The sequence below is a fragment of the Heterodontus francisci genome, chromosome 10 (assembly GCF_036365525.1).
Source record: "Heterodontus francisci isolate sHetFra1 chromosome 10, sHetFra1.hap1, whole genome shotgun sequence".
NCBI lineage: Eukaryota > Metazoa > Chordata > Chondrichthyes > Heterodontiformes > Heterodontidae > Heterodontus > Heterodontus francisci.
Window position 1 is genome coordinate 19865764 of NC_090380.1, and position 288358 is coordinate 20154121.

Consider the following 288358-nt stretch of genomic DNA (forward strand, 5'->3'; position numbering starts at 1 on the left):
CCACAACACACTGAGAGACTCCAGCATCCTGATCCACAACACACTGAGAGACTCCAGCATCCTGATCCACAACACACTGAGAGACTCCAGCATCCTGATCCACAACACACTGAGAGACTCCAGCATCCTGATCCACAACACACTGAGACTCCAGCAACCTGATTCAGAACGCACTGAGAGACTCCAGCATCCTGATCCACAACACACTGAGAGACTCCAGCATCCTGATCCACAACACACTGAGAGACTCCAGCATCCTGATCCACAACACACTGAGGGACTCCAGCATCCTGATCCACAACACACTGAGAGACTCCAGCATCCTGATCCACAGCACACTGAGAGATTCCAGCATCCTGATTCACAACACACTGAGAGATTTCAGCATCCTGATTCACAGCACACTGAGAGACTCCAGCATCCTGATCCACAACACACTGAGAGACTCCAGCATCCTGATCCACAACACACTGAGACTCCAGCATCCTGATCCACAGCACACAGAGAGACTCCAGCGTCCTGATCCACAACACACTGAGGGACTCCAGCATCCTGATCCACAACACACTGAGAGACTCCAGCGTCCTGATCCACAACACACTGAGAGACTCCAGCATCCTGATCCACAACACAGTGAGAGACTCCAGCATCCTGATCCACAACACACTGAGACTCCAGCAACCTGATTCAGAACGCACTGAGAGACTCCAGCATCCTGATCCACAACACACTGAGAGACTCCAGCATCCTGATCCACAACACACTGAGAGACTCCAGCATCCTGATCCACAACACACTGAGGGATTCCAGCATCCTGATCCACAACACACTGAGAGACTCCAGCATCCTGATTCACAACACACTGAAAGACTCCAGCATCCTGATCCACAACACACTGAGAGACTCCAGCGTCCTGATCCACAACACACTGAGAGACTCCAGCATCCTGATCCACAACACACTGAGACTCCAGCATCCTGATTCACAACACACTGAGACTCCAGCAACCTGATTCACAGCACACTGAGAGACTCCAGCATCCTGATCCACAAAACACTGAGAGACTCCAGCATCCTGATCCACAACACACTGAGAGACTCCAGCATCCTGATCCACAACACACTGAGAGACTCCAGCATCCTGATCCACAACACACTGAGAGACTCCAGCATCCTGATCCACAACACACTGAGAGACTCCAGCATCCTGATTCACAACACACTGAGAGACTCCAGCAACCTGATTCAGAACGCACTGAGAGACTCCAGCATCCTGATCCACAGCACACTGTGAGACTCCAGCATCCTGATCCACAACACACTGAGAGACTCCAGCATCCTGATCCACAACACACTGAGAGACTCCAGTATCCTGATCCACAACACACTGAGAGACTCCAGCATCCTGATCCACAACACACTGAGAGACTCCAGCATCCTGATCCACAACACACTGAGAGACTCCAGCATCCTGATCCACAACACACTGAGAGACTCCAGCAACCTGATTCAGAACGCACTGAGAGACTCCAGCATCCTGATCCACAACACACTGAGAGACTCCAGCATCCTGATCCACAACACACTGAGAGACTCCAGCATCCTGATTCACAACACACTGAGAGACTCCAGCAACCTGATTCAGAACGCACTGAGAGTCTCCAGCATCCTGATCCACAGCACACTGTGAGACTCCAGCATCCTGATCCACAACACACTGAGAGACTCCAGCATCCTGATCCACAACACACTGAGAGACTCCAGCATCCTGATCCACAACACACTGAGAGACTCCAGCATCCTGATCCACAACACACTGAGAGACTCCAGCATCCTGATCCACAACACACTGAGAGACTCCAGCATCCTGATCCACAGCACACTGAGAGACTCCAGCATCCTGATCCACAACACACTGAGAGACTCCAGCATCCTGATCCACAACACACTGAGAGACTCCAGCATCCTGATCCACAACACACTGAGAGACTCCAGCATCCTGATCCACAACACACTGAGAGACTCCAGCATCCTGATCCACAACACACTGAGAGACTCCAGCGTCCTGATCCACAACACACTGAGAGACTCCAGCATCCTGATCCACAACACAATGAGAGACTCCAGCATCCTGATCCACAGCACACTGAGAGACTCCAGCATCCTGATCCACAACACACTGAGAGACTCCAGCATCCTGATCCACAGCACACTGAGAGACTCCAGCATCCTGATCCACAGCACACTGAGAGACTCCAGCATCCTGATCCACAACACACTGAGAGACTCCAGCATCCTGATCCACAACACACTGAGACTCCAGCATCCTGATCCACAACACAATGAGAGACTCCAGCATCCTGATCCACAGCACACTGAGAGACTCCAGCATCCTGATCCACAACACACTGAGAGACTCCAGCATCCTGATCCACAACACACTGAGTGATTCCGGCATCCTGATCCACAACACACTGAGAGACTCCAGCGTCCTGATCCACAACACACTGAGAGACTCCAGCATCCTGATCCACAGCACACTGACAGACTCCAGCATCCTGATCCACAACACACTGAGAGACTCCAGCATCCTGATCCACAGCACACTGAGAGACTCCAGCATCCTGATCCACAACACACTGAGAGATTCCGGCATCCTGATCCACAACACACTGAGACTCCAGCAACATGATTCAGAACGCACTGAGAGACTCCAGCATCCTGATCCACAACACACTGAGAGACTCCAGCGTCCTGATCCACAACACACTGAGAGACTCCAGCGTCCTGATCCACAACACACTGAGAAACTCCAGCATCCTGATCCACAACACACTGAGAGACTCCAGCATCCTGTTCAACTACACACTGAGAGACTCCAGCATCCTGATCCACAACACACTGAGAGACTCCAGCATCCTGATCCACAACACACTGAGAGACTCCAGCATCCTGATCCACAAAACACTGAGACATTCCGGCATCCTGATCCACTACACACTGAGAGACTCCAGCATCCTGATCCACAGCACACTGAGAGATTCCAGCATCCTGATTCACAACACACTGAGAGATTTCAGCATCCTGATTCACAGCACACTGAGAGACTCCAGCATCCTGATCCACAACACACTGAGAGACTCCAGCATCCTGATCCACAACACACTGAGACTCCAGCATCCTGATCCACAGCACACTGAGAGACTCCAGCGTCCTGATCCACAACACACTGAGAGACTCCAGCATCCTGATCCACAACACACTGAGAGACTCCAGCATCCTGATCCACAACACACTGAGAGACTCCAGCATCCTGATCCACAACACACTGAGAGACTCCAGCATCCTGATCCACAACACACTGAGACTCCAGCAACCTGATTCAGAACGCACTGAGAGACTCCAGCATCCTGATGCACAACACACTGAGAGACTCCAGCATCCTGATCCACAACACACTGAGAGACTCCAGCGTCCTGATCCACAACACACTGAGAAACTCCAGCATCCTGATCCACAACACACTGAGAGACTCCAGCATCCTGTTCAACAACACACTGAGAGACTCCAGCATCCTGATCCACAACACACTGAGAGACTCCAGCATCCTGATCCACAACACACTGAGAGACTCCAGCATCCTGATCCACAACACACTGAGAGACTCCAGCATCCTGATCCACAGCACACTGAGAGATTCCAGCATCCTGATTCACAACACACTGAGAGATTTCAGCATCCTGATTCACAGCACACTGAGAGACTCCAGCATCCTGATCCACAACACACTGAGAGACTCCAGCATCCTGATCCACAACACACTGAGACTCCAGCATCCTGATCCACAGCACACTGAGAGACTCCAGCGTCCTGATCCACAACACACTGAGAGACTCCAGCATCCTGATCCACAACACACTGAGAGACTCCAGCATCCTGATCCACAACACACTGAGAGACTCCAGCATCCTGATCCACAACACACTGAGGGACTCCAGCATCCTGATCCACAACACACTGAGAGACTCCAGCATCCTGATCCACAGCACACTGAGAGATTCCAGCATCCTGATTCACAACACACTGAGAGATTTCAGCATCCTGATTCACAGCACACTGAGAGACTCCAGCATCCTGATCCACAACACACTGAGAGACTCCAGCATCCTGATCCACAACACACTGAGACTCCAGCATCCTGATCCACAGCACACTGAGAGACTCCAGCGTCCTGATCCACAACACACTGAGAGACTCCAGCATCCTGATCCACAACACACTGAGAGACTCCAGCGTCCTGATCCACAACACACTGAGAGACTCCAGCATCCTGATCCACAACACACTGAGAGACTCCAGCATCCTGATCCACAACACACTGAGACTCCAGCAACCTGATTCAGAACGCACTGAGAGACTCCAGCATCCTGATCCACAACACACTGAGAGACTCCAGCATCCTGATCCACAACACACTGAGAGACTCCAGCATCCTGATCCACAACACACTGAGGGACTCCAGCATCCTGATCCACAACACACTGAGAGACTCCAGCATCCTGATCCACAACACACTGAGACTCCAGCAGCCTGATCCACAACACACTGAGAGACTCCAGCGTCCTGATCCACAACACATTGAGAGACTCCAGCATCCTGATCCACAACACACTGAGGGATTCCAGCATCCTGATCCACAACACACTGAGAGACTCCAGCATCCTGATTCACAACACACTGAAAGACTCCAGCATCCTGATCCACAACACACTGAGAGACTCCAGCGTCCTGATCCACAACACAGTGAGAGACTCCAGCATCCTGATCCACAACACACTGAGACTCCAGCAACCTGATTCAGAACGCACTGAGAGACTCCAGCATCCTGATCCACAACACACTGAGAGACTCCAGCATCCTGATCCACAACACACTGAGAGACTCCAGCATCCTGATCCACAACACACTGAGGGATTCCAGCATCCTGATCCACAACACACTGAGACTCCAGCATCCTGATTCACAACACACTGAGACTCCAGCAACCTGATTCACAGCACACTGAGAGACTCCAGCATCCTGATCCACAAAACACTGAGAGACTCCAGCATCCTGATCCACAACACACTGAGAGACTCCAGCATCCTGATCCACAACACACTGAGAGACTCCAGCATCCTGATCCACAACACACTGAGAGACTCCAGCATCCTGATCCACAACACACTGAGAGACTCCAGCATCCTGATTCACAACACACTGAGAGACTCCAGCAACCTGATTCAGAACGCACTGAGAGACTCCAGCATCCTGATCCACAGCACACTGTGAGACTCCAGCATCCTGATCCACAACACACTGAGAGACTCCAGCATCCTGATCCACAACACACTGAGAGACTCCAGTATCCTGATCCACAACACACTGAGAGACTCCAGCATCCTGATCCACAACACACTGAGAGACTCCAGCATCCTGATCCACAACACACTGAGAGACTCCAGCATCCTGATCCACAACACACTGAGAGACTCCAGCAACCTGATTCAGAACGCACTGAGAGACTCCAGCATCCTGATCCACAACACACTGAGAGACTCCAGCATCCTGATCCACAACACACTGAGAGACTCCAGCATCCTGATTCACAACACACTGAGAGACTCCAGCAACCTGATTCAGAACGCACTGAGAGACTCCAGCATCCTGATCCACAGCACACTGTGAGACTCCAGCATCCTGATCCACAACACACTGAGAGACTCCAGCATCCTGATCCACAACACACTGAGAGACTCCAGCATCCTGATCCACAACACACTGAGAGACTCCAGCATCCTGATCCACAACACACTGAGAGACTCCAGCATCCTGATCCACAACACACTGAGAGACTCCAGCATCCTGATCCACAGCACACTGAGAGACTCCAGCATCCTGATCCACAACACACTGAGAGACTCCAGCATCCTGATCCACAACACACTGAGAGACTCCAGCATCCTGATCCACAACACACTGAGAGACTCCAGCATCCTGATTCACAACACACTGAGAGACTCCAGCGTCCTGATTCACAACACACTGAGAGACTCCAGCATCCTGATCCACAACACACTGAGAGACTCCAGCATCCTGATCCACAACACACTGAGAGACTCCAGCGTCCTGATCCACAACACACTGAGAGACTCCAGCATCCTGATCCACAACACAATGAGAGACTCCAGCATCCTGATCCACAGCACACTGAGAGACTCCAGCATCCTGATCCACAACACACTGAGAGACTCCAGCATCCTGATCCACAGCACACTGAGAGACTCCAGCATCCTGATCCACAGCACACTGAGAGACTCCAGCATCCTGATCCACAACACACTGAGAGACTCCAGCATCCTGATCCACAACACACTGAGACTCCAGCATCCTGATCCACAACACAATGAGAGACTCCAGCATCCTGATCCACAGCACACTGAGAGACTCCAGCATCCTGATCCACAACACACTGAGAGACTCCAGCATCCTGATCCACAACACACTGAGTGATTCCGGCATCCTGATCCACAACACACTGAGAGACTCCAGCGTCCTGATCCACAACACACTGAGAGACTCCAGCATCCTGATCCACAGCACACTGACAGACTCCAGCATCCTGATCCACAACACACTGAGAGACTCCAGCATCCTGATCCACAGCACACTGAGAGACTCCAGCATCCTGATCCACAACACACTGAGAGATTCCGGCATCCTGATCCACAACACACTGAGACTCCAGCAACATGATTCAGAACGCACTGAGAGACTCCAGCATCCTGATCCACAACACACTGAGAGACTCCAGCGTCCTGATCCACAACACACTGAGAGACTCCAGCGTCCTGATCCACAACACACTGAGAAACTCCAGCATCCTGATCCACAACACACTGAGAGACTCCAGCATCCTGTTCAACTACACACTGAGAGACTCCAGCATCCTGATCCACAACACACTGAGAGACTCCAGCATCCTGATCCACAACACACTGAGAGACTCCAGCATCCTGATCCACAAAACACTGAGACATTCCGGCATCCTGATCCACTACACACTGAGAGACTCCAGCATCCTGATCCACAGCACACTGAGAGATTCCAGCATCCTGATTCACAACACACTGAGAGATTTCAGCATCCTGATTCACAGCACACTGAGAGACTCCAGCATCCTGATCCACAACACACTGAGAGACTCCAGCGTCCTGATCCACAACACACTGAGAGACTCCAGCATCCTGATCCACAACACACTGAGAGACTCCAGCATCCTGATCCACAACACACTGAGAGACTCCAGCATCCTGATCCACAACACACTGAGAGACTCCAGCATCCTGATCCACAACACACTGAGACTCCAGCAACCTGATTCAGAACGCACTGAGAGACTCCAGCATCCTGATCCACAACACACTGAGAGACTCCAGCATCCTGATCCACAACACACTGAGAGACTCCAGCGTCCTGATCCACAACACACTGAGAAACTCCAGCATCCTGATCCACAACACACTGAGAGACTCCAGCATCCTGTTCAACAACACACTGAGAGACTCCAGCATCCTGATCCACAACACACTGAGAGACTCCAGCATCCTGATCCACAACACACTGAGAGACTCCAGCATCCTGATCCACAACACACTGAGAGACTCCAGCATCCTGATCCACAGCACACTGAGAGATTCCAGCATCCTGATTCACAACACACTGAGAGATTTCAGCATCCTGATTCACAGCACACTGAGAGACTCCAGCATCCTGATCCACAACACACTGAGAGACTCCAGCATCCTGATCCACAACACACTGAGACTCCAGCATCCTGATCCACAGCACACTGAGAGACTCCAGCGTCCTGATCCACAACACACTGAGAGACTCCAGCATCCTGATCCACAACACACTGAGAGACTCCAGCATCCTGATCCACAACACACTGAGAGACTCCAGCATCCTGATCCACAACACACTGAGGGACTCCAGCATCCTGATCCACAACACACTGAGAGACTCCAGCATCCTGATCCACAGCACACTGAGAGATTCCAGCATCCTGATTCACAACACACTGAGAGATTTCAGCATCCTGATTCACAGCACACTGAGAGACTCCAGCATCCTGATCCACAACACACTGAGAGACTCCAGCATCCTGATCCACAACACACTGAGACTCCAGCATCCTGATCCACAGCACACTGAGAGACTCCAGCGTCCTGATCCACAACACACTGAGAGACTCCAGCATCCTGATCCACAACACACTGAGAGACTCCAGCGTCCTGATCCACAACACACTGAGAGACTCCAGCATCCTGATCCACAACACACTGAGAGACTCCAGCATCCTGATCCACAACACACTGAGACTCCAGCAACCTGATTCAGAACGCACTGAGAGACTCCAGCATCCTGATCCACAACACACTGAGAGACTCCAGCATCCTGATCCACAACACACTGAGAGACTCCAGCATCCTGATCCACAACACACTGAGGGACTCCAGCATCCTGATCCACAACACACTGAGAGACTCCAGCATCCTGATCCACAACACACTGAGACTCCAGCAGCCTGATCCACAACACACTGAGAGACTCCAGCGTCCTGATCCACAACACACTGAGAGACTCCAGCGTCCTGATCCACAACACACTGAGAGACTCCAGCATCCTGATCCACAACACACTGAGACTCCAGCATCCTGATTCACAACACACTGAGACTCCAGCAACCTGATTCACAGCACACTGAGAGACTCCAGCATCCTGATTCACAGCACACTGAGAGACTCCAGCATCCTGATCCACAGCACACTGAGAGACTCCAGCATCCTGATCCACAAAACACTGAGAGACTCCAGCATCCTGATCCACAACACACTGAGAGAGTCCAGCATCCTGATCCACAACACACTGAGAGACTCCAGCATCCTGATCCACAACACACTGAGAGACTCCAGCATCCTGATCCACAACACACTGAGAGACTCCAGCATCCTGATCCACAACACACTGAGAGAGTCCAGCATCCTGATCCACAACACACTGAGAGAGTCCAGCATCCTGATCCACAACACACTGAGAGACTCCAGCATCCTGATCCACAACACACTGAGAGACTCCAGCATCCTGATCCACAACACACTGAGAGACTCCAGCATCCTGATCCACAACACACTGAGAGACTCCAGCATCCTGATCCACAACACACTGAGAGTCCAGCATCCTGATCCACAACACACTGAGACTCTAGCAACCTGATTCAGAACGCACTGAGAGACTCCAGCATCCTGATCCACAACACACTGAGAGACTCCAGCATCCTGATCCACAGCACACTGAGAGACTCCAGCATCCTGATCCACAGCACACTGAGAGACTCCAGCATCCTGATCCACAACACACTGAGAGACTCCAGCATCCTGATCCACAACACACTGAGAGACTCCAGCATCCTGATCCACAACACACTGAGACTACAGCATCCTGATCCACAACACACTGAGAGACTCCAGCGTCCTGATTCACAGCACACTGAGAGACTCCAGCATCCTGATCCACAGCACACTGAGAGACTCCAGCATCCTGATCCACAACACACTGAGAGACTCCAGCATCCTGATCCACAACACACTGAGACTCCAGCATCCTGATCCACAACACACTGAGAGACTCCAGCATCCTGATCCACAACACACTGAGAGACTCCAGCATCCTGATCCACAACACACTGAGACTCCAGCATCCTGATCCACAACACAATGAGAGACTCCAGCATCCTGATCCACAACACACTGAGAGACTCCAGCATCCTGATCCACAACACACTGAGACTCCAGCATCCTGATCCACAACACACTGAGACTCCAGCATCCTGATCCACAACACACTGAGAGACTCCAGCATCCTGATCCACAACACACTGAGAGACTCCAGCATCCTGATCCACAGCACACTGAGAGACTCCAGCATCCTGATCCACAACACACTGAGAGATTCCGGCATCCTGATCCACAACACACTGAGAGACTCCAGCGTCCTGATCCACAACACACTGAGAGACTCCAGCATCCTGATCCACAGCACACTGAGAGACTCCAGCATCCTGATCCACAACACACTGAGAGATTCCGGCATCCTGATCCACAACACACTGAGACTCCAGCAACATGATTCAGAACGCACTGAGAGACTCCAGCATCCTGATCCACAACACACTGAGAGACTCCAGCGTCCTGATCCACAACACACTGAGAGACTCCAGCGTCCTGATCCACAACACACTGAGAGACTCCAGCGTCCTGATCCACAGCACACTGAGAGACTCCAGCATCCTGATCCACAACACACTGAGAGATTCCGGCATCCTGATCCACAACACACTGAGAGACTCCAGCATCCTGATCCACAGCACACTGAGAGACTCCAGCATCCTGATCCACAGCACACTGAGAGACTCCAGCATCCTGTTCAACAACACACTGAGAGACTCCAGCATCCTGATCCACAGCACACTGAGAGACTCCAGCATCCTGATCCACAACACACTGAGAGACTCCAGCATCCTGATCCACAACACACTGAGAGACTCCAGCATCCTGATTCACAGCACACTGAGAGACTCCAGCATCCTGATCCACAGCACACTGAGAGACTCCAGCATCCTGTTCAACAACACACTGAGAGACTCCAGCATCCTGATCCACAGCACACTGAAAGACTCCAGCATCCTGATCCACAGCACACTGAGAGACTTCAGCATCCTGATCCACAACACACTGAGAGACTCCAGCATCCTGATCCACAACACACTGAGAGACTCCAGCATCCTGATCCACAACACACTGAGAGACTCCAGCATCCTGATCCACAGCACACTGTGAGACTCCAGCGTCCTGATCCACAACACACTGAGAGACTCCAGCATCCTGATCCACAGCACACTGAGAGACTCCAGCATCCTGATCCACAACACACTGAGAGATTCCGGCATCCTGATCCACAACACACTGAGACTCCAGCAACCTGATTCAGAACGCACTGAGAGACTCCAGCATCCTGATCCACAACACACTGAGGGACTCCAGCATCCTGATCCACAACACACTGAGAGACTCCAGCATCCTGATCCACAGCACACTGAGAGACTCCAGCATCCTGATCCACAACACACTGAGAGACTCCAGCATCCTGATCCACAACACACTGAGAAACTCCAGCATCCTGATCCACAACACACTGAGAGACTCCAGCATCCTGATCCACAACACACTGAGAGACTCCAGCATCCTGATCCACAACACACTGAGAGACTCCAGCATCCTGATCCACAACACACTGAGAAACTCCAGCATCCTGATCCACAACACACTGAGAGACTCCAGCATCCTGATCCACAGCACACTGAGAGACTCCAGCATCCTGATCCACAACACACTGAGAGACTCCAGCATCCTGATCCACAACACACTGAGAAACTCCAGCATCCTGATCCACAACACACTGAGAGACTCCAGCATCCTGATTCACAACACACAGAGACTCCAGCATCCTGATCCACAGCACACTGAGAGACTCCAGCATCCTGATCCACAGCACACTGAGAGACTCCAGCATCCTGATCCACAACACACTGAGAGACTCCAGCATCCTGATCCACAACACACTGAGAGACTCCAGCATCCTGATTCACAACACACTGAGAGACTCCAGCATCCTGATCCACAACACACTGAGACTACAGCATCCTGATCCACAACACACTGAGAGACTCCAGCGTCCTGATCCACAACACACTGAGAGACTCCAGCGTCCTGATTCACAGCACACTGAGAGACTCCAGCATCCTGATCCACAGCACACTGAGAGACTCCAGCATCCTGATCCACAACACACTGAGAGACTCCAGCATCCTGATCCACAACACACTGAGACTCCAGCATCCTGATCCACAACACAATGAGAGACTCCAGCATCCTGATCCACAGCACACTGACAGACTCCAGCATCCTGATCCACAACACACTGAGAGACTCCAGCATCCTGATCCACAGCACACTGAGAGACTCCAGCATCCTGATCCACAACACACTGAGAGATTCCGGCATCCTGATCCACAACACACTGAGAGACTCCAGCATCCTGATCCACAACACACTGAGAGACTCCAGCATCCTGATCCACAACACACTGAGAGACTCCAGCATCCTGATCCACAGCACACTGACAGACTCCAGCATCCTGATCCACAACACACTGAGAGACTCCAGCATCCTGATCCACAGCACACTGAGAGACTCCAGCATCCTGATCCACAACACACTGAGAGATTCCGGCATCCTGATCCACAACACACTGAGAGACTCCAGCATCCTGATCCACAGCACACTGACAGACTCCAGCATCCTGATCCACAACACACTGAGAGACTCCAGCATCCTGATCCACAGCACACTGAGAGACTCCAGCACCCTGATCCACAGCACACTAAGAGATTCCAGCATCCTGATCCACAACACACTGAGAGATTCCGGCATCCTGATCCACAACACACTGAGACTCCAGCATCCTGATCCACAACACACTGAGAGATTCCGGCATCCTGATCCACAACACACTGAGACTCCAGCAACATGATTCAGAACGCACTGAGAGACTCCAGCATCCTGATCCACAACACACTGAGAGACTCCAGCGTCCTGATCCACAACACACTGAGAGACTCCAGCGTCCTGATCCACAACACACTGAGAGACTCCAGCGTCCTGATCCACAACACACTGAGAAACTCCAGCATCCTGATCCACAACACACTGAGAGACTCCAGCATCCTGATCCACAGCACACTGAGAAACTCCAGCATCCTGATCCACAACACACTGAGAGACTCCAGCATCCTGATCCACAACACACTGAGAGACTCCAGCATCCTGATCCACAACACACTGAGAGTCCAGCGTCCTGATTCACAGCACACTGAGAGACTCCAGCATCCTGATCCACAGCACACTGAGAGACTCCAGCATCCTGATCCACAACACACTGAGAGACTCCAGCATCCTGATCCACAACACATTGAGAGACTCCAGCATCCTGATCCACAACACACTGAGACTCCAGCATCCTGATCCACAACACAATGAGAGACTCCAGCATCCTGATCCACAACACACTGAGAGACTCCAGCATCCTGATCCACAACACACTGAGACTCCAGCATCCTGATCCACAACACACTGAGACTCCAGCATCCTGATCCACAACACACTGAGACTCCAGCATCCTGATCCACAACACACTGAGAGACTCCAGCATCCTGATCCACAGCACACTGAGAGACTCCAGCATCCTGATCCACAACACACTGAGAGATTCCGGCATCCTGATCCACAACACACTGAGAGACTCCAGCGTCCTGATCCACAACACACTGAGAGACTCCAGCATCCTGATCCACAGCACACTGAGAGACTCCAGCATCCTGATCCACAACACATTGAGAGACTCCAGCATCCTGATCCACAACACACTGAGACTCCAGCATCCTGATCCACAACACACTGAGACTCCAGCATCCTGATCCACAACACACTGAGAGACTCCAGCATCCTGATCCACAGCACACTGAGAGACTCCAGCATCCTGATCCACAGCACACTGAGAGACTCCAGCATCCTGATCCACAACACACTGAGAGACTCCAGCATCCTGATCCACAACACACTGAGAGAGTCCAGCATCCTGATCCACAACACACTGAGAGACTCCAGCATCCTGATCCACAACACACTGAGAGACTCCAGCATCCTGATCCACAACACACTGAGAGACTCCAGCATCCTGATCCACAACACACAGAGAGTCCAGCATCCTGATCCACAACACACTGAGAGAGTCCAGCATCCTGATCCACAACACACTGAGAGACTCCAGCATCCTGATCCACAACACACTGAGAGACTCCAGCATCCTGATCCACAACACACTGAGAGACTCCAGCATCCTGATCCACAACACACTGAGAGTCCAGCATCCTGATCCACAACACACTGAGAGACTCCAGCATCCTGATCCACAACACACTGAGAGACTCCAGCATTCTGATCCACAGCACACTGAGAGACTCCAGCATCCTGATCCACAGCACACTGACAGACTCCAGCATCCTGATCCACAGCACACTGAGAGACTCCAGCATCCTGATCCACAACACACTGAGAGACTCCAGCGTCCTGATCCACAACACACTGAGAGACTCCAGCATCCTGATCCACAGCACACTGAGAGACTCCAGCATCCTGATCCACAACACACTGAGAGATTCCGGCATCCTGATCCACAACACACTGAGACTCCAGCAACATGATTCAGAACGCACTGAGAGACTCCAGCATCCTGATCCACAACACACTGAGAGACTCCAGCGTCCTGATCCACAACACACTGAGAGACTCCAGCGTCCTGATCCACAACACACTGAGAGACTCCAGCGTCCTGATCCACAGCACACTGAGAGACTCCAGCATCCTGATCCACAACACACTGAGAGATTCCGGCATCCTGATCCACAACACACTGAGAGACTCCAGCATCCTGATCCACAGCACACTGAGAGACTCCAGCATCCTGATCCACAGCACACTGAGAGACTCCAGCATCCTGTTCAACAACACACTGAGAGACTCCAGCATCCTGATCCACAGCACACTGAGAGACTCCAGCATCCTGATCCACAACACACTGAGAGACTCCAGCATCCTGATCCACAACACACTGAGAGACTCCAGCATCCTGATTCACAGCACACTGAGAGACTCCAGCATCCTGATCCACAGCACACTGAGAGACTCCAGCATCCTGTTCAACAACACACTGAGAGACTCCAGCATCCTGATCCACAGCACACTGAAAGACTCCAGCATCCTGATCCACAGCACACTGAGAGACTTCAGCATCCTGATCCACAACACACTGAGAGACTCCAGCATCCTGATCCACAACACACTGAGAGACTCCAGCATCCTGATCCACAACACACTGAGAGACTCCAGCATCCTGATCCACAGCACACTGTGAGACTCCAGCGTCCTGATCCACAACACACTGAGAGACTCCAGCATCCTGATCCACAGCACACTGAGAGACTCCAGCATCCTGATCCACAACACACTGAGAGATTCCGGCATCCTGATCCACAACACACTGAGACTCCAGCAACCTGATTCAGAACGCACTGAGAGACTCCAGCATCCTGATCCACAACACACTGAGGGACTCCAGCATCCTGATCCACAACACACTGAGAGACTCCAGCATCCTGATCCACAGCACACTGAGAGACTCCAGCATCCTGATTCACAACACACTGAGAGACTCCAGCATCCTGATCCACAGCACACTGAGAGACTCCAGCATCCTGATCCACAGCACACTGAGAGACTCCAGCATCCTGATCCACAACACACTGAGAGACTCCAGCATCCTGATCCACAACACACTGAGAGACTCCAGCATCCTGATTCACAACACACTGAGAGACTCCAGCATCCTGATCCACAACACACTGAGACTACAGCATCCTGATCCACAACACACTGAGAGACTCCAGCGTCCTGATCCACAACACACTGAGAGACTCCAGCGTCCTGATTCACAGCACACTGAGAGACTCCAGCATCCTGATCCACAGCACACTGAGAGACTCCAGCATCCTGATCCACAACACACTGAGAGACTCCAGCATCCTGATCCACAACACACTGAGACTCCAGCATCCTGATCCACAACACAATGAGAGACTCCAGCATCCTGATCCACAGCACACTGACAGACTCCAGCATCCTGATCCACAACACACTGAGAGACTCCAGCATCCTGATCCACAGCACACTGAGAGACTCCAGCATCCTGATCCACAACACACTGAGAGATTCCGGCATCCTGATCCACAACACACTGAGAGACTCCAGCATCCTGATCCACAACACACTGAGAGACTCCAGCATCCTGATCCACAACACACTGAGAGACTCCAGCATCCTGATCCACAGCACACTGACAGACTCCAGCATCCTGATCCACAACACACTGAGAGACTCCAGCATCCTGATCCACAGCACACTGAGAGACTCCAGCATCCTGATCCACAACACACTGAGAGATTCCGGCATCCTGATCCACAACACACTGAGAGACTCCAGCATCCTGATCCACAGCACACTGACAGACTCCAGCGTCCTGATCCACAACACACTGAGAGACTCCAGCATCCTGATCCACAGCACACTGACAGACTCCAGCATCCTGATCCACAACACACTGAGAGACTCCAGCATCCTGATCCACAGCACACTGAGAGACTCCAGCACCCTGATCCACAGCACACTAAGAGATTCCAGCATCCTGATCCACAACACACTGAGAGATTCCGGCATCCTGATCCACAACACACTGAGACTCCAGCATCCTGATCCACAACACACTGAGAGATTCCGGCATCCTGATCCACAACACACTGAGACTCCAGCAACATGATTCAGAACGCACTGAGAGACTCCAGCATCCTGATCCACAACACACTGAGAGACTCCAGCGTCCTGATCCACAACACACTGAGAGACTCCAGCGTCCTGATCCACAACACACTGAGAGACTCCAGCGTCCTGATCCACAACACACTGAGAAACTCCAGCATCCTGATCCACAACACACTGAGAGACTCCAGCATCCTGATCCACAGCACACTGAGAAACTCCAGCATCCTGATCCACAACACACTGAGAGACTCCAGCATCCTGATCCACAACACACTGAGAGACTCCAGCATCCTGATCCACAACACACTGAGACTCCAGCGTCCTGATTCACAGCACACTGAGAGACTCCAGCATCCTGATCCACAGCACACTGAGAGACTCCAGCATCCTGATCCACAACACACTGAGAGACTCCAGCATCCTGATCCACAACACATTGAGAGACTCCAGCATCCTGATCCACAACACACTGAGACTCCAGCATCCTGATCCACAACACAATGAGAGACTCCAGCATCCTGATCCACAACACACTGAGAGACTCCAGCATCCTGATCCACAACACACTGAGACTCCAGCATCCTGATCCACAACACACTGAGACTCCAGCATCCTGATCCACAACACACTGAGACTCCAGCATCCTGATCCACAACACACTGAGAGACTCCAGCATCCTGATCCACAGCACACTGAGAGACTCCAGCATCCTGATCCACAACACACTGAGAGATTCCGGCATCCTGATCCACAACACACTGAGAGACTCCAGCGTCCTGATCCACAACACACTGAGAGACTCCAGCATCCTGATCCACAGCACACTGAGAGACTCCAGCATCCTGATCCACAACACATTGAGAGACTCCAGCATCCTGATCCACAACACACTGAGACTCCAGCATCCTGATCCACAACACACTGAGAGATTCCGGCATCCTGATCCACAACACACTGAGACTCCAGCAACATGATTCAGAACGCACTGAGAGACTCCAGCATCCTGATCCACAACACACTGAGAGACTCCAGCGTCCTGATCCACAACACACTGAGAGACTCCAGCATCCTGATCCACAACACACTGAGAGACTCCAGCATCCTGTTCAACAACACACTGAGAGACTCCAGCATCCTGATCCACAGCACACTGAGAGAATCCAGCATCCTGATCCACAACACACTGAGAGACTCCAGCATCCTGATTCAAAGCACACTGAGAGACTCCAGCATCCTGATCCACAGCACACTGAGAGACTCCAGCATCCTGTTCAACAACACACTGAGAGACTCCAGCATCCTGATCCACAGCACACTGAGAGACTCCAGCATCCTGATCCACAACACACTGAGAGACTCCAGCATCCTGATCCACAACACACTGAGAGACTCCAGCATCCTGATCCACAACACACTGAGAGACTCCAGCATCCTGATCCACAACACACTGAGAGACTCCAGCATCCTGTTCAACAACACACTGAGAGACTCCAGCATCCTGATCCACAGCACACTGAGAGAATCCAGCATCCTGATCCACAACACACTGAGAGACTCCAGCATCCTGATTCAAAGCACACTGAGAGACTCCAGCATCCTGATCCACAGCACACTGAGAGACTCCAGCATCCTGTTCAACAACACACTGAGAGACTCCAGCATCCTGATCCACAGCACACTGAGAGACTCCAGCATCCTGATCCACAACACACTGAGAGACTCCAGCATCCTGATCCACAACACACTGAGAGACTCCAGCATCCTGATTCACAGCACACTGAGAGACTCCAGCATCCTGATCCACAGCACACTGAGAGACTCCAGCATCCTGTTCAACAACACACTGAGAGACTCCAGCATCCTGATCCACAGCACACTGAGAGACTCCAGCATCCTGAACCACAGCACACTGAGAGACTTCAGCATCCTGATCCACAACACACTGAGAGACTCCAGCATCCTGATCCACAACACACTGAGAGACTCCAGCATCCTGATCCACAACACACTGAGAGACTCCAGCATCCTGATCCACAGCACACTGTGAGACTCCAGCGTCCTGATCCACAACACACTGAGAGACTCCAGCATCCTGATCCACAGCACACTGAGAGACTCCAGCATCCTGATCCACAACACACTGAGAGATTCCGGCATCCTGATCCACAACCCACTGAGACTCCAGCAACCTGATTCAGAACGCACTGAGAGACTCCAGCATCCTGATCCACAACACACTGAGGGACTCCAGCATCCTGATCCACAACACACTGAGAGACTCCAGCATCCTGATCCACAGCACACTGAGAGACTCCAGCATCCTGATCCACAACACACTGAGACTCCAGCATCCTGATCCACAACACACTGAGAGACTCCAGCATCCTGATCCACAGCACACTGAGAGACTCCAGCATCCTGATCCACAACACACTGAGAGATTCCGGCATCCTGATCCACAACACACTGAGAGACTCCAGCGTCCTGATCCACAACACACTGAGAGACTCCAGCATCCTGATCCACAGCACACTGAGAGACTCCAGCATCCTGATCCACAACACATTGAGAGACTCCAGCATCCTGATCCACAACACACTGAGACTCCAGCATCCTGATCCACAACACACTGAGAGATTCCGGCATCCTGATCCACAACACACTGAGACTCCAGCAACATGATTCAGAACGCACTGAGAGACTCCAGCATCCTGATCCACAACACACTGAGAGACTCCAGCGTCCTGATCCACAACACACTGAGAGACTCCAGCATCCTGATCCACAACACACTGAGAGACTCCAGCATCCTGTTCAACAACACACTGAGAGACTCCAGCATCCTGATCCACAGCACACTGAGAGAATCCAGCATCCTGATCCACAACACACTGAGAGACTCCAGCATCCTGATTCAAAGCACACTGAGAGACTCCAGCATCCTGATCCACAGCACACTGAGAGACTCCAGCATCCTGTTCAACAACACACTGAGAGACTCCAGCATCCTGATCCACAGCACACTGAGAGACTCCAGCATCCTGATCCACAACACACTGAGAGACTCCAGCATCCTGATCCACAACACACTGAGAGACTCCAGCATCCTGATCCACAACACACTGAGAGACTCCAGCATCCTGATCCACAACACACTGAGAGACTCCAGCATCCTGTTCAACAACACACTGAGAGACTCCAGCATCCTGATCCACAGCACACTGAGAGAATCCAGCATCCTGATCCACAACACACTGAGAGACTCCAGCATCCTGATTCAAAGCACACTGAGAGACTCCAGCATCCTGATCCACAGCACACTGAGAGACTCCAGCATCCTGTTCAACAACACACTGAGAGACTCCAGCATCCTGATCCACAGCACACTGAGAGACTCCAGCATCCTGATCCACAACACACTGAGAGACTCCAGCATCCTGATCCACAACACACTGAGAGACTCCAGCATCCTGATTCACAGCACACTGAGAGACTCCAGCATCCTGATCCACAGCACACTGAGAGACTCCAGCATCCTGTTCAACAACACACTGAGAGACTCCAGCATCCTGATCCACAGCACACTGAGAGACTCCAGCATCCTGAACCACAGCACACTGAGAGACTTCAGCATCCTGATCCACAACACACTGAGAGACTCCAGCATCCTGATCCACAACACACTGAGAGACTCCAGCATCCTGATCCACAACACACTGAGAGACTCCAGCATCCTGATCCACAGCACACTGTGAGACTCCAGCGTCCTGATCCACAACACACTGAGAGACTCCAGCATCCTGATCCACAGCACACTGAGAGACTCCAGCATCCTGATCCACAACACACTGAGAGATTCCGGCATCCTGATCCACAACCCACTGAGACTCCAGCAACCTGATTCAGAACGCACTGAGAGACTCCAGCATCCTGATCCACAACACACTGAGGGACTCCAGCATCCTGATCCACAACACACTGAGAGACTCCAGCATCCTGATCCACAGCACACTGAGAGACTCCAGCATCCTGATCCACAACACACTGAGACTCCAGCATCCTGATCCACAACACACTGAGACTCCAGCATCCTGATCCACAACACACTGAGAGACTCCAGCATCCTGATCCACAGCACACTGAGAGACTCCAGCATCCTGATCCACAACACACTGAGAGATTCCGGCATCCTGATCCACAACACACTGAGAGACTCCAGCGTCCTGATCCACAACACACTGAGAGACTCCAGCATCCTGATCCACAGCACACTGAGAGACTCCAGCATCCTGATCCACAACACATTGAGAGACTCCAGCATCCTGATCCACAACACACTGAGACTCCAGCATCCTGATCCACAACACACTGAGAGATTCCGGCATCCTGATCCACAACACACTGAGACTCCAGCAACATGATTCAGAACGCACTGAGAGACTCCAGCATCCTGATCCACAACACACTGAGAGACTCCAGCGTCCTGATCCACAACACACTGAGAGACTCCAGCATCCTGATCCACAACACACTGAGAGACTCCAGCATCCTGTTCAACAACACACTGAGAGACTCCAGCATCCTGATCCACAGCACACTGAGAGAATCCAGCATCCTGATCCACAACACACTGAGAGACTCCAGCATCCTGATTCAAAGCACACTGAGAGACTCCAGCATCCTGATCCACAGCACACTGAGAGACTCCAGCATCCTGTTCAACAACACACTGAGAGACTCCAGCATCCTGATCCACAGCACACTGAGAGACTCCAGCATTCTGATCCACAACACACTGAGAGACTCCAGCATCCTGATCCACAACACACTGAGAGACTCCAGCATCCTGATCCACAACACACTGAGAGACTCCAGCATCCTGATCCACAACACACTGAGAGACTCCAGCATCCTGTTCAACAACACACTGAGAGACTCCAGCATCCTGATCCACAGCACACTGAGAGAATCCAGCATCCTGATCCACAACACACTGAGAGACTCCAGCATCCTGATTCAAAGCACACTGAGAGACTCCAGCATCCTGATCCACAGCACACTGAGAGACTCCAGCATCCTGTTCAACAACACACTGAGAGACTCCAGCATCCTGATCCACAGCACACTGAGAGACTCCAGCATCCTGATCCACAACACACTGAGAGACTCCAGCATCCTGATCCACAACACACTGAGAGACTCCAGCATCCTGATTCACAGCACACTGAGAGACTCCAGCATCCTGTTCAACAACACACTGAGAGACTCCAGCATCCTGATCCACAGCACACTGAGAGACTCCAGCATCCTGAACCACAGCACACTGAGAGACTTCAGCATCCTGATCCACAACACACTGAGAGACTCCAGCATCCTGATCCACAACACACTGAGAGACTCCAGCATCCTGATCCACAACACACTGAGAGACTCCAGCATCCTGATCCACAGCACACTGTGAGACTCCAGCGTCCTGATCCACAACACACTGAGAGACTCCAGCATCCTGATCCACAGCACACTGAGAGACTCCAGCATCCTGATCCACAACACACTGAGAGATTCCGGCATCCTGATCCACAACACACTGAGACTCCAGCAACCTGATTCAGAACGCACTGAGAGACTCCAGCATCCTGATCCACAACACACTGAGGGACTCCTGCATCCTGATCCACAACACACTGAGAGACTCCAGCATCCTGATCCACAGCACACTGAGAGACTCCAGCATCCTGATTCAGAACACACTGAGAGACTCCAGCATCCTGATCCACAGCACACTGAGAGACTCCAGCATCCTGATCCACAGCACTCTGAGAGACTCCAGCATCCTGATCCACAACACACTGAGAGACTCCAACATCCTGATCCACAACACACTGAGAGACTCCAGCATCCTGATCCACAACACACTGAGAGACTCCAGCATCCTGATCCACAGCACACTGAGAGACTCCAGCATCCTGATTCACAACACACTGAGAGACTCCAGCATCCTGATCCACAGCACACTGAGAGACTCCAGCATCCTGATCCACAGCACACTGAGAGACTCCAGCATCCTGATCCACAACACACTGAGAGACTCCAGCATTCTGATTCACAACACACTGACAGACTCCAGCATCCTGATCCACAACACACTGAGACTACAGCATCCTGATCCACAACACACTGAGAGACTCCAGCGTCCTGATCCACAACACACTGAGGGACTCCAGCATCCTGATCCACAACACACTGAGAGACTCCAGCATCCTGATCCACAGCACACTGACAGACTCCAGCATCCTGATCCACAACACACTGAGAGACTCCAGCATCCTGATCCACAGCACACTGAGAGACTCCAGCATCCTGATCCACAACACACTGAGAGATTCCAGCATCCTGATCCACAGCACACTGAGAGACTCCAGCATCCTGATCCACAACACACTGAGAGATTCCGGCATCCTGATCCACAACACACTGAGAGACTCCAGCATCCTGATCCACAGCACACTGACAGACTCCAGCGTCCTGATCCACAACACACTGAGAGACTCCAGCATCCTGATCCACAGCACACTGACAGACTCCAGCATCCTGATCCACAACACACTGAGGGACTCCAGCATCCTGATCCACAGCACACTGAGAGACTCCAGCATCCTGATCCACAGCACACTAAGAGATTCCAGCATCCTGATCCACAACACACTGAGAGATTCCGGCATCCTGATCCACAACACACTGAGACTCCAGCATCCTGATCCACAACACACTGAGAGATTCCGGCATCCTGATCCACAACACACTGAGACTCCAGCAACATGATTCAGAACGCACTGAGAGACTCCAGCATCCTGATCCACAACACACTGAGACACTCCAGCATCCTGATCCACAACACACTGAGAGACTCCAGCGTCCTGATCCACAACACACTGAGAGACTCCAGTGTCCTGATCCACAACACACTGAGAAACTCCAGCATCCTGATCCACAACACACTGAGAGACTCCAGCATCCTGATCCACAGCACACTGAGAAACTCCAGCATCCTGATCCACAACACACTGAGAGACTCCAGCATCCTGATCCACAGCACACTGAGAAACTCCAGCATCCTGATCCACAGCACACTGAGAGACTCCAGCATCCTGATCCACAGCACACTGAGAGAATCCAGCATCCTGATCCACAACACACTGAGAGACTCCAGCATCCTGATTCAAAGCACACTGAGAGACTCCAGCATCCTGATCCACAGCACACTGAGAGACTCCAGCATCCTGTTCAACAACACACTGAGAGACTCCAGCATCCTGATCCACAGCACACTGAGAGACTCCAGCATCCTGATCCACAACACACTGAGAGACTCCAGCATCCTGATCCACAACACACTGAGAGACTCCAGCATCCTGATTCACAGCACACTGAGAGACTCCAGCATCCTGATCCACAGCACACTGAGAGACTCCAGCATCCTGTTCAACAACACACTGAGAGACTCCAGCATCCTGATCCACAGCACACTGAGAGACTCCAGCATCCTGATCCACAGCACACTGAGAGACTTCAGCATCCTGATCCACAACACACTGAGAGACTCCAGCATCCTGATCCACAACACACTGAGAGACTCCAGCATCCTGATCCACAACACACTGAGAGACTCCAGCATCCTGATCCACTGCACACTGTGAGACTCCAGCGTCCTGATCCACAACACACTGAGAGACTCCAGCATCCTGATCCACAGCACACTGAGAGACTCCAGCATCCTGATCCACAACACACTGAGAGATTCCGGCATCCTGATCCACAACACACTGAGACTCCAGCAACCTGATTCAGAATGCACTGAGAGACTCCAGCATCCTGATCCACAACACACTGAGGGACTCCAGCATCCTGATCCACAACACACTGAGAGACTCCAGCATCCTGATCCACAGCACACTGAGAGACTCCAGCATCCTGATTCACAACACACTGAGAGACTCCAGCATCCTGATCCACAGCACACTGAGAGACTCCAGCATCCTGATCCACAGCACACTGAGAGACACCAGCATCCTGATCCACAACACACTGAGAGACTCCAGCATCCTGATCCACAACACACTGAGAGACTCCAGCATCCTGATTCACAACACACTGAGAGACTCCAGCATCCTGATCCACAACACACTGAGACTACAGCATCCTGATCCACAACACACTGACAGACTCCAGCGTCCTGATCCACAACACACTGAGAGACTCCAGCGTCCTGATTCACAGCACACTGAGAGACTCCAGCATCCTGATCCACAGCACACTGAGAGACTCCAGCATCCTGATCCACAACACACTGAGAGACTCCAGCATCCTGATCCACAACACACTGAGACTCCAGCATCCTGATCCACAACACAATGAGAGACTCCAGCATCCTGATCCACAGCACACTGACAGACTCCAGCATCCTGATCCACAACACACTGAGAGACTCCAGCATCCTGATCCACAGCACACTGAGAGACTCCAGCATCCTGATCCACAACACACTGAGAGATTCCGGCATCCTGATCCACAACACACTGAGAGACTCCAGCATCCTGATCCACAGCACACTGACAGACTCCAGCATCCTGATCCACAACACACTGAGAGACTCCAGCATCCTGATCCACAGCACACTGAGAGACTCCAGCATCCTGATCCACAACACACTGAGAGATTCCGGCATCCTGATCCACAACACACTGAGAGACTCCAGCATCCTGATCCACAGCACACTGACAGACTCCAGCGTCCTGATCCACAACACACTGAGAGACTCCAGCATCCTGATCCACAGCACAGTGACAGACTCCAGCATCCTGATCCACAACACACTGAGAGACTCCAGCATCCTGATCCACAGCACACTGAGAGACTCCAGCATCCTGATCCACAGCACACTAAGAGATTCCAGCATCCTGATCCACAACACACTGAGAGATTCCGGCATCCTGATCCACAACACACTGAGACTCCAGCATCCTGATCCACAACACACTGAGAGATTCCGGCATCCTGATCCACAACACACTGAGACTCCAGCAACATGATTCAGAACGCACTGAGAGACTCCAGCATCCTGATCCACAACACACTGAGAGACTCCAGCGTCCTGATCCACAACACACTGAGAGACTCCAGCGTCCTGATCCACAACACACTGAGAAACTCCAGCATCCTGATTCACAACACACTGAGAGACTCCAGCATCCTGATCCACAACACACTGAGAGACTCCAGCATCCTGATTCACAACACACTGAGAGACTCCAGCATCCTGATCCACAACACACTGAGAGATTCCAGCATCCTGATCCACAGCACACTGAGAGACTCCAGCATCCTGATCCACAACACACTGAGAGATTCCGGCATCCTGATCCACAACACACTGAGAGACTCCAGCATCCTGATCCACAGCACACTGACAGACTCCAGCGTCCTGATCCACAACACACTGAGAGACTCCAGCATCCTGATCCACAGCACACTGACAGACTCCAGCATCCTGATCCACAACACACTGAGAGACTCCAGCATCCTGATCCACAGCACACTGAGAGACTCCAGCATCCTGATCCACAGCACACTAAGAGATTCCAGCATCCTGATCCACAACACACTGAGAGATTCCGGCATCCTGATCCACAACACACTGAGACTCCAGCATCCTGATCCACAACACACTGAGAGATTCCGGCATCCTGATCCACAACACACTGAGACTCCAGCAACATGATTCAGAACGCACTGAGAGACTCCAGCATCCTGATCCACAACACACTGAGACACTCCAGCGTCCTGATCCACAACACACTGAGAGACTCCAGCGTCCTGATCCACAACACACTGAGAGACTCCAGCGTCCTGATCCACAACACACTGAGAAACTCCAGCATCCTGATCCACAACACACTGAGAGACTCCAGCATCCTGATCCACAGCACACTGAGAAACTCCAGCATCCTGATCCACAACACACTGAGAGACTCCAGCATCCTGATCCACAGCACACTGAGAAACTCCAGCATCCTGATCCACAGCACACTGAGAGACTCCAGCATCCTGATCCACAGCACACTGAGAGAATCCAGCATCCTGATCCACAACACACTGAGAGACTCCAGCATCCTGATTCAAAGCACACTGAGAGACTCCAGCATCCTGATCCACAGCACACTGAGAGACTCCAGCATCCTGTTCAACAACACACTGAGAGACTCCAGCATCCTGATCCACAGCACACTGAGAGACTCCAGCATCCTGATCCACAACACACTGAGAGACTCCAGCATCCTGATCCACAACACACTGAGAGACTCCAGCATCCTGATTCACAGCACACTGAGAGACTCCAGCATCCTGATCCACAGCACACTGAGAGACTCCAGCATCCTGTTCAACAACACACTGAGAGACTCCAGCATCCTGATCCACAGCACACTGAGAGACTCCAGCATCCTGATCCACAGCACACTGAGAGACTTCAGCATCCTGATCCACAACACACTGAGAGACTCCAGCATCCTGATCCACAACACACTGAGAGACTCCAGCATCCTGATCCACAACACACTGAGAGACTCCAGCATCCTGATCCACAGCACACTGTGAGACTCCAGCGTCCTGATCCACAACACACTGAGAGACTCCAGCATCCTGATCCACAGCACACTGAGAGACTCCAGCATCCTGATCCACAACACACTGAGAGATTCCGGCATCCTGATCCACAACACACTGAGACTCCAGCAACCTGATTCAGAACGCACTGAGAGACTCCAGCATCCTGATCCACAACACACTGAGGGACTCCAGCATCCTGATCCACAACACACTGAGAGACTCCAGCATCCTGATCCACAGCACACTGAGAGACTCCAGCATCCTGATTCACAACACACTGAGAGACTCCAGCATCCTGATCCACAGCACACTGAGAGACTCCAGCATCCTGATCCACAGCACACTGAGAGACACCAGCATCCTGATCCACAACACACTGAGAGACTCCAGCATCCTGATCCACAACACACTGAGAGACTCCAGCATCCTGATTCACAACACACTGAGAGACTCCAGCATCCTGATCCACAACACACTGAGACTACAGCATCCTGATCCACAACACACTGACAGACTCCAGCGTCCTGATCCACAACACACTGAGAGACTCCAGCGTCCTGATTCACAGCACACTGAGAGACTCCAGCATCCTGATCCACAGCACACTGAGAGACTCCAGCATCCTGATCCACAACACACTGAGAGACTCCAGCATCCTGATCCACAACACACTGAGACTCCAGCATCCTGATCCACAACACAATGAGAGACTCCAGCATCCTGATCCACAGCACACTGACAGACTCCAGCATCCTGATCCACAACACACTGAGAGACTCCAGCATCCTGATCCACAGCACACTGAGAGACTCCAGCATCCTGATCCACAACACACTGAGAGATTCCGGCATCCTGATCCACAACACACTGAGAGACTCCAGCATCCTGATCCACAGCACACTGACAGACTCCAGCATCCTGATCCACAACACACTGAGAGACGCCAGCATCCTGATCCACAGCACACTGAGAGACTCCAGCATCCTGATCCACAACACACTGAGAGATTCCGGCATCCTGATCCACAACACACTGAGAGACTCCAGCATCCTGATCCACAGCACACTGACAGACTCCAGCGTCCTGATCCACAACACACTGAGAGACTCCAGCATCCTGATCCACAGCACACTGACAGACTCCAGCATCCTGATCCACAACACACTGAGAGACTCCAGCATCCTGATCCACAGCACACTGAGAGACTCCAGCATCCTGATCCACAGCACACTAAGAGATTCCAGCATCCTGATCCACAACACACTGAGAGATTCCGGCATCCTGATCCACAACACACTGAGACTCCAGCATCCTGATCCACAACACACTGAGAGATTCCGGCATCCTGATCCACAACACACTGAGACTCCAGCAACATGATTCAGAACGCACTGAGAGACTCCAGCATCCTGATCCACAACACACTGAGAGACTCCAGCGTCCTGATCCACAACACACTGAGAGACTCCAGCGTCCTGATCCACAACACACTGAGAGACTCCAGCGTCCTGATCCACAACACACTGAGAAACTCCTACATCCTGATCCACAACACACTGAGAGACTCCAGCATCCTGATCCACAGCACACTGAGAAACTCCAGCATCCTGATCCACAACACACTGAGAGACTCCAGCATCCTGATCCACAGCACACTGAGAGACTCCAGCATCCTGATCCACAGCACACTGAGAAACTCCAGCATCCTGATCCACAACACACTGAGAGACTCCAGCATCCTGATCCACAGCACACTGAGAAACTCCAGCATCCTGACCACAACACACTGAGAGACTCCAGCATCCTGATCCACAACACACTGAGAGACTCCAGCATCCTGATCCACAGCATACTGAGAAACTCCAGCATCCTGATCCACAACACACTGAGAGACTCCAGCGTCCTGATCCACAACACACTGAGAAACTCCAGCATCCTGATTCACAACACACTGAGAGACTCCAGCATCCTGATCCACAACACACTGAGAGACTCCAGCATCCTGATCCACAACACACTGAGAGACTCCAGCATCCTGATCCACAGCACACTGAGAGACTCCAGCATCCTGATCCACAGCACGCTGAGACTCCAGCATCCTGATCGAAAGCACACTGAGAGACTCCAGCATCCTGATCCACAACACACTGAGAGACTCCAGCATCCTGATCCACAACACACTGAGAGACTCCAGCGTCCTGATCCACAACACACTGAGAGACTCCAGCGTCCTGATCCACAACACACTGAGAGACTCCAGCGTCCTGATTCACAGCACACTGAGAGACTCCAGCATCCTGATCCACAGCATACTGAGAAACTCCAGCATCCTGATCCACAACACACTGAGAGACTCCAGCGTCCTGATCCACAACACACTGAGAGACTCCAGCATCCTGATCCACAGCACACTGAGAGACTCCAGCATCCTGATCCACAGCACGCTGAGACTCCAGCATCCTGATCCACAACACACTGAGAGACTCCAGCGTCCTGATCCACAACACACTGAGAGACTCCAGCGTCCTGATCCACAACACACTGAGAGACTCCAGCATCCTGATCCACAGCACACTGAGAGACTCCAGCGTCCTGATCCACAACACACTGAGAGACTCCAGCATCCTGATCCACAACACACTGAGAGACTCCAGCGTCCTGATTCACAGCACACTGAGAGACTCCAGCGTCCTGATCCACAACACACTGAGAGACTCCAGCATCCTGATCCACAACACACTGAGAGACTCCAGCGTCCTGATCCACAACACACTGAGAGACTCCAGCGTCCTGATTCACAGCACACTGAGAGACTCCAGCATCCTGATCCACAGCACACTGAGAGACTCCAGCATCCTGATCCACAACACACTGAGAGACTCCAGCATCCTGATCCACAACACACTGAGACTCCAGCTTCCTGATCCACAGCACACTGAGAGACTCCAGCATCCAATTCCACAGCACACTGAGAGACTCCAGCGTCCTGATCCACAACACACTGAGAGACTCCAGCATCCTGATCCACAGCACACTGAGAGACTCCAGCATCCTGATCCACAACACACTGAGAGACTCCAGCATCCTGATCCAAAGCACACTGAGAGACTCCAGCATCCTGATCCACAACACACTGAGAGACTCCAGCATCCTGATCCACAACACACTGAGAGACTCCAGCATCCTGATCCACAACACACTGAGAGACTCCAGCATCCTGATCCAAAGCACACTGAGAGACTCCAGCATCCTGATCCACAGCACACTGAGAGACTCCAGCGTCCTGATCCACAACACACTGAGAGACTCCAGCATCCTGATCCACAGCACACTGAGAGACTCCAGCATCCTGATCCACAACACACTGAGAGACTCCAGCATCCTGATCCACAACACACTGAGAGACTCCAGCATCCTGATCCACAACACACTGAGAGACTCCAGCATCCTGATCCACAGCACACTGAGAGACTCCAGCATCCTGATTCACAACACACTGAGAGACTCCAGCATCCTGATCCACAGCACACTGAGAGACTCCAGCATCCTGATCCACAGCACACTGAGAGACTCCAGCATCCTGATCCACAACACACTGAGAGACTCCAGCATCCTGATTCACAACACACTGAGAGACTCCAGCATCCTGATCCACAACACACTGAGACTACAGCATCCTGATCCACAACACACTGAGAGACTCCAGCATCCTGATCCACAACACACTGAGAGACTCCAGCATCCTGATCCACAGCACACTGACAGACTCCAGCATCCTGATCCACAACACACTGAGAGACTCCAGCATCCTGATCCACAACACACTGAGAGACTCCAGCATCCTGATCCACAGCACACTGAGAGACTCCAGCGTCCTGATCCACAACACACTGAGAGACTCCAGCGTCCTGATCCACAACACACTGAGAAACTCCAGCATCCTGATCCACAACACACTGAGACTACAGCATCCTGATCCACAACACACTGAGAGACTCCAGCATCCTGATCCACAACACACTGAGAGACTCCAGCATCCTGATCCACAGCACACTGACAGACTCCAGCATCCTGATCCACAACACACTGAGAGACTCCAGCATCCTGATCCACAACACACTGAGAGACTCCAGCATCCTGATCCACAGCACACTGAGAGACTCCAGCGTCCTGATCCACAACACACTGAGAGACTCCAGCGTCCTGATCCACAACACACTGAGAAACTCCAGCATCCTGATCCACAACACACTGAGAGACTCCAGCATCCTGATCCACAACACACTGAGAGACTCCAGCATCCTGATCCACAACACACTGAGAGACTCCAGCATCCTGATCCACAGCACACTGTGAGACTCCAGCGTCCTGATCCACAACACACTGAGAGACTCCAGCATCCTGATCCACAGCACACTGAGAGACTCCAGCATCCTGATCCACAACACACTGAGAGATTCCGGCATCCTGATCCACAACACACTGAGACTCCAGCAACCTGATTCAGAACGCACTGAGAGACTCCAGCATCCTGATCCACAACACACTGAGGGACTCCAGCATCCTGATCCACAACACACTGAGAGACTCCAGCATCCTGATCCACAGCACACTGAGAGACTCCAGCATCCTGATTCACAACACACTGAGAGACTCCAGCATCCTGATCCACAGCACACTGAGAGACTCCAGCATCCTGATCCACAGCACACTGAGAGACTCCAGCATCCTGATCCACAACACACTGAGAGACTCCAGCATCCTGATCCACAACACACTGAGAGACTCCAGCATCCTGATTCACAACACACTGAGAGACTCCAGCATCCTGATCCACAACACACTGAGACTACAGCATCCTGATCCACAACACACTGAGAGACTCCAGCGTCCTGATCCACAACACACTGAGAGACTCCAGCGTCCTGATTCACAGCACACTGAGAGACTCCAGCATCCTGATCCACAGCACACTGAGAGACTCCAGCATCCTGATCCACAGCACACTGACAGACTCCAGCATCCTGATCCACAACACACTGAGACTCCAGCATCCTGATCCACAACACAATGAGAGACTCCAGCATCCTGATCCACAGCACACTGACAGACTCCAGCATCCTGATCCACAACACACTGAGAGACTCCAGCATCCTGATCCACAGCACACTGAGAGACTCCAGCATCCTGATCCACAGCACACTGAGAGACTCCAGCATCCTGATCCACAACACACTGAGAGATTCCGGCATCCTGATCCACAACACACTGAGAGACTCCAGCATCCTGATCCACAACACACTGACAGACTCCAGCGTCCTGATCCACAACACACTGAGAGACTCCAGCATCCTGATCCACAGCACACTGACAGACTCCAGCATCCTGATCCACAACACACTGAGAGACTCCAGCATCCTGATCCACAGCACACTGAGAGACTCCAGCATCCTGATCCACAGCACACTGAGAGATTCCAGCATCCTGATCCACAACACACTGAGAGATTCCGGCATCCTGATCCACAACACACTGAGACTCCAGCATCCTGATCCACAACACACTGAGAGATTCCGGCATCCTGATCCACAACACACTGAGACTCCAGCAACATGATTCAGAACGCACTGAGAGACTCCAGCATCCTGATCCACAACACACTGAGAGACTCCAGCGTCCTGATCCACAACACACTGAGAGACTCCAGCGTCCTGATCCACAACACACTGAGAGACTCCAGCGTCCTGATCCACAACACACTGAGAAACTCCAGCATCCTGATCCACAACACACTGAGAGACTCCAGCATCCTGATCCACAGCACACTGAGAAACTCCAGCATCCTGATCCACAACACACTGAGAGACTCCAGCATCCTGATCCACAGCACACTGAGAAACTCCAGCATCCTGATCCACAGCACACTGAGAAACTCCAGCATCCTGATCCACAACACACTGAGAGACTCCAGCATCCTGATCCACAGCACACTGAGAAACTCCAGCATCCTGATCCACAACACACTGAGAAACTCCAGCATCCTGATTCACAACACACTGAGAGACTCCAGCATCCTGATCCACAACACACTGAGAGACTCCAGCATCCTGATCCACAACACACTGAGAGACTCCAGCATCCTGATCCACAGCACACTGAGAGACTCCAGCATCCTGATCCACAGCACGCTGAGACTCCAGCATCCTGATCGAAAACACACTGAGAGACTCCAGCATCCTGATCGACAACACACTGAGAGACTCCAGCATCCTGATCCACAACACACTGAGAGACTCCAGCGTCCTGATCCACAACACACTGAGAGACTCCAGCGTCCTGATCCACAACACACTGAGAGACTCCAGCGTCCTGATTCACAGCACACTGAGAGACTCCAGCATCCTGATCCACAGCATACTGAGAAACTCCAGCATCCTGATCCACAACACACTGAGAGACTCCAGCGTCCTGATCCACAACACACTGAGAGACTCCAGCATCCTGATCCACAGCACACTGAGAGACTCCAGCATCCTGATCCACAGCACGCTGAGACTCCAGCATCCTGATCCACAACACACTGAGAGACTCCAGCGTCCTGATCCACAACACACTGAGAGACTCCAGCGTCCTGATCCACAACACACTGAGAGACTCCAGCGTCCTGATCCACAACACACTGAGAGACTCCAGCGTCCTGATTCACAACACACTGAGAGACTCCAGCATCCTGATCCACGACACACTGAGAGACTCCAGCATCCTGATCCACAGCACACTGAGAGACTCCAGCATCCTGATCCACAGCACACTGAGACTCCAGCATCCTGATCCACAACACACTGAGAGACTCCAGCGTCCTGATCCACAACACACTGAGAGACTCCAGCGTCCTGATTCACAGCACACTGAGAGACTCCAGCATCCTGATCCACAGCACACTGAGAGACTCCAGCATCCTGATCCACAACACACTGAGAGACTCCAGCATCCTGATCCACAACACACTGAGACTCCAGCTTCCTGATCCACAGCACACTGAGAGACTCCAGCATCCAATTCCACAGCACACTGAGAGACTCCAGCGTCCTGATCCACAACACACTGAGAGACTCCAGCATCCTGATCCACAGCACACTGAGAGACTCCAGCATCCTGATCCACAACACACTGAGAGACTCCAGCATCCTGATCCAAAGCACACTGAGAGACTCCAGCATCCTGATCCACAACACACTGAGAGACTCCAGCATCCTGATCCACAACACACTGAGAGACTCCTGCATCCTGATCCACAACACACTGAGAGACTCCAGCATCCTGATCCAAAGCACACTGAGAGACTCCAGCATCCTGATCCACAGCACACTGAGAGACTCCAGCGTCCTGATCCACAACACACTGAGAGACTCCAGCATCCTGATCCACAGCACACTGAGAGACTCCAGCGTCCTGATCCACAACACACTGAGAGACTCCAGCATCCTGATCCACAACACACTGAGAGACTCCAGCGTCCTGATCCACAACACACTGAGAGACTCCAGCGTCCTGATCCACAACACACTGAGAGACTCCAGCATCCTGATTCACAACACACTGAGAGACTCCAGCATCCTGATCCACTACACACTGAAAGACTCCAGCGTCCTGATCCACAACACACTGAGAGACTCCAGCGTCCTGATGCACAGCACACTGAGAGACTCCAGCATCCTGATCCACTACACACTGAGAGACTCCAGCGTCCTGATCCACAACACACTGAGAGACTCCAGCGTCCTGATCCACAACACACTGAGAGACTCCAGCATCCTGATCCACAACACACTGAGAGACTCCAGCATCCTGATCCACTACACACTGAGAGACTCCAGCATCCTGATCCACAGCACACTGAGAGACTCCAGCATCCTGATTCACAACACACTGAGAGACTCCAGCATCCTGATCCACAGCACACTGAGAGACTCCAGCATCCTGATCCACAGCACACTGAGAGACTCCAGCATCCTGATCCACAACACACTGAGAGACTCCAGCATCCTGATCCACAACACACTGAGAGACTCCAGCATCCTGATTCACAACACACTGAGAGACTCCAGCATCCTGATTCACAACACACTGAGAGACTCCAGCATCCTGATCCACAACACACTGAGACTACAGCATCCTGATCCACAACACACTGAGAGACTCCAGCATCCTGATCCACAACACACTGAGAGACTCCAGCATCCTGATCCACAACACACTGAGAGACTCCAGCATCCTGATCCACAACACACTGAGAGACTCCAGCATCCTGATCCACAACACACTGAGAGAGTCCAGCATCCTGATCCACAACACACTGAGAGACTCCAGCATCCTGATCCACAACACACTGAGAGACTCCAGCATGCTGATCCACAACACACTGAGAGACTCCAGCATCCTGATCCACAACACACTGAGAGACTCCAGCATCCTGATCCACAACACACTGAGAGACTCCAGCATCCTGATTCACAACACACTGAGAGACTCCAGCATCCTGATCCACAACACACTGAGACTACAGCATCCTGATCCACAACACACTGAGAGACTCCAGCATCCTGATCCACAACACACTGAGAGACTCCAGCATCCTGATCCACAACACACTGAGAGACTCCAGCATCCTGATCCACAACACAATGAGAGACTCCAGCATCCTGATCCACAGCACACTGACAGACTCCAGCATCCTGATCCACAACACACTGAGAGACTCCAGCATCCTGATCCACAACACACTGAGAGATTCCGGCACCCTGATCCACAACACACTGAGAGACTCCAGCGTCCTGATCCACAACACACTGAGAGACTCCAGCATCCTGATCCACAGCACACTGACAGACTCCAGCATCCTGATCCACAACACACTGAGAGACTCCAGCATCCTGATCCACAACACACTGAGAGACTCCAGCATCCTGATCCACAACACACTGAGAGACTCCAGCATCCTGATCCACAGCACACTGAGAGACTCCAGCATCCTGATCCACAGCACACTGAGAGACTCCAGCATCCTGATCCACAACACACTGAGAGATTCCGGCATCCTGATCCACAACACACTGAGAGACTCCAGCATCCTGATCCACAACACACTGACAGACTCCAGCGTCCTGATCCACAACACACTGAGAGACTCCAGCATCCTGATCCACAGCACACTGACAGACTCCAGCATCCTGATCCACAACACACTGAGAGACTCCAGCATCCTGATCCACAGCACACTGAGAGACTCCAGCATCCTGATCCACAGCACACTGAGAGATTCCAGCATCCTGATCCACAACACACTGAGAGATTCCGGCATCCTGATCCACAACACACTGAGACTCCAGCATCCTGATCCACAACACACTGAGAGATTCCGGCATCCTGATCCACAACACACTGAGACTCCAGCAACATGATTCAGAACGCACTGAGAGACTCCAGCATCCTGATCCACAACACACTGAGAGACTCCAGCGTCCTGATCCACAACACACTGAGAGACTCCAGCGTCCTGATCCACAACACACTGAGAGACTCCAGCGTCCTGATCCACAACACACTGAGAAACTCCAGCATCCTGATCCACAACACACTGAGAGACTCCAGCATCCTGATCCACAGCACACTGAGAAACTCCAGCATCCTGATCCACAACACACTGAGAGACTCCAGCATCCTGATCCACAGCACACTGAGAAACTCCAGCATCCTGATCCACAGCACACTGAGAAACTCCAGCATCCTGATCCACAACACACTGAGAGACTCCAGCATCCTGATCCACAGCACACTGAGAAACTCCAGCATCCTGATCCACAACACACTGAGAAACTCCAGCATCCTGATTCACAACACACTGAGAGACTCCAGCATCCTGATCCACAACACACTGAGAGACTCCAGCATCCTGATCCACAACACACTGAGAGACTCCAGCATCCTGATCCACAGCACACTGAGAGACTCCAGCATCCTGATCCACAGCACGCTGAGACTCCAGCATCCTGATCGAAAGCACACTGAGAGACTCCAGCATCCTGATCGACAACACACTGAGAGACTCCAGCATCCTGATCCACAACACACTGAGAGACTCCAGCGTCCTGATCCACAACACACTGAGAGACTCCAGCGTCCTGATCCACAACACACTGAGAGACTCCAGCGTCCTGATTCACAGCACACTGAGAGACTCCAGCATCCTGATCCACAGCATACTGAGAAACTCCAGCATCCTGATCCACAACACACTGAGAGACTCCAGCGTCCTGATCCACAACACACTGAGAGACTCCAGCATCCTGATCCACAGCACACTGAGAGACTCCAGCATCCTGATCCACAGCACGCTGAGACTCCAGCATCCTGATCCACAACACACTGAGAGACTCCAGCGTCCTGATCCACAACACACTGAGAGACTCCAGCGTCCTGATCCACAACACACTGAGAGACTCCAGCGTCCTGATCCACAACACACTGAGAGACTCCAGCGTCCTGATTCACAACACACTGAGAGACTCCAGCATCCTGATCCACGACACACTGAGAGACTCCAGCATCCTGATCCACAGCACACTGAGAGACTCCAGCATCCTGATCCACAGCACACTGAGACTCCAGCATCCTGATCCACAACACACTGAGAGACTCCAGCGTCCTGATCCACAACACACTGAGAGACTCCAGCGTCCTGATTCACAGCACACTGAGAGACTCCAGCATCCTGATCCACAGCACACTGAGAGACTCCAGCATCCTGATCCACAACACACTGAGAGACTCCAGCATCCTGATCCACAACACACTGAGACTCCAGCTTCCTGATCCACAGCACACTGAGAGACTCCAGCATCCAATTCCACAGCACACTGAGAGACTCCAGCGTCCTGATCCACAACACACTGAGAGACTCCAGCATCCTGATCCACAGCACACTGAGAGACTCCAGCATCCTGATCCACAACACACTGAGAGACTCCAGCATCCTGATCCAAAGCACACTGAGAGACTCCAGCATCCTGATCCACAACACACTGAGAGACTCCAGCATCCTGATCCACAACACACTGAGAGACTCCTGCATCCTGATCCACAACACACTGAGAGACTCCAGCATCCTGATCCAAAGCACACTGAGAGACTCCAGCATCCTGATCCACAGCACACTGAGAGACTCCAGCGTCCTGATCCACAACACACTGAGAGACTCCAGCATCCTGATCCACAGCACACTGAGAGACTCCAGCGTCCTGATCCACAACACACTGAGAGACTCCAGCATCCTGATCCACAACACACTGAGAGACTCCAGCGTCCTGATCCACAACACACTGAGAGACTCCAGCGTCCTGATCCACAACACACTGAGAGACTCCAGCATCCTGATTCACAACACACTGAGAGACTCCAGCATCCTGATCCACTACACACTGAAAGACTCCAGCGTCCTGATCCACAACACACTGAGAGACTCCAGCGTCCTGATGCACAGCACACTGAGAGACTCCAGCATCCTGATCCACTACACACTGAGAGACTCCAGCGTCCTGATCCACAACACACTGAGAGACTCCAGCGTCCTGATCCACAACACACTGAGAGACTCCAGCATCCTGATCCACAACACACTGAGAGACTCCAGCATCCTGATCCACTACACACTGAGAGACTCCAGCATCCTGATCCACAGCACACTGAGAGACTCCAGCATCCTGATTCACAACACACTGAGAGACTCCAGCATCCTGATCCACAGCACACTGAGAGACTCCAGCATCCTGATCCACAGCACACTGAGAGACTCCAGCATCCTGATCCACAACACACTGAGAGACTCCAGCATCCTGATCCACAACACACTGAGAGACTCCAGCATCCTGATTCACAACACACTGAGAGACTCCAGCATCCTGATTCACAACACACTGAGAGACTCCAGCATCCTGATCCACAACACACTGAGACTACAGCATCCTGATCCACAACACACTGAGAGACTCCAGCATCCTGATCCACAACACACTGAGAGACTCCAGCATCCTGATCCACAACACACTGAGAGACTCCAGCATCCTGATCCACAACACACTGAGAGACTCCAGCATCCTGATCCACAACACACTGAGAGAGTCCAGCATCCTGATCCACAACACACTGAGAGACTCCAGCATCCTGATCCACAACACACTGAGAGACTCCAGCATGCTGATCCACAACACACTGAGAGACTCCAGCATCCTGATCCACAACACACTGAGAGACTCCAGCATCCTGATCCACAACACACTGAGAGACTCCAGCATCCTGATTCACAACACACTGAGAGACTCCAGCATCCTGATCCACAACACACTGAGACTACAGCATCCTGATCCACAACACACTGAGAGACTCCAGCATCCTGATCCACAACACACTGAGAGACTCCAGCATCCTGATCCACAACACACTGAGAGACTCCAGCATCCTGATCCACAACACAATGAGAGACTCCAGCATCCTGATCCACAGCACACTGACAGACTCCAGCATCCTGATCCACAACACACTGAGAGACTCCAGCATCCTGATCCACAACACACTGAGAGATTCCGGCATCCTGATCCACAACACACTGAGAGACTCCAGCGTCCTGATCCACAACACACTGAGAGACTCCAGCATCCTGATCCACAGCACACTGACAGACTCCAGCATCCTGATCCACAACACACTGAGAGACTCCAGCATCCTGATCCACAACACACTGAGAGACTCCAGCATCCTGATCCACAACACACTGAGAGACTCCAGCATCCTGATCCACAGCACACTGAGAGATTCCAGCATCCTGATCCACAACACACTGAGAGATTCCTGCATCCTGATCCACAACACACTGAGACTCCAGCATCCTGATCCACAACACACTGAGAGATTCCGGCATCCTGATCCACAACACACTGAGACTCCAGCAACATGATTCAGAACGCACTGAGAGACTCCAGCATCCTGATCCACAACACACTGAGAGACTCCAGCGTCCTGATCCACAACACACTGAGAGACTCCAGCGTCCTGATCCACAACACACTGAGAAACTCCAGCATCCTGATCCACAACACACTGAGAGACTCCAGCATCCTGATCAACAACACACTGAGAGACTCCAGCATCCTGATCCACAGCACACTGAGAAACTCCAGCATCCTGATCCACAACACACTGAGAGACTCCAGCATCCTGATCCACAGCACACTGAGAAACTCCAGCGTCCTGATCCACAACACACTGAGAGACTCCAGCATCCTGATCCACAGCACACTGAGAAACTCCAGCATCCTGATCCACAGCACACTGAGAAACTCCAGCATCCTGATCCACAACACACTGAGAGACTCCAGCATCCTGATCCACAGCACACTGAGAAACTCCAGCATCCTGATCCACAACACACTGAGAGACTCCAGCATCCTGATCCACAGCACACTGAGAAACTCCAGCATCCTGATTCACAACACACTGAGAGACTCCAGCATCCTGATCCACAGCACACTGAGAGACTCCAGCATCCTGATCCACAACACACTGAGAGACTCCAGCATCCTGATCCACAGCACACTGAAAAACTCCAGCATCCTGATTCACAACACACTGAGAGACTCCAGCAACCTGATCCACAGCACACTGAGAGACTCCAGCATCCTGATCCACAACACACTGAGAGACTCCAGCATCCTGATCCACAACACACTGAGAGACTCCAGCATCCTGATCCAGAGCATACTGAGAAACTCCAGCATCCTGATCCACAGCACACTGAGAGACTCCAGCGTCCTGATCCACAACACACTGAGAAATTCCAGCATCCTGATCAACAGCACACTGACAGACTCCAGCATCCTGATCCACAACACACTGAGAGACTCCAGCATCCTGATCCACAACACACTGAGAGACTCCAGCATCCTGATCCACAGCACACTGAGAGACTCCAGCATCCTGATCCACAGCACGCTGAGACTCCAGCATCCTGATCCACAACACACTGAGAGACTCCAGCGTCCTGATCCACAACACACTGAGAGACTCCAGCGTCCTGATTCACAGCACACTGAGAGACTCCAGCATCCTGATCCACGACACACTGAGAGACTCCAGCATCCAGATCCACAGCACACTGAGAGACTCCAGCATCCTGATCCACAGCACACTGAGACTCCAGCATCCTGATCCACAACACACTGAGAGACTCCAGCGTCCTGATCCACAACACACTGAGAGACTCCAGCCTCCTGATTCACAGCACACTGAGAGAATCCAGCATCCTGATCCACAGCACACTGAGAGACTCCAGCATCCTGATCCACAACACACTGAGAGACTCCAGCATCCTGATCCACAACACACTGAGACTCCAGCTTCCTGATCCACAGCACACTGAGAGACTCCAGCATCCAATTCCACAGCACACTGAGAGACTCCAGCATCCTGATCCACAACACACTGAGAGACTCCAGCATCCTGATCCACAGCACACTGAGAGACTCCAGCATCCTGATCCACAGCACACTGAGAGACTCCAGCATCCTGATCCACAACACACTGAGAGACTCCAGCATCCTGATCCACAGCACACTGAGAGACTCCAGCGTCCTGATCCACAGCACACTGAGAGACTCCAGCATCCTGATCCACAGCACACTGAGAGACTCCAGCATCCTGATCCACTACACACTGTGAGACTCCAGCATCCTGATCCACAGCACACTGAGAGACTCCAGCGTCCTGATCCACAACACACTGAGAGACTCCAGCATCCTGATCCACAACACACTGAGACTCCAGCTTCCTGATCCACAGCACACTGATAGACTCCAGCATCCTGATCCACAGCACACTGAGAGACTCCAGCATCCTGATCCACAACACACTGAGAGACTCCAGCGTCCTGATCCACAACACACTGAGAGACTCCAGCGTCCTGATCCACAACACACTGAGAGACTCCAGCGTCCTGATCCACAACACACTGAGAGACTCCAGCGTCCTGATCCACAACACACTGAGAGACTCCAGCATCCTGATCCACAACACACTGAGAGACTCCAGCATCCTGATCCACAACACACTGAGAGACTCCAGCATCCTGATCCACAACACACTGAGACTCCAGCATCCTGATCCACAACACACTGAGAGACTCCAGCATCCTGATCCACAACACACTGAGAGACTCCAGCGCCTGATCCACAACACACTGAGAGACTCCAGCATCCTGATCCACAACACACTGAGAGACTCCAGCATCCTGATCCACAACACACTGAGAGACTCCAGGGTCCTGATCCACAACACACTGAGAGACTCCAGCATCCTGATCCACAACACACTGAGAGACTCCAGCATCCTGATTCACAACACACTGAGAGACTCCAGCATCCTGATTCACAACACACTGAGAGACTCCAGCATCCTGATTCACAACACACTGAGAGACTCCAGCATCCTGATCCACAACACACTGAGAATCCAGCAACCTGATTCACAACACACTGAGAGACTCCAGCATCCTGATCCACAACACACTGAGAATCCAGCAACCTGATTCACAACACACTGAGAGACTCCAGCATCCTGATTCACAACACACTGAGAGACTCCAGCATCCTGATTCACAACACACTGAGAGACTCCAGCATCCTGATTCACAACACACTGAGAGACTCCAGCATCCTGATCCACAACACACTGAGACTCCAGCAACATGATTCAGAACACACTGAGAGACTCCAGTATCCTGATCCACAGCACACTGAGAGACTCCAGCATCCTGATCCACAGCACACTGAGAGACTCCAGTATCCTGATCCACAACACACTGAGAGACTCCAGCATCCTGATCCACAACACACTGAGAGACTCCAGCATCCTGATCCACAGCACACTGAGACTCCAGCATCCTGATCCACAACACACTGAGAGACTCCAGTATCCTGATCCACAACACACTGAGAGACTCCAGCATCCTGATCCACAGCACACTGAGAGACTCCAGTATCCTGATCCACAACACACTGAGAGACTCCAGCATCCTGATCCACAGCACACTGAGAGACTCCAGCATCCTGATCCACAGCACACTGAGAGACTCCAGTATCCTGATCCACAACACACTGAGAGACTCCAGCATCCTGATCCACAACACACTGAGAATCCAGCAACCTGATTCACAACACACTGAGAGACTCCAGCATCCAGATCCACAACACAATGAGAGACTCCAGCATCCTGATCCACAGCACACTGAGAGACTCCAGTATCCTGATCCACAACACACTGAGAGACTCCAGCATCCTGATCCACAGCACACTGAGAGACTCCAGCATCCTGATCCACAACACACTGAAAGACTCCAGCATCCTGATCCACAACACACTGAGAGACTCCAGCATCCTGATCCACAACACACTGAGAGACTCCAGCATCCTGATCCACAGCACACTGAGAGACTCCAGCATCCTGATCCACAGCACACTGAGAGACTCCAGTATCCTGATCCACAACACACTGAGAGACTCCAGCATCCTGATCCACAACACACTGAGAATCCAGCAACCTGATTCACAACACACTGAGAGACTCCAGCATCCTGATCCACAACACACTGAGAGACTCCAGCATCCTGATCCACAACACACTGAGAATCCAGCAACCTGATTCACAACACAATGAGAGACTCCAGCATCCTGATCCACAACACAATGAGAGACTCCAGCATCCTGATCCACAGCACACTGAGAGACTCCAGTATCCTGATCCACAACACACTGAGAGACTCCAGCATCCTGATCCACAGCACACTGAGAGACTCCAGCATCCTGATCCACAACACACTGAGAGACTCCAGCATCCTGATCCACAACACACTGAGAATCCAGCAACCTGATTCACAACACACTGAGAGACTCCAGCATCCTGATCCACAACACACTGAGAATCCAGCAACCTGATTCACAACACACTGAGAGACTCCAGCATCCTGATCCACAACACACTGAGAGACTCCAGCATCCTGATCCACAGCACACTGAGAGACTCCAGCATCCTGATCCACAACACACTGAGAGACTCCAGCATCCTGATCCACAACACACTGAGAGACTCCAGCATCCTGATCCACAACACACTGAGAGACTCCAGCATCCTGATCCACAACACACTGAGAGACTCCAGCATCCTGATCCACAACACACTGAGAGACTCCAGCATCCTGATCCACAACACACTGAGAATCCAGCATCCTGATCCACAACACACTGAGAGACTCCAGCATCCTGATCCACAGCACACTGAGAGACTCCAGCATCCTGATCCACAACACACTGAGAGACTCCAGCATCCTGATCCACAACACACTGAGAGACTCCAGCATCCTGATCCACAACACACTGAGAGACTCCAGCATCCTGATCCACAACACACTGAGAGACTCCAGCATTCTGATCCACAACACACTGACAGACTCCAGCATCCTGATCCACAACACACTGAGAGACTCCAGCATCCTGATTCACAACACACTGAGAGACTCCAGCATCCTGATCCACAACACACTGAGACTCCAGCATCCTGATCCACAGCACACTGAGAGACTCCAGCATCCTGATCCACAACACACTGAGAGACTCCAGCATCCTGATCCACAACACACTGAGAGACTCCAGCATCCTGATCCACAACACACTGAGAGACTCCAGCATCCTGATCCACTACACACTGAGAGACACCAGCGTCCTGATCCACAGCACACTGAGAAACTCCAGCATCCTGATCCACAGCACACTGAGAGACTCCAGCATCCTGATCCACAACACACTGAGAGACTCCAGCATCCTGATCCACAACACACTGAGAATCCAGCAACCTGATTCACAACACACTGAGAGACTCCAGAATCCTGATCCACTGCACACTGAGTGACTCCAGCATCCTGATCCACAACACACTGAGAGACTCCAGCATCCTGATCCACAGCACACTGAGAGACTCCAGCGTCCTGATCCACTACACACTGAGAGACTCCAGCATCCTGATTCACAACACACTGAGAGACTCCAGCATCCTGATCCACAGCACACTGAGAGACTCCAGCATCCTGATTCACAACACACTGAGAGACTCCAGCATCCTGATCCACAACACACTGAGAGACTCCAGCATCCTGATCCACAGCACACTGAGAGACTCCAGCATCCTGATCCACAACACACTGAGAGACTCCAGCATCCTGATCCACAGCACACTGAGAGACTCCAGCATCCTGATCCACAACACACTGAGAGACTCCAGCATCCTGATCCACAACACACTGAGAGACTCCAGCATTCTGATCCACAGCACACTGAGAGACTCCAGCATCCTGATCCACAACACACTGAGAGACTCCAGCATCCTGATCCACTGCACACTGAGAGACTGCAGCATCCTGATCCACAACACACTGAGAGACTCCAGCATCCTGATCCACAACACACTGAGAGACTCCAGCATCCTGATCCACAACACACTGAGAGACTCCAGCATCCTGATCCACAACACACTGAGAGACTCCAGCATCCTGATCCACAACACACTGAGAGACTCCAGCGTCCTGATCCACAACACACTGAGAGACTCCAGCATCCTGATCCACAACACACTGAGAGACTCCAGCATCCTGATCCACAACACACTGAGAGACTCCAGCATCCTGATCCACAACACACTGAGAGACTCCAGCATCCTGATCCACAACACACTGAGAGACTCCAGCATCCTGATCCACTGCACACTGAGAGACTCCAGCATCCTGATCCACAACACACTGAGAGACTCCAGCATCCTGATCCACAACACACTGAGAGACTCCAGCATCCTGATCCACAACACACTGAGACTCCAGCTTCCTGATCCACAGCACACTGAGAGACTCCAGCATCCAATTCCACAACACACTGAGAGACTCCAGCATCCTGATCCACAACACACTGAGAGACTCCAGCATCCTGATCCACAGCACACTGAGAGACTCCAGCATCCTGATCCACAGCACACTGAGAGACTCCAGCATCCTGATCCACAACACACTGAGAGACTCCAGCATCCTGATCCACAGCACACTGAGAGACTCCAGCGTCCTGATCCACAGCACACTGAGAGACTCCAGCATCCTGATCCACAGCACACTGAGAGACTCCAGCATCCTGATCCACTACACACTGTGAGACTCCAGCATCCTGATCCACAGCACACTGAGAGACTCCAGCGTCCTGATCCACAACACACTGAGAGACTCCAGCATCCTGATCCACAACACACTGAGACTCCAGCTTCCTGATCCACAGCACACTGATAGACTCCAGCATCCTGATCCACAGCACACTGAGAGACTCCAGCATCCTGATCCACAACACACTGAGAGACTCCAGCGTCCTGATCCACAACACACTGAGAGACTCCAGCGTCCTGATCCACAACACACTGAGAGACTCCAGCGTCCTGATCCACAACACACTGAGAGACTCCAGCGTCCTGATCCACAACACACTGAGAGACTCCAGCATCCTGATCCACAACACACTGAGAGACTCCAGCATCCTGATCCACAACACACTGAGAGACTCCAGCATCCTGATCCACAACACACTGAGACTCCAGCATCCTGATCCACAACACACTGAGAGACTCCAGCATCCTGATCCACAACACACTGAGAGACTCCAGCGCCTGATCCACAACACACTGAGAGACTCCAGCATCCTGATCCACAACACACTGAGAGACTCCAGCATCCTGATCCACAACACACTGAGAGACTCCAGCGTCCTGATCCACAACACACTGAGAGACTCCAGCATCCTGATCCACAACACACTGAGAGACTCCAGCATCCTGATTCACAACACACTGAGAGACTCCAGCATCCTGATTCACAACACACTGAGGGACTCCAGCATCCTGATTCACAACACACTGAGAGACTCCAGCATCCTGATCCACAACACACTGAGAATCCAGCAACCTGATTCACAACACACTGAGAGACTCCAGCATCCTGATCCACAACACACTGAGAATCCAGCAACCTGATTCACAACACACTGAGAGACTCCAGCATCCTGATTCACAACACACTGAGAGACTCCAGCATCCTGATTCACAACACACTGAGAGACTCCAGCATCCTGATTCACAACACACTGAGAGACTCCAGCATCCTGATCCACAACACACTGAGACTCCAGCAACATGATTCAGAACACACTGAGAGACTCCAGTATCCTGATCCACAGCACACTGAGAGACTCCAGCATCCTGATCCACAGCACACTGAGAGACTCCAGTATCCTGATCCACAACACACTGAGAGACTCCAGCATCCTGATCCACAACACACTGAGAGACTCCAGCATCCTGATCCACAGCACACTGAGACTCCAGCATCCTGATCCACAACACACTGAGAGACTCCAGTATCCTGATCCACAACACACTGAGAGACTCCAGCATCCTGATCCACAGCACACTGAGAGACTCCAGTATCCTGATCCACAACACACTGAGAGACTCCAGCATCCTGATCCACAGCACACTGAGAGACTCCAGCATCCTGATCCACAGCACACTGAGAGACTCCAGTATCCTGATCCACAACACACTGAGAGACTCCAGCATCCTGATCCACAACACACTGAGAATCCAGCAACCTGATTCACAACACACTGAGAGACTCCAGCATCCAGATCCACAACACAATGAGAGACTCCAGCATCCTGATCCACAGCACACTGAGAGACTCCAGCATCCTGATCCACGACACACTGAGAGACTCCAGCATCCTGATCCACAGCACACTGAGAGACTCCAGCATCCTGATCCACGAAACACTGAGAGACTCCAGCGTCCTGATCCACAACACACTGAGAGACTCCAGCGTCCTGATCCACAACACACTGAGAGACTCCAGCATCCTGATCCACAGCACACTGAGAGACTCCAGCATCCTGATCCTTAGCACACTGAGAGACTCCAGCATCCTGATCCACAACACACTGAGAGACTCCAGCATCCTGATCCACAACACACTGAGAGACTCCAGCATCCTGATCCACAGCCCACTGAGAGACTCCAGCATCCTGATCCACAACACACTGAGACTCCAGCATCCTGATCCACAACACACTGAGAGACTCCAGCATCCTGATCCACTGCACACTGAGAGACTCCAGCATCCTGATCCACGACACACTGAGAGACTCCAGCATCCTGATCCACAGCACACTGAGAGACTCCAGCATCCTGATCCACTGCACACTGAGAGACTCCTGCATCCTGATCCACGACACACTGAGAGACTCCAGCATCCTGATCCACAGCACACTGAGAGACTCCAGCATCCTGATCCACGAAACACTGAGAGACTCCAGCGTCCTGATCCACAACACACTGAGAGACTCCAGCGTCCTGATCCACAACACACTGAGAGACTCCAGCATCCTGATCCACAGCACACTGAGAGACTCCAGCATCCTGATCCATAGCACACTGAGAGACTCCAGCATCCTGATCCACAACACACTGAGAGACTCCAGCATCCTGATCCACAACACACTGAGAGACTCCAGCATCCTGATCCACAGCCCACTGAGAGACTCCAGCATCCTGATCCACAACACACTGAGAGACTCCAGCATCCTGATCCATAGCACACTGAGAGACTCCAGCATCCTGATCCACAACACACTGAGAGACTCCAGCATCCTGATCCACAACACACTGAGAGACTCCAGCATCCTGATCCACAACACACTGAGAGACTCCAGCATCCTGATCCACAGCCCACTGAGAGACTCCAGCATCCTGATCCACAACACACTGAGAGACTCCAGCATCCTGATCCACAACACACTGAGAGACTCCAGCATCCTGATCCACAGCCCACTGAGAGACTCCAGCATCCTGATCCACAACACACTGAGAGACTCCAGCATCCTGATCCACAACACACTGAGAGACTCCAGCATCCTGATCCACTACACACTGAGAGACTCCAGCATCCTGATTCACAACACACTGAGAGACTCCAGCATCCTGATCCACAACACACTGAGAGACTCCAGCATCCTGATCCACAACACACTGAGAGACTCCAGCATCCTGATCCACAACACACTGAGAGACTCCAGCATCATGATTCACAACACACTGAGTGAATCCAGCATCCCGATCCACAACACACTGGGACTCCAGCATCCTGATTCACAACACACTGAGAGACTCCAGCATCCTGATCCACAACACACTGAGAGACTCCAGCATCCTGATCCACAACACACTGAGAGACTCCAGCATCCTGATTCACAACACACTGAGAGACTCCAGCATCCCGATCCACAACACACTGAGACTCCAGCATCCTGATTCACAACACACTGAGAGACTCCAGCATCCTGATCCACAACACACAGAGACTCCAGCATCCTGATTCACAACACACTGAGAGACTCCAGCATCCCGATCCACAACACACTGAGACTCCAGCATCCTGATTCACAACACACTGAGAGACTCCAGCATCCTGATTCACAACACACTGAGAGAGTCCAGCATCCCGATCCACAACACACTGAGACTCCAGCATTCTGATTCACAACACACTGAGAGACTCCAGCATCCTGATCCACAGCACACTGAGAGACTCCAGCATCCCGATCCACAACACACTGAGACTCCAGCATCCTGATTCACAACACACTGAGAGACTCCAGCATCCTGATTCACAACACACTGAGAGACTCCAGCATCCCGATCCACAACACACTGAGACTCCAGCATCCTGATTCACAACACACTGAGAGACTCCAGCATCCTGATCCACAACACACTGAGACTCCAGCATCCTGATTCACAACACACTGAGAGACTCCAGCATCCTGATCCACAGCACACTGAGAGACTCCAGCATCCTGATTCACAGCACACTGAGAGACTCCAGCATCCTGATCCACAACACACTGGGACTCCAGCATCCTGATTCACAACACACTGAGAGACTCCAGCATCCGATCCACAACACACTGAGAGACTCCAGCATCCTGATCCACAGCACACTGAGAGACTCCAGCATCCTGATCCACAACACACTGAGAGACTCCAGCATCCTGATCCACAACACACTGAGAGACTCCAGCATCCTGATCCACAGCACACTGAGAGACTCCAGCATCCTGATCCACGAAACACTGAGAGACTCCAGCGTCCTGATCCACAACACACTGAGAGACTCCAGCGTCCTGATCCACAACACACTGAGAGACTCCAGCATCCTGATCCACAGCACACTGAGAGACTCCAGCATCCTGATCCATAGCACACTGAGAGACTCCAGCATCCTGATCCACAACACACTGAGAGACTCCAGCATCCTGATCCACAACACACTGAGAGACTCCAGCATCCTGATCCACAGCCCACTGAGAGACTCCAGCATCCTGATCCACAACACACTGAGAGACTCCAGCATCCTGATCCATAGCACACTGAGAGACTCCAGCATCCTGATCCACAACACACTGAGAGACTCCAGCATCCTGATCCACAACACACTGAGAGACTCCAGCATCCTGATCCACAGCCCACTGAGAGACTCCAGCATCCTGATCCACAACACACTGAGAGACTCCAGCATCCTGATCCACAACACACTGAGAGACTCCAGCATCCTGATCCACAGCCCACTGAGAGACTCCAGCATCCTGATCCACAACACACTGAGAGACTCCAGCATCCTGATCCACAACACACTGAGAGACTCCAGCATCCTGATCCACTACACACTGAGAGACTCCAGCATCCTGATTCACAACACACTGAGAGACTCCAGCATCCTGATCCACAACACACTGAGAGACTCCAGCATCCTGATCCACAACACACTGAGACTCCAGCATCCTGATTCACAACACACTGAGAGACTCCAGCATCCCGATCCACAACACACTGGGACTCCAGCATCCTGATCCACAGCACACTGAGAGACTCTAGCATCCTGATCCACAACACACTGAGAGACTCCAGCATCCTGATCCACAACACACTGAGAGACTCCAGCATCCTGATCCACAACACACTGAGAGACTCCAGCATCATGATTCACAACACAATGAGTGACTCCAGCATCCCGATCCACAACACACTGGGACTCCAGCATCCTGATTCACAACACACTGAGAGACTCCAGCATCCTGATCCACAACACACTGAGAGACTCCAGCATCCTGATCCACAACACACTGAGAGACTCCAGCATCCTGATTCACAACACACTGAGAGACTCCAGCATCCCGATCCACAACACACTGAGACTCCAGCATCCTGATTCACAACACACTGAGAGACTCCAGCATCCTGATCCACAACACACAGAGACTCCAGCATCCTGATTCACAACACACTGAGAGACTCCAGCATCCCGATCCACAACACACTGAGACTCCAGCATCCTGATTCACAACACACTGAGAGACTCCAGCATCCTGATTCACAACACACTGAGAGACTCCAGCATCCCGATCCACAACACACTGAGACTCCAGCATCCTGATTCACAACACACTGAGAGACTCCAGCATCCTGATCCACAGCACACTGAGAGACTCCAGCATCCCGATCCACAACACACTGAGACTCCAGCATCCTGATTCACAACACACTGAGAGACTCCAGCATCCTGATTCACAACACACTGAGAGACTCCAGCATCCCGATCCACAACACACTGAGACTCCAGCATCCTGATTCACAACACACTGAGAGACTCCAGCATCCTGATCCACAACACACTGAGACTCCAGCATCCTGATTCACAACACACTGAGAGACTCCAGCATCCTGATCCACAGCACACTGAGAGACTCCAGCATCCTGATTCACAGCACACTGAGAGACTCCAGCATCCTGATCCACAACACACTGGGACTCCAGCATCCTGATTCACAACACACTGAGAGACTCCAGCATCCTGATCCACAGCACACTGAGAGACTCCAGCATCCTGATCCACAACACACTGAGAGACTCCAGCATCCTGATCCACAACACACTGAGAGACTCCAGCATCCTGATCCACAGCACACTGAGAGACTCCAGCATCCTGATCCACAACACACTGAGAGACTCCAGCATCCTGATCCACAGCACACTGAGAGACTCCAGCATCCTGATCCACAACACACTGAGAGACTCCAGCATCCTGATCCACAGCACAGAGAGACTCCAGAATCCTGATCCACTGCACACTGAGAGACTCCAGCATCCTGATCCACAACACACTGAGAGACTCCAGCATCCTGATCCACAGCACACTGAGAGACTCCAGCATCCTGATCCACAGCACACTGAGAGACTCCAGCATCCTGATTCACAACACTCTGAGAGACTCCAGCATCCTGATCCACAACACACTGAGAGACTCCAGCATACTGATCCACAACACACTGAGAGACTCCAGCATCCTGATCCACAGCACACTGAGAGATTCCAGCATCCTGATCCACAACACACTGAGAGACTCCAGCATCCTGATCCACAGCACACTGAGAGATTCCAGCATCCTGATTCACAACACACTGAGAGATTTCAGCATCCTGATTCACAGCACACTGAGAGACTCCAGCATCCTGATCCACAACACACTGAGAGACTCCAGCATCCTGATCCACAACACACTGAGACTCCAGCATCCTGATCCACAACACACTGAGAGATTCCAGCATCCTGATCCACAACACACTGAGAGACTCCAGCATCCTGATCCACAACACACTGAGAGACTCCAGCGTCCTGATCCACAACACACTGAGAAAATCCAGCATCCTGATCCACACACACTGAGAGACTCCAGCATCCTGATCCACAACACACTGAGAGACTCCAGCATCCTGATCCACAACACACTGAGAGACTCCAGCATCCTGATCCACAGCACACTGAGAGACTCCAGCATCCTGATCCACAACACACTGACAGACTCCAGCATCCTGATGCACAACACACTGAGAGACTCCAGCATCCTGATCCACAACACACTGAGAGACTCCAGCATCCTGATCCACAACACACTGAGAGACTGCAGCATCCTGATCCACAACACACTGAGAGACTCCAGCATCATGATCCACAACACACTGAGAGACTGCAGCATCCTGATCCACAACACACTGAGAGACTCCAGCATCCTGATCCACAACACACTGAGAGACTCCAGCATCCTGATCCACAGCACACTGAGAGACTCCAGCATCCTGATCCACAACACACTGAGAGACTCCAGCATCCTGATCCACAACACACTGAGAGACTGCAGCATCCTGATCCACAACACACTGAGAGACTCCAGCATCATGATCCACAACACACTGAGAGACTGCAGCATCCTGATCCACAGCACACTGAGAGACTCCAGCATCATGATTCACAACACACTGAGAGACTCCAGCATCCTGATCCACAACACACTGAGAGACTCCAGCATCCTGATCCACAACACACTGAGAGACTGCAGCATCCTGATCCACAACACACTGAGAGACTCCAGCATCCTGATCCACAACACACTGAGAGACTCCAGCATCCTGATCCACAGCACACTGAGAGTCTCCAGCATCCTGATCCACGACACACTGAGAGACTCCAGCATCCTGATCCACAACACACTGAGAGACTCCAGCATCCTGATCCACTACACACTGAGAGACACCAGCATCCTGATCCACAACACACTGAGAGACTCCAGCATCCTGATCCACAACACACTGAGAATCCAGCAACCTGATTCACAACACACTGAGAGACTCCAGCATCCTGATCCACAGAACACTGAGAGACTCCAGCATCCTGATCCACAACACACTGAGAGACTCCAGCATCCTGATCCACAGCACACTGAGAGACTCCAGCATCCTGATCCACAACACACTGAGAGACTCCAGCATCCTGATCCACTACACACTGAGAGACTCCAGCATCCTGATCCACAACACACTGAGAGACTCCAGCATCCTGATCCACAACACACTGAGAGACTCCAGCATCCTGATCCACAACACACTGAGAGACTCCAGCATCCTGATCCACAACACACTGAGAGACTCCAGCATCCTGATCCACTACACACTGAGAGACTCCAGCATCCTGATCCACTACACACTGAGAGACTCCAGCATCCTGATCCACAACACACTGAGAGACTCCAGCATCCTGATCCACAACACACTGAGAGACTCCAGCATCCTGATCCACTGCACACTGAGAGACTCCAGCATCCTGATCCACAGCACACTGAGAGACTCCAGCATCCTGATCCACAGCACACTGAGAGACTGCAGCATCCTGATCCACAGCACACTGAGAGACTGCAGCATCCTGATCCACAACACACTGAGAGACTCCAGCATCCTGATCCACTACACACTGAGAGACTCCAGCATCCTGATCCACAACACACTGAGAGACTCCAGCATCCTGATCCACAACACACTGAGAGACTCCAGCATCCTGATCCACAGCACACTGAGAGACTCCAGCATCCTGATCCACAACACACTGAGAGACTCCAGCATCCTGATCCACAACACACTGAGAGACTGCAGCATCCTGATCCACAACACACTGAGAGACTCCAGCATCATGATCCACAACACACTGAGAGACTGCAGCATCCTGATCCACAGCACACTGAGAGACTCCAGCATCATGATTCACAACACACTGAGAGACTCCAGCATCCTGATCCACAACACACTGAGAGACTCCAGCATCCTGATCCACAACACACTGAGAGACTGCAGCATCCTGATCCACAACACACTGAGAGACTCCAGCATCCTGATCCACAACACACTGAGAGACTCCAGCATCCTGATCCACAGCACACTGAGAGTCTCCAGCATCCTGATCCACGACACACTGAGAGACTCCAGCATCCTGATCCACAACACACTGAGAGACTCCAGCATCCTGATCCACTACACACTGAGAGACACCAGCATCCTGATCCACAACACACTGAGAGACTCCAGCATCCTGATCCACAACACACTGAGAATCCAGCAACCTGATTCACAACACACTGAGAGACTCCAGCATCCTGATCCACAGAACACTGAGAGACTCCAGCATCCTGATCCACAACACACTGAGAGACTCCAGCATCCTGATCCACAGCACACTGAGAGACTCCAGCATCCTGATCCACAACACACTGAGAGACTCCAGCATCCTGATCCACTACACACTGAGAGACTCCAGCATCCTGATCCACAACACACTGAGAGACTCCAGCATCCTGATCCACAACACACTGAGAGACTCCAGCATCCTGATCCACAACACACTGAGAGACTCCAGCATCCTGATCCACAACACACTGAGAGACTCCAGCATCCTGATCCACTACACACTGAGAGACTCCAGCATCCTGATCCACTACACACTGAGAGACTCCAGCATCCTGATCCACAACACACTGAGAGACTCCAGCATCCTGATCCACAACACACTGAGAGACTCCAGCATCCTGATCCACTGCACACTGAGAGACTCCAGCATCCTGATCCACAGCACACTGAGAGACTCCAGCATCCTGATCCACAGCACACTGAGAGACTGCAGCATCCTGATCCACAGCACACTGAGAGACTGCAGCATCCTGATCCACAACACACTGAGAGACTCCAGCATCCTGATCCACTACACACTGAGAGACTCCAGCATCCTGATCCACAACACACTGAGAGACTCCAGCATCCTGATCCACAACACACTGAGAGACTCCAGCATCCTGATCCACAACACACTGAGAGACTCCAGCATCCTGATCCACAACACACTGAGAGACTCCAGCATCCTGATCCACTACACACTGAGAGACTCCAGCATCCTGATCCACTACACACTGAGAGACTCCAGCATCCTGATCCACAACACACTGAGAGACTCCAGCATCCTGATCCACAACACACTGAGAGACTCCAGCATCCTGATCCACTGCACACTGAGAGACTCCAGCATCCTGATCCACAGCACACTGAGAGACTCCAGCATCCTGATCCACAGCACACTGAGAGACTGCAGCATCCTGATCCACAGCACACTGAGAGACTGCAGCATCCTGATCCACAACACACTGAGAGACTCCAGCATCCTGATTCACAACACTCTGAGAGACTCCAGCATCCTGATCCACAGCACACTGAGAGATTCCAGCATCCTGATTCACAACACACTGAGAGACTCCAGCATCCTGATCCACAACACACTGAGAGACTCCAGCATCCTGATCCACAACACACTGAGAGACTCCAGCATCCTGATCCACAACACACTGAGAGACTCCAGCATCCTGATCCACTGCACACTGAGAGATTCCAGCATCCTGATTCACAACACTCTGAGAGACTCCAGCATCCTGATTCACAACACACTGAGACTCCAGCATCCTGATTCACAACACTCTGAGAGACTCCAGCATCCTGATTCACAACACACTGAGACTCCAGCATCCTGATCCACAACACTCTGAGAGACTCCAGCATCCTGATTCACAACACACTGAGACTCCAGCATCCTGATTCACAACACTCTGAGAGACTCCAGCATCCTGATTCACAACACTCTGAGAGACTCCAGCATCCTGATCCACAGCACACTGAGAGATTCCAGCATCCTGATTCACAACACACTGAGAGACTCCAGCATCCTGATCCACAACACACTGAGAGACTCCAGCATCCTGATCCACAACACACTGAGAGATTCCAGCATCCTGATCCACAACACACTGAGAGACTCCAGCATCCTGATCCACAACACACTGAGAGACTCCAGCATCCTGATCCACAACACACTGAGAGACTCCAGCATCCTGATCCACAACACACTGAGAGACTCCAGCATCCTGATCCACAACACACTGAGAGACTCCAGCATCCTGATCCACAACACACTGAGAGACTCCAGCATCCTGATCCACAGCACACTGAAAGACTCCAGCATCCTGATCCACAGCACACTGAGAGATTCCAGCATCCTGATTCACAACACACTGAGAGACTCCAGCATACTGATCCACAACACACTGAGAGACTCCAGCATCCTGATCCACAACACACTGAGAGACTCCAGCATCCTGATCCACAACACACTGAGAGACTCCAGCATCCTGATCCACTGCACACTGAGAGATTCCAGCATCCTGATTCACAACACTCTGAGAGACTCCAGCATCCTGATTCACAACACACTGAGAGACTCCAGCATCCTGATTCACAACACACTGAGACTCCAGCATCCTGATCCACAACACTCTGAAAGACTCCAGCATCCTGACTCACAACACACTGAGACTCCAGCATCCTGATTCACAACACTCTGAGAGACTCCAGCATCCTGATTCACAACACACTGAGACTCCAGCATCCTGATTCACAACACTCTGAGAGACTCCAGCATCCTGATTCACAACACTCTGAGAGACTCCAGCATCCTGATCCACAGCACACTGAGAGATTCCAGCATCCTGATTCACAACACACTGAGAGACTCCAGCATCCTGATCCACAACACACTGAGAGACTCCAGCATCCTGATCCACAACACACTGAGAGATTCCAGCATCCTGATTCACAACACACTGAGAGACTCCAGCATCCTGATCCACAACACACTGAGAGACTCCAGCATCCTGATCCACAACACACTGAGAGATTCCAGCATCCTGATCCACAACACACTGAGAGACTCCAGCATCCTGATCCACAACACACTGAGAGACTCCAGCATCCTGATCCACAACACACTGAGATACTCCAGCATCCTGATCCACAACACACTGAGAGACTCCAGCATCCTGATCCACAACACACTGAGAGACTCCAGCATCCTGATCCACAACACACTGAGAGACTCCAGCATCCTGATCCACAACACACAGAGACTCCAGCATCCTGATTCACAACACACTGAGAGACTCCAGCATCCTGATCCACAACACACTGAGAGACTCCAGCATCCTGATCCACAGCACACTGAGAGACTCCAGCATCCTGATTCACAACACACTGAGAGACTCCAGCATCCCGATCCACAACACACTGAGACTCCAGCATCCTGATTCACAACACACTGAGAGACTCCAGCATCCTGATCCACAACACACTGAGACTCCAGCATCCTGATTCACAACACACTGAGAGACTCCAGCATCCTGATCCACAGCACACTGAGAGACTCCAGCATCCTGATTCACAGCACACTGAGAGACTCCAGCATCCTGATCCACAACACACTGGGACTCCAGCATCCTGATTCACAACACACTGAGAGACTCCAGCATCCGATCCACAACACACTGAGAGACTCCAGCATCCTGATCCACAGCACACTGAGAGACTCCAGCATCCTGATCCACAACACACTGAGAGACTCCAGCATCCTGATCCACAACACACTGAGAGACTCCAGCATCCTGATCCACAGCACACTGAGAGACTCCAGCATCCTGATCCACAACACACTGAGAGACTCCAGCATCCTGATCCACAGCACACTGAGAGACTCCAGCATCCTGATCCACAACACACTGAGAGACTCCAGCATCCTAATCCACAGCACACTGAGAGACTCCAGAATCCTGATCCACTGCACACTGAGAGACTCCAGCATCCTGATCCACAACACACTGAGAGACTCCAGCATCCTGATCCACAGCACACTGAGAGACTCCAGCATCCTGATCCACAGCACACTGAGAGACTCCAGCATCCTGATTCACAACACTCTGAGAGACTCCAGCATCCTGATCCACAACACACTGAGAGACTCCAGCATACTGATCCACAACACACTGAGAGACTCCAGCATCCTGATCCACAGCACACTGAGAGATTCCAGCATCCTGATCCACAACACACTGAGAGACTCCAGCATCCTGATCCACAACACACTGAGAGACTCCAGCATCCTGATCCACAACACACTGAGAGATTCCAGCATCCTGATCCACAACACACTGAGAGATTTCAGCATCCTGATTCACAGCACACTGAGAGACTCCAGCATCCTGATCCACAACACACTGAGAGACTCCAGCATCCTGATCCACAACACACTGAGACTCCAGCATCCTGATCCACAACACACTGAGAGACTCCAGCGTCCTGATCCACAACACACTGAGAGACTCCAGCATCCTGATCCACAACACACTGAGAGACTCCAGCATCCTGATCCACACACACTGAGAGACTCCAGCATCCTGATCCACAACACACTGACAGACTCCAGCATCCTGATGCACAACACACTGAGAGACTCCAGCATCCTGATCCACAACACACTGAGAGACTCCAGCGTCCTGATCCACAACACACTGAGAGACTCCAGCATCCTGATCCACAGCACACTGAGAGACTGCAGCATCCTGATCCACAACACACTGAGAGACTCCAGCGTCCTGATCCACAACACACTGAGAGACTCCAGCATCCTGATCCACAACACACTGAGAGACTCCAGCATCCTGATCCACAACACACTGAGAGACTCCAGCATCCTGATCCACAGCACACTGAGAGACTCCAGCATCCTGATCCACAGCACACTGAGAGTCTCCAGCATCCTGATCCACGACACACTGAGAGACTCCAGCATCCTGATCCACTACACACTGAGAGACTCCAGCATCCTGATCCACAACACACTGAGAGACTCCAGCATCCTGATCCACAACACACTGAGAGACTCCAGCATCCTGATCCACTGCACACTGAGAGACTCCAGCATCCTGATCCACAACACACTGAGAGACTCCAGCATCCTGATCCACAACACACTGAGAGACTCCAGCATCCTGATCCACTACACACTGAGAGACACCAGCATCCTGATCCACAACACACTGAGAGACTCCAGCATCCTGATCCACAACACACTGAGAATCCAGCAACCTGATTCACAACACACTGAGAGACTCCAGCATCCTGATCCACAGCACACTGAGAGACTCCAGCGTCCTGATCCACTACACACTGAGAGACTCCAGCATCCTGATTCACAACACACTGAGAGACTCCAGCATCCTGATCCACAACACAATGAGAGACTCCAGCATCCTGATCCACAACACACTGAGAGACTCCAGCATCCTGATCCACTACACACTGAGAGACTCCAGCATCCTGATCCACAACACACTGAGAGACTCCAGCATCCTGATCCACAACACACTGAGAGACTCCAGCATCCTGATCCACTGCACACTCAGAGACTCCAGCATCCTGATCCACAGCACACTGAGAGACTCCAGCATCCTGATCCACAGCACACTGAGAGACTGCAGCATCCTGATCCACAGCACACTGAGAGACTCCAGCATCCTGATCCACAGCACACTGAGAGATTCCAGCATCCTGATTCACAACACACTGAGAGACTCCAGCATCCTGATCCACAACACACTGAGAGACTCCAGCATCCTGATCCACAACACACTGAGAGACTCCAGCATCCTGATCCACAACACACTGAGAGACTCCAGCATCCTGATTCACAACACTCTGAGAGACTCCAGCATCCTGATCCACAGCACACTGAGAGATTCCAGCATCCTGATTCACAACACACTGAGAGACTCCAGCATCCTGATCCACAACACACTGAGAGACTCCAGCATCCTGATCCACAACACACTGAGAGATTCCAGCATCCTGATTCACAACACACTGAGAGACTCCAGCATCCTGATCCACAACACACTGAGAGACTCCAGCATCCTGATCCACAACACACTGAGAGATTCCAGCATCCTGATCCACAACACACTGAGAGACTCCAGCATCCTGATCCACAACACACTGAGAGACTCCAGCATCCTGATCCACAACACACTGAGATACTCCAGCATCCTGATCCACAACACACTGAGAGACTCCAGCATCCTGATCCACAACACACTGAGAGACTCCAGCATCCTGATCCACAACACACTGAGAGACTCCAGCATCCTGATCCACAACACACAGAGACTCCAGCATCCTGATTCACAACACACTGAGAGACTCCAGCATCCTGATCCACAACACACTGAGAGACTCCAGCATCCTGATCCACAGCACACTGAGAGACTCCAGCATCCTGATTCACAACACACTGAGAGACTCCAGCATCCCGATCCACAACACACTGAGACTCCAGCATCCTGATTCACAACACACTGAGAGACTCCAGCATCCTGATCCACAACACACTGAGACTCCAGCATCCTGATTCACAACACACTGAGAGACTCCAGCATCCTGATCCACAGCACACTGAGAGACTCCAGCATCCTGATTCACAGCACACTGAGAGACTCCAGCATCCTGATCCACAACACACTGGGACTCCAGCATCCTGATTCACAACACACTGAGAGACTCCAGCATCCGATCCACAACACACTGAGAGACTCCAGCATCCTGATCCACAGCACACTGAGAGACTCCAGCATCCTGATCCACAACACACTGAGAGACTCCAGCATCCTGATCCACAACACACTGAGAGACTCCAGCATCCTGATCCACAGCACACTGAGAGACTCCAGCATCCTGATCCACAACACACTGAGAGACTCCAGCATCCTGATCCACAGCACACTGAGAGACTCCAGCATCCTGATCCACAACACACTGAGAGACTCCAGCATCCTAATCCACAGCACACTGAGAGACTCCAGAATCCTGATCCACTGCACACTGAGAGACTCCAGCATCCTGATCCACAACACACTGAGAGACTCCAGCATCCTGATCCACAGCACACTGAGAGACTCCAGCATCCTGATCCACAGCACACTGAGAGACTCCAGCATCCTGATTCACAACACTCTGAGAGACTCCAGCATCCTGATCCACAACACACTGAGAGACTCCAGCATACTGATCCACAACACACTGAGAGACTCCAGCATCCTGATCCACAGCACACTGAGAGATTCCAGCATCCTGATCCACAACACACTGAGAGACTCCAGCATCCTGATCCACAACACACTGAGAGACTCCAGCATCCTGATCCACAACACACTGAGAGATTCCAGCATCCTGATCCACAACACACTGAGAGATTTCAGCATCCTGATTCACAGCACACTGAGAGACTCCAGCATCCTGATCCACAACACACTGAGAGACTCCAGCATCCTGATCCACAACACACTGAGACTCCAGCATCCTGATCCACAACACACTGAGAGATTCCAGCATCCTGATCCACAACACACTGAGAGACTCCAGCATCCTGATCCACAACACACTGAGACTCCAGCATCCTGATCCACAACACACTGAGAGACTCCAGCATCCTGATCCACAACACACTGAGAGACTCCAGCGTCCTGATCCACAACACACTGAGAGACTCCAGCATCCTGATCCACAACACACTGAGAGACTCCAGCATCCTGATCCACAACACACTGAGAGACTCCAGCATCCTGATCCACACACACTGAGAGACTCCAGCATCCTGATCCACAACACACTGACAGACTCCAGCATCCTGATGCACAACACACTGAGAGACTCCAGCATCCTGATCCACAACACACTGAGAGACTCCAGCGTCCTGATCCACAACACACTGAGAGACTCCAGCATCCTGATCCACAGCACACTGAGAGACTGCAGCATCCTGATCCACAACACACTGAGAGACTCCAGCGTCCTGATCCACAACAGACTGAGAGACTCCAGCATCCTGATCCACAACACACTGAGAGACTCCAGCATCCTGATCCACAACACACTGAGAGACTCCAGCATCCTGATCCACAGCACACTGAGAGACTCCAGCATCCTGATCCACAGCACACTGAGAGTCTCCAGCATCCTGATCCACGACACACTGAGAGTCTCCAGCATCCTGATCCACTACACACTGAGAGACTCCAGCATCCTGATCCACAACACACTGAGAGACTCCAGCATCCTGATCCACAACACACTGAGAGACTCCAGCATCCTGATCCACTGCACACTGAGAGACTCCAGCATCCTGATCCACAACACACTGAGAGACTCCAGCATCCTGATCCACAACACACTGAGAGACTCCAGCATCCTGATCCACTACACACTGAGAGACACCAGCATCCTGATCCACAACACACTGAGAGACTCCAGCATCCTGATCCACAACACACTGAGAATCCAGCAACCTGATTCACAACACACTGAGAGACTCCAGCATCCTGATCCACAGCACACTGAGAGACTCCAGCGTCCTGATCCACTACACACTGAGAGACTCCAGCATCCTGATTCACAACACACTGAGAGACTCCAGCATCCTGATCCACAACACAATGAGAGACTCCAGCATCCTGATCCACAACACACTGAGAGACTCCAGCATCCTGATCCACTACACACTGAGAGACTCCAGCATCCTGATCCACAACACACTGAGAGACTCCAGCATCCTGATCCACAACACACTGAGAGACTCCAGCATCCTGATCCACTGCACACTGAGAGACTCCAGCATCCTGATCCACAGCACACTGAGAGACTCCAGCATCCTGATCCACAGCACACTGAGAGACTGCAGCATCCTGATCCACAGCACACTGAGAGACTCCAGCATCCTGATCCACAGCACACTGAGAGATTCCAGCATCCTGATTCACAACACACTGAGAGACTCCAGCATCCTGATCCACAACACACTGAGAGACTCCAGCATCCTGATCCACAACACACTGAGAGACTCCAGCATCCTGATCCACAACACACTGAGAGACTCCAGCATCCTGATCCACTGCACACTGAGAGATTCCAGCATCCTGATTCACAACACTCTGAGAGACTCCAGCATCCTGATTCACAACACACTGAGACTCCAGCATCCTGATTCACAACACTCTGAGAGACTCCAGCATCCTGATTCACAACACACTGAGACTCCAGCATCCTGATCCACAACACTCTGAGAGACTCCAGCATCCTGATTCACAACACACTGAGACTCCAGCATCCTGATTCACAACACTCTGAGAGACTCCAGCATCCTGATTCACAACACACTGAGACTCCAGCATCCTGATTCATAACACTCTGAGAGACTCCAGCATCCTGATTCACAACACTCTGAGAGACTCCAGCATCCTGATCCACAGCACACTGAGAGTTTCCAGCATCCTGATTCACAACACACTGAGAGACTCCAGCATCCTGATCCACAACACACTGAGAGACTCCAGCATCCTGATCCACAACACACTGAGAGATTCCAGCATCCTGATCCACAACACACTGAGAGACTCCAGCTTCCTGATCCACAGCACACTGAGAGACTCCAGCATCCTGATCCACAACACACTGAGAGACTCCAGCATCCTGATCCACTACACACTGAGAGACTCCAGCATCCTGATCCACAACACACTGAGAGACTCCAGCATCCTGATCCACAACACACTGAGAGACTCCAGCATCCTGATTCACAGCACACTGAGAGACTCCAGCATCATGATTCACAACACACTGAGAGACTCCAGCATCCTGATCCACAACACACTGAGAGACTCCAGCATCCTGATCCACAACACACTGAGAGACTCCAGCATCCTGATCCACAACACACTGAGAGACTCCAGCATCCTGATCCACAACACACTGAGAGACTCCAGCATCCTGATCCACAACACACTGAGAGACTCCAGCATCCTGATCCACAACACACTGAGAGACTCCAGCATCCTGATCCACAACACACTGAGAGACTCCAGCATCCTGATCCACAACACACTGAGAGACTCCAGCATCCTGATCCACAACACACTGAGAGGCACCAGCATCCTGATTCACAACACACTGAGAGACTCCAGCATCCTGATCCACAACACACTGAGAGACTCCAGCATCCTGATTCACAGCACACTGAGAGACTCCAGCATCATGATTCACAACACACTGAGAGACTCCAGCATCCTGATCCACAACACACTGAGAGGCACCAGCATCCTGATTCACAACACACTGAGAGACTCCAGCATCCTGATCCACAACACACTGAGAGACTCCAGCATCCTGATTCACAGCACATTGAGAGACTCCAGCATCCTGATCCACAACACACTGAGAGACTCCAGCATCCTGATCCACAACACACTGAGAGACTCCAGCATCCTGATCCACAACACACTGAGAGACTCCAGCATCCTGATTCACAGCACACTGAGAGACTCCAGCATCCTGATCCACAACACACTGAGAGACTCCAGCATCCTGATCCACAGCACACTGAGAGACTCCAGCATCCTGATCCACAACACACTGAGAGACTCCAGCATCCTGATCCACAACACACTGAGAGACTCCAGCGTCTTGATCCACAGCACACTGAGAGACTCCAGCATCCTGATCCACAACACACTGAGAGACTCCAGCATCCTGATCCACAACACACTGAGAGACTCCAGCATCCTGATCCACAACACACTGAGAGACTCCAGCATCCTGATTCACAGCACACTGAGAGACTCCAGCATCATGATTCACAACACACTGAGAGACTCCAGCATCCTGATCCACAACACACTGAGAGACTCCAGCATCCTGATCCACAACACACTGAGAGACTCCAGCATCCTGATCCACAACACACTGAGAGACTCCAGCATCCTGATCCACAACACACTGAGAGACTCCAGCATCCTGATTCACAGCACACTGAGAGACTCCAGCATCCTGATCCACAACACACTGAGAGACTCCAGCATCCTGATCCACAACACACTGAGAGACTCCAGCATCCTGATCCACAACACACTGAGAGACTCCAGCATCCTGATCCACAACACACTGAGAGACTCCAGCATCCTGATCCACAACACACTGAGAGGCACCAGCATCCTGATTCACAACACACTGAGAGACTCCAGCATCCTGATCCACAACACACTGAGAGACTCCAGCATCCTGATTCACAGCACACTGAGAGACTCCAGCATCATGATTCACAACACACTGAGAGACTCCAGCATCCTGATCCAGAACACACTGAGAGGCACCAGCATCCTGATTCACAACACACTGAGAGACTCCAGCATCCTGATCCACAACACACTGAGAGACTCCAGCATCCTGATTCACAGCACATTGAGAGACTCCAGCATCCTGATCCACAACACACTGAGAGACTCCAGCATCCTGATCCACAACACACTGAGAGACTCCAGCATCCTCATTCACAACACACTGAGAGACTCCAGCATCATGATTCACAACACACTGAGAGACTCCAGCATCCTGATCCACAGCACACTGTGAGACTCCAGCATCCTGATCCACAGCACACTGTGAGACTCCAGCGTCCTGATCCACAGCACACTGAGAGACTCCAGCATCCTGATCCACAACACACTGAGAGACTCCAGCATCCTGATCCACAGCACACTGAGAGACTCCAGCGTCCTGATCCACAGCACACTGTGAGACTCCAGCGTCCTGATCCACAACACACTGAGAGACTCCAGCATCGTGATCCACGACACACTGAGAGACTCCAGCATCCTGATCCACAACACACTGAGAGACTCCAGCATCCTGATCCACAACACACTGAGAGACTCCAGCATCCTGATCCACAACACACTGAGAGACTCCAACATCCTGATTCACAACACACTGAGACTCCAGCGTCCTGATCCACAGCACACTGTGAGACTCCAGCGTCCTGATCCACAACACACTGAGAGACTCCAGCATCCTGATCCACAACACACTGAGAGTCTCCAGCATCCTGATCCACAACACACTGAGAGACTCCAGCATCCTGATCCCCAACACACTGAGAGACTCCAACAACCTGATCCACAGTACACTGAGAGTCTCCAGCATCCTGATCCACAACACACTGAGAGACTCCAGCATCCTGATCCACAACACACTGAGAGACTCCAGCATCCTGATCCCCAACACACTGAGAGACTCCAACAACCTGATCCACAACACACTGAGAGACTCCAGCGTCCTGATCCACAACACACTGAGAGACTCCAGCGTCCTGATCCACAACACACTGAGAGACTCCAGCGTCCTGATCCACAACACACTGAGAGACTCCAGCGTCCTGATCCACAACACACTGAGAGACTCCAGCATCCTGATCCACAACACACTGAGAGACTCCAGCATCCTGATCCACAACACACTGAGAGACTCCAGCATCCTGATCCACAGCACACTGAGAGACTCCAGCGTCCTGATCCACAGCACACTGTGAGACTCCAGCGTCCTGATCCACAACACACTGAGAGACTCCAGCGTCCTGATCCACAACACACTGAGAGACTCCAGTGTCCTGATCCACAGCACACTGTGAGACTCCAGCGTCCTGATCCACAACACACTGAGAGACTCCAGCATCCTGATCCACAACACACAGAGACTCCAGCATCCTGATCCACAACACACTGAGAGACTCCAGCATCCTGATCCACAACACACTGAGAGACTCCAGCATCCTGATCCACAGCACACTGAGAGACTCCAGCGTCATGATCCACAGCACACTGTGAGACTCCAGCGTCCTGATCCACAACACACTGAGAGACTCCAGCATCCTGATCCACAACACACTGAGAGACTCCAGCATCCTGATCCACAACACACTGAGAGACTCCAGCATCCTGATCCACAACACACTGAGAGACTCCAGCATCCTGATTCACAACACACTGAGAGACTCCAGCATCCTGATCCACAACACACTGAGAGTCCAGCATCCTGATCCACAACACACTGAGAGACTCCAGCATCCTGATCCACAACACACTGAGAGACTCCAACATCCTGATCCACAGCACACTGAGAGACTCCAGCATCCTGACCCACAGCACACTGTGAGACTCCAGCAACCTGATTCACAACACACTGAGAGACTCCAGCATCCTGATCCACAGCACACTGAGAGACTTCAGCATCCTGATTCACAGCACACTGAGAGACTCCAGCATCCTGATTCACAGCACACTGAGAGACTCCAGCATCCTGATCCACAACACACTGAGAGACTCCAGCATCCTGATCCACAGCACACTGAGAGACTCCAGCATCCTGATCCACAACACACTGAGAGACTCCAGCATCCTGATTCACAGCACACTGAGAGACTCCAGCATCCTGATCCACAACACACTGAGAGACTCCAGCATCCTGATCCACAGCACACTGAGAGACTCCAGCATCCTGATCCACAACACACTGAGAGACTCCAGCATCCTGATCCACAACACACTGAGAGACTCCAGCGTCTTGATCCACAGCACACTGAGAGACTCCAGCATCCTGATCCACAACACACTGAGAGACTCCAGCATCCTGATCCACAACACACTGAGAGACTCCAGCATCCTGATCCACAACACACTGAGAGACTCCAGCGTCTTGATCCACAGCACACTGAGAGACTCCAGCATCCTGATCCACAACACACTGAGAGACTCCAGCATCCTGATCCACAACACACTGAGAGACTCCAGCATCCTGATCCACAACACACTGAGAGACTCCAGCATCCTGATTCACAGCACACTGAGAGACTCCAGCATCATGATTCACAACACACTGAGAGACTCCAGCATCCTGATCCACAACACACTGAGAGACTCCAGCATCCTGATCCACAACACACTGAGAGACTCCAGCATCCTGATCCACAACACACTGAGAGACTCCAGCATCCTGATCCACAACACACTGAGAGACTCCAGCATCCTGATTCACAGCACACTGAGAGACTCCAGCATCCTGATCCACAGCACACTGAGAGACTCCAGCATCCTGATCCACAACACACTGAGAGACTCCAGCATCCTGATCCACAACACACTGAGAGACTCCAGCATCCTGATCCACAACACACTGAGAGACTCCAGCATCCTGATCCACAACACACTGAGAGACTCCAGCATCCTGATCCACAACACACTGAGAGACTCCAGCATCCTGATCCACAACACACTGAGAGGCACCAGCATCCTGATTCACAACACACTGAGAGACTCCAGCATCCTGATCCACAACACACTGAGAGACTCCAGCATCCTGATTCACAGCACACTGAGAGACTCCAGCATCATGATTCACAACACACTGAGAGACTCCAGCATCCTGATCCAGAACACACTGAGAGGCACCAGCATCCTGATTCACAACACACTGAGAGACTCCAGCATCCTGATCCACAACACAGAGAGACTCCAGCATCCTGATTCACAGCACATTGAGAGACTCCAGCATCCTGATCCACAACACACTGAGAGACTCCAGCATCCTGATCCACAACACACTGAGAGACTCCAGCATCCTGATTCACAGCACACTGAGAGACTCCAGCATCATGATTCACAACACACTGAGAGACTCCAGCATCCTGATCCACAACACACTGAGAGACTCCAGCATCATGATTCACAACACACTGAGAGACTCCAGCATCCTGATCCACAACACACTGAGAGACTCCAGCATCCTGATCCACAACACACTGAGAGACTCCAGCATCCTGATCCACAACACACTGAGAGACTCCAGCATCCTGATCCACAGCACACTGAGAGACTCCAGCATCCTGATCCACAGCACACTGAGAGACTCCAGCATCCTGATCCACAGCACACTGAGAGACTCCAGCATCCTGATTCACAACACACTGAGAGACTCCAGCATCCTGATCCACAACACACTGAGAGACTCCAGCGTCCTGATCCACAGCACACTGTGAGACTCCAGCGTCCTGATCCACAGCACACTGAGACTCCAGCGTCCTGATCCACAGCACACTGTGAGACTCCAGCGTCCTGATCCACAACACACTGAGAGACTCCAGCATCCTGATCCACAACACACTGAGAGACTCCAGCATCCTCATTCACAACACACTGAGAGACTCCAGCATCATGATTCACAACACACTGAGAGACTCCAGCATCCTGATCCACAGCACACTGTGAGACTCCAGCATCCTGATCCACAGCACACTGTGAGACTCCAGCGTCCTGATCCACAGCACACTGAGAGACTCCAGCATCCTGATCCACAACACACTGAGAGACTCCAGCATCCTGATCCACAGCACACTGAGAGACTCCAGCGTCCTGATCCACAGCACACTGTGAGACTCCAGCGTCCTGATCCACAACACACTGAGAGACTCCAGCATCGTGATCCACGACACACTGAGAGACTCCAGCATCCTGATCCACAACACACTGAGAGACTCCAGCATCCTGATCCACAACACACTGAGAGACTCCAGCATCCTGATCCACAACACACTGAGAGACTCCAACATCCTGATTCACAACACACTGAGACTCCAGCGTCCTGATCCACAGCACACTGTGAGACTCCAGCGTCCTGATCCACAACACACTGAGAGACTCCAGCATCCTGATCCACAACACACTGAGAGTCTCCAGCATCCTGATCCACAACACACTGAGAGACTCCAGCATCCTGATCCCCAACACACTGAGAGACTCCAACAACCTGATCCACAGTACACTGAGAGTCTCCAGCATCCTGATCCACAACACACTGAGAGACTCCAGCATCCTGATCCACAACACACTGAGAGACTCCAGCATCCTGATCCCCAACACACTGAGAGACTCCAACAACCTGATCCACAACACACTGAGAGACTCCAGCGTCCTGATCCACAACACACTGAGAGACTCCAGCGTCCTGATCCACAACACACTGAGAGACTCCAGCGTCCTGATCCACAACACACTGAGAGACTCCAGCGTCCTGATCCACAACACACTGAGAGACTCCAGCATCCTGATCCACAACACACTGAGAGACTCCAGCATCCTGATCCACAACACACTGAGAGACTCCAGCATCCTGATCCACAGCACACTGAGAGACTCCAGCGTCCTGATCCACAGCACACTGTGAGACTCCAGCGTCCTGATCCACAACACACTGAGAGACTCCAGCGTCCTGATCCACAACACACTGAGAGACTCCAGTGTCCTGATCCACAGCACACTGTGAGACTCCAGCGTCCTGATCCACAACACACTGAGAGACTCCAGCATCCTGATCCACAACACACAGAGACTCCAGCATCCTGATCCACAACACACTGAGAGACTCCAGCATCCTGATCCACAACACACTGAGAGACTCCAGCATCCTGATCCACAGCACACTGAGAGACTCCAGCGTCATGATCCACAGCACACTGTGAGACTCCAGCGTCCTGATCCACAACACACTGAGAGACTCCAGCATCCTGATCCACAACACACTGAGAGACTCCAGCATCCTGATCCACAACACACTGAGAGACTCCAGCATCCTGATCCACAACACACTGAGAGACTCCAGCATCCTGATTCACAACACACTGAGAGACTCCAGCATCCTGATCCACAACACACTGAGAGTCCAGCATCCTGATCCACAACACACTGAGAGACTCCAGCATCCTGATCCACAACACACTGAGAGACTCCAACATCCTGATCCACAGCACACTGAGAGACTCCAGCATCCTGACCCACAGCACACTGTGAGACTCCAGCAACCTGATTCACAACACACTGAGAGACTCCAGCATCCTGATCCACAGCACACTGAGAGACTTCAGCATCCTGATTCACAGCACACTGAGAGACTCCAGCATCCTGATTCACAGCACACTGAGAGACTCCAGCATCCTGATCCACAACACACTGAGAGACTCCAGCATCCTGATCCACAGCACACTGAGAGACTCCAGCATCCTGATCCACAACACACTGAGAGACTCCAGCATCCTGATTCACAGCACACTGAGAGACTCCAGCATCCTGATCCACAACACACTGAGAGACTCCAGCATCCTGATCCACAGCACACTGAGAGACTCCAGCATCCTGATCCACAACACACTGAGAGACTCCAGCATCCTGATCCACAACACACTGAGAGACTCCAGCGTCTTGATCCACAGCACACTGAGAGACTCCAGCATCCTGATCCACAACACACTGAGAGACTCCAGCATCCTGATCCACAACACACTGAGAGACTCCAGCATCCTGATCCACAACACACTGAGAGACTCCAGCGTCTTGATCCACAGCACACTGAGAGACTCCAGCATCCTGATCCACAACACACTGAGAGACTCCAGCATCCTGATCCACAACACACTGAGAGACTCCAGCATCCTGATCCACAACACACTGAGAGACTCCAGCATCCTGATTCACAGCACACTGAGAGACTCCAGCATCATGATTCACAACACACTGAGAGACTCCAGCATCCTGATCCACAACACACTGAGAGACTCCAGCATCCTGATCCACAACACACTGAGAGACTCCAGCATCCTGATCCACAACACACTGAGAGACTCCAGCATCCTGATCCACAACACACTGAGAGACTCCAGCATCCTGATTCACAGCACACTGAGAGACTCCAGCATCCTGATCCACAGCACACTGAGAGACTCCAGCATCCTGATCCACAACACACTGAGAGACTCCAGCATCCTGATCCACAACACACTGAGAGACTCCAGCATCCTGATCCACAACACACTGAGAGACTCCAGCATCCTGATCCACAACACACTGAGAGACTCCAGCATCCTGATCCACAACACACTGAGAGACTCCAGCATCCTGATCCACAACACACTGAGAGGCACCAGCATCCTGATTCACAACACACTGAGAGACTCCAGCATCCTGATCCACAACACACTGAGAGACTCCAGCATCCTGATTCACAGCACACTGAGAGACTCCAGCATCATGATTCACAACACACTGAGAGACTCCAGCATCCTGATCCAGAACACACTGAGAGGCACCAGCATCCTGATTCACAACACACTGAGAGACTCCAGCATCCTGATCCACAACACAGAGAGACTCCAGCATCCTGATTCACAGCACATTGAGAGACTCCAGCATCCTGATCCACAACACACTGAGAGACTCCAGCATCCTGATCCACAACACACTGAGAGACTCCAGCATCCTGATTCACAGCACACTGAGAGACTCCAGCATCATGATTCACAACACACTGAGAGACTCCAGCATCCTGATCCACAACACACTGAGAGACTCCAGCATCATGATTCACAACACACTGAGAGACTCCAGCATCCTGATCCACAACACACTGAGAGACTCCAGCATCCTGATCCACAACACACTGAGAGACTCCAGCATCCTGATCCACAACACACTGAGAGACTCCAGCATCCTGATCCACAGCACACTGAGAGACTCCAGCATCCTGATCCACAGCACACTGAGAGACTCCAGCATCCTGATCCACAGCACACTGAGAGACTCCAGCATCCTGATTCACAACACACTGAGAGACTCCAGCATCCTGATCCACAACACACTGAGAGACTCCAGCGTCCTGATCCACAGCACACTGTGAGACTCCAGCGTCCTGATCCACAGCACACTGAGACTCCAGCGTCCTGATCCACAGCACACTGTGAGACTCCAGCGTCCTGATCCACAACACACTGAGAGACTCCAGCATCCTGATCCACAACACACTGAGAGACTCCAGCATCCTGATCCACAACACACTGAGAGACTCCAGCATCCTGATCCCCAACACACTGAGAGACTCCAACAACCTGATCCACAGCACACTGAGAGTCTCCAGCATCCTGATCCACAACACACTGAGAGACTCCAGCATCCTGATCCACAACACACTGAGAGACTCCAGCATCCTGATCCCCAACACACTGAGAGACTCCAACAACCTGATCCACAACACACTGAGAGACTCCAGCGTCCTGATCCACAACACACTGAGAGACTCCAGCGTCCTGATCCACAACACACTGAGAGACTCCAGCGTCCTGATCCACAACACACTGAGAGACTCCAGCATCCTGATCCACAACACACTGAGAGACTCCAGCATCCTGATCCACAACACACTGAGAGACTCCAGCATCCTGATCCACAACACACTGAGAGACTCCAGCATCCTGATCCACAGCACACTGAGAGACTCCAGCGTCCTGATCCACAGCACACTGTGAGACTCCAGCGTCCTGATCCACAACACACTGAGAGACTCCAGCGTCCTGATCCACAACACACTGAGAGACTCCAGTGTCCTGATCCACAGCACACTGTGAGACTCCAGCGTCCTGATCCACAACACACTGAGAGACTCCAGCATCCTGATCCACAACACACAGAGACTCCAGCATCCTGATCCACAACACACTGAGAGACTCCAGCATCCTGATCCACAACACACTGAGAGACTCCAGCATCCTGATCCACAGCACACTGAGAGACTCCAGCGTCATGATCCACAGCACACTGTGAGACTCCAGCGTCCTGATCCACAACACACTGAGAGACTCCAGCATCCTGATCCACAACACACTGAGAGACTCCAGCATCCTGATCCACAACACACTGAGAGACTCCAGCATCCTGATCCACAACACACTGAGAGACTCCAGCATCCTGATCCACAACACACTGAGAGTCCAGCATCCTGATCCACAACACACTGAGAGACTCCAGCATCCTGATCCACAACACACTGAGAGACTCCAACATCCTGATCCACAGCACACTGAGAGACTCCAGCATCCTGACCCACAGCACACTGTGAGACTCCAGCAACCTGATTCACAACACACTGAGAGACTCCAGCATCCTGATCCACAGCACACTGAGAGACTTCAGCATCCTGATTCACAACACACTGAGAGACTCCAGCATCCTGATCCACAGCACACTGAGAGACTCCAGCATCCTGATCCACAACACACTGAGAGACTCCAGCATCCTGATCCACAGCACACTGAGAGACTCCAGCGTCCTGATCCACAGCACACTGTGAGACTCCAGCGTCCTGATCCACAACACACTGAGAGACTCCAGCATCCTGATCCACAACACACTGAGAGACTCCAGTGTCCTGATCCACAGCACACTGTGAGACTCCAGCGTCCTGATCCACAACACACTGAGAGACTCCAGCATCCTGATCCACAACACACTGAGAGACTCCAGCATCCTGATCCACAACACACTGAGAGACTCCAGCATCCTGATCCACAACACACTGAGAGACTCCAGCATTCTGATCCACAGCACACTGAGAGACTCCAGCATCCTGATCCACAGCACACTGAGAGACTCCAGCATCCTGATCCACAACACACTGAGAGTCTCCAGCATCCTGATCCACAACACACTGAGAGTCTCCAGCATCCTGATTCACAACACACTGAGAGACTCCAGCGTCCTGATCCACAACACACTGAGAGACTCCAGCGTCCTGATCCACAGCACACTGGGAGACTCCAGCATCCTGATCCACAGCACACTGAGAGACTCCAGCATCCTGATCCACAGCACACTGAGAGACTCCAGCATCCTTTTCCACAACACACTGAGACTACAGCGTCCTGATCCACAACACACTGAGAGACTCCAGCATCCTGATTCAGAACGCACTGAGAGACTCCAGCATCCTGATCCACAACACACTGAGAGACTCCAGCGTCCTGATCCACAGCACACTGGGAGACTCCAGCATCCTGATCCACAGCACACTGAGAGACTCCAGCATCCTGATCCACAGCACACTGAGAGACTCCAGCATCCTGATCCACAACACACTGAGAGACTCCAGCATCCTGATCCACAACACACTGAGAGACTCCAACATCCTGATCCACAGCACACTGAGAGACTCCAGCATCCTGACCCACAGCACACTGAGAGACTCCAGCATCCTGATTCACAACACACTGAGAGACTCCAGCATCCTGATCCACAGCACACTGAGAGACTCCAGCATCCTGATCCACAACACACTGAGAGACTCCAGCATCCTGATCCACAACACACTGAGAGACTCCAGCGTCCTGATCCACAGCACACTGTGAGACTCCAGCGTCCTGATCCACAACACACTGAGAGACTCCAGCATCCTGATCCACAACACACTGAGAGACTCCAGCATCCTGATCCACAACACACTGAGAGACTCCAGCATCCTGATCCACAACACACTGAGAGACTCCAGCATCCTGATCCACAGCACACTGAGAGACTCCAGCGTCATGATCCACAGCACACTGTGAGACTCCAGCGTCCTGATCCACAACACACTGAGAGACTCCAGCATCCTGATCCACAACACACTGAGAGACTCCAGCATCCTGATCCACAACACACTGAGAGACTCCAGCATCCTGATTCACAACACACTGAGAGACTCCAGCATCCTGATCCACAACACACTGAGAGACTCCAGCATCCTGATCCACAACACACTGAGAGACTCCAGCATCCTGATCCACAACACACTGAGAGACTCCAACATCCTGATCCACAGCACACTGAGAGACTCCAGCATCCTGACCCACAGCACACTGAGAGACTCCAGCATCCTGATCCACAACACACTGAGAGACTCCAGCATCCTGATCCACAGCACACTGAGAGACTTCAGCATCCTGATTCACAACACACTGAGAGACTCCAGCATTCTGATCCACAGCACACTGAGAGACTCCAGCATCCTGATCCACAGCACACTGAGAGACTCCAGCATCCTGATCCACAACACACTGAGAGTCTCCAGCATCCTGATCCACTGCACACTGAGAGACTCCAGCATCCTGATCCACAACACACTGAGAGTCTCCAGCATCCTGATTCACAACACACTGAGAGACTCCAGCGTCCTGATCCACAACACACTGAGAGACTCCAGCGTCCTGATCCACAGCACACTGGGAGACTCCAGCATCCTGATCCACAGCACACTGAGAGACTCCAGCATCCTGATCCACAGCACACTGAGAGACTCCAGCATCCTTTTCCACAACACACTGAGAGACTCCAGCATCCTGATCCACAGCACACTGAGAGGCTCCAGCATCCTGATCCACAGCACACTGAGAGACTCCAGCATCCTGATCCACAACACAGAGAGACTCCAGCATCCTGATCCACAACACACTGAGACTACAGCGTCCTGATCCACAACACACTGAGAGACTCCAGCATCCTGATTCAGAACGCACTGAGAGACTCCAGCATCCTGATCCACAACACACTGAGAGACTCCAGCGTCCTGATCCACAGCACACTGGGAGACTCCAGCATCCTGATCCACAGCACACTGAGAGACTCCAGCATCCTGATCCACAACACACTGAGAGACTCCAGCATCCTGATCCACAACACACTGAGAGACTCCAGCATCCTGATCCACAACACACTGAGAGACTCCAGCATCCTGATCCACAACACACTGAGACTACAGCGTCCTGATCCACAGCACACTGAGAGACTCCAGCATCCTGATCCACAACACACTGAGACTCCTGCAAGAGTGAGTGGTTGATGGGGGAGTTGTGGGCGGGTTTTCCCAGCTTTCTACAATGGAGTTGTCCCCACTCTCACTGTCTCTGTCGGAATCAGTAATTTCCACTTCGGTCAATGTGTCCTCTCTGAATTGGCTGCTCTTGGCACTCCAGTCCTAGGAGCCCTCCTGCTATATGTAAATGAATAGCGAGCGCGCTCTCTTGCTCCTAATTGTTCTGTTCCACAAAAATCAACGTCGGGTTCCTGTTCCCGAAGCAGTGCGGGGCCAGGACCCGTATTTGACCCCAATGTCGGGGTCCTGACCCAAAACAGAAAATCCTGCCCCATGTCTCACTTTCGGATCTCCCTCTGACCACCTGTCCTTTCATAATAAATCTTTTGCGGAATCATTGCAAAATCTTGCCTCAAAACAAAAATAATCCTAACATGTTACATGGCTGACAAAAAGCTCAAGTTATTCACAAGTGTTGCCTTTCAAAAACCTTCAAACTCATCGAATTGGAGGTGTCAGAGTCTTGCACAGTTCAATTGCTTTCCACATGGTAAGACAGATTGCAAAGCAATGATAAAATAACACAGTATCCAGTTTACTGGTGCTCTGACTGACTCATGCAATGAACTGAGAGGTAATACATACCGCTATCATGCAACTGATTGCTGTTTTCTGTTAATATTTAAATATGCCATGCTGCTTTGTTCGGTGCCTGATTGTTTCAACATTGTTTTAATTGTGTTCCATTTAATGGTTACAAAATTGCTCTTTTAATTAATACTCTCTGTGATCTAAGATGTCATCTCCAACACACTGTTCTGACCTAACCTCCCTCACTATGGGGTTAGTAGAAAGCAGGAATGTTTGTTGGCAGCCAAATTTGTATTGCTTACTGACACAGATACCAATTTATAATAGTAGTAAAATAAACGCAACGTACTGCAGATGCTGGAAATCTGAAATAAAAACAAAAAATGCTGGAAAGACTCAGCAGGTCTGGCAGCAATTGTGGAGAGAGAAGCAGAGTTAACGTTTCAGCTCAGTGACCCTTTATCAGAACACAGTTTTTGTCTGTCTTGACTATTTTGATGGTGATTGGTCCGTTTAAGGGCTGTGTCAAACTCTGTTGTTCTGCAACTTTGGGATGACAGTAGGTTAATTAAATGTTTTAAAACTTTATTGTAACTTTGGGGTACTGAGTGTGCCGAGTATAACAATTTTTTGATCCATCTGATGCAAGGCACCTGGAGTAAAATGTAATGTCCTCCGTTTGCAACCAGGTGTGGCTCTTCTAATCTCTGCCATTCAAGTAGTTTCAGGGAAGTGGTTGCTAATTGCAATTTTTAAAACTCCTCATTGTAGTTTGTGGGACCTTGCTGTGCACAAAACAGTTGCCACTTTGATTTGGTGGATGGAGCCTGGCGCACATGGAGGACTGGAGAAGGTGATGCACATGCGTTTGCCAATAGTTGGTGTGTTGCTGTCCCCATGCAAAGATGGATTCTGTTTGTGTATGAAATGGTGTGGATTCTCCCTGACTGTTGTGAAGATCTTTTTTTTTACAAAGCTGGGGCAGAAATCAGCGAGAGGTGCCAGGATTCATACTTTCCTCTTGCCTCCATCCCGTGGTGGTAGCTGGGAGATGAGTATTTGCGAGCATTACCTCGAATCATCTCGGCAGCAAATGCCAGCTCGGTCAGCAGCCCTGCACTGGCCACAGTCAGCAATCAGGATTGCAGCGGGAATCACCCAGGAAGGTACCTCCTCTGACCCTGATTTGAGGTGTGAAGCTGGGCTCCTGTTCCACTTTGTGAGTCAGCGCTGCCTTCTGTTTTGAATGGGCATAACAGATCCTATGGAATTTTAATTTGATGATTTTCAATATGTCTGCTGAGGAATTGCTGCTTGCAGGGGGTTAGGGGGTTGGGGGTGCTGGGGGGGGGAAGGGGGAAGGGAAGGGTGGGAGCATGGTGCCCGTATCAGTGCGGAAATATGGTGGGAAGGAGACGGCATGGGTGGGAGAGGACAGCATGGGAGGGGGATATCACAGAATCACAGAATGATACAGGGCAGAAGAGGCCATTCGGCCCATCGAGTCTGCACCAATGCATTAAAGACACCTGACCTGTCTATCTAATCCTATTTGCCAGCACTTGGCCCATAGCCTTGAATGTTATGACGTGCCAAGTGCTGATCCAGGTACTTTTTAAAGGATGTGAGGCAACCTGCCTCTACCACCCTCCCAGGCAGTGCATTCCAGACCGTCACCACCCTCTGGTTAAAAAAGTTCTTCCTCAAAGTCCCCTTAAACCTCCCGCCCCTCACCTTAAACTTAGCATGGGATAGCGTGGGAAGGATGAAATGGGATGGGATGGTATGGGAAGGATGGGGTTGGCATGGGTGGAGTGAGACGGCATGGGATGGGATGGTATGGGAAGGATGGGGTTGGCATGGGTGCAGTGAGACAGCATGGGAGAGGAATGGTGTGGGAAGGATGGAATGGCATGGGATGGTATGGGTAGGATGGGATTGGCATGGGTGGAGTGGGATGGAGGGAATGGCATCAGAGGAGTAGCATGGGAAGGATGGAATGGCATGTGTTGGGGTGGCATGGAAGAAAGGGTGTGGCATGAGAAGTATGGCATTGATGGGGTGGATGAAATGATGGAATTGGTAAAGTATACTAATTTGGCTAGTAGATTTAAAACACGCATTCCAACTAACCTTCATTTCAAAGTGACAACTTCATTTCTAAAGGATTACCTTTATAATGTTGAACAACACCCTTTATTTTAAACACACATGTATGCATTCTAGATATATCTTAGTAAACAATTAAACAGAGTAGATAAAGGCCCCAAAAATATACAGACTGAACCTTGGCAATTTCAGCAGGAATTGGCCCTGGATACCCTCCAGCATTGACCCTGCTGAGTATGAGTGCCAATGAGAGAGTCCTTAATTATCATGAGGCTGGTGTAAGATTGCCTCCTCTCCAGGATTGCCCTGGAGGCTCCAGGAATCTTTTGGACACTTCTGTGAGCAACCCAGGAGAAAAATCATAGCAGCACTAATTTTTTTATAATTTTGTTTGCACACTTTTGTTTATTACTTATATAAATGTCAGTCATTTCCATAGTCAGTTCTGCAGAATGCAAAGTGCATATCACAGATGTCCAACAATATGGGTATGGGCCAACTAACCAGAAGCATGAAGCAGGAGTTATCTCTGATGCATGCTAAGAAAGAAAGACGTGCATTTATATAGCGCCTTTCAGAACCTTAAGACATCACAAAGCGCTTTCCAGCCAATGAAGTACTTTTAAAGTGTAGTCACTGTTATGATGTAAGAAACACAGCCGCCAATTTACACACAGCAAACTCCCACAAACAGTAATGTGATAGTGACATTGTTGATCGAGCAATAAACATTGACCAGTGCGCCAGGAGGAACTCCACTGCTCTTCAAAATAGTGCCAAGAAATCTTTTACATTCACCCAAGAACATTGCATCTGAAAGATGACATCTCTGACAATGCAGTACTGCACTGGAGTTTCAGCCTACGTTTCTGTATTTCGGGCTCTGGAGTGGGACTTGAATCCACACTCTTCTAACTCAGAAGCAAGAATGTGTTGCTTACTGAGCTATAGCTGCTGCCAAACTACAAATTGAAGCAACGGTTTCTGAGAGCATAGCTACAGAGTGTGCCAGTTTAACATTCAGCTATGAGAAGCTGTCAAAGGCAGCTTTAATTCTTTAGGAGAAAGAGTGAAGAGCCTTAGAGAGTGAATGCAGGACTTCATTGCTGCAAAGGTTCCTGCCTAACACAAACTCTTGCACTGTCTGTCTGAGTCCTTGTCCTCTAGCTTGCACACAGGATGCTGTAATTAACACTGACGCTGGAAAGTCTTCAGTGCAGCCATGACGTTTTCAGTGTCTGCTTTGCACCAAAGAAAGAAGAACAAACCTATTACATTTCTAGCCTCTGCCAGTTCTGATGAAGGGTCACTGACCTGAAACATTAACTCTGTTTCTCTCTCCACAGATGCTGCCAGACTTGCTGAGTATTTCCAGCATTTCTTGTTTTTATTTCAGATTTCCAGCATCTGCAGTATTTTACATTTATATTATTATTAAGAAGAACAACAATCCCGGCACTTCCTGCAGGTAGTGCAGGGTCATTTGTACACAGAGACAAAGGTGCATTCTTAATCTGGTGAACAACAGGCTGCAATAAATATATGTTGAAGCAGGAAAGCACTTAGAAGGAGAGGTAGAGCTAGAGGTGTATACATCGTAGAAGGTGAGACAGAGTAGCTCCTCGTATCACAAGCAGTGTCCCCCTACCTAAATTTAACACACCAACATTCTCTGTCGTCACCATGTATGATACATTATGTGCTGGCCTGTGGGCACGTTAGATAGCCACTTGTTGACCTACAATAAAAGGTTCTTAAAAGCAACCAGGAGACAACAAACTCAGTAGCATTCCATAGGAGTGCTGCTTTAGGTTGCTGGGAAATATTTGGAAACCATCAACTTCAGCAAGGGCTCCTACCTTTCCTGTAAGCTCCATAGCTGCATCAGCAATGACAATAACAAGCAAAAGGCGCAATCAGTGTTGGAGCTCAGGTAAAGAATAGAATCATAGAAAGTTTATGGCACAGAAAGAGGCCACTTGGCCCATTAAGTCTGTGCCGGCCAAAAAAAAAGTCACCCAGCCTAATGCCACTTTCCAGCATTTGGTTCGTAGCTCCTCTGGTTATAGCATTTCAGGTGCACATCCAAGCACCTTCCTTGGACATATTGTAGATGCATAGGAACGTGGAACATAGGAATAGGAATAGGAACAGGAACAGGCCACCCGAGCATGCCCCGCCACCCAACACGACCACAGCCGACCATCCACTCCATGTGGCAATTATCGAACACTGTAGCCTGCCAGTAATATCTCGTACACCTCAGTGAGGTCACAAGGTAAATATGGATAAGGAAGACCATTTAATCCATCCAGAGAAGACCTATAGTTCTCCCAATATTTCTTAAATAACTTTTAGTATTTGCCTTCACTGCTTTACCCAGATATCTATTCTACATGTCACTCACTCATTTTGAGAAGAAATTTCTGGCATCTGTTCTAAATTTAATTTTTAATCGTTTGAACTTGTGTCCTTTCACATTTGAAGTGATTTTCTAGTTCTACTTTTTCCTTGCCATGTTGGGTACATATACCTGCAGGTAAGGTCACCTGCAAGAATATCATCTTAAGGTTGAAAAGGTCAAGTTTCTTTGGTCTCTCCTCTGCCATTATGTATTAGCCTCATGGCTCTACTCTTAATTGCTTCTGAGCTTGAATGGTGACCAGAACTGGACAATGGCGCCCAATGGATGGTCAGACCATAGCACTATACAGGCTAGGCATGACTTCCTCAAATACCTACTTTACTGTTTTGGCCAAATAATTCAGCATTCTATTTGCTTTCTTAACTGCTACTCTGCAGTGCTTTGAGAACTGCTTTGGTTTGCTGATCTTCTGAAAGTAGCAAACTCATTGGCCTACTGTATGCTGACGCAATTTTCAACATGTTTTCAACATGCTGTCTGGTGCCCTGTCCCAGTGATCTAGGTAATGGAATAGTTGCTGCAAGACTTCTAGACATTGCTCAATGAACAGCCTGGTTTTGACATGGACATCATTGTATGGCTTCCTAGCACTAATGTTTGTTGCACTGATAGATGTTATCAACCAAGTTTATCCAGTTTCCTCCAGGAGACAAGCATCTTCCGTGTTGTCTCCCTGGCACAGATTCTGAATGTTGGAGTATCACAGGATAAAGAATAATGGCAACTTTCAGGATACCAGCTGTCAGTGTAGAGATGATGATCAGATTGATATCACATACTATCTCCATGCTAAGTAATATCACTTTCTGTTTCTGTATGACATGACTTGTCCTACAAGAATGCGAAAGAGCATTTTTGTAAAATCAATAATACCATATGCCCTGTGGACACTGTCAACATCGAAGTGGTTTAGCTGCTTGGATCGTTGCTGTGGTGTCTTGTTGTCCAAGTGCACTGCGATGATTTTTAGATGGAGCCATATGTTTCTCTCATGCTCAGCTCAAGGGACGACCTCCATGAGCAAGCCCTTGCTCCTACAAAGTGATTATGACCACAGATGCACCATTTCTGGTAATGTAACATTGCCCAGGTCAAACAGGAACCCTTGTTTCTGTAATTTGCTCACTGGAAATGAAATGAAATGATGCCTCTTGTATCCTCCATGTTACTTCAGCTATAATCTATGAATCATGTTTATTAAAAAGAGAAATGAAACAATAGTAAAATATCAGAACAGTAGATTCTATTAAATATCAACATTTAACTTCTACCTTCTCAGTTCACAAAAAGAACAATGTTTCTCCAACTTTAATAAAATGCTGAACAGGGCCGCTGTCTGTAACACAAAACCCATCCCACAAACCTCTAAGTGTTCCCTACTCCACCAATGAAACATGAGCAACTGATCAAGTATCAAATATAATTCTCAGACTGGACAAGGAGTTGACAATCAACTGTTCCCCAAGAGGCAAAGGACATCAAAGAATAGGGGCTGCATTGTAACCTGAAAAAAAAGTCGGATTTAGATCAGATGGGGGCTTAAAATCTCAAAAATCGGTTTCCCAACCCACCCACTTCTGGCGTTAACTGAGGCCGGAAATTGAGCAGGTGAACAACATGATCCAAGGAGGCTGCAGGCCTAATTGCCATGCATTCTTTAAACTTTAACTGCTGTCGGTCAGGTTTCCCAAGCATTGAACAAAGAACAGTACAGCACAGGAACAGGCCATTCGGCCCTCCAAGCCTGCGCCGATCTTGATGCCTGCCGAAACTAACACCTTCTGCACTTCCGGGGCCCATATCCCTCTATTCCCTTCCTATTCATATATTTGTCAAGATGTCTCTTAAACGTTGCTATCGTATCTGCTTCCACCACCTCCCCTGGCAGCAAGTTCCAGGCACTCACCACCCTCTGTGTAAAAAACTTGCCTCGCACATCCCCTCTAAACTTTGCCCCTCACACCTTAAACCTATGTCCCCTAGTAACTGACTCTTCCACCCTGGGAAAAAGCTTCTGACTATCCACTCTGTCCATGCCGCTCATAACTTTGTAAACCTCTATCATGTCACCCCTCCACCTCCGTCGTTCCAGTGAAAACAATCCGAGTTTTTCCAACCTCTCCTCATAGCTAATGCCCTCCAGACCAGGCAACATCCTGGTAAACCTCCTCTGTACCCTCTCCAAAGCCTCCACGTCCTTCTGGTAGTGTGGCGACCAGAATTGCACGCAATATTCTAAGCGTGACCTAACTAAGGTTCTGTGCAGCTGCAACATGACTTGCCAATTTTTATACTCTATGCCCCGACCGATGAAGGCAAGCATGCCGTATGCCTTCTTGACTACCTTATCCACCTGCGTTGCCACTTTCAGTGACCTGTGGACCTGTACGCCCAGATCTCTCTGCCTGTCAATACTCCTAAGGGTTCTGCCATTTACTGCATACCTCCCACCTGCATTAGACCTTCCAGAATGCATTACCTCACATTTGTCCGGATTAAACTCCATCTGCCATTTCTCCGCCCAAGTCTCCAACCGATCTATATCCTGCTGTATCCTCTGACAATCCTCATCATTATCCGCAACTCCACCAACCTTTGTGTCGTCCGCAAACTTACTAATCAGACCAGCTACATTTTCCTCCAAATCATTTGTATATACTGTATATTTATATTTATTTATATATTGGAGTGAGGACTTGGTGGATTCAGGAGGTGAGTGCCCTCAGACCTACCTCCAGGATCTAGGTGCCTGGCTGAGAAGCCTCTGCGATCAGGGCCACCCCAATGGCCTTCCCCCAACAAGGCCTCCGATTTTCTCTCACTCCTCACCACCGGTTCTTGATTGCCCCATCACTATCAGTCCCCAATCTCCCCACCACCACCAGTCCTCTAATCAACGTCCACCCCCCGCCCCCTCCCCCAAGGTCTCTGATTTTCCCCCCCCACCAACAGGCCTCTAATTCCACCCCCACAGGTTTCTGATTCCAACACTCATGCAAAAATGATTACAAACTTAAGGCCAGGCCAATATAGTTTAAAATGAGCATTGCAATTGCATTTGCACACTGTGAATTACTTTACTGATTCAATTCAATTATTAATAATAACTATACATAATATCAAGAATTAAAGCCAACGTAGACCCACCATGGGAACAACTAGTGTTTATACTTTTGTCCATTCCTGGTGGCATTCAGAAGTTTTTTTGTTGCCCAAGAATACATGTCTTTGCATTCTTCTGAGGATTTGATGCAGACCTGGAGCTCTGTTTTCACGCTGTTCACTTCCATCCTGTTCTTGTCGTTTCTCCAAGCAGTGAGAAAACCTGTTCTGTATGAGCATTACTGTATGGTACAGAGAATATATAAAAACTGATTTTCTTCATATTAGTGAATTTTTCCCCAGGGCTTTGCCTTCAATCATAAGGTCATAAGTAGGGATGTTCGCTGATGATTGCACAATGTTCAACACCATTCGCATCTCCTCAGATACTGAAGGAGTCCGTGTAGAAATGCAGCAAGACCTGGACAATATCCAGGCTTGGGCTGATAAGTGGCAAGTAACATTCGCGCCACACAATTTCCAGGCAATGACCATATCAAACAATAATCTAATCATCTCCCCTTGACATTCAATGGCATTACCATCGCAGAATCCCCCACTATCAACATCCTGGGGGAGGTACCATTGATCAGAAACTGAACTGGAGTCGCCATATAAATACCATATAAATGGCTACAAGAGCAGGTCAGAAGCTTTGAATCCTGTGGCAAGAAACTCACCCCCTGAATCCCCAAATCCTGACCACCATCTACAAGGCACAAGTCAGGAGTGTGATGGAATACTTCCCATTTGCCTGGATGGGTGCCAGTCCAACAACACTCAAGAAGCTCGAAAACATCCAGGATAAAGCAGCCCACTTGATTGCACCCCCCCCCCCCCCCCACCCCATTCACCACCTTCAACATCCCTTCACCACTGACGCACAGTGGCAACAACTGCACTGCAGCAACTCACCAAAGCTCCTTAGACAGCACTTTCCAAACCTGTGAGCTCTACCAGCTAGAAGGACAAGGGCAGCAGTTGCATGGGAACACCACCACCTGCAAGTTCCTCTCCAAGCCACACACCATCCTGACTTGGAACTATATCACCATTCCTTCACTGTCACTGGGTCAAAATCCTAGAACTACCTTCCTAACAGCACTGTGGGTGTACCTACCCCACATGGACTGCAGCAATTCAAGTAGGCAGCTCACCACCACCTTGTCAAGGGTAATTAGGGATGGTCAATAAATAGCCAGCGATGCCCTCATCCCATGAATAAATAAAAACAAGTAGATAAAGGAGAACCAGTGGATCTGGTGTATTTGGATTTTCAGAAGGCTTTTGATAAGGTCACACACAGGCGATTAGTAAACAAAATTAGAGCACATGGGATTGGGGGAAATATACTGCAATGGATTGAGAATTGGTTAACAGACAGAAAGCAGAGAGTAGGAATAAATGGGTCATTCTCAGGATGGCAGGCTGTTACAAGTGGGATACCGCAAGGATCAATACTTGGGCTAAGCTGTTCACAATATATATAAATAATTTGGATGTGGGGACCAACTGAAATATTTCCAAATTTGCTGATGACACAAAACTAGGTAGAAATGTAAGTTGTGAGGAGGATGTGTAATGGAAGTGATTCTGTTTTTTTGTTAAATATTTTGTGGGGGAAATTCATAGTCAAACTGAATAAATGTTTGACCAGTTTTTTTATCAAGAGAGTCATCAAGTGGATACTGAAAGAACTGGTTTGGCAACAATGTACTGGTTGTCACATGACTCAAGTAAAAAATAGAATGGAAACCCTGGTAACAGGGGAAGATGTGGGCAGAGAAGTGACAGTCATCTCTTGATTGGACAAACTCAGGAGCAGCAGCGCACACCTGGGAAGGCAGAAAACTCACAGGTTTTTGGTTGTAGTGTCTGTGTGTTTTACCTTCTGGAGTGTGATAAAGTTAACTTGCTGCTGAAGAAGTACCAAGGAAGGAGAGAAGACCATAACCTAGCTCGCTTTCCAGCAACTCTCTAAAAGACCCTGAGAAGTCCATTGTGTCAATTCATCTCGTCTCCTGCCTTTGAAGAAAGCCTGATAAATTAATTTTCAACGCTGCCTGAAAATAACTGTTCTAAAAGATCCTAGTGACCTGTCTACATGTACGCGGAGGCTAGACTGTATGCCAGTTTTGGAACAACATATCTCATGTGCTGTTTTCTTCAAAAATTAGCAAGTAATCAGCCCAAGTGTTTTTTGTCTGTAACGAAGCTCTGAATTTAAAAAAAATCCCTTTTATTTTTTCAGTTAACCAGTATATGGATGTATCTGTGTGTATATGTGTGTGTGTGAGTGTGAGGGGCTAAGGTAAAAAGGGGACTTTAAAATGTCAATCTGTATTTATGCTTTACTTCATTACAAGTTAAGACTTGTTTTATAATAAACTGATAATTTTGTTGTTCATTAAAGAAACTTGGTTAGTGTGTTCTATTTTGGGAAAAATAGAGTATTTGTTTGACCGTATTGATAAGTGGAAAAATTTAAAATATAGGTTGTGACCTGTGGAGATGTGGGACTAGAATAAACAGTGCACTCCTCCTGCCTCAGACATAACAGATGCAAGGAGACTTCAAGGGGATTTGGACAGGCTAAGTGTATGGGCAAGAACATAGCAGATGGAATGGTGACAAGTTGGGAAGTGTTGAAGTCCAAAGGGACCTGGGTGTCCTTGTTCATGAGTCACTAAAAGCTAGTATGCAGGCGCAGCAAGCAATTAGGAAGGCAAATGGTATGTTGGCCTCCATTGCAAGGAGATTTGAGTACAGGAGTAAAGATGCATTGCTGCAATTGTATAGAGCCTTGGTGATACTGCAACTGGAGTATTTTGTACGGTTTTGATCTCCTTATCTAAGGAAGGATGTACTGGCCATAGAGGGAATGCAACAGAGGTTCACCAGACTAATCCCTGGGATGGTGGGATTGTATTATGAGGAGAGATTGAGGAAACTGGGCCTGTATTCTCTAGAGTTTCAAAGAATGAGAGACGATCTCATTGAAACTTACAAAATTCTTGCAGGGTGTGACAGGGTGGATGTGGATAGGATGTTTCCCCTGGCTGGTGAGTCTGAACCAGGGGAAGCACAGTCTCAGAATAAGAGGTAGGCTATTTAAAACTGAGATGAGGAGGAATTTCTTCACTCAGAGGGTGGTGAGTCTGTGGCATTCTCTAACCCAGAGGAAGCTCATTCATTGAGCATGTTCAAGACAGAAATCGATAGATATCTGGATACTAATGACATCAAGGAATATGGGGATAGTGGGAAAAAAATGGGCGTAGAGGTAGATGACCAGCCTTGATCTGTTTGAATGGCGGTACAGGCTCAATGGGCCGAATGGCCTACTCCGGCTCCTATTTCCTATGATCCTATGATTGGAGGAGTTCATCTCCAGCAAGAGTGCCGTGATGTCATAGATCTTCGCGATGATATCTATGTCATCGAAAGAGTAGCCATCTGCATGGAGCATCAAATGTAGCAATCACACAAATACATGCAGGCCCTCACCAATGTCTTGCGCACTCTGAAGGCCACCTTAATTAAGACTGATGAAAAGCTAGCCTTGACGGGCTACAGCCGATGTCCCAACACGTTGTCAATTTCAGCACTTTTAACCAATTGCCTGCTCTCAAACCCGGTCACATTTTTACATTAAAATTCCCCCATCTTCTTACATGTAATTAACATCATCAGAGAAGAAATGAAATTAAAAGATGCAGTATTTGCATAGCAATGATTCATAGGTATTGGGAGACTAGATTTAGACAATTTATTGAAATTAACCAAGCTGTGCCCAATCAGCTGCACACAAGTGACTGCTAAAATCATATGCATAATGAATATTAAGCATATATGGAGTATTTTGACAGTGCCTTATTAGCAGTGAGTGTGAGTTTGAAGTTTAGAACTACAGTGTTGTTGTCCTAGGTCTGCTACTGTACTCAGCACTGGAGTAACTCTGCACCAAGAGTGGAACCTTGCAAAATTCTCCCGAGAGTTTTTCTTCTGATCTGAAATATGACAGAAATTTCCACCTCCATACTGCATGATGTGGGGCACATGCTTTAAGAGAGCCTCGGTGACATTATTGATACAGTGCTGCACTGTGGAAAGGCTTACTCCCATTAAAACCCCTGTAGCAGCTTGAAAGGACCCAGTAGTGTAAAAACTAAGGACTGTGATTACTTTATGATCGATGGACAGAACTATGTTGATAGTTGTTTACCCCTCCAAGTGAATTGCCACAAAATAGCACAAGTCAGTAACTATTTTGCAGCATAACCACAGGTGTTGAGTACAGATCTCCGTAGTCACAGCCAGTTAGTTCCTCCTGAAGTCGTGGCTTTATTGCTGTTGGTGACTGATGTCAAAAATTATGTGCTGAAAACGGGTGGGGTTCCCAAATTTAAATGAGGGGTCCATGAGCTAAATGACCCTGGGCCTGCAAGTGGGTTTTGCACTCACTTTGCTCCCATCCTCTTGAAAGGCATTCCAAGTTAAAATCGACCCCAGAACAGGGGTGAGCCACAGGAAAGCTGGAAAACGTGCTGAGGACTTGCCCAGTCACTGGAGCATGGATGGAGTAGGGACAGGTCAGGTTGCTGTATCTCAGGACAATTCCACATATGGGTCCGCTGTACCTCGTCCCCGATCCAACCTCCTCCCCACCCCCCGCTCAAGTTACAGAAGGCATGTCAGAAAGCAAGAAGGCCTGGTAGGTTACAGACTGTGCAGAATCAATACAGTGAGGCTCCCTGTTTCTACTCCACACCCATTCTATTGTGTTCAGTTCTGGTCGCCTCATTATAGGAAGGATGTGGAAGCTTTAGAGAGGGTGCAGAGGAGATTTACCAGGATGCTGCCTGGACTGGAGGGCATGTCTTACGAAGAAAGGTTGAGAGAGCTAGGGCTTTTCTCATTGGAACGAAGAAGGATGAGAGGTGACTTGATAGAGGGGTACAAGATGATGAGAGGCATAGATAGAGTGGATAGCCAGAGACTTTTTCCCAGGGTGGAAAGGGCTATCACCAGGGGGCATAATTTTAAGGTGATTGGAGGAAGGTTTCGGGGAGATGTCAGAGGTAGGTTCTTTACACAGAGAGTGGTGGGTGCGTGGAATGCGCTGCCAGCGGTGGTAGTAGAAGCAGATACATTAGGGACATTTAAGTGACTCTTGGATAGGTACATGGATGATAGTAGAATGAAGGGTATGTAGGTAGTTTGATCTTAGAGTAGGTTAAAGGGTCGGCACAACATCGTGGGCCGAAGGGCCTGTACTGTGCTGTACTGTTCTATGTTCTATGTTCTATGTTCATTCTGCATTGGCCACTGGAGAATTTGCACGTATAGCTTCTGAGTTAGCCAGCATCATATCTGGAGAAAGATTTAAGAGCAAGCTTCACATCTATCCTCTCTTCCTGCCATGGAGAAGTAGGGCAGAATTATCAAATGATAGTCCCAGCTGAAATGGTAGGACCTGTAGCAGGTCAGGAACCTGTTGGAATCTTCAGCGGGCTTTGCCATGGCTCTTTAACTGAGCTATGCCATTAAAATCCCACTTCTGAGTTTCCCAACTGATCAGCGAATGTGGGCAGAATAATCTGCCAAATCTGTCAAAGGAAGGGTTTCTAATTAAAGGGATCCTGACATGGGTCCGAATGTTCAACTAGACATGGACGCCTGAGGCTGCAGCAGCTGCAGGAATTGAGAGGAGACCTGGAGAAGGTGCCCTCTGGGTCTCACTCTTACCTGGAGGTCCTGCTGCAGGATCTGAGGGACTGTGTGAGGTGATCTTTCTCAAGGACGGGAGGAAGAGGCCAGCCTCTCAAACCAAGGAGGTGTCCATGGAAGAGGCCAAGGAAGTCAGCAACAGGCGTGTGTCCCTTTGAACCTGGAGGCAGTGCACCAAGAGGATGAAGGAGTTTAGGAGGGCCGGAAAGTTGAGTAGTATAACACGTTCAGGTGCCAAGTCCCACACTCTGATATCCCCAGCCTTCTCCTGGACAGCACTCCTCAGACCAACATACCTTGTAGCTCCACTCATTGCTCCTTATTGAGACACCTCCACTTATCCCCATGTGAACAGCCACCGCTGACACACATCCTCATCTTATTGAAATCTCACACCCATCCTCCACAGATGTTGTCCTTCCATCCTCTCTACACAAGCCATTTCTAACACTCATAGGTCTCAGGTTTCTCTCCTTGCCGAAGAGAGTGCACAACCTCAGGAAGCAGCAAAGACCTGGATGGAGCAGTGGGGGAAGGGGTGGGTGGGTAATGGCCCTCCAGTGACAGACAGCTTGATGGCCACTGGCAATGCAGGCCCACCTGGTCCACTGGGAAGGAGGCCTTGTTCCAGGAGGCTGCATATATCAGCAACGTCCTGCTGTGAAAGCCTGAAGCTCCTGAGGCTCTGGTGCTCATCCAGAGAGCTGATCCTCTGCCTGTAGACCCTGTGTTGTGGGCCTCGCCTCCTTGGAACTGGATCTGTGTGTCCATCCCCTCTGCCCTGTGGAGGGGCATGTGGCTGAGAAGGAAGCTGGTGCTGCTGCTGGTGTTGCTCCAGCTTTTCCTGCTGCTGTTGACATTGCTGGTGCTACTCCTCTTGTTCCTCCTCTGAGATTCAGGGTACTGCTGCATAAATTGCTCCCATGCAGCAGTGAAGGCTGAGAGCAAGAAAGTTAAGATGAAGGTGGGTATATTCCAAGGCACATGAAAGTATTTATAAAAAGTTGAAAATGACACTCAATGCAGTGATTTCAGGCTGTTAGAAGTAAGACTGCCCGCACAAGCCTTTCACTGTGGCAGATCACGAGCTTAGCGATTTCAGTCTTTAAAGTCTTCCATGCAGGTCAATTTCATTAAAACATCATTTCCAGCCTTGTGGACCCTGGCGAGATGCAGAGAGCTCAGGAAACCTGTGTGCTGTCTGTTAAAGCCAGAATGCATGGTTAAAGCGAAACTTAATGACCTATTTGAATATTTTAATTACCTTTCCAATATCTATATGGGAGTTCACCGCTCACCTCCAAGCCTGCCCAGGTGAAACCCAGAAGTGGATGGGATAATGTCGGATTCCTGACCAGGTGTCACTTTTCAGGGTTTTAAGGGCGGCACATTGGTGCAGTGGTTAGCACCGCAGCCTCACAGCTCCGGTGACGCGGGTTCAGATCTGGGTACTGCCTGTGTGGAGTTTGCAAGTTCTCCCTGTGACCGTGTGGGTTTCCGCCAGGTGCTCGGGTTTCCTCCCACAGCCAAAGACTTACAGGTTGATAGGTAAATTGTCCATTGTAAATTGCCCTTGCGTAGGTAGGTGGTAGGAGAATGGTGGGGTTGTGGTAGGGAATATGGGATTGATGTAGAATTAGTATAAATGGGTGGTTGTTGGTTGGCACAGACTCGGTGGGCCGAAGGGCCTGTTTCAGTGCTATATCTCTAAATAAAATAAATAACTCCCCAACTACACCTGTGCCCACATCGCTTTACCAGTTAAAATTCCTCCCATAAATTTTCCTCTCAATTTTATCAAACTTGACACTCCGTACACTGGACCATTTATTCTTCAGGTATCAAGTTATCCGGTCCAATTTACTGCTACAATTTTTCTTATTTCCTTGATAAGATGTGAATCATAAATATGAAACATCGTCAATCTGTTGCATTGAGGGGTGTACTATTCTTGTATTTTGTTTTCCTTAGTTAAGTGGATGGTAAAGGCAAATGGGACGCAGACTAAAATTACCAGGCACTCTGTCGGCATTTTGCTTTTTAAGCTGCCATTGAATGTGTCTTTCCATTTTAACTGCATTTCAAATTGTGCACCCACTTTTCTTCAATCATCATTTCCATCCTTGGCCTGCCGAGCACTGTGGCATTGTTAGTAAGTTTTTTTCTGTCTGTTAGACTGTGAAATTTTAATTATTTCAATTAACTTCTTGCCAGAGGAAGGTTACAAGGCGGTGACTTACATTAATGCATTAATTATATACTATTATCTTTGAACATGCCTTTCACCTGCAGGTCCAGTGCCATCTCATATATTGTAATGTTGAGTGTTGACTATGATTGAGGGAAATATTCAATAATTCTACTCACTTGCTTTAATTACAGAACACACAGTCATTACCTAAAGTGCAAACCTTTCAGGTACACAGTTAAGGGTCATCGGACATTAATAGAAGCACTGAAATTGCAACACAGAGGAAAGCAATTCAGTTCATCACACCTGTGTCAGTGGTATCTCTTCAAATGGATCTGTCTCTCACTCTATTCCCCTGCCCTTTCTTGTATCCTTTTTATATTCTTCCTTTTCAAAAACATATCCAATTCCCTTTTAAATGATGTTATTATCTCTGCCTCAATAGCCATTTATTGTAAAGGAAATTCTATTTTCTTATAATCCACAGTGTGATCATCCTTTAAGTGATTAAACTGAGATTATGTCCCCTTGTTCTTGAATCAATCTTTCACTATTTATCCTCTCAAAACTATTCATAATTAGAATTACGTTTAACCTTCTTTGTTCCAGTTGCAATTACTTAATTTTTCAAAACTTTCTTTGCAGCTATTGCCTTTCATTCCTAGTCTCCCGTCACCTGCACCACAGCCTGTGATAAAAATGAACAGAGCACATTATCATGAATTTTCATTGTACCCTTTCCATGGCTTCAATATTCTTCCCATAATTGGGGTCCCACTGCCTGCTCACAATACTTCAACTGTGACTTTAATCAATATCTTGTACAAATTCAAAATCACTTCCTTACTGTTATATTCAGTACACTATGTATGGAACCCGGAATCCCAATTTGCCTTTTTGTGACCTTCGCTACCTGTACTTTAACCTTTAAAGTTCTATGGATCAGCAGCTCTCGATCTGTCCAGTTCCCAAACTCCATTACAAATCTGACCATTTAAAATATGATCCTTCCTCTGATCCTTTTGCCAAATGTATGCATGCTAGGTTCAGTTTTGATGTCCATTAAACCCTGATATTAGATACATATACTATGGACCAGGAAGTTTAGACGGAATCAGTCCCACTATGCACTCTGTACAATGTCCTGATGGGCATTGCTGCACATTGAGAGATGCCTAGTCATTAATAATTCAAATTAGGAAGATTTGACATAAGTTGGACACAGACAAATTTTTTTTGGAGTGAAACGTCTACACCAGCAGCGCAAAATAGGCTTGTGGCGAATCGGCAGCCTGTTAGAAACTGAACCAGTTTTTATTTTCCATTGACTCAGAAAATATTGCCAAGATTTTTAATTTCAAACCAAGTAAAAGAGACAACGAGACTAGGAAACAAGCCTCCAAATAAAAAGAATTTGAACTGTCGTTCTGTGAACTTCAGTGGAAAGAAGGTCAGGTGTGATGAAAATCCACAGACTATGGGCAATAGGTCAACTGAGGTGACAAATAGAAATGGAAAAGATTAAAGGGCTCAGCAGCTGACAGAAATTTATGTTGGAAATCATTTCTCTTTTATATAGAAGCTGCTTTCCTGATGATTACAGTCATCTCTATGTGAAGCGGGTTTCCAGCAGTGATCTTAGTGAGGTCATTGTTTTTAATTTATTCATTCATGGGATGTGGGCATCGCTGGCCAGGCCAGCATTTATTGCCCATCCCTAATTGCCCTAGAACTGAGTGGCTTGCTAGGCCATTTCAGAGGGCATTTAAGAGTCAACCACATTGTTGTGGGTCTGGAGTCACATGTAGGCCAGACCAGGTAAGGACACATTTCTCTCTGGAGTTCTTCTCGGAATCCTACTATATTTAGTCTAGTTGGAGGAAGTGGAGCAGATGGAATGAAACAGGATGCTGTTCGAGTTCAAGAACTAGAGAGGAGAACTGTACACATCCACCTTTACCCTCCCAACTGAGTGTACAGGCCACACCAAACATTACTGTCCTTAACTGAGCAGCAATGTATAAGGAGGCTACAGTTCTCGAGGAAGGTTGTGTCAGTCTCATATTGCCTGTCCCAAGATAATTTGTAGTCAACCTCCAGGTCAAACACGGCATTGCCCGCAGCAGTAAAGGTCACAGCAGCTTCCTCCCGACTGCCACAGACACAATAAGATGTGAGCTTGTCCTTAGATAGCATGTGAGTTGGTCTTCTGGACACCTAATTTCTTTGCCTACTGCTTTCACTTGTGCTCTGTGATTGAGCCAGTGCATTCCCATTTAAGCCACTTCCTAAATCCCATGGGATGGACATTTCTGAGCTGGCGCTTGACACTGTAGGAATGCATCTTCAGGGGCGCTTTCTTAATCCTGACTCACACCATCAAGTCATCTGTCAGACCTAGAGAAAGCAAGGTAGGACACGTGTTATAATGTAACTTCAATGGCAAGTATGTTCCAAGTCACTTTTCGTACATTGCCAGAGAAGGTTTGGATTTTCATTTACTGATGTGGTTACAGTGAGTGAATGTGTGAATGTAGAAGTGGAGCATGCAACAAGAGAGACAAAAAAATCCACATACTCTGTGACCAGGCCTCCAACTTTCCCAGCTGCTACTTCCTCCGAATTGACCCTGCCCAAAATTTTTAGAGCAGTGTCTTCCAGAAGGGAGAGAGTCAGAAGATAGGTTGGGAGACAGGGAGGGAGATTCCTCCTGTGTGGGTTTCCTCCTTGTTATGGGCTGTCTTCTTCTGTGGGAGGAGTGGAGGAGTGAAACAGTAAATGAGCAATAGGAGGCCTTCAAAGTGGAGATAGTGAGAGTACAGACTAGACACACTCTGCAAAGGTGAAAGGAAGAGCATCCAAAGGTAGAGCTTCTTGGATGATATCGAGATTAAAATGAATCAGAAAAATGGGGCTTATGATAAATGTCACATTTATAATTCAGTAAAGAACCAAGCTGAATGCAGACAGGACAGAAGATAACGAAAGAAGGAAATAAGAGGGACAAAGGGAGTATATGAGAATATATTCACGGGTAACATAAAAGGAAACCCAAAAGTCTTTTTTATAAACATAAATAGTAAAAGACTAGTCAAAGGAAGATTGGCACCAATTAGGTACAAAAAAGGGAATCTTCTTGTAGAGGTAGAAGGCATAGCTGAGGTACTCAATAAGCACTTTGCATCTCTCTTCACTCAAGAAGATACTGCTGCTAATGTCACATTAAAGAAGGAGGTAGTAAAAGAAATCGGATATAATAAAATAGATGAAGAGGAGGTACTTAAAAGGTTGGAAACGCTCAAAGTAGAAAAGTCATCAGTCCAGACAGGATGCTTCCTAGGTTGCTGAAGTGGTGCCAGTGGACTGGAGGATTGTAAATGTTCAAAAAAATGGAGAGGGATTAACTCATTAACTAAAAGCCTGGCAACCTAACATCAGTGGTGGGAAAACTTTCAGAGATAATAATTTGAGGGAAAATTAATGCTCACTTGGAAAATATGGGTTAATAAATGACAGCCAGCACAAATATTTTTGAGTAACTTGATTAAGTTCTTTGATGAAGTAGCGGAGAGTGTGAATGAGAGTAACAGTGTGATGTTATGTATATTGACTTTCAAAAGGCGATTGATAAAATACCATATAATAGACTTGTTAGCAAAATTGAAGCCCATGGGATTAAAGTGGTAGTGGCTACATGGATACAAAATTGGCTAAGGGACAAAAAACAGAGTAGTGGCAAACGATTGTTTTTCTGACTGGAGGAAAGGATACAGTGGTGGACCCGAAGGTCGGTATTAGGACTAATGCTCTTTTTTTTTATTCATTCATGGGATGTGAGCGATGCTGGCCAGTCCAGCATTTATTGCCCATCCCTAATTGCCCTTGAGAAGGTGGTGGTGAGCTGCCTTCTTGAACTGCTGCAGTCCATGTGGGGTAGGTACACCCACAGTGCTGTTAGGAAGGGAGTTCCATGATTTTGACCCAGCGACAGTGAAGGAACGGTGATATAGTTCCAAGTCAGGATGGTGTGTGACTTGGAGGGGAACTTGCAGGTGGTGGTGTTCCCATGAATTTGCTGCCCTTGTCCTTCTAGTTGGTAGAGGTCGCGGGTTTAAAAGGTGCTGTCTAAGGAGCCTTGGTGCATTGCTGCAGTGCATCTTGTAGATGGTGCACACTGCTGCCTCTGTGTGTTGGTGGTGGAGGGAGTGAATGTTTGTAGATGGAGTGCCAATCAAGTGGGCTGCTTTGTTCTGGATGGTGTCGAGCTTCTTGAGTGTTGTTGGAGCTGCACCTATCCAGGCAAGTGGAGAGTATTCCATCACACTCCTGACTTGCGCCTTGTAGATGGTGGATAGGCTTTGGGGAGTCAGGAGGTTAGTTACTTGCCTCAGGATTCCTAGCCTCTGACCTGCTTTTGTAGCCACGGTATTTATATGGCTACTCCAGTTCAGTTTCTGGTCAATGGTAGCCCCTAGGATGTTGATAGTGGGGGATTCAGCGATGGTAATGCTGAAGGGGAGATGGTTAGATTCTCTCTTATTGGAGATGGTCATTGCCTGGCACTTGTGTGGCGCAAATGTTTCTTGCCACTTATCAGCCCAAGCCTGGATATTGTCCAGGTCTTGCTGCATTTCTACACGGACTGATTCAGTATTTGAGGAGTTGCGAATGGTGCTGAACATTGTGCAATCATCAGCGAACATCCCCACTTCTGACCTTATGATTGAAGGAAGGTCATTGATGAAGCAGCTGAAGATGGTTGGGCCGAGGACAGTACCTTGAGGAACTGCTGCAGTGATGTCCTGGAGCTCAGATGATTGACCTCCAACAACCGCAACCATCTTCCTTTGCGCTACGTATGACTCCAGCCAGCGGAGGGTTTTACCCCTGATTCCCATTGACCTCAGTTTTGCTAGGGCTCCTTGATGCCATACTCGGTCAAATGCTGCCTTGATGTCAAGGGCAGTCACTCTCACCTCACCACTTGAGTTCAGCCCTTTTCTCCATGTTTGAACCAAGGCTGTAATGAGGTCAGGAGCTGAGTGGCCTTGGCGGAACCCAAACTGAGCGTCACTGAGCAGGTTATTGCTAAGCAAGTGCTGCTTGATGGCACTGTTGATGACACCTTCCATCACTTTACTGATGATAGAGAGTAGGCTGATGGGGCGGTAATTGGCCGGGTTGGATTTGTCCTGCTTTTTGTGTACAGGACATACCTGGGCAATTTTCCACATTGCAGGGTAGATGCCAGTGTTGTAGCTGTACTGGAACAGCTTGGCTAGGGGTGCGGCAAGTTCCGGAGCACAGGTCTTCAGTACTATTGCCGGAATATTGTCAGGGCCCAAAGCTTTGCAGTGTCCAGTGCCTTCAGTCGTTTCTTGATATCACGCGGAGTGAATCGAATTGGCTGAAGTCTGGCATCTGTGATGCTGGGGACTTCAGGAGGAGGCCGAGATGGATCACCAACTCGGCACTTCTGGCTGAAGATTGTTGCAAATGCTTCAGCCTTATCTTTTGCACTGATGTGCTGGGCTCCCCCATCATTGAGGATGGGGATATTTGTGGAGCCACCTCCTCCAGTTAGTTGTTTAATTGTCCACCACCATTCACGGCTGGATGTGGCAGGACTGCAGAGCTTAGATCTGATCCGTTAGTTATGGGATCGTTTAGCTCTGTCTATCGCATGCTGCTTACGCAGTTTGGCACGCAGATAGTCCTGTGTTGTAGCTTCACCAGGTTGACACCTCATTTTGAGGTATGCCTGGTGCTGCTCCTGGCATGCCCTCCTGCACTCTTCATTGAACTAGGGTTGGTCTCCTGGCTTGATGGTAATGGTAGAGTGAGGGATATGCCGGGCCATGAGGTTACAGATTGTGGTTGAGTACAATTCTGCTGCTGCTGATGGCCCACAGCGCCTCATGGATGCCCAGTTTTGCATTGCCAGATCTGTTCAAAATCTATCCCATTTAGCACGGTGATAGTGCCACACAACACGATGGACGGTATCCTCAATGTGAAGGCGGGACTTAGTCTCCACAAGGACTGTGCGGTGGTCACTCCTACCAATACAGTAATGGACAGAAGCATCTGCAGCAGGCAGATTGGTGAGGACGAGGTCAAGTATGTTTTTCCCTCGTGTTGGTTCCCCCACCACCTGCCGCAGACCCTGTCCAGCAGCTATGTCCTTTTGGACTCGGCCAGCTCGGTCAGTAGTGGTGCTACCGAGCCACTCTTGGTGATGGACATTGAAGTCCCGCACCCAGAGTACATTTTGTGCCCTTGCCACACTCAGTGCTTCCTCCGAATGGTGTTCAACATGGAGGAGTACTGACTCATCAGCTGAGGGAGGGCGGTAGGTGGTAATCAGTAGGAGGTTACCTTGCCCATGTTTGACCTGATGCCATGAGACTTCATGGGGTCCAGAGTCGACGTTGAGGACTTCCAGGGCAACTCCCTCCCTACTGTATACTACTGTGCCACCACCTCTGCTGGGTCTGTCCTGCTGGTGGGACAGGACATACCCAGGGATAGTGATTGCAGTGTCTGGGATATTGTCTGTAAGGTATGATTCCGTAAGGTGTTTGTATATTATTAACCACCTAGTCTTGGGTATACAGGGCATAATTCAAAGTTTGCAGATGACACAAAATTTGAAAATGTCATAAACCGTGAGGATGATAATAATAGAGTTCAGGAGGACATAGACTAGTGAAATGGGCAGAAGCATGTCAGATGGAATTGAACACAGAGAAGTGTGAAGTGATATGTTTTGATCGGAAGAATGAGGAGAGGCAATATAAATTGAATTTTAAAAGGGGTGTCGGAAAAAAGAGATCTGGGGGTGTACATACACAAATCTTCGAAGGTGGCAGAACAAGTTGACAAGACTATTATATCCTTGACTTTATAAACAGAGGAATAGAGTAAAAAAGCAAGGAAGTTATACTTGTTCTATTCCAGAAAGCCAGTTGGTGAAAGATACAACAGGAGCCAATCTTTACACACTTTTTTAAGCATTTATTAAGTGATACACATTACAAGCAAACACCTCTTAACCCAATCATCACAGCTTCAGTCTGTCTGTATTTACCTCTTTGTATTTATAGGGGTACAAGTGAATCCCCAGTTAATGATCACCATTTGCATACAATTAAAGACAATTAATATACAATTACCAATAATAAACCTTTATAAATCACTGATTAGGATCCAACTGGAATATTGCTTCCAATTCTGGGCATCACACTTCACGATTTGAGAGGGTGCAGTGGAGATTTAGTAAAATGATACCAAGGATGAAAAATTTCAGTGTTGTGGAGAGATTAGAGAAACTGGAATTGTTCTCCTTAGACCAAAGAAGGTTAAGGGGAGATTTGATTAAGGTGTTGAAAATCATGAAGAGTTTTGATAACGTAAATAAGGAGAAGCTGTCAGAAGTGGAAAAATGGTCAGCAACTGGAGGACACAGAGTTAAGATACTTGGCAAATGAACCAGTGCTGATAGGAGCAGAATTCTTTTTACACAGTGAGTTGTAATCTGGAATGTACTGCCTGAAATGGTGTTGGAAGCAGATTAAATGATAACTTTAAAAGGTGATTGAATAATTACCTGATGGGGAAAGATTTGTAGGTCTATGTGGAAAGGATGGGGGAATGGGACAAATTGGACAGCTCTTTCAAAGAGCTAGCACAGGCACATTGGGCCGAATAACCTCCTTATTGTGCTTTGTCATTCTATGATTGTACCTTCTCATAGAATTATATAACCTTTGGAGCATAGAAGGTGGCCATTTCGCCCATCATACCTGTGCTGGCTCTTTGAAAGGACAGTTGTCCTTAGTCCCACATTCCCACTTTTTGTCTGTAACCGTGTCATCCTCAAGTACCTATCCTACTCCCTTTGAAAATTACTTATCAGTTTCAACCACTTCCTCAGGTCGAGCTTTCCAGATCCTGACAATTCTGAGTGAAAAAAAACTTTTCTTTTCTCCCCTGTACACCTGCTGCCAATGATTTTCTATTTTCTGTTTTGAGCCATCTTTCAATGCATTCTATTATCTGGCTCCTGACTGCACATGCCTTAATCTTTGTCATAGGTGACACTGCATCTATGGCATTACCTGTGTCTATTCTTACTGCTACTTCTTCAAAGAATTCTGTGATGTTATTGAATCATGACCATCCTTTTAGAAGTCCATCCTGAGGTTTTTTTTTTATTTATTCTCCATCTTTAGATAAGACATAAGAAATAGGAGGAGGAGTACTCCATAAGGCCCCTCGAGCCTTCTGCCTCAACTCCACTTTCCCACCTGCTCCCATATCCCTTGATTCCCTGAGAGACCATAAATCTGTCTCAGCCTTGAATATACTTATCGACTTAACAATGGAGCATCCACAACCCTCTGGGGAAGAGAATTCCAAAATTCACAACTCTTTGAGTGAAGACATTTCTTTTTACCTCAGGCCTAAATGATTAACCGCTTATCTTGAAGCTGTGCCCTTGTGTTCTAGATTCTCCAGCCAGGAGCAACAACTTCTAAGTGTCTACCCTTTCCAGCCCCTTCAGAATCTTTTGCTTCAATGAGATCACCTCTCATTCTTCCAAACACCAGAGAGTATAGGCCCAATTTAGTCAGCGTCACAGCATAGGATAACGCTATCTTCTCAGGAACCAATCTAGTGTCATGCAGGCCCCCATCTGCCAAGAATGAGGCACATTAATTTCACCACATGGACATTACATTTTAAATTGTTGCTGGGAAGAAGAGAAGGCCTGTTAGAAGGGGTTGCTAGGCCCCTGGCTAGAAAGACATTTTTGCATATTAACAGACAGTGTTTGGGAACAAAGGAGCTATTGCCTGCTCCAATTCAATCCACAAACAGACGTGGTCAGACCAGTTAGTTACATGGCTAACCGGCTGGTTGCAGATTTTGAACTGAGAGTTTTAAATTGGAGAGACAGTGTTTGAACTGTGAGAAAGCTTTTTGCTCCTAGACAGAGAAGAACTCTCCTGCCTGTCTGTCTGCTCCCATCTCTTTCTCAGAACTCCAAAAACCCACATGAACCCCAAGAAAGAAAAGTGTCCTACAGCGAACAAGGTTTAAGAAGAATACCAGGCCCCAACAGATCTACCTACAATCAAGGACTCTATAGTGAGCTCAAAGACCTGGAACAAAAACTCTCCAGATATTGCCTCAAACTTTTCTTCTGCTCTTTTCTGTCCCTATCTGCATGTGTATTGCGTATGCATGCTAGTGTGGGTGCGGCGTGTATCTGTAGGTGTTAACCAAATTAGAGTTTATGCTTAAGTTTAATAAAATTTCACCTTTCTTCTTTAAACTGAAGAAAGCCTGTTTGTGCTCATTTCTTTGCCTTATAATTGGAAAGCGGTGAACAAGGATTCACCAGGGGGAGCTAAAAAGTGTGTTTAAAAATAAAATGGTGTTACAGTAAGACCAGGTGAAGACTGAAAGGGAACCCTAGACCTCTTTCTCACCTGGTCATAATAGAAATTTGGGTTCTCGAGTCTGGAATTTTACCCACAGACAAACAAGAGAAATTGGAAGTTGGGAACAATTTGGCTTCCCATCAAAAAGGGCATGTTTTTAATGCAGGTTTTCTTGTGGTTGTGTGTGTTTGAATGCTAACATGTCTGCAACTGAAGCGAGTAGCTCTCCAAGCCAGGGTGAAGTAACTTGGGATAAGTTAAAAGCACTGTCTATGGAGGAGTTGAGGAAAATGGCTGAGCAGTGTGGGATCACTGTACGTGGCAAGGCTAAGAAGTCTGAACTCCTAAGGCTAGTAGCCAACCATTTTTTCCCTTGAATCTGAAGAAGCAGAAACATGGTTAGAAGCAGACCCAGACAGGGTATTGTTAGCAAAGATACAATTCGAACAAAGGAAACTTGAATTAGATGAGAGGGAGAAAGAGAGAGCCTTCCAGAAGGAATGTGAAGCGAAAGAGAGAAGAGAGAGTGAGAAAGACAGGAGAAGGAAAATGAAAGACAGGAGAGGGAGAGAGAAAGAATATTCTAGAAAGAATGCAAAGAAAGAGAGCTAAGGCAGCTTGAGTTAACTAGGAGGTGACAGAGTAACCCTAGTGAAAGCATAGCCAATATGGAGGAGCATAATTCAGGGCTGGGTACAGAATTGTTAAAACTATCTCAACTAATCCCAAAATTCAATGACGAAGATGTGGAACCATCTGTTGTGCCTTTTGAGAAACTGGCAAGGCAGCTAAAATGGCCAGCTGAGACCTGGTCTCTTTTACTACAAAGCAAGCTAACTGGAAAAGCCCATGAGGTTTATTCCCTGTTGCCAGATGAGAGTTCAGCAAATTATGAACTGACAAAAAATGCTAATCTTGGAGCATTTGAATTGGTACCTGAAGCCTATTGCCAAAAGGTTAGAACTCTCAAGAAGCAAGCTAATCAAAATTATCTGGAGTTTGAAAGAAGTAAGCAGCTGGCTTTTGATCAGGGGCTGAGGGCTAAAGTACTGCTCAGCTTGGAGAATATCAGAGAAGTAATTCTGTTAGAGGAATTTAAACACTCTCTCTCACACTCTCCATAAAGACCCATGTAGAGGAACGGTGAGACTAGAGAGCCCGGCAAGTGGTCGTTCTGCTGAGGAGTTTGGTTTAATTTATAAGTCGTTTCCCAGGGGAGAACCTTTCCTAGTCACCCCCACAAATCCGAAAGGGACGAAGGGTAGGAAGGTGATAGGGGCCCAGGCAGTCCTGGGAGAGAAAGGAAAGCAGGAGACACAGGGAGCCCTCCTTCAGCCAAAAAGGAAGGTGCTGTGAGCAAGAGTGAGTCCTGGAGACCTGTGTGTTTCCATTGTAATAAAGCAGGGCATTTAAAAGCAGACTGCTGGAAACTAGAGGGAAAACCAGTAGGGTTAATCAGGGCACACCTGCTGAGTGAAAAAGTGAACCTGATGGAAAGCACAGCAGAACAAGCTATGGCTTTAACTGCAGTAAGAGTGAAAACCATGAAGCTTACTAAGACCAGTGCAGGAAAATTTAATAGGATTCCTGAAGGTTATCAGGGTTTTGTGTCTGAAGGAAAAGTAACCCCATATCCCTGGAGTGGCGTAAGCAAGCCCATAGTAATTCTCAGGGACACAGCAGCCACTAGATCCCTTTTACTGGGAAAAGGTCTGACCTTTCCCCCAGAGAGTGCAGTGAATACCAGAATGGTGGTGAATGGTATTGGAGGGCAGTGTATGCCTGTACCTGTATACTGGTTGCACCTGGAGTGCTACCTAGTTTCGGGACCTGTGACCGTAGGGATTGTCCCTAGTTTGCCTGTGGACGGGGTTGACCTGCTGCTAGGTAATGATCTGGCAGGGGTGAAGGTGGTAGCCCCCACCACCCCCCCCCCCCCGCCCCAGTAGTGAAAGAAAGACCGCAGGAGGTCAGAGAGACAGGACAATGGCAGGAGATGGTTCCCTGCAGTTTCCCTGAATGTGTAGTGGATCAGGCCATGATCAAACCAGCTCCCCCGGAAGAGACTTCATTGGCACTGCAGGCAGATGACCATGAGGTTGACCTGTCCAAGACTTACTTTGGGAAGTTAGAAGACCCAGGGAATGAATTAAATGGATCTTCCCTGGCTGAGGCTCAGTGAACAGACCCAGTATTGAGAGAGTTAGCACAGGCTGTCCAGTCTGAAAGTGAAGCTGAGGGAGTCCCTGACTGCTAATATTTAAAGAATGAGGTACTGGTGAGGAAATGGAGTTCTCCTCACAGACCTGAGAGCAAGGAGTGGACAGTAGTTCACCAGTTAGCGATGCTGCAGAGGTACCAGGGAGGCTACAGTGGCTGTACATGCCAGTATACGAAAGACCAAAGCCTGCATAAGACAGCAGTTTGACTAGCCAAAACTCCACAAAGATGTGGTGGAGTACTGCAAGCATTGCCATATGTGCCAGGTTGAGGGGAAACCCCAACCTACAGTGAAACCTGCACCCCTAAGTCCTGTACCGGTGTTAGGAGGACCCTCCAGGAGAGGTCTGGTGAACTGCAAGGGACCCCTGCTGAGAATAAAAGAGGACAGGCAGACACAAGGCTGGCAAAAGTTTCAAAAGGGAAGGGAAAAAAGCGACCAAGAGGGTAAGTTAAAGGAAGTCCGGGAGGAATCCCAGATGAAAACCCCTACTGCCCTGTCAGCCAACCCCGAAAAATGTGAAAAGCTAGACCCCACATCCTCCTACGTAAATGCAGACTCTAGAAGCACCCCACCAGAGTTGCTAACAGCATTTACAGGAACCTGCAGAGACAAAGAGAGATCTCGAGGGGGTAGAGAAACCATGAGGGTTTCACCTAGTCAAAGTGCCGCAGGGGAGTTCAGTAGAGTATGCACAAATACCTGCAGGCAAGAGTGTCCCAGAGAACAAAGAGGAGATTAACAAAGAATCCTCCCCCCCCCCCCCCCCACAGTCAGAACCAAAGAGAAACCACCCATCTCCTTTTCAGACCTCAACAGGAACAAGCACCCTAGTCAGCCATGGAAATGGACGAACTGAAGAAAAACTTCCCCAAAGAACCACATGGTTACTGGGATGACAAAAAGGGGAAATTAAAGCCACACTGGCACCAAGAAAAGTTTTAATAAGTTTTAGGATTTATGAATGAATGGGAATGAATGAGAGAAATGTGTGTTTTTTTCCTGTATCTTATACAGTTTTCTCTTGATCCTTTATATGAAATGCGCCTTTTCTCAAATCGCATTTCATTTCCCTAGATGTGGAGGTGTCATCCAGGCCCCCACCTGCCAAGAATAAAGCACATTAATTTCACCACATGGTTATTAAATTTCAGATTGTTGCTGGGAAGAAGAGAAGGCCTATGACAAGGGGTTGCTAGGCCCCTGGCTAGAAAGACATTTTTGCATATTAACAGACAGTGTTTGGAACAAAGGAGCTATCCCTACTCCAATTCAATCCACAAACAGATGTGGTCAGATCAGTTAGTCACATGACTAACTGGCTGTTGCAGATTTTAAACTGAGAGTTTTAAATTGGAGAGACAGTGTTTGAAATGGCAAAAAGCCTTTTGCTCCTGGACTGAAGAACTCTCCTGGTTGGCTCACTACGGCCTCTCCTGTCTGCTTCCATCTCTTTCTCACGGAACTCCAAAACCCACTGAAGACACATGAACCCCCAAGAGAGAAAAGTCTCCTACAGCAAACAAGGTTTAAGAAGAATACTGGGCCCCAACAGATCTACCAACAAGCAAGAAATTTACAGTGAGCTCGAAGACCTGTAACAAAAACTCTTCAGATATTGCATCAAACCTTTCCACTTTATTTCTTCTCTTTTCTGTCCCTATCTGCATGTGTGTATTACATATGCGTGCTAGCGTGGGTGCGTCATGTATCCGTAGGCGTTAACCTAATTAGAGTTTAAGTTTAATAAAATTTCACCTTTCTTCTTTAAACCTAAGAAAGCCTGTTTGTACTCATTTCTTTGCCTTATAATTGGAAAGTGGTGAACAAGGATTCACCAAGGGGAGCTAAAAACAGTGTGTTTAAAAATAAAACTGTGTTACAGTAAGACCAGGTGAAGGCAGAAAGGGAACCCTAGACCTCTTTCTCACTTGGTCGTAACATGAGTAACCCTTCGCTGTAATGCCTCCAATGCAGGTATATCCTTCCTTAAATATGGAAACCAAAACTGTGTACAGTACTCCATGTGTGGTCTCTGTACAATTGTAGCAAGACTTTTTTATTCTTTTACTCCAATGCCCTTGCAATGAAGATGTTTTATCTCATCTTTTAGCAAATATACAAATATATTTTCTATCCCCGATAGTATGCCAACTGACCTATAGTTCTTTGAATTACTTCCAGATCTAAGGATCACATTTGCTTCCACCTGTCTGCACTATCCTTTTTCTATATAACCTTTGTATATGGATACAAGTGCCTCTGCTATCTCTTCCCTAGCTTCTTTGTGTATCTGCGTCTGCAATTCATCTGGACCTAGGGTCTTGTCTTCCTTAAGATTGTCTGTTCTCATATCCCTATGAACCCAGCAGCTAGGAGACGGATTTTCCCTCCTTCATTGTAGGGAAGTACCTTGACTTCCCTTTGGGATATCGCTCCCACTGTGGCATGGCTGAGGTTTGTATACAGCTTGTGAGAGATGACTGGCTTCAGCCCACGTATCACCACTTGATGGCAGTAACTTGGTGCTTTCACTGTGCCGCACCATTAAATCACCACCCACTCCTTGCAGCCTTTGCTTTCAATGTGTGCTGCAGAGCTGGGTAACAAAGTTAGTACATGTACCTTAAGGAATTTGTATGACTGAAATATATTTACTGTTGTATATGTGTTTGCTTGCTATAATGAAAGTTTTTAGCTGTGTGGTATGTCTACAGCCTTCATTGATTAAGCAGCATAACAACTACCTATGTGGCTAATAATATGGCTAGAAATGACAAATATCATGGCATGTTCACTCAGAAAACTATTGATAGTTGGTCTGTTTGTTGAAAACTCATCTATATTTCCTCCAGTAATGGAATGTTGCTGTAAATATAAATCCAGGAGATTTGATTATCCAGGGAAATAAGTCTCACCAGATTACAGACATTTGCTTACTTGCTGACTAAGACTGTTGCCACAGGTCCCCACGGCTGTGTCTTCCTGGATGTCAATCTGGATGGCTGTCGGGCAGGTGCCTTCAGTGATTTATTTAAATGAGGCCATGTCATTAGGATTGGCAGGGCCTTCATGGTTCGGGCGTTCTTTACACTCCCTCACATCCTTCATACCTACCCGCCCCCAGCACCCATCCCCACGCCCCCAGATGAAAATTGAGGCAGATAATTCTAGTGAACTGTAAGCAACTGAATCAGAGGATTCTTTACAAGTACTGCACTGTCACTTGCCCCACCTTTACAAAGGTATGTACAATTAAATTTGAACTATACAACTTATTCCAAAGCTGGAAAAGGGAGACTTACTTCAAGCACCTGGTCTATAAACCAAATAAAAAATTCTGATCATCATTAGCATTGTTTGTTTCGTTCTGGTCACCTCATTGATTTTTCAATATATTTTACATAAGTCATGAGTGTTGATACATCACTGCAAATAATACTAACAGCTCTAGGGATCTGGATCAAAGTCTGAAAAGATATGTTTTTACTTTAGCACACAGAAATGTCGTCCAATTTCTGATGCTCCTAATTTTATGATCGTTAATTTTAATGAATGGAGAGCAACACGGATTGGACATCCAGAGCTCCAACCAATCTGTGCTCCCGATGAGTAAGACTCCCTGCTAGAAGCGAGGCCTCAGAAAATACACCCTTTGATTTCAGCACATTGCGATATAACGAGAAGGAAGAAAGTCTGGATCGGCACATTTTGAGCATAGTAGTAGCAATAAAATAGAGAGAGACACAAAAGAGGTCTAGATGGAGAAGGAGAGAAAACTCATCTGCACTGATTTTTGGTCACGGGGTTCACGATAGGTCAGCTGCCCATGCCCATTGAGGTGGAGGTAGACAGTATGCAAATTTCACCTCATTTACCTGATTGTAACATCAGGCTGAGTGTCTCCCGAGCTGCTGGCTGCCTGTGCGCTCAGCAGAGAGCCAAGCAGCATGTGCTAATAGCACATGGTACAGCCAGCTTTCTGTTCTTAAAGGAAATCTGCCCCTCATAAAGGGACGCTGCATTGAATTACAGGAGGCCACAGCTGAATACCACTACAGCAATTCTAAACAATGGAAATGGAACACCAGGACAGAGAGAGAGCTACAGAGTCACGGATACGGTGGAGGTGGACAGGAGGAGAGATGCCATAGTTCCACAGCAGGGTGGGGAGCTGGGGGGGCAGTCCTCATGGACCTGTTGTGTTATTGCTTTTATGTAGCATTAAAGAACCACACAATCTTAGGTTGAGTGGTCATAAACTGTGGATTCTTTATTTCTACGGTAACACATTTACAAGAGAGCTCTGTCTTCTATGTGTGACTAGATGTCTTGCTGAATTCCAACTAATTGATCACATGCTGACTGACATCACTTCCTGTGATGCTGTGTGGAGTATTTACATGGCTAAAGTGATACCACAACAGGACCAACCTCAGAAGGGATTGTGAGCAGGTGACCAGGGCAACTTCCAGAGTCTGACCTCGCGGACCTGGCAGCAGTGCCACAAGAAGTCAATGATGGATAGTTAAGGTCAGTGAATGCATCTTCACATGACATCTCCTACCCATCTCCAGGACTTGAGTGCAAAAAATCCAGGCTGTCACTCCAGTGCAGTACTGAGGGAGTGCTGCATTGTCAGAGGTGCCATCTTTCGGATGTGATGTTAAACCAAGGTTCTGTCTGCCCTAATACAAGCACAAAATACTGCGGATGCTGGAAATCTGAAATAAAGACATAAAATACTAGAAATAATTAGTTAGACCAAAATCCTTGTTTTTCCCTTGTTTTTGCTTTCAGCTGACAGCTATTCATCGTTCTGCCATTCACACCCACTCTAGGTACATCTTTTGTTTCTTTGATTCTTTACTTTTCCCATTACTGCTCCCTTTGGCTCTGCACAACTAATTCATTTGTTATTTATTCTCTTCGGTTTTCCATAATATCACAAGCCCTCCCTTTTGTTCTTTTCCCCACCCTCCCCCATTTCACCTGCTTAAAACCAATTACAGAATCACAGAATTGTAACAGCACAGAAGGAGATTATTCGGCCCATCGTGTCTGCACCAGCTCTCCGGATGATCAATTCACCTAGTGCAATTCCACCACCTTCTCCCCATAACCCTGCACATTCTTCCTTTTCAGATAACTATCTAATTCCCTTCTGAATGCCTCGATTCAACCTGCCTTGACCACACTCTCTGGCAGTGGATCCTAACCACTCACTGCGTGATAAAAAAATTTCTTACGTCACCGTTGCTTCTTTTGCCAATTACCTTATATCTGTGCCCTCTCTTTCTTGACCCTTTCACAAGTGGGAACAGTTTTTCTCCATCTACTCTGTCCAGACCCCTCATGATCTTGAATACCTTTATCAAATCTTCTCTTAGCCTTCTCTTCTCCAAGGAAAACAGTCCCAACTTCTTCAATCTACCTTTGTAAACGAAGTTCCTCATCCCTGGAATCATTTTTGTGAATCTGTTAAGCACTTTCTGCAATGCCTTCACATCTTTTCTAAAGTGCGGTGCCCAGAACTCAACACAGTACTCCAGTTGAGGCTGAACCAGTGTTTATACAAGTTTAACATAACCTCCTTGCTCGGGTATTTTATGCCCCTATTAATAAAGCCGAGGATACTGTATGCTTTATAACATTTCTAACTTTATCCAGTTCTGATGAAGGGTCATTAACCTGAAACGTTAACTCTGTTTCTGTCTCCACAGATGCAGCCAGACCTGTTGAGTATTTCCAGCACTTTCTCTCTTTATCCCTGCCTGCCCTCTTAGGTGGATGTAAAAGATCCCATGGCACTATTTTGAAGAAGAGTAGGGGAGGTATCCATGACCAATATTTATCACTCAAACGACATCACAAAAACAGGTTATCTGATCATTATCACATTGCTGTTTGGGGGAGTTTGCTGTACACAAATTAGCTGTGTTTCGTACATTACACCAGTGACTACACTTCTAAAGTACTTCATTAACTGTAAAGCGCTTTGACACATCCAGTGGTCATGAAAGGGGCTATTTAATGCAAGTCTTTCTTTTTTCTTTATCGGTTACCAGCCTCTCATGCTGCCACACCTGCTTCACTCAACCAGTGCTAATACCTGTTACTTACAACTCACATCTAACATCCAGATACTCCACCTCACCCACCTACCGATGCTGCGACCCTCATACCCACCTCTTGCTGCCTCCACATGCCTCCAGCTATTCAGCTAGGGCAGGCACATCTCCCAAACACAGTACTACACAATCACTGACATTCTTTCCTCTCTCTTGCAGAACAAGGTGGCACGCAATAGAAGGAAGCAGAGCAGAACCGGTGAAGGACAAGGACACCTGCATCGCCTGAGACCTACAGGGGAGATGGCTCTCTGCATCACGGGATCAGAGCCCGGGGAATCTAACATCGCTGAGAAAATTGAGGATGTTGGTATTTCCCTGCCTTATATCCCTTCTCAACTCCCAGCTCACCCTCATCCTGCTATCTGGCATTATGAGCAAGCTGCCGATGGTGTGACTATGGATCTCTTGCACTCCACCGCACTCCCCTTCCCTCACCCCACCCTGCCCCTTCTGATTTTAGACACCCAAGAACTGCCACCGACCCAGACACAGTAGTACCTGGAGGAGGAGAGAGAACAATAGCACAGAAGAGATGAACAGACCCCGTCACTTGATCTGACACTAGCTCAGATACTGACACTGCATGTAGTGCAGGCAGGTATAGGGTCAGGATCGACACATTGAGAGGCATTGATTATATGCAGGTGGAGGGTGTTAACTGGGGTCTTACTAGAGCACTTATAAGCAGACTGGGCTGCAGCCAGGCCAGGTGTAAAGGATGGTTCATTTGCCTGTTCACAGGAGAGCAAGGTCACAGATGAGTTCTGCTGCAGGGGACTCAGATAACCACCTCAATAGGACAACATACAGAAGCTAGCCTGCCAGGAAGCCTCCTGTCACTGTTGAGCAGCATGGAGATGTCCAGCTCCAAATTTGCAGAGGGTATGGTGCAAGCTTGCCCTTTCCACGGCCTCTGCTTCATCTCCCTATCAACGTGCAAGCCCAAAGGCACTGGAACTGCAGTCACCATACCCGTTGCGGCCTTTGTGGGGACAGGTCACTAAATTCCCTCCCCTCCCTGTGAAGATGCAGCAACAATCTCTGGGAAATTCAGCAATTCACCACTTCACCTCCAAAAGCACTTCAGAGTACATCTAGAGGCTTTGCAACAGCAAATGTTAATCAAAATTACCTTATTTGCAATTTGGCCGCCTGGCCCTTTAAATAAGATTTGTGCTGGGCCTCTCGAGCAGCTGAACACTTGATCATTGGTGAATGACAATGTTAAACTCGAGAAAGCTTATTATGGAAGGATAATGCTGGGGCCTATCATTACTCAGTTTCACATTTATTGTACACAGTAAAATGATTACAAACATGTAGCTCCTCACTCAAAACCTCCACCAGTCTCAGTTAATGTCTGCTTATAAGTGCTCTAGTAAGACCCCAGTTAACACCCTCCACCTGCAGAGAATCAAACCATTGACACACAACTAATAGATTAACAATTAGAGTCATAGAGTTATACAGCACAGAAACAGGCCCTTTGGCCGTCATGTCCATGCTTGCCATCTACAGGCTGGTGAGTCTAACATCAGTGGTAGGGAAACTATTGGAATAAATTCTGAGGTACAGGATTAATCTCCACTTCCAGATTAACTATTCTAATCCCATTTTCCAGAACTTGGCCCGTAGCCTTGTATGCTATGATGGTCCAAGTGCTCATCTAAATACTTCTTAAATGTTGTGAGGGTTCCTGCCTCTACGACCTCCTCAGGCAGTGCGTTCCAGATTCCAACCACCCACTAGGTGAAATTTTTTTTTTCCTCAAATCCCCTCTAAACCTCCTAACCCTTACCTTAAATTTATCCTGGTTACTGACACCTCCACTAAGGGAAAAGGTTTCTTCCTATCTATCCTATCAATGCCCCTCTTAATTTTGTATACCTCAATCAGGTCCCCCTCAGCCTTTTCTGCTCGAAGGAAAACAACCCTAGCCTATCTAGTCTCTTTTCATAGCTGAAATTCTCCAGCCCAGGCAACATCCTGGTGAATTTCCTCTGCACCCTCTCCAGTGTAATCACATCCTTCCTATAGTGTGGCGACCGGAACTGTACACAGTACTCCAGCTGTGGCCGAACTAGCATTTTATACAGCTCTATCATGACCTCCCTGCTCTTATATTCTATGCCTCAGCTAATAAAGGCAAGTATCCCATATGCCTTCCTAACCACCTTATCTACCTGTGCTGCTGCCTTCAGTGTTCTATGGACAAGTACACCAAGGTCCGTCTGACCCTTTGTTCTTCCCAGGGTCCTACCATCCTCTGTATATTCCCTTACCTTGTTAGTCCTCCCAAAATGCATCACCTTACACTTCTCAGGATTAAATTCCATTTGCCACTGCTCCGCCCATCTTACCAACCCATCTATATTGTTCTGTAATCTAAGGCTGTCCTCCTCACTACTAACACCACCAATTTTCGTGTCATCTGCGAACTTACTGATCATACCTCCTATATTCACGTCTAAATCATTAATGTACACTACAAACAGCAAGGGTCCCAGCAACGACCCCTGCGGTACACCACTGGTCACAGGCTTCCAATTGCCAACACAACCCTCGACCATCACCCTCTGCCTCCTGCCGCTAAGCCAATTTTGGATCCAATTTGCCTTATTGCCCTGGATCCCATGGGCTCTTACCTTCTTGACCAATCTCCCATGCAGGACCTTATCAGAAGCCTTTCTGATGTCCATGTAGACTATATCAACTGCTTTATCCTCATCTGCACACCGAGTTACCTCCTCGAAAAATTCAATCAAATTTGTTAGACATGATCTCCCCCTGACAAAGCCATGCTGACTATCCCTGATTAATCCCTGCCTCTCCAGGTGGAGATTAATCCTGTCCCTCAGAATTTCTTCCAATAGTTTCCCTACCACTGATGTTAGACTCACCGGCCTGTAATTACCTGGTTTATCTTTACTACCCTTCTTGAATAATAGTACCAGATTCGCTGTTCTCCAGTCTTCTGGGACTTCTCCTGTGGCCAGAGAGAATTTGAAAATTTGTGTCAGAGCCCCTGCAATCTCCTCCCTTTCCTCACGTAGCAGCCTGGGATGCATCTCATCTGGGCCTGGGGATTTTATCCACGTTTAAGCCCGCTAAAACAGCTTATACCTCCTCCCTTTCAATGCTAATTTGTTGAAGTATATCACAATTCCCCCTCCCTGATCTCTACACCTACATCATCCTTCTCCATAGTGAACACAGGTGAAAAGTAATCATTTGAAACCTCACCTATGTCCTCCGTCTCCACACACAGATTGCCACTTTGGCCCCTAATAGGCCCTACTCTTTCCCTGGTTATCCTCTTGCTCTTAATATACTTATAAAACATCTTGGAATTTTCGTTCATCTTGCCCGCTAGTGTTTTTTCATGCTCCCTCTTCACTCTCCTAATTATTTTTTTAAGAACCCTGTATACTTTCTATACATCTCCAGTGCCTCCACTGTTTTCAGCCCCCTGAATTTGCCATAAGCATCCTTTTTTTAACCTTATCCAATCATCGATATCCCTTGACATCCAGGGTTCCCTGGACTTGTTGGTCCTACTCTTCACCTTTGCAGGAACATGTAGGCCCTGAACTCTCACTATTTCCTTTTTGAATGACTCCCATTGGTCTGATGTAGACTTTCCTACAGTAGCTGCTCCCAGTCCACTTAGGCCAGATCCTGTTTTATCATATTGAAATTGGCCTTCCCCCAATTCAGTATTTCCGGTCCATCTTTGTCCTTTTCCATACCTACCTTAAATCTTATCGAGTTATGGTCACTATCCCCGAAATGCTTCCCCACTGATACTTCTACCACTTGTCCGGCTTCATTCCCTAGGATTAGGTCCAGTACCACCCCTTCTCTTGTAGGACTTTCTACGTGCTGGCTCAAAAAGCACTGCTGTAAGCACTTTAAGAATTCCGCCCCTTTAAGCCTTTTGCAGTAAGACTATCTGAGTTAATATTGGGGAAGTTAAAATCCCCTACTATTATTACCCTATTATTTTTACACCTCTCTGAGATTTGCCTACGTATCTGCCCCTCGTTCTCTCCCTGACTGCTTGGAGGCCTGTAGTACACTCCAAGCAAAGTGATTGCCCCCTTATTGTTTTAAGTTCTACCCATATGGCTTAATTTGAGGAACCTTCTAAGATATCATCCCTCCTTACTGCAGTAATTGACTACTTGATCAATAGTGCAATACCACCTCCTCTTTTACACCCACCCCATTGTCACGCCTGAAGTTTCTATACCCTGAATATTGAGTTGCCTGTCCTGGCCTTCCGTCTACCTTGTCTCTCAAATAGCAATAATATCATATTCCCATGTGTTAATCAATGCCCTCAATTCATCTGCCTTACTAGTAAGATTCCTTGCGTTAAAATAGATGCAATCCAGCCTTGCGTTATTCGCTTGTGCCTTAACAGGACTATATTTGCTCTGCCTTCCAGACTGACTCAGTTTCTCTTCTATGTTTGGCTGTGCCTCACCCCCTACTGTACCTCCACTCTGTATCCCATCCCCCTGTCAAATTAGTTTAAACCACCCACAACAGCACTAACAAACCTCCCAGCAAGGATGTTGGTCCCATTCCGGTTCAGGGGCAACCCGTCCAACTTGTAAGGTCCCACCTTCGCCAGAAACAGACCCAGTGATCCAGGAAACTGAAGTCCTCCCTCCTGCAACATCTCCTCAGCCACGTATTCATCTGCTCTATCCTCCTATTCCTATACTCACTAACATGTGGCACCAGGAGTAATCCAGAGATTACAACCTTTGAGGTCCTGCTTTTTAATCTGCGACCTCGCTCCCTAAATTTTTGTTGCAGGACCTCATCCCTCTTTCTACCTATGTCTTTGGTACTAATGTGAACCACGACCTCTGACTGTTCACCCTCGCTTTTCAGAATGTCCTGCAGCCGCTCTGTGACATCCTTGACCCTAGCAGTAGGGAGGCAACATACCATCCTGGAGTCACGTTTGTGGCCACAGAAATGCCTATCTGTACCCCTTACGATAGAATCCCCTATCACTATAGCTCTCCTACTCTTTTTCCTCCCCTCCTAAGCCACCCATGGCTGCATTCCCCTGAGAAGCTATCTCCCCCAACAGTATAGGGCGGCACAGTGGTGCAGTGGTTAGCACCGCAGCCTTACAGCTCCAGCGACCCGGGTTCAATTCTGGGTACTGCCTGTGTGGAGTTTGCAAGTTCTCCCTGTGTCTGCGTGGGTTTCCTCCGGGTGCTCCGGTTTCCTCCCACATGCCAAAGACTTGCAGGTTGCTAGGTTAATTGGCCATTATAAATTGCCCCTAGTAGGTGGTCGGGAAATATAGGGACAGGTGGGGATGTGGTAGGAATATGGGATTAGTGTAGGATTAGTATAAATGGGTGGTTGATGGTTGGCACAGACTCGGTGGGCCGAAGGGCCTGTTTCAGTGCTGTATCTCTAAACTAAACTAAACTAAACTAAAGTATCCAAAGTGTAAAATCTGTTAGAGAGGGAGATGGACCTAGGGGACTCCTGCACTACTTGCCTAGTTCTTCTACTCTGCCTGGCGGTCACCCATTCCCTTTCTGCCTGAGCAGTCTGTGACCACCTCCCTGTACATGCTATCCACGATGATCTCAGCCTTGTGGATGCTCCACAATGTCTCCAGCCGCTGCTCCAGATCCAAAATGCGGATTTTGTGTAGCTGCAGCTGGAGACACCTCCTGCACACGTGTTCGCCCTGGATACTGGAAATATTTCTGACTTCCCACATTGCATGGGAGGAGCACTCCACGCTGCCGAGCTGCCCTGCCATGACTTACCCTTAACTTACTCCCTTCATTTACTCAAAAATTAGAGATTATTTACACTAGGGACCTTGATTCCCTAAAAAGCGCGACTTACTATATAAAAAAAAACGGTTGACCTTACTTTTCTGTTTGCTTTAGTTGCTAACCCAGCTTACCTGTATACTCACCGGGCTGTCTGTTTCCCTGCTTACTCTGTGCAATATGTGCAATGGACCCGCATGGTCCAAATTTGAAAATAGGTGTAACATCAGCTTATAGCACAACCTCAGCTGCTTCTGGCACATGCGGGGGACACCCGTGCGAGCACCCTTCTCAATATGGTACACTGTACAGACTGCACTAGAAGTAGCTGGTGGCACAGGGCACCCACCCGCAACCACCCCCCCCCCCCGCCGCACATCACCGACTCCAGGAGAGCGTTCGGCTTCCTTAGCACCGTCTCCAGTGTCGCTACAGATCCGAATTTTGCCAAGAGGTGAGAATGGGATCAGCTGGCAGGAGGTAAACTTCTTCGTGTGTCCTGTCCAGTAGTGTGAGAAAATACCAAAGGAGCCTCCTATATTTGACAACTCTATTCAAGACTTGAACAGATTTGAGATTAATCGGTGAAAAATTGTCGAAGAAAATAAATGTTTGGCACGAAAGAAAAATCTGAACTTCTTGCAGGAAGGTGCAGCAATGAGGAGATGTGGGAGATCAAAGCAGATAATGAAGGTCAAGACTGTCAATAGATGAAGATGCTAATTCAACTTTTTCACACAATTAACATGACTACTGGTGATTACATTGACACAAAAAGGTAAAAATGAATCAATAAGCTGACTGCAAAAAATGAGGAGAATCAGGAGGATAGTTAATGATAATTCCTTGTATCTGGGTGAATATTAATATCCCTGTTTGAATGCCTTTTCTATTGGTTTTGAGTTGTATATACAAAAAAATCTAATGGTGAACAGGTGCAAGGGTACTAGAATGAGAGGACAGGATTTTACCGCAGATTTTGGGAGGAAATAGGGTTCCACTGGGATCCTGCCCACGGCTCCGTCTTTGGGAAAATGGAGCCATCAGCTCCAATGACACCCCGGACAGCCACAGGGAGGCTGCCTCCATGAAGCCGGTGGTCTCCCAATGCTGCGCGGATGGGGGGGGCCTCTCCGCCGCCAGCAAAATGCCGGTGGTCCTGCAGAATTAACCCTGAAAGACTCCTTACATACTTAAATTGGTTGCTCAGCTCAGTTTGGTGGGCAGCCACTCTGCATCCGGTCCTGCTGCTGGGAAACTTTCCTGCCCGCGGACTACATCGGGCAGCCGTCCCAATGCGGCCCCTCACTATTATTCCCAGCTCCCCCCATCTGCCAGCTCACCACCACGGAGCCGGGAAAATGCTGCCCATAGAATCATAGCATAATACAGCAAAGAAGGATGCATTTGGCCCATTGTGCCTGTGAAGTACTGTGAAGCCTGCTGAAGGCCTCATCCATACCCTTGTTATCTCTAGACTTGACTATTCCAATGCACTTCTGGCCAGTCTGCTGTATTCCACCCTCTGTAAACTCAAGGTCATCCAAAACCCTGCTACTTGTGTCATGTTCACCCATCATCCCTGTGCTCGCTAACCTATACTGGCTCCAGTTAAGCAGTGTCTCAACTTTAAAATTCTCATCCTTGTTTTCAAATTCCTCCATGCCCTCCCTATCTTTATAATATCTGCACTCCTCTAACTCTGGCCTCTTGAGCATCCCTGATTTGCATCTTCAGCTGCCTAAGCTCTGGAATTTCCTTCCTAAACCTCTCTGCCTCTCCACCGCTCTTTCTTTAAGATATTCCTTGATACCAACCTCTTTGACCAAGCTTTTGGTCATCTACCCTAATATCCCCTGCTGTGGTTTTATAATGCTCCTGTGAAGTGCCTGAGGATGTTTTATTACATTAAAGGCACGATATTAATACAAGTTATTGCTGCTGAATTGCTAAGATGGTGATCAGGACATTTTTATAGGGCAGAAGTGATGTGCACTGGAGCAGAAAAGGTGGCTTCATTGAAGGCTATCCAATTAATTCCACACCCCTCCTCCTTCCCCATAGAATGTTTCTGTTATCTGTCACGTTCACCCAGACAAATGTCTCAGTGGGGCTGCTACTAGGGTATGCTTTGTGAGTGGGGGGTAAAATATTTGTTCTGGATACCGGGAAGTCCACACTACGTGGTTTTAACGTCACGACGTGCGTCTTTTTGTTCCAACTGTCTCCCTGCCCAGAAGCCAGCCTAGTTAACAGGCTTGGCTCCCTGGAGCAAGTAGCGAGCTTGTGCCTGGGTTAGTGGTAGCGTCGGGAAGGCTGGGAAGGGTAGCCGTGTCTGCATCTCGAGGATTGGTTACCGATCCGGGGGTGGGCATCTGAATCGTGCGGTGTCCGATCCCGCGTGCAATCCTGGGTGGGGGGCGGTGATCTCCGATCCCGGGGTGGAGGGTGGCAGATCTCACAGACTGAGGTAGGGGTGTCTGATCTTTGAGCCTAGTGGGTATGGTTGAATGCTGATCCTGGAGATTAACATGCATACTGGGCTGAACTTTCAGGCCCCAACCCCCCCCACCCCAAGGTTGGGAATGGAGGCGGGAGGAGAGGGGGAGGTCCTAAAAATACCAGTGCCGGCTGATATGTCAGTTTCAAGACACCATTCCTGACGTTGGCAATGTCCATGAGGGCAGGGGGAAGGGCAGGACAATGATCTCATCCTCCTCCCGATTGAGGCCAACTAAAGTTGTTAAGCAGCTTGTTAAGAGCTTGTTAGAGGTGGAGGGTGGGATTTTGAAGGAGCTGCATGGTTTTCATACACTGTTTGTTGCTGACCAGCTGAAGAGAGGTGGGTACAGTGTATGGAGCCAGTCATGGCTGCCCCAGGGAATTACCCCAGCTCCATAAGAGGGTCAGTTGGGCAAAGGGGGACTCTGCTTTTAGAAGGGAGGTGCCTTAGGTGCTGCGCATGTGGGAGCGTGCACAATCAGCGCTCGGGCATTGAGCAGGGTAGTCACGTCCAGCATCAGGTGGGCAGGAAAGCAGGGGGCAAGACCGCCAATCAGAATAGGGCAGCCACCTATCCAAAAGGAAGGCTGCATCTGGGAATGGAGGCACGCATATCAGACTTTGGGCGCAGTGGCGATGAGAGGCAACACCCTCTGGAGGAAGGGTGGAAACCTAAGCAGCAGGAGGGCACAGGAGAGGAAAGAGGGGCAGGAAGAACATGGAGCCATACTCTCAAGACAGGATCTAGAACCAAAGAAGGAGCTACATGGAGGTGACCAAGACCCAGTGCTGCAGCAACATAGGAACATAGGAGCAGGAATAGGCCATTCAACCCATCGAGCCTACTCCAACATTCAATTAGATCAGGGCTGATCATCTATCTCAACGCCACTTTCCTGCACTATCCCCATATCCCTTGATGTTATTAGTATCCAGATATCTATTGATTTCTGTCTTGAACATGCTCAATGATTGAGCTTCCACAGCTCTCTGGGGTAGAGAATTGCAAAGATTCACCACACTCTGAGAGCAGAAATTCCTTCTTAGCTCAGTCTTAAATGGCCTGTCCCTTATTCTGAGACTGTGTCCCCTGGTTCTAGACTCACCAGCCAGAGGAAACATCCTATTCACATCTACCCTGTCACGCCCTGTAAAGATTTTGTAAGTTTCAATGAGGTCACCTCTCATTCTTTGAAACTCTAGAGAATACAGGCCCAGTTTCCTCAATCTCTCGTCATAAGACAATCCCACCATCCCAGGGATTAGTCTGGTGAACCTCCGTTGCACTCCCTCTATGGCAAGTATATCTTTTCTTAGATAAGGAGACCAAAACTATACACAATACTCCAGGTGCAGTCTCACCAAGGCTCTGTACTATTGCAGCAAGTACATCTTTACTCCTGTATGCAAAACCACTTGTGATGGAGGCCAACATACCATTTGCCTTCTTAATTGCTTGCTACACCTGCATACTAGCTTTTAGTTACTCATGAACAAGGACACCCAGGTCCCTTTGGACATCAACACTTCCCAACCTTTCACCATTTAAGAAATACTTTGTCTTTCTGTTTTTTTCCACCAATGTGGATAACTTCAAACTTATTCACATTATATTCTATCTGCCATGCACTTGCCCATTCACTTAGCCTGTCCAAGTCCCCTTGAAGCCTCCTTGCATCCTCCTCACAACTTACATTTCCACTTAGTTTTGTGTCATCAGCAAATTTTGAAATATTACATTTGGTTCCCAATTGTTTTATTAAATTGTTCATATAGATTGTGAAGAGCTGTGGCCCCAGCACTGATCCTTACAGTACCCTACTAGTAACACCCTGCCATCCTGAGAATGACCCATTTATTCCTACTCTCTGCTTTCTGTCTGTTCACCAATTCTCAATCCATAGCAGTATATTACCCCCAATCCCATGTGCTCTAATTTTGTTTACTAACCACCTGTGTGGGACCTTATCAAGAGCCTTTTGAAAATCCAAATACACCACATCCACTGGTTCTCCTTTATCTATGCTACAAGTAACATCCTCAGTAAACTTCAACAGGTTTGACAAACATGAGTTCCCTTTCATAAATCCATGTTGACTCTGCCCAATCATATCATTATTCTCTAAGCGTCTAGTTATCACATCCTTTATAATAAATTCTAACATTTTCCCTACTACGTCAAACTAACAGGTCTGTAGTTCCCCATTTTCTCTCCCTCTTTTCTTAAATAGCGGGGTTGCATTTGCTACTTTCCAGTCTGCCGGAACCTTTCCAAAATCTATAGAATTTTGAAAGATAACCACCAATGCATCCACAACCTCTATAACCACCTCCTTCAATACTCTGCGATGTAGCTCATCTGGTCCAGGGGATTTATCAAACTTCACTCCAATTAACTTTTCAAGTACTACTTCTTTATTAATACTAATTTCTTTCAGTTCCTCATTTTCACAAGTCCCATGGTTCTCTCGTATTTGTGAGATTTTCTGTATCTTCCTCCATGAAGATAGACACAAAGTAATTGTTTAGTTTCTCTGTTTATTTTCCTATTCACCATTATAACTTCTCCTGTCTCCACCTGTAAAGAACCCGCATTTGTCCTTGCCAATCTTTTCCTTTTCACATACCTAAAAAAGCTTTTACAGTCCACCTTTATGTTTCTAGCTAGCTTGCATTTATAATCTCTTTTCCCTTTCTTTATCAGTTTCTTGGTTCTCCTTTGTTGGACTCTAAATTGCTCTCAATCCTCAGGCTTACCATTTTTCCTGGCAACCTCATAAGTCACTTCCTTTGATCTAATGCAATCTTTAACTTCTTTTCTTAGCCATGGTTGATTCATCTTTCCTATTGGGTTTTTGTGTCTTAGAGGAATGTATATTTGTTATAGACCATGTAATACTTCTTTAAATACTAGCTATTGCCTGTCTACTGTCAAAACCTTCAGCATATTTTTCTAATCCACCATAGCCAACTTGCCCCTCATGCCTTCATAATTTCCTTTGTTCAGATTTAAGACCCTAGTTTTAGAATGAACTCTATCACTTTCAAACTTAATGCAAAATTCTGTCATATTATGATCATTATTTCCTAATGGCTCCTTTACAGCAAGGTTATTAATTAGCCCTTTCTCATTACATAATACTAAACCTAAATTAGCCTGATTCCTAATTGGTTCTTCAATGTAATGCTCCAGAAACCCATCTTGTCCACACTCCAGGAATTCATCCTCCACAGCATTAGTGCTGATTAGGTTTACCCAGTCTATATGTAAATTGAAATCACCCATTATTACTGTATTTCCCATGCTACATGCAGCTCTAATTTCCTGATTTATACTGGACCCAACATTACCACTACTGTTTGGCCTATAAACAACTCCCACCAATGTTTGCTGCCTCTTACTGTTCTTAGCTCCACCCAAATTGATGCTACATCTCGATCCTTCGATCTAAGATTCTCTCTCACTAATGTACAGATTTCATCTCTTATTACAAGCGTTACCCCACCTCCATTTCCTTTTAGCCTATCCTTCCTAATTGATGCATATTCTTGAATATTCAGTTCCCAGTCTTGGTCACCCTGTAACCATGTCGCTGTAATGGCAATTAAACTGTACCCATTTACCTCTATTAGTATCTTCAAATCATCTACATTGTTCCAATTTATTTTATTATTCATTCATGGGATGTGGGCATCGCTGGCTCGGCAGCATTTATTGCCCGTCCCTAATTGCCATTGAAAAGTTGGTAGTGAGCAGTCTTCTTGAATCGCTGCAGTCCTTGGGGTGTAAATACACCCACAGTGCTGTTCGCAAGGGAGTTCCAGGATTTTGACCCAGCAAAAGTGAAGGAACAGTGATATAGTTCCAAGTCAGGATGGTGTGTGACTTGGAGGGAAACTTGCAGGTGGTGGTGTTCCCATGTGCCTCCTTTGGTGAATTGCTGCAGTGCATCTTGTAGATGGTACACACTGCTGCCACTGTGCATCGGTGGTGAAGGGAGTGAATGTTGACGGTGGTAAATGGGGTGCCAATCAAGCAGGCTTTTTTGTCCTGGATGCTGTCGAGCATCTTGAGTGTGGTTGGAGCTGCACCCATCCAGGCAAGTGGAGAGTATTCTATCACACTCCTAACTTGTGCCTTGCAGATGGTGAACAGGTATTGGGGAGTCAGGAGGTGAGTTACTCGCTGCAGAATTCCGAGCCTACTCATGTAGCTACTGCATTTATGTGGCTGGTCTGGGGAAGTCAGTGATGGCAATGCCATTGAATATCAAAGGGGAATGGTTAGATTGTCTCTTGTTGGAGATGGTCATTGCCTGGCACATGTGTGGCGTGAATGTAACTTGCTACTTATCAGTCCAAGATAAGTTGTCCAGGTCTTGCTGCATCTGGATACAGCACTTCAGTATCTGAGCCACCCACGGCGCATCGGACTTGGCTCTGGCTAAACTCCTTGGATGAACCATCGTCCTCACCAGTATCCAAAATGGAAAACCGGTTAGCAAGCAAGATCGTTTCAAGGAGACTCCTGCACTACCTGCCTGGTTCTCTTAGACTGCCTGGCGGTCACCCATTCTCTCTTTGCCTGCATGTTCCTATCCTGCAGTGTGACCACCTCCCTAAACGTGCTATCCACGTAGTTCTGTGCCTCACAGATGCACCACAGTGAATCCAGCTCCCGCTCGAGTTCCGAAACCCGGAACTCAAGCTTCTGCAGCTGGTGATACTTTCCCCTGCAGGTGTGTTTGTATAGGACACATGGTGCGTCCATGACTTCCCACCTACCACCACAGGATGTACATTCCACTTTGCTTAGCTGCCCTGCCACACCTTAACTTTATAAACTATTTATTTTAAGTAGAATACTTACCAGTTACTCACCAATCAGCTTCTTCTCCTGTACCTGCAGCTACAGAAACCAGATTAAATTAACTAACTAATTACAGCCGCTGTCCAGTAGAGAGCTGCCTAAGGCTGGAAGGAATTTAAACTTTACTTAAACAGTAAATTTTAATTAAGTGCTGAATGCAGACAAGACAAGATTTTAGTCACCAGCCAATCAACTCACCACTTTCTTGTGATCTTACAGTTTGATTTTTTTTTTGCAAACTCCAGTGCGTGGAGGTGGTTATCTATCATACAGGGTCTAATGCTGCCGTCCCTGCTCCCGACTCCCTCCAGGTAAGTGAAAGGCCTCGAACCTAGGTCTCTCTTTATCCACTCCCAGTAGCTGTATCAGATACCCAAGCTGTTGGGTGAGAGATTCAGGTGCCTATTCTGCTGGTTGGGAGTGTCAGCCACCAGCAAGGGTGGGCAGTGAGGGCCATTAGCAAGTCTGCCAGGAGAAGTAGCAAAGAGAAAGCTGCCAAGACAGGTGTGTATCTGCCAAGACAGTGCTCTGCAGGACTACTCACCTAGCATGGGTCTGATACACCCTGTCTTTGTGGACCCCAGTGGTTTGAGTCAATGCCTCCGACGGAGGGAGGGCCAGGAAGTATCTGCGCCTGCCCATGATGCTCTTGACAAGAGCAGCAGCAGTCGGCCATGGCAGGAAGAGCCCACCTGCACCAGGGAGCTTACCAGACTCGAATCAGCTACCTTCAAATGTCCGAGCAGCAATGTCAGTGAAGTCTGCCACTCTCCAGGGAGACCGGCAACAACTTATGCACCATGCTGCAGGACGATTTATGACCTATTGGATTAGTGTGCATCCACTAAGGGGGGAAGGGGGAAGTCAGCAGCTCACAATTAATGCATTATAGAATAATCATTTTCCACAACCACAGTTAATTTCAGACACAAAAGAACTTTAAATGAGAAAACAAATGGCAAATCCCTTCCTAACAGCACTGTTGGTGTACCTACACCCCAAGGACTGCAGCAGTTCAAGAAGTCAGCTCATTACCACCTTCTCAAGGGCAATTAGGAATAGGCAACAAATTCTGGCCTAGCCAGTGAGGCCCACATCCCATGAACGATAAAGAAATGTCAAACACTTGTGAAATCCCAAGTGTGTCTAGCTGTTTTTCTTTATAGATTCACGAGAGCTTCTACACGGTGTGACCCCTGCGCTAGCAGCTGGGCTGGAGACAGGCTGCTGATCAGGCTGCCCTTTGGGTTGTCATGATGTTGGCGGGTATCCTCTTGCTGCCTGAGGCCTGGAGGGCCCCGGCTGCCTGTGGGTTTCCTGCACAGGTACAGCACTCTCCTCAGGCATTACTGCTGCTGGAGCTGGGCTCACTGGTGGAGGGGCTGAGGAGTCACTGTCCACAATCGAAGCACCATGAGGGAGCCACAGCTGTAAAGGTCAGCCTCTCCTCCTCCCTTTCAAGGCTCACTTGAACCCCCCTGCTTACTAGTGAAGGATGAGATGTAGTACATTCATTTTTAGTTCATGAGTTACCTGTGAATTACTTTACATACACAAATGACATGCCAGTGTCTGCCAGAGAAATTTCTGAAGAAACCCGCAAGGATGTGGTGCTCAGTAAAGTGCTCAATTATGTCATGAATGGCTGATCTAAAGAGTGTGCTGATGAGAAACTGCAGGGAAATTTTACACATGGAAAAGAACTGATGCAGATCAAGGTTGTCTCCTGTGGGGTTTAAGAGCCATTATTCCACCAAGGTTTGGGAGATTGTTAGAGGAACCTCATCAAGAGTGCACAGGGATAGTCTGTATGAAAGTAAGAAGCTACTTTTGGTATCCAAATGTATATTGAGGAGTCGGTGAAAAATTGTGAAGTGTATCTCAGATTAAGAAATGTTCCAACCAAAGTTTCTTTCATTCCATGGTCAAACTCAGGAAAACTTTGGGAATGAGTACATATTGATTTCTTTGCAGTGGAAGATAGAGTATTCTGTTTTGGTTGATAGCTGTAGCAAGTGGATAAATGTTGAGTTTATGCCCAATACCACAGGTGCCAAAAACTATTGAGGTTTTGAGAAGTTGGTTTGCAATTTATGGGTTGCCAGAGGTGTTGGTGTCAGATAATGGTCCACAGTTTACATCAAAAGAGTTTGAAATATCATCACAGAATCCACTGGTAGGGCAAAGTGATTCAGGGTCTTTGATTAAGACTAATCAATCAATTTCACAGTCCCGACCATGAAGTGGAGTTGGTAGTCAAAGTCAAAGTTCAGGGTCAACAGAGTCTGAGATGTTGGGAGAGCAGAGTCAAGCAAATGGAAATGGAAGAAGATATTGTTACGACCAGGTGAGAAGGGGTCTAGGGGTTCGCTCTCAGCCTTTGCCTGGTTTAACCGTAACAGGGTTTAATTTTAAAACACTGTGTTTTCAGTTCCCCCTCAGTGAATCCTTGTTCACTGCTTTCCAATAGTAAGGCAAAGAAATCAATTCAGACAGGTTTTCTTAGATTTAAACAAGAAAGATGGAAGTTTATTAATTTTAAACTCTAATTCAGGTAATAGCTACGAATACACAATGTGCATGCGATAAACATACACGCAGATCAAGACAGAAAAAGTAGAAAATAATAAAGGGGCAAAGTTTGAGGCAATTGATGGGTTACTACTTACTGTCCTTTGAGTTCAATGTGGAGCCTTTGGTTGCCGGTAGGTCTTGCTGTTTGTTGGGGCCCAGTGCATGCTTCAACTTGTTTCGATGTAGGAGCCTTTTCTCTCTTGAGGTTCACATGTCTTCCATGGGTCCGGTGGCTTGGGAAAAAGAGAGAGAAAGACAGCCTGGAGAGAGGCTTCCTTGTTCCAGCTTCAGTTGCAAACTGCCTTCTGTTCCAAGTTGGCCAGCAGGTCAGTCATGTGACCACTTCCACATTTGTGGATTGTATGATCTTCGCAGTTCCTGGAACGCGCTTCCTTACACCTTCAATGTCTGGTGATCAAAATCCATCTGGGTTAATTGGCCCATGGAGTAGTACTTTGTCTCCACAAGCAATATCTCTTAGTGTGCAAATGTCCTCCAGTCAAAGATCTGGTGATCTCTTTAACAAGTCATTTCTTCACTCCAGCAACAGTTTAAAATTAATGTTCATATGATGAAATTAATATGCCTCATTCTTGGCAGGTGGGGGTCTGCATTACAATATCCATATAGAAAGAGAAAGAAGCCAGATAGGTTAATTGAAAGGATGTAGGAAGGAAGAATAAATAAGTTGTTTTTTTCATTATTTCATGTCAAATGATATTTTTATTACAGATATATTGGTGCTAAGGAAAAAATTTTTTTTACATGTAAATTACTCTGGAAATATTGTTCATATATGTTCTAGTTGTGATTACGGTAATAACAAGCATGCAACGCAACCTGTTAAATTTCAGGTATTGTTATTGTATTCTGGGAAATTATGTACATATACCATTTTGCATTTTAATGTATAAGCGGTGAGAGAGTGTGGTATATTGTAATAGCTGAGCATTTTGCTATATTGCCCTTTCTATTGCCCTCTCTATTGGGGAGGTTTAGATAAAACTGGTTCAATAATGGCTGCTTGCTGTGAGTGCACATGTTAGGTTTACTCAGTGCAATACACAACATGAGGAGCTGGAGAAGACTCCAGGGGCCTCATGCTTCTTTAGCCTTGTCACTGCTATGTTGAGCTCATGTCCAAGGTGATGGTGTGCAGGTCTGCACACATTTGTGGGATCTGGCTCTCCATGAGGGTCAGCAATCTCTTGATGGAGGAAGCCATGCACTCTCACACCTGAAGCATAGTGTTACGACTGAGGCGGGAGGAGTGCACTGTTAATTCAGTCTCACTTCTCCTACGGTCACAACATACCAATACATTTTCCCACTTGCCGAAACAGCCAATTAGATACTCTATTTGTCTCCAGAATAAAGCACGCCTACCAGGTTTCTTTCATAAACAACAAAACTATCCGTTAATTATAAACCAAATCGTAACCAATAATGAAGCAAATATATTCGCAAATTGAAATATTTTTTTTATTTTTATTTTTTATCCTAGCCCTCATGCACACGCACATAGATCCAAAAATTGGTTAGCAGGGAAAAAAAGATTTCTGTTTACAGCTGTTACAGAGAAATAGAAGGAACAGATAAAAACTTAGACTGCAGAGAAGTGGATATGGAAGTCCTTTGTTTTGGCGAGGTGCCACTAAGAATATTTCCAGGCGATGTTGATGATCAGTCTGCTTGTGTAGGTGTTCAAAGAAATTCAACTACAGAAGGCTTCACATAGGTCTTCCAGCAGGTGTGCAGCAACAAAGGTTTTAGTTATCACACATTTGATGCAAAGTCCATTTAAAGATACAAGGTTTCTGCAAACATTCAGGAGGTCTTCAAAATACAGGAGGCAACAGTACAACTTCATACAGGCTTTTCCTTTTCAAGAACAGGGATTCTTCAAAGGGAGGTAACAGTGGTCTGGATTTTCTTCTGATCTCCTGGCAGGTCAATATTCAGATCTCTAACTTCATTTTTTAGTCTTAAAACCAACTGGCCTTTAACAGTTCAAAATGAAACCAAAAACAGTTCAGCAACAGTCCTGTGACAGCCATATATCGTGGTCTGTCATTTCCTTGCAAACATCTGTCCCTTTAGGTTAAAACACCTGCTGTGTTTACTTGAAATCACATGTTTTCCAGTGCTTGTTTACTGGTCAACCTTTTTGTTGCCCTTCCTTTAAAACCCCCCCCACAAAGTTCAGCAATCTCCAGATGATTCAATGTCCATGAAATCCTTTTCAGTTTTCAAATTTATAGATTCTCAAGTTTTCACAAAAAACATGGAAATTCTCGTAATAGTAGCAATATTCATCCATTGTCCGCTCATGACTGTGCATTGCCTCTGGCATCTCCGTCAGATTTTGTCTTACCACGCTCTGCAACTCCAGCATGCCCTGTACTGTTGACACCACAGAGGCATGTCATCAGCCTGGGGCTCAGCATGAGCCTGGCCACCCACAATCCTGGTGCGATTTAAACATGTGCTCCCAGGGCATTAGCCTAGGCCACTGGATTACTTGGGCAGTGATATTACTACTGAGCCACCATCTTCCCTCATATTCTCAGCAGCACTATGACTCTGAGTCATTCTGAGGAGTCAGTAAGTGCCCTGAGCACACATCCCTCCCATGTACAGGAGCATGTGCCCTGAGGCTCCTCAGGTAGTGTGTCTACTGGAGGGTGGAAACCCTGAGACCTGTCTGGAGGGTTGGGAGTTGCACTCACCTTGCTAGAACATATGAGATCATTGAACCGTTTACAGCTCTGAATCCAGGATCTTCTAGCCTTGCTTCAGCTGCTGATGGAGGCAGCAATCTGAATCCAGGCCTCTTTGGTTTCAGCTGGTCGCCTCCTCCTGCCACCCTCTGGGAAGAGGACCTCCCTCCTCTCCATCACAGATCCAACATTAGATCCAGGTCAGCAACGATGAAGCAATGGGCAGCCCTGCCCCGGGTGCCAGGCCTCCGGCTCTCCAGTGACATCTCACTTCCCTCTGGTGTTCTGGAAGGTTTTGACACAGTCAGCAGATCTCTCCCAGCAGCCTCACTGATGGCTGCCGTGGGAGTCTAAATCAGCCCTTGCATCATCTGACCCCTCCATTCCCACCCCCACTGGCTCTAATTGGACAGGGAACCCGTCTCCATATCAATTAAGGGTTTACCCCCGTGAAAATTGGGACTTAAATCAGTTTCCCACTGGAGGCAGGTTCCCGACCTGAAAACAATCCCGACTTGTGTTTCCCGCCTCTGTGGCAAAAATTCAGCCCCTTGTCTTATAAATGTATTTTCTTTCTTTGATTTCTCTCATCATGCCTCCTTTTTACTTATTTTCCTATCACTTCTGTCCTTTAATCATATCCTGATTCCCATCTTAGCACTTTATAGTTTATTCCATGTCTCTTCTTGTGTGTTTGGTATTTGTGTGGTTTTCCCACTATGCCCTTATTGTGTTCCTACTTAAATGCTGTTCATCTGCAATAACTTTCATTTCTGAGGGAATGTTTCAGACCTGAAACACCAACTGTCTCGTGTTTCCTGGACAGATCCTACCTGACTTGTAGAGTATTTCCAGTGGTTTCTGTTTTTGTTTCAGATTTTCAACATCTGCAGCGTTTTGTTTTTTGTTCATTGAAAATAAAGAAATTGGCCTTCCCTTCATTTAAAATTCTGCACTGGGACTGTTACCTGTACAATTAACTGGAATATATTTTTGATGATGATTTTTCTTTGCTCAATGAGGTTGCCAGCATCATGATTCCCTGGTCAACTATAATATAACCAGATCCAAAATAGAGCTCCCTCTGCTCGCATTAAGCAGCATGTGCTAACTTGGAAATGAAAGCAGAGAATGCTGGAAACAGTCAGTAGATTCATCAACATCTGATGAGAAAAAAGACGAGTATGTTGGTAGGTTGGCCTTCATTACAAGAGGATTTGAGGATTGGAGTGAAGATGTCTTGCTGCAATTATATAGAGCCTTGGTGAGACCACACCTGGAGTATTGTGTGCAGTTTTAGTCTCCTTACCTAAGGAAGGATATACTTGCCGTAGAGAGAGTACAACAAAGGTTCACCAGACTAATTCCTGGGATGGTGGGATTGTCCTATGAGGAAAGATTAAATAGACTGGGGCTTATTTCTCTGGAGTTTAGAAGAATGAGGGGTGATCTCATTCAAACATAGAAAATTCTTACAGGGCTTGACAGGGTAGATGTAGGAAGGACGTTTCCCCCGGCTGGGGAGTTTAGAACCAGGAGACACAGTCTCAGAATAAGGGCCAGGCTATTTAGGACTGAAATGAGGAGGAATTTCTTCACTCAGAGGGTGGTGAATCTTTGGAATTCTCTACCCCAGAGGCTGTGGAGGCTCAATCATTGTGTATGTTCAAGACTGAGATTGATAGATTTCTACATATTGAAAAACATCAAGGGATTTGGAGATAGTGCAGGAAGATGGTGTTGAGGTAGAAGATCAGACACAATCTCATTGAATGGAGGAGTGGGCTCGAAGGGCTGAATGGCCTACCCCTGCTCCTAGTTCTTATGTTCTTATGAGTTAATTTTCTTGGTAGAGAATCTTTACCCGAACCAAACAATGAAGGCAACTGAGATTCTTTTCAGATTAATTGAAAGAAAGAAGAGCAGATATAACATTCTGTCCATTAGATGTTGTTCTATCTGTGACTGTAAAATTATTACCCATTATAGTGAAGCTAACTACTGATCTTCCACTATTTATTCCATTAAGAGCAGTGGAACATGCCTCGTAAATAAATGGAGAATACTGCCTCCAGTCATAAAACATCTCATCTCTGTGCAAAAATGATCTTAATCACGTGTCTTAAAGTGTTTAGAGCTGTTCAGTTGCAGGTTGCCATCAGTCTTAGGGTTCTAGTATTTTCTTCTGAAGTAGACACAGGCAGGAGAAGCAGAGAGGGTGCTCTTTTGAGTCAGGTTTGAGAATGCAGTAAACTCAAAACTCAGCTACTCTCTGTAACTGAATTTAAAGTGGTTGCTGTCTAAATTTCTTCAACCTGTCAGAACATTTAGTCAGGCTATGCATTTTGTTGTGGCACATCAGATTTCATTGCATGCAAAATGTAATTTTCACTTTCTGACTTACCTTCTGGGAGTGGAGGGGAGTCCAGGCGCACCGCAGTTTTGAAAAAGAGAAAAAAAAAAGCCAACAGTGACATCACAGGAAAGCTAAAAGGTGACTGGTTGGTGAGTAACTGCTGTTAGGGACTAGCTCTAAATAGCTGGGTGAGTAACCAAAGTAAAGAGAAAGGTCTACAGTTTTAAAAAAAATATAGCAGGTAGTTTTTTTTAGGGAATCAAGGCCCCTAGTGTAAATAATCTAAATTTTGGGGTAATTTAAGGGAGTAAATTGAGGGTATGTCATGGCAGGGCAGCTCGGCAATGTGGAGTGCTCCTCCTGTGCAATGTGGGAAGTCAGGGACACTTCCAGTGTCCAGGGCGAACACGTGTGCAGGAAATATCTCCAGCTACAGCTACTCGAAATCCGCGTTTTGTATCAGGAGCAGTGGCTGGAGACACTGTGGAGCATCTGCGAGGCTGAGATCATTGTGGATAGCACGTACAGGAAGGTGGTCATATCACAGGTAAAGACTGCTCAGGCAGAAAGGGAATGGATGACCGCCAGGCAGAGTAGAAGAACTAGGCAGGTACTACAAGAGTCCCCTGGGTCCATTTCCCTATCTAACAGATTTTCTGCTTTGGATACTGTAAGGGGAGATAGCTTCTCAGGGGGATGCGGCAAGAGCCAAGACTGTGGCACCACGGGTGGCTCAGCTGCACAAGAGGGAGGAAAAAGAGTGGAAGAGCTATAGTGGAAAGGGATTCTATCGTAAGGAGTACAGATAGGCGTTTCTGTGGCTGCAAATGAGACTCCAGGATGGTATGTTGCCCCCTTGGTTCTAGGGTCAAGGATGTCACGGAGCGGCTGCAGGACATTCTGAAAGGGGAAGGTGAACAGTCAGAGGTCGTGGTTCACATTGGTACGAACGACATAGGTAGAAAGAGGGATGAGGTCCTGCAACAAGAATTTTGGGAGCGAGGTAGCAGATTGAAAAGCAGGACCTCAAAGGTTGTAATCTCTGGATTACTCCCGGTGCCATGTGCTAGTGAGAATAGGAATAGGAGGATAGAGCAGATGAATGCGTGGTTGAAGACATGGTGCAGATGGAAGGACTTTAGTCTCCTGGATCACTGGGTCTGTTTCTGGCGAAGGTGGGACCTGTATAAGTTGGACGGGTTGCACCTGAACCTGAACGGGACCAACATCCTTGCTGAGAGGTTTGCTAGTGTTGATGGGGGGGGGGGGGGGTGGGGTTTAAGCTAATTTGGCAGGGGGATGGGATACAGGGTGGAGGTACAGTAGGGGGTGATGCACAATCAAATATAGAAGAGAAACTGAGTCAGTCTGGAAGGCAGAGCAAACATAGACCTGTTAAGGCACAAGCAAATAATGCAAGGCTGGATTGCATCCATTTTAACTCAAGGAATCTTACTAGTAAGGCAGATATGTTGAGGGCACTGATTATCATATGGGAATATGATATTATTGCTATCACAGAGACAAGGTTGAGGGAAGGGCAGGACTGGCAGCTCAATATTCCAAGGTATAGAATCTTCAGGAGTGACAGGAGAGGGTGTAAAAGAGGTGGTGGTATTGCACTGTTGATCAAGGAGTCAATTACTGCAGTAAGGAGGGATGATATCTTAGAAGGGTCCTCAAATGAGGCCATATGTGTAGAACTTAAAAACAGAAAGGGGGCAATCACTTGGCTGGGAGTGTACTACAGGCCTCCAAACAATCAGGGAGAAATCGAGGAGCAGCTAAGTAGGCAAATCTCAGAGAGGTTTAAAAATAATAGAGTAATAATAGGAGGGGATTTCAACTTCCCCAGTATTAACTGGAATTGTCTTACTGCAAAAGGCTTAAAGTGCATGTAGGAGAGCTTTCTGAGCCAGCACGTAGAAAGTCCTACAAGAGAAGGGGCAGTACTGGACCTAATCCTAGGGAATGAAGCTGGACAAGTGGTATAAGTGTCAGTGGAGGAGCATTTCAGGGATAGTGACCATAACTCTGTAAGATAGTTATGGAAAAAGGCAAAGATGGACCAGAAATAAAAGTACTGAACTGGGGGAAGGCCGATTTCAATATGATAAAACAGGATCTGGCCAAAGTGGACTGGGAGCAGCTACTTGTAGGAAAGTCTACATCAGACCAGTGGGAGTCATTCAAAAAGGAAATAGTGACAGTTCAGAGCCAACATGTTCCCGTTAAGGCAAAGGGTAGGACCAACAAGTCCAGGGAACCCTGGATGTCAGGGAATATAGAGGATTGGATAAGGTTAAAAAAAGGAGGCTTATGGCAGATTCAGAGGGCTGAAAACAGCAGAGACCCTAGAGGAGTATAGAAAGTGTAGGGGAGTACTTAAAAAATTAATTAGGAGAACGAAGAAGGGACATGAGAAAACACTGGCGGGCAAGATGAAGGAAAGTCCCAAGGCATTTTATAAGTAGATGAAGGGCAAGAGGATAACCAGGGAAAGAGTAGGACCCATTAAGGACCAAAATGGCAATCTGTGTCTGGAGCCGGAGGACGTAGTGAGGTTTTAAATGATTGCATTTCATCTGTGTTCACTATGGAGAAGGATGATGTAGGTGTAGAGATCAGGGAGGGGGATTGTGATATACTTGAACATATTAGCATTGAAAGGGAGGAAGTATTAGCTGTTTTAACGGGCTTAAAAGTGGATAAATCCCCAAGGCCATAGTATCCCAGGCTATTATGTGAGGCAAGGGAGGAGATGGCAGGGGCTCTGACACAAATCCTCTCTGGCCACAGGAGAGGTATCAGAGGACTGGAGGACAGCCAATGTGGTTCCATTATTCAAGAAGGGTAGCAGGGATAAACCAGGTAATTACAGGCTGGTGAGTCTAACATCAGTGGTCGGGAAACTATTGGAAAAAATTCTATGAAGAGAGACTGAAAAGGCTAGGGTTGTTTTCTTTAGAGCAGAGAAGGCTGAGGGGGGACATGATTGAGGTTTACAAAATTATGAGAGGCATTGATAGGATTGATAGGAAGAAACTTTTTCCCTTAGCGGAAGTGTCAATAACCAGGGGGCATAGATTTAAGGTACGGGTTAGGAGGTTTAGAGGGGATTTGAGGAAAAACTTTTTCACTCAGAGGGTGGTTGGAATCTGGAACACACTGCCTGAAGGGGTGGTAGAGGCAGGAACCCTCACAACATTTAAGAAGTATTTAGATGAGCACTTGAAATGCCATAGCATCCAAGGCTAAGGGCCAAGTGCTGGAAAATGGGATTAGAATAGATAGGTGCTTGATGGCCAGCACAGACACGATGGGCCGAAGGGCCTGTTTCTGTGCTATATAACACTATGACTCTATGAATGCTGCATGTAGAGATTTATATGCTTGGTCACATTGCAAGTTGGTCCTTTAAGGCAGAGAACAGTAGGTGCATGAAGAAACAGCTATTTTAGATTGTATTGACAGATAAGCCATCTGCAATTCCAGGGACCTGAATTTTCATATTAAAGTCTATGGTATGTTGGCTTGAAAATTACATTTAAACTATATAAGTGCCTTTTAATTTTATTTTGAATGTTGTGAAAATTGCCATTTGAAAATATACCTCCAGTGATTTCACAGAAATATTTTCTCCTTCAACGTTTCAGAATTTTTGTTTTCAATTGAAATCCAGAATGGAATTATTCCTTTATGAAATTTCCATAATTATATTCCACACTGAACATTTTTTAAGGTGCAGTCATTCCAGCGAAGCATTTATTTCTATGATGCTGGTTTAACAATAGTGAGAATAGGGACATCATGGCTGAATGATCTCAAATTGATAAGTAGATGAAAGGGAAGCTGTGGCATCAGAACTGCATCCGGTTGAAATACCTGTTGTTACGGTCAAGTGAGGAGGGGTTGAAGGGCTTCACCCTTTTCCCTCTCCTTGTTTGAACACAACAGGTTTAATTCTTTCTGAAAGTGGATGTACTGGCAAATTCAGTAGGTGTTTGATTTCTTACTTGCTATGATCATAACAAGAACCAATCAGAAAGGTTTTCTTAAGTTAACAAAGGAAGAGGTTAAATTTATTGTACCTCAACTGACCTAATAAAATAGTAAACAACACACCAACTTGCACTCTCACATATACACACGAAGGCCGGAATTTTTTGTTTAGCAGGAGACCCTGTCCACCTGCCGAAAAGTCGGTAGCGAGTCCGCCTTGGCTGAGCCTGGGGAGCCAGACCCGGATTTTTTGCTCCCCAGGCGTTTCATTGGACCTGGGCGGGACTTCCACCTCCTTGAAGCAGGAAGTCCAGCCTACGAGAGATGCCCACCAATCGGCGGGCTGGCAGCTCTTAGTCCCAGCAGTGCCACTAGGAGTGGTGGAGTGCTGGGACTACACACAGCCATAGGAAACAACAGGAAGGATGGCCCCAGAAAAAAGGTAAGTTTTTAGGGGCCTCGCCAGGGACAACCGGTTGGGCCCCGGCGAGGCAAGGGGTTCGGTTAGGGGGGGAGGGGGGAGTGTTGTGCATTGGGGGTGGTTGGGGCTTCGGGGGTGGCCCTCTGAAGGGCAAAGGGTGCCTGATCTGGAGGGCCGCCCACCAGCCTGCAAGAAGGCCACCTGGTTTCATCAGGCGGGCTTTTGAGGCCTCAGCTGCCCACCAGCCAAGGGTAAAATACCCGTGGCGGTGGGCGGAGGCCCTTAATTGCCAGTTAATTGGTCACTAAAGGGCCTTGACTGGCCTGGGGCAGGCAGACAGTTTCTTGTCGCTGCCGCCCCGCTTAAATTTGCAATGGGGCAGGAAGGGATTGAGAAAGACCCTCCTGTCTCCCACACAATTTTACGCCACCGCGCCATCAACCCGCTCATTTGTGGGGGCGCAGAATTCCGGTCTAGAGGTTTACACACACACAATAGGTTACAGAGTGATGAAAGGTAGACTGGTTGAGTTAGAGGCCATAAAAAAGGTATACGGTCTGTGGAGAGTGTGGTTTGACTAGCTTCTAGCTGAATTCAGTGGTCCTGAGGCTTTTAGTTTGAAGAGGTAGATGACTAGTTTGGTGAGTCTGTTGGAGACAGCATGTGGATGATTTGCTCCAACGGGGTTTCCGATTGTCGCTGGAGTATGCAACCATGGTCAGTCAACAGGCAGGATTTGAAAGCTTTCAAGCTGGAATGGAGAGAGAGAGAGAGGGGCCCCCACTTAGGGTCTGCTCATGTCAGAATCCAGTTACTTCATCTCTGCTGCAGAGAAAACACCATCATAAAAACTGCAGATTGGGATGGGCTTGTCACATGAAAGTCACTCAGTCATTCAAACATGATTCTGTTTTGTTGGCCGGCACAGTGGCACAGTGGTTAGCACCGCAGCCTCACAGTTCCAGCAACCCGGGTTCAGTTTTGGGTACTGTCTGTGCGGAGTTTGCAAGTTCTCCCTATGACCGCGTGGGTATCCGCCGGGTGCTCTGGTTTCCTCCCACAGCCAAAGACTTGCAGGTTGATAGGAAAATTGGCCATTGTAAATTGCCCCTAATGTAGGTAGGGGGATGTGGTAGGGAACATGGGATTAATGCAGGATTAATATAAATGGGTGGTTGTTAGTTGGCACAGACTCGGTGGGCTGAAGGGCCTGTTTCAGTGCTGTATCTCTAAATAAATAACTGTTAACAGTATTTCCCTGCTTGTTGAGAGAACAGGTAGTTCCTTTAAACTTCTTGGGTCTTGGTTCTTGCTGGAATATTAGCAGACATTTTGTCCCGCTCCTCATAAGCATTGCAGTTTAAGATACAGTGTTGCAAATTAGGTGATCATCTTAAGCTAAAAGGATGACTTTGCTGGCAGCTTGCCTTTTTAAAAATGTCTTTAAATAAATATAAATTCAGATTTCCAGTTAGTGGATTAAAGAAAATTATCATTCAACAAAACACATTGGCGTAACACTGTCGAGGTGACTTCAATGCTAATATTGTTGGCAATAGACCACTGTTGAGACAGCTTTTCTTTCACTTCCTTCTGATATCCATCAGCAGCTTGAAAGGCCAACTTTAATTTCCTCAAGGCACTTGAGATGACATAAAAAGAATGATATGACATAATCAATTAGTTTTTGTACTTAATCTTCTGTTGGGGGTCAGTTCTTCCCTGTTACTGGCACACTTTATAGAATAATATTAACTTTAGGCCCATTCCCAATAAATGATGCCCATTGCACATACATTAGGTACTCCCTTCATTGTAAGATTATTGTATAAATGCAGCCTTATGTGTGAAGTGCATTGTACATCTTTAAATCAGGTCTTTTCCCTCAATGAAATAGCTTATTTTAAAGCAAAGAAACATTTCAGGCAGGGGAGTGAATATTCATTCTAGATTCAATCCCATACTATCAGAATTATCTTTTATTGCAAGTGAGAACATGGCAGATGGATTTTTGTGCTTATTTACATACTGGATTAAATTACTAGATACAATCAAATGGTGCAGTATTTGTGATGTTCAAGCATTGGCACAATGATGAAAATTAGTGCTGTGGTTCATTAGATTTTAATTTTAAAATAGAAAATCAAACTAGCTGTGGTCTAAATTAGCAGGAAGAATATTAGGGATGAAGTACGTTTTTCGAATGGGACAAGTATGCTAAAGGAGAACAACATCACAATGTGGACTAAAGGCGGTAATTCTGCTGTGGGCGCACTTGCACCACTTCCCAGTGCAGTGGGGACTTATCCAGATTTTCCACTGTCCCTTTATTTAAGTAATCACACTGCACTCGCTGTATGATTTGTGCCATGTGCTGGGTACACAAAGGCTGGGAGGATTGCGAGATCTCTTAAAGTGACATCTGCACTTCCTGTTGGTTGTATAGCTCTGAAGTTTTTCATTCAACCGCCTCTATGTTACTTTCTGAATGTTTTGCTGTTTCATACTTTCTACTGGGTTTTTCTTAGCTTTTCGTTTTGTTGAATAATTGTCTAATTCTGCTTCTTCTGCTGTGTTTTGTCCTGAGATGAATTTGGAGCCGAACAATTCCCAAGGGGGAGGAGAGATAGCAACCTTTTGTTCAAGGATATTGCAAGGCATGCTAAGGAAGGTGGGAGTAAGAAGGCTTCTCATTTTTGAGATCAAGGCCAGCCTCTCCAGGAAGCTGCAGTCAAAGCTTTTTGGGGATATGTGGCCAACCAGGTGGATGCATTTTCTGCTACAAAGAGGTCACCCTCTGGATGAAGAAATTCAACCTTTCAGACATTTACCAAGACAAATGAGTCTGGGATCTTGTTGTGCACAATTGGTCTGCTGCATTTGTCAACCAACAACAGTGACTACACTTCAAAAAGTCTCATGCTGTGAAGCAGTAAGAATGTGAAAGCCACTTGTTCTGGTCAAGTAAGGAGGGGTCTTTTCCCTCTCCCTGTTTGACCACAACAGGTTTAATTCTTTCTTAAAGTAGATGTACTGGCCAATTCAGTGGGTGTTTGATGACCTATTTGCTATGATCATAATAAGAACCAATCAGACAGGTTTTCTTGAGTTAACAAAGAAAAAGGTTAAGTTTATTGTACCTAAACCGAACTAATAAAATAAAAAGCAACGCACCAACTTTCACTCTCTCACACACACTGAAGGTTTACACACACAAATAGGTTACAGAGTGGGGAAAGGTAGATTGGTTGGGTTAGAGTTCATGATAAAGGTATACAGTCTGTGGAGATTGGTGATTTGACTGGCTTCTAGCTGAATTCAGTGGTCCTGAGGCTTTTAGTTTGAAGAGGTAAATGACCGGCTCGGTGAATCTTTTGGAGATCGCAATGTGGATGATTTCCTCCAACGGGGTTTCTGATTGTAGCCGAATTATGCAAAGGTAGTCAGTCAACAGGCAAGATTTGAAAGTTTTCAAGCTGGACTGGAGAGAAAGCGAGAGACCGACCCCCACTTAGGGTCTGCATGCTTCAGAGTCCAGTTATTTATCCTCTGCTGCAGAGAAAACACCCGCTAAAAACGACAGATGGGGAGGGACTTGTCACATGATAGTTACTCAGTGATTCAAACATAGCAGTTAACAGTATTTCTCTGCTTGCTGAAAGAACAGATAGTGCCTTTAAACTTCCTGTGTCTTAGTTCTTGCTGGGAATGTAGCAGATATTTTGTCTCTCTCCTCACAAGCATTGCAGAGTAGGAAACAGTGTTGCAAATTAGGTGATCATCTTAAACTGAAAGGATGACTTTGCTGGCAGCTTGTCTTTTCAAAATGTCTTTTAAAAAAATATAAATTCAGATTTCCAGTCAGTGGATTAAAGAAAATTATCATTCAACAAAACACATTGGCGTAACACACTATATAAATAGTTTTGTTTTCTTTGAGCGCCAATATAACAAAATAGTAATTGTTAATCTTAATCATAAAAGAAGCTGCTGAATTATTAACTTTGACCTTGTATGTTGTGGCAAAATCCAACTTTTAGTCTTCAACTTTTTAACCATCAAGAAGACCAGATTTGTTTCTCATTCCTGTGATGCATTCTGAGTAAGATAGCATACTGCTGGTGACTGAAACTGCCTTCTCCTGACCTCTGCTCTGCTCCTGGGCTGGTAACTTATTTATTAATCCATACAATCATTTCGAGCTGTTTATATAACAATTTATTATAACAAAACAATTAAATCGATTTTCATACCTATCTTTCTTCTCCTGCAGATCTGATTGAGGTGCTTTAACCATGTCATCATTCTCACTCACATGATCACCAGGGGCAACTCCCCTGCTCTTGACTTAATTGTAAGTCTGCGGCCCAGCCTTATTTCACTGCTCCCTCCGATCTTGGTCCTATACAAAAGGACAGGAAGACAAGCAGAAAGGGAAGTAGGCAGAATCTAAGAGTGGGGGATAAGCAGAGTTTCAGAAAGAGAAGAAGACAAGTATACAGTATAAACGCATGTGTCATGGGTTTAAATGTAAAACTTCGTGAAGATAATATTGAACAGTACTTCTCCATGTGGATACGATAACTTCATTTATATACAAACAAAACTCTAGGTTCAGGTTATTACTGCAAAACGACAGTACTTCCCTAATCAGTTGTCTCAAATGTTGTGAAATTAAGAATGCTTCATCTAAAACAAATGGGCATCAGCATTTTGGTGATGGCATAGCAGTGCTGAAATAGGAAGCATCCTTAAACAGAACACAAACGTCTGCACAGCATAGATGACAAGCTGGTTCACTGAGTTGCAGCTGGCCTGGCTTCTAGGGAAGTGAACAGCTGCTACTGAGAAGTGATTTGCTTCACCCGCAGTGTTTTTGATCTTAATTAAAGTATCTGGTTAATGATATAAGATTGTTTTATAGTGCTGTAAATAAAAATGGACGCAAGAGAAAATAAAAGAGAACTTATTTTTAGGAGGGCATATTGCTGTTGGTTGGTGAGAAATAATAAGCATTTCCTAAAATAAACCTGAAGTGTACATTGCAGGAACTAGCACTGCCTCCTGTACATCAGCCTCTGGGAGGTGAGATGTAATTTTGGCTGATACAGGACTGCAGATTTAATGAGCATATTCTCGGTAACATATGCCCTAAAGCAATGCATGCTAATTCAGAGGCTTCCATCATCCACTTCATCCAGAGGTCATCCAGACAGGACAAATGAACTGTGTGCCGAGTGTGCAGCAATGACATTCAGTAAGTGCTTGTTGTAGAAATGCATTACTGTGCATGCTCCCTGCTACATTTCATTGCTTATCGTGCTTTCTTTGTCAGGCATTTGTACACTGGGGTCTTGCACATTTGGCACCGCATAATTGCACAAACTGTTGTTTTATTCTCTCTAGGTGTGTTGTGTCTAAGTAGCAATGTCAGAACTTCTAACGGGAATAAAGTGGAGCCCATCTAAAATGAATAATCTATTCACCATCAAAACACATTCCTTTTAGCTGGTTGAGCAATTTGTGAATTTAAGTGGGCTATTTCACTGAATGATTTCCCTGTTGCCCTCGCCATTTCCTACCAGAGCAGCCCTAATGTTAGCTGATTTGTTTGCACAATGGTAGAACATCAAAAGGATTTCTCTCAGTTCACTTGACTGACAAGAGATGGAAACAAACAGGAACTGACGTTAACAGGGAAAGCAAATGTTCCAAGATTCAGCTGCTGACTTAAAGCAATCTGAAAGTAATGGGGATTTATGAGGAAAGAATTTGTGCAGTGACCCTTATTTATCGAAGCAGGCTATTAGTTTGTTCAGTATTTTTTAAGAGGGTTTCAGTGTATTGCAAAAGTTAACACAAATCCTAAACTAATTCAGTTGGAAAATTAAATTATAAATAGAGTGACCACAGTTATGAGTGTGACATGATTTTTTAAAAGTACTTAAAAGTCACCAAGTTACATATGAAACAAAACATGCAGTCTCAAAGCAACCTGGCTAATCCCCTTTCCAACAGTCCTATCCTCTGACAGTAGTAATAGTATTTATTAGTTAGATAGTATATCAGATGGATATTTTCAATCTTACCAATTGACATTTTGTTGCTTTCTCAGGTTTACTTTGAGTTCAACAAATACACCTGTATTGTTGTGTATTAACAGCATGATTTTCTGTTGTTTTAAAATGTCATGCCGTTTTTTGCTCCACTAATTCACACCCCACTTTTCTCTTGGAGATAACGGAATCTCTGCTGGGGTACAACTTCCACAGCCACCACCTTCACAGTGAGTAATGAGGAGGCTACTTGACCTCAGCAGATATGACAGCTGAGCCTATTCCTGCACTCACCCAACCTCCACACGTGCACATTTTAAACAGGAGTTGCTGAATGGTCAGCAGAAGTGGGAGTCCGAACCAATGGTTAATTGTAGCACTTTCATTGCTGAGATCAATGAACCCAGAAAAGACTGGCAAATTAACCTGGAACATTTCTGGCCTGTATAGCCAGATAAAACTTGTTCCACCATTAGAGGAAATGATCCTGTTGTTAATTTCATGGATGCTTGAAGAAGAGGTGCAGATGGAAGGTGCAGATATTGTCTCAATATATTGCACTAGTAGATGATGGCAAATGTAAGTCAAGTACCTTAAGTGCAAAAATGTGCTTAAGGCCCCGAAAACACTCAACTGCTTGGCAGCTGTTAATGTAATATTATAGCAGTACAATTTTAAATAGCCATGACAAATAGAAATTGTATGCATGAAAGGTGACACAAATTGGAGAAATTAGTCATTCTGCATAGTAATATTTTAAAGATTATTTTCTTGATGGTAAAACCAACTGTTCTGCTCTTGGGGGCCAGATTAAAATGGCAATTTCCATGACAAAAACAACTCTTTGCCTCTTGGGATAGGAAATGAAACCATCTTGCAAAGTGCTGTCTCTTGCTTTCAAAGATATGTCGGCACCTTCTAAAGGTGTTTTGAGATATCTTTGTAATTCAATGGGGTTCAACTCACAACCAGGATAACGTTCAGTGATAACTTCCCTTCCTGTTTTGAAAAAGGAATTAATTCTCGGAATGTGCGCTTCACTGGCATTTATTGCCCATCTCTAGTTACCCCGAGAAGCTGGTGGTCGACATGCTTCTTGAACCAGTTCGATAGAATTGAATGGCTTGATAGGCTATTTTGGTGTAGCACTAGGGCTACATGTGGGCCAGACCAGGTAAGGATAGTAGGTTTCCTGAGCGAACCAGTTGAGTATTTACGACAATGCACCAACTTCATCGTCACTTTATTGCTATCAGCTTTTTTATTTCCAGATTTTAAGACGTCTTATTCTCAAACTGCCATAGTGTGATTTGACCTCTTGGGACCTGATATCAGAAGGGGATGGAGTGTGTGAGGCAAGTAATGGACAATAAGAGTAATGGACAAGGTGTCCACATTTCACCCAACGTGGGGGTCTGACTGACTTTAACGCCCAGTCGACATTTAAATAATGCTTCTGGGTTTCTCATCAGCATCATGTGTTTATGGGTGCACTGCCCATCAGTATGACACTATTTCCCAGTGCCTACTTAAAGCCTCAATCCAGCTGTGCAAGGCACTATAAGGAATAAGGATCCATCCATTGGAAAGTTGACTTATAAATTGGTGACATGAAATCACTTACCTCAGCATCAATCATAACATTACATGAAAGCTTACCTCCCACTTCCTCCTTTCACTGCTGCCAATAACCCAATGCTCATCTCATCCCATTTGACCCGCTCTCATCAGACTTACTCAATTGGCAGTGTAGCCACTTTCTGCAAATGCATGCTATCCCCAACCCCTTTTTTACATTTGCCTGATTATCACTTTCACATTATATACTAAATCCAGGGGAAGAACATATCCTTGCTAGTCATTCATAATTCTGCCTTGCCTCTTTTGCAGAAGAGATGGCAAAATGCCAGGGAGAGGGCCAGGACCCACGGAGGATCATCAAAGATTGTGGAAGTGACCCCGGAAAAGGAAGAGGACACACTTGAGACAAGTGGCAGGCAGCTTTGACACCCTGAGCATTGGTGGTGGAGAGCTTGGCGGAACAGATTGACTCGTTGAAATTTAAACTCACTCGTCTGCCACAAACTAACTGTGCTTTTAGCCTACTTCTGTTCATTATGATATTGCAATGAATAAGTGCTAGGAGGCATTATAGGCAAGAGATAGGGCTCCAATCCTACTGGGTCAATTAGGTGACCGTGCTCCAGTCTTGTGAAGCTCCACACTGGGCAGGCCCTCGCAATGTCATCCATTGAGTATCAGCTAAAAGTAGAGACATTAACTGTTAGATGGTGCCTTACTGTTGAATGGATTGATCCTAGATAGTGACTGGATTGTGTAAGATCCTTGTTGGCTTCCATGTCACGTGGAGCAACTGTCATTACTGATGAGTTATGTGTCAGCAGACAGTCATGACAACATTTTCCTGCAGTACTGAATTTATAATTAGCTTCTTATTGATAAAAATTGAATGTGTCTTATATATTATTTCAAACTTATTATAATTAAGCAGTATGAAATCGAATGTAACTTTGTGTGGTACTTTATAATTATCAAAGTGAAATTACATCCTTAGTTTCAGCCCTACCTTTTAAGTTTCAAGTCAATAATCAAACAACGGCCTAACTGGGAGGCCTGTGCTCAGCCCGAAATTGGACCTTGAGCCTCATTAACAATTTTAGCGTGAGCTGCTGGCGCCTGTCATACCTTCAGAGGCAACTCACACGTTTTACTTGGAAGAATATGGGGCCACTTGTTTTGCCGAAGGCAAGTCCTGGGAGGGGGTGGTCAGAGCAGAAATGTGGGGTTGGGAGCAGCGCAATCACAAGGACTGTGGAGTTGAGGGAACACTCCCGTTTACTTTAAGATTGCCATGTGCAGCTCCACTCAATCCATCCTAGTTTCTGGAAGTGCACCTTAAACAGGATTTGCCCCCATTAAGAAACAGTTGTAATATTTGGTTAATCACTTTGTTCTTTATGTGCTGTCACAGTGATTAGTCAAATTAGCAAACCTTTAAATATACCCTTAAATGAATAGGTCATTGAATGCTGAACATTTACTGACATTATAAAACACAGAAACATATTCGGCCGGAATTTGTTGTCAAAATAATAGTGAGGCAAATGGCACTCTCCAATATGAAAATAATACAGCAATTTCAGGTGAGGAGCAGATGTGCATTTGCGATCCAAGTTGTGCACTCTGCTGTTAGCTTCCCAAAAAGCACCTCATTCCCTGAGCCTTCCCATTTTGTCTTTGGGATCTTTCAGTATATGCCCAATAGATTCACCACAGAAAGTTAAGCCTTGTCATTACAAATGTAAGTACACTTTTAACAATGTGTTAAGTGTTAATGACTGGCAATAAATGTTGCTGGGACTGAAATTAACTATTTTAAGGGTGGAGTTTCATTCCTTCAGGTTTTGAAAGTTTTTTTTGGGGGGGGAGATTTTAAAATGTCATATTTTACTCTTTTTTCTTTTCTGTCTTTTTTCAGTCTCAATCCAATTTTACTTTCCTTCCCTTTATTTCTCTTTCTGTACATGATTTGACATTGAAATCACCCCTTTTAATTCACACTCCTTCTCAGTTCTTCTGCTGTTAATTTCATAATCCTTAAATCCCATTGGTGAAGGAGATATCCTGTTTGTTGCACATTTCTCAGATGCCCTGTTTCTCTCACTGCAAACATTTGAAATTTTAAAGGTGTATTAGTATTAATTTTTTTTAAATATGCGATGGAGGCCTTTCCCCAAGCCCCCAATGGTCTTTGCATTGCCCGATAGTAACAGAACTTATTTTATGCCCGACCCGAACTTTCCCCCCAACCTTCTCACATTTGCCCTTCAACCCCTTCCCACCATCCCCACAGCCAATAAAAATTCTTTTCCCCACTCCACCACCCTTCCCGCCCTGAAAATTTTAATCCTCTGCCCTCCCCACCAGTTTCTTGCCTTGGAACTCCGTACGGAGTTCTGAAGGCGGGTGAGTTGCGTTCAGCGGCTGTAAAATCAACATGAAACAGCCGCTGGCAGCAGGTAAATTCATTTGTATCATTTGAAGAGAGAGAAAGAGAAAAAGACAGAAAGAAAAAGAAAGAAAACAAAAATGAAATTTAAAATTGGACATTTTTAAAATCTCCTAGCACAATTCACAACCTGAAGGAATGAGACTACACCATTACACTAGGCTTAACTTCCTGTGGCAAATTTAACAGACAATTAATGTGCAAATGCTGCAAATTTATGAAAACCACAAAGAGGCTAGGGGCAAGATGCCTTTCTCATGAAGCTAACTGTGGAGAAATGTAAATCAGCCAGCATCGTATTGCGGTTTGTAATTCACAGAATATCTCTTCCTTGCTACAAGTTGCTGGTCGATTTTCACCATGCATCATGCAGATACGGTAATTTCCCAGCAAAATCTGGTCTTCGTGTTTAATTTTGAACCAAAGTTTTATTCTGCAAAGGTCTAGCTGTGGTATTGCTACTGTAAAGTGAAGGATCATTGTCTTCCAGAAAAGGATGAACTGAAAGTATCTATGTTGAAGATAGAGGGTGCAGGGGAGTAGACATTATGCTAACAGGATTGTTACCGGTGCCACGTGCTAGTGAGGCTAGAAACAGGGAGTGAGTGCATCTGAACACGTGGCTACAGAACTGGTGTAGGAGGGAGGGATTCAGATATGTGGATCACCGGGATACCTTCTGGGGAAGGTGGGACCTGTACAAGAAGGACGGATTGCATCTGAACTGGATGGGCACCAATATCCTGGGCGGGAGGTTTGCTAGAGCTCTTCGGGAGGGTTTAAACTAGTTTGGCAGGGGGATGGGAACCGGAGCTACGGATCAGTGGATGGGGTAGCTGTTGAACAGGCAGATACCGAGTGCAGAGAGTCTGTGAGGAAGGTTAGACAATTGACACGACAAAGTTGCAGCCAGTATGATGGGTTGAAGTGTGTCTATTTTAATGCAAGAAGTGTCAGGAATACGGGTGATGAACTTAGAGCATGGATCAGTACTTGGAGCTACGATGTTGTGGCCATTACGGAGACGTGGATATCACAGGGGCAGGAATGGATGTTGGATGTTCCGGGGTTTAGATGTTTCAAAAGGAATGGGGAAGGAGGTAAAAGAGGTGGGGGAGTGGCATTGTTAATCAGGGATAGTATCACAGCTGCAGAAAGGGAGGTCGTCGAAGAGGGTTTGTCTACTGAGTCATTATGGGTGGAAGTCAGAAACAGGAAAGGAGCAGTCACTTTATTGGGAGTTTTCTATAGACCCCCCCCAATAGCAACAGAGACACGGAGGAACAGATTGGGAGGCAGATTTTGGAAAGGTGCAGAAGTAACAGGGTTGTTGTCATGGGGGGACTTCAACTTCCCTAATATTGATTGGAACCTCCTTCGTGCAAATAGTTTGGATGGAACAGTTTTTGTCAGGTGTGTCCAGGAAGGTTTCCTGACTCAATATGTAGATAGGCCGACTAGAGGGGAGGCTATGTTGGACTTGGTGCTTGGCAACGAACCAGGCCAGGTGGCAGATCTCTCGGTGGGAGAGCATTTCGGTGATAGTGATCACAACTCCCTGACCTTTAATATAGTCATGGAGAGGGACAGGAGCAGAAGGGATGGGAGAATATTTAATTGGGGGAGGGGGAATTACAATGCTATTAGGCAGGAACTGGGGAGCATAAACTGGGAACAGATGTTCTCAGGGAAATGCACAACAGAAATGTGGAGGTTGTTTAGGGAGCACTTGCTGCGACTGCTGGATAGGTTTGTCCCGATGAGGCAGGGAAGAGATGGTGGGGTGAAGGAACTTGGATGACAAGAGATGTGGAACAGCCAGTCAAGAGGAAGAAGGAAGCTTACTTAAGGTTGAGGAAGCAAGGATCAGACAGGGCTCTAGAGGGTTACAAGGTAGCCAGGAAGGAACTGAAGAATGGACTTAGGAGAGCTAGAAGGGGACATGAAAAAGTCTTGGCGGGTAGGATTAAGGAAAATCCCAAGGCGTTCTACACTTATGTGAGGAACAAGAGGATGGCCAGAGTGAGGGTAGGGCCGATCAGGGATAGTAGAGGGAATTTGTGCCTGGAGTCGGAGGAGGTAGGGGAGGTCCTAAATGAATACTTTGCTTCAGTATTCACCAGTGAGGGACCTGGTCGTTTGTGAGGACAGCATGGAACAGGCTGATATGCTCGAACAGGTTGAGGTTAAGAGGGAGGATGTGCTGGAAATTTTGAATGATATGAGGACAGATAAGTCCCCGGGGCCAGACGGGATATACCCAAGGATTTAACGGGAAGCGAGGGAAGAGATTGCTGTGCCTTTGGCGATGATCTTTGCGTCTTCACTGTCCACTGGAGTAGTACCGGATGATTGGAGAGTGGCAAATGTTGTTCCCTTGTTCAAGAAAGGGAATAGGGATAACCCAGGGAATTATAGACCAGTCAGTCTTACGTTGGTAGTGGGCAAATTATTGGAGAGGATTCTGAGAGACAGGATTTATGATTATTTGGAAAAGCATGGTTTGATTAGAGACAGTCAGCATGGCTTTGTGAGGGGCAGGTCATGCCTCACAAGCCTTATTGAATTCTTTGAAGATGTGACAAAACACATTGATGAAGGAAGAGCAGTGGATGTGGTGTATATAGATTTTAGCAAGGCGTTTGATACGGTTCCCCATGGTAGGCTCATTCAGAAAGTGAGGAGGCATGGGATGCAGGGGAAGTTGGCTGTCTGGATACAAAATTGGCTGGCCCATAGAAGTCAGAGGGTGGTAGTAGATGGAAAGTATTCAGCATGGAGCTCGGTGACCAGTGGTGTTCCGCAGGGATCTGTTTTGGGACCTCTGCGCTTTGTGATTTTTATAAATGAGTTGGATGAGGAAGTGGAAGGCTGGGTTAGCAAGTTTGCCGATGACACGAAGGTTGCTGGAGTTGTGGATAGTGTGGAAGGCTGTTGTAGGTTGCAGCGGGACATTGACAGGATGCAGAGCTGGGCTGAGAAGTGGCAGATGGAGTTCAACCTGGAAAAGTGTGAAGTGATTCATTTTGGAAGGTCGAATTTGAATGTGGAATACAGGCTTAAAGACAGGATTCTTGGTAGTGTGGAGGAACAGAGAGATCTTGGGGTCCATGTCTGTAGATCGTTCAAAGTTGCCACCCAAGTTGATAGGGTTGTTAAGAAGGCGTATGGTGTGTTGGCTTTCATTAACAGGGGGATTGAGTTTAAGAGCCGCGAGGTTATGCTGCAGCTCTATAAGGCCCTGGTTCGACCACACTTGGAATATTGTGTTCAGTTCTGGGGCCTCATTATAAGAAGGATGTGGAAGCTTTAGAGAGGGTGCAAAGGAGATTTACTAGGATGCTGCCTGGACTGGAGGGCATGTCTTACGAAGAAAGATTGAGGGAGCTAGGGCTTTTCTCATTGGAGCGAAGAAGGATGAGAGATGACTTGATAGAGGGGTACAAGATGATGAGAGGCATAGATAGAGTGGATAGCCAGAGACTTTTTCCCAGGGTGGAAAGGGCTATCACCAGGGGGCATAATTTTAAGGTGATTGAAGGAAGGTTTCGGGGAGATGTCAGAGGTAGGTTCTTTACACAGAGAGTGGTGGGTGTGTGGAATGCGCTGCCAGCGGTGGTAGTAGAAGCAGATACATTCGGGACATTTAAGTGACTCTTGGATAGGTACATGGATGATAGTAGAATGAAGGGTAGGTAGTTAGTTTGATCTTAGAGTCGGTTAAAGGTTTGGCACAACATCGTGGGCCGAAGGGCCTGTACTGTGCTGTACAGTTCTATGTTCCAACAGGAGGGTGTCAAGTGGGAGTGTCTGTGGTAATGAGAGTGTATGATTCCATCTATTAATGTGAGGTGCGAAGAGTGAGATTTATGCCACTATGTTGTCAGATAGATATTTTCTGTGGTTCCGAGTCTGAATAAATGGGGGATATGAATTGGGTGAGTCTGTGCTAATAAGATGTTAATTAGTAGCTATGAGGTAGGAGTGTGTGTGTCTAATAGTGGATGTGCAGTGCTGGGATGTGTATATGTTAATCAGTAGGTGTGAGGTGAGAGTGTGGGCTACATCCTACCGGCCTGCCACTGAAATAGACGGCGGGTGAATAAAATGGCATCCCGCAAACACAGGGCGCAGGTTGCAGAGCTGCCGCGATTCCAAACACGACGACTCATTCACATAGCTGGGCTTAGGAGGGAATGTGTGTGTTACTCAGTGTGTGTAAAGAGGGAATGTGTGTGTTACTCAGTGTGTGTGAAGAGGGAATGTGTGTGAGGAGGGAATGTGTGTGTTACTCAGTGTGTGTGAAGAGGGAATGTGTGTGTTTCTCAGTGTGTGTGAAGAGGGAATGTGTGTGTTTCTCAGTGGGTGTGAAGAGGGAATGTGTGTGTAACTCAGTGTGTGTGAAGAGGGAATGTGTGTGAGGAGGGAATGTGTGTGTTACTCAGTGTGTGTGAAGAGGGAATGTGTGTGTTACTCAGTGTGTGTGAAGAGGGAATGTGTGTGTTACTCAGTGTGTGTGAAGAGGGAATGTGTGTGTTACTCAGTGTGTGTGAAGAGGGAATGTGTGTGTTACTCAGTGTGTGTGAAGAGGGAATGTGTGTGTAACTCAGTGTGTGTGAAGAGGGAATGTGTGTGAGGAGGGAATGTGTGTGTTACTCAGTGTGTGTGAAGAGGGAATGTGTGTGTTTCTCAGTGTGTGTGAAGAGGGAATGTGTGTGTTTCTCAGTGGGTGTGAAGAGGGAATGTGTGTGTAACTCAGTGTGTGTGAAGAGGGAATGTGTGTGAGGAGGGAATGTGTGTGTTACTCAGTGTGTGTGAAGAGGGAATGTGTGTGAGGAGGGAATGTGTGTGTTACTCAGTGTGTGTGAAGAGGGAATGTGTGTGTTTCTCAGTGTGTGTGAAGAGGGAATGTGTGTGTTTCTCAGTGGGTGTGAAGAGGGAATGTGTGTGTAACACAGTGTGTGTGAAGAGGGAATGTGTGTGAGGAGGGAATGTGTGTGTTACTCAGTGTGTGTGAAGAGGGAATGTGTGTGTTACTCAGTGTGTGTGAAGAGGGAATGTGTGTGTTACTCAGTGTGTGTGAAGAGGGAATGTGTGTGAGGAGGGAATGTGTGTGTTACTCAGTGTGTGTGAAGAGGGAATGTGTGTGTTTCTCAGTGTGTGTGAAGAGGGAATGTGTGTGTTTCTCAGTGGGTGTGAAGAGGGAATGTGTGTGTAACACAGTGTGTGTGAAGAGGGAATGTGTGTGAGGAGGGAATGTGTGTGTTACTCAGTGTGTGTGAAGAGGGAATGTGTGTGTTACTCAGTGTGTGTGAAGAGGGAATGTGTGTGTTACTCAGTGTGTGTGAAGAGGGAATGTGTGTGTTACTCAGTGTGTGTGAAGAGGGAATGTGTGTGTTACTCAGTGTGTGTGAAGAGGGAATGTGTGTGTTACTCAGTGGGTGTGGAGAGGGAATTTGTGTGTTACTCAGTGTGTGTGAAGTGGGAATGTGTGTGTTACTCAACGGGTGTGAAGAAAGAATGTGTGAGTTTCTCAGTGTGTGTGAGAAGGGAATGTGTGTGTTACACAGTGGGTGTGAAGAGGGAATGTGTGTGTTACTCAATGTGTGTCAGGAGGGAATGTGTGTGTTACTCAGTGGGTGTCAAGAGGGAATGTGTGTGTTACTCAGTGTGTGTGAAGAGGGAATGTGTGTGTTCCTCAATGTGTGTGAAGAGGGGATGTGTGTGTTACTCAGTGTATGTGAAGAGGAATGTGTGTGTGACTCAGTGTGTGTGAAGAGGGAATGTATGTGTTTGTCAGTGTGTGTGAGGAGGGAATGTGTGTGTTACTCTGTGAGTGTGAAGAGGGAATGTGTGTGTTATTCAGAGTGTGTGAAGAGAGAATGTGTGTGTTACTCAGTGTGTGTGAGGAGGGAATGTGTGTTACTCAATGTGTGTGAAGAGGGAATGTGTGTGAGGAGGGAATGTGTGTGTTACTCAGTGTGTGTGAAGAGGGAATGTGTGTGTTACTCAGTGTGTGTGACGAGGGAATGTGTGTGTTACTCAGTGTGTGTGAAGAGGGAATGTGTGTGTTACTCAACGGGTGTGAAGAAAGAATGTGTGTGTTTCTCAGTGTGTGTGAGAAGGGAATGTGTGTGTTACACAGTGGGTGTGAAGAGGGAATGTGTGTGTTACTCAATGTGTGTGAGGAGGGAATGTGTGTGTTACTCAGTGGGTGTCAAGAGGGAATGTGTGTATTACTCAGTGCGTGAGAGGAGGGAATGTGTGTGTTAACCAGTGGGTGTGAAGAGGGAATGTGTGTGTTACGCAGTGTGTGTGAAGAGGAAATGTGTGTGTTTCTCAGTGTGTGTGAGGAGGGAATGTGTGTGTTTCTCAGTGTGTGTGAAGAGGGAGTGTCTGCGTTACTTAGTGTGTCTGAAGTGGGAATGTGTGTGTTCCTCAGTGTGTGTGAGGAGGGAACGTGTGTGTTAACCAGTGGGTGTGAAGAGGGAATTTGTGCTTTACTCAGTGTGTGTGAGGAGGGAACGTGTGTGTTAACCAGTGGGTGTGGAGAGGGAATGTGTGTGTTACTCAGTGTGTGTGAGGAGGGAATGTGTGTGTTACTCAGTGGGTGTCAAGAAGGAAGGTGTGTGTTACTCAATCTGTGTGAGGAGGGAACGTGTGTGTTACTCAGTGGGAGTGAAGAGAGAATGTGTGTGTTACTCAGTGTGTGTGAAGAGGGAATGTGTGTGTTACTGAGTGTGTGTGAAGAGGGAATATGTGTGTTACTCAATGTGTGTGAGGAGTGAATGTGTGTGTTACTCAGTGTGTATGAAGAGGGAATGTGTGTGTTACTCAGTGTGTGTGAAGAGGGAATGTGTGTGTTCGTCAGGGTGAGTGAGGAGGGAATGTGTGTGTTACTCAATGTGTGTGAACAGTGAATGTGTGTGTTTCTCAGTGTGTGTGAGGAGGGAATGTGTGTGTTACTTAGTGTGTGTGAGGAGGGACTGTGTGTGTTACTCAATGTGAGTGAAGAGGGAATGTGTGTGTTACTCAATGTGTGTGAAGAGGGAATGCGTGAATTACTCAATGTGTGTGAAGAGGGAATGTGTGTGTTACTCAATGTGAGTGAAGAGGGAATGTGTGTGTTACTCAGTGTGTGTAAAGTGGGAATGTGTGTGTTTCTCAGTGAGTGTGAAGAGGGAATGTTTGTGTTACTCAATGTGTGTGAGGAGGGAATGTGTGTGTTACTCAGTGTGTATGAAGAGGGGATTTGTGTGTAACTCAGCGGGTGTGAAGAGGGAAGGTGTATGTTGCTCAGTGGGTGAGAAGAGGGAATGTGCGTGTTACTCAGTGGGTGTGAAGTGGGATTGCGTGTGTTAATCAGTGTGTGTGAGGAGGGAATATGTGTGTTACTCAGTGGGTGTCAAGAGGGAAGGTGTGTGTTACTCAATCTGTGTGAGGAGGGAATGTGTGTGTTACTCAGTGGGAGTGAAGAGAGAATGTGTGTGTTACTCAGTGTGTGTGAGGAGGGAACGTGTGTGTTAAGCAATGGGTGTGAAGAGGGAATTTGTGTGTTACTCAGTGTGTGTGAGGAGGGAACGTGTGTGTTAACCAGTGTGTGTGAAGAGGGAATGTGTGTGTTACGCAGTGTGTGTGAGGAGGGAATGTGTGTGTTACTCAGTGGGTGGCAAGAGGGAAGGTGTGTGTTACTCAATCTGTGTGAGGAGGGAAGGTGTGTGTTACTCAGTGGGAGTGAAGAGAGAATGTGTGTGTTACTCAGTGTGTGTGAAGAGGGAATGTGTGTGTTACTGAGTGTGTGTGAAGAGGGAATATGTGTGCTACTCAATGTGTGTGAGGAGCGAATGTGTGTTGTTACTCAGTGTGTATGAAGAGGGAATGTGTGTGTTACACAGTGTGTGTGAGGAGGGAAGGAGTGTGTTACTCAGTGTGTGTGAAGAGGGAATGTGTGTGTAACTCAATGTGTGTGAGGAGTGAATGTGAGTGTTTCTCAGTGTGTGTGAGGAGGGAATGTGTGTGTTTCTTAGTGTGTGTGAGGAGGGAATATGTGTGTTACTCAGTGTGTGTGAAGAGGGAATGTGTGTGTTTCTCAGTGGGTGTGAAGAGGGAATGTGTGTGTTCCTCAATGTGGGTGAGGAGCGAATGAGTGTGTTACTCAGTGTGTGTGAAGAGGGAATGTGTGTGAGGAGGGAATGTGTGTGTTACTCAGTGTGTGTAAAGAGGGAATGTGTGTGTTACTCAGTGTGTGTGAAGAGGGAATGTGTGTGTTACTCAGTGGGTGTGAGGAGGGAATGTGTATGTAACACAGTGTGTGTGAAGAGGGAATGTGTGTGAGGAGGGAATGTGTGTGTTATTCAGTGAGTGTGAAGAGGGAATGTGTCTTACTCAGTGTGTGGGAAGAAAGAATGTGTGTGTTACTCAGTGTGTGTGATGAGGGAATGTGTGTTACTCAGTGGGTGTGGAGAGGGAATTTGTGTGTTCCTCAATGTGTGTGAAGTGGGAATGTGTGTGTTACTCAACGGGTGTGAAGAAGAATGTGTGTGCTTCTCAGTGTGTGTGAGAAGGGAATGTGTGTTTTACACAGTGGGTGTGAAGAGGGAATGTGTGTGTTACTCAATGTGTGTGAGGAGGGAATGTGTGTGTTACTCAGTGGGTGTCAAGAGGGAATCTGTGTATTACTCAGTGTGGGTGAAGAGGAAATGTGTGTGTTACTCAGTGAGTGTGAAGAGGAATGTGTGTGTTACTCAGTGTGTGTGAAGAGGGAATGTATGTGTTTGTCAGTGTGTGTGAAGAGGGAATGTGAGTGTTAATTTGTGTATGTGAGGAGGGAATGTGTGTGTTACGCAGTGTGTGTGAAGAGGGAATGAGTGTGTTACTTAGTGTGTGGTGAAGAGGGAATGTGTGTGTTTCTCAGTGGGTGTGAAGAGGGAATGTGTGTGTTACTTAGTGTGTGTGAGGAGGGAATGTGTGTGTTACTCTGTGAGTGTGAAGAGGGAATGTGTGTTACTCAGTGCGTGTGAAGAGGGAATGTGTGTGTTACTCAATGTGTGTAAACAGGGAATGTGTGTGTTTCTCAGTGTGTGTGAGGAGGGAATGTGTGTGTTACTCAGTGTGTGAGAGGAGGGAATGTGTGTGTTACTCACTGTGGGTGAAGAGGGAATGTGTGTGTTACTCAGTGTGTGTGAAAAAGGAATGTGTGCGTTACTCAATGTGCGTGAAGAGGGAATGTGTGTGTTACTCAGTGTGTGTGAAGAGAGAATGTGTGTGTTACTCAGTGTGTGTGAAGAGAGAATGTGTGTTACTCAGTGTGTGTGAGGAGGGAATGTGTGTTACTCAGTGCGTGTGAAGAGGGAATGTGTGTGTTACTCAATGTGTGTGAACAGCGAATGTGTGTGTTTCTCAGTGTGTGTGAGGAGGGAATGTGTGTTACTCAGTGCGTGTGAAGAGGGAATGTGTGTGTTACTCAATGTGTGTGAACAGCGAATGTGTGTGTTACTCAGTGTGTGAGAGGAGGGAATGTGTGTGTTAACCAGTGGGTGTGAAGAGGGAATGTGTGTGTTACTCAGTGTGTGTGAAGAGGGGATGTGTGCGTTACTCAGTGTATGTGAGGAGGGAACGTGTGTGTTACTCAGTGTGTGTGAAGTGGGAATGTGTGTGTTCCTCAGTGTGTGTGAGGAGGGAACGTGTGTGTTAACCAGTGTGTGTGAGGAGGGAATGTGTGTGTTTGTCAGTGTGTGTGAAGAGGGAATGTGAGTGTTAATTTGTGTATTTGAGGAGGGAATGTGTGTGTTACGCAGGGTGTGTGAAGAGGGAATGAGTGTGTTACTCAGTGTGTGTGAAGAGGGAATGTGTGTGTTTCTCAGTGGGTGTGAAGAGGGAATGTGTGTGTTACTTAGTGTGTGTGAGGAGGGAATGTGTGTGTTACTCTGTGAGTGTGAAGAGGGAATGTGTGTGTTATTCAGTGTGTGTGAAAAAGGAATGTGTGTGTTACTCAATGTGGGTGAAGAGGGAATGTGTGTGTTACTCAGCATGTGTGAAGAGAGAATGTGTGTGTTACTCAGTGTGTGTGAGGAGGGAATGTGTGTTACTCAGTGCGTGTGAAGAGTGAATGTGTGTGTTACTCAATGTGTGTAAACAGGGAATGTGTGTGTTTCTCAGTGTGTGTGAGGAGGGAATGTGTGTGTTACTTAGTGTGTGTGAGGAGGGAATGTGTGTGTTTCTCAGTGCGTGTGAAGAGGGAGTGTCTGTGTTACTTTGTGTGTCTGAAGTGGGAATGTGTGTGTTACTCAGTGTGTGTGAAGAGGGAATGTGTGTGTTTCTCAGTGGGTGTGAAGAGGGAATGTGTGTGTTCCTCAATGTGGGTGAGGAGCGAATGAGTGTGTTTCTCAATGTGTGTGAAGAGGGAATGTGTGTGAGGAGGGAATGTGTGTGTTACTCAGTGTGTGCAAAGAGGGAATGTGTGTGTTACTCATTGTGTGTGAAGAGGGAGTGTGTGTGTTACTCAGTGGGTGTGAGGAGGGAATGTGTATGTAACACAGTGTGTGTGAAGACGGAATGTGTGTGAGGAGGGAATGTGTATGTTATTCAGTGTGTGTGAAGAGGGAATGTGTGTGTTACTCAGTGTGTGGGAAGAAGGAATGTGTGTGTTACTCAGTGTGTGTGAAGAGGGAATTTGTGTTACTCAGTGGGTGTGGAGAGGGAATTTGTGTGTTCCTCAGTGTGTGTGAAGTGGGAATGTGTGTGTTACTCAACGGGTGTGAAGAAGAATGTGTGTGCTTCTCAGTGTGTGTGAGAAGGGAATGTGTGTTTTACACAGTGGGTGTGAAGAGGGAATGTGTGTGTTACTCAATGTGTGTGCGGAGGAAATGTGTGTGTTACTCAGTGGGTGTCAAGAGGGAATCTGTGTATTACTCAGTGTGGGTGAAGAGGAAATGTGTGTGTTACTCAGTGAGTGTGAAGAGGGGATGAGTGTGTTACTAAGTGTGTGGTGAAGAGGGAATGTGTGTGTTTCTCAGTGGGTGTGAAGAGGGAATGTGTGTGTTACTTAGTGTGTGTGAGGAGGGAATGTGTGTGTTACTCTGTGAGTGTGAAGAGGGAATGTGTGTGTTATTCAATGTGTGTGAAAAAGGAATGTGTGCGTTACTCAATGTGCGTGAATAGGGAATGTGTGTGTTACTCAGTGTGTGTGAAGAGAGAATGTGTGTGTTACTCAGTGTGTGTGAAGAGAGAATGTGTGTTACTCAGTGTGTGTGAGGAGGGAATGTGTGTTACTCAGTGCGTGTGAAGAGGGAATGTGTGTGTTACTCAATGTGTGTGAACAGCGAATGTGTGTGTTTCTCAGTGTGTGTGAAGAGGGAATGTGTGTTACTCAGTGCGTGTGAAGAGGGAATGTGTGTGTTACTCAATGTGTGTGAACAGCGAATGTGTGTGTTACTCAGTGTGTGAGAGGAGGGAATGTGTGTGTTAACCAGTGGGTGTGAAGAGGGAATGTGTGTGTTACTCAGTGTGTGTGAAGAGGGGATGTGTGCGTTACTCAGTGTATGTGAGGAGGGAATGTGTGTGTTAACCAGTGGGTGTGAAGAGGGAATGTGTGTGTTACTCAGTGTGTGTGAAGAGGGGATGTGTGCGTTACTCAGTGTATGTGAGGAGGGAACGTGTGTGTTACTCAGTGTGTGTGAAGTGGGAATGTGTGTGTTCCTCAGTGTGTGTGAGGAGGGAACGTGTGTGTTAACCAGTGTGTGTGAGGAGGGAATGTGTGTGTTACTCAGTGTGTGAGAGGAGGGAATGTGTGTCTTAACCAGTGGGTGTGAAGAGGGAATGTGTGTGTTACTCAGTGTGTGTGAAGAGGGGATGTGTGCGTTACTCAGTGTATGTGAAGAGGAAAGTGTGTGTTACTCAGTGTGTGTGAAGAGGGAATGTATGTGTTTGTCAGTGTGTGTGAAGAGGGAATGTGAGTGTTAATTTGTGTATTTGAGGAGGGAATGTGTGTGTTACGCAGGGTGTGTGAAGAGGGAATGAGTGTGTTACTCAGTGTGTGTGAAGAGGGAATGTGTGTGTTTCTCAGTGGGTGTGAAGAGGGAATGTGTGTGTTACTTAGTGTGTGTGAGGAGGGAATGTGTGTGTTACTCTGTGAGTGTGAAGAGGGAATGTGTGTGTTATTCAGTGTGTGTGAAAAAGGAATGTGTGTGTTACTCAATGTGGGTGAAGAGGGAATGTGTGTGTTACTCAGCATGTGTGAAGAGAGAATGTGTGTGTTACTCAGTGTGTGTGAGGAGGGAATGTGTGTTACTCAGTGCGTGTGAAGAGTGAATGTGTGTTACTCAATGTGTGTAAACAGGGAATGTGTGTGTTTCTCAGTGTGTGTGAGGAGGGAATGTGTGTGTTACTTAGTGTGTGTGAGGAGGGAATGTGTGTGTTTCTCGGTGCGTGTGAAGAGGGAGTGTCTGTGTTACTTTGTGTGTCTGAAGTGGGAATGTGTGTGTTACTCAGTGTGTGTGAAGAGGGAATGTGTGTGTTTCTCAGTGGGTGTGAAGAGGGAATGTGTGTGTTCCTCAATGTGGGTGAGGAGCGAATGAGTGTGTTTCTCAATGTGTGTGAAGAGGGAATGTGTGTGAGGAGGGAATGTGTGTGTTACTCAGTGTGTGCAAAGAGGGAATGTGTGTGTTACTCATTGTGTGTGAAGAGAGAGTGTGTGTGTTACTCAGTGGGTGTGAGGAGGGAATGTGTATGTAACACAGTGTGTGTGAAGAGGGAATGTGTGTGAGGAGGGAATGTGTCTGTTATTCAGTGTGTGTGAAGAGGGAATGTGTGTGTTACTCAGTGTGTGGGAAGAAGGAATGTGTGTGTTACTCAGTGTGTGTGAAGAGGGAATTTGTGTTACTCAGTGGGTGTGGAGAGGGAATTTGTGTGTTCCTCAGTGTGTGTGAAGTGGGAATGTGTGTGTTACTCAACGGGTGTGAAGAAGAATGTGTGTGCTTCTCAGTGTGTGTGAGAAGGGAATGTGTGTTTTACACAGTGGGTGTGAAGAGGGAATGTGTGTGTTACTCAATGTGTGTGCGGAGGAAATGTGTGTGTTACTCAGTGGGTGTCAAGAGGGAATCTGTGTATTACTCAGTGTGGGTGAAGAGGAAATGTGTGTGTTACTCAGTGAGTGTGAAGAGGGGATGAGTGTGTTACTCAGTATATGTGAAGAGGAATGTGTGTGTTACTCAGTGTGTGTGAAGAGGGAATGTATGTGTTTGTCAGTTTGTGTGAAGAGGGAATGTGAGTGTTAATTTGTGTATGTGAGGATGGAATGTGTGTGTTACGCAGTGTGTGTGAAGAGGGAATGAGTGTGTTACTTAGTGTGTGGTGAAGAGGGAATGTGTGTGTTTCTCAGTGGGTGTGAAGAGGGAATGTGTGTGTTACTTAGTGTGTGTGAGGAGGGAATGTGTGTGTTACTCTGTGAGTGTGAAGAGGGAATGTGTGTGTTATTCAGTGTGTGTGAAAAAGGAATGTGTGCGTTACTCAATGTGCGTGAAGAGGGAATGTGTGTGTTACTCAGTGTGTGTGAAGAGAGAATGTGTGTGTTACTCAGTGTGTGTGAGGAGGGAATGTGTGTTACTCAATGCGTGTGAAGAGGGAATGTGTGTGTTACTCAATGTGTGTGAACAGGGAATGTGTGTGTTTTTCAGTGTGTGTGAGGAGGCATGTGTGTGCTACTCAGTGTGTGAGAGGAGGGAATGTGTGTCTTAACCAGTGGGTGTGAAGAGGGAATGTGTGTGTTACTCAGTGTGTGTGAAGAGGGGATGTGTGCGTTACTCAGTGTATGTGAAGAGGAAAGTGTGTGTTACTCAGTGTGTGTGAAGAGGGAATGTATGTGTTTGTCAGTGTGTGTGAAGAGGGAATGTGAGTGTTAATTTGTGTATGTGAGGAGGGAATGTGTGTGTTACGCAGGGTGTGTGAAGAGGGAATGAGTGTGTTACTCAGTGTGTGTGAAGAGGGAATGTGTGTGTTTCTCACTGGGTGTGAAGAGGGAATGTGTGTGTTACTTAGTATGTGTGAGGAGGGAATGTGTGTGTTACTCTGTGAGTGTGAAGAGGGAATGTGTGTGTTATTCAGTGTGTGTGAAAAAGGAATGTGTGTGTTACTCAATGTGGGTGAAGAGGGAATGTGTGTGTTACTCAGTATGTGTGAAGAGAGAATGTGTGTGTTACTCAGTGTGTGTGACGAGGGAATGTGTGTTACTCAGTGCGTGTGAAGAGTGAATGTGTGTGTTGCTCAATGTGTGTAAACAGGGAATGTGTGTGTTTCTCAGTGTGTGTGAGGAGGGAATGTGTGTGTTACTTAGTGTGTGCGAAGAGGGAGTGTCTGTGTTACTTTGTGTGTCTGAAGTGGGAATGTGTGTGTTCCTCAGTGTGTGTGAGGAGGGAACGTGTGTATTCACCAGTGGGTGTGAAGAGGGAATGTGTTTGTTACTCAGTGTGTGTGAGGAGGGAACGTGTGTGTTAACCAGTGGGTGTGAAGAGGGAATGTGTGTGTTACTCAGTGTGTGAGTGGAGGGAATGTGTGTGTTACTCAGTGGGTGTCAAGAAGGAAGGTGTGTGTTACTCAATCTGTGTGAGGAGGAAACGTGTGTGTTGCTCAGTGGGAGTGAAGAGAGAATGTGTGTGTTACTCAGTGTGTGTGCAGAGGGAATATGTGTGTTACTCAATGTGTGTGAGGAGTGAATGTGTGTGTTACTCAGTGTGTATGAAGAGGGAATTTGTGTGTTACTCAATGTGTGTGAAGAGGGAATGTGTGTGTTACTCAGGGTGTGTGATGAGGGAAGGTGTGTGTTACTCAGTGGGTGGAAGAGGGAATTTGTGTGTTACTCAGTGTGTTTGAGGCGGGAACGTGTGTGTTAACCAGTGGGAGTGAAGAGGGAATGTGTGTGTTACTCAGTGTGTGTGAGGAGGGAATGTGTGTGTTACTCAGTGGGTGTCAAGAAGGAAGATGTGTGTTGCTCAATCTGTGTGAGGACGGAACGTGAGTGTTACTCAGTGGGAGTGAAGAGAGAATGTGTGTGTTACTGAGTGTGTGTAAAGAGGGAATATGTGTGTTACTCAATGTGTGTGAGGAGTGAATGTGTGTGTAACTCAGTGTGTCTGAAGAGGGAATGTGTGTGTTACTCAGTGTGTGTGAAGAGGGAATGTGTGTGTTACTCAGGGTGTGTGAGGAGGGAAGGTGTGTGTTACTCAGTGTGTGTGAAGAGGGAATGTGTGTGTTACTCAATGTGTGTGAGGAGTGAATGTGAGTGTTTCTCAGTGTGTGTGAGGAGGGAATGTATGTGTTACTTGGTGTGTGTGAGGAGGGAATGTGTGTGTTACTCAGTGTGTTTGAGGAGGGAATGTGTGTGTTACTCTGTGAGTGTGAAGTGGGAATGTGTGTGTTATTCAGTGTGTGTGAAAAAGGAATGTGTGTGTTACTCAATGTGGGTCAAGAAGGAAAGTGTGTGTTACTCAGTAGGTGTGAAGAGAGAATGTGTGTGTTACTCAGTGTGAGTGAGGAGGGAATGTGTGTTACTCAGTGCTTGTGAAGAGTGAATGTGTGTGTTGCTCAATGTGTGTAAACAGGGAATGTGTGTGTTTCTCAGTGTGTGTGAGGAGGGAATGTGTGTGTTACTTAGTGTGTGTGAGGAGGGAATGTGTGTGTTTCTCAGTGTGTGTGAAGAGGGAGTGTCTGTGTTACTTAGTGTGTCTGAAGTGGGAATGTGTGTGTTCCTCAGTGTGTGTGAGGAGGGAATGTGTGTGTTAACCAGTGGGTGTGAAGAGGGAATTTGTGTGTTACTCAGTGTGTGTGAGGAGGGAACGTGTGTGTTAACCAGTGGGTGTGAAGAGGGAATGTGTGTGTTACTCAGTGTGTGTGAGGAGGGAATGTGTGTGTTACTCACTGGGTGTCAAGAAGGAAGGTGTGTGTGTTACTCAATCTGTGTGAGGAGGGAACGTGTGTGTTACTCAGTGGGAGTGAAGAGAGAATGTGTGTGTTACTCAATGTGTGTGAAGAGTGAATGTGTGTGTTACTCAGTGTGTATGAAGAGGGAATGTGTGTGTTCCTCAGTGTTTGTGAAGAGGGAATGTGTGTGATACTCAATGTGTGTGAGGAGTGAATGTGAGTGTTTCTCAGTGTGTGTGAGGAGGGAATGTGTGTGTTAGTTCGTGTGTGTGAGGAGGGAATGTGTGTGTTACTCAGTGTGTGTGAAGAGGGAATGTGTGTGTTACTCAATGTGTGTGAGGAGTGAATGTGTGTGTTACTCAGTGTGTATGAAGAGGGAATGTGTGTGTTCCTCAGTGTTTGTGAAGAGGGAATGTGTGTGATACTCAATGTGTGTGAGGAGTGAATGTGAGTGTTTCTCAGTGTGTGTGAGGAGGGAATGTGTGTGTTAGTTCGTGTGTGTGAGGAGGGAATGTGTGTGTTACTCAGTGTGTGTGAAGAGGGAATGTGTGTGTTTCTCAGTGGGTGTGAAGAGGGCATGTGTGTGTTCCTCAATGTGTGTGAGGAGGGAATGTGTGTTACTCAGTGCGTGTGAATAGGGAATGTGTGTGTTACTCAATGTGTGTGAACAGGGAATGTGTGTGTTTCTCAGTGTGTGTGAAGAGGGAATGTGTATGTTACTTAATGTGTGTGAGGAGGGACTGTGTGTGTTACTCAATGTGAGTGAAGAGGGAATGTGTGTGTTACTCAATGTGTGTGAAGAGGGAAGTGTGTGTTACTCAATGAGTGTGAAGAGGGAATGTGTGAATTACTCAATGTGTGTGAAGAGGGAATGTGTGTGTTACTCAATGTGTGTGAAGAGGGAATGTGTGTGATACTCAATGTGTGTGAGGAGGGAATGTGTGTGTTACTCAATGTGAGTGAAGAGGGAATGTGTGTGTTACTCAATGTGTGTGAAGTGGGAATGTGTGTGTTACTTAGTGTGTGTGAGGAGGGAATGAGTGTGTTACTCAGTGTGTGTGAAGAGGGAATGTATGTGTTTGTCAGTGTGTGTGAAGAGGGAATGTGAGTGTTAATTTGTGTATGTGAGGAGGGAATGTGTGTGTTACGCAGGGTGTGTGAAGAGGGAATGAGTGTGTTACTCAGTGTGTGTGAAGAGGGAATGTGTGTGTTTCTCACTGGGTGTGAAGAGGGAATGTGTGTGTTACTTAGTATGTGTGAGGAGGGAATGTGTGTGTTACTCTGTGAGTGTGAAGAGGGAATGTGTGTGTTATTCAGTGTGTGTGAAAAAGGAATGTGTGTGTTACTCAATGTGGGTGAAGAGGGAATGTGTGTGTTACTCAGTATGTGTGAAGAGAGAATGTGTGTGTTACTCAGTGTGTGTGACGAGGGAATGTGTGTTACTCAGTGCGTGTGAAGAGTGAATGTGTGTGTTACTCAATGTGTGTAAACAGGGAATGTGTGTGTTTCTCAGTGTGTGTGAGGAGGGAATGTGTGTGTTACTTAGTGTGTGCGAAGAGGGAGTGTCTGTGTTACTTTGTGTGTCTGAAGTGGGAATGTGTGTGTTCCTCAGTGTGTGTGAGGAGGGAACGTGTGTATTCACCAGTGGGTGTGAAGAGGGAATTTGTTTGTTACTCAGTGTGTGTGAGGAGGGAACGTGTGTGTTAACCAGTGGGTGTGAAGAGGGAATGTGTGTGTTACTCAGTGTGTGAGTGGAGGGAATGTGTGTGTTACTCAGTGGGTGTCAAGAAGGAAGGTGTGTGTTACTCAATCTGTGTGAGGAGGAAACTTGTGTGTTGCTCAGTGGGAGTGAAGAGAGAATGTGTGTGTTACTCAGTGTGTGTGCAGAGGGAATATGTGTGTTACTCAATGTGTGTGAGGAGTGAATGTGTGTGTTACTCAGTGTGTATGAAGAGGGAATTTGTGTGTTACTCAATGTGTGTGAAGAGGGAATGTGTGTGTTACTCAGGGTGTGTGATGAGGGAAGGTGTGTGTTACTCAGTGGGTGGAAGAGGGAATTTGAGTGTTACTCAGTGTGTTTGAGGCGGGAACGTGTGTGTTAACCAGTGGGAGTGAAGAGGGAATGTGTGTGTTACTCAGTGTGTGTGAGGAGGGAATGTGTGTGTCACTCAGTGGGTGTCAAGAAGGAAGATGTGTGTTGCTCAATCTGTGTGAGGACGGAACGTGAGTGTTACTCAGTGGGAGTGAAGAGAGAATGTGTGTGTTACTGAGTGTGTGTAAAGAGGGAATATGTGTGTTACTCAATGTGTGTGAGGAGTGAATGTGTGTGTAACTCAGTGTGTCTGAAGAGGGAATGTGTGTGTTACTCAGGGTGTGTGAAGAGGGAATGTGTGTGTTACTCAGGGTGTGTGAGGAGGGAAGGTGTGTGTTACTCAGTGTGTGTGAAGAGGGAATGTGTGTGTTACTCAATGTGTGTGAGGAGTGAATGTGAGTGTTTCTCAGTGTGTGTGAGGAGGGAATGTATGTGTTACTTGGTGTGTGTGAGGAGGGAATGTGTGTGTTACTCAGTGTGTTTGAGGAGGGAATGTGTGTGTTACTCTGTGAGTGTGAAGTGGGAATGTGTGTGTTATTCAGTGTGTGTGAAAAAGGAATGTGTGTGTTACTCAATGTGGGTCAAGAAGGAAAGTGTGTGTTACTCAGTAGGTGTGAAGAGAGAATGTGTGTGTTACTCAGTGTGAGTGAGGAGGGAATGTGTGTTACTCAGTGCTTGTGAAGAGTGAATGTGTGTGTTGCTCAATGTGTGTAAACAGGGAATGTGTGTGTTTCTCAGTGTGTGTGAGGAGGGAATGTGTGTGTTACTTAGTGTGTGTGAGGAGGGAATGTGTGTGTTTCTCAGTGTGTGTGAAGAGGGAGTGTCTGTGTTACTTAGTGTGTCTGAAGTGGGAATGTGTGTGTTCCTCAGTGTGTGTGAGGAGGGAATGTGTGTGTTAACCAGTGGGTGTGAAGAGGGAATTTGTGTGTTACTCAGTGTGTGTGAGGAGGGAACGTGTGTGTTAACCAGTGGGTGTGAAGAGGGAATGTGTGTGTTACTCAGTGTGTGTGAGGAGGGAATGTGTGTGTTACTCACTGGGTGTCAAGAAGGAAGGTGTGTGTGTTACTCAATCTGTGTGAGGAGGGAACGTGTGTGTTACTCAGTGGGAGTGAAGAGAGAATGTGTGTGTTACTCAATGTGTGTGAAGAGTGAATGTGTGTGTTACTCAGTGTGTATGAAGAGGGAATGTGTGTGTTCCTCAGTGTTTGTGAAGAGGGAATGTGTGTGATACTCAATGTGTGTGAGGAGTGAATGTGAGTGTTTCTCAGTGTGTGTGAGGAGGGAATGTGTGTGTTAGTTCGTGTGTGTGAGGAGGGAATGTGTGTGTTACTCAGTGTGTGTGAAGAGGGAATGTGTGTGTTACTCAATGTGTGTGAGGAGTGAATGTGTGTGTTACTCAGTGTGTATGAAGAGGGAATGTGTGTGTTCCTCAGTGTTTGTGAAGAGGGAATGTGTGTGATACTCAATGTGTGTGAGGAGTGAATGTGAGTGTTTCTCAGTGTGTGTGAGGAGGGAATGTGTGTGTTAGTTCGTGTGTGTGAGGAGGGAATGTGTGTGTTACTCAGTGTGTGTGAAGAGGGAATGTGTGTGTTTCTCAGTGGGTGTGAAGAGGGCATGTGTGTGTTCCTCAATGTGTGTGAGGAGGGAATGTGTGTTACTCAGTGCGTGTGAATAGGGAATGTGTGTGTTACTCAATGTGTGTGAACAGGGAATGTGTGTGTTTCTCAGTGTGTGTGAAGAGGGAATGTGTATGTTACTTAATGTGTGTGAGGAGGGACTGTGTGTGTTACACAATGTGAGTGAAGAGGGAATGTGTGTGTTACTCAATGTGTGTGAAGAGGGAAGTGTGTGTTACTCAATGAGTGTGAAGAGGGAATGTGTGAATTACTCAATGTGTGTGAAGAGGGAATGTGTGTGTTACTCAATGTGTGTGAAGAGGGAATGTGTGTGATACTCAATGTGTGTGAAGAGGGAATGTGTGTGTTACTCAATGTGAGTGAAGAGGGAATGTGTGTGTTACTCAATGTGTGTGAAGTGGGAATGTGTGTGTTACTTAGTGTGTGTGAGGAGGGAATGTGTGTGTTACTCTGTGAGTGTGAAGAGGGAATGTGTGTGTTATTCAGTGTGTGTGAAAAAGGAATGTGTGCGTTACTCAATGTGGGTGAAGAGGGAATGTGTGTGTTACTCAGTGTGTGTGAAGAGAGAATGTGTGTGTTACTCAGTGTGTGTGAGGAGGGAATGTGCGTTACTCAGTGCGTGTGAAGAGGGAATGTGTGTGTTACTCAATGTGGGTGAACAGGGAATGTATGTGTTTTTCAGTGTGTGTGAGGAGGGAATGTGTGTGTTACTCATTGTGTGAGAGGAGGGAATGTGTGTGTTAGCCAGTGGGTGTGCAGAGGGAATGTGTGTGTTACTCAGTGTGTGTTAAGAGGGGATGTGTGCATTACTCAGTGTATGTGAAGAGGAAAGTGTGTGTTACTCAGTGTGTGTGAAGAGGGAATGTATGTGTTTGTCAGTGTGTGTGAAGAGGGAATGTGAGTGTTAATTTGTGTATGTGAGGAGGGAACGTGTGTGTTACGCAGGGTGTGTGAAGAGGGAATGAGTGTGTTACTCAGTGTGTGTGAAGAGGGAATGTGTGTGTTTCTCACTGGGTGTGAAGAGGGAATGTGTGTGTTACTTAGTAGGTGTGAGGAGGGAATGTGTGTGTTACTCAGTGAGTGTGAAGAGGGAATGTGTGTGTTATTCAGTGTGTGTGAAAAAGGAATGTGTGTGTTACTCAATGTGGGTGAAGAGGGAATGTGTGTGTTACTCAGTATGTGTGAAGAGAGAATGTGTGTGTTACTCAGTGTGTGTGAGGAGGGAATGTGTGTTACTCAGTGCGTGTGAAGAGTGAATGTGTGTGTTACTCAATGTGTGTAAACAGGGAATGTGTGTGTTTCTCAGTGTGTGTGAGGAGGGAATGTGTGTGTTACTTAGTGTGTGTGAGGAGGGAATGTGTGTGTTTGTCAGTGTGTGTGAAGAGGGAGTGTCTGTGTTACTTAGTGTGTCTGAAGTGAGAATGTGTGTGGTCCTCAGTGTGTGTGAGGAGGGAACGTGTGTGTTAACCAGTGTTTGTGAAGAGGGAATTTGTGTGTTACTCAGTGTGTGTGAGGAGGGAACGTGTGTGTTAACCAGTGGGTGTGAAGAGGGAATGTGTGTGTTACTCAATCTGTGTGAGGAGGGAGCGTGTGTGTTACTCAGTGTGTGTGAAGAGAGAATGTGTGTGTTACTCAGTGTGTGTGAGGAGGGAATGTGTGTTACTCAGTGCGTGTGAAGAGGGAATGTGTGTGTTACTCAATGTGGGTGAACAGGGAATGTATGTGTTTTTCAGTGTGTGTGAGGAGGGAATGTGTGTGTTACTCATTGTGTGAGAGGAGGGAATGTGTGTGTTAGCCAGTGGGTGTGCAGAGGGAATGTGTGTGTTACTCAGTGTGTGTTAAGAGGGAATGTGTGCATTACTCAGTGTATGTGAAGAGGAAAGTGTGTGTTCCTCAGTGTGTGTGAAGAGGGAATGTATGTGTTTGTCAGTGTGTGTGAAGAGGGAATGTGAGTGTTAATTTGTGTATGTGAGGAGGGAATGTGTGTGTTACGCAGGGTGTGTGAAGAGGGAATGAGTGTGTTACTCAGTGTGTGTGAAGAGGGAATGTGTGTGTTTCTCACTGGGTGTGAAGAGGGAATGTGTGTGTTACTTAGTATGTGTGAGGAGGGAATGTGTGTGTTACTCAGTGAGTGTGAAGAGGGAATGTGTGTGTTATTCAGTGTGTGTGAAAAAGGAATGTGTGTGTTACTCAATGTGGGTGAAGAGGGAATGTGTGTGTTACTCAGTATGTGTGAAGAGAGAATGTGTGTGTTACTCAGTGTGTGTGAGGAGGGAATGTGTGTTACTCAGTGCGTGTGAAGAGTGAATGTGTGTGTTACTCAATGTGTGTAAACAGGGAATGTGTGTGTTTCTCAGTGTGTGTGAGGAGGGAATGTGTGTGTTACTTAGTATGTGTGAGGAGGGAATGTGTGTGTTACTCAGTGAGTGTGAAGAGGGAATGTGTGTGTTATTCAGTGTGTGTGAAAAAGGAATGTGTGTGTTACTCAATGTGGGTGAAGAGGGAATGTGTGTGTTACTCAGTATGTGTGAAGAGAGAATGTGTGTGTTACTCAGTGTGTGTGAGGAGGGAATGTGTGTTCCTCAGTGTGTGTGAGGAGGGAACGTGTGTGTTAACCAGTGGGTGTGAAGAGGGAATTTGTGTGTTACTCAGTGTGTGTGAGGAGGGAACGTGTGTGTTAACCAGTGGGTGTGAAGAGGGAATGTATGTGTTACTCAGTGTGTGTGAGGAGGGAATGTGTGTGTTACTCACTGGGTGTCAAGAAGGAAGGTGTGTGTGTTACTCAATCTGTGTGAGGAGGGAACGTGTGTGTTACTCAGTGGGAGTGAAGAGAGAATGTGTGTGTTACTCAATGTGTGTGAAGAGTGAATGTGTGTGTTACTCAGTGTGTATGAAGAGGGAATGTGTGTGTTCCTCAGTGTTTGTGAAGAGGGAATGTGTGTGATACTCAATGTGTGTGAGGAGTGAATGTGAGTGTTTCTCAGTGTGTGTGAGGAGGGAATGTGTGTGTTAGTTCGTGTGTGTGAGGAGGGAATGTGTGTGTTACTCAGTGTGTGTGAAGAGGGAATGTGTGTGTTACTCAATGTGTGTGAGGAGTGAATGTGTGTGTTACTCAGTGTGTATGAAGAGGGAATGTGTGTGTTCCTCAGTGTTTGTGAAGAGGGAATGTGTGTGATACTCAATGTGTGTGAGGAGTGAATGTGTGTGTTACTCAGTGTGTATGAAGAGGGAATGTGTGTGTTCCTCAGTGTGTGTGACGAGGGAATGTGTGTTACTCAGTGCGTGTGAAGAGTGAATGTGTGTGTTACTCAATGTGTGTAAACAGGGAATGTGTGTGTTTCTCAGTGTGTGTGAGGAGGGAATGTGTGTGTTACTTAGTGTGTGCGAAGAGGGAGTGTCTGTGTTACTTTGTGTGTCTGAAGTGGGAATGTGTGTGTTCCTCAGTGTGTGTGAGGAGGGAACGTGTGTATTCACCAGTGGGTGTGAAGAGGGAATTTGTTTGTTACTCAGTGTGTGTGAGGAGGGAACGTGTGTGTTAACCAGTGGGTGTGAAGAGGGAATGTGTGTGTTACTCAGTGTGTGAGTGGAGGGAATGTGTGTGTTACTCAGTGGGTGTCAAGAAGGAAGGTGTGTGTTACTCAATCTGTGTGAGGAGGAAACTTGTGTGTTGCTCAGTGGGAGTGAAGAGAGAATGTGTGTGTTACTCAGTGTGTGTGCAGAGGGAATATGTGTGTTACTCAATGTGTGTGAGGAGTGAATGTGTGTGTTACTCAGTGTGTATGAAGAGGGAATTTGTGTGTTACTCAATGTGTGTGAAGAGGGAATGTGTGTGTTACTCAGGGTGTGTGATGAGGGAAGGTGTGTGTTACTCAGTGGGTGGAAGAGGGAATTTGAGTGTTACTCAGTGTGTTTGAGGCGGGAACGTGTGTGTTAACCAGTGGGAGTGAAGAGGGAATGTGTGTGTTACTCAGTGTGTGTGAGGAGGGAATGTGTGTGTTACTCAGTGGGTGTCAAGAAGGAAGATGTGTGTTGCTCAATCTGTGTGAGGACGGAACGTGAGTGTTACTCAGTGGGAGTGAAGAGAGAATGTGTGTGTTACTGAGTGTGTGTAAAGAGGGAATATGTGTGTTACTCAATGTGTGTGAGGAGTGAATGTGTGTGTAACTCAGTGTGTCTGAAGAGGGAATGTGTGTGTTACTCAGGGTGTGTGAAGAGGGAATGTGTGTGTTACTCAGGGTGTGTGAGGAGGGAAGGTGTGTGTTACTCAGTGTGTGTGAAGAGGGAATGTGTGTGTTACTCAATGTGTGTGAGGAGTGAATGTGAGTGTTTCTCAGTGTGTGTGAGGAGGGAATGTATGTGTTACTTGGTGTGTGTGAGGAGGGAATGTGTGTGTTACTCAGTGTGTTTGAGGAGGGAATGTGTGTGTTACTCTGTGAGTGTGAAGTGGGAATGTGTGTGTTATTCAGTGTGTGTGAAAAAGGAATGTGTGTGTTACTCAATGTGGGTCAAGAAGGAAAGTGTGTGTTACTCAGTAGGTGTGAAGAGAGAATGTGTGTGTTACTCAGTGTGAGTGAGGAGGGAATGTGTGTTACTCAGTGCTTGTGAAGAGTGAATGTGTGTGTTGCTCAATGTGTGTAAACAGGGAATGTGTGTGTTTCTCAGTGTGTGTGAGGAGGGAATGTGTGTGTTACTTAGTGTGTGTGAGGAGGGAATGTGTGTGTTTCTCAGTGTGTGTGAAGAGGGAGTGTCTGTGTTACTTAGTGTGTCTGAAGTGGGAATGTGTGTGTTCCTCAGTGTGTGTGAGGAGGGAATGTGTGTGTTAACCAGTGGGTGTGAAGAGGGAATTTGTGTGTTACTCAGTGTGTGTGAGGAGGGAACGTGTGTGTTAACCAGTGGGTGTGAAGAGGGAATGTGTGTGTTACTCAGTGTGTGTGAGGAGGGAATGTGTGTGTTACTCACTGGGTGTCAAGAAGGAAGGTGTGTGTGTTACTCAATCTGTGTGAGGAGGGAACGTGTGTGTTACTCAGTGGGAGTGAAGAGAGAATGTGTGTGTTACTCAATGTGTGTGAAGAGTGAATGTGTGTGTTACTCAGTGTGTATGAAGAGGGAATGTGTGTGTTCCTCAGTGTTTGTGAAGAGGGAATGTGTGTGATACTCAATGTGTGTGAGGAGTGAATGTGAGTGTTTCTCAGTGTGTGTGAGGAGGGAATGTGTGTGTTAGTTCGTGTGTGTGAGGAGGGAATGTGTGTGTTACTCAGTGTGTGTGAAGAGGGAATGTGTGTGTTACTCAATGTGTGTGAGGAGTGAATGTGTGTGTTACTCAGTGTGTATGAAGAGGGAATGTGTGTGTTCCTCAGTGTTTGTGAAGAGGGAATGTGTGTGATACTCAATGTGTGTGAGGAGTGAATGTGAGTGTTTCTCAGTGTGTGTGAGGAGGGAATGTGTGTGTTAGTTCGTGTGTGTGAGGAGGGAATGTGTGTGTTACTCAGTGTGTGTGAAGAGGGAATGTGTGTGTTTCTCAGTGGGTGTGAAGAGGGCATGTGTGTGTTCCTCAATGTGTGTGAGGAGGGAATGTGTGTTACTCAGTGCGTGTGAATAGGGAATGTGTGTGTTACTCAATGTGTGTGAACAGGGAATGTGTGTGTTTCTCAGTGTGTGTGAAGAGGGAATGTGTATGTTACTTAATGTGTGTGAGGAGGGACTGTGTGTGTTACACAATGTGAGTGAAGAGGGAATGTGTGTGTTACTCAATGTGTGTGAAGAGGGAAGTGTGTGTTACTCAATGAGTGTGAAGAGGGAATGTGTGAATTACTCAATGTGTGTGAAGAGGGAATGTGTGTGTTACTCAATGTGTGTGAAGAGGGAATGTGTGTGATACTCAATGTGTGTGAAGAGGGAATGTGTGTGTTACTCAATGTGAGTGAAGAGGGAATGTGTGTGTTACTCAATGTGTGTGAAGTGGGAATGTGTGTGTTACTTAGTGTGTGTGAGGAGGGAATGTGTGTGTTACTCTGTGAGTGTGAAGAGGGAATGTGTGTGTTATTCAGTGTGTGTGAAAAAGGAATGTGTGCGTTACTCAATGTGGGTGAAGAGGGAATGTGTGTGTTACTCAGTGTGTGTGAAGAGAGAATGTGTGTGTTACTCAGTGTGTGTGAGGAGGGAATGTGCGTTACTCAGTGCGTGTGAAGAGGGAATGTGTGTGTTACTCAATGTGGGTGAACAGGGAATGTATGTGTTTTTCAGTGTGTGTGAGGAGGGAATGTGTGTGTTACTCATTGTGTGAGAGGAGGGAATGTGTGTGTTAGCCAGTGGGTGTGCAGAGGGAATGTGTGTGTTACTCAGTGTGTGTTAAGAGGGGATGTGTGCATTACTCAGTGTATGTGAAGAGGAAAGTGTGTGTTACTCAGTGTGTGTGAAGAGGGAATGTATGTGTTTGTCAGTGTGTGTGAAGAGGGAATGTGAGTGTTAATTTGTGTATGTGAGGAGGGAACGTGTGTGTTACGCAGGGTGTGTGAAGAGGGAATGAGTGTGTTACTCAGTGTGTGTGAAGAGGGAATGTGTGTGTTTCTCACTGGGTGTGAAGAGGGAATGTGTGTGTTACTTAGTATGTGTGAGGAGGGAATGTGTGTGTTACTCAGTGAGTGTGAAGAGGGAATGTGTGTGTTATTCAGTGTGTGTGAAAAAGGAATGTGTGTGTTACTCAATGTGGGTGAAGAGGGAATGTGTGTGTTACTCAGTATGTGTGAAGAGAGAATGTGTGTGTTACTCAGTGTGTGTGAGGAGGGAATGTGTGTTACTCAGTGCGTGTGAAGAGTGAATGTGTGTGTTACTCAATGTGTGTAAACAGGGAATGTGTGTGTTTCTCAGTGTGTGTGAGGAGGGAATGTGTGTGTTACTTAGTGTGTGTGAGGAGGGAATGTGTGTGTTTGTCAGTGTGTGTGAAGAGGGAGTGTCTGTGTTACTTAGTGTGTCTGAAGTGAGAATGTGTGTGGTCCTCAGTGTGTGTGAGGAGGGAACGTGTGTGTTAACCAGTGTTTGTGAAGAGGGAATTTGTGTGTTACTCAGTGTGTGTGAGGAGGGAACGTGTGTGTTAACCAGTGGGTGTGAAGAGGGAATGTGTGTGTTACTCAATCTGTGTGAGGAGGGAGCGTGTGTGTTACTCAGTGTGTGTGAAGAGAGAATGTGTGTGTTACTCAGTGTGTGTGAGGAGGGAATGTGTGTTACTCAGTGCGTGTGAAGAGGGAATGTGTGTGTTACTCAATGTGGGTGAACAGGGAATGTATGTGTTTTTCAGTGTGTGTGAGGAGGGAATGTGTGTGTTACTCATTGTGTGAGAGGAGGGAATGTGTGTGTTAGCCAGTGGGTGTGCAGAGGGAATGTGTGTGTTACTCAGTGTGTGTTAAGAGGGAATGTGTGCATTACTCAGTGTATGTGAAGAGGAAAGTGTGTGTTCCTCAGTGTGTGTGAAGAGGGAATGTATGTGTTTGTCAGTGTGTGTGAAGAGGGAATGTGAGTGTTAATTTGTGTATGTGAGGAGGGAATGTGTGTGTTACGCAGGGTGTGTGAAGAGGGAATGAGTGTGTTACTCAGTGTGTGTGAAGAGGGAATGTGTGTGTTTCTCACTGGGTGTGAAGAGGGAATGTGTGTGTTACTTAGTATGTGTGAGGAGGGAATGTGTGTGTTACTCAGTGAGTGTGAAGAGGGAATGTGTGTGTTATTCAGTGTGTGTGAAAAAGGAATGTGTGTGTTACTCAATGTGGGTGAAGAGGGAATGTGTGTGTTACTCAGTATGTGTGAAGAGAGAATGTGTGTGTTACTCAGTGTGTGTGAGGAGGGAATGTGTGTTACTCAGTGCTTGTGAAGAGTGAATGTGTGTGTTGCTCAATGTGTGTAAACAGGGAATGTGTGTGTTTCTCAGTGTGTGTGAGGAGGGAATGTGTGTGTTACTTAGTGTGTGTGAGGAGGGAATGTGTGTGTTTCTCAGTGTGTGTGAAGAGGGAGTGTCTGTGTTACTTAGTGTGTCTGAAGTGGGAATGTGTGTGTTCCTCAGTGTGTGTGAGGAGGGAATGTGTGTGTTAACCAGTGGGTGTGAAGAGGGAATTTGTGTGTTACTCAGTGTGTGTGAGGAGGGAACGTGTGTGTTAACCAGTGGGTGTGAAGAGGGAATGTGTGTGTTACTCAGTGTGTGTGAGGAGGGAATGTGTGTGTTACTCACTGGGTGTCAAGAAGGAAGGTGTGTGTGTTACTCAATCTGTGTGAGGAGGGAACGTGTGTGTTACTCAGTGGGAGTGAAGAGAGAATGTGTGTGTTACTCAATGTGTGTGAAGAGTGAATGTGTGTGTTACTCAGTGTGTATGAAGAGGGAATGTGTGTGTTCCTCAGTGTTTGTGAAGAGGGAATGTGTGTGATACTCAATGTGTGTGAGGAGTGAATGTGAGTGTTTCTCAGTGTGTGTGAGGAGGGAATGTGTGTGTTAGTTCGTGTGTGTGAGGAGGGAATGTGTGTGTTACTCAGTGTGTGTGAAGAGGGAATGTGTGTGTTACTCAATGTGTGTGAGGAGTGAATGTGTGTGTTACTCAGTGTGTATGAAGAGGGAATGTGTGTGTTCCTCAGTGTTTGTGAAGAGGGAATGTGTGTGATACTCAATGTGTGTGAGGAGTGAATGTGAGTGTTTCTCAGTGTGTGTGAGGAGGGAATGTGTGTGTTAGTTCGTGTGTGTGAGGAGGGAATGTGTGTGTTACTCAGTGTGTGTGAAGAGGGAATGTGTGTGTTTCTCAGTGGGTGTGAAGAGGGCATGTGTGTGTTCCTCAATGTGTGTGAGGAGGGAATGTGTGTTACTCAGTGCGTGTGAATAGGGAATGTGTGTGTTACTCAATGTGTGTGAACAGGGAATGTGTGTGTTTCTCAGTGTGTGTGAAGAGGGAATGTGTATGTTACTTAATGTGTGTGAGGAGGGACTGTGTGTGTTACACAATGTGAGTGAAGAGGGAATGTGTGTGTTACTCAATGTGTGTGAAGAGGGAAGTGTGTGTTACTCAATGAGTGTGAAGAGGGAATGTGTGAATTACTCAATGTGTGTGAAGAGGGAATGTGTGTGTTACTCAATGTGTGTGAAGAGGGAATGTGTGTGATACTCAATGTGTGTGAAGAGGGAATGTGTGTGTTACTCAATGTGAGTGAAGAGGGAATGTGTGTGTTACTCAATGTGTGTGAAGTGGGAATGTGTGTGTTACTTAGTGTGTGTGAGGAGGGAATGTGTGTGTTACTCTGTGAGTGTGAAGAGGGAATGTGTGTGTTATTCAGTGTGTGTGAAAAAGGAATGTGTGCGTTACTCAATGTGGGTGAAGAGGGAATGTGTGTGTTACTCAGTGTGTGTGAAGAGAGAATGTGTGTGTTACTCAGTGTGTGTGAGGAGGGAATGTGCGTTACTCAGTGCGTGTGAAGAGGGAATGTGTGTGTTACTCAATGTGGGTGAACAGGGAATGTATGTGTTTTTCAGTGTGTGTGAGGAGGGAATGTGTGTGTTACTCATTGTGTGAGAGGAGGGAATGTGTGTGTTAGCCAGTGGGTGTGCAGAGGGAATGTGTGTGTTACTCAGTGTGTGTTAAGAGGGGATGTGTGCATTACTCAGTGTATGTGAAGAGGAAAGTGTGTGTTACTCAGTGTGTGTGAAGAGGGAATGTATGTGTTTGTCAGTGTGTGTGAAGAGGGAATGTGAGTGTTAATTTGTGTATGTGAGGAGGGAACGTGTGTGTTACGCAGGGTGTGTGAAGAGGGAATGAGTGTGTTACTCAGTGTGTGTGAAGAGGGAATGTGTGTGTTTCTCACTGGGTGTGAAGAGGGAATGTGTGTGTTACTTAGTATGTGTGAGGAGGGAATGTGTGTGTTACTCAGTGAGTGTGAAGAGGGAATGTGTGTGTTATTCAGTGTGTGTGAAAAAGGAATGTGTGTGTTACTCAATGTGGGTGAAGAGGGAATGTGTGTGTTACTCAGTATGTGTGAAGAGAGAATGTGTGTGTTACTCAGTGTGTGTGAGGAGGGAATGTGTGTTACTCAGTGCGTGTGAAGAGTGAATGTGTGTGTTACTCAATGTGTGTAAACAGGGAATGTGTGTGTTTCTCAGTGTGTGTGAGGAGGGAATGTGTGTGTTACTTAGTGTGTGTGAGGAGGGAATGTGTGTGTTTGTCAGTGTGTGTGAAGAGGGAGTGTCTGTGTTACTTAGTGTGTCTGAAGTGAGAATGTGTGTGGTCCTCAGTGTGTGTGAGGAGGGAACGTGTGTGTTAACCAGTGTTTGTGAAGAGGGAATTTGTGTGTTACTCAGTGTGTGTGAGGAGGGAACGTGTGTGTTAACCAGTGGGTGTGAAGAGGGAATGTGTGTGTTACTCAATCTGTGTGAGGAGGGAGCGTGTGTGTTACTCAGTGTGTGTGAAGAGAGAATGTGTGTGTTACTCAGTGTGTGTGAGGAGGGAATGTGTGTTACTCAGTGCGTGTGAAGAGGGAATGTGTGTGTTACTCAATGTGGGTGAACAGGGAATGTATGTGTTTTTCAGTGTGTGTGAGGAGGGAATGTGTGTGTTACTCATTGTGTGAGAGGAGGGAATGTGTGTGTTAGCCAGTGGGTGTGCAGAGGGAATGTGTGTGTTACTCAGTGTGTGTTAAGAGGGAATGTGTGCATTACTCAGTGTATGTGAAGAGGAAAGTGTGTGTTCCTCAGTGTGTGTGAAGAGGGAATGTATGTGTTTGTCAGTGTGTGTGAAGAGGGAATGTGAGTGTTAATTTGTGTATGTGAGGAGGGAATGTGTGTGTTACGCAGGGTGTGTGAAGAGGGAATGAGTGTGTTACTCAGTGTGTGTGAAGAGGGAATGTGTGTGTTTCTCACTGGGTGTGAAGAGGGAATGTGTGTGTTACTTAGTATGTGTGAGGAGGGAATGTGTGTGTTACTCAGTGAGTGTGAAGAGGGAATGTGTGTGTTATTCAGTGTGTGTGAAAAAGGAATGTGTGTGTTACTCAATGTGGGTGAAGAGGGAATGTGTGTGTTACTCAGTATGTGTGAAGAGAGAATGTGTGTGTTACTCAGTGTGTGTGAGGAGGGAATGTGTGTTACTCAGTGCGTGTGAAGAGTGAATGTGTGTGTTACTCAATGTGTGTAAACAGGGAATGTGTGTGTTTCTCAGTGTGTGTGAGGAGGGAATGTGTGTGTTACTTAGTATGTGTGAGGAGGGAATGTGTGTGTTACTCAGTGAGTGTGAAGAGGGAATGTGTGTGTTATTCAGTGTGTGTGAAAAAGGAATGTGTGTGTTACTCAATGTGGGTGAAGAGGGAATGTGTGTGTTACTCAGTATGTGTGAAGAGAGAATGTGTGTGTTACTCAGTGTGTGTGAGGAGGGAATGTGTGTTCCTCAGTGTGTGTGAGGAGGGAACGTGTGTGTTAACCAGTGGGTGTGAAGAGGGAATTTGTGTGTTACTCAGTGTGTGTGAGGAGGGAACGTGTGTGTTAACCAGTGGGTGTGAAGAGGGAATGTATGTGTTACTCAGTGTGTGTGAGGAGGGAATGTGTGTGTTACTCACTGGGTGTCAAGAAGGAAGGTGTGTGTGTTACTCAATCTGTGTGAGGAGGGAACGTGTGTGTTACTCAGTGGGAGTGAAGAGAGAATGTGTGTGTTACTCAATGTGTGTGAAGAGTGAATGTGTGTGTTACTCAGTGTGTATGAAGAGGGAATGTGTGTGTTCCTCAGTGTTTGTGAAGAGGGAATGTGTGTGATACTCAATGTGTGTGAGGAGTGAATGTGAGTGTTTCTCAGTGTGTGTGAGGAGGGAATGTGTGTGTTAGTTCGTGTGTGTGAGGAGGGAATGTGTGTGTTACTCAGTGTGTGTGAAGAGGGAATGTGTGTGTTACTCAATGTGTGTGAGGAGTGAATGTGTGTGTTACTCAGTGTGTATGAAGAGGGAATGTGTGTGTTCCTCAGTGTTTGTGAAGAGGGAATGTGTGTGATACTCAATGTGTGTGAGGAGTGAATGTGAGTGTTTCTCAGTGTGTGTGAGGAGGGAATGTGTGTGTTAGTTCGTGTGTGTGAGGAGGGAATGTGTGTGTTACTCAGTGTGTGTGAAGAGGGAATATGTGTGTTTCTCAGTGGGTGTGAAGAGGGCATGTGTGTGTTCCTCAATGTGTGTGAGGAGGGAATGTGTGTTACTCAGTGCGTGTGAATAGGGAATGTGTGTGTTACTCAATGTGTGTGAACAGGGAATGTGTGTGTTTCTCAGTGTGTGTGAAGAGGGAATGTGTATGTTACTTAATGTGTGTGAGGAGGGACTGTGTGTGTTACTCAATGTGAGTGAAGAGGGAATGTGTGTGTTACTCAATGTGTGTGAAGAGGGAAGTGTGTGTTACTCAATGAGTGTGAAGAGGGAATGTGTGAATTACTCAATGTGTGTGAAGAGGGAATGTGTGTGTTACTCAATGTGTGTGAAGAGGGAATGTGTGTGATACTCAATGTGTGTGAGGAGGGAATGTGTGTGTTACTCAATGTGAGTGAAGAGGGAGTGTCTGTGTTACTTAGTGTGTCTGAAGTGGGAATGTGTGTGTTCCTCAGTGTGTGTGAGGAGGGAACGTGTGTGTTAACCAGTGGGTGTGAAGAGGGAATTTGTGTGTTACTCAGTGTGTGTGAGGAGGGAACGTGTGTGTTAACCAGTGGGTGTGAAGAGGGAATGTGTGTGTTACTCAATGTGGGTGAAGAGGGAATGTGTGTGTTACTCAGTGTGTGTGAAGAGAGAATGTGTGTGTTACTCAGTGTGTGTGAGGAGGGAATGTGTGTTACTCAGTGCGTGTGAAGAGGGAATGTGTGTGTTACTCAATGTGGGTGAACAGGGAATGTATGTGTTTTTCAGTGTGTGTGAGGAGGGAATGTGTGTGTTACTCATTGTGTGAGAGGAGGGAATGTGTGTGTTAGCCAGTGGGTGTGCAGAGGGAATGTGTGTGTTACTCAGTGTGTGTTAAGAGGGGATGTGTGCATTACTCAGTGTATGTGAAGAGGAAAGTGTGTGTTACTCAGTGTGTGTGAAGAGGGAATGTATGTGTTTGTCAGTGTGTGTGAAGAGGGAATGTGAGTGTTAATTTGTGTATGTGAGGAGGGAATGTGTGTGTTACGCAGGGTGTGTGAAGAGGGAATGAGTGTGTTACTCAGTGTGTGTGAAGAGGGAATGTGTGTGTTTCTCACTGGGTGTGAAGAGGGAATGTGTGTGTTACTTAGTATGTGTGAGGAGGGAATGTGTGTGTTACTCAGTGAGTGTGAAGAGGGAATGTGTGTGTTATTCAGTGTGTGTGAAAAAGGAATGTGTGTGTTACTCAATGTGGGTGAAGAGGGAATGTGTGTGTTACTCAGTATGTGTGAAGAGAGAATGTGTGTGTTACTCAGTGTGTGTGAGGAGGGAATGTGTGTTACTCAGTGCGTGTGAAGAGTGAATGTGTGTGTTACTCAATGTGTGTAAACAGGGAATGTGTGTGTTTCTCAGTGTGTGTGAGGAGGGAATGTGTGTGTTACTTAGTGTGTGTGAGGAGGGAATGTGTGTGTTTGTCAGTGTGTGTGAAGAGGGAGTGTCTGTGTTACTTAGTGTGTCTGAAGTGGGAATGTGTGTGTTCCTCAGTGTGTGTGAGGAGGGAACGTGTGTGTTAACCAGTGGGTGTGAAGAGGGAATTTGTGTGTTACTCAGTGTGTGTGAGGAGGGAACGTGTGTGTTAACCAGTGGGTGTGAAGAGGGAATGTGTGTGTTACTCAGTGTGTGTGAAGAGGGAATGTGTGTGTTACTCACTGGGTGTCAAGAAGGAAGGTGTGTGTGTTACTCAATCTGTGTGAGGAGGGAGCGTGTGTGTTACTCAGTGGGAGTGAAGAGAGAATGTGTGTGTTACTCAATGTGTGTGAAGAGTGAATGTGTGTGTTACTCAGTGTGTATGAAGAGGGAATGTGTGTGTTCCTCAGTGTTTGTGAAGAGGGAATGTGTGTGATACTCAATGTGTGTGAGGAGTGAATGTGAGTGTTTCTCAGTGTGTGTGAGGAGGGAATGTGTGTGTTAGTTCGTGTGTGTGAGGAGGGAATGTGTGTGTTACTCAGTGTGTGTGAAGAGGGAATGTGTGTGTTACTCATTGTGTGAGAGGAGGGAATGTGTGTGTTAGCCAGTGGGTGTGCAGAGGGAATGTGTGTGTTACTCAGTGTGTGTTAAGAGGGAATGTGTGCATTACTCAGTGTATGTGAAGAGGAAAGTGTGTGTTCCTCAGTGTGTGTGAAGAGGGAATGTATGTGTTTGTCAGTGTGTGTGAAGAGGGAATGTGAGTGTTAATTTGTGTATGTGAGGAGGGAATGTGTGTGTTACGCAGGGTGTGTGAAGAGGGAATGAGTGTGTTACTCAGTGTGTGTGAAGAGGGAATGTGTGTGTTTCTCACTGGGTGTGAAGAGGGAATGTGTGTGTTACTTAGTATGTGTGAGGAGGGAATGTGTGTGTTACTCAGTGAGTGTGAAGAGGGAATGTGTGTGTTATTCAGTGTGTGTGAAAAAGGAATGTGTGTGTTACTCAATGTGGGTGAAGAGGGAATGTGTGTGTTACTCAGTATGTGTGAAGAGAGAATGTGTGTGTTACTCAGTGTGTGTGAGGAGGGAATGTGTGTTACTCAGTGCGTGTGAAGAGTGAATGTGTGTGTTACTCAATGTGTGTAAACAGGGAATGTGTGTGTTTCTCAGTGTGTGTGAGGAGGGAATGTGTGTGTTACTTAGTATGTGTGAGGAGGGAATGTGTGTGTTACTCAGTGAGTGTGAAGAGGGAATGTGTGTGTTATTCAGTGTGTGTGAAAAAGGAATGTGTGTGTTACTCAATGTGGGTGAAGAGGGAATGTGTGTGTTACTCAGTATGTGTGAAGAGAGAATGTGTGTGTTACTCAGTGTGTGTGAGGAGGGAATGTGTGTTCCTCAGTGTGTGTGAGGAGGGAACGTGTGTGTTAACCAGTGGGTGTGAAGAGGGAATTTGTGTGTTACTCAGTGTGTGTGAGGAGGGAACGTGTGTGTTAACCAGTGGGTGTGAAGAGGGAATGTATGTGTTACTCAGTGTGTGTGAGGAGGGAATGTGTGTGTTACTCACTGGGTGTCAAGAAGGAAGGTGTGTGTGTTACTCAATCTGTGTGAGGAGGGAACGTGTGTGTTACTCAGTGGGAGTGAAGAGAGAATGTGTGTGTTACTCAATGTGTGTGAAGAGTGAATGTGTGTGTTACTCAGTGTGTATGAAGAGGGAATGTGTGTGTTCCTCAGTGTTTGTGAAGAGGGAATGTGTGTGATACTCAATGTGTGTGAGGAGTGAATGTGAGTGTTTCTCAGTGTGTGTGAGGAGGGAATGTGTGTGTTAGTTCGTGTGTGTGAGGAGGGAATGTGTGTGTTACTCAGTGTGTGTGAAGAGGGAATGTGTGTGTTACTCAATGTGTGTGAGGAGTGAATGTGTGTGTTACTCAGTGTGTATGAAGAGGGAATGTGTGTGTTCCTCAGTGTTTGTGAAGAGGGAATGTGTGTGATACTCAATGTGTGTGAGGAGTGAATGTGAGTGTTTCTCAGTGTGTGTGAGGAGGGAATGTGTGTGTTAGTTCGTGTGTGTGAGGAGGGAATGTGTGTGTTACTCAGTGTGTGTGAAGAGGGAATATGTGTGTTTCTCAGTGGGTGTGAAGAGGGCATGTGTGTGTTCCTCAATGTGTGTGAGGAGGGAATGTGTGTTACTCAGTGCGTGTGAATAGGGAATGTGTGTGTTACTCAATGTGTGTGAACAGGGAATGTGTGTGTTTCTCAGTGTGTGTGAAGAGGGAATGTGTATGTTACTTAATGTGTGTGAGGAGGGACTGTGTGTGTTACTCAATGTGAGTGAAGAGGGAATGTGTGTGTTACTCAATGTGTGTGAAGAGGGAAGTGTGTGTTACTCAATGAGTGTGAAGAGGGAATGTGTGAATTACTCAATGTGTGTGAAGAGGGAATGTGTGTGTTACTCAATGTGTGTGAAGAGGGAATGTGTGTGATACTCAATGTGTGTGAGGAGGGAATGTGTGTGTTACTCAATGTGAGTGAAGAGGGAGTGTCTGTGTTACTTAGTGTGTCTGAAGTGGGAATGTGTGTGTTCCTCAGTGTGTGTGAGGAGGGAACGTGTGTGTTAACCAGTGGGTGTGAAGAGGGAATTTGTGTGTTACTCAGTGTGTGTGAGGAGGGAACGTGTGTGTTAACCAGTGGGTGTGAAGAGGGAATGTGTGTGTTACTCAATGTGGGTGAAGAGGGAATGTGTGTGTTACTCAGTGTGTGTGAAGAGAGAATGTGTGTGTTACTCAGTGTGTGTGAGGAGGGAATGTGTGTTACTCAGTGCGTGTGAAGAGGGAATGTGTGTGTTACTCAATGTGGGTGAACAGGGAATGTATGTGTTTTTCAGTGTGTGTGAGGAGGGAATGTGTGTGTTACTCATTGTGTGAGAGGAGGGAATGTGTGTGTTAGCCAGTGGGTGTGCAGAGGGAATGTGTGTGTTACTCAGTGTGTGTTAAGAGGGGATGTGTGCATTACTCAGTGTATGTGAAGAGGAAAGTGTGTGTTACTCAGTGTGTGTGAAGAGGGAATGTATGTGTTTGTCAGTGTGTGTGAAGAGGGAATGTGAGTGTTAATTTGTGTATGTGAGGAGGGAATGTGTGTGTTACGCAGGGTGTGTGAAGAGGGAATGAGTGTGTTACTCAGTGTGTGTGAAGAGGGAATGTGTGTGTTTCTCACTGGGTGTGAAGAGGGAATGTGTGTGTTACTTAGTATGTGTGAGGAGGGAATGTGTGTGTTACTCAGTGAGTGTGAAGAGGGAATGTGTGTGTTATTCAGTGTGTGTGAAAAAGGAATGTGTGTGTTACTCAATGTGGGTGAAGAGGGAATGTGTGTGTTACTCAGTATGTGTGAAGAGAGAATGTGTGTGTTACTCAGTGTGTGTGAGGAGGGAATGTGTGTTACTCAGTGCGTGTGAAGAGTGAATGTGTGTGTTACTCAATGTGTGTAAACAGGGAATGTGTGTGTTTCTCAGTGTGTGTGAGGAGGGAATGTGTGTGTTACTTAGTGTGTGTGAGGAGGGAATGTGTGTGTTTGTCAGTGTGTGTGAAGAGGGAGTGTCTGTGTTACTTAGTGTGTCTGAAGTGGGAATGTGTGTGTTCCTCAGTGTGTGTGAGGAGGGAACGTGTGTGTTAACCAGTGGGTGTGAAGAGGGAATTTGTGTGTTACTCAGTGTGTGTGAGGAGGGAACGTGTGTGTTAACCAGTGGGTGTGAAGAGGGAATGTGTGTGTTACTCAGTGTGTGTGAAGAGGGAATGTGTGTGTTACTCACTGGGTGTCAAGAAGGAAGGTGTGTGTGTTACTCAATCTGTGTGAGGAGGGAGCGTGTGTGTTACTCAGTGGGAGTGAAGAGAGAATGTGTGTGTTACTCAATGTGTGTGAAGAGTGAATGTGTGTGTTACTCAGTGTGTATGAAGAGGGAATGTGTGTGTTCCTCAGTGTTTGTGAAGAGGGAATGTGTGTGATACTCAATGTGTGTGAGGAGTGAATGTGAGTGTTTCTCAGTGTGTGTGAGGAGGGAATGTGTGTGTTAGTTCGTGTGTGTGAGGAGGGAATGTGTGTGTTACTCAGTGTGTGTGAAGAGGGAATGTGTGTGTTACTCAATGTGTGTGAGGAGTGAATGTGTGTTACTCAGTGTGTATGAAGAGGGAATGTGTGTGTTCCTCAGTGTTTGTGAAGAGGGAATGTGTGTGATACTCAATGTGTGTGAGGAGTGAATGTGAGTGTTTCTCAGTGTGTGTGAGGAGGGAATGTGTGTGTTAGTTCGTGTGTGTGAGGAGGGAATGTGTGTGTTACTCAGTGTGTGTGAAGAGGGAATGTGTGTGTTTCTCAGTGGGTGTGAAGAGGGCATGTGTGTGTTCCTCAATGTGTGTGAGGAGGGAATGTGTGTTACTCAGTGCGTGTGAATAGGGAATGTGTGTGTTACTCAATGTGTGTGAACAGGGAATGTGTGTGTTTCTCAGTGTGTGTGAGGAGGGAATGTGTATGTTACTTAATGTGTGTGAGGAGGGACTGTGTGTGTTACTCAATGTGAGTGAAGAGGGAATGTGTGTGTTACTCAATGTGTGTGAAGAGGGCATGTGTGTGTTACTCAATGAGTGTGAAGAGGGAATGTGTGAATTACTCAATGTGTGTGAAGAGGGAATGTGTGTGTTACTCAATGTGTGTGAAGAGGGAATGTGTGTGATACTCAATGTGTGTGAAAAAGGAATGTGTGCGTTACTCAATGTGGGTGAAGAGGGAATGTGTGTGTTACTCAGTGTGTGTGAGGAGGGAATGTGTGTTACTCAGTGCGTGTGAAGAGTGAATGTGTGTGTTACTCAATGTGTGTAAACAGGGAATGTGTGTGTTTCTCAGTGTGTGTGAGGAGGGAATGTGTGTGTTACTTAGTGTGTGTGAGGAGGGAATGTGTGTGTTTGTCAGTGTGTGTGAAGAGGGAGTGTCTGTGTTACTTAGTGTTTCTGAAGTGGGAATGTGTGTGTTCCTCAGTGTGTGTGAGGAGGGAACGTGTGTGTTAACCAGTGGGTGTGAAGAGGGAATTTGTGTGTTACTCAGTGTGTGTGAGGAGGGAACGTGTGTGTTAACCAGTGGGTGTGAAGAGGGAATGTGTGTGTTACTCAGTGTGTGTGAAGAGGGAATGTGTGTGTTACTCACTGGGTGTCAAGAAGGAAGGTGTGTGTGTTACTCAATCTGTGTGAGGAGGGAGCGTGTGTGTTACTCAGTGGGAGTGAAGAGAGAATGTGTGTGTTTCTCAGTGTGTGTGAGGAGGGAATGTGTGTTACTCAGTGCGTGTGAAGAGTGAATGTGTGTGTTACTCAATGTGTGTAAACAGGGAATGTGTGTGTTTCTCAGTGTGTGTGAGCAGGGAATGTGTGTGTTACTTTATGTGTGTGAGGAGGGAATGTGTGTGTTTGTCAGTGTGTGTGAAGAGGGAGTGTCTGTGTTACTTAGTGTGTCTGAAGTGGGAATGTGTGTGTTCCTCAGTGTGTGTGAGGAGGGAACGTGTGTGTTAACCAGTGGGTGTGAAGAGGGAATTTGTGTGTTACTCAGTGTGTGTGAGGAGGGAACGTGTGTGTTAACCAGTGGGTGTGAAGAGGGAATGTGTGTGTTACTCAGTGTGTGTGAAGAGGGAATGTGTGTGTTACTCACTGGGTGTCAAGAAGGAAGGTGTGTGTGTTACTCAATCTGTGTGAGGAGGGAGCGTGTGTGTTACTCAGTGGGAGTGAAGAGAGAATGTGTGTGTTACTCAATGTGTGTGAAGAGTGAATGTGTGTGTTACTCAGTGTGTATGAAGAGGGAATGTGTGTGTTCCTCAGTGTTTGTGAAGAGGGAATGTGTGTGATACTCAATGTGTGTGAGGAGTGAATGTGAGTGTTTCTCAGTGTGTGTGAGGAGGGAATGTGTGTGTTAGTTCGTGTGTGTGAGGAGGGAATGTGTGTGTTACTCAGTGTGTGTGAAGAGGGAATGTGTGTGTTACTCAATGTGTGTGAGGAGTGAATGTGTGTTACTCAGTGTGTATGAAGAGGGAATGTGTGTGTTCCTCAGTGTTTGTGAAGAGGGAATGTGTGTGATACTCAATGTGTGTGAGGAGTGAATGTGAGTGTTTCTCAGTGTGTGTGAGGAGGGAATGTGTGTGTTAGTTCGTGTGTGTGAGGAGGGAATGTGTGTGTTACTCAGTGTGTGTGAAGAGGGAATGTGTGTGTTTCTCAGTGGGTGTGAAGAGGGCATGTGTGTGTTCCTCAATGTGTGTGAGGAGGGAATGTGTGTTACTCAGTGCGTGTGAATAGGGAATGTGTGTGTTACTCAATGTGTGTGAACAGGGAATGTGTGTGTTTCTCAGTGTGTGTGAGGAGGGAATGTGTATGTTACTTAATGTGTGTGAGGAGGGACTGTGTGTGTTACTCAATGTGAGTGAAGAGGGAATGTGTGTGTTACTCAATGTGTGTGAAGAGGGAAGTGTGTGTTACTCAATGAGTGTGAAGAGGGAATGTGTGAATTACTCAATGTGTGTGAAGAGGGAATGTGTGTGTTACTCAATGTGTGTGAAGAGGGAATGTGTGTGATACTCAATGTGTGTGAAAAAGGAATGTGTGCGTTACTCAATGTGGGTGAAGAGGGAATGTGTGTGTTACTCAGTGTGTGTGAGGAGGGAATGTGTGTTACTCAGTGCGTGTGAAGAGTGAATGTGTGTGTTACTCAATGTGTGTAAACAGGGAATGTGTGTGTTTCTCAGTGTGTGTGAGGAGGGAATGTGTGTGTTACTTAGTGTGTGTGAGGAGGGAATGTGTGTGTTTGTCAGTGTGTGTGAAGAGGGAGTGTCTGTGTTACTTAGTGTGTCTGAAGTGGGAATGTGTGTGTTCCTCAGTGTGTGTGAGGAGGGAACGTGTGTGTTAACCAGTGGGTGTGAAGAGGGAATTTGTGTGTTACTCAGTGTGTGTGAGGAGGGAACGTGTGTGTTAACCAGTGGGTGTGAAGAGGGAATGTGTGTGTTACTCAGTGTGTGTGAAGAGGGAATGTGTGTGTTACTCACTGGGTGTCAAGAAGGAAGGTGTGTGTGTTACTCAATCTGTGTGAGGAGGGAGCGTGTGTGTTACTCAGTGGGAGTGAAGAGAGAATGTGTGTGTTACTCAATGTGTGTGAAGAGGGAATGTGTGTGTTACTCAGTGTGTATGAAGAGGGAATGTGTGTGTTCCTCAGTGTTTGTGAAGAGGGAATGTGTGTGATACTCAATGTGTGTGAAAAGTGAATGTGAGTGTTTCTCAGTGTGTGTGAGGAGGGAATGTGTGTGTTAGTTCGTGTGTGTGAGGAGGGAATGTGTGTGTTACTCAGTGTGTGTGAAGAGGGAATGTGTGTGTTACTCAATGTGTGTGAGGAGTGAATGTGTGTGTTACTCAGTGTGTATGAAGAGGGAATGTGTGTGTTCCTCAGTGTTTGTGAAGAGGGAATGTGTGTGATACTCAATGTGTGTGAGGAGTGAATGTGAGTGTTTCTCAGTGTGTGTGAGGAGGGAATGTGTGTGTTAGTTCGTGTGTGTGAGGAGGGAATGTGTGTGTTACTCAGTGTGTGTGAAGAGGGAATGTGTGTGTTTCTCAGTGGGTGTGAAGAGGGCATGTGTGTGTTCCTCAATGTGTGTGAGGAGGGAATGTGTGTTACTCAGTGCGTGTGATTAGGGAATGTGTGTGTTACTCAATGTGTGTGAACAGGGAATGTGTGTGTTTCTCAGTGTGTGTGAGGAGGGAATGTGTATGTTACTTAATGTGTGTGAGGAGGGACTGTGTGTGTTACTCAATGTGAGTGAAGAGGGAATGTGTGTGTTACTCAATGTGTGTGAAGAGGGAAGTGTGTGTTACTCAATGAGTGTGAAGAGGGAATGTGTGAATTACTCAATGTGTGTGAAGAGGGAATGTGTGTGTTACTCAATGTGTGTGAAGAGGGAATGTGTGTGATACTCAATGTGTGTGAAAAAGGAATGTGTGCGTTACTCAATGTGGGTGAAGAGGGAATGTGTGTGTTACTCAGTGTGTGTGAAGAGAGAATGTGTGTGTTACTCAGTGTGTGTGAGGAGGGAATGTGTGTTACTCAGTGCGTGTGAAGAGGGAATGTGTGTGTTACTCAATGTGGGTGAACAGGGAATGTATGTGTTTTTCAGAGTGTGTGAGGAGGGAATGTGTGTGTTACTCATTGTGTGAGAGGAGGGAATGTGTGTGTTAGCCAGTGGGTGTGCAGAGGGAATGTGTGTGTTACTCAGTGTGTGTTAAGAGGGGATGTGTGCATTACTCAGTGTATGTGAAGAGGAAAGTGTGTGTTACTCAGTGTGTGTGAAGAGGGAATGTATGTGTTTGTCAGTGTGTGTGAAGAGGGAATGTGAGTGTTAATTTGTGTATGTGAGGAGGGAATGTGTGTGTTACGCAGGGTGTGTGAAGAGGGAATGAGTGTGTTACTCAGTGTGTGTGAAGAGGGAATGTGTGTGTTTCTCACTGGGTGTGAAGAGGGAATGTGTGTGTTACTTAGTATGTGTGAGGAGGGAATGTGTGTGTTACTCAGTGAGTGTGAAGAGGGAATGTGTGTGTTATTCAGTGTGTGTGAAAAAGGAATGTGTGTGTTACTCAATGTGGGTGAAGAGGAAATGTGTGTGTTACTCAGTATGTGTGAAGAGAGAATGTGTGTGTTACTCAGTGTGTGTGAGGAGGGAATGTGTGTTACTCAGTGCGTGTGAAGAGTGAATGTGTGTGTTACTCAATGTGTGTAAACAGGGAATGTGTGTGTTTCTCAGTGTGTGTGAGGAGGGAATGTGTGTGTTACTTAGTGTGTGTGAGGAGGGAATGTGTGTGTTTCTCAGTGTGTGTGAAGAGGGAGTGTCTGTGTTACTTAGTGTGTCTGAAGTGGGAATGTGTGTGTTCCTCAGTGTGTGTGAGGAGGGAACGTGTGTGTTAACCAGTGGGTGTGAAGAGGGAATTTGTGTCTTACTCAGTGTGTGTGAGGAGGGAACGTGTGTGTTAACCAGTGGGTGTGAAGAGGGAATGTGTGTGTTACTCAGTGTGTGTGAGGAGGGAATGTGTGTGTTACTCAGTGGGTGTCGAGAAGGAAGGTGTGTGTGTTACTCAATCTGTGAGAGGAGGGAACGTGTGTGTTACTCAGTGGGAGTGAAGAGAGAATGTGTGTGTTACTCAATGTGTGTGAAGAGGGAATGTGTGTGTTACTGAGTGTGTGTGAAGAGGGAATATGTGTGTTACTCAATGTGTGTGAGGAGTGAATGTGTGTGTTACTCAGTGTGTATGAAGAGGGAATGTGTGTGTTCCTCAGTGTGTGTGAAGATGGAATGTGTGTGATACTCAATGTGTGTGACGAGTGAATGTGAGTGTTTCTCAGTGTGTGTGAGGAGGGAATGTGTGTGTTAGTTCGTGTGTGTGAGGAGGGAATGTGTGTGTTACTCAGTGTGTGTGAAGAGGGAATGTGTGTGTTTCTCAGTGGGTGTGAAGAGGGCATGTGTGTGTTCCTCAATGTGTGTGAGGAGGGAATGTGTGTTACTCAGTGCGTGTGAATAGGGAATGTGTGTGTTACTCAATGTGTGTGAAGAGGGAATGTGTGTGTTTCTCAGTGTGTGTGAGGAGGGAATGTGTATGTTACTTAGTGTGTGTGAGGAGGGACTGTGTGTGTTACTCAATGTGAGTGAAGAGGGAATGTGTGTGTTACTCAATGAGTGTGAAGAGGGAATGTGTGAATTACACAATGTGTGTGAAGAGGGAATGTGTGTGTTACTCAATGTGTGTGAAGAGGGAATGTGTGTGTTACTCAATGAGTGTGAAGAGGGAATGTGTGAATTACTCAATGTGTGTGAAGAGGGAATGTGTGTGTTACTCAATGTGTGTGAAGAGGGAATGTGTGTGATACTCAATGTGTGTGAGGAGGGAATGTGTGTGTTACTCAATGTGAGTGAAGAGGGAATGTGTGTTACTCAATGTGTGTGAAGAGGGAATGTGTGTGTTACTTAATGTGTGTGAGGAGGGAATGTGTGTGTTACTCTGTGAGTGTGAAGAGGGAATGTGTGTGTTATTCAGTGTGTGTGAAAAAGGAATGTGTGCGTTACTCAATGTGGGTGAAGAGGGAATGTGTGTGTTACTCAGTGTGTGTGAAGAGAGAATGTGTGTGTTACTCAGTGTGTGTGAAGAGGGAATGTGTGTTACTCAGTGCGTGTGAAGAGGGAATGTGTGTGTTACTCAATGTGTGTGAACAGGGAATGTATGTGTTTTTCAGTGTGTGTGAGGAGGGAATGTGTGTGTTACTCAGTGTGTGAGAGGAGGGAATATGTGTGTTAGCCAGTGGGTGTGCAGAGGGAATGTGTGTGTTACTCAGTGTGTGTGAAGAGGGAATGTATGTGTTTTTCATTGTGTGTGAAGAGGGAATGTGAGTGTTAATTTGTGTATGTGAGGAGGGAATGTGTGTGTTACGCAGGGTGTGTGAAGAGGGAATGAGTGTGTTACCCAGTGTCTGTGAAGAGGGAATGTGTGTGTTTCTCACTGGGTGTGAAGAGGGAATGTGTGTGTTACTTAGTATGTGTGAGGAGGGAATGTGTGTGTTACTCTGTGAGTGTGAAGAGGGAATGTGTGTGTTATTCAGTGTGTGTGAAAAAGGAATGTGTGTGTTACTCAATGTGGGTGAAGAGGGAATGTGTGTGTTACTCAGTATGTGTGAAGAGAGAATGTGTGTGTTACTCAGTGTGTGTGAGGAGGGAATGTGTGTTACTCAGTGCGTGTGAAGAGTGAATGTGTGTGTTACTCAATGTGTGTAAACAGGGAATGTGTGTGTTTCTCAGTGTGTGTGAGGAGGGAATGTGTGTGTTACTTAGTGTGTGTGAGGAGGGAATGTGTGTGTTTCTCAGTGTGTGTGAAGAGGGAGTGTCTGTGTTACTTAGTGTGTCTGAAGTGGGAATGTGTGTGTTCCTCAGTGTGTGTGAGGAGGGAACATGTGTGTTAACCAGTGGGTGTGAAGAGGGAATTTGTGTGTTACTCAGAGTGTGTGAGGAGGGAATGTGTGTGTTACTCAGTGGGTGTCAAGAAGGAAGGTGTGTGTGTTACTCAATCTGTGTGAGGAGGGAACGTGTGTGTTACTCAGTGGGAGTGAAGAGAGAATGTGTGTGTTACTCAATGTGTGTGAAGAGGGAATGTGTGTGTTACTGAGTGTGTGTGAAGAGGGAATATGTGTGTTACTCAATGTGTGTGAGGAGTGAATGTGTGTGTTACTCAGTGTGTATGAAGAGGGAATGTGTGTGTTCCTCAGTGTGTGTGAAGAGGGAATGTGTGTGATACTCAATGTGTGTGAGGAGTGAATGTGAGTGTTTCTCAGTGTGTGTGAGGAGGGAATGTGTGTGTTACTTAGTGTGTGTGAGAAGGGAATGTGTGTGTTACTCAGTGTGTGTGAAGAGGGAATGTGTGTGTTTCTCAGTGTGTGTGAAGAGGGCATGTGTGTGTTCCTCAATGTGTGTGAGGAGGGAATGTGTGTTACTCCGTGCGTGTGAATAGGGAATGTGTGTGTTACTCAATGTGTGTGAAGAGGGAATGTGTGTGTTACTCAATGTGTGTGAAGAGGGAATGTGTGTGTTACTCAATGAGTGTGAAGAGGGAATGTGTGAATTACTCAATGTGTGTGTGAGGAGGGAATGTGTGTGTTACTCAATGTGTGTGAAGAGGGAATGTGTGTGATACTCAATGTGTGTGAGGAGGGAATGTGTGTGTTACTCAATGTGAGTGAAGAGGGAATGTGTGTGTTACTCAATGTGTGTGAAGAGGGAATGTGTGTGTTACTCAATGTGTGTGAACAGGGAATGTGTGTGTTTCTCAGTGTGTGTGAGGAGGGAATCTGTATGTTACTTAGTGTGTGTGAGGAGGGACTGTGTGTGTTACTCAATGTGAGTGAAGAGGGAATGTGTGTGTTACTCAGTGTGTGTGAAGAGGGAATGTGTGTGTTTCTCAGTGGGTGTGAAGAGGGCATGTGTGTGTTCCTCAATGTGTGTGAGGAGGGAATGTGTGTTACTCAGTGCGTGTGATTAGGGAATGTGTGTGTTACTCAATGTGTGTGAACAGGGAATGTGTGTGTTTCTCAGTGTGTGTGAGGAGGGAATGTGTATGTTACTTAATGTGTGTGAGGAGGGACTGTGTGTGTTACTCAATGTGAGTGAAGAGGGAATGTGTGTGTTACTCAATGTGTGTGAAGAGGGAAGTGTGTGTTACTCAATGAGTGTGAAGAGGGAATGTGTGAATTACTCAATGTGTGTGAAGAGGGAATGTGTGTGTTACTCAATGTGTGTGAAGAGGGAATGTGTGTGATACTCAATGTGTGTGAAAAAGGAATGTGTGCGTTACTCAATGTGGGTGAAGAGGGAATGTGTGTGTTACTCAGTGTGTGTGAAGAGAGAATGTGTGTGTTACTCAGTGTGTGTGAGGAGGGAATGTGTGTTACTCAGTGCGTGTGAAGAGGGAATGTGTGTGTTACTCAATGTGGGTGAACAGGGAATGTATGTGTTTTTCAGAGTGTGTGAGGAGGGAATGTGTGTGTTACTCATTGTGTGAGAGGAGGGAATGTGTGTGTTAGCCAGTGGGTGTGCAGAGGGAATGTGTGTGTTACTCAGTGTGTGTTAAGAGGGGATGTGTGCATTACTCAGTGTATGTGAAGAGGAAAGTGTGTGTTACTCAGTGTGTGTGAAGAGGGAATGTATGTGTTTGTCAGTGTGTGTGAAGAGGGAATGTGAGTGTTAATTTGTGTATGTGAGGAGGGAATGTGTGTGTTACGCAGGGTGTGTGAAGAGGGAATGAGTGTGTTACTCAGTGTGTGTGAAGAGGGAATGTGTGTGTTTCTCACTGGGTGTGAAGAGGGAATGTGTGTGTTACTTAGTATGTGTGAGGAGGGAATGTGTGTGTTACTCAGTGAGTGTGAAGAGGGAATGTGTGTGTTATTCAGTGTGTGTGAAAAAGGAATGTGTGTGTTACTCAATGTGGGTGAAGAGGAAATGTGTGTGTTACTCAGTATGTGTGAAGAGAGAATGTGTGTGTTACTCAGTGTGTGTGAGGAGGGAATGTGTGTTACTCAGTGCGTGTGAAGAGTGAATGTGTGTGTTACTCAATGTGTGTAAACAGGGAATGTGTGTGTTTCTCAGTGTGTGTGAGGAGGGAATGTGTGTGTTACTTAGTGTGTGTGAGGAGGGAATGTGTGTGTTTCTCAGTGTGTGTGAAGAGGGAGTGTCTGTGTTACTTAGTGTGTCTGAAGTGGGAATGTGTGTGTTCCTCAGTGTGTGTGAGGAGGGAACGTGTGTGTTAACCAGTGGGTGTGAAGAGGGAATTTGTGTCTTACTCAGTGTGTGTGAGGAGGGAACGTGTGTGTTAACCAGTGGGTGTGAAGAGGGAATGTGTGTGTTACTCAGTGTGTGTGAGGAGGGAATGTGTGTGTTACTCAGTGGGTGTCAAGAAGGAAGGTGTGTGTGTTACTCAATCTGTGAGAGGAGGGAACGTGTGTGTTACTCAGTGGGAGTGAAGAGAGAATGTGTGTGTTACTCAATGTGTGTGAAGAGGGAATGTGTGTGTTACTGAGTGTGTGTGAAGAGGGAATATGTGTGTTACTCAATGTGTGTGAGGAGTGAATGTGTGTGTTACTCAGTGTGTATGAAGAGGGAATGTGTGTGTTCCTCAGTGTGTGTGAAGATGGAATGTGTGTGATACTCAATGTGTGTGACGAGTGAATGTGAGTGTTTCTCAGTGTGTGTGAGGAGGGAATGTGTGTGTTAGTTCGTGTGTGTGAGGAGGGAATGTGTGTGTTACTCAGTGTGTGTGAAGAGGGAATGTGTGTGTTTCTCAGTGGGTGTGAAGAGGGCATGTGTGTGTTCCTCAATGTGTGTGAGGAGGGAATGTGTGTTACTCAGTGTGTGTGAATAGGGAATGTGTGTGTTACTCAATGTGTGTGAAGAGGGAATGTGTGTGTTTCTCAGTGTGTGTGAGGAGGGAATGTGTATGTTACTTAGTGTGTGTGAGGAGGGACTGTGTGTGTTACTCAATGTGAGTGAAGAGGGAATGTGTGTGTTACTCAATGAGTGTGAAGAGGGAATGTGTGAATTACACAATGTGTGTGAAGAGGGAATGTGTGTGTTACTCAATGTGTGTGAAGAGGGAATGTGTGTGTTACTCAATGAGTGTGAAGAGGGAATGTGTGAATTACTCAATGTGTGTGAAGAGGGAATGTGTGTGTTACTCAATGTGTGTGAAGAGGGAATGTGTGTGATACTCAATGTGTGTGAGGAGGGAATGTGTGTGTTACTCAATGTGAGTGAAGAGGGAATGTGTGTTACTCAATGTGTGTGAAGAGGGAATGTGTGTGTTACTTAATGTGTGTGAGGAGGGAATGTGTGTGTTACTCTGTGAGTGTGAAGAGGGAATGTGTGTGTTATTCAGTGTGTGTGAAAAAGGAATGTGTGCGTTACTCAATGTGGGTGAAGAGGGAATGTGTGTGTTACTCAGTGTGTGTGAAGAGAGAATGTGTGTGTTACTCAGTGTGTGTGAAGAGGGAATGTGTGTTACTCAGTGCGTGTGAAGAGGGAATGTGTGTGTTACTCAATGTGTGTGAACAGGGAATGTATGTGTTTTTCAGTGTGTGTGAGGAGGGAATGTGTGTGTTACTCAGTGTGTGAGAGGAGGGAATATGTGTGTTAGCCAGTGGGTGTGCAGAGGGAATGTGTGTGTTACTCAGTGTGTGTGAAGAGGGAATGTATGTGTTTTTCATTGTGTGTGAAGAGGGAATGTGAGTGTTAATTTGTGTATGTGAGGAGGGAATGTGTGTGTTACGCAGGGTGTGTGAAGAGGGAATGAGTGTGTTACCCAGTGTCTGTGAAGAGGGAATGTGTGTGTTTCTCACTGGGTGTGAAGAGGGAATGTGTGTGTTACTTAGTATGTGTGAGGAGGGAATGTGTGTGTTACTCTGTGAGTGTGAAGAGGGAATGTGTGTGTTATTCAGTGTGTGTGAAAAAGGAATGTGTGTGTTACTCAATGTGGGTGAAGAGGGAATGTGTGTGTTACTCAGTATGTGTGAAGAGAGAATGTGTGTGTTACTCAGTGTGTGTGAGGAGGGAATGTGTGTTACTCAGTGCGTGTGAAGAGTGAATGTGTGTGTTACTCAATGTGTGTAAACAGGGAATGTGTGTGTTTCTCAGTGTGTGTGAGGAGGGAATGTGTGTGTTACTTAGTGTGTGTGAGGAGGGAATGTGTGTGTTTCTCAGTGTGTGTGAAGAGGGAGTGTCTGTGTTACTTAGTGTGTCTGAAGTGGGAATGTGTGTGTTCCTCAGTGTGTGTGAGGAGGGAACGTGTGTGTTAACCAGTGGGTGTGAAGAGGGAATTTGTGTCTTACTCAGTGTGTGTGAGGAGGGAACGTGTGTGTTAACCAGTGGGTGTGAAGAGGGAATGTGTGTGTTACTCAGTGTGTGTGAGGAGGGAATGTGTGTGTTACTCAGTGGGTGTCAAGAAGGAAGGTGTGTGTGTTACTCAATCTGTGAGAGGAGGGAACGTGTGTGTTACTCAGTGGGAGTGAAGAGAGAATGTGTGTGTTACTCAATGTGTGTGAAGAGGGAATGTGTGTGTTACTGAGTGTGTGTGAAGAGGGAATATGTGTGTTACTCAATGTGTGTGAGGAGTGAATGTGTGTGTTACTCAGTGTGTATGAAGAGGGAATGTGTGTGTTCCTCAGTGTGTGTGAAGATGGAATGTGTGTGATACTCAATGTGTGTGACGAGTGAATGTGAGTGTTTCTCAGTGTGTGTGAGGAGGGAATGTGTGTGTTAGTTCGTGTGTGTGAGGAGGGAATGTGTGTGTTACTCAGTGTGTGTGAAGAGGGAATGTGTGTGTTTCTCAGTGGGTGTGAAGAGGGCATGTGTGTGTTCCTCAATGTGTGTGAGGAGGGAATGTGTGTTACTCAGTGCGTGTGAATAGGGAATGTGTGTGTTACTCAATGTGTGTGAAGAGGGAATGTGTGTGTTTCTCAGTGTGTGTGAGGAGGGAATGTGTATGTTACTTAGTGTGTGTGAGGAGGGACTGTGTGTGTTACTCAATGTGAGTGAAGAGGGAATGTGTGTGTTACTCAATGAGTGTGAAGAGGGAATGTGTGAATTACACAATGTGTGTGAAGAGGGAATGTGTGTGTTACTCAATGTGTGTGAAGAGGGAATGTGTGTGTTACTCAATGAGTGTGAAGAGGGAATGTGTGAATTACTCAATGTGTGTGAAGAGGGAATGTGTGTGTTACTCAATGTGTGTGAAGAGGGAATGTGTGTGATACTCAATGTGTGTGAGGAGGGAATGTGTGTGTTACTCAATGTGAGTGAAGAGGGAATGTGTGTTACTCAATGTGTGTGAAGAGGGAATGTGTGTGTTACTTAATGTGTGTGAGGAGGGAATGTGTGTGTTACTCTGTGAGTGTGAAGAGGGAATGTGTGTGTTATTCAGTGTGTGTGAAAAAGGAATGTGTGCGTTACTCAATGTGGGTGAAGAGGGAATGTGTGTGTTACTCAGTGTGTGTGAAGAGAGAATGTGTGTGTTACTCAGTGTGTGTGAAGAGGGAATGTGTGTTACTCAGTGCGTGTGAAGAGGGAATGTGTGTGTTACTCAATGTGTGTGAACAGGGAATGTATGTGTTTTTCAGTGTGTGTGAGGAGGGAATGTGTGTGTTACTCAGTGTGTGAGAGGAGGGAATATGTGTGTTAGCCAGTGGGTGTGCAGAGGGAATGTGTGTGTTACTCAGTGTGTGTGAAGAGGGAATGTATGTGTTTTTCATTGTGTGTGAAGAGGGAATGTGAGTGTTAATTTGTGTATGTGAGGAGGGAATGTGTGTGTTACGCAGGGTGTGTGAAGAGGGAATGAGTGTGTTACCCAGTGTCTGTGAAGAGGGAATGTGTGTGTTTCTCACTGGGTGTGAAGAGGGAATGTGTGTGTTACTTAGTATGTGTGAGGAGGGAATGTGTGTGTTACTCTGTGAGTGTGAAGAGGGAATGTGTGTGTTATTCAGTGTGTGTGAAAAAGGAATGTGTGTGTTACTCAATGTGGGTGAAGAGGGAATGTGTGTGTTACTCAGTATGTGTGAAGAGAGAATGTGTGTGTTACTCAGTGTGTGTGAGGAGGGAATGTGTGTTACTCAGTGCGTGTGAAGAGTGAATGTGTGTGTTACTCAATGTGTGTAAACAGGGAATGTGTGTGTTTCTCAGTGTGTGTGAGGAGGGAATGTGTGTGTTACTTAGTGTGTGTGAGGAGGGAATGTGTGTGTTTCTCAGTGTGTGTGAAGAGGGAGTGTCTGTGTTACTTAGTGTGTCTGAAGTGGGAATGTGTGTGTTCCTCAGTGTGTGTGAGGAGGGAACATGTGTGTTAACCAGTGGGTGTGAAGAGGGAATTTGTGTGTTACTCAGAGTGTGTGAGGAGGGAATGTGTGTGTTACTCAGTGGGTGTCAAGAAGGAAGGTGTGTGTGTTACTCAATCTGTGTGAGGAGGGAACGTGTGTGTTACTCAGTGGGAGTGAAGAGAGAATGTGTGTGTTACTCAATGTGTGTGAAGAGGGAATGTGTGTGTTACTGAGTGTGTGTGAAGAGGGAATATGTGTGTTACTCAATGTGTGTGAGGAGTGAATGTGTGTGTTACTCAGTGTGTATGAAGAGGGAATGTGTGTGTTCCTCAGTGTGTGTGAAGAGGGAATGTGTGTGATACTCAATGTGTGTGAGGAGTGAATGTGAGTGTTTCTCAGTGTGTGTGAGGAGGGAATGTGTGTGTTACTTAGTGTGTGTGAGAAGGGAATGTGTGTGTTACTCAGTGTGTGTGAAGAGGGAATGTGTGTGTTTCTCAGTGTGTGTGAAGAGGGCATGTGTGTGTTCCTCAATGTGTGTGAGGAGGGAATGTGTGTTACTCCGTGCGTGTGAATAGGGAATGTGTGTGTTACTCAATGTGTGTGAAGAGGGAATGTGTGTGTTACTCAATGTGTGTGAAGAGGGAATGTGTGTGTTACTCAATGAGTGTGAAGAGGGAATGTGTGAATTACTCAATGTGTGTGTGAGGAGGGAATGTGTGTGTTACTCAATGTGTGTGAAGAGGGAATGTGTGTGATACTCAATGTGTGTGAGGAGGGAATGTGTGTGTTACTCAATGTGAGTGAAGAGGGAATGTGTGTGTTACTCAATGTGTGTGAAGAGGGAATGTGTGTGTTACTCAATGTGTGTGAACAGGGAATGTGTGTGTTTCTCAGTGTGTGTGAGGAGGGAATCTGTATGTTACTTAGTGTGTGTGAGGAGGGACTGTGTGTGTTACTCAATGTGAGTGAAGAGGGAATGTGTGTGTTACTCAATGAGTGTGAAGAGGGAATGTGTGAATTACTCAATGTGTGTGAAGAGGGAATGTGTGTGTTACTCAATGTGTGTGAAGAGGGAATGTGTGTGTTACTCAATGAGTGTGAAGAGGGAATGTGTGAATTACTCAATGTGTGTGAAGAGGGAATGTGTGTGTTACTCAATGTGTGTGAAGAGGGAATGTGTGTGATACTCAATGTGTGTGAGGAGGGAATGTGTGTGTTACTCAATGTGAGTGAAGAGGGAATGTGTGTGTTACTCAATGTGTGTGAAGAGTGAATGTGTGTGTTACTTAATGTGTGTGAGGAGGGAATGTGTGTGTTACTCTGTGAGTGTGAAGAGGGAATGTGTGTGTTATTCAGTGTGTGTGAAAAAGGAATGTGTGCGTTACTCAATGTGGGTGAAGAGGGAATCTGTGTGTTACTCAGTGTGTGTGAAGAGAGAATGTGTGTGTTACTCAGAGTGTGTGAGGAGGGAATGTGTGTTACTCAGTGCGTGTGAAGAGGGAATGTGTGTGTTACTCAATGTGTGTGAACAGGGAATGTATGTGTTATTCAGTGTGTGTGAGGAGGGAATGTGTGTGTTACTCAATGTGTGTGAGAGGAGGGAATGTGTGTGTTCGCCAGTGGGTGTGCAGAGGGAATGTGTGTGTTACTCAGTGTGTGTGAAGAGGGGATGTGTGCGTTACTCAGTGTATGTGAAGAGGAAAGTGTGTGTTACTCAGTGTGTGTGAAGAGGGAATGTATGTGTTTGTCAGTGTGTGTGAAGAGGGAATGTGAGTGTTAATTTGTGTATTTGAGGAGGGAATGTGTGTGTTACGCAGGGTGTGTGAAGAGGGAATGAGTGTGTTACTCAGTGTGTGTGAAGAGGGAATGTGTGTGTTTCTCACTGGGTGTGAAGAGGGAATGTGTGTGTTACTTAGTATGTGTGAGGAGGGAATGTGTGTGTTACTCTGTGAGTGTGAAGAGGGAATGTGTGTGTTATTCAGTGTGTGTGAAAAAGGAATGTGTGTGTTACTCAATGTGGGTGAAGAGGGAATGTGTGTGTTACTCAGTATGTGTGAAGAGAGAATGTGTGTGTTACTCAGTGTGTGTGAGGAGGGAATGTGTGTTACTCAGTGCGTGTGAAGAGTGAATGTGTGTGTTACTCAATGTGTGTAAACAGGGAATGTGTGTGTTTCTCAGTGTGTGTGAGGAGGGAATGTGTGTGTTACTTAGTGTGTGTGAGGAGGGAATGTGTGTGTTTCTCAGTGTGTGTGAAGAGGGAGTGTCTGTGTTACTTAGTGTGTCTGAAGTGGGAATGTGTGTGTTCCTCAGTGTGTGTGAGGAGGGAACGTGTGTGTTAACCAGTGGGTGTGAAGAGGGAATTTGTGTGTTACTTAGTGTGTGGGAGGAGGGAACGTGTGTGTTAACCAGTGGGTGTGAAGAGGGAATGTGTGTGTTACTCAGTGTGTGTGAGGAGGGAATGTGTGTGTTACTCAGTGGGTGTCAAGAAGGAAGGTGTGTGTGTTACTCAATCTGTGTGAGGAGGGAACGTGTGTGTTACTCAGTGGGAGTGAAGAGAGAATGTGTGTGTTACTCAATGTGTGTGAAGAGGGAATGTGTGTGTTACTGAGTGTGTGTGAAGAGGGAATATGTGTGTTACTCAATGTGTGTGAGGAGTGAATGTCTGTGTTACTCAGTGTGTATGAAGAGGGAATGTGTGTGTTCCTCAGTGTGTGTGAAGAGGGAATGTGTGTGATACTCAATGTGTGTGAGGAGTGAATGTGAGTGTTTCTCAGTGTGTGTGAGGAGGGAATGTGTGTGTTACTTAGTGTGTGTGAGGAGGGAATGTGTGTGTTACTCAGTGTGTGTGAAGAGGGAATGTGTGTGTTTCTCAGTGTGTGTGAAGAGGGCATGTGTGTGTTCCTCAATGTGTGTGAGGAGGGAATGTGTGTTACTCAGTGCGTGTGAATAGGGAATGTGTGTGTTACTCAATGTGTGTGAAGAGGGAATGTGTGTGTTACTCAATGTGTGTGAAGAGGGAATGAGTGTGTTACTCAATGAGTGTGAAGAGGGAATGTGTGAATTACTCAATGTGTGTGAAGAGGGAATGTGTGTGTTACTCAATGTGTGTGAAGAGGGAATGTGTGTGATACTCAATATGTGTGAGGAGGGAATGTGTGTGTTACTCAATGTGAGTGAAGAGGGAATGTGTGTGTTACTCAATGTGTGTGAAGAGCGAATGTGTGTGTTACTTAGTATGTGTGAGGAGGGAATGTGTGTGTTACTCTGTGAGTGTGAAGAGGGAATGTGTGTGTTATTCAGTGTGTGTGAAAAAGGAATGTGTGTGTTACTTAGTATGTGTGAGGAGGGTATGTGTGTGTTACTCTGTGAGTGTAAAGAGGGAATGTGTGTGTTATTCAGTGTGTGTGAAAAAGGAATGTGTGTGTTACTCAATGTGGGTGAAGAGGGAATGTGTGTGTTACTCAGTATGTGTGAAGAGAGAATGTGTGTGTTACTCAGTGTGTGTGAGGATGGAATGTGTGTTACTCAGTGCGTGTGAAGAGTGAATGTGTGTGTTACTCAATGTGTGTTAACAGGGAATGTGTGTGTTTCTCAGTGTGTCTGAAGTGGGAATGTGTGTGTTCCTCAGTGTGTGTGAGGAGGGAACGTGTGTGTTAACCAGTGGGTGTGAAGAGGGAATTTGTGTGTTACTCAGTGTGTGTGAGGAGGGAACGTGTGTGTTAACCAGTGGGTGTGAAGAGGGAATGTGTGCGTTACTCAGTGTGTGTGAGGAGGGAATGTGTGTGTTACTCAGTGGGTGTCAAGAAGGAAGGTGTGTGTGTTACTCAATCTGTGTGAGGAGGGAACGTGTGTGTTACTCAGTGGGAGTGAAGAGAGAATGTGTGTGTTACTCAATGTGTGTGAAGAGGGAATGTGTGTGTTACTGAGTGTGTGTGAAGAGGGAATATGTGTGTTACTCAATGTGTGTGAGGAGTGAATGTGTGTGTTACTCAGTGCGTGTGAATAGGGAATGTGTGTGTTACTCAATGTGTGTGAACAGGGAATGTGTGTGTTTCTCAGTGTGTGTGAGGAGGGAATGTGTATGTTACTTAGTGTGTGTGAGGAGGGACTGTGTGTGTTACTCAATGTGAGTGAAGAGGGAATGTGTGTGTTACTCAATGAGTGTGAAGAGGGAATGTATGAATTACTCAATGTGTGTGAAGAGGGAATGTGTGTGTTACTCAATGTGTGTGAAGAGGGAATGTGTGTGTTACTCAATGAGTGTGAAGAGGGAATGTGTGAATTACTCAATGTGTTTGAAGAGGGAATGTGTGTGTTACTCAATGTGTGTGAAGAGGGAATGTGTGTGATACTTAATGTGTGTGAGGAGGGAATGTGTGTGTTACTCAATGTGAGTGAAGAGGGAATGTGTGTGTTACTCAATGTGTGTGAAGAGGGAATGTGTGTGTTACTTAATGTGTGTGAGGAGGGAATGTGTGTGTTACTCTGTGAGTGTGAAGAGGGAATGTGTGTGTTATTCAGTGTGTGTGAAAAAGGAATGTGTGCGTTACTCAATGTGGGTGAAGAGGGAATGTGTGTGTTACTCAGTGTGTGTGAAGAGAGAATGTATGTGTTTTTCAGTGTGTGTGAGGAGGGAATGTGTGTGTTACTCAGTGTGTGTGAGGAGGGAATGTGTGTTACTCAGTGCGTGTGAAGAGGGAATGTGTGTGTTACTCAATGTGTGTGAACAGGGAATGTATGTGTTTTTCAGTGTGTGTGAGGAGGGAATGTGTGTGTTACTCAGTGTGTGAGAGGAGGGAATGTGTGTGTTAGCCAGTGGGTGTGCAGAGGGAATGTGTGTGTTACTCAGTGTGTGTGAAGAGGGGATGTGTGCGTTACTCAGTGTATGTGAAGAGGAAAGTGTGTGTTACTCATTGTGTGTGAAGAGGGAATGTATGTGTTTGTCAGTGTGTGTGAAGAGGGAATGTGAGTGTTAATTTGTGTACGTGAGGAGGGAATGTGTGTGTTACGCAGGGTGTGTGAAGAGGGAATGAGTGTGTTACTCAGTGTGTGTGAAGAGGGAATGTGTGTGTTTCTCACTGGGTGTGAAGAGGGAATGTGTGTGTTACTTAGTATGTGTGAGGAGGGAATGTGTGTGTTACTCTGTGAGTGTGAAGAGGGAATGTGTGTGTTATTCAGTGTGTGTGAAAAAGGAATGTGTGTGTTACTCAATGTGGGTGAAGAGGGAATGTGTGTGTTACTCAGTATGTGTGAAGAGAGAATGTGTGTGTTACTCAGTTTGTGTGAGGAGGGAATGTGTGTTACTCAGTGCGTGTGAAGAGTGAATGTGTGTGTTACTCAATGTGTGTTAACAGGGAATGTGTGTGTTTCTCAGTGTGTGTGAGGAGGGAATGTGTGTGTTACTTAGTGTGTGTGAGGAGGGAATGTGTGTGTTTCTCAGTGTGTGTGAAGAGGGAGTGTCTGTGTTACTTAGTGTGTCTGAAGTGGGAATGTGTGTGTTCCTCAGCGTGTGTGAGGAGGGAACGTGTGTGTTAACCAGTGGGTGTGAAGAGGGAATTTGTGTGTTACTCAGTGTGTGGGAGGAGGGAACGTGTGTGTTAACCAGTGGGTGTGAAGAGGGAATGTGTGTGTTACTCAGTGTGTGTGAGGAGGGAATGTGTGTGTTACTCAGTGGGTGTCAAGAACGAAGGTGTGTGTGTTACTCAATCTGTGTGAGGAGGGAACGTGTGTGTTACTCAGTGGGAGTGAAGAGAGAATGTGTGTGTTACTCAATGTGTGTGAAGAGGGAATGTGTGTGTTACTGAGTGTGTGTGAAGAGGGAATATGTGTGTTACTCAATGTGTGTGAGGAGTGAATGTGTGTGTTACTCAGTGTGTATGAAGAGGGAATGTGTGTGTTCCTCAGTGTGTGTGAGGAGGGAATGTGTGTGTTACTCAATGTGTGTGAAGAGGGGATGTGTGTGTTAGCCAGTGGGTGTGAAGAGGGAATGTGTGTGTTACTCAGTGTGTGTGAAGAGGGGATGTGTGCGTTACTCAGTGTATGTGAAGAGGGAATGTGTGTGTTACTCAATGAGTGTGAAGAGGGAATGTGTGAACTCCTCAATGTGTGTGAAGAGGGAATGTGTGTGTTACTCACTGTGTGTGAAGAAGGAATGTGTGTGTTACTCAATGTGTGTGTGGAGGGAATGTGTGTGTTACTCAGTGGGTGTGAAGAGGGAGTGTCTGTGTTACTTAGGGTGTCTGAAGTGGGAATGTGTGTGTTTCTCAGTGAGTGTGAAGAGGGAATGTTTGTGTTACTCAATGTTTGTGAGGAGGGAATGTGTGTGTTACTCAGTGTGTATGAAGAGGGGATTTGTGTGTAAGTCAGCGGGTGTGAAGAGGGAGGGTGTATGTTGCTCAGTGGGTGTGAAGAGGGAATGTGTGTGTTACTCAATGTGTGTGAAGAGGGAATGTGTGTGTTACTGAGTGTGTGTGAAGAGGGAATATGTGTGTTACTCAATGTGTGTGAGGAGTGAATGTGTGTGTTACTCAGTGCGTGTGAATAGGGAATGTGTGTGTTACTCAATGTGTGTGAACAGGGAATGTGTGTGTTTCTCAGTGTGTGTGAGGAGGGAATGTGTATGTTACTTAGTGTGTGTGAGGAGGGACTGTGTGTGTTACTCAATGTGAGTGAAGAGGGAATGTGTGTGTTACTCAATGTGTGTGAAGAGGGAATGTATGAATTACTCAATGTGTGTGAAGAGGGAATGTGTGTGTTACTCAATGTGTGTGAAGAGGGAATGTGTGTGTTACTCAATGAGTGTGAAGAGGGAATGTGTGAATTACTCAATGTGTTTGAAGAGGGAATGTGTGTGTTACTCAATGTGTGTGAAGAGGGAATGTGTGTGATACTTAATGTGTGTGAGGAGGGAATGTGTGTGTTACTCAATGTGAGTGAAGAGGGAATGTGTGTGTTACTCAATGTGTGTGAAGAGGGAATGTGTGTGTTACTTAATGTGTGTGAGGAGGGAATGTGTTTGTTACTCTGTGAGTGTGAAGAGGGAATGTGTGTGTTATTCAGTGTGTGTGAAAAAGGAATGTGTGCGTTACTCAATGTGGGTGAAGAGGGAATGTGTGTGTTACTCAGTGTGTGTGAAGAGAGAATGTATGTGTTTTTCAGTGTGTGTGAGGAGGGAATGTGTGTGTTACTCAGTGTGTGTGAGGAGGGAATGTGTGTTACTCAGTGCGTGTGAAGAGGGAATGTGTGTGTTACTCAATGTGTGTGAACAGGGAATGTATGTGTTTTTCAGTGTGTGTGAGGAGGGAATGTGTGTGTTACTCAGTGTGTGAGAGGAGGGAATGTGTGTGTTAGCCAGTGGGTGTGCAGAGGGAATGTGTGTGTTACTCAGTGTGTGTGAAGAGGGGATGTGTGCGTTACTCAGTGTATGTGAAGAGGAAAGTGTGTGTTACTCATTGTGTGTGAAGAGGGAATGTATGTGTTTGTCAGTGTGTGTGAAGAGGGAATGTGAGTGTTAATTTGTGTACGTGAGGAGGGAATGTGTGTGTTATGCAGGGTGTGTGAAGAGGGAATGAGTGTGTTACTCAGTGTGTGTGAAGAGGGAATGTGTGTGTTTCTCACTGGGTGTGAAGAGGGAATGTGTGTGTTACTTAGTATGTGTGAGGAGGGAATGTGTGTGTTACTCTGTGAGTGTGAAGAGGGAATGTGTGTGTTATTCAGTGTGTGTGAAAAAGGAATGTGTGTGTTACTCAATGTGGGTGAAGAGGGAATGTGTGTGTTACTCAGTATGTGTGAAGAGAGAATGTGTGTGTTACTCAGTGTGTGTGAGGAGGGAATGTGTGTTACTCAGTGCGTGTGAAGAGTGAATGTGTGTGTTACTCAATGTGTGTTAACAGGGAATGTGTGTGTTTCTCAGTGTGTGTGAGGAGGGAATGTGTGTGTTACTTAGTGTGTGTGAGGAGGGAATGTGTGTGTTTCTCAGTGTGTGTGAAGAGGGAGTGTCTGTGTTACTTAGTGTGTCTGAAGTGGGAATGTGTGTGTTCCTCAGCGTGTGTGAGGAGGGAACGTGTGTGTTAACCAGTGGGTGTGAAGAGGGAATTTGTGTGTTACTCAGTGTGTGGGAGGAGGGAACGTGTGTGTTAACCAGTGGGAGTGAAGAGAGAATGTGTGTGTTACTCAATGTGTGTGAAGAGGGAATGTGTGTGTTACTCAGTGGGTGTCAAGAAGGAAGGTGTGTGTGTTACTCAATCTGTGTGAGGAGGGAACGTGTGTGTTACTCAGTGGGAGTGAAGAGAGAATGTGTGTGTTACTCAATGTGTGTGAAGAGGGAATGTGTGTGTTACTGAGTGTGTGTGAAGAGGGAATATGTGTGTTACTCAATGTGTGTGAGGAGTGAATGTGTGTGTTACTCAGTGTGTATGAAGAGGGAATGTGTGTGTTCCTCAGTGTGTGTGAGGAGGGAATGTGTGTGTTACTCAATGTGTGTGAAGAGGGGATGTGTGTGTTAGCCAGTGGGTGTGAAGAGGGAATGTGTGTGTTACTCAGTGTGTGTGAAGAGGGGATGTGTGCGTTACTCAGTGTATGTGAAGAGGGAATGTGTGTGTTACTCAATGAGTGTGAAGAGGGAATGTGTGAACTCCTCAATGTGTGTGAAGAGGGAATGTGTGTGTTACTCACTGTGTGTGAAGAAGGAATGTGTGTGTTACTCAATGTGTGTGTGGAGGGAATGTGTGTGTTACTCAGTGGGTGTGAAGAGGGAGTGTCTGTGTTACTTAGGGTGTCTGAAGTGGGAATGTGTGTGTTTCTCAGTGAGTGTGAAGAGGGAATGTTTGTGTTACTCTATGTTTGTGAGGAGGGAATGTGTGTGTTACTCAGTGTGTATGAAGAGGGGATTTGTGTGTAAGTCAGCGGGTGTGAAGAGGGAGGGTGTATGTTGCTCAGTGGGTGTGAAGAGGGAATGTGTGTGTTATTCAGTGCGTGTGAAGAGGGAATGTGTGTGTTACTCAATGTGTGTGAACAGGGAATGTGTGTGTTTCTCAGTGTGTGTGAGGAGGGAATGTGTGTGTTACTTAGTGTCTGTGAGGAGGGAATGTGTGTGTTTCTCAGTGTGTGTGAAGAGGGAGTGTCTGTGTTACTTAGTGTGTCTGAAGTGGGAATGTGTGTGTTACCCAGTGTGTGTGAAGAGGGAATGTGTGTGTTACTCAGTGTGTTTGAAGAGGGAATGTGTTAGTGTGTGTGAAGAGGGAATGTGTGTGTTACCCAGTGTGTGTGAAGAAGGAATGTGTGTGTTACTCAGTGTATGTGAAGAGGGAATGTGTGTGTTACTCAGTGTATGTAAAGAGAGAATGTGTGTGTTACTCAGTGTATGTAAAGAGAGAATGTGTGTGTTACTCAGTGTATGTGAAGAAGGAATGTGTGTGTTACTCAGTGTATGTGAAGAGGGAATGTGTGTGTTACTCAGTGTGTGTGAAGAGAGAATGTGTGTGTTACTCAGTGTGTGTGAGGTGAGAGTGTGTGTTGATCATTCGATGTGAATTTTGAGTGAGCTAATGGGCTGCCTTTTTAAGTCTCTGCCACCGAATTTCGCGGTGAACTTAAGAAGATGCCACATGGTTGTAGAGGGACCATGTCATGGAGCTACCACGATTTCATACGCAGCAGCTCATATGCATGGCCGCAGCACCTGCCCACCCACGATACCGTGGAGGGTGGGCGAACTCTCACTGGCAGCAGCGTCTGGCGCCGAATGGCAGGCACCAGTGCCATTTTTAAAGGGCTGAAAGCCATCAAGGTACATTTCAAATTTAACGGGCCAGTTAAATTAAAGTTTGCAGATATTAATAACATGACCTTTCAATGCACTCTTCCACCTTCCACCTGCCCCCCCCCCCCCCCCCCACCCACCCCGCACCAATGGCGTTTCAAAAAATTCCTGCTATTTTCACTCCCGGAATATATGCATTGCGAATTTGACCTTTCCGCACCCCCCCCCGCCAAAGTTCGTCACCTTTGTCCTTTGCAGCCTCCCATCGCGCCCCCCCCCCCAACCAATCTGCATCGTTGTAACCCAGCTTCCCACCCCGCAGAGAAATCAATTCCTGCCCCCTCCCCACAGGTGTTGCACCACGTTTCCCCGAACGGGGATTCAAATGCACGGCATTGTTGGCCATCCGAATGAAGTTTGGTGCAGTGATTGAGGAGACAACCGGAACCTCATTCAATCAAGTATGTAAATTAGTTTACATATTGAAATGGGGGTCGCGTCGCCAAGCAGCGGGCTGGCCGCCACGAGTCTTCGCCACTGACCCCGAGATCGATATGAGACCTGCCGCCATCGGTTTTGTTGGCAGGTTTTCCACCATCCTGACTTTCATTACCGTTCCCGATGGTGGAGGGACTTCAAATGGATGTGAGTTGGATTGTCTCAGTTACTGAGAGGGTGTGAAGTTAAAGGCTCTATCTTAATGAGTGAGTGTGAGGTGGGAGTATCTGTGATTTGACACTCTAGCACCCGTTGTTTGGATGCCATGGGTGCCGTTTTCGTAGCAAAGTGGCATGCACAGCATGCATGAACACTTCTGTTGTGGTCCAAACCGGAGACCATCTTGGGTATGAATTATCACGGGTGCAGTGACTGTGCCCGAGGTATGCAGAGTGGGCCGTTCATAACACTGACCTCAAACAGCTCTGCCATTTTAGAGTTCATATTTTTGGAGCAGACATTCAACAGCAGGCAGGATTCTCCCCAACACCAGCAGCACTATTTAAAGGAATCATCAACTACTTTCAGGTTAGTTGCTGATTGATTTCTACTGGCTGTTACTGAATTTGTAGAAGTTTTTGGTGGTTTCTATCATTATTTAAAGTTACTGACATTTCAGGGAATGTTGCGGCAGGTGCTGAAGAAGTTTGTCCTAACTTCAAGGATGTTGCACCACTTACTGCCATACATGGGCAGAGCGGTTTGCATCTGCCTTGGATGACAGCATGGCCAGAAGAATGACCAGAGGTGACACAGAGCAGGACAAGCTGCTGGAAGAGAGAGGAGGAGGAGGAGAAGGGCTCTTTGCAGGAGGCCATATCTACCCCAGGTGTCCTACCTCAGCAAGAAACAATGTGTTGGAGAACTCCACTTCACTTAGGAGGTCCTCACTGAAATTTGCCATCTGCTGCAGCCACAACTACAATATCAGAGCGGGGCAAGGACGGCATTGCCAGCGGCTGTGAAGGTGTCCGTGGCCATGAACCTTTATGTACCATATTCCTTCCAGGCTGGAGCCAATGATATTTGCAACATCACCCAGTTCACTGTCCATTATTGCATAAGGGAGGTTACTGAGGCTCACTATGCAAAGAGAACTGAATACAAGCAGGTGGAGGGAGCATGCGGCTTCATGAAGATTGCAGCCTTCCCATGATACTGGGCACCATTGACAGCACACACTTTGCTTTGTGGATGCCCCATGTGAACTCTGAGATGTATTACAATGGGTAGGGTTTCCACTTCATCAACTGTCCAGCTATGCAGCATATCATACAGGTAAATGCCCAGTATCCTGGCAGCAGTCATGATGCCTTCATTCTGTGGCAGTCCACTATACCAGCTTCATTTGAGCCACCATGGCACACCAGAGGGTGGCTACTGTGCAAAAAGGGCTATCTGCAGACAACATGGCTCATGACTCCAATGCAAAACCCATTGTTACGGCCAGGTGAAAAGAGGTCTAGGGGTTCCCTCTCAGTCTTTGCCTGGTTTAACCATAACAGGGTTTAATTTTAGAAACACTGTTTTTAGCTCCCCCTCAGTGAATCCTTGTTCACTGCTCCAATTGTAAGGCAAAGAAATCAGACAGGTTTCCTTAGATTTAAACAAGAAAGTTGGAAGTTTATTAATCTTAAACTATAATCTGGTTAACGACTACAAATATGCGACGCGACCACACTAGCATTGATACGCGATAAACACACGCAGATAGAGATAGAAAAAGCAGAAAGAATAAAGCGGAAAGTTATTTACTGTCCTTTGAGTTCGATGTGGAGTCTTTGGCTGCCGGTGTATCTTGCTGTTCGTTGGGGCCAAGTTCATGCTTCAGCTTGTTTCGATATAGGAATCTTTTCTCTCTTGAGGTTTACGTGTCTTCCATGGGTCTGGTGGCTTGGGAGAAAGCGAGGGAGAGACAGCCTGGAGAGAGGCTTCCTTGTTCCAGTTTCAGTTGCAAACTGCCTTCTGGTCCTTTCTGTGTTGCACAATTTCAAAACCCAAGTTGGCCAGCAGGTCAGTCATGTGACTAACTGGCTTAACCACACCCGTGTTTGTGGATTGTATGACCTTAGTGGTCCCTGGAATGCATTTCCTTGCACCTTCAGTGTCTGGTGATCAAAATCCATTTGAGTTAACTGGATCAGGGAATAGTCCTTTGTCTCCACAAGCAGCGTCTCTCAGTATGCAAATGTCCTCAAGTCAAAGGTCTGGTGATCTCTTTAACATGTCTTTTCTTCCCTCCAGCAACAGTTTAAAATTAATGTTCATATGACGAAATTAATATGCCTCATTCTTGGCAGGTGGGGGTCTACATGACACCTCCACACCCAGCGGAATGAAATGCGATTTTTTTTTAAAAAAAGCATTTCATTACAAGGGACTAGAGAGAAGGTAAGGACAGGATAACACACATGCATCTATCTCATTCATTCAGAAACCCTAACTATTGTTACAGCCAGTCTTTACTTGGTAGCAGTGCTGCCTTAAATGGCCCTTTTTTGCATCCCAATAAACATGTGGTTTTTGGGGACGTTTTTCACTTTACACATTTCCATGACTGCCTATGGCCTCTTTGTTCTTGTTGAGGTCTGCAGGGGGAGGGTTAGATTTAATTAACCCTAGGTTGGAGTTCTGCTCAAGGGCGGCGACAGTGGGCAGTTCCACTCTGAACTCTCTTTTAGTGCTTTGGTGAGTCATGCAAGGGCTTTTCACTTTAGATGATGGCTGGTTCCCTTTTCTCCTGGATAAGGGGAGAATTCTTTGCTAATCTCCCCTTTGTCCTCTAGGACACTCCTGCTTGCTGATATTTGTCCAGATTCTTCTGCACGCCCCTATGGCACTTCGACTAGGTGATGCATCACCTTAACGGTTTCTCTGACCTCTTGAGGACTTTCTGTGTCTCTGCATGTTCCAGTAAATGCTGTTAGCCACTCTGGTGGGGTGCTTCTAGTGTCTGCATTTACATAGAAGGATGTGGGGTCTAACCTTTCAAATATTGTGGGGTTGGCTGACTGGACAGTAAGGGTTTTCATCCGGGTTTCCTCCTGGACTTCCTTTGACCTGCCCTCTGGGTCCCTTTTTCCCCTTTCTTTTCTAACTTTTTGCCAGCCTGTGCCTGCTTGTTCCCTTTTGTTCTCGGCGGGGGTCCCTTACAGTTCACCTGACCTCTGCTGGAGGGTCCTCCTAATACCGATACAGGATTTAGGGGTGCAGATTTCACTCTTGGTTGGGGTTTCCCCTCAACCAGGCACATGTGGCAACTCCTACAGTACTCCACCACATCTTTATGGAACTTTGGCCAATCAAACTGCTGACTTATGCAGGTTTTGGTTTTTCGTATACCGACATGTACAGCCACTGCAATCTCTTGGGCCATCCTTAATATTTCTCTCTGCGGCAGCACTAACTGATGAACCACTCTCCACTCCTTGCCCTCAGGTCTGTGAGGAGAACTCCATTTCCTCATCAGTGCCTCATTCTTTATATAGTCGCAATCAGGAACTCCCTCTGCTTCAATTTCCAACTGGGCAGCCTGTGCCATCTCTCGCAGTACTGGGTCAGCTCGCTGAGCCTCAGCTAGGGAAGATCCATTTAACTCATTCCCTGGGTCTCCGAACTTTCCAAAGAAAGTCTCGGATAGGCAGACCTCATGGTCATCTGCCTGCAGTACCAATGCAGTCTCCTCTGGGGAAGCTGGTTTGATCATGGCCTGTTCCACTACAGATTCAGGGAAGCTGCAGGGGACTGTCTCCTGCCACTGCCCTGTCTCTCTGACCTCCTGCAGTCTTTCTTTCACTACTGGGGAAGCTAGCACCTTCACCCATGCCAGATCATTACCTAGGAGCAGGTCAACCCCATACACAGGCAAACTAGGGACAATCCCTACAGTCACCGGTACCGAAACTAGGTCGCACTCCAAGTGCACCCGATGTAAAGGTACAGGCATACACTGCCCTCCAATACCATTCACCACCATTTTGGTGTTCACTGCACTCTCTGGGGGAAAAATCAGGCCTTTTCCCAGTAAAAGGGATCTAGTGGCCCCTGTGTCCCTGAGAATCACTATGGGCTTGCTGGCCCCACTTGATGGGTATGGGGTTACTCTCCCTTCAAACACAAAACCCTGGTAACCTTCAGGAATCCTATTAACTTTTCCTGCACTTTCAGCTGTAAGCTTCCTGGGTCTCACTCTTACTGCAGTTAAAGACACAGCTTGTTCTGCTGTGCTTTCCATCAGGCTCACTTCTTCACTGAGCGGGTGTGTCCTGATTATCCCTACAGGTTTTCCCTTTAGTTTCCAGCAGTCAGCTCTTAAATGCCCTGCTTTATTACAATGGAAGCACACAGGTCTCTGGGTCTCACTCCTGCTTACAGCACCTTTCTTTTTGGCTGGAGGATGGCCCTCTTTGTCTCCTGTTTTTCTTTCCCCTCCCAGGACTGCTTGCAATTCTATCACCTTCCCACCCTTTGCCCTTTTTGGATTTGTGGGGGTGATTAGGAAAGGTTTTCCCCTGGGAAACTGACTTATATATGAGAGCAAACTCATCGGCCAGGACTGCTGCCTTCTGGGCTTTATGAACCTTTGGTTCCTCTACATGTGTCTTTATGGAGAGTGGGAGAGAGTTTTTAAATTCCTTGAACAAAATTACTTCTCTGAGATTTTCATAGCTGAGCCCCCAGCCAGTGGTCAAAAGCCAGCTGCTTATTTCTCTCAAACTCCTGGTAAGTTTGATTAGCTTGCCTCTTGAGGGTTCTAAACATGTGGCGATAGGCATCCGGTACTAACTCATATGCCCCGAGGATAGAATTTTTTGGCAGTCCATAATTTGATGAATTCTCATCTGGCAACATGGAATAAACCACATGGGCTTTTCCTACTAATTTGCTCTGTAACAGCAGTGTCCAAACCTCAGCTGGCCACTTTAACTGCCTTGCCAGTTTTTCAAAGACACAAAAAATGCTTCCATGTCTCCCTCCTTGAATTTTGGGATCAGTTGGGAGAGTTTTGACAATTCTGTACCCAGCCCTGAATTATGCTCCTCCATTTTGGCCATGCTTTCACTGGGGTTACTCTGTCACCCACTAGTTAACTGAAGCCGCCTTAGCTCTCTCTCTTCGCATTCTTTCTGGAAGGTTCTTTCTCTTTCTCTCTCCTCTGTCTCTTTGTCATCACATTCCTTCTGGAAGGCTCTTTCTCTCTCTCCTATCTCTCTTTCTTTCTCTCTTTCCTCAATTTCAAGTTTCTTCCGGTTCAATTGCATCTTTGCTAACAATACCCTGTCGGTTTCTGCTTCTACCCCTGTTTCTGCTTTTTCATATTCAAGGGGAAAATGGTGGGCCACTAGTCTGAGGAGTTAAGAATTTCTAGCCTTGCCATGTACAGTGATCCCGCACTGCTCCATCATTTTCCTCAACTCCTCCATAGACAGTACTTTTAACTTATCCCAAGTTACTTCACCCTGGCTCGGAGAGCTACTAGCTTCAGTTACAGACATGTTAGTATTCAATCCCACCCAACCACAAGAAAATCTGTATTGAAATCTTTTCTCTTTTTGTTTGGGATCAATTTGACTTCCCACTTCTAATTTCTCATTTGTCTGTGGGTCAAATCCAGGACGCTGGCCCCCAAATTTCTGTTACGACCAGGTGAGAAGGGGTCTAGGGGTTCCCACTCAGCCTTTACCTGTTTTAACCGTAACAGGGTTTAATTTTAGAAACACCGTGTGTTTAGCTCCCCCTCAGTGAGTCCTTGTTCACTGCTTCAATTGTAAGGCAAATAAATCAAACAGGTTTCCTTAGATTTTAAACAAGAAAGGTGGAAGTTTATTAATCTTAAACTCTAATCCAGTTAACGACTACGAATATGTGGCGTGACCACACTAGCATGCATATGCGATAAACACACGCAGATAGAGACAGAAAAAGTAGAAGGAATAAAGGGGACAAGTTTGAGGCAATATCTGGTAGTTACAGTTCTTTAAGTTCAATGTGGAGTCTTTGGTTGCTGGTAAGTCTTGCAATTTGTTGGGACCCAGTTCACACTTCAACTTGTTCCGATGTAGGAGTCTTTTCTCTCTTGAGGTTTACGTGCCTTCCATGGGTCCGGTGGCTTGGAAGAAAGAGAGAGAAAGACAACCAGGAGAGAGGCTTCCTTGTTCCAGCTTCAGTTGCAAACTGCTTTCTGTTCCTTTCTGTGTTGCACAATTTCAAAACCCAAGTTGACCAGCAGGTCAGTCATGTGACCACTCCCACATTTGTGGATTGTATGATCTTAGAAGTCCCTGGAATGCGCTTCCTTACACCTTCAATGTCTGGTGAACAAAATCCAATTGGGTGAATTGGATAGGAAATAGTCCTTTGTCTCCACAAGCAGCATCTCTTATTATGCAAATATCCTCCAGTCAAAGGTCTGGTGATCTCTTTAACAAGTCGTTTCTTCACTCCAGCAACAGTTTAAAGTTAATGTTCATATGACAAAATTAATATGTCTCATTCTTGGCAGGTGTCTGCATGACACCATGCATATGTGTGAATATAATATGAATACTAATATTAATCAAAGCCATGCTGTCACATGATATATGACAGAGCAGACTATTGTGGTGTTTACACAATGCTTCGCTGCTGGGACCACTCTGCAGGAGCTGTGCAGTACACGGCAGAACACATTTCAAGATTTGTTGTGGTTTACTGCTTGCTGCACAACCTCGCTTTCATGAGGGCAGAACTCTTGTCACTAGCTGTGTGGTGACCAGCTGAGCAGGAGGATAAAGAGAAGGAGGAAGAGGGGGTTGGTGGAGGATTAGGAGCAGGAGGAACAGGAGGAGCAGGGAACACGAATTCTCCATTCACCAACAGTTGCACACCTTACCTTCCTTCTGTCATTGACTATGACAATGTCTGCTTGCAAAAATAAAAACCACCACAAAACAAACAAACCAAGCATATAAATCAAAACATTCAATAGTGCATACAAAAGACAACGATCACTCTAATGTATTCCCTTAGTGCCTGTCTTCTGTGTGCCTTTGCCTGTCCTAGTGCTCCTACCCGGTGGCTGCAGCATGACTGGTGGTACGCTGATGACTTTCACTGGGGGAGACTGCAGATGGCCTTTCAGGATGACTTTGAGTGACTCTGGCCCCAGAAGACCCAGTTTCAAACTGCACCATCTCAGCAAGCGCAGCTGCAGTTTGGACTAGGTGGCTGACAGCAATAGCAAGGGCATTGATGACAGCAGTCTGAACCTGTGTGGTATGAGAGCAGTCTGAGCTTCCACTCCAACATGCAGACTTTGGGTGGCTTCTGTTTGTATTGTAATATTACCTGCCCACTAAGTCTGAGGTTGGAGGTGGGGCGGGGGCATAAAATCGTAGCATACCCTGGTTGACTGGAAGTCCGACTTCATGACGTTGCTTCCAGATTTTACTAGAGACAGGAACCATGGAGGGCGGGCTTCTGACAATGAGGCGGTGGGACACCAATTGAGACATTTAAAAGCCCAATTAACTTCAATTTTATGGACGATTTCAAATTTATCAGTGGCAAGTAGAGATCATGGGGCTTGAGAGCACTGCCAGGTGATATTTAGAGATACAGCACTGAAACAGGCCCTTCGGCCCACTGAGTTTGTGCTAAACCCATTAGCACTAACCCTACAGTAATCCCATATTCCCTATCACCTACCTATACTAGGGGCAATTTATAATGGCCAATTTACCTATCACCTGCAAGTCTTTGGATGTGGGAGGAAACCGGAGCACCCGGAAAAAACCCACGCAGACACGGAGAACTTGCAAACTCCACACAGGCAGTACCCAGAATTGAACCCGGGTCCCTGGAGCTGTGAGGCTGCGGTGCTAACCACTGCGCCACTGTGCCGCCCCAGCGAAGTCATCAGGACAGCAAGCTGCAGTGCCAGGAAGGGTGGTGAGCAAAGGGCAGTGGCAGATGTCAGCAGAAGGGGAAGAAGATGCCAGGAGTGGTGTGGATGTGGCATGGTAACATAAAGACTTGCCCTGAAGAGTGGGCTCAGGGGAACGTTTGGGGGGATGGTTGAATGCAGCTGTAGCAGAGTTTCTCCAGGTAGCAGTGGCAGATCGAACCAAGGCAACAGGAACAGCAAGGAGTGCTTTGTGTATGCAGAAACCAATGCAGGACTGGCTGCCCTTTAAATGTGGTGCCAACACCTGCCATGGTGTCAGCTGACGTCGACCCTGCCACCTCTGTTCCTGCCTCAGTCCCCGTATTGGATGGGCTCTGCACCTCGCAGTCATTAATAGAACAGCCCCCGCGCTGCACACTCTTTAATCGGCCGGCCGCACACGATCTCACGTGCAGCCGGCCACCTGACATGATAATGAAAATGGCGCTTGCTTCTGCCGTGACCCATGCCATCGCTATAAAAGCCATCCCTGCATCATAAATGTATCCACCAAACGTTCTCATGGAGTTGGCCACCACTTCCATGCTGGTAAGGATGGGCTCCAAGCTCTGTGCAAAGCCCTGTGCCAAGTTGGTGCCCAACTCCTCCTTCTTCTTGACATTGTCCTTGGCTTGCTGGAAAGCTAGTACCAGTGCCATAGAACCATAGAAAAGTTACAGCACAGAAGGAGGCTATTCAGCCCATTGTGGCTGCGCCGGCAGAAAACACTAGCTGTCCAATCTAATCCCACCTTCCAGCACTTGGCCCATAGCTTTGCAGGTTACAGCACTTCAGGTGCATGTCCAGGTACCTTTCAAATGAGTTGAGAGTTTCTGTCTCCACCATCATTCCTGGCAGTGAATTCCAGACACCCACCACCCTCTGGGTGAAAAAGTTTTTCCTCATGTCACCTCTAATCCTTCTACCAATCACCTTAAATCTGTGCCCCCAGTAATTGACCTCTCCGCTAGAGGAAACAGGTCCTTCCTGTCTATTCTATCTAGGCCCCTCATAATTTGGTGCACCTCAATTAGGTCACCCCTCAGCCTTCTCTGTTCTAAGGAAAACAACCCTAGCCTATCCCATCTTTCCTCATCGCTGCAATTTTCAAGCCCTGGCAACATTCTTGTAAATCTCCTCTGTACTCTCTCCAGAGCAATTATGTCCTTCCTGTAATGTGGTGACCAGAACTGTACGCAATACTCCAGCTGTGGCCTAACCAGTGTTTTATACAGTTCCAGCATTACATCCCTGCTTTTGTATTCTGTACCTCGGCCAATAAAGGAAAACATTCCACATGCCTTCTTCACCACTCTATCTACCTGTCCTGGTGCCTTCAGGGACCTGTGGACATTCACTTCTTCTACCCCTCTCAAAATCCTCCCCTTTAATGTGTATTCCCTTGCTTTGTTTGCCCTCCCCAAATGCATTACCCTTGTTCCACTGCCCTGGCTGCAGGACACTTGTGCTCTGACTCATCAGGTGCAGACCCCACCTCTAAGCTATCCTCTAAAGTATGCACAATGTCAGTATCTGAGCTAGTGTCTATGTGTGTGTGAGCGAGTGATGGCATTTCTTTTTCATTGCTGTCTTCTTGCTCTTCCACCTCTTACTCTTCCATCACTGTCAGACCAGATTGCTCTTCTTCCATATCTGAAAGGAGAAAGGTGCAAGGGTCAGGTTGTGTTGCGTTGACGGGGGCGTGGGGAAGCAGGAGGTGCATGCTTCCACCATCCGTAACTTGTAAATCAGAAGAGATTGCGGGATGAGGGAGAAGTGGGATGTGAGAAGGGGAATTAGTTATCAGCCCTGGGGAAAATTGATGTCCAGAGAGATTTGGGTGTTCAGGTCCACTCTTCCCTGAATGTGGCAACGCAGGTCAATAGAGTGGTCAAGAAGGCATACGGCATGCTTTCCTTCATCGGACGGGGTATTGAGTACAAGAGTTGGCAGGTCATGTTACAGTTGTATAGGACTTTGGTTCGGCCACATTTGGAATACTGCGTGCAGTTCTGGTCGCCACAGTACCAAAAGGATGTGGATGCTTTGGAGAGGGTGCAGAGGAGGTTCACCAGGATGTTGCCTGGTATGGAGGGCGCTAGCTATGAAGAGAGGTTGAGTAGATTAGGATTATTTTCATTAGAAAGACGGAGGTTGAGGGGGGTCCTGATTGAGGTGTACAAAATCATGAGAGGTATAGACAGGGTGGATAGCAAGAGGCTTTTTCCCAGAGTGGGGGATTCAATTACTAGAGGACACGAGTTCAAAGTGAAAGGGGAAAAGTTTAGGGGGGATATGCGTGGAAAGTTCTTTACGCAGAGGGTGGTGGGTGCCTGGAACGCGTTGCCAGCGGAGGTGGTAGATGCGGGCACGATGGCGTCTTTTAAGATGTATCTAGACAGATACATGAATGGGCAGGAAGAAAAGAGATACAGAACCTTAGAAAATAGGCGACATGTTTAGATAGAGGATCTGGATCGGCGCAGGCTTGGAGGGCCGAAGGGCCTGTTCCTGTGCTGTAATTATCTTTGTTCTTTGTTCTTTGTTCTTTAGCCCTGTTGCTGCCAACAATTTTATCATGGCTGCTCCACTAATGGCGAGCACCATCTCTGTCATGGCAGTAAGCACATGCAGCTGTTTCTGTCCCCTGACAGTTAGGGCCTGCTGCCTCCTGTTATGGGCTACCTTGTCCTGCAAGAGAGAGGGAAGTGTGTCACTGAGTGTCCTGCAATGTGTTTGGGTGATGTGTCTATCATGGCTGAAGAGCTGGCAGTGTGTGCAAGCTGTAACATGTGAGTGTGAGATTTGCAGCAGTGTTAAGTGTGTGAAGGTGAGGTGAAGCTGTGAACATGGCCTGATGGATAGTTAGTTGGTAGATGAGAGGTGGAGGTGTGGTGAATTAAGCAGTGTGTGAGGCTAATGCTGCAGTTGGTGGGATATGGCTTAAAGATGTATTCATTGACCTTGACCACTCGTGCGAGGTCATTAAACTTCTTGCGGCACTGCATCCAGATCCTCAGGGCTGGATTGTTTGCATTGACTGCCATGGCTATGATGTTGTACTGCCTGTGCAATGTCTCTCTGGAGGGCCTCCTGGCTCCGGATAGATAGAGAACTCTCCTCCTGTCCAGAAGCTACACTAAGGCCTCCAGTGCAGCATCTCACAGCTTTGGATCCTGAGATCCTCTACTCCCTATTAAGCCATTATTCACTCACCTTGCAACCCAGACACTTCCAACCCTTGCCCCAGCCAGAATGCACCTTCCCTTTACAAAGTAGCAGCTCTAAGTAATACAGGCCAGGTTTCACTAGTGCTAGCCTTGCACAAACTTGGTCCCCTGCTGAGGTGTGAGGCACTCAACCACATGTTTAGCACTGGCTACATGCTACAATCACTTGAATTAATAGGCAGTGTGAAGTTTGCATGCTGGCTGCATCAGGCAGAATGACCATGGGTTCAAAAAAAAATAAAAGAATTAAAAAGTTAAAAAGGGAGAGAGATGAAGTTGGTGGCAAGGGGATGGAGTTTGCAACAGGGCCTGAAGACATTATTTTCTGCCTTTCCAATATTAAGTTGGAGGAAATTTCTGCCAGACCAGTACTGGATGTCAAACAAGCAGTCTGAAAATTTAGAGGCAGTGGCAGGGTTGAGAGAGGTGGTGATGAGGTAGAGCTGAGTGTCGTCAGCGAACATGTGAAAATTAACGCTGTGCTTTTGGATGATGTGGCCAAGGGGCAGCATGTCGATGAGAAATAGGAGGGGTTCTGTACAGGTACTCTTATCGACAGTCAGAGACCAGGAATTCCATTTGTTTAGTGCAGTTCCACATTTTTCATTCGACTGGAATAAATTTGCAAGCCAGCCAACCAATTAGCTCAAGAAATGTACAAACATTTGCAAGAAATTTGATTATGAAGAAACGTGACAGCTGAAGTGTGATGATGAAAATGTGATATGAGTGTGACAGAGGAGGTGTGACACTAAAAGTGTAATGTACAGGACATCCTACAGTTTTTGATAAATGATAGATGTAGCTGTAGATCTTGCCAGGCTTTCTCATGGGTCGTCCTGTTTCCGGAGTTTGCTTTTCATTGATCACTGTGGTCTCACAGCAGCCGAACAGTTACAGTGTCTACCCATTGCTGTGATGCAGCTTAACAGTTTTGTTTAAAATTCTGCTCTGTGCTATTCTAATGGAGCTGTTAACCTTGTCATTTGAAATGCATTAATGCCTCCAGCAAAATAAGATTTTTAAAAATTCAGATGAATGTGTTAATTGTTGATATGCTAGTATCCCATGCTGTAATTTCTGGGCTTTGCAGCCTATATTCAGGGTAAGGTTGCTGATAAGGATGATAAGGTTGTAGGGAGTTCCTGCCAATAAAATCTTATCTACCTGCAGTGTTTATTTCACCCATGTTGTTGGCTGGTAGGGGAGGAGAAGGAAAGGCATGCCATTGCGGTGTACTTTTCTTATGTTTCGTTAATAATTCACTGTGACTGCTATCTCTGAGAAACAGAGGTTGTACTGAGGCTAATAGCTTCATTGTATGTGTAAATTTTGCATAATAATTAATGTGCTGACATTCAATTAACTACAAAATAGATTATTCTTCATTATTCCCAATAAAGTTTGGTCATAACGTAACTCAAAGGGTATAGTATTCCTAAAGGAGCAATCATCTTCTCTGCAATATGCCAATTAGACCCACTTTACACTTGCTGATGAGCTTGCTCGCAGAAGTAACTTTTTTCTTCATTAAATTCTGGTTTCACAGGCAAGGAATTGATTTGCATCTTTGGAGGAGGTATATTAACATTAATAAGTGCTGGGCTGGTTACAAGCATAGATGTTTCAGCCGAAATGACAGGAAAGTGAAAATACTGTATCAATCTTCTGAATTCCATTCAGTTCACCTCTGTTTCCAAATAAACTGCAGAGCTTGATGGGGGAAAACAATATGCAATGATTCATTGATGATCAGTGTATCCCAATCAGAAGGAAGTTGAATAGGACTAGCAACCGTCAAAACGATTATCTGCTCTTACTAAGTTCACAGGTCAGTATGTACTGTAATAGTTCATTCAATGTCTGTTCATTCCATGTTATAGTGAGATGCTCACAATAAAATCAAAATGAACTTGCTATTCATATTGGGTTTGTTTGATTGAGCTCAATTTAAAAGCCCTCCTTTTGATGGTAGGTAATGTTATGTAAAATCTATTTTAGTTGAGTTACCATTGAAACAGCCATTGGGAACACAAGAAAATTGAAGTGTTGCTGATATCACCATTTGATTTTATTGGTTCAATTTACAAAGGAAGCAAATATTACATCAGTGGGAAGTGTGATGATTGGTCAAATGGCTTCAAAACTCATTAGGGTTACAAGAAATTTACAATTGGCTAGCAGACGTGGTGTTAGTGCCATTGCATTTGGCTGTGAAAAGGAGCAAGATTTTGATGGCAGGATACTATTTAAAATTTAATGGTGGTCAAGGGGACGACTCAGGTTTAAAGTTATAAAAATAGGAAATAGAAGTATCACAGGCTGGTTTACATTTCAGTTCTGATGAAAGGTCACAGACCTGAAACGTTAACTCTGCTTCTCTCTCCACAGATGCTGCCAGACCTGCTGAGTATTTCCAGCACTTTCTGTTTTTATTTTACATTTCAGGTCTATGACCTTTCATTAGAACTGGCAAAGATTAGAAATGTAATAGCTTTTGAGCAAGTGAGAGGGGGAGGGGAGGAAGAAAAACAAAAGGGAAGGTCTGTGAGAGGGCGGAGGATGGGAGAGATTAAATGACAAAGATGTCATGTGTCATGTAGTCCCCTCCCCCCACCTGCCAAGAATGAGGCATATTAATTTTGTCAAATGAACACATTGATTTGAAAACTGTTGCTGAAGAGAAGAAAGGACTTGTTTATAAAAATCACCTGGCCCTTGGCTGGAAAGACATTTGCATATTAACAGACAGTGCTTATGGAGACAAAGGGGTTACTTCCCTTATCCACCTTAATCCACAATGGACTTTGAGCACCAGGCATTGAAGTGAGGGAGATCAAATTTCAGGCTGACTGCTGGGATGGCCGAATCCACAAACAGATGTGGTCAGACCAGCTGGTCACATGACTAGCCTGCTTGGCAACCTGGTTTTTCTGAATTGTACAAACAGTTTGAACTCAGAGACTGCAGTATGCTCCGGGACTGAAGAAGACCTCTCCTGACTGTCTGCTCCCATTTCTTTCTCACGGAACTCCAAATCCACTGAAGACACATGAACCCCAAGAGAGAAAAGTCTCCTACAATGAACAAGGTTTAAGAAGAATACTGAGCTCCAACGAAAAGCAAGATCTACCTTCAATCAAGGATTCTACAGTGAGCTCAAAGAACCATAACAAAAACTCTCTTCAGAGATCATCTCAAACTTTTCCACTTTATTTCTTCTCTTTTCTGTCTCTATCTGCATGTGTGTATCGCATATGCATGCTGGTGTGGGTGCGTTGTGTATCAGTAGGCCTTAACCGAATTAGAGTTTAAGTTTAATAAATTTCAATCTTTTTTCTTTAAACTTAAGAAAACCTGTTTGTGCTGGTTTCTTTACCTTATAATTGGAAAGCAGTGAACAAGGATTCACTAAGGGGGAGCTGAGAACAGGGTGTGTTTAAAATTAAACCCTGTTACGGTAAGACTAGGTGACGGCTGAGAGGCAACCCTAGACACCTTTCTCACCTGATCGTAACACATGGAACAAAAGGCAAAGGGAATAGTAATGGTTGAAATCCAAGACAAAGCATTTGTCCAGAGAGAGTGTTAATGGTAGAATAATGAACAGCTCTGTCCAAATGCAAAAACATGAAAAATAAGTTTGAGACTCGCACATGGGAAAAAAAAAATCAAAATGGGGGTCTGAAATTGTTGAACTCAATGTTGAGTCCAGAAGGCTATGAAGTGCCTAATCAGAAGATGAGATGCTGTTCCTTGAGCTTGTGTTGAGCTTCACTTTCTCTTTTGAATTCAGATTTCCAGCATCCACAGTATTTTGCTTTTACCACTGACTGGTCACTTGTTCCAGACTCTAGCTAATGCCACTTGGTATTCAGGTATCAGGTGTGTGAGAGTGGGGAGGGGTGAATCGGTAATTTTACCTATTTCCTAAGTTAGCCTCCACTTGAGTTCTTCCTTAAGAACACAATAAAAATTGGGAACTGATTGTGAGGGCAGTTGGAAATAATGTCCTGGATTTTGTGGTTCTGATGATAATGAAGCCTGTAGCCTCATTATAATATTCAAATCGCGAATCTGACTCCTGGGATCATGTTCCTCCCATCTTTGCCAGAAAGAGGAAGTTTGGGGTCGGAATTGAGATTTTTAACACTTTAACATCCCACCGACCCAACTTCAAGAGTAATCTATATCTGAAGTTAAAAAAAATCTGGGGAATGGTACAAGGGTTATTAACTTTTACATTACAACCTTTTAGCGTAATCTACACTGCTTCAAACCCAGAGCATTACAGTAGGGAAAATGAACCGCACCACTGTCACATTAGTAACTCCGCAATCAAGACAGCATACTTTATTAAACATGTCCCAAGTACACGTGCTTTGATTAAACTGGTTTAGTGTGAATAATTTCCAATGTATTATACTGGAATCCTATATTTGGAACCGTGGTGACACATTCTCCATTAGACACTCCAGGCTGATTTTTTGCCCTGATATGGAAGCAAGAACAGAGGTGGGTGGACGTCTAATTTTATGCTGCCCGCCATCATGCCCATTTGTCGGCAGCATCCCGCCTGCAGGCAATTTTCCTGGAGGCAGGATGGGGGGCGAAAGGGCGAAACGTCTGCAAGTGACGGGTAGCCATTTGAGGTAAGATTAAGGCCAATTATTAGAGGCCTACTGGAATTTTCCAGTTGGCCTGAGGTTCCCGCTGGGTGTTGTGAACAGGCCAACTGTCTGGAGGCGGCATCCTGGCAGAGACCGGGGTGGGGGGACCAGCGCTTCAGGTAAGCTTTGAGGTTCTCCCTGCCTAACCGGCCACAGCTGTGGCTACAGACTGCCCTGTGAAGGAGCACTCCCTCCACAATTGGTGACCCAGCAGCTGGGGCCATTTTAAAATTCAATTTCTTTTAAGTTGTTGAGAGGGCACCTCAAGATGCTGCCATTCCTTCCATGCTGGAGGGCCTCCTATTGGCCTTGCAGCTTTGAGAGCCCACCCTCTGTCCTTAATTGGACGTCAAGCCTGCCCTCTGGTCAATAATGGTCCAATTCAGTGAAAATCTGCTGGGTGTTCCCCATACAGTGCGGGGGCAGCACCCCCTTTAGGCCCCAGCATTGGGGTCCCCTGACCCAAAAGCCAAAATCCTGCCCACCAAGTCTTGTGCTTGAAATGTTGCTTTTTAATTTCCACTTGCTGTGTGTCATTCGGGGGGGTATTCTTATGCTCTTCCCCATGGTTGTTTTGGAGGTGGGAGAGCATATAATCAGGTGGGATGGTGGTGACCCCGCCACCTTCCCACTTCCATCGTAAAAAAGTCCGGGACGACCTTTGACTGACCTTCCCGCCCCACCACCAATTGAGGCCTCAAATGGGCAATTAATGTCCAATTAAGGGCCACATCCTAACACTGCCACAATTAGCTCAACGGCAGGCGGGCATGTCGTCCCACGGTGAGCATGACAAGAAAACCCGTGTAGGTAGCTTGCCAGCTCTGTGGTGGAGAAGGGGGTGGTCCTTCATTAAAAGGCACAGTGCCTGAACGAAGAGGGGCCTGCTACAATCCATCCCCCTGCCCTTACTGCTGACCCCCCTACCCACCCCTTCCTCTGTGAGCCCCAATCGATGAGACCCCACCCACCCTTAACTACCTGTGGCTAGCATCCAGTGTCACTCCTGGGCCTCAGTTGGGTGCTCCACTGGCAGCAGCCACCGCCTCCGTGGTGGCACTGCTCTCAGAGGGCAGGCCTTCTGTCACCGGGGTCTATGCTCCCATGGAAGGCCCACTGCTGTCCGGTTAAGTGCCTACTTGGCACTTGCTTTGGCAGGCCTCCCACAGAAGAGGTGACACGGGGTTCTCAGTGGCACTTTTGCTGGAGGTTGAGACCCCCATTGCTCGGATAAAATCCTGGCCTTGCTGTGGAGTCTAACTGACACATAATACAACGAATGATTGAAATGCATTCCAGTAAACACAAATAGAGCAGATTTTAACTTAGCTTGTAACATGTATTTAATTACAAAGAACAAAGAACAGTACAGCACAGGAACAGGCCATTCGGCCCTCCAAGCCTGCGCTGATCTTGATGCCTGCCTAAACTAACACCTTCTGCACTTCCGGGGCCCATATCCCTCTATTCCCATCCTATTCATATATTTGTCAAGATGTCTCTTAAACGTCGCTATCGTATCTGCTTCCACCACCTCCCCTGGCAGCAAGTTCCAGGCACTCACCACCCTCTGTGTAAAAAAACTTGCCTCGCACATCCCCTCTAAACTTTGCCCCTCGCACCTTAAACCTATGTCCCCTAGTAACTGACTCTTCCACCCTGGGAAAAAGCTTCTGACTATCCACTCTGTCCATGCCGCTCATAACTTTGTAAACCTCTATCATTACCTTTGGAAATCATTGTGAAACCATCTTAAACAGTAACGTGGAACCAGAAATTATCTGAAAATGCCATTTAAAAAAGCCCCATTGTTCTCCCCTGCTGTCCTGAAGGAGTTTATTCGTACTGGAGTACTACTGTATGGACATCAGCTGCTCTCTGTTACCTCTCTCACATGACCACTTTTGCTTTGTGTGAAAAGCTATTTTTTACCCACATGCTTGCTGGGTACAGAGTCCTCAGTAAAGCCAGCAAAACCACAACTGAAATAGGCAGCCCTTCAGCCAAGAGACCTTTAAAAGGCACACATATGTTAAAGGTCAGTGCATTAGGCCTTTTAAAGGCCTCTCTGTAGTTTATTTTTGTTCTTCCCCACTCCTTCCCCTTTCTAGCACTTAGACTTTCATGAGCCTTTCTGCTGGGAGCAGCTATTTATTTTGCCTCAAGTTCCATTTAGCCACCATGAACTCTTTAAGTTAATATGTCCTGAGGGAAAGTTGCATGGCAGGTCTGTGCCCTCCCGCCTGCATCTGTACCCCAGCAGGTCGCAAAGCCACACATTGACAGGCATTGGTTGAGGTGGTTCCTGTTTGAGAGATGGATAACAAGGACCAGAGACAGAATGGGCTGAATATTCCCATCGGCTGCGGGAGCCCGACATCGGGATGAAACGGGAGTCCTGAGCCTGCACTTGCCGGCAGCGGGACCGGTTCAGCAATTTTACCAGAGGCGACCTCCTAATTGGCTGCCTCCAGGCTCACTGTCCCATTAAAGACAGGGAGTGGCCACCTGATGCTCTTGGAACAATCTTTTATTTCCAAAAATATACTTTATTCAGAAAAATGCATGACAAAACAATTCAAATTGGACATTTCATAAAGTGTAATAAAGATCAGTTTCTTTCAATACAGTATATGAGGTGCCTCACAGCTCTTGCTATTCCAAGTAATACTTACATCGAACATTTGCTTTACATACAAAATAAAATTTCTGATGCATCAGCCTGAGGGGTTTCCCATGGGTTCCAGCCCCTCGGTTCACTGCGGCGGGAGGACCTTACACTGTGGTCTTTCCCCATTGAGACTTTGCGGTGGCTGCCCCAAACTTTAGTGCATCCCTCAACACGTAGTTCTGGACCTTAGAACGTGCCAGTCTACAACAGTCAGTCGTGGACAACTCTTTGCACTGGAAGATTAGCAAGTTTTGCGTCAACCAAAGTACATCTTTCACTGAGTTGATGGTCATCCAGCAGCAATTGATGCTTATCTCTGTGTGCGTCCCCGGGAACATCCCATAAAGCACACAGTCTTGCGTTATTCAGCTGCTCGGGCTGAACCTCGACAAAAACCACTGCATCTCTTTCCATACGTGCTTTGCAAAGGCACATTCCAGAAGAAGGTGGACAATAGTCTCTTCCCCACAACAGCCACCTCGAGGGCAGCATGTGGAGGCGGTAAGACTCCGGGTGTGCAGGAAGGATTTCATGGGGTGGGGGGGGGCCCTTCTCACCACCAGCCAAGCTATGTCTTGGTGCTCATTTGAAAGTTCTGGCGATGAAGCATTCTGCCAAAGGAGTTTGACAGTCTGCTCAGGGAACCATCCAACAGGATCCATCATCTTCTCTTCCTGTGAGGCCTTGAGGATGTTCGTGCAGACCACTGCCTGATAGACATGTGGTCCACGGTGTTTTTCTGTACAAACTTTTCCACGAGGGTCAGGTGGTACAGCACGGTCAAATTGAATGGAGTGTTTCATGGCAACATGGCCAGACCCATGGTCCACCGTTGGTCCTATAGAAAGTGAGTCTGGGGAATTAATAATGGATAATAAGAAGATGGTAGATGAATTGAACAGGTATTTTGTATCGGTCTTCACTACTGAGGATACAAGTAACATCCCAGAAATAGCTGTAAAATCAGGAAATGGAAGGGAGGGAGGAACTCAAGAAAATTACAATCACCAGGGAAGTGGTACTGAACAAATTGTTGGAGCTGCGTGCTGACAAGTCCCCAGATCCCGATGGACTTCATCCTAGGGTGTTAAAAGAAGTGGCTAGTGAGAGAGTTAATGTGTTAGTTTTAATATTCCAAAATTCCCGAGATTCAGGGAAGGTTCTGCTAGATTGGAAAATAGTGAATGTAACTCCTTTATTCAAAAAGGGAGGGAGACAGAAAGCAGGAAACTACAGGCCAGTTAGCTTAACGTCTGTCTTAGGGAAAATGTTAGCCTGTCCACCATCTATAAGGCACAAGTCAGGAGTGTGATGGAATACCCTCCACTTGCCTGGATGGGTGCAGCTCCAATAACACTCAAGAAGCTCGACACCATCCAGGACAAAGCAGCCCGCTTGATTGCCACCCCATCCACAAACATTCACTCCCTCCAACACTGGCTACAGTGGCAGCAGTGTGTACCATCTGCAAGAAGCACTGCAGCAACTCACCAAGGCTGCTTCGGCAGCACCTTCCAAACCCACGACCTCTACCACCTAGAAGGACAAGGGCTGCACATGCATGGGAACACCACCACCTGCAAGTTCCCCTCCAAGTCACACACTATCCTGACTTGAAACTATATCGCCGTTCCTTCACTGCCGCTGGGTCAAAATCCTGGCAATCCATTCCTAACAACACTGTGGGTTTACCAACATCCCATGGACTGCAGTGGTTCAAGAAGACAGTTCACCACCACCTTCTCAAGGGCAATTAGGGTTGGGTAATAAATTCTGGCCTAGCCAGCGATGTCCACATCTCCCGAACAAATTTTTTAAAAAGCGCAGTTGCAAATCTCACACCCACAACTCACAGCTCATACACACTGACAGCTATTCGAACATTACAGTCACATCATCCAAACATATTGCATGACACTCACTGACACACTTGCGTCTTTCTTGCAGGAGAAGCTGGTGCATAACAGGAAGCAACAGGGAAAAACTAACTGGGAGAAGCATGTCTGGATGTTTTAACCCCAATGGAGGAGACAGTGCTGACCATCATGGGAAAGAACATCATTGAGGCCATGGCCACTGGCGGGGCTGAAGCCATTGATGGTGAGGATATGAGTATACCTAATCCTCCTTCCCTCATCCCACTTCTCCCTGATTCCTCAATCTATTCTGACTGCGAAACTGCAGATGGTGCAGGCATGTGCCTCTTACTCCCTCCTCTCCCCACACCACATCTCAACCGTTTTCCCTTTTCCATTTCAAATACCCAAGCATATCTCTGTGGAGTGCTGGCATGGATTCAATGGGCCAAATGGCCTCCTTCTGTGCAGTAAATGACTCTATGACTCTAATTAGATCCTGGAGCCAGATGGTGGAGGAAGAGGAAGAAGAAAGTGAAGATAAGACACTGTCACTTTATCTTACTGCCTCAGCCACCAGCTTCGATACTGACACTGCATGTATTTTAGAGCAGAGATTTCCAAACTTTACTTATAGTGCACTCTCTTTCAGATCTACCAGCTGCCTGCATACCCTTTCCAACACACAGGTTTAGTATTTTAAACCCTTTAATGTGTAAACATTGTACAAAATGCACAAATTACAATACACATATACAACTTAAGTAATGCTTTAATAGTACTACTCTCCATTAATGTGACAAATGAGGTTGTTTGAGCATAAGTGCCTAATGTTTGGAGTGATCGATGATAGTTTGAGTTGTAAGTTGTTTTCTATACAAAAACACTGATGACACTTTGACTTACTAACAGTGAGTGATGAAAATTCAGTTTCACACAGGTAAGTTGTAGCAAAACCTTGACAGTCCTGCTTGACAATTCAGGGAACTCTGCTCGCAGTTGGACCCAAAACTCAGCCAATTGCTTTTGTTGGAACTCAATCTTGAGTCCACTGTCAGTTGAGATGTGCAGCAGGTTCTCGTGTTCTTTTATCGACAAGCCTTGCAGCATGGATAATGAAAGAAAATCTGTGGAAGAGCTGTTTGCGTTTCACTGGGTACCGAATGAACCTCTTCCGTCAGTTTCTCCTAAATCTAGAATGATGGAGCCCATCAGTTTAACCTAATTAATTAGGTTAAATAACCTAATTTAACCTATTAATAATTAAAGCACTGCTCTAAGTTTTATTATTCCTTCCAATTTCCCAGAAACATTTTCAAATGCTGAAAAGTTCAAGAATGGGAAAGGTTATTTTTCCCAGAAACTAACTTACCCCATGCCAGTTTTAGTAAATTTAATTCTCAGAACTGAGTGTCATTCGGTTTTATAACCATTGTATATGCAAATGACAATACGTTTCCCTTCCTTCAGATGCATTGTTTTTAATGCATCCTATTGTACTTCACATCAACCACATCTAAAAATAAGATTGATTACGCAGTTGCTTTGAATATTTTGTTTCCTCTAAGTCTTAACATTTTAAATTAAAACATTTCGCATTTTAATGATGCTGTGTTTTTTAGTCAAGTTAAGCATGTCAGATTTAAATTGGGATTGATGCATACATAATAAAAATCATCAATTTTCCGAAGAGACTGGATCAGTTATCAGTTTGTGAAAATAAATCAAGATTATCTCAATAAGAAGACTGTTTTCAAAACATAAAATTATTTGAATTCCTCTCAAAAAAATAATACATCAAAGTGAGAAAGTTGAAAGATAGGGGAAAGGGCACTGCAAAGGAGGAGAAAATCTTGGGCAACAACAAGCAATTTTTTTTTTTAATAACTGAACATATTAACCCAAGGAATATTCCAGCATGTTTGCAACCTGTGTCTACCACTTCCTGTAATGTCTGGCCAGTAGTGATGTTGATAATATTCTTCATTGCAAGTCTTTCTTTTAATTTTAAACTATCTTAAAAAAGCAAGTTGCAGCTTCACTTACCAAAGAGTTTAAACCCAATCAAATGCTGCCTACAACCCCCCAAAGCCCCTTTACTTAACACAGTGCTATCAATGCTGGTAACTGAGAGTCTGCAGCACCTACTTTAAGGCAAATTACAAGAAGTTATTGTGAAATGGGACAATATAAAATTGCCACCCCAGTAGATGAAAAGTTGACGAGTTTCTCCAGTCAGCTTCATTGAGTTTTAAAGCAAACCCCTGTTTTAGAGGATAGAATAGAAGAGGGAATGCAATTGGTGAGACACCAGACACAAGTACACAGGAGTTAGGTTGGGGGTAAAGGATAGCGCAGGTGCCAGCCACTATGAGGGGGAGGTCGCACACTAGTTCTGCTGCAGAAGACTCAGATGAGCACTGTGATGGGATAGCATTCAGAAGAAGGCTGATGGGTGCAATACTGAAATGCATGGTGCACCTGGAAAGCCTGTTGGAAATCCTGCATTCAATGTCAGGGAGAATGGAGCAGTCTGACACCAACTTGGTGCAGGGCTTTGCACAGAGCTTGGAGACCATCCTTTCCATTATAGAACTGGTGATGAACTCCATCAACACGTCTGTAGAACCCAATATGATGCAGTGTCTGATGGCCAATGTTTCAGCTTCCATTGTAGCACAAGCAGCATCTACCAGAAGTCTTGAGTGTTGCAGTGGAAGCTCAGACTGAAGTTATGCAATCTCAGATTGTTCCCATACAAGTTCAGACTGCTGACACTGTGGCTCTGGATACCAGTGTTCAATAGGACCTCCACCGCATCAAAGCAGTCTAGCAATCTGTCCTGCAGCAGATTACTAGGATTGCTGAGGTGCCGCCCTGGGCTGTGGCTCCATGGAGTACAAACCTGCTGTGCTCTCTCAGGAAGACATCATTTGTGCTTCCACCACTGACACTCTGCCAGTGTCCTTGCTGTTTCCGGTCAGCCAGCCCAGACTGTTGCAGCCCAGGCTGAGATGGCACAGGCTGAAGCAGGGACTTCTAGGCTCAGAGCTGCTTGAGTTCATTCTCCAAGGCCATCTGCAGACTCCTCTGCTGATTTTCCCACTGGTGAATGGGAAATTGTGATTGAGGATACTGGTATTGCTCATAAATGATTTGATCATTTAGAAGGTGAGCAGAAAGAGGCTGTCAATGCTTCAGTCCTTCTTTCTGTTTCTCCTCTTTTTGTTCCTCCATTTGCTCCTCCTCCTTATCCTCCTCTTTTTCCTCATTCTCCTGCTCTTCAGCTTCCCAAGAGTCCTGTAGACTGTACATGCTGCAGTCACAGTGCTCTGGTGCTGGATATGGAGTCCAGCGGCTTACTCACCAACCGATATGCAGGAGAGCAGTCTGTGGGAAATTTGTGATTGGATTGAAGCCCCTTTCTATTTAGTCTGCCCAAGTGGTGGAGATTGTTGAGCTCAGAGCCTGCAAAGTCCCAATATAGGCATCCCTGAGAGATGGAATTACTGGTACCAGAGGCTCCTGCAGGGACAGCCCAGCTACTGCACCCATTGATGTGACCACATACTCTATGGATGACTGCAACAATCCCATAGTCTGACATGCTGTGGAAGCACACTGACAGACAATCCTATGCATTGAACAATTGATGGAGCACATAAATCATTCTTCTCATAAATCGTGATCCCAATGGCTGCTTCTCAGTCGTTTCCTTGTCCATCCTTACCACCTGCACTTGTTCTTGCTCACTCGTGCTCAGTGAAACACCCAGTGCTAATTCCTCAAACTCACTATCTAGAGTATGAGGAATGACAGTTTCAGTGCTGGTGCTTGGTTGGGGTGGGTGGGGTTGTGGTGTGTACAAGTGATGGTGCCTCTTCAGGAGGGTTCCTCTACTCGGCACCTGCTGCAACTTTCCCTGAGATCTCTGATGCGTTAAGCTGTTCATTGTATATCAATGGTTTGATTATAAGCAGGTGAAGGGTGTTAATTGGGGTCTTAGTTGAGCACTTATAAGAAGACACTCACTGAGAATGGTGGAGGGGTTGAGTGAGGAGCTACATGTTGTGAAACTGAGTAAATATAGGCTCCAGCATTATCCTCCATAACCTTTCTGAAGTTTAACATGATGAATCTAGAATGAGAGGAGAGGGCTAGAGTGTAGTTTGAGTGGCAGAACTATGCACCGCCAGGCTGATTTGAGTGAGAGAGTTCAGTGTAAAGAGAGACAGAAAGGAAGATTTCCAAATAACCTAATTTGCACGAACTCCAGTCTCGACAACTCTAGTGCCAATTACATTGATAACTGCATCCTCCACTGATGTGAGCATTTGTATTGAGGGAACAGTGTCTCCTGATTTTGTACAGTTTCTCCTATTGTGTGTCAGCGTGTCCTGTAAGATGAAGGGAAATGGATCATGGTCTTCCCTGTTGAAGAGTTCTGAAGATGTGTGAGGCATCTTAACATAGTGTGTAAGATGTAAGGACAAAACAGCAGGTATAGAGGGGGCAATATTGTGAGAGCTGTAGTAGGTCCTCTTGACTGTACAAATACAAGTAGAAAGTGTACAGTGAAGTATCCTGTTCAGGTGGTGGGAGGGGCATTTGAAACAGGGATGGAAGGGTTGAAAGTGCTAAGGCTAAAGTAGAGTGGCAGAAAGTAAGAAATATGTGAAATTGAGTCTTACCTTTAAAGCTCTGATGAGGTCATTAATTTCTTTTCCTGCATTACTGGAGGTCTTGTTTCTGGAACCTTCCTGTAGCATTTATGTGTTCTGCCACCTCTCTCCATTGCTGATGAGAAATCTGCTTGGGCACCTAGCAACTATCATGGTGGAAGACGGCCTCTTTCTTGCTGCTCACTTGCTCTATGAACCCCTCTATGGCATTATCCAAAAACCCTGGTTGCAGTTGTCAACTTAATGTGAAAAACAAGTTCTAGTATCCTCCACATAAAATGTGTCCCTCCCCTTTAAGAGGTGCAGTGCCTTTAAATAGAGTTATGGAGTCATTATGGCACATTAAGATCATGCCAGCTCTCTGTAGAGCAATCCAGTCAGTCCCATTGCTCTGCTCTATCCCCGTAGCCCTGCAAGTTTATTTTCATCAAGTGCCCATCCAATTTCCTTTTGAAATCATTGATTATGTCCACTTCCACCACTCTCATAGGGCAGCGAGTTCCAGGTTATTACCACTTGCTGTGCAGAAAAGTTCTTCCTCACATCACCCTGTATCTCTTGACTAAAATCTAAAATCTGTGTCCCCCAGTCCTTGTACTATCAGCTAATGGGAACAGTTTTTCTTTGTTTACCTTATTTGAACCTGTCATAATCTTGTACACCTCTATCAAATCTCCCTGCAATCTCCTTTGCTCCAAGGAGAACAACCCCAGCTTCTCCAACCTAACCTTGCAGCTAAAATCCTTTATCTGTGGAACCATTCTGGTATCTGTCTTTTGCACCCTCTTAAGGATCCTCACATCCTTCCTGAAGTGTGGCGACCAGAACTGGACGCAGCACTCTAGTTATAGCCTAACAAGAGCTTTATAAAGGTTCAGCACAACTTCCCTACTTTTGTACTTAATATCTCTATTTATAAAGCCCAAGATTACTAACTACTCTCTCAATATGTCCTGCTACCTTCAAAGATCTATGCACTTGAACCCTCTGTCCCTGTACACTCTTTACAACTCTGCCATTTAGTCTATATTGCTTCTCCCTATCCCTTCTGCCAAAATTCATCATTTCATACTTCTCTGTATTAAATTCCATCTGCCACTTGTCTGTCCATTCTGCTAGCCTACCTTTGTCCTGCTGCAGTTGATTGGTATTGTTCACCATTGTTTGCCACTCCTTCAAGTTTGGTATCATGGGCAAACTTTGAAATTTACTCTGTATTCCAATATCCAAGTCATTTATATATATCAAATAAGCAATGGAATCTGGCACTGACACTTGAGGAACAACACTGTTTACCATCCTCCAGTCTGAAAAATAGCCATTTATAACAACATGCTGTTTTCTGTCCTTAAGCCAATTTTTATCCAAGCTGACACTGACACTTCTATTCCATAGCCTCAATGTTGGTTACCAGCCTTTTATGTGGTACTTTGTCAAACGCTTTCTTAAAATCCATATAGACAACATCCACTGCATTCCCTTCATCAGCCTTCTCATTACTTCATCAAATAAATCAATTAGATTAGTCAAACATGATCTGCCTTTTACAAGGAAAATTTTCCACAGTAGTATGCTTCTAGTCCCACGAGAAAGGAGGCACTGTTAGATTTGATTCTTGGGAATGGGGTAGGTCAAGTGGATCAAGTATCAGTAGGTGATAATTTAGGGGGCAGTGATCATTGTATCATAAGGTTGAGGCTGACTATGCAAAAGGACAAAGAGCAATCCAGAGTAAAAATAATTAAATTGGGGAAAACCAACTTCAATGAGTTAAGAACAGAGCTGGGGCAAATAAATTGGAGTCAAAGGTGTCAGGAAAAATGGTAGCTGAACATTGGGTGACCTTCAAAGAAGAGAGATAGTTTGGACACAGTCAAGGTATGTTCCCTCGAAGGGGAAAGGTAGGGTAAACAAATCCAGAGCTCCCAAGATGAGAAAACAAGTAGCGATTAAGATAAAGAAAAAAAAGTGTGCTTATGACAGATGCCAGGTAGAAAATACCATTGAGAAGCAGGCTGAATATAGAAGGTTCAGAGGGGAAGTGAAAAAGCAAATAAGAGAAGCAAAGAGAGTGCGTGAAAAGAGACCGGCAGCTAGCATAAAAGAGAATCCCAAAGTTTTTTATAGACATATAAATAGTAAAATGGTGGTAAAAGGAGGAGTGGGGCCGATTAGGGACCAGAAAGGGGATTTACACATGGAGGCAGAGGGCATAGCTGCGATATTGAATGAATACTTTGCATCGGTCTTTAGCACGGAAGAAGATGCAACCCAGGCAATGTTGAAAGAGGAGGTAATTCAGACACTAGAAGGGTTTAAGATTGATAAAGAGGATGTATTAGATAGGCTGCCTGTACTGAAAGTGGATAAAGCACCAGGACCAGATGAGATACATCCAAGGATACTGAGGGAAGTGAGGGTGGAAATCGCAGAAGCAGTGGCCATAATTTTTCAGTTTTCCTTAGACTTGGGGGTGGTGCCAGAGGACCGGAAAATTGCAAACGTTATACCCTTGTTCAAAAAAGGGTGTAAAGATAAGCCCAGCAACTACAGGCCAGTCAGTTTAACTTCAGTGGTGGTAAAAAGTCCAGAAAAAATAATTCGGAACGAAATTAATAGTCACATGGTCAAATGTGGGTTAATTAAGGAAAGCCGGCATGGATTTCTTAAGGGAAAATCATGTTTAACGAACTTGCTGGAGTTTTTTGAGGAGGTAACAGAGAGGGCTTATGAGGGCAATACAGTTGATGTGGTGTACATGAACTTTCAAAAGACGTTTGATAAAGTGTCTCACAACAGACTTGTGAGCAAATTTATAGCTCATGGAATAAAAGGGACGGTAGCAACATGGATATGAAATTGGCTGATTGACAGGAAACAAAGAGTAGTGGTTAATGGATGTTTTTTGGACTGGAGGAAGGTTTGTAGTGGAGTTCCCCAGGGTTCAGTGTTGTGACCCTTGCTTTTCCTAATATATATGAATGACCTAGACCTTGGTAAACAAGGCACATTTTCAAAGTTCCTGGATGGTAGAAAACTTGAAAGCATTGTGAACTGTGAGCAGGATGGTGTAGAACTAGAAAATAACATAGACAAGTTGGTGGAATGGGCAGACATGTGGCAGATGAAGTTCAATGCAGAGAAATGTGAAGTGATTCATTTTGGTAGGAAGAACATGGAGAGACAAAATAAAATAAAGGATACAATTCTAAAGGGGATGCAGGAGCAGAGAGACCTCGGTGTATATGTGCATAAGTCATTGAAGGTGGCAGGACAGGTTGAGAGAGCAGTTAATAATCATACAATTTCCTGGGCTTTATTAATAGGGGCATAGAGTACAAGAGCAAGGAAGTTACATTGAACTTATATAAGACACTTCTTTGGCCTCATCTAGAGGATTGTATCCTGTTCTGTGCGCCACACTTTAAGTAAGATGTGAAGGCATTATAGAGAGTGCAAAAAGATCCATAAGAATGGTTCCAGGGATGAGCAATTTCAGTTATGAAGATAGATTGGAGAAGATGGGACTGTTTTCCTTGGAGAAAAGAAGGCTGAGAGGTGATTTGATAGAGGTTTTCAAAATCATGAGGGGTCTGGACAGAGTAGATAGAGAGAAACTGTTCCTACTCAGGCTTGAGAATGAGAGGGCACAGATTTAAAGTATTTGGTAAGAGAAGCAAAAGTGACATGAGGAAAAACTTTTTCATGCAACGAGTGGTTAAGGTCTGGAATGCGCTGCCTGAGAACGTGGTGGAGGCAGGTTCAACTGAAGCACTCAAAAGGGATTTAGACAGTTATATGAAAAGGAAGAATGTGCAGGGTTAGTGGGAGAAGGCAGGGGAATGGCACTAAGTGAATTACTCTATTGGTGAGGCGGTGCAGACACGATGGGCTGAATGGCCTCTTTCCGCACTGTAACAATGCTGTGATTCTGTGAAATCCATGCTGGTTCTCCTTAATTATCTGTTAGTTTTTTTTCCCCCGGTTATTGTTTCTAAAATCTTACCCAGCACTGTTGTTAACCTGACTAGTCTGTAGTTACTAAGAATGTCCTTACACACTTTTTTGAACAAGGGTGTCACATTTACCATTTTCCAATCCTTTTGCCTTTCTCCCATATCTAGGGAAGTTTGGAAGATTATGGCAAGTCCTTCTCCTATCTTTACCCCTGCTTCCCTTAGCAACTTGGGAAACAAGCCATGTGACTTATTCGCTCTAAGCATAGCCAGACTTTCCAGTACATCTTGCCTATCTATTTTGCTCCCGTCGATTATCTCTACAACTCCGTTTCTACCGATATTTTATCAGCATCTTCTTTCCTAGTAAACGCCGATACAAAGTACTCATCAATTATTCTAGGCTTGCTCTGTGCTGCTAAGCATATATTGCCTTCTACGTCCCTTATAGGCCCCAACCCGCCTCTTACTATCCACTTACTATTTTCATGCCGGCAGAAGATTTTTGGGTTCCCTTTTATATTAACTGCCATTCTATTCTCATAGTCTCTTTGCCAGTCATATTTTCCTTTTCAGGTAGACAAAGAAAAACTGTTACCATTAACTGATGGTACAAAGACTAGGGGACACAGATTTAAGGTTTTGGGCAAGAGATGCAGAAGGGATGTGAGGAAGAACTTTTTTACCCTACGAATGGTAATGACCTGAATCTCGTTGCCCACAAGAGTGGTGGAAGGGAGACAATCAAGGATTTCAAGAGGAAATTGGATGGACACGTCAAGGAAATAAACCTGTAGGGAAACAGGGGTCAAACAGGGGAATGGGACTGACTGGACTGCTCCGCAGAGAGCCGGCGTGAATTTGATGGGCTGAATGGCCTCCTTCGTTGATGTAAATGATTCTACGACCCTATGACTTCCCCTCACAACTTAGTGTACTCAGCCTGGTTCTTGCTTGAAGAATTCACCTGACATGCATTGTACACCCTCTTTTTGTTCCATCATATTCTCTATCTTCCTCGTCATCCAAGGAGCCCTGGCTTTGGTTCCACTTTCATTCTCCCATGTTGGAATATATCTAGCTTGTATTTCCTTAAAGACCACTCACTGTTCTGTTGCAGATTTTCCTGTCAATCTCTGGTTCCATTTTACCCTGGTTAGATCTCCTCTCATCCCATTGATGTTATCCCTCTCCCAATTTTGAAGTTCTACTTTATTTGTTCCTTGCTCTTCTCCATTGTTTATCTAAACCTTATGATACAATGATCAGTCTTCCCCAAGTGTTCCCCCACAGACACTTGGTCCATTGGGCCCAACTCTTTTCCCAGCACCAGATCCAGCAATGCCTCCTTCCTAGTTGGACTGAGAACATATTGATCAAGGAAGTTCTCCTGAACACATTTCAGAAATTCCTCCCCCACCTTACACTTTACTATAACATTATCCCAATCAATATTTGGATAATTAAAGTTCCCCATTATCACCGCTCCATAGTTCATGCACATCTCTGTGATTTCCTTGCAGATTTGCTCTTCTATCTCTCTCACTATTTGAGGCCTATAGAATACCCCCAGTAGTGTGATCGTACCATTTTTGCTTCTTAACTCGAACCTAATGGATTCTGTCCTTACTCCTCAAGGAAATCCTTTCTTTCCAACACTACAATGTCTTCCCTAATCAGTACTTCCACCACACCTTCCTTTTTTCCTTCCCTATCTTTTCTAAACACTTTGGACACGGTTTTTGTTTTGGGGTCAGGACCCCAATGTCGGGATAATTTCTGGGTCCCGACACCACATGGTGTGGCACACTCACTGCAATGGAAACTTTCCAGTCAGCCTCTGATTAATTGAATTAATAGGCCTCTTAATTATCTTAACAATCTACCTGCCACTCACTGTCCAGCGGACTTCCAACTCCTGCCCTTTGTCCTTGAATCTTAAGCACCCAGTCCTCACCATTTTTAAAGCACATTTTCATTATTGCCACTACATCATATTTCCACTCTGCTATTTGTGCTTGTAGCTCACCAGCCTTATTCATCACACTTTGTGCGTTTACATATATGCATTGTAAACCTGTCTTTGTATTCCTTGTAATCCTTCTTAGTCTGCTTTTATCTAATATGGTACTGCTTCCTTCCCTAGTATTATCCAACACTCTCATTCCTTAATGCACTTTATTCCTCTTTTCTACTTCAATATGCTGCTGTTCATCTGCCTGCCAATTTAGTTTAAACCCTCTCCAACCACTCTAGTGAACCTCCCCACAAAGACATTGCTCCCAGTCCTGTTGAGGTTCAACCCGTCCCTTTTGAATAGATGCCTTCTGCCCCAGAACTGGTCCCAATGACCCAAGGATCTGAAGCTCTCCCTCCTGCACCGTGCCTCAAGCCACGCATTGATAATCCCTATCTTCATCTCATCACGTACTTTGCTTGAACTGAGCAAGATGCTTGTCTGACAGATTCAATGGGCTGGATTTTCATTCTAGGGTTGGGAACCTAAGGCCCAGAACATTTCCAGGTCATGACCCTGTGCCACATCAGCGCTGCTGACACAACACTATTTTCAAATGTAGAAGGCCTAATTGGCCTGGGGGCAAGTCCAGCATCTAATTAGAGATGTCGGAAGCATCCTGTAGACGGGACCAAGTTACAATGGCGATTTTAAAAGGCAAACGGCAGCCATGAGTGGGCTTGCCATGACCTGCAGGTCTGAAGCTGAAGGGAGATCAGGGGACTGTTATGAACATACATCCCCGGCGGCACTACGACTTTCTGTTGGCTCCATTGAGGTCTTGACGGATGCAGTGGCAGAGAGGACAGAAGTGCTCTTCCTGACGTCTGAAGGAGAAATCTGCCCAGATAGACCAAGAGGGCTTGGATGGAAGAAATGACAGACGTCAGCAGACATGGACTCACCAGAAGGACGTGGATCCAGGGTAGGAAGAGGTTCAATTACCTCTTGTGATCTGATAAGATGAGTGGCCAGCGGCACCCGGATGATTGGTCATTGCATATGAGCAGACCTCACAGAGTGTCCGTAATTCTCCCTAACACTGTCAGATCAAGGGTCCAGTTGCAACACTGAGACAGTAGCCTCCCTCACAGTTGCAGTACCATTTAGATAGGGACATCATTGAGGGGCACACCAGCCCAACGTGTATGATGTGCTGAAAGAGATGAGGGAGGGCAGCCGACTCATGAATAATCTCCTTTCATCATACCAGTGTTTTACCCCCAATCCTATGAGCTCTAATTTTGTTTACTAACCTCTTGTCTGGGACCTCATCAAAAGCCTTCTGAAAATTCAGGGAGGTGGTCACACCACAGGCTAGGAGCATGCAGGCAGAGAGGGACTGGGTGACCACTAGGCAGTCTAAGAGAACCAGGCAGGCAGTGCAGGAGTCCCCTGAGATGATCTTGCTCGCTAACTGGTTTTCCATTTTGGATACTGGTGAAGGTGATGGTTCCTCAAAGAGGAGTGCAGACAGAGCCAAGTCCATGGCACCACAGGTGGCTCAGCTGGACAGGATGGGAGAAAGAAGAGTGGAAGAGCAGTAGTAATAGGGGACTCATTAGTTTGGGGATTAGACAGGCGTTTCTGAGGCCATAGATGTGAATCCAGGATGGTACGTTGCCTCCCTGGTGCCAGGGTCAAGGATGTCACAGAGTGGCTGCAGGATATTTTTCTGGGGGAAGGTGAACAGCCAGAGGTCATGGTCCACATTGGTACCAACGACATAGGCAGAAAGAGGGATGAGGTAATGAAAGCAGATTTTAGGAGCTAGGAAGGAGATTAAAAAGCAAGATTACTCCCAATGTCATGTGCTAGTGAGCATAGGAATAGAAGGATAGATCGATTGAACACATGGCTGGAGAATTGGTGTAGGAGGGAGGGCATCAGATTTCTGAGGCATTGGGACCAGTTCTGGGGTAGGTGGGACCTGTATAAGATTGTATCTTAGCAGGACTGGGACTAATATCCTCACAGGTAGATTTGCTAGTGCTGTTGAGGAGGGTCCAAACTAGATTCGAAGGGGATGGGAACCTGAGAGGGAGCTCAGTGGGAACAGGAAGTCGAAAAATATTAAGCGAAATTAGAAGACTGAGAAAGCAAAGGCAAGCATCAAATAGGATCAAAATGTGGATTAATGTTAAAAAGACAAAGTTAAGGGCATTCTATCTGAATGTATGCAGCATTCGCAACAAGGTAGATGATTTGAAGGCACAAATAGAGGTAAATGGGTAGGATTTAATTGCCATTATGGAGGGTGACCAAGACTGGGAACTGAATATTCAGGGATATTCGTCATTTAGGAAGGATAGGCAAAAAGGAAAAGGAGGTGGGGTAGCACTTTTAATAAGGGCCGAGATTAGTACATTAGTGAGAGACGATCTTAGATGTAGGGATGGATTTTGTCTGGTCCCATGAGGCGGGATTGGCGGCGGAGTGGGGGGAGGTCACGGAATATCGGGACGGGTGGCGAGGAGGACAGCAGGGCAGAGGGCCCGTCCCCTCCCATCGCCAAGCGATCTCCCCGGGGACGGAATAGGCTGAGGACAGCCTTCCTGCCCAGAGGCCAATTAAATGGCCTATTAACAGCCAATGAAGGGCTCTTCCCGCTGCCTCTGGGATCTTACCAGTGGTGGCGGGGGCGCTCTGCCATGCGGGGAGGTTGCCTTGTAACAGAAGACGCCCTCCCTGCAGCCTTGTGGGGGTCCTTTCTCCATGGGCAATTTGTGGCCCACAGAGGAACTCCACCATGAACCAATTCACCCCCCCCCACCCCCCGCAGGACCCCTTTCCCCTGGATTGAAAGACAAGTCCCCAACTCCCTCTCACTGACACCTTCCAGACTGGCCCTGGTGACCCTGTCTCACCTACCTCTTGTCCGGGGTTCCAGCGCTGGGCTGGAAACACTAGCTCTGGTAATCTTAATCACCAAGTTCCACACATCTTTTTCGGAAGCATTTCACAGTCGAGTTGGATCATTAACTGCTGATTGTCCTATGGCAGAAACCGCTCACCAGTTCGCCACCCCGACTACAATGAATATTCATAAAAGTGCAAGGATATGACTGCGAGGTTGGTTATCAGCCTGGAAATCTCATGGTGACCTCAGACATCCTTAGCAGAATACCCAATCATCGGAAGCGTGAAGACATTCCATTAGCCATCCAAGTTTAGAAGTCCACATAGAACTGGAAGATGTATGTCAGAGAGCTCTGATGTGGTTCGGACAAAGGAAGCATGAGGAACTACAGGAAGAAACTTCTAGAGACCCAGTCTTAATGGAGCAATCGCAACTCATTGTCAAAGGATGGCCTGACACAATACGAGATGTTCCTGCAGAACTTAGAATCTTCTGGCATATTGAGATGAGTTAGGGGTTTCTAGTGGCATGATCTTCAAGGGAAGGCACGTGTTAATTCCACAATCGCTTCACCTTGACATTCGTTCACAGTTGCACCAAGGTCATATGGGTGCAGAGAAATCCAAAAGACTTACACATGAAACTGTCTACTGGTCGGGAATTAACAATGACATCGTGTTATGTGGTCACGTTCATATTCCAACCTACACAACGTAGTGAAGAAAAGTGACATATGTAAGTGTTCAAGCACAGGATGACTATCAGAGCACACAGGCAGGTCGAGAGAAAAAAGTTGACAAGTCTAGTTCTCAACCAAGCTGCACAGTGACAAAATCAGATCAAGTCACTAGACCACCTGTACATTATAGAGACACTTGACTGAAGGACTTGAAAGTCAGTACATATGTAAATATTGTTTAAAACTATTTTCTTTCATCACGTACATAGTTTATCTTTTGTGTATTTCCATTTTAGGAAAGGGGGATGTTGTGATAACACTTTTACAGGCTGAGCACTCCACTCATCATCACAGGAAATGACATCAACCTACCTGTGATAGCTCAGTTGGAGTTGTGTTAGTCATCTAGTCACACATGTATTGTACAGCACTCTTGTAAACCTGGTGCTTAATAGTAAAGAACCCACTCCTTGATTACCTTTCAAGATTGTTTGGTACCGTATTGCTAAAGAAGGCAATAACACAGTAAAGACCTTTGCCTTGGCAAATTGAGGCTGAATCCCTTCAATGGTTGGTGTAGGGTAGTGAAATCTCTTCAAAGCTTTATTGAGGTTCTTTGGATCTAAACACACACTCAGATTTACAGTTTTATTTTTTCACTGCTGCCATGCTGCTAATCCAGAGTTGTCACTTTCTTGGTTATTCCCTTCTTTTCAAGCTCCTATATCTTGTCTTTCAGGCTGGACTTGAAGGCAGCTGGAACTCTCCTGAGTTGGCCTCACAGTCTCATCTATTTTGAGATGATATTCACCGGGAAGGCATCCAAGACTTATGAAAACATCTTTGTAATCTGTCAGGATCTGTTCAGCAGTCAATGGCTTGTCATGTGAAACACTGCAAATCTCTGTGGAGAGATACCAGTGCAAGCTTTTGACTTGTTTCATCTAAGCTGAATGGAGTTTGCTTAGTGTCCACTATCTGGAACTAAAGTTCTTCTTTCTTCCCATTGTATTAGTCTCTCAGCTTAGTTTGCCCTCTTGGGCATTGTTCCATCATAGAGGGTCAACTTTACAATCGACGGCTTCATATTCAGGTCACCATCTTAAGCAACTTCACACAAGTTTGCGAAGCTCATGATCTTGCACGTAGAACCTGCGTCTATCTGACACTTCACATCAGCCTGATGCTTTCCTTCTGCAATCATCATTCCAACAGTCACAAACCACTTTCCACCTCGAGACTGGACGGCACCAACATGTTCTAGTGTGTAGATTTGTCAGAATCATCGCCAACATCTCTCCATCAACCATTTTCACAGGCTTACCTTTCTACTTTCCAGCAAAATATTTGCATGCAAAGTGGTTCAGCTTCTTGCAGTTAGAGCACTGCTTTCCCCATGCTGGACATTCTTCCTTTTCCTTCTTGTGGTGTCCCCCACTGTATTTACATCCAATACTCTGGCCTTGATCTTTCTGCTGGCCCTTCGGAAAGTTGTCCTTCCTTTTCATCATTGTCTTGTGCTTGGAAGACTTGTACTGCCTCTCAGTATAGTGCACAGCCTCGTCTGTCTCTCATCAATACGCTTCACTGTTGATTAGCCACTTCAGAGCTTCTGCACATGTCATTAGCTTTCTTGAGAGTAAGCTTCACTTCTCTCAGCAGACGTGCTCTCACAGCCAGATCTCTTGCTCCGAAGACAATCTTATCTCTAATGAGATCATCCTTCAGTTGCCCAAACTCACAAGACTCAGCTAAATGTCTCAGTACAGTCACATACTGATCAATATTCTCCCTCTCTTCCTGAGCTCTGGTGTTAAACACATAGTGTTCATAAATGACATTAGTAGAGGGTTCAAAGTGGGACTTCAAGGTCTCCAAAATCTCACAAGTCCTGCTTTTCCTTCCTCACTGAGATCTAGGCAATACAGCTTGCAACACTCCTTCCCCATCAATGATAACAGAGTTGCTATTCTTATCTGTTCCGGTTTCTTGTCCAACTCTCTGGAAATCTCATAATTGTGCCACTGAGACGGGAAGAATTGCCAATTCCCTCTCAAATCTCCTTTCATGTCCATAGGAGTAGGTACTGGAAAATTCAAATCCATAATGACTTACCCAGCCGTCAATGTCCTGTGCAAAGTTGTAGACAGAAGTTTTGTTTTAAACTAAAACTTTCACTGCTGGAACTCCACGAGGCCTAGTTATATTCTGATGTTTTGCACATCTGCCGCTGTCTTACAGCGATCAAAATCCTCTCAAATCTCGGCCACTCACTTCTGATACCATGTTCCATGTCGTGCAGAAAATGGCGACGGCTAAGAGCCTTTATTTAAATAACATGACATCAGAGGCCACATGTGTACAGCAAACCAAAGTCTGCAAAGGTATTTATCTAAACATGGACTATCCTGACCTCAGCAGCGTGAAGCCTGGGAGGTTTTAACTACCAAATCTTACCTGCACAGCCTTGGCCAGTACTCTGCCCGAAAAGCAGCAGAAAGCAACAGCTGGTTGGTGGGTGGAAGTACAATGTCAAACTGCAGGAAGTCATTGCTGGGAATGGAATGAATAGTTCCCAGCAATCAGCTAAGTAGGAAGGAGATTTGGGAGGGGATCAGGAAGGCCTCATGATGGGAAGGAGTTGAACCCTGCAGCAAGGGAGGCTCTTGGTCTCACAAGGAAAGTCAAAAAGTAATAAGTCCTACCATTTGGGCTTCTTCTGACCCTGACAGCTCTCCCTACTAGGGTGTTCTAATAGGAAACATACAACAGCCTCCCCTCACAGGCCTCTGGTTAAAATAGCCATTGAGCCCAATTATATCTGCTAATTGGCATATTGACAGATTAAAATCATCTACAGGCGATTCCCATGGGCAATTTTAATTGCCCTCCTGCCTGGTTTCCATAACGTGGGCAGTTAAAATCACCCCGAGAGGGTAGTAGTTAATGGGTGTATTTCTGGACTGGAGGAATGTAAACAGTGGTGTCCTCGAAGGTCTGTTTTAGGACCATTGCTCTTCTTAATACATCTTGTTTTCTGGACCCAGGCATCAAGAGCATAACATCAAAGTTGACAGATAACTCAAAAATAGGACTTGAAGAGGAGAAAGAAAGGTTAATAGTTTGGATAGATAGTTGTCAAATGTAATTTAATGCAGAGAAATGTGAGATGGTACATTTTGGCAGGGAAATGTATGTACTAAATGGTAAATCGACCCCCTTTCTTCATCAATTGCTGTTTCCACGTGGCTATCAGAAACACTGGGTTAATTGACATGGTTCACAGAGTCTGATACCAGCAAGCAGACAGTTAAAATATTTCATAAGTCCTCTTGTTTGGGATTTTCCATAGTTAGCGAAAGCTAATTAAAGGCACTCGATAATGAATTTGACAATGATGGAACAACTCTTGGCAGATTTATGAGCAGAAAATCTATTTATATAGGTAAGAGGATATTTTACAGATTATATAAACTGCCTCAGCAATACAGCCTTTAAATGTTTATTGTTTAACAAATAAATGCGTTTTATCTTTATTAGCTGTAAATTTTGTAACTCATTTTTATTACATTGTAAAAGTGCAAATGGACTCTTCTGCTTGAAGTCCCAGTGATTGTGAATTTATCAGGATCACTTCACAACAAATAATAATCATCAAATGTATGGAGAATAAAGTCCAGCTTCATATCCTCAATGAAACATGGAAGAGTTAGTTTAACTGGCAGGCTACTGAATACAATTCCAGTGAGGAAATCATGCCTCTAGCTTAACATCAAAGCTATTGTTTTAGTGAAGGGTTGAGGCAGTTCAAACACATGCATTATGTGATGGTGATAGCATTCATTTACCCGTGTCCAATTAGGAATGTGGCAAATGCCAACAACTTACCTGGGCAGGAAGCTAAGACTCCCAATCAGAATTTTAATTACGTTTCCCTAAATAGATGAGGAATTGTGCAGTGCTTCATTTAAATAATTTAAGAGTATTAGAATATTTAAATGAAGCTAACAGGCCATTTTGATTGGCCAAACTGTCATTTGATGTACATACAGGACAGAGATCTGATGAGAGCAAACTCCGCTCAAGTTCCTTGCCACCCCATCAGCAGCTCCATTCTGGAACCATTGCCAGTGGTAACAGTACAATTCCTCCTATTAACTTTAGTAAGTGGGCTAGCTGAAGGCAAGCATCACAGTCAGATCTGTGATAGCATTGGAGTATGCCACATGCTGATCATTGATATTTGCATTGTGATTAAAGTTAATTGGGACCACCCTCCAGTAATTGCCGAACTAACCCAATTTTTTCAACAATGTGTTCATATTAAGTACTTTCCAATTCTCAGAAATCTCTCCCAAAGTTAGCAAGCTTACAAAAGTAGCAGTTAAAGATTGAATAATTTCACTCCTTCTACCCTTGAGACAGTTCTAAAAATGTATTCATTCATGTGACATGGCCAGCATTTATTGCCCATCCCGAATACCCCTTGAGAAGGTGGTGGTGAGCTGCCTTCTTGAACAGCTGCAGCCCATGTTGGGAAGGAACTTCCACTATGGTGTTAGGTAGGGAGCTCCAGGAATTTGACCCAGTAACGATGAAAGAACAGCGATATATTTTCAAGTCAGGATGGTATGCAATTGCAGATGGTCGTGCTCCCATGTGCCTGCTGCCCTTATCCTTCTAGGCAGCAGAGGTTGTGGGTTTCAGGGCCGCTGTCCAAGGAGACATGATGAGTTGCTTCAGTGCATCATCTAGATGGTACACACTGCAGCCATGTCAGTGTTGAAGAGACTGAATGGTTAAAGTGGTAGATGGGGTGCCGGTCAAGTGGGTTGTTTTATCTGGTAAGCTGTCGAGCTTCTTGCGTGTTGGATCTGCAGAGTTGAACCATCACACTTGTGCATTGTAGCTGTTGGAAAGGCTTTGGAGAGTCAGGAGTTGAGTTATTCACCACAGAACATCCTGCCTCTGGGCTGTTCTTGTAGTCACTGTATTTATGTGGCTGGTCCAGTTAGTTTCCTGGCCAGTGCTGATACCCAGGATGTTAACGGTGGGGGATTTGATGGGCTGAATTTATGGGCCCCCGAGGAACAGGAACTGAGGTGGGGGGCCCTATAAAATTGCAAGGCAAGGCGTGGCGGAGTGCCTGTCACCTTCCCAATGTCCTGGAATTGAGTTCGAGGAGGGGCCTTCCCATCCATAGGCCAATTGAGGCCCTTAAGTGACCAATTTGACCACTTAAGTACCTATACCCATCCCTGCTGGCATTTTACCAGCAGCAGGGTGCCTCCGTCACATGGGGAGGTTGTCCAGTAACTCAAGGCAGCCTTCCTGTGGTTTTGTGGGGTGGTGGCCTCCTCCATGGGCATTCTGTAGCCTATGAAGGCCTCCCAGTTGCATAGGCTATTCCTCCACTAACAAGCCCCCCTATCCTCACCAACACCAGCGCCCACCCCCATCCCCCACTCACCAGAGCCTGCCAGAATGGCCCTTTCGATCCCGCCACACTAAGCTGGGGTCCAGGGCTCCAGTGATGATCCTGGACCCGGGCCTCTTGTAGTACCAGCAGTGGCCACTGTTCTCTCTTGTTGGTGACAGTCACTGCCTGGCACTTACATGGAGCCAGTTATCAGCCCAAGTGTGAATGTTGTCTAGGTCTGGCTGCATGCTGCATCAGTATTTGAGGAATTATGAATGGCACTGAACACTGCGCAATCATCAGTGAACATCCCCACTTCTGACTTTATGATGGAGGGAAGATTATTGATGAAGCAGCTGAAGAAGGTGGAAGGCAAATTTGAGGGCAGATGCTTGGTTCTGGGTCCTACTGGTCACCTAGCAGGTGTAGCCTACCAGAAATACATTCTGTCTGAGTTCCTGAAACCCAAAAATTGTTGTGGGTGGGGCAGAAAAGGAAAATAAGAAAATAGGAAAAAATAAGACGTACTTACCTCGAAAAATCTATTAGCAACTTCTTGGATTCCCACAGACCCTCCAGTCTGTAGGGATCTAAGCAGGAACCCCAGCACTAATTTTCTTTGGATGTCCTTCTACTTGGGTATTCAAAGGAAGACAAGGAAGACAAGGGAAATGTTGTATCATCTCTTTCTAGACTAAATGTTGAATGTAGCCAAAATGAAACTCATATCAACCCATGCCTGGTCAGCCAAATATTCCACCTCTGATATATGTTGAAGGAGACATGAAGAAATATGTTGAGCGCTTCCCATGCCTTGGCAGCCACCTCTCTCAAAAGGCCACCATTGACCAGGAGATCCAACACTAGATCAGCTGCGCCGGCTCAGCCTTCTACAAACTCCAGCAGTGAGTGTTTGGCAACAAAGAACTCCTTAAGTCAACAAAAGTCCTCATGTACAGAGCAGCTGTTGTCACCACACTCCTGTACTGCAGTGAGACCTAGACTGTGTATCAGCGACACATAAAAGCACTAGAGAAATTCCATCAGCAATACCTCCACCGCATCCTCCAGATTCAATGGGAGGACTGTCGAACAATCGCTAGTGTCCTTCTTGAAGCCAGCTCAACAAGCATTCAGGCAAAAACTCCTGCAAAACCAACTTCGATGGACTGGACACTGTGTCTGGATGGCCGAAAACCATCTCCCCCACCAGGTCCTGTTTTCTTAACTCTCAAATGGCCAGTGTTCCAGTGGAGGAGAAAGAAAACACTTCAAAGACACTCTGAAGCTCTCTTTGAAGCGCGGCAGCACTGACATTGATGACCAGAGGAGCTTGCTACCAATTGTTCAAAATGGCAACAACTTGTCCATTAAGCTGCATCATGGTTTGAGTCCAAACACCTTAATGATGAGGCAGAGCGGCGGCAGAGAAAGAAAGAAAAGAAAGCAAATCCTACACTCCACATCCCACTGCCTTGTGGGACGTCCTGCCCCATGTGCCCAAAGATCTGCGGGTCGAGAATCTTCAGTCACCTGAAGACCCATGGCAGAAGCTAGCAACCTTGAGTAGACGTCATCCTCGAATCGAGGGACAGCTGACGGGACTAATACACGTGCTAACTGACTGCAAGAGAACTGAATCACATGATATTGCATCATGTATACTGACAAATACACTATCACAATATTCCCCTTCCCTTAAATGACAACCCCATATAACATAACATAACTATGTACATGAATAAGCAAGCCTTATGAGATATAAGAAATTTGACAACTATAACACTATTTACATAAAATATTCAACTGTAACAAGAACATTTTAAACACTCCTCTCCAAGATGTTGTCTAAGTTTGGAACCATACTTGTCATTGGCTGACTCGACCAGACAATGACATGTGGGTGTATTCTTGAAATGTCCATCCTCTCCTCCTGAAGATTGTGATTGGGAGTATTGTGCTCAGTTGTTAGTGTGTTACTTGTTGTCTCTTCATCTTCAAAACATACGTGTGTACACCTCGGTGATGCTGGTTGTTTGCCTTTTGCATGGCTATCAGGAAGGTCCCCTGAGGTGATATTGATTCCTTCGCAGTATCGTACCATTTAGTGTTGTATCTTATACAAACATGGTTCTTTGCAGACTTTGGACACCTTTGCTGGGATCATCCATGTCTGTTCTTGCGGGTGAAGGACCCTCACCTTCTGTCCAACGTATAGTGACGGCAATTCTGCACTTGCATGCACATCATGTGCATCTTTCACCTTGTCCTGTTTCTGTCCATCTCTAGAAATCTGGCTGCCATTACCTAAGCCCTCTACTGTTTTCTCTCCCTGAGCAGCGAACTTTACTTTGAAAGTTACAGCAAGCTGCGATGTCTGCAGAGCTGAGCAGGAGCCATGCCCTGAGCTGTGTTGCTGCAGCACAAGCTTATGAGCTTGCAGGCGAGAGGGACCCTGGTGTCGGGGTCAGCTAATGTCATGCAGGTGTGGCCACGGCGGGAAGGCATCTGCGTCAAAACACAATGCTGCACTGATCTACAGCTGAAACTACCGATAATATTCTTGCCGGCTCGGGGCAAAAATGGGAGTGTGCTCAAATCGCCTTTGACCTCTACTCACACCATTGCTCTCCCGATGTGAGAGCTGTGATCTGGTTGCAGCGCTTCAGAAAGGACTCCTGACTTGAGTTGTTATTTTCAGCTGCTGATCAATGCTGTCGACCCACTACCACTGCCACCATATTGTATTATCTCTTTCTAGATTAATACAGATGAAGCTGACGGGCAGGCATAAAGGTGTTGAATGCAGAGCTTTAATGCTGACTTGTTGTTTTAGCTTTCATATGCTAACTGACTGTGCAAGAGAATTGAATCATGCGATATTGCATCACTTCCTGTGATGACATGCATATTAGCATAAGCATATATTTAAATGATTATATTTACCATACTGACAAATACTGTATCACAACAGGAAATCCAGGATTACCTCCTACCACCTCATTGCCACGCTTCATCTGGAGTCACTTACAGGCCAGACCAGGTAAGGATGTCAGGTTTCTTCTCCGAAGTTCATTAATGAATCAGTGGGGTTTTTAACAACAATCTGGCAGCTTTATGGTCACTTTTACTATTGCTAACTTTTAATTTCCTGAATGACCTGATTTCAAATTCTCAAACTACCGTGGTGGTATACACGTTCTTTGGATTATTACTCCAGGCTTTTTGATTGTTAGTCCTGCAATATTACTATTCCTCCAACCAATTTGTTGAGCCTGTCCATGCTGTTAGCTTAATGTCCTGATATTTTAATCACTCAGTCACTGTCCTGGTTTAACATGGGTTTTGTATGTCAGAGTACATTGTACTTTCCTTCAACACGTTTCCAATGTTCAAGTTTGTTTCATTTGTTTAGCTTTTCCCTCTCTGCTTGATTATGCTCTTAATGTAAAATGCTCTCCTAATATAGGTTTAAATAAAATATATTTAAGTAGCTTTGGAGCTATGATAGGCTTCAGTGCATTTATAAAATAGATGTTGTTAGTTGACATTGGTTATATGTGTATATTCTTTCCCTACAAATGAAAGAATACAACATGTAATTGAAAAGATATGGGCCGGAATTTTACATTGGGCGGGAGACCCTGTCCACCGACTAAAAGGTCGGTGGTGAGCCCGCCTCCGCTGGGCCTGAGGAGCCACACCAGGATTGTTTGCTCCTCAGGCCCTTAATTGGTCTTGGGTAGAACTTACACCTCCTAGAGGCCAGGAGCGGTGGCCACTGCTGGGACTACACACAGCCATCAGAAGCAAGAGGAAGGCCAGCCCAGGAACTTAGGTAAGTTTTTGGGCCTTGCCAGGGACAATCAGCCAGGCCCTGGCAAGGCAAGTGGTGGGGGCGGGGCGGGGATGGGGGTCGTTTGGCGGGGGGGGGGAGGGGAGGGGGTAATGTTGTGCGTTGGGGACAGTTGGGGCTTCATGGGTGGCCCTTCATGGGGCACAGGATGCTTGATGTGGAGGGCCTCCCCACCCAGCCTGCAAGAGGGTGGCCTGGTTTTACCTGGTGTTTTTGGGGCTTTTGCCATCTGGCTGCAGCGGGTAAAATACCAGCAGCAGCGGGAGAAGGCCCTTAATTGGCAGTCAATTGGCCACTTAAAGGCCTTGATTGGCATGGATGGGTGGGCATTTCTTGCTGCTGCCCCAAGTAAAATTGCAGTGGCAACGGGAAGGCCTCTGGAACAACCCCCGCACAACCCCCACCTGCCCCGCCTCTCACTCAATTTTACAGCCCCCCATCCACCACCAGCCTGCTCGTTGGGGGTGGGGGGCATAAAACTCTAGCCATGAGGTTAATATATTCATTACTAGGTGAATGTATCAAGTACAGCAAGCACAATATAGATATTCTTCCTTGTTACTCATGATTTGGCAGTCATTTGCCTCGTTGCAATTGGCCATTGCTATGGAAATTACAATTAACCAATCAAAATAACCCCTATGATAGCTGCATAATTACCCTGTGTCCCTCCCTGCTGTAGGTGTAGAGCCTTAGTTGTAAAAATAGAAACTGGTATCTGTACTTTAGCGAAACAGCTGCATGTTTATTCCCTAGAATGTGCCCATCCAGCATCTTGTACACCATAGGTTTAATTTTATTCTGTATCAAAAGCTAATATATGCCTGCAGTGGACCTCTGGATAAATGGATTATTTTATCAATCCATATCCGCAAATTACCTTTCCATTCTTACTGGTATTGCTTTTTTCACAGGATATGGTTTATTCAGTCTGAGTCTGGCTCTTTCCTGTACATGAAAAAACTATGCCTAGTGCTTTTTTGACCTTTTTGCTGTGAATTTGTATATAGTATTCAGGGTAGTTAATAAGAGTGCTCAGTCGTTTCTGTGCTGATTCTTGCCATCTGGGCTGTTGCCTGGAACATGACTCTAGCATACCAGAGATACCATATCCCTGTGCTCACATACTGAAGCTTGCAAGATCTGCTTCTTATTAATTTAAAATAAACTAGTTGTTTCTTTTTAATGCAGCTGTTATAGCAAAACTCAATCATCAGAAACATCCAAAGGTTTTCTCTATCTTTTATGCTTTGCATCGTAAGCCAGTTTTCTTTTCAGCTTATTTGTCCATTGGAATGGAATTTTTGGGCAGCCAGCCCTTTCAGAAGCAGACGACAGCAGCTGCCAGCCTAGATGCTGAAATGTTGTGCCACTGAAATGTTCTCCATTATCCGCAGGGGGCAAAGTTTGGTGCAGACTTGCTGATTTCTTTCCCAGTTTGAAATAGGCACTTTGCCAGCTGGCACAGAGCAGGAGAAAAATTGTAATTCGAATAACAAATGAGAGTGAAATGAGAGTGCTGTGCAATTCTGTCACCTTAGCTGATATTCTGCTGTTCAGATGCAGAAGGGGTTGGTTAGCACAGGGAACCAACTGAAAGAGGTACATAGCCTTTGCCCCTTCATTTACCCATTTTATAAAAATATTTCTCCAAGTGAAAAAGAATCACATCAAGATCTGAATTACTCTCTCGGTAGGGTCAGGATTGTAAAATATTTACAGCATTTCTTTTGGTTTTATCTGCACATACTGTTTGCCTCACTCAAGTGTCACACACTTAATTATCAGTAGGATAGCACCACTGTTCTTGCCTGTGTAATGGTGACCAGGAGAGGCAATGTTAACTAAGTATCAATAAAGATGCTTTATTTGTCCTTTCTTGTTTTTCAGGTGACGGACAGATTGTAGCTAAAGTCTGCCTTACAGAAAATAAGCAATATTTTGCCATTCTTGTGCAGCATGGTTCTCTCTGTCACCTCCCACTTCACATCTATTCTATTGACACTCCACAGAAATTCCTCATCCCACCAGGATCTGGTTTGTTCTTTTTTTTTGGTTTTGCTGAACTTCGTTCATTTCTGGGCAACACACCTTAGGAAGGATGTATTAGTCTTGGAGGGGATATAGTGCAGAATCACCAGAATGACCCTGGGGCTAAAAGTTTAAAACATGAGGAGAAGTTGCACAGACTAGGTCTGTATTTCCTGGTGTATGGAAGATTAAGGAATGATCTAATTAAGGTGTTTAAGATAATTAAAGAAGTTGATAGGCTAGATAGAGGGAAACTATTTCCTCTGGTGGGGGAATCCAGAACAAGGAGTCATAACCTGAAAAGTAGAGCTAGGCCATTCATAGGAACATAGTAAATAGGAGCAGGAGTAGGCCATTCAGCCCCTCGCGTCTGCTCCACCATTCAACTAGATCATGGCTAATCTTCTACCTCAATGCCATTTTCCTGCACTATCCCAAATCTACCGATCTCCGTCTTGAACATACTCAATGACCATCCTCTGAGGTAGAGAATTCCAGATTCACCACCTTCTGAGTGAAGAAATTCCTCCACATCTTACTCCTAAATGGCCGACCCTCTGAGACTGTGTCCCCTGGTTCTAGACCACCCCCAGCCAGGGGAAACATCCTTCCTGCATCTATCCTGTCGAGCCCTGTAAGAATTTTGTGTGTTTCAATGAGATCACCTCCTCTCATTCGTCTAAACGCATTCTAAATTCACATTACAGGGGTCATGTCAATAAAATTATTCACAGAAATGCAACTCTTCAACCCGTCCCGTCCCCCTAAAAAGCTGTTGAGGCTGGGGTGTCAACTGACAATTTCAAAACTGCGGTTGGTAGATTTTTGTTAGGGAAGGGTATTGAGAGATATGGAACCAAGGTGGGTTGATGGAGTTAATATACAGATCATCCACGGTCTCAATGAATGGCAGAACAGGTTCAAGTGACTAAATGGCCAACCCCTGTTCCTATGTTCTGATGGCTCAACTTGAATTCTGATTCAAGGGGACCACAGTTCAAAAGTGGCTGTCTCATTAACCTCAAAGGGCAAATGCTGCTTACTTATGACAAAGAAAATCACAGAGAACACTGGCTTGTGATAAAATCACTTATGATACTGATAGTGAATCCAGTGAGCTAGAGATATTTGTGATAGTGGGAAATCTCACATAATAAATGCTGTAAGCGTTTTTTTTATATGGAGCCAGTTCATGAAGCACAGACCTCGAGCAAATAGGAGTCGGTATTTTCCTTGATTTGTACAGTTTAATGAAAAAGTAGAGTTTTCTTTCATCTTTACCTTTGCTCAAAGACTTGATCTCATGCGAAAATGTGTTTGAAAAAAATTGGTCCCCAAATAAAAACAAACTTGCTCAGGACTGTCATGTCCATGTTTAATGTCAACACGAGAAACTTGTACAATTTTGCTTAAGGTGCAATAAAAATGAATCCTAACTCGCATGGTTGTCTCATTATCCCTTTCAGCACAATCAGAATTAAATCAGCACCGTCTTACTGTAAGCTGTGACTTAGAACTTTACACTTAAAATTCAGATCATCCTTTATAAACCTGGTGGCTGCCAACGTTGCTTAACCCAGGGCAAAGAGAAAGTGGAAAGTAGACATTTCTGGGTATTTTTTACAGTCACTTGTACAATTTTTGCTGAAAAAGGAGGGTTGCTTGCAAATTGCAGAGAATTTTCCGTTCAGTTGAAGACTTACATCTGCCAACCTGCAAAGAATGAAATGACTGAGTTTATTGCTGACATTTGAATTGACAAGTTAATTTTACAACAAAAAGACAAGATTTGAACTTTCCAACAGAACATTGAAATGGAGTGACTGCTGGTTATCACACAGTGCGGCAGGAGATCAATATCGCAGGCATACAAGATACAGCGTTCAAACAACAAACTACCACAGGCAGTGAATGTACAAAAATAAATGTGCGGCTGATTCAGGTTCAGTGGGGGAGCCGTTGCTTTTGTGTGGCAGCTGGTCCGTAGACAGGATTTTAATCCCCAAGAATGGGTGGGTTGGAGGCAGGTGGATTGTTAAAAGAATTAAGTTTAGACCGCGACCTTAACCCGGCTCCAACAAGCCCACTTTCGGGTTTGATGGAGACCCATTTGGATGCCTGCGAGTAAACTACTAACTGCAGTCACGATCTTAATTAGTGCAGGTGGGCGGGAAGTTATCACAGCAATTACATTAGGGAATGTTAATGAGATCTTTTCACATTGAATTTGATTTACCTTTAAATTTAATGTCTCTAGCATGTGCTCCTGGGCTCGGGAAACTGACCAATGAAACAGAGGCGAGATTGAGCTCGAGTTCAGCTGGGTACTTAAACTTGTTATTGCCCCATCTGAATAAAAGCTCACTTATTACAGCTGGTGTCTCCGTTTGTCTGTGTGGATACTGCTTCTTCTAAGCTTTACAGCCTTTCAATCTGACAAGATCAGGATGGGAGGCACCTTGGATGTGTTTGACAGCACATTAGAAGAGGAAGACCATCACCATCCATGGCAGCAAAGGGACCAGCAATGCACACAGGAGGCAGGTGTGCATGAGGAGGGTGCACAGGAAGGAGGTGGACAGGAGAGGACCCGAGGTCACTGGAGGCACTACCCATATTACAGAGTGTACAGAGTGTGATGGAATCCATAGTTGCAAAGCTTGTTTTTTTTAGACCATAACTGATAGGGAAACTGGAACTGAAACAGAAACAAAACAGGCGCTGAAAAAACAACTTCAGGTTTCTGGGGAAACAGACACTGGATAGAACCAGATAAAAGGAGACAGAGTCCTCCCTAGACCAGACAGACGAGGCAGATCAGGCAGGAGTGGAGCACTGGCAAACAGAAGAAAGTGAAGACTGAATCAAGGAGCTGTTTCTGTTATTTAAAGTAGCTGCTTAACCAGATCCAAGCCATACAGTGCACAGGTTGTCACAGAAGGACTCAGCTAAAGGGAAGACTGATAAATCCATGCCATCAAGACTGCCGTGAGCAGAGCTGGGGAAGTTCTGGAGAAGTGCACCTTATGGTGACAGTCGCACCCGTGGAGTTCAGATTAAGAGGGAACTGCTGTTGGAATAAGAACTGCAGCTAAATCCTTGAAGAAAGGAACTGAAAATCTATTTGAGGAACCTCAGAGTTGTGAAGAACTGTGTGACTTTAGTTGTTGCCATATATGCTGGGTGGAATGCCCAGTGAAACTGTGATACTCATCTCTGTTAGATAAGGTGTAATTTGTAATATGTGCATTGACCGTGATCTGTCTGTTGTTTCACATTGAATTTATGTTGGCTTTGGTTTGAGTATTAAAGTAAAATTCATAAAAGTGAAATCTTGTCCATTTGTTTTGGTTTCCTAAATTGGGGTCAATCGGTGGATTCGGTTCTTTTGGTTTGCTGGTGGTCTCCACGGGGATCATAACAAGAGGCTGAACTTACTTGACCAAGGCTAAGGTTAATACATCAGGCGGCCGTAGAGATCTGCAGCCTCTGAGAAGAAGACTTGCTGCCTGCTGAACCTGGTGGCCATGCATTACTAGTGGCTGTGAAGGCCAGCACTGCCCTCAATTTCTTTGTCCTGATTCATTCCAGGGTGTTACTGGAGATATTTCGAGACAGTTGGCTTCACATAAATCCATAAGGCAGGTGAAGGATAGATTGTTTGCCAAGGCTGGGAGTTATGTAAACTTCCCCTGTGATGAGATGGGGAGGATGAATATGGGGCACCGATTGCTAGACCAGCTGCTTACATTGCTGCCCAAGATACCAGGGATGCCCTAATACTGTGAAGGATCAGTTGTATAGTATTGACACACACAGAAAAAAAAAATCACAAATAAAATCCTCCAGACCATTGCCTCCATCAGCACCAACCCCAGTCTACCCACCTGATCATGTTCCTTTACACTAAACTGTTCTTCAATCACTCATCCACCCATTGCACACTGCCCAATGGCTCCTGTTATGTATTGACATTAAAGGGCAAAGTTGAACCTCTGACAGAATTATGGGAAAAACTTGTAAATGGTAAGAATCAATAACTTTTATGTGTTGTTATAAGAAAAGGAAACTTACAACATACCATTTTGTGAAGCACCCACATGCATACGCTTGGTGAATTACAATTACTTTAACTTACACTTCCTACCTCCTCTATGTGGCACATCCTGTGAGGCTTTAGCTGAGGTGGAGCCAGCTGTTCCCATCCCTGCCCTGACTGGGAGATACTTTTGGCTGACAAGCTCTGGATTTCAGAGTGTGCCACGTATCTGCAGGCCATCCTGGTGGCTTTAGAAGTGGCAAATACCAAAGTTGCCACCGATACTTTGAGCAGGACTGCTGTGACAGGGCTTCCTAGATCTGATTGGCACTATTCAGTCTGTACTGACACTCATTAATAGCTACTCTGAGCTTGTGCTCAGCATCAGTGGGCTACGAATGGTAGGCACATAATTCACAGTCTCTCCAGAGAATGGCATTGAGCCTACTGCCTTCAGCCAATACCCATACATAAGGGAGCTTCAAATGTAGGTCTAGCATCCCTTGTCACTGCCAGAGAAAGGTTATTCTCTCTGGGACAAATGCTTCCATAACATGAAAGTGGCCTGGGGCTGTAGATCTCTCGGGAAGCCATCCCAGCCATCCACTTCTCAATATTATCTCACTGGGGGAATATCTTGTAGGAGTGATAGAATAGGAGTAAAAGCAAGTATGTTAGCTGCCAACAAAGGCAAGCATAGTATTAAGGAGTAGTTGTAGGTAAGATGAGTGGACATTTTGGCACTCTTGGAGAATATGTGAAGTTGATGCTTGTGTACATTTGGTTCTGAGCTTGTCACTGTGATTTTGGGAGCTGGGATGATGCCTTATGAAGGAACTTGGCAGTGGTCTTTGACAGTGAGAGAATTTGTGAGAGCATGGGAGAGAACAGGCTGGGGTGAAGTGAATTGGCGCGTGAACTGTTATTTCTTTGAAAACACTGAGCTGTCTGTTGCACCCTCTTTTCTCTGCTTTACCCTTGTTATTGCTGCGGGAAGTGAAGCCTGCCACCTCCTTCACCATCATTCACTTCAGTTTTCAGAAGCAGTAAGCCTCTCTTCGTTGCTGAATTCAGCAGCTTGCAATGATAATTGAGGATTTCACCAGATTACATTGCAGAGATCCACCAGATTTATCCAGGTACCTAAAATGGTATTTGAGATCGAGCAACTCAGATTCCAGTGCCAACTCCCAGAACTTTAAGCTACTTTTGGATCCCATTGGATGACTAACCTTCGGGAATCCGATAAACTCACCACCCATGTTTAATAGTGGATGACGGTGGCTTTATGGCACAATCAATTTCCTGACTGCTCTCTGCAGGAAAATAAGATTAACAGAGCACCCGACCAGCTCTGTCGTGATTCGAATATTCCTGCATGAAAGTTCTCAGCCAGTCGCTTCTGCCAACATAAAATGTTGTTGCTCAGCTGGACTGTGTGGAGGCGCGACTCACTGCGATGTCGATCAAACAAGATCATCACAGCTACTGTATTTAATAACCTCAAACATCACACGATATCGAAATGACGGAGGAATTGTAACCTGCAACTCTCATCCAATGACAGAGGTCCTGTCGTCTCCGACTCCCACGTGACTATCCTCTGTGACTTTTTGGACATTATATCTGTTGTTACCCTCTGTCTATGAAAGTCTTACTAGAATCATTGGCCATGACAGCCGGGTATATTCCTGATCGGCAATCAACCATGTGGATATATGACTCCAAGGGCCTGATTTCCTTCCGAGTTCTGGAAACGGACATCGGGACCATTTATGGGACCCAATCTTGCCCCTGGGAAGAAGCAGTCCCAGATCCCGTTTTTCATGGAGGTGGCCTGTTAATTGGCTGGAGGTTGGGTGGGCAGCCACAGGGATGGGAAATGAGGCAAGACAGAAAGAGTGCAGGCCTGTTTTCAACAGATCACAGCAGCTATTATTGTGGCTGCCATTTTATTGATTTAATTGCTGCTTTACTCGTGGAGCAGGAAAGGCAGAGGACTGGGACCCGGGGCAGGGCAGCCCCTGGCTTTGCAGATCCAGACCTGGAGGTCCTCCTTGAGGTGGTGAGGGGAGGAGGGAGGTCTTCTTTCCGGAGGGTGGCAAGATAGAGGTGGTTGAGATCATAAGCAGAAGGAGTGTGTTCAGGCGGAACTGGGTCCAGTGCTGGAAAAGGCTCAATGACCTTATTCACTCTGGCATGGTGAGTATAATGGTAGACCCTCATGACAGGCCTCTGGGTATTCAACCTCCAGTAGATACTCCAACTGAAGAGTGTGAGGGTGCATGCTGCTCCTGCACATGGGAGGAATGTGTGTCCAGGGTACTAATTGACACCTCAGCAAGGCTTAGAGCCCTGGTGCTGTTGAGGACCTTCACCACTGAGTCATGCATCTTCCTATCTCCATCTGAGACATACATCTTCCTATCCCCATGAGTCTTCTCTCTCCCTCTTTTGTCCTTGTAGGATAAGCAGCATATAATGCCTGTGAAAGAGCACAGACCAACGGAGAGGTTCCCATCCTACACGTCATCACCGCCATAGAAAAGGGAGCAATGGAAACCATCAGCATCTGCTAGAGAGGGTGAATAGAAACTGCAATGTGTAGCTCAAGGGAGTGGACAGCATACCGAAGTCTCAGTCTTAGCACAGCAGAGGCTTCTGTTCTCCAAGGCTAGTTCTCATGATCTCTTCCTGTGTCTCCCAAACATTCAAATGTTGAGGGAGAAGGACAGATTCCTGTGTGCACAGGGCTCAGCACTGCCAGAGGAGACCTTGGAGCAATCACCATCACAGCTTACAAGCACACCCTCCACAATCTCAGACACAGTCATCTTGGTGGGTTCTCGCACATAGGGAGGCACAGGGTGATGAGCAGGTCACCAGGAGGAGGTGCCAGAGGCAGAGGCAGCTGAAGCCAGTCCCCCCCAGAGAATGGAGGACAGACACAGCCCTGCTCAACTGGACACAAATGCAGGACCTCTGGAGTCACAAGAAATGAGGCTTTATCTAGGCCAGCAGCGAGGGATGTACTATCACATGTCAGAGTTGCTTGAGGCAGTGGGACGTCATGAAGGAGTCCATTCAGCTCATGTGTATTACCATGGCTCAGGGCATTGAGCGCATGAGCTGCTTCATTTAGAGAGTGGCCAAACACATGGAGAGCCATATGCAGCAGCACTCTGAGTGCATGCAGGAACTACTCACCGACATGCATAGAATGCATGCTGACTGGTCAAGACTACATAACTGATGGCACAGAGATGTTTGGAAGGGATGCAGTTGCGGCCCAGCTGGTCCTACCCTCTGGCCATCTGGATGCTCGATGGTGACTTCAGTTGTAACGCCTCTGTGGCTCTGTCTCGGGGTCTCGTAAAGGGGTGAGTAGCCATCTCTTCAAGCAATAACCCTTGTCCCCTAGAATCAATCTATGTAGTTAGACGGGTGGAATGAAGAGCTGCGGCAGCCTGAACTGCTGGAGGATGTAAGAGTCATGGCAGCTGCCATGGTGAGATTTTGATGGGGGCGCACGGGTTGCACACTGGGTCTGGAGCAGACCAGGTGCATGGAAGCAGAACACAGCAAGGAGCCAGTCACAGTCAAGAAATTAGGTGGCTGTATAAAAGGGAGAATGGCTCAGTGGAAGACTCAGCCATTGGTACACACGTGCCAAATGCAGGACCTCTGGAGTCACAAGAAAGGAGGCTTTACCTAGACCAGTAGCGAGGGATGTACTGTCACATGTCAGAGTTCCTTGAGGCAGTGGGGCGTCATGAAGGAGTCCATTGACTCCAGAGGTCCTGCATTTGGTGTAGGCACAGACCAGCTGAATGTTGATGTAGCTCACTGGCTACTCACTGGGTGCCTTGCTGGCCATATAAGCACAATTGATGATCCCCTGCCTGTGGGGGAATCCAGCAATGGAGGCAAAAACCCACTGCCCTCTGTCTACGAGGGCCTATCTATCTGGAATTGTATGTACTGCCCAGCTTTCACAAATAGGGCATCAGTGACCTCTGAGATACAATGGTGTGTGGCCATTTGAGAGATGCCACCAAGGTCTGCAGCTGATCCTTGGAAGGGCCCAGAGGCAAAATAGGCCAACATCACAGTGATTTTTATGGTTACTGGCAGAGCATAGCGACCAGTGCTGTGAGGTGCGTGGTGTTTAGTGACAAGGGCACAAATGTCTGTGACCATTTGCCTGAAGAGCCGCAGTCTCTTGTGACATTGGTTCTCCATCATCTCCAGGTAGCTCCATCTGCGGTACAGCCTATACTGAGGATATGACCTCCATTGTCTTCTTGCCCCTTGCCCCACTCTGCCCTCCTCATGCCCAGGGCTCTGCCCTCTTGCAGAGGATGTTGCTCCTCATTGCCACTGGACACCAAATCTGAGAGTTGTGCTCCCATTGGCAGCTGCTGCCGTCCTTATGCTCACATGACCTGCCAATTGTGTCTGGACACCTTGCCCCCCCTCCTTTTATGCCCCCGCAATGCCAGCAGGGTGACGACCCCCCTGCCTCACCCGAACACATCCAGAACACACTTCCTGTTACCTGCACATACTTGATGGCACCTGTGTACCAATGGCTGAGTCTTCCACTGAGCCATTCTCCCCTTTATACAGTCACCTAATTTCTTGAGGGTGACTGGCTCCTTTCTGTGTTTTGCTTCCATCTGGTCTGCTCCAGACCCAGTGTGCAATCTGTGCACCCCCATCAAAATCTCAGCTTGGCCCTCAATGAGCTATCAATAAGCCCTTTAACTATCTTCATTGTACTCATTTGGGAATTGGGCAGGTTATCGGGGCCAAACTCCCCCCTCCCTGATGAAACTCGCCCCTGGCGAGACCCAAAAATCAAGTTCCAGGTTATGAAGACTGACATGGTAGACGTCACATGATTGTGGCAATGTCTGGGGTATCTGACACTAGCATGAAGGACAAGGTCATTGGTATTGTTCACCTGCTGGATATGAATTGAGCATCTTTTCCTGTTCTTAAAATGGAAAGTGTTGTCATATTGAGCTTTGAGTGTCTCATGCATTTTGTCAATTGCTCCTGGCACATGTTGGAGCCCTATTGGTCTGTAGAACTGAAAAGCTCTCTCTGTCTCTCTTAGTTTTCTGCTTCCATTGGAAGGATAGAAATTGCACAATCCCTTTCAATTGAGCAGCCTTCTTGAATGGTGATCTTCTTGATGCAATAGTGAACAGCTTCCTGACTAATGTAGCAAAGGTCACCTGCTGCTACCCAGAAAGATCTAGGCACAGTGAATTTCAAGGTAGTAGTGATCTTCACTGGTACAGACAATCTTTCTGCTAGAATTGGATGAAAGTTCTTCAGCCCGCAGTTGACATATTTCCCCAATAACCTCCAGGGGGCAGCAAAGCTCGCTGAGGTACTGGAGATCAGAAATGTCTATAGAGCCAGGTGTATGGTTACCAGAGCACGGGGAAGAGATGTATTCACGAATCATGATTATGAGCCTCCAATCTAGCCATTTCCATGTTTTCATTTTCCTCCCCGTTCCTCTTCACAGCCTAAGGGTGAGGGATTCCCACTGGGAAATCCATGTCCCCAATGCAATCCAGGAGCAGGGCTGAGTGAAACCTGACTGAACCTCCAAAGTGTGAAAGAGGTTGATACTCTAGGAAAGTAACACCAACCTACAGTGGCAGCCTACACCATGGAGTCCTCAATGTGGTATCCACCTGAGGGATACCTTCATGTGCCTCCTATTGCTGCTTACATAGGGATGGTAATTATTTGGAATGGAGTCTGGGGCAATGTGTCGGAGGAGCTAGCCATGTTCTGTTAACTTCAATTATGTAATGTAGATACGGTTCCTGACAGGGTTTAAAGGGGCCTGTTGTTTTTCTTGTGAGGATAACTCATGCTGTTTTTGTTACCATTGGATTTGAAGTTTAGAATATCATCAAAAATGTGCCCCAAAACTTGCTGTAATTCAAAGGAAAATCAAGGCTATGGTGTTATAGTGCACGTGGTATTTGGTTACACATGGTTTTCGGTTGCAAGTATTACGAGTGCATTGGTGTTAGGGTGATGATGGACTCAGAGCATTAGAATACACTTGATATGAGTTTTCAGTGTTTTTTTTAAAAATGATTAACCTTTGCTAGCAAAGTGCCTGAGATTCAGGCACTGGATGGTTCTACATCCAGAACGAACTGATGTATCTGCAAAAGTGGAAAGGAATTGTTTAAATCAACTTTGGCCTGATTGGTATCTGTCTGCAAGCAATCAAGATAAACAGAAAAAAACATCTTTGAATTCATCATATATACCCCAAACAAGGTCAATGTATTCGCATCATCACATTCACACTTGCACACACATAGGAAACCGTTCCAGAAAGGAGTTAATAGATATTTTTACCTAACAACAGCAACAACAACTTGCTTTTATATAGCACCTTTTCAAGAAAACGCTATATGCCAAATGTGAAATATTAATTCGTCATTTGGAAACTTGCATTAGACTTTTAATGGAGAAAATCTTACAGTTTAACAAAAACTGGCAGCCAAGATGGCCACTGCAATTTGTATCTGAAACACCTTTGCAAATTCCAAGGCCCCCACTGGAGTTAGAAGTCGAACAAGAAGCCTAGCCAGAACAATGCCTTGGTTAACTGAGTGGATTATCTAAATCACTCTCATTAGCGGGACATTCAAAGCCACCTCGAGGCATTCATAAGTGGAGACATTTTCCAGGGGGTGAACACTGACAACACCACCTGAGAGGTTTTGGGTTTCAGACTTTGGACCTCATTAAAAACAAAGCGGATTGAGAGAACCATGTGGCCGTCTGTCTACCTCTGGAAAAACTGGGAGTTTTGTTACACAGACAAGAGACAAGCAGTAACTGAGACTAGAGCAACAGAGAAGGCTGTGTGCCTCCCTTCTCCTCTCTCTCTCTCTCCAGAAAACATCACGTTTGAAAACCATCTGCAACTATAACCGTAACAGAAATTTGGGAGATAGAGTCTGGGATCGTAACCAAATGACAAATGAGAAATTGGAAGTGGGAAACCAAAACTGATTCCTGGTTAAAAAACATTTTTTAAAAACTTCAATAAGGTTTTCTTGTGGTTTTCACTACTAGAATACTAACATGTCCACATTCGAGGCCAGTGTCTTCCTAAGGTGAAGTAACTTGGGACAGGTTAAAGGCTCCATCTAACGAAGAGTTGAGGAAAGTAGCTGGGCAGTTAGGGATTACTTTTCATTCAAAGAAATCCAAAATCCTAAGACTTATGGCCAACCATTTTTCACTTGACCCAAAGATTCAGAAACAGGGTTCGAGACAGAAAAAGATAGGGTAATGTTAGCTAAAATACAATTAGAACAGAGGAAACTAGAATTAGAATTCCAGAAAGAGAAAAAGAGCAGAGAGTGTGTCAAGAAAGGGAAAAACAAAGGGAAGAAGGGGAAAAAGAGAGAGATTTCCAGAAGGAGTAGGAGGAAAGAGAGCTAAGGCAGCTTGAATTAACTAGGGGGTGATCCAGTACACCAAGTAAAGGTAAGGCTAGTGAGGAAGCTACCCCTATCTCAGGACCATATGCTGAGCTCTTAAAATTCTCCCAGTTGATTCCAAAGTTCAATGAGGGGGTGTGGAAGCATTTTGCGTCAATTTTGAAAAGCTTGCGAGACAGCTGAAATAGCTGGCAGAGAGCTGGACTCTGTTGTTACAAAGCAAGTTAACAGGAAAAGCCCATGATGTTTATTCATTGTTGCCAAATGAAAGTTCATCAGATTATGAGATGACTAAAAATGTTATCCTGGGGCATATGAGCTAGTACCAGAAGTGTACCACCAGAAATTCCAAACCATCCAAAAGCAACCTGACCAAACTTACACAAACAAGAAATGCTGGATTCACTCAGCAGGTCTGGCAGCATCTGTGGAAAGAGAAGCAGAGTTAACGTTTCGGGTCAGTGACCCTTCTTCGCAGTATTTTGCTTTTACTGACCAAACTTACCTTGAGTTTGAAAGAATTAAGCAGCTTGCTTTTGACCAGTGGATAAGGGCACTTAAGGTACAGCTCACAGATGAAAACCTCAGAGAGGTGATTCTTCTCTAGAAGTTTAAAAACTCACTTCCACTTTCTATTAAAACCCACGTAAAGGAACAAAAGGTTCAAAGTACCATGCAGGCCACAGTTCTGGCTGATGAATTTACCCTGGTGCACAAGACTTTACCCCCAATGGAAACCCTTCCCTAGTCACCTGCACAAACCCAAAAAGGATAAAAGGTTTAGTTTAGTTTAGAGATACAGCACTGAAACAGGCCCTTCGGCCCACCGAGTCTGTGCCGACCATCAACCACCCATTTATACTAATCCTACACTAATCCCATATTCCTATCACATCCCCACCTGTCCCTATATATTTCCCTACCACCTACCTATACTAGGGGCAATTTATAATGGCCAATTAACCTATCAACCTGCAAGTCTTTGGCATGTGGGAGGAAACCAGAGCACCCGGAGGAAACCCACGCAGACACAGGGAGAACTTGCAAACTCCACACAGGCAGTACCCAGAATCGAAACCGGGTCCCTGGAGCTGTGAGGCTGCGGTGCTAACCACTGCGCCACTGTGCCGCCCCGCCCCGGTGGGAGGGGATAGGAGCCCGAACAGCCCTGGGAGAGAATGGAAAGCTGGACACACAGAGACTCTCCTCAAACCAGAAAAGATGGTACTGAGAGCAGGAGTGATACCTGAAGACCTGTGTGTTTCCACCGTAACAAGGCAGGTCATCTCAAGCAGACTGCTGGAAATTACAGGGAAAACCTTTAGGATTAATTAGCGCACACCAGACCAGTGCAGGAGAAGGGGACCAGATGGAAAGCACAGCAGAGCAGGCGGTGACTTTAACTGCGGCAGTGGCTTTAACTGCGGCAGTAAGACCCAGTAAGCATATCGCTGTGAGTATGGCAAAGCTTAACAAAATCCTTGAAGGTTAACCAGGATTTTGTATCCCAAGGAAAAATGACCCATACCCCTTGAGTGTGGCAAGCAAGCCCATAGTCATACCCAGGGATACAGGGGCCAACAAAACCCTTCTGCTGGGAAAAGGCATGACCTTTCCCCCAGAGAGTGCAGTGAATGCTAGGGTGTTAGTGAATGGTATCGGAAAGCGGTGTATGCAAATACTTTTATATTGGGTGCACTTGGAGTGTGACCTAGTTTCAGGACCGGTAACTGTGGGGCTTGTCCCTAGTTTACCTGTGGATGGGGTCGACCTGCCCCTGGGTAATGATCTGGTGGGGGCAAAGGTGGTAGCTTCCCTGGTAGTTTGAGAGACCGAAAGTGATCAGGGAGACAAGGCAGTTACAGGAGAAGGTCCCCAGCATTTTTCCTGACTGTGTGGTGACCCGGTCCATGGCCAAACAAGCACACTCAGAGGAAGCTGAACTGGCACTGCAGACAGATGACCCTACTGTTTGGCTATCTGACCCTTCCTTGGGAAGTTAGAAGACCCAAAGGATATGTTGAACAGATCCTCCCTAGTTGAGGCTTAGCAAGCCAACCCAGTATTAAAGAAATTAGCATAGACTGCTCAAACTGAAACTGAAGCAGAGGGAATCCCAGAACACTACTACATAAAGAATGAGGTGCTGATGAGGAAGTGAAGACCTCTTCATAGGCCTGCGGAGGAAGAGTGGACAGTGGTTCATCAGATAGTGGTACCACCGAGGTACTTCTTTGGCCTCCTTATCTCGAGAGACAATGGATAAGCGCCTGGAGGTGGTCAGTGGTTTGTGAAGCAGCGCCTGGAGTGGCTATAAAGGCCAATTCTAGAGTGACAGGCTCTTCCACAGGTGCTGCAGATAAATTTGTTTGTCAGGGCTGTTACACAGTTGGCTCTCCCCTTGCGCCTCTGTCTTTTTCCCTGCCAACTACTAAGTCTCTTTGACTCGCCACATTTTAGCCCCGTCTTTATGGCTGCCCGTCAGCTCTGGTGAACGCTGGCAACTGACTCCCACGACTTGTGATCAATGTCACAGGATTTCATGTCGCGTTTGCAGATGTCTTTAAAACGGAGACATGGACGGCCGGTGGGTCTGATACCAGTGGAGCACTCGCTGTACAACGTGTCTTTGGGGATCCTGCCATCTTCCATGCGGCTCACATGGCCAAGCCATCTCAAGCGCCGCTGACTCAGTAGTGTGTATAAGCTGGGGATGTTGGCCACCTCGAGGACTTCTGTGTTGGAGATACGGTCCTGCTACCTGATGCCAAGTATTCTCCGGAGGCAGCGAAGATGGAATGAATTGAGACGTCGCTCTTGGCTGACATACGTTGTCCAGGCCTCGCTGCCATAGAGCAAGGTACTGAGGACACAGGCCTGATACACTCGGACTTTTGTGTTCCGTGTCAGTGCGCCATTTTCCCACACTCTCTTGGCCAGTCTGGACATAGCAGTGGAAGCCTTTCCCATGCGCTTGTTGATTTCTGCATCTAGAGACAGGTTACTGGTGATAGTTGAGCCTCGGTAGGTGAACTCTTGAACCACTTCCAGAGCGTGCTCGCCAATATTGATGGATGGAGCATTTCTGACGTCCTGCCCCATGATGTTCATTTTCTTGAGGCTGATGGTTAGGCCAAATTCATTGCAGGCAGCCGCAAACCTGTCGATGAGACTCTGCAGGCACTCTTCAGTGTCAGATGCTAATGCAGCATCGTCAGCAAAGAGGAGTTCCATGATGAGGACTTTCCGTACTTTGGACTTCGCTCTTAGATGGGCAAGGTTGAACAACCTGCCCCCTGATCTTGTGTGGAGGACAATTCCTTCTTCAGAGGACTTGAATGCATGTGAAAGCAGCAGGGAGAAGAAAATCCCAAAAAGTGGTACCACTGAGGTACCATAAAGAAATGCTAAGAATGGCTCACAAGCTTCCAATGGCTGGACATGTTGGTGTATGAAAAACAGAAGCCTGTATAAGACAGCATTTTGACTGGCCAAACTCCCCAAAGATGTGTTGGAGTTCTGTAAAACTTGCCACATGTGCCAGATTGTGGGAAACCCCAACCTGCAATATAACCTGCACCCCTAATTCTCATACTGACTTTTGGGGAACCCTTCAGCAGGGTGCTGGGACCCCTGCCGAAAACAAACGGCGACAGTCAAGCACAGGTTTGTCAGACAATTAGGGAGGAAGGGAATGAAAAGGACACTGGGGACAGGTGAGAGGAGGGCCAGGAAGATCCTCAAATGGAACCCCCTACTGTCCGGTCAGCCAACCCTGAAATGTTGGAAACATTCGACCTCACACCCTCCTATGTAAATGCAGGCCAAAGAGGCACCCTACTAGGGCTGCTAACAGCATTTACAGAAACCTGCAGGGACAAGGAAAGTTCCCAAAAAGGCAAACTAACAGTGAGGCTGATGTCTCACCTAGTTGAAATGCCGCAGGGGAGTGTAGTGGAAGTTGGACAGACACCTCCGAGTGGGGATGTCCCAGAGGACATGGGACAAATTAGCAAAGAGACCCTCCCCACAGTAAAGGGAAAAAGAAAGGGAAAATACCCTCAAATACGCAGCACTTGTATGACTCACCAGAAAACTAAAGGTGAGGTCAGTGTGGATATACCCACTGAAGAATCCAAACCCAAAGCTAATCAAACACAGCTATTTCAATTCAGAATTCAGCAAGAACAAGGTCCCAGAGGAAATCACAGACAGCTCACAGGGGCTAAAAACAATTTGTTACCCACTGTCACTGTAGGGAGAAAAATTGTCAAGGTGCTGGAGCCTGACTGGTTAAAATCACATGTTGCAAAAAGAGCAGTTGAGGGGTTAAAGCTTGTACAGGAAAACTTGCCTTAAGCAACAATGGAAATTTGCAGCCCCCAAGCTTCACCAACAACCACATGATTATTGAGATGCACATCCCCAGGGTATTACAAATTGATACTAGAGAAACTTTAAGCCCATTTGACAGCGCATGACTATCCCAGACAAAACTCAAAAAAATTCTTAAATCAGCATAGCTGTTGCAGACAAAGCCAGCTGCGGTAAATCTAAGATTAATGAGTTAATTTGAGGAGTGGGTGTTAAGAATGAATGTGTTTACTTTTTTTTTCTTTTCTACAACTAATGAAATGCTCCTATCATCACATTTCATTCCGTGTGGAGTGGAGGTATCAAGAAAACCTATATGCCAAATGAGAAATGTTAATTCATCGGTTGGAAACTTGGATTAGACTTTTTATGGAGAAAATCTTACAGTTAACTTAAAAAAAACTGGCAGCCAAGATGGCCACTGCAATTTGCATCTGAAACACCTTTTCACATTCCAAGACCCGAACTGGAACCAGACGTCTAACAAGACGCCCAGCCAGAACAATGCTTTGGCAAACTGAGTAGATTATCCAGATCACCCTCATTAGCAGGACATTCAAAGCCATCTCGAGGCATTCATAAGTGGAGACGTCCCTCCGGGGGTATCACTGACAACTTCACCTGAAAGAGGTTTTTTCTTTTAGACTTCGGACCTCATTAAAAATGAAGCAGATTGAGAGAAGCATGTGACGGTCTGTCCATGTCTGAAAAACTGGGAGTTTTGTTCCACGGACAAGAGACAAGCAGTAACTGAGACTGCAGCAGCAGAGGAAGTGGTGTGCCTCCCTTCTTCTTCTCTGTCTCTCTCTGCAGAAAACATTACATTTGTAAATGGTCTGTGACTGTGGACCCTCCAAACCTACAGACTGCTGCAGTCAGAGACCAGGGGAAGAGAGCCACCTACCAGTCTGCCTTCAAGAAAACCCTGAGCAAAGCAAGCCAACCACAAAGTGCACTTTGACCAGCCAAGGACTTTGAGAATACAATTTCATCCTGAAGACCAGTGAATTATCCAACCCCACTGACGGTGTATTTAACATTTATTTATACTGGACTTTAATCCAACCAAAAATCCTACTTTCCACTTTGCAATCTATTTGTGTCTGTGTGATCCTCATGTGAATGTGTGTGTGAATGTGTAGCATAATTATTTTATGATTTTTACATCGGGTTTAGATTGTTAAGTATAATAAACTTACCTCTTTCTTGTGTAAACTGAAGCAAACTGTCCGATTGGTTCTTTCATGTTCACAGTAAAGGTAAAAGGTAAAACACACATAGAGGTGGTAAGCACAACCACTGTTTTTAAAAAAAGGAATAAACCCAATTGCAGTCAAATAAGAGGAAGGGCAAGAGGAGCAACTGTGATTGACTCCTCACTTGGCCGTAACAACCTTTAATGTAGTAAAACATTCCAAAGAGCTTCACAGGAGAGCTAGCTAATAAAATTTCACATGAGGCTACATAAGGAACTAAAGCTTGGTCAAAGAGGAAGATTGTAAAGATCATTTTAAAGGAGGAGAGTTAGCGAGGCAGAAAGTTTTAGGGATGGAATCCCAGAGCTTGGAGCTTAGGTAGCTGAAGGTACGGCTGCCAATGGTAGGGCAATGAAAATCAGGGATGGGCAAGAGGCCAGAATTGGAGGAATGCACAGAGCTCAGAAGTTTGTTAGGCTGGAAGAGGTTACAGAGATAAGGTGGCTGAGCCAATAGTGGAATTTACAAACAAGGATGCACATTTTAAGATGGAGGTTTTGGCAGACCAGGTGGCAATGTAGGTTAGCAAGTGCAGGGGAGATGGGTGAATGGGACTATTTTTTAATTCTTTCATGGGATGTGGGTGTTGCTGGCAAGTTCAGCATTTGTTGTCCATCCTGATTGCCCTTTTCAACTGAGTGACTTACTAGGCCACTTCAGACGGCAGTTAAGAGTCAACCACATTGCTGTGGGTCTGGAGTCACATGTAGGCCAGACCAGATGGCAGATTTCCTTTCCTAAAGGACATGAGTGAACCAGATGGGTTTTCACAACAATCATTGCCTGGCATCATTACTGAGACTAGGTTTATTTCCAAATTTATATTAACTAATTGAATTTAAATTCCACCAGCTTTCCTGGTGGGATTTGAGCCCATGTGCCAAGGGCAGTAGGCTGGGCCTCTGGATTACTAGTTTAGTGACATTACCACAATGCCACCATCGCCCTTGTGAGAGTTAGGGTACTGACGGCAAAGTTTTGGGTGATCTCAAGTTTACAAAGGGTGCAAAATCGGAGGCTGGCCAGGAAAATATTAGAATAGTCAAGTCTGGAGGTAACAAAGGCATGGAAGAGGTTTTCAGCAGATGAGCTCAGGCAGGGGCCAGGATACATAATGTTACGGAGGTGAAAGTGGTCTTCGTGATGTTGAGTCAGAAACTCATCTCATGGTAAAATAGGATGCCAAAGTTGCCAACAGTCTGGTTCAGCCCAGATAGTTGCCAGGGAGAGGGATGGACTCAGTAGCTAGGGATCAGAGTTTGTGGTGGGTCTGAAGATAGTTGCTTTGGTCCTCCCGATATTTATTTGTAGGAATGTTTTGCTCATCCAATACTGGATGTCAGACATGCAGCATGACAAATCAGAGGCAGTGGAAGGGTCGAGAGAGGTGGTGGTGAGGTAGAGTTGTGTGTTGTCAATGTATATGTGGAGCCTGGTGTGTTTTGTGATGTCACTGAGGGGCAGCATGTATAGAAGAAATAAGTGGGGGGCTAAGAATAGATCCATGGAGGACACCAAAGATAGTGATGTTGGAGCAAGAAATATTGGGTGCTTGTGATAATGGGATGGCAATTATCATGGGTGATTTTAATCTACATAAATACTGGAAAAATCAGATTGGCAATAGTAGCCTGGATGAGGAGTTCATAGAATGCTTTCGAGATAGTTTTGTAGAGCAACACGTTCTGGAACCAACCAGAGAGCAGGTTATATTAGATTTGGTATTGTGTAACATGACAGGATTAATTAATGACCTGAAAGTAAAGACACCTCTGTGTAGCAGTGACTACAATATGACTGAATTTTACATCCAATTTGAAAGAGAGAAGAGTTGGTCTAAGACTAGTATTTTAAACTTAAATAAGGGCAACTATGTGGGTATGAAAGCTGAGCTAGCTGAAGTGAACTGGGTTACTAGGCTAGGAGATAGATCAATAGAGAAGCAGTGGCAGACATTCAAGGGGATATTTCAGAATACTCAGGATAAGTATATTCCTGCTATATAGAAAAATTCTAAGGGGAGGACCCATCATCTGTGGTTAACTAAAGAAGTTAAGGAAAGCATCAAACTTAAGGAAAAAGCATATAATTGCACAAAGGTGAGTGGCAAGTCAGATTATTGGCCAGAATATCAAGAACGACAGAGAATGACTAAAGGTTAATCGGGACTAAGAAATTAGAGTATGAGAGGAAGCTAGCTAGAAATGTAAAAGTGGATAGCAAGAGTTTCTACAGGTATTAGGAAAATAGTAAATAAAGTGAGCATTGGTCCTCTAGAGAGTGAGAATGGGGAGTTAATAGTAGATAATAAGAAAATGGTGGATGAAATGAACAAATATTTTGCTTCTGTCTTCACTATAGAAGATACTCCAGTAATAACTATAAATCAGGAGGTGGAAGGAAGAGAGGAAGTTGGTGAAATTACAATCACCAGGGAAGCAGAACTGACCAAACTGATGGAGCTGCGGGCTAACAAGTCCCTGGGTCCTGATGGGCTTCATCCTAGGTTCTTAAAAGAGGTGGCTAATGAGGTAGTGGATGCGTTGGTGTTAATTTTTCAAAATTCTGGAAAGGTTCCATCAGACTGGAAAATAGGAAATATAACCCTTTATTCAAGAAGTGAGAGAGGCAGAAAACAGCTAACTTATAGGCCAGTTAGCTTGACGTCTATTGTGGGGAAGGTGTTAGAATTGATCATTAAGGAGATTATAGTTGGGCACTTAGAAAAACTCAAGGTAATCAGGAATAGTCAGCATGGCTTTGTGAAAGGGAGATCATGTTTAATCAATTTATTGGAGTTCTTTGAAGGAGTAACATGTGGCATGGATAAAGGGGAGCCCATTGACGTACTGTACTTGGATTTCCAGAAGGCATTTGACAAGGTACCACAAAAAGGTTATTGCGCAAAGTAGGAGCTCATGGTCTAGTGGGTAACATATTAGCATGGATAGAAGATTGGCTGGCTGGCAGAAAACATGCAAATAGGGGTCCTTTTCTGATTGGCAGGATGTAATGAGTAGAGTCCCTTAGGGGTCTGTGCTGGGGCCTCAAACTTTTACAATTTGTAGCAATGGCTTATATGAGGGAAGCAAGGGCATGGCAGATAAATTAGCAGATGACACAAAGATAGGTAGAAAAGTATGTTGTGAAGAGGGCATAAGGAGGTTGTAGACTGATAGATATAGATAGGTTGAGTGAGTGGGCAAAAATCTGGCAGATGGAATATAATGTGGGAAAATGTGAACTTGTTCACTTTGGCAGGAAGAATAAAAAAATCAGAATATTACTTAAAACAGAGAACAACTGCAGAATTTCGAGGTGCCGAGGGATCTAGGTGTTCTGGTGCATGAGTCACAAAAGGTTATTATGCAGGCACAGCAAGTAGTATAGAAGGCTAATGGAATGCTATCCTTTATTACGAGAAGAATTGAAAATAAAAGTAAGGATGTTATGCTTCAGTTATACAAGGCATTGATGAGACCACGTCTCAGATACTGTGTGCAGTTTTGGTCTCCTTATTTAAGGATGGATGTGAATGCGTTGGTGGCGGTTCAGAGAATGTTTACTAGATTGATACCTGGAATGAATGTGTTGTCTTATGAGGAAAGGATAGACAGACTGGGCTTTTTTCACTGGAGATTAGAAGAGTGAGGGGAGACTTGATTGAAATATATAAGATCCTGATCTTGACAAGGTGGATGTGGAAAGGATGGTCCCTCTTGTGTGTGAGTCCAGAACTAGGGGGCACTGTTTGAAAATTAGGTGTCGCCCTTTTAGGACAGAGATGAGGAGAAATTTGTTTCTCACAGAGGGTTGTGCAACTTTGGAATTCTCTGCCTCAGAAGGTGGTGGAGGCGGGGTCATTGAACATAGTTAAGGCAGATGTAGATAGATTCTTGTTGGGCAAGGAAATTAAAGATTATCGAGGATAGATGGGAGTGTGGAATTCGAGACAGAAACAGATCAACCATGATCTTATTAAATGGCGGAGCAGGCTTGACGGGCTGAATGGCCTACTTCTGCTCCTAATTCGCATGTTTGTATAGGCAGAAAGAGAAGCCATTGCTGGTGGTTCATCAGCTAAAATGGGATAGATAAGAATGGAAATTGGTGAGTGCAGTCCCACCCAGCTGGATGATGGTGAAGAGGCATTGGAAGAGGATGGTGTGGTCAACTGTGTCAAAATCTTTAGGCAGATAAAGAAGGATGATGAGGGATAGTTTACCATGGTCACAGTCACATAGAATATTATTTGTGATTTTATTAACAGCCATTTCAATACTGTGGCGGGGCGAACATCTGATTGGAGGGGTTACAACATGGTTTGAAACATGGCTCAACTACAGGCCACAAAATTTTGTCCCATTGCATCCATTATTTGACATCTAACATATTGTTCCTCACTGAGTTTCACCTACCTCACTGAGGTAGGAGAATTGCTCCCTGTGCACACTGGGTGGATATGGGCCTCTTATTGAGGGCTCTCTCCACCTCCTAATCCTGCCTCTTCTAACTGTTTGTCTTGTTCTGTGTCACCTCTGCTCATTCTCCCATTCATGCTGTCATCCAAGAGGAATGCCTACTACTTCCTCCATGTCTGGTTGCAACTGCTTGGTGCAGAATCATTGAAATCAGAACCAAAACCTTCAGCACAAGCCACACCCCTCCCTGTACACTTTAGCAATTTCAAAAAACTCAAGAAAGCACCAAACTCTTGTACAATCACATGTGTGGCCTCAGAGGTCCAGATCAGCCTCCATGGTGTGTGCATGCGCACTTCTGGAGCAAGTCATGCCGGGCGCCATCTTGGTGAATGGTGTGCAGATTGCAAGCTGAGTGTGGAGATTTGAGTTTGGTGAGTGGTGAAATCAGGGAAAGGGGAAGGAGGTGCTCCTTTTTTGTACTTTTTTAGCCCTCCAGTATTTGGTTCCTGCTTCAGTACAGTGGAAGGAGCTGTTTGGTGAGTACCTGGTCAGCTATTCTACTTATAATAAATAGTCTGTAAAGTTAAGGTATGGCAGGGCAGCTCTGCCAAGTGGAATGTATAGCCTGTGGCATGTGGGAAGTCATGGACGCAGCATGTGTCCTAGACAAACACATCTGCAGGAAGTGTCACTGGCTGCAGAAGCTTGAGCTCCGTGTTTTGGAACTCGAACAGTGGCTGGAGTCACTGTTGTTCATTCACAAGGCGGAGGACCAAGTGGATAGCACGTTTAGGGAGGTGGTCACACCACAGGTTAGGAGCATGCAGGCAGATAGGGACTGAGTGACCGCCAGGCATCAGAAAGAACCAGGCAGGCAGTGCAGGAATCCCCTGATATGATCTCACTCGCTAATCAGTTTTCAATTTTGGATACTAGTGAGGGTGATGGCTCCTCAGAGGAATGAGGTCAGAGCCAAGTTTGTGGCATCACAAGTGGCTTAGCTGCACAGGAGGGGACGAAGAGGAGTGGAAGAGCAGTAGTGATAGGAGACTCGTTAGTTAGGGGAACAGACAGGCATTTCTGTGGCTGTAAATATGACTCCAGGATGGTGTGTTGCCTCCCTGGTGTCAAGGATGTCATGGAGCAGCTGCAGGACATTCTTCTGGGGGAGGGTGAACAGCCAGAGGTCGTGGTCCACATTGGTACCAATGACATAGGTAAGAAGGGGGATGAGGTCCTGGAAGCAGATTTTAGGGAGTTAGGAAGGAGATTAAAAAGCAGGACCTCAAAAGCAGTTTTCTCAGGATTACTCTCAGTCCCAGGTGCAAGTGAGCATAGGATTGGGAAAATTGAGCAATTGAACACATGGCTGGAGAACGGGTGTAGGAGGGAGAGCATCAGATTTCTGAGACATTGGGACTGGTGTTGGGACAGGTGGGACCTGTACAAGATGGATGGGTTGTACCTTAGCAGGACTGGGACGAATATCGTTGCGGGGAGATTTGCTAGTGCTGTTGGGGAGGGTGTAAACTTAATTGTCAGGGGGGTGGGAACCTGAGAGGGAGCTCAGATTGGAGGGAATCAAAACTAGTAAATTGTCATGGGTGTGGGAACCAGGAGCAAGTATTAGAGAGGAATACTAAAGTGTACAGAATGCTGGGGGAGATAAATAGCACAGGAATAGTAAGTTATTTGGTAGGGTCATAGTAAGGGAGAAAGGAATAAAGTCTGAATCAAGGTTTATGTGCATGTATGTGAATGCACGGAGTGTGGTTAATAAGACTGGTGAGGTACAGGAACAGATTACCAAGTGGAAATATGATGTTGTGGCTGTAACAGAGACCTGGGTCAAAGAAGGGCAGGACTGGGTGTTAAATATTCCTGGATACAACGCATTCAGGAAAGATAGGAAAGGGAAAAAGGGGGAGGGCTGGCAGTATTGATTAAGGAGAGCATTACAGTGCTGGAGAAAAAGGATGTCTGACTGGGGTCGAGGACAGAATCAATTTGGCGAGAGCTAAGGATTAAAAAAGGTGCAGTTACCTTGCTCGGTGTTGTCTACAGGACACCAGCCAGTGGGAAGGATGTGCAGGCTCAAATTTGCAAGGAAATTACAGAGAGGTGCAAATATTATAGGGTAGATATACTTTAATTATCCAAACATAGACTGGGATAATAGTAGTGTAAAGGGCCATGGGAGGCAAGAGTTCCGAGAGTGTGTTCAGGAAAATTTTCTACAACAGTATGTTGTTAGTCCACCAAGAAAGGAGGCACTGCTGAACCTGGTTCTTGGGAATGAGGTGGGACAGGTGGATCAAGTATCAGTAGGAGAGCATTTAGGGGACAGCGATCATTGCATCATAAGGTTTAGGCTGACGATAGAAAAGGACAAAGAGCAATCCAAGGTAACAATAATTAACTGGGGGAAAGCCAACTTCAATGGGGTAAGAATGGAGCTGGGGCGAATAAATTGGATTCAAAAACTGGCAGGAAAACCGATAGCTGAACAATAGGCTACCTTCAAAGAAGAGATAGTTCGGGCACAGTTAAGGTATGCTCCATCGAAGAGGAAAATTAGGGCAAACAATCCGAGAGCTTCCTGGATGACAAAAGAGGTAGAGATTAAGATAAAGAAGAAAAAGTGTGCTTATGACAAATGTTGGGTAGAAAATACTTTTGAGAACCAGGCTGAATATAGAAGGTCCAGAGGGGAAGTGAAAAAGCAAATAAGAGAAGCAAAGAGAGAGCATGAAAAGAGACTGGCAGCTAACATTAAAGGGAATACCAAAGTTTTCTATAGACATATAAATAGTAAAAGGATAGGAAAAGGAAAAGTAGGGCCAATTAGGGACCAGAAAGGGGATTTACACATGGAGGCAGAGGGCATAGCTGAGGTATTAAATGAATACTTTGCATCTGTCTTTACCAAGGAAGAAGATGCAACCCAGGCAATGTTGAAAGAGAAGGTAAGTCAAACACTAGAAGAGTTTCAAATTGATAAAGAGGAAGTATTAAATAGCCTATCTGTACTTAAAATGGATTAAGCACCAGGACCAGATGAGATGCATCCAAGGATACTGAGGGAAGTGAGGGTGGAAATCGCGGAGGCACTGGCCGTAATTTTTCAGTCTTCCTTAGACTCGGGGATGGTGCCAGGGGACTGAAGAATTGCAAACATTACACCCTTGTTCAAAAAAAGGGTGTAAAGATAAACCCAGCAACTACAGGCCAGTCAGTTTAACTTCAGTGGTGGGAAAAATTCTAGAACAAATAATTCGGGACAAAATCAATAGTGACATGGACAAATGTGAGTTAATTACGGTAAGCCAGCATGGATTTCCTAAGGGAAAATCATGTTTAACCAACTTGCTGGAGTTTTTTGAGGAGGTAACAGAGAGGGTTGATGAGGGCAATGCTTTTGATCTGGTGTACATGGACTTTCAAAAGGCGTTTGATACAGTGCCTCACAACAGACTTGTGAGCAAACTTGTAGCTCATGGAATAAAAGGGACGGTAGCAACATGGATACGAAATTGGCTGAGTGACAGGAAACAAAGATTAGTGGTTAATGGATGTTTTTCGGGCTGGAGGAAGGTTTGTAGTGGAGTTCCCCAGGGATCAGTGTTGGGGCCCTTGTTTTTCCTGGTATATATTAATGACCTAGACCTTGGTGTACAGGGCACAATTTCAAAGTTTGCAGATAATACGACACTTGGAAGCATTGTGAACTGTGAGAATGACAGTGTAGAACTTCAAAAAGACATAGACAAGTTGGTGGAATGGGCAGACAGATGGCAGATGAAGTTCAACGCAGAGAAATGTGAAGCGATTCATTTTGGTCAGAAGAACATGGAGAGGCAATATAGAATAAAGAGTACAATTCTAAAGGGAGTGCAGGAGCAGAGGGACCTGGGTGTATATGTGCTTAAGTCATTGAAGGTGACAGGACGGGTTGAGAGAGCAGTTAATAAAGCATACAGTATCCTGGGCTTTATTAATAGGGGCATAGAGTACAAGAGCGAGGATGTTATGTTAAACTTGTATAAGACACTAGTTCGGCCTCAGCTGGAGTATTGCGTCCAATTCTGGGCGCCACACTTTAGAAAAGACTTGAGGGCGTTGGAGAGAGTACAGAAAAGATTCACGAGAATGGTTCCAGACAGGAGGAATTTCAGTGATGAAGATAGATTGGAGAAGTTAGGACTGTTTTCCTTGGAGAAGAGAAGGTTGAAAGGTGATTTGATAGATGTATTCAAAATCATGAAGTGTCTGGACAGAGTAGATAGAGAGAAACTGTTCCCACTCGTGAAAGGATCGAGAGTAAGAGGGCACAGATTTAAAGTATGTAGTAGGAGAAGTAAAAGTGACATGAGGATAAGCTTTTTCATGCAGCGAGTGTTTAAGCTCTGGAATGCGCTGTCTGAGAACGTGGTGGAGGCAGATTCAATTGAAGCATTCAAAAGGGAATTAGACAGTTATATGAAAAGGAAGAATGTGCAGGGTTATGGGAAGAAGGCAGGGGAATGGAACTGAGGGAATTGCTCTTTCAGAGAGCCAGTGTGGACACGATGGGCTGAATGGCCTCCTTCTGTACTGTAATGATTCTGTGATTCTGTGATTATCGCATGTGCAGTGAGAATCCACCAAGTATGCAATGTAGGCAGATCATGATGTCAATCAATGTGTAACGCAGATTTGACACCAAAGTTACCATTTTGGAGCTCAAAGTAAAGGCCTGCTCAGGTCGGGGTAAAAGAACCTGACCCGAACCCAACCAAACCACAGCAGTCCCGAGCCCGACCTGGCCCGAGTCCCTCCAATTTTGCCCCGTACCCGACCCGACCCGAGCCCGAGCCCGCCCCGACCATCCTTTACTTACCTTCCGACTCGGAGCCTCCAGGAAGCTGCAGCGTGTGCGTGATGACGTCTGAGAGATGTCACTCGCTCACTGCACAGACTCAATTTCCCCGCTTGATGTCCCAGACTCCCAGCTCAGGTAAGTTTTTAATTTTAATACTTACCAGCAGAGCACTTACCGTGTGTGTCCGGCCCGTCTCGGATCCGTCCCGACCCGACCCCAGCCCGAAAGCTGGACCCAGAAGAAGGGTCCGACCCAACCGAACCAGACACATGTCGTCGGGTCCCATTGGGTTTGGGTCGAGTAGCAGGCCTTTCACTCAAAGCTTTATCTAACACCCTCTCTAACCTCACTCAGTTAAACATATGCTCAGCAGCAGGAAGAAACCCCATCAACGTAATTTAAAGGGATTATCAGCTATTTTCAGGTTAGTTGTTAATTTATTTCTACTGGCTGTGCTACGATTGGATGAATGTTTGGTGCTTTCTCGAGTTTTGTGTGACGATACCATGAGCTACAGTTAGGCTGCACTTAAAACCAACCAGAAATTTAACTAAACCAGCCATATAAATACTGTGGCTACAAGAGCAGGTCAGAGGCTAGGAATCCTGAGGCAAGTAACTCATCTCCTGACTCCCCTAAGCCTGTCCACCATCTAAAAGACACAAGTCAGGAGTGTGATGGAATACTCTCCAGTTGCCTGGATGGGTGCAGCTCCAACAACACTCAAGAAGCTCGACACCATCCAGGACAAAGCAGCCCGCTTGACTGGCACCCCATCCACAAACATTCACTCCCTACACCACCGACGCATAGTGGCAGCAGTGTGTACCATCTACAAGATGCACTGTAGCAATGCACCAAGGCTCCTTCAACAGCATCTTCCAATATTGTGACCTCAACCAACTAGAAGGACAAGGACAGCAGTCGCATGGGAACACCACCACATGCAAGTTCCCCTCCAAGCCACACACCATCCTGACTTGGAAATATATCACTGTTCCTTCATTGTCACGAGGTTAAAATCCTAGGACTCCCTTCCTAACAGCACTGTGGGTGTACTCGCACCAGATGGACTGCAGCGGTTCAAGAAGGCGGCTCACCACCACCTTCTCAAGGACAATTAGGGATGGGCAATAAATGCTGGTCTTGTCAGTCATGCTCACATCTCAAGAACAAATAACAAAAAACTTCCATAAGGGGCCAGGAGGCCCTCCAAACATACATTTCAAAAGGAATGGGAGCAGAGAGCCATGGAAGTCAATGCAAGAAGTCTGGCCGCAAGCAACTGGCTACAATGCCAGAAAATGTTCAATAACCTCACACAAGTGGTTACAGTCAGCGAGTCCATTGCCAAATACTATCTCCTATTCACCACACTACCAACATCATACACTGTTCAATCCATCACAACCCATCACTCAACCATCAGCAATCTCTAGCATTTAGGACTCATGCCTAACATTCATATACTCCAAAATAAAAACCGAAAGTGCGGAAATACTAAGCAAGTCAGGCAGCATCTGTGGAAAGAGAAGAGAGTTAACATTTAAGGTCTGTAACCTTTCATCAGACTGGAACGTCCATTGTGAAGAGGAGGAGGTTTGGGCCAGGAAACTGGAAATTGTCGAAATGATGTAAGGCGTCAGAAGTGTCACGGATGTGGTGGGAAGACACTGGACCGGGGAGAAAAGATAGAGTCAAGATGCGAAGAAATAAGTTCAGTGGGGCAGGAACAGACTGAAATGATGTGTCTACCAGGACAGTCCTGTTTGTGGATTTTGAGAAGGAGAAGGAAGCAGACTGTCGAGGTTGAAAGCTGTAGAGGGAAGGTCTCCAGAGGAGATGAGGTCAGTGACAGTCCTGGAGACAGTGGCTTGATGTTCGATGATGGGGTCATGGTCTGCGGGAGGTCAGAACAAGTGTCTGAGAGTTGGTGCCACTTTTATCTGCAGGTTTAAGCACAATGTCAGGGTTAGACTTGAAAGAACGGAATGCAGCAAGTTCAGAGTGAGAGAGGTAGAGTGAGTGAGGGGGACAGAGAAATTGAGATGGCTGATGTCACGCCGACAGTTCTCAATGAAAAGATCAAGAGTGGGTAACGATCAGAGGGAGGGGTCCAGGTAGAAGGAGAATACTGGAGGCGGGTGAAAGGGTCCGCTGGCCGCGGGCAGGACTCCTGGTCAAAGAAGTGAGCCCGGAGGCAAAGACGACGGAAGAAGAGCTCAATGTCATGCCGAGCGCGAAATTCATTGAATTGGGGGCGTAAGGGGATAAAACTGAGTCCTTTGTTGAGTACAGATCGTTCCATGTCAGAGATGAGAAGGTCAGAGGGTATTGTGAATACACAGCAAGGGGTCAGATTAGAAGAAGGGATGGGGTCAGAGGGAAGTGAAGGGGAAAAAGGATCTGGAGGGGCGTTAGTCCCAATGAGCAGCTGGAGCTTGCATTCCTTAACACCTGAAAGGAACAGGAAAATGTTTTTGTTAGTGCATTGGATAAAACGAAGGATAAAATGAAACTGCGGAGCAGGACAGCTTTGAGATAAGGTGAGGCAGTGCTTCTGAACAGAGAGGTCCAGTGTGTCTATGTGGCAGCGCATGGCACTGAGTGTGGATTTCAGGATGCTGCAAGAACAGCAGTCCAAGGAACATTGTATATCTTGGAGATACCTGTAATCCTGGGTGGATTCAAAACATGAAGGATGGAACTTCAGTTAGAATCCACGTGGAATAAGTCGGAGCCGGAGACAGTCACTGAGGAAGGAGATGTGGCTGTGAAAACGAGTTTTGGTCGACACCTTATCAAACACCAGGAGGGAAATAGAAAGCAATGAAGGTGAACAAGGTAAAAGAGACAAACGAAAATCCTGTCGGAGAGAAGAGCAGAACTTCTTCAAGGTAGGCATTCCTGGAAGAGAAGTGGCAGTGAATTAAACACTAAAATAAAAGCAAAATACTGCAGATGCTGGAAATCTGAAATAAGTACAGGAAGTGCTGGAAATACTCAGCAAGTCTGGTAGCATCTGTGGAGAAAGAAGCAAAGTTAACATTTCAGGTCAGTGACCTTTCATCAGAACTGGACAAGGTGGCACATAACAGAAGGGAGCCGCAGAGAAGATGTGGGAGTCAGACAGGGCTCTGTGTCCTCAGCTCCTTGGAGGAGAGGGTGCTCCGAATTATTGATGTGGCAGTCGCTTAGACCATTCTGACTGACGTCACCCACCGTTGAGGATGAGGATGTTTGTGGAGCCTCCTCCTGTTAGTTGTTTAATTGTCCACCACCATTCACAACTGGATGTGGCAGGACTGCAGACCTTAGATCTGATCTGTTGGTTATGGGATCGCTTAGCTCTGTCTTTCACATGCTGCTTAAGCTGTTTGGCACACAAGTAGACTTGGGTTGTAGCTTCACCAAGTTGACACCTCATATTGAAGTATGCCTGGTGCTGCTCCTGGCATGCCCTCCTGCACTCTTCATTGAACCAAGGCTGGTACTCTGGCTTGATGGTAATGGTAGAGTGGAGGATGTGCCAGGCCATGAGGTTACAGATTGTGGTTGGATACAATTCTGCTGCTGCTGATGGCCCACAGCGCGTCATGGATGCCCAGTTTTGCATTGCTAGATCTGTTCGAAATCTATCCCAATTAGCACAGTGGTAGTGCCACACAATGCTCCCTTCCTACTCAAGGAACTTGTGTGCGCTCCTCCAACAACACAATACACAGTACATTCACTGTCACTGCATCATCAAAAGAAAGTCAAAAGCACCTGACATGCAAGTCCCATGCTGGTCTCTTTAAATAGCTCTGGTGGAGGGATTCTCCTGCAGCTGAACACTTGTTCAGCTTAAGAGAGGGCATTATCAGGATCTACAAGGTCCAACATAGCAGATTGGTCACTAAATCAGTGTCAGACATTGACTGACACCACAATCTGCCCTCTCTGTAAGCTTCCGGTGCACAAGTGACATGCCCATGCTATTGCCCATCCCAAGATGACAATCGGTGTGGGCTGTGCTGGAAGTTGACAAGAGTGAACCCCGTGGCATTTCTTTGAACTCTGGTCTCCTGTAGCACTGAAACCAAATTTTACAGCCCTGACACCTTTGACCGACAGCACATTTCACAATGATTTAGACTCAAAACTGCAAATCAAATTTATTGAGAAGATTAACAAAAGCAAGATTCATGCCCTCAGTGTCACTTACAAAACAATTAAAGTCTATTTCTTTCTCCATTCTCTGCATCACTGAAACAATTTGAATCATATGTACCCGATAAAAACACATACATGGAAAATGAACTCTACAGTGCCTTTTATTATTCTTTGCCTGTAGCAGCACAATGAGAAAAAAAGCTGAGAAAGATAAAGCACCAATTTCAATTATATTCTGTTCTTTCCTTTGATACACACTGCAAGTTATAAGATTCGAGTTCACCTGCGATGTTATTTTAGGCGTTGGTCACTTCCATGAGTGGTCTGAGTATCTTATGCTCAGGAGTGTGCCCAAACAGCTTTTTACATAATATTACAATAGCCTAACCCAAAGGTGTAACAATAGTCACCTTTATGATCTGTGTTCTCACATACGCTTCATTAATCCTTTTGAAGGAAAACTATGAAACAAGGCGGGACAAGGCCAGATACAAGTTGTTTAGCTGCTTTATCTCACAGACACACAAGGGTTAGGACCCCAATATCAGGATCAAATCTGAGTCCCGACCCCGCATTGTCTTGGAAACAGTCACCTGACACGGTTTTCAAAGGAATGGCCAATTAATGGCCAGAAGGCACACTCACCATCTAATTAAGGGTGGTGGGTGGGCTCTGGAAGCTGGAGGGCCAATAGGAGACCTTCCAGCACTGAAGGAGCTGCAACCTACCGATACACGTAAGGGAGAGAGAGGACACCTCAGTATGGAGGTACCCTGACAGCGCTCTTTTACAATTTTTTTTTTAAAATGGCCTCAGCTGCCGAACCACCATTGTGGAGGGGGAGCCCCTCCCCAGGCTGACCTGCGGCTGCAACTGTGACCATATAGGTATGGTGGCTGCGGGGTGTGGCCTCAAATTGATCCTTGGAGGCTGCCTCCAAGCATCTGCCAGGCTCCGGATGCCATGGGGGAGGCCTGCAGGTGGACTGGAAAGTTCCACTCTGCCGCCAATCATTGTCCTTAATAAGCCTTTTAATTATATTAACAAGTTACCCGCCACTTACAAGCAGGTACCCATCACCCCTCCCGACCTGCTCCCTTAAAAATCGCCCAGAGACCGGAAGATGCCGGGAAACTAGATTGCCAGCTGACACCGGGAAATTCCAGGCCTGTCCGTCTCCAGTTCTGCCTCTGGCATGTTTCCAAAATCCAGCCCATAGAGTAACACACAAAGCAATTTCCACTAATTTCACTCAATCTCACTTTTTCCCTTTCAATTCGTGTATTTTTTTTCCACTGTGTGTTTGTGTGAATGCGTGTGTGTGTGTGAAAATGTGTGTGTGTGTGAATGTGAGTGTGAATGTGTGTATGTGTCTATGTGAATGTGAGTGTGTGTGTGAGAGAATGTGTGTGTGAATGTGCGAGTGAGAATGTGTGTGTGAATGTGAGTGTGAATGTGTGTGTGTGTGTATGTGAATGTGAGTGTGTGTGTGTGTGTGAGAGAATGTGTGTGTGAATGTGCGAGTGAGAATGTGTGTGTGAATGTGAGTGTGTGTGTCTGTGAGAGAATGTGTATGTGTGTGAATGTGTGTGAATGTGTGTGTGTGTGTGAGTGTGAATGTGTGTGTGTGTGTGTGTGTATGTGAATGTGAGTGTGTGTGTGAGAGAATGTGTGTGTGTGAATGTGTGAGTGAGAATGTGTGTGTGAATGTGAGTGTGTGTGTGTGTGAGAGAATGTGTGTGTGAGAATATGTGTGTGTGTGAGAATATGTGTGTGTGTAAGATCATGCCAATGTGATTTGTTGAATGATAATTTTCTATAATCCACTGACTGGAGATCTGAATTTATATTTTTTTAAAAGACATTTAAAAAAGAACAGCTAAAAGTATAACTTTGCTGGCAGCTTAGGATGGCCACCTAATTTGCAACACTGTATCCTTCATTGCAAGGCTTGTGAGGAGGGAGATGAAATGTCTGCTCATGCCCCAGAAAGAACCAAGACCCAGGAAGTTTTAGGGAACTACCTGTTCTTTTTAGCAAGAGAGAAATACTGCTAGCTGCTATGTTTGAATCACTGAATGACTGTCATGTGACAAGCCCCTCCCCATCTGTGGTTTTAAGCTTGTGTCTTTCTGCAGCAGAGAGAAAGAGAAGCTTCTGGACTCTGACACATACAGACCCAAGAGAGGGTCTCTCTTTCTCTCTCCATTCCAACTTAAAAGCTTTCAAATCCTGCTTGTTGACTGACCATCTTGGCATACTCCGGCTACAATCAGAAACCCCATTGGAAGAAATCATTCACACCCCTGTCTCCAAGAGACCCACCGAACCAGTCATCTACCTCTTCAAACTAAAAGCCTCAGGACCACCGAGTTCAGCTAGGAGCCAGCCGAATCACCAAAAACCGCAGTCTGTATACCCCTTTTCTCTATGGACTCTAACTCAACCAATCTACTTTTCCCCACTCTGTAACCTATTGGTATGTGTGTGTAAACCTCTAGTGTGTGTGTGTGTGAGTGAAAGTTGGTGCATCATTTATTATTTTCATTAGTTCGGTTTAGGTACAATATAGTTAACCTCTTTCTTTGTTAAACTCAAGAAAACCTGTCCAATTGGTTCTTGTTATGATCATAACAGGTCAGGAATTAAACACCTCCTGAATTGGCCAGTACATCCACTTTAAAAAAGAATTAAACCTGTTGTGGTCAAACAAGTGGTCTTCACTTGACTGTAACAATGTGTTTGTGTGAGAGTGTATGAGAGTATGTGTGTACAGGTAGAATTTTATGGGCCCTGCATGAGCAGCTTTGGTGGCATGTGGGGTGATTTAATTAGGCGAGAGTTGTTTTGTTGGATTTCAGACGTCGGGATTTTTTAACAGAAGTAAGTCAGCAGCGGTCTGGGGTCTCCCCGCACGATGGCGGATTATAGCTTTGAATTCATTATCATATCTTCAATACTCATTACCCTACACTTCATTCCAATTAAGCCCTACCTGCCAGATTAAGTGAACGGTGAGTGGTATTCCCCTGCCACCCAGTTCCCATTCGATTGAACATGGCAACAATCAGTTTTGTGTAATTGTGTCTGAGGTCAGTGCTTTTCTTTCTTGAACACGTTGGTAAAAGGAATGCCAGCATTGGAATGGATGTTTGGCTCAAGGCTCAGCACCAGCAGGGGCAATTCTTCACAGGGGACGGCAGTGAAGGCACAGGGGGCAGGTGCATGGAGGAGCAGGGGAGGGAGAAGGGGAGGACAGGGTGAGGTTACCTGGTGCATGGAGGAGCAGGGGAGGGAGAAGGGGAGGACAAGGTGAGGTTACCTGGTGCATGGAGGAGCAGGGGAGGGAGCAGGAGAGGACAGGATGAGGTTACCTGGTGCATGGAGGAGCAGGGGAGGGAGCAGGAGAGGACAGGGTGAGGTTACCTGGTGCATGGAGAAGCAGGGGAGGGAGAAGGGGAGGACAGGGTGGGATTACCTGGTGCATGGAGGAGCAGGGGAGGGAGAAGGGGAGGACAGGGTGGGGTTACCTGGTGCATGGAGGAGCAGGGGAGGGAGAAGGGGAGGACAGGGTGGGGTTTCCTGGTGCATGGAGAAGCAGGGGAGGGAGAAGGGGAGGACAGGGTGGGGTTACCTGGTGCATGGAGGAGCAGGGGAGGGAGAAGGGGAGGACAGCATGGGGCTACCTAGTGAATGGAGGAGAAGGGGAGGAGAAATGGTGGGTTGACCTGGTACATGGAGGAGCAGGGGAGGGAGGAGTGGAGTGTCCAGGGTGTGTAGTGGTTGTTTTGCTGCTGAAGCAGGATGTGGATAGCTGCGGTGGTGGTGGGTTGATTTGAGTATGACAATGAACAGATGGTCATGAGGGACCTAAAGGGAAGGATGAGTGCTGTCAATGTCGGGACCTGTGGAGTGAATTGAGGATGCTGGCTGGCAGATGGAACAGTCACAGTCAATGGGGACAAATGGATTC